At 38.0% G+C, this 288358-nt stretch overlaps 3 protein-coding genes across 14 annotated transcripts in view; 2 read left to right on the top strand and 1 right to left on the bottom strand.

The window, feature by feature from the left end:
- Positions 1 to 26025: 26025 nt before the first annotated feature.
- Atp13a4 (ATPase 13A4) lies at positions 26026 to 144578 on the top strand. Of its 10 annotated transcripts, none has more exons than XM_074073503.1 (30): positions 26026 to 26367; positions 66228 to 66401; positions 77260 to 77306; positions 81082 to 81152; positions 81239 to 81319; positions 82994 to 83063; positions 84547 to 84681; positions 88327 to 88396; positions 94098 to 94232; positions 95692 to 95862; positions 96697 to 96854; positions 97429 to 97617; positions 99730 to 99791; positions 103005 to 103155; positions 104729 to 104815; positions 105028 to 105181; positions 106288 to 106396; positions 108811 to 108935; positions 113192 to 113355; positions 114147 to 114269; positions 116348 to 116427; positions 117976 to 118018; positions 118417 to 118526; positions 120294 to 120390; positions 122367 to 122439; positions 133093 to 133264; positions 133993 to 134186; positions 135251 to 135339; positions 138872 to 138952; positions 144176 to 144578. In XM_074073503.1, the coding sequence occupies exons 2-30, from the start codon at positions 66341 to 66343 to the stop codon at positions 144386 to 144388; spliced, it is 3315 nt and encodes a 1104-aa protein (XP_073929604.1). In that variant the 5' UTR covers positions 26026 to 26367; positions 66228 to 66340; the 3' UTR covers positions 144389 to 144578. The 10 variants fall into 10 exon arrangements, with proteins under 10 accessions (XP_073929604.1, XP_073929601.1, XP_073929602.1 ...); XM_074073500.1 differs by having other exon boundaries at positions 26027 to 26367; positions 77160 to 77306; positions 94101 to 94232; XM_074073501.1 differs by having other exon boundaries at positions 26027 to 26367; positions 77160 to 77306; positions 84574 to 84681.
- Positions 144579 to 166476: 21898 nt separating this feature from the next.
- Positions 166477 to 269861, top strand: Atp13a5 (ATPase 13A5). Its single transcript, XM_020162164.2, has 30 exons — positions 166477 to 166924; positions 188473 to 188646; positions 189783 to 189929; positions 190131 to 190201; positions 190307 to 190387; positions 197646 to 197715; positions 199980 to 200114; positions 205979 to 206051; positions 207173 to 207301; positions 213180 to 213350; positions 215455 to 215612; positions 217463 to 217651; positions 222108 to 222169; positions 224500 to 224650; positions 227060 to 227146; positions 227795 to 227951; positions 230238 to 230355; positions 235133 to 235257; positions 236047 to 236207; positions 238193 to 238318; positions 239404 to 239483; positions 242750 to 242792; positions 244041 to 244150; positions 247458 to 247554; positions 249636 to 249708; positions 258538 to 258712; positions 261107 to 261309; positions 265216 to 265304; positions 267567 to 267647; positions 269353 to 269861. Exons 1-30 carry the CDS (start codon positions 166862 to 166864, stop codon positions 269611 to 269613), a joined length of 3660 nt encoding a protein of 1219 aa, XP_020017753.2. The 5' UTR covers positions 166477 to 166861; the 3' UTR covers positions 269614 to 269861.
- A 4327-nt stretch (positions 269862 to 274188) lies between these two features.
- Plaat1 (phospholipase A and acyltransferase 1) overlaps positions 274189 to 288358 on the bottom strand; it is a 25007-nt gene continuing 10837 nt past the window's right edge. For all 3 annotated transcript variants that reach the window (XM_074073512.1, XM_074073513.1, XM_074073511.1), the window contains exons 3-4: positions 279917 to 280182; positions 274189 to 274435 (exon numbers count right to left, since the gene is read on the bottom strand). In XM_074073512.1, coding sequence (XP_073929613.1) covers positions 274334 to 274435; positions 279917 to 280182 — 368 coding nt within the window. In that variant the 3' untranslated portion in view covers positions 274189 to 274333. The remainder of the gene's footprint in view (positions 274436 to 279916; positions 280183 to 288358) is intronic.

Raw genomic sequence — 288358 nt, forward strand, 5'->3', positions numbered from 1 at the left:
GACCACTACTTGTATCAAATGTGAGAAAAATGAAAGATTTACAGGGTCAGATATCTCCAACATAATGAGAAAAAAATTTCCCAGAAGAACACAACTACGCAAGTGATTACGTGATATTGAAAGAATAGTTTAACACGGTATTAAACAGCAAACACTCCACCTTGCTCATTCATGTTACATATTTAAGTTAATGAGCCCTAGTGAAAGGCAAGGTCAGGGAAGGACTTGGCAAGGGTAGTGGATAATGAATGGGAGGGATAATTACTTTATGTGTGTTTGTTAACATGAGTATTACTTAATACAAAAATAGATGTTAAAACACTTTTCTGGCATAGGAGTCATAAAATAATTTCACCATTTTAAACTAAATTCTCAGATTCAGCTGCGAATTGAATAACCCAACAGTTAAAACTCAAAACATTTACCTTGACATGCAAAGCAACATTATTCAGAGTTATCCAATGAATCAGGAATCTTCAGAAAAGGAGGTAAAGAAATGCTAATGGAAACTGAAATATTTGCATTTGTTTTCATAAAGTGTGTATTTAACGTTTTCAGTCAAAGTTTTTTCAAAGTTCTTGGAAGATAGCCAAGTTCCCTGATACTACACTCTTCTTCTGTGGTTTCCTGGTGAAGAAAATAGCTGAAGTTACATTTGCACCATCATCCATTATCAAACTCTCCCCAGTGTTCAGAAAATCATGTTACAGTCATCAAAGATTTAAATTATTTTCCATGAACATTGTTTGGGGATATAAAAACAAAGAGTAAACAGTCCCTGTCATCAACTAACTATAGTTTGGTTCCAGAGACAGATACACATATAAAAAGAGAAATAAGTAGCACATAGTAAGGTTAGCAGCAGTACCTGCTGTAGGGGAAGGACTATAGTGTACTCAAGTGGACTTAAGAGAGATAATTTAGTAAAATAGAAGAGGATGAATTTATAAAGGAGATTGAGGACCACGAAGTCCAGATAGGTCTCTATTTAAGAAAGTCTGGCAGTTGAGAGAGGTGAGAGATCTTTTGAGAGTATATTTGTGAATATTTAAAGCAATGAAATTTAAGAGCACGAAACAAAGATAATTGGGTTTCAAATGATAGTTAATCATAAATGACAGTACTAGTGACAGCCACAGATATAGAGAAACTGAATCCAAAGACAGATGACTAATGCTGAGGTCTTATGATTTATCCAGGCAGTTAGAAATCAAGCCCTAGAATTCCAGAAGCTAAGGCTCGCAAAACAGGTTTGAGAGTTGCCTTTTAAAGGTGAAGCAATGGGTCACGTCAACCTTTGTGAAATTGTGCATGGATATAAAATTACAAATGATTGAATCCACATTGTTTAATGATTCTACATGTGTACATACACACATTTTTTTTTTGAGATGGGGTTTTCCTACATTGCCCAGGTTGACTGCTCACTCCTGGGCACAGGTGAGTCTCCTTCCTCAGCCTTCCAATTACCTAGGACAATAGGCATGCACCACTAAACCTGACTTAATGATCATTGAATTTCTAAAACTAAATGTATTACATGTGCTGCAGTAATGCAAGAAAAATATAAGACATAACATTTTTGGATGAAATGATTACTTACACAGAAAATCCTAAAAAGTCAATTTAAAAACCCCTCCCCAAATAGTGAGTTAGGGCAGGTGTGGGGGTGCACACCTGTGAATTTCAGCTATTTGGGAGTATTGATCACAAGTGTGAGGTGAGTTCAGGCAAAGTCAAGGAGACCCTCTCTCAAAACAAAATAAAAACCAAATGTCTAGGGGCATAGGTCAAGTGGTAAAGTGCTTTCCTAGCAAGTGTGAGGCCCTGGATTCAATCTCCAGTGCCAATAAATGAATAAATAAGGGAGGGACTCAGGATATAAAACCAAAATGATAGCAGTTGTGTTTCTATATACTTGCAAAATCATCTGTGTAGACACCAGGTCTTAATACTTGAAATTTGTAAATGCTAGTTCATTTGGAAAAGGCATATATGATTAAGAATCTTGTGATGGGGGATTACCCATCCAGGTGGACTCTAAATGCCATCACATGTATCCTTATAAGGGGGAGACTTCACGAATATACACAGAGGAAAAGGCAATGTGAAGACAGAGGCAGAGATTGGACAAATGAGACAGAGGCCAAAGAGTGCTGGCAGCTATCATAAGATGGAATAGGCAACTGATGAATTCTCCTTTAGATCTCCCAGAAGGAATGCAGCCCTACTGGTACCTTGATTTCAGCCCAGTGACATTGATCATAAACTTCTGACCTCCCAAACTGAGACAGAATAAGTTTTTTGTTGTTTTAAGACCCCAGTTTGCAGTCATTTCTTATAGCAAGAAGAAACCAATAAAAATTAGAAATTAAAATTAAAAATACCATTCACAATGGCACCAAGCCCCCCAAAACTAGCCACAAATATAACAAAAGATGGGTGAAACTTCTACACAGAAAATATAGATGAGAGAAATTAAGATCACAAATAAACATACTACATTCATGGCTATAAAACTCAGTATTATAAATGTAGCAAATCTCCCCAAACTATATGTTAAATGCATTTCCAACATAATCATGGCAGGACATGCTAAAATTTAGCAGACATGCTAAAATCAAAAAAGCATGTACCATGACTCCATGTACACAATGTTCTAGAATAGGGAAAGTGGGGGGGGGTGGAGAAGAATACTGGGGACTCCCTAGGGAGATGGAGATGGAAATCTTTGTATCATGACAGGAATCTGAGTTATATGGGCATATACATTTGTCAAAATGTGCAGCTAAGGTTTGTACATTTCAAATCTCAGATTTATAAATGTATAGTTTAAGCACATATAAAGGCAAGAGGTAGAAGGGGGTATGAAAGGCAAGGCACTGAGAGCCATGTGTGCTGTGTAGAACTGGTTCCAGCTTGTATTAATTTTCTCTTGCTGCTGTAACAAATTGTCCCAAACTTAGCAGACGTAAAACAAAACCAATTTGTTACCTTATAGTCTGGATATAAGAAGTAAGAAATTAGTCTCACTGGGTTAAAAGAAAAGTGCCTATAGTGCTAGTTTCTCTCTGGGGGCTCTAGGAAAGAATTCACTTGTTTTGTCTTTTTCAGATTCTAGAGTGCACACCCTCCTTAGAGATTTGTTTTTGTCTTCAAAGCTAGTAGTGAGTGGTCAAACTATTCTGACATTACATCACTTTGATACTGGATTTTCTGCCTCTGTGTTCTACATGCACGAAAACTTTGGGTTGGATAGAGGTCACACAGATAATCAAGGATAATGTCTCCATTTAAAGGTCAACTGATCAGCAGCCTAAAATCCCCGTTGCCATATCTACAGGCCTGGGGATTAAGATTCGAACTTCTTTCTGGGGGGGTATTCTGTGCACTACATCTCCAGTTAAATTCTTTTGCTTGATTTCTCTCTGATATAAGGAGTATGGGGAGCAAAGAGCAGGAGAGCAGTATTAGTTAATCCAGCCATACCTGGAAATAGCTGTAGTTTTGAGTTTGTACCTCTAATCTGTGTCGTTCATATCCGGCTTTCCTTTTTTATGTTTTTGTCTGTTTTTTTTCTAAAATCTATGCTACGTCAAAAATTTCATTTTCTGCAGTTGGAAGTTTTGTTTCTTTCTGCTTTCTAAGCAGTTTTCAAAAATGTACCCTGCATTGTAAATCTTGAAGTATTCCCTTTACTTGTCATTATTGCTTCTTGTATCTTAAAGGTCAAAATTCTTTCACTATACTGAAGATGTCAATTTATGGTCTAAGTATTTTCTTCTATCTATAGTAAACAAAATTCACACATAATAAATTCATGGATATGATCTTTCTTTGGACTTTCCCATTATAATGACTATTGTGATTATATAATATGACAAGTGAATACTCATTTAGTGTGCTAGGTACAATGTTACCTCTTTACATGTAATGTTCTCCTTCTATTTTCTTATATAATGTTTTTTTCCTCAGGCTTCATTCTTTTAAATTTCCTGTTATTCTAAGCCAGATGATTTATTTTATTTATGTAGCAATGTATGTATTGGTCAACAATGATATTTTTTAATATTGCTCCATAAAGAGCCGGGTGCCAGTGGCTCAGGTCTGTAACCCTAGCTACTGAGAAGGCAGAGATCAGGAGGATCACGGTTTGAAGCCAACCAGGGCAAACAGTTTGCAAGACCCTATCTTGAGAATAGCTAATACAGAAAGGGCTGGTGGAGTGGCTCATGGTGTAGGCCTGGAGTTCAAACTCCAGTACTGAAAAAAAAATTGCACCGTAGGTCTTATGCTTAGTGCTTTATTCTTCCATGATTCTGACTGAAGCTTTTGTCATTGTTACAAGTTTTCACGAATTTTTGACTCTTCACAGGTATTTTAGTAATTAATTAGCAAAATCAACACTGATGACTGTTAGTCAAACGTCTTCTTTCTTTGTTTTTGGGACCCCTGACTGTATCCTGTTACTGTATAAGAAGGACCGGTCCTAAGTGGCTGCTCAGTGGGACACATGGACTGCTACATTTTTCTTAAGGTGTGTGAGCAAGGTGCTGCCCATCAGGGTTTGTCTAACCTGTGCTCTAAATGAAGAGAGTTTATTCAGGGATGTCGGTTTGCAAGGTTGGACATCCTTACTTTCTCTAAAATATTCCATTCTTTTTTCTTTTTTTTTTCATTTATTGTTGTGCGGGTACATTGTGGCACTTATAAAGGTTCTTGCAATGTATCAAATATATCATATTTAAATTTATCCCTCCACCACTCTCCTTCATCCTCCCCTCCCCTGATAACTGGAACAGTTTCAACAGATATCATTTCTGCATTTACATACATGTGTATACATCAAATGTCTTCTTTACTGAAAAAATTTGTCTCCATTGTGAATAGTCAAACTGAAGCCTGGTTTCAGATATACAAACTACTGAGGCAAGATAAGTTTTTGAAAATTGAATTTTTTTTCAAGACTTCTCTTTTCCTTCTCAGGGCTCTTGTGATTTCTTTGCCTATAGAAGGGTGGGGAATTAAAATCTGTTCTGGTCTTCTACAAAAGCTTAGGCCCAATAATAAGATTTGGCTGGGAGGCCTGGAGTAGAGGCAAAAATAGGAGGCAGCAATTGTTAGAAACCAGGAAGAAGACAGTGTGCTCCCTCTTTACCCTATCCTGACAGCCTTAGGGGATCTCCTAAAAGATTTAGCCTCTTGAACAATTCTTGCCACCTAAGTAGAAACTGAAATAATAAATTCACCAGATTCAAAGGCATTATAAGCACTAGGAATATGGGTCTCCTGAGATTACCTGAAACCTCTAATTTTTTTTCTTCTGGTTCCTTTGCATTTTTATTTTTAAATTTTTTTTCATTTATTCATATGTGCAAACAATGTTTGGGTAATTTCTCCCCATCCCTTCCCTCCGCCCCCCACCCGCTTGCTTCCAGGCAGAAACTGTTCTGCCCTCTAATTTTGTTGAAGAGAGAGTATAAACAATAATAAGAAGGACAAGTGTTTTTGTTAGTTGAGATAAGGATAGCTATATAGGGAGATTCCTAGTATTGCTTCCATGTACATATGTGTTACATTCTAAGCTGATTCTTCTCGAACTGACCTTTTCTCTAGTTCCTGATCCCCTTCTCCTATTTGCCTCTGTTGCTTTAAAGTTTCTGCATTAGTTCCTTTGCATTGAGGACATCAAATACTGTAATGTTTTTTGGGTTTCTTACCTATCCTCATACTTCCCTTGTGTGCTCTCGCCTTATCATGTGATCAAAGTTCAATCCCCTTGTTGTGTTTGCCCTTGATCTAAAGTCCACATATGAGGGAGAACATACAATTATTGGTCTTATGAGCCTGGCTAACCTCACTCAGGATGCTGTTCTCCAGTTCCATCCATTTACTTGCGAATGATAAGATTTCATTCTTCTTCACGGCTGAGTAGAATTCCATTGTGTATAAATACCACATTTTCTTAATCCATTCATCAGTAGTGAGGTATATTGGCTGTTTCCATAACTTGGCTATTGTGAATAGTGCTGCAATAAGCATGGGTGTGCAGGTGCCTCTGGAGTAACCTGTGTCACAGTCTTTTGGGTATATCCCCAAGAGTGGTATTGCTGGATCATATGGCAGATCTATGTTTAGCTTTTTAAGAAGCCTCCAAATTTTTTTCCAGAGTGGTTGTACTAGTTTGCACTCCCACCAGCAGTGTATGAGGGTTCCTTTTTCCCCACATCCTTGCCAACACCTGATGTTGTTGTTGTTTCTAATGATGGCTATTCTAACAGGGGTGAGGTGGAATCTTAGTGTGGTTTTGATTTGCATTTCCTTTATGGCTAGAGATGGTGAGCATTTTTTCATGTGTTTTTTGGCCATTTGAATTTCTTCTTTTGAGAAAGTTCTGTTTAGTTCACTTGCCCATTTCTTTATTGGTGAACCTCTAATTATAAAGATTTATTTTCTACGTACATAGTTATTTATCTGTATTTCAACTGTATAGTCAAAATTCTACAGAATGGTGTGTTACTTATGCATTGCCTCTGAACTCTGCATTCAGTGATGTCTTGCTGGTAGGTTGAAATCAATCATGGCGGCAGTGTTTACACCACAGAGATCAGTGCACACAACAAATCAGGGCTTGAGTTTTCATTTTGTCAATGGTCCCAACTTAAGAAAGAAATGAAAAAATTGATAATATTGCTAACTAAATTCAAAAGAATGTCTGTGACTGTTGCATTGTGAATAGTACTCAAAACTGAAAAAAAAAAACCTCCAAGTATTTCAAAACCACTATCTGATTCAGTAAGGAAGTTCTGCATATCATCATTTATGTTCAGATATATGTGTTCATTCTTTTTTTCCTCTCTTACTCATTAATGTTTAGGGAAAATATCAGAAAATATTCATTTCAACTCTAAGACCATAAATGAATGGTATTCTCAACTTCTTTGTTGAAAAGGAAGTAATGAAAGCAGTTAAACATTTATTTATGGTAAAATTTATAGTGGAATTACGCATGTATTTGCACATTTTTTCATAGAGCCAGTTGTTGAACATGAACCAGCACACCACTGTTTGAGCTGTGCATCATTGCTCTTTTGCATTCTATTTCAACTTGTCCACCATTGAACATTTTGCTATTTAGTTTTTTTCAGTTCTTTTGCGATTTTGTTTTTGAGTTTCACATGTATCTAGAAACTTGTATGTACAACTGTCTCTCCTCTTTTAGTCCAATGCCATGCTTGAGCCTGTAGAAGTATCTCTTTCTCCGACTTCCAGGTTCCAAGGCTTTCTCTCCCTGCTTGGAGGTATTATTTTCTTCCATGCTGTGGGGTATTTCCTTTTTGTTTCCTTTCAGGTTAAAAATCTATTCTCTACCTCCTTCCTCCTTTCTATTCTCAAACTTAACCCATGCAATAAATAAAATATATACTGGTCCTTGGGTAATTCTTCATGAGATTCTCTTTAGCAGCATCTGAACCAAACTCCTTTCCAGCTTGCTGGTCTCTTCCTCAGCACGAGTGAATTGAGCTATGTACCTTGTAGAGGGAGCTCCTACCTCCCTGCTGCTCATTGCTGTGAGCTTTGAATGGTCTTAGGTTTCCTCAGTGGTAGAAAGGGGTAAGATGAGCAGTGGAGGCAGCGGCTTGCTACAACTGCCATGATCCTAGTGCAGCTCACAAACAGCACCAGAAGAAGAGTGAGATCTGCTACTGCCCAGTATGGAGACGCACCTGGAAATGATGGTACTTACACTTCGAGAAGGCAAAATGATTTGCTTTCAGTGGTTAATTTACCAGATGATCAGATGCATAGCTCCCAAGAAGGTCTTAATAAGTAGGACTGGATTTGCATACTTATGTAAAACAAACACAAACCAGACTCCTTTTTTCTTTATTGCCTTGAATACATCTACTTTGCCATTTTATTCTTTCCTTGGGGATGGGTGAGATTTTGATGAACAGAAAGAATAAGGGAATAAATACTGGAAGGATGTGTGTGATAAATTTGGAGTTCAATGACCACTTTAGACTTAGACATCTACATTATTGTATTACCACAAAATTATGATATTTGCTAATAAAGGTATTTCATTAAAATAAGCTAATATATGTGAGCACTTACAGTAACGCCTAATACATGGTGGGGACATAATCGTATCAACTGAGATAAGATGGGACATGTTACTTTGGCAACTCCCAAATCTCAGGTACTACTTAGTCAGAATTCAGGGTCATTTCCTTCTCACGTGACATCCTGATGCACACAAGGGACTCTCTCAAAGGCAGCAGACTCAGAAACTCAAGCTGCTTCCAGGTACACCCTCTGAACCATATGGTTTTAAGGTCACTTTGGAGGTCACACAGGATTGTCTGGGATGAATTTTGAGGACTGACATAGTGACGTTATTTATTCCTGTCCATATCCCATTGGCCAGAACTTGTCACGTGGCTAATATAACTACAAGTACAGCTGGGAACTATAGAGAAAAACATGTAGAGTTGGTGAGACTGCCTATCTCTACCATTAACAGCATTAAGTGTACTAAGAAGAATATTGTTACTATTCTCAAAGAATGAACTATTTCCTTCTGGTTAAGTATTGCTATCTCTATTTCCACTGGTTTTATAGCTTTAGATTAGTTTTTAGTTGATGACTATTTGTTTCTAAAACATCATGAAATATGCTTTTATTTTGATCTCTTTGCTAGCCAGGGTTCTCCAGAGAAACAGAACAATTAGGAGTTAGATGTAAAGATACAGGTAGAAAGATATAGATATATGAGAGGGGATTTATTAGGGGAATTGTCTCACTATGATTATGATTATGGCATACCATAGGCCATATGAAAGTGGGAGACCTTGGGAAGCTAGACATATGCCTCAGTCTGTGTCCCACAGCCTCAGGCCAGGCAGGCTGATGGTTTAATTCTCAGTGTAAAGCCAAAGGCTTGAAAACCTGGAGATGGGATAAATCCCAGAGGTTGAAAGCCAAAGAGCATTCTGATGTTTAAGGGCAAAAGAGATAGAGAGAGAGAGAGAGAGAGAGAGAGTGAGAGAGAGAGAGAGAGAGAGAGAGAGAAATATGAATTTTCCCTCCTTGCCTTTTTGTTTCATTTGAACCTTCAACAGATTTGGATGGTGCTCACCCACATTTAGTGAAGGTGGATCTTTCTTACTCAGTCCACTGATTCAAATACCAGTCTATTCTGTAAACACCCTCACAGATATACCAGAAATAATGCTTTTCTAACTATTTGAGTACATCTTAATCCAGTCAAGTTGACACCTAAATTTAATCACCATGCTCTCCATAATAAGTGAGCAACTTAATTTTATTTTACTTTCTATAATGGGAAAGCCACCAAATGGCAACAGTTGAATTTTCCAGAAACTCTCACTAAACAAGGGCTCAAAGTTAAAATTCAGTTGATTTAAAGAAGTGTGATATTTATTATATACCTGAGCTTATACTCTGAGATTCATACCTGCATTAAAACACATACCCAGTATATAGTTGGAGAGAATAAAAGAGATTGAAGTATTTTCCATTTCAGAACTGTTCCATGGGAGTGTTAAAACAACATGACACTTTTCAGGGCACTGGAAGGAAAAGATATTGGGAGGTACAGCCTCTTTATGCTAGATTGTAACATGGAGGCCAGTTTGAGAAAATATAGATGTGGAAATTAGTCTTACTGCATCAGTTATGAGAATGACTGTGCTTCAGGTAACCCAGTACAAAGGGGTTAGGGCTACCAGTTCTACTAGTGAGCAGTGTAGACAATTCAATTCCTATTTTGTGCTATTATGAGTTTAGAGAAATCTATTTTTCTCAGGATTATACATAGGTTAGTGATATTTTAGATGTCCTGTGAGTTTAGAGTAGGACCTTAAAGGATGGGTGTGAGATTTAAATAGGCAAAGAAAAAGATAAAAAAGTACCACAAAAGAGAGAATGGTGAGAGAACGCTGTAGACGAAGGAAAATCATTTGCATGGTATATTTAGGGTTCAGCACACAAATTTTCCAGGATGAGTAGTGGGAGAGAAGACTGGAAAGTATGTTCAGAACAGATCATAGAGGGGGTTGAATGATGGTGAAAATTATGTTTGGTATTTTCCTGCTGGAAAGGGGAAATGCATAAATTTTTTTCAGGGAAACACCATGATCTGAATAAAGCTCCAAGAAAGTTAATTTACCAGTGGACGTAGTGTTGGGTAGAGGTGAAAGACTAAAAGCAGAGAGACCATTTAGAACATTGCAATTATCCAAAGGTGTTTTGACTTGGATTATGTTTACAGTGTCAAAGATGACCCTGAGGTTTTGGCTGAATTTTCATTTTCTAATGTTAATGTGGAAAGACATTTATATTTTTTAAAAATGATGTCATGATTCTCTTTTCTTTCTTTTTAAAAGTATCTGTCCTATCATGATTGCTAGTACATACATCCTTCCTTCATTCCAGCAGTGTCCATGTTAGTAGTGGATGCACCTATGTCTTCATGGGCCTGTATAGGATATTCTATAAGTTGTTCTTTTCTTCTCAGCCTACAGGTCAAGTTTTTCAGCCCTTCCAGAGACTCTGAGCTGCCCACCATTGCTTAACACTTCTTTCCTGATCAATTGCCCCAGAGTAATTACATTACTTGCAAACAAAAACCTTAATTGATTTACTTTTTATTTGATACCATAACCAAGATGTAAACTAGAATCACCTTGTCCTTATGATTTAGGTAAGACTGATTTAAACCACATTCCATAGATTGTAGAAAGTCCCATGAAGATTTCTGTAAATTCTGCAGGAGGCTTAGGTCCTCACAGACATACCTGATTATGATACTTTGTGTCCTCTCAATCAAAATTTCTCAACTCTTGAATTATTGACACTTTGGGCTAGATGATTTTTTTACAGTGCTGGGACCCCAACTCAGGGCCTGGAGTATGCTAGGTAAGTGTTCCACCACTGAACTATATCCTTAGCTCTAGAATGGATGATTCTTTATTGTAGGTTGCTGATCTGTACATTGTATGACTTTGGCACCATTCCTGGTCTCCACCATTCAATGCCAGTATCTGTCCCAAGTGTCAACAAATACTGACAAGTGTTCCCTTGAGGACAAAAATCACTCCTAATTGGGAACTATTATTCTCAATTAATTCCATTTAGGAATTGGCACCTGTTGTCCCTGGTTTTCACCAAGTCAAACTGTGTGGAACTCAGACATTGTTTTCCCCTGAATTTCCACCTAAATTGAAAAAAGGATCTATACCATTAACAAATTTATGGAAAATTTGTAGAAATAGAGATTATCATCATAGATAAACAATCAATATCAAATTTGTCAACTTACCATTCGCATGGTCAAATTGCCCTCCTGTGGAGCCATGGCGTCCCACCAGTGGCTCCCTTGCAGGCACATGCTGGCTTCTCTAGGGATCACCCAGGGGACTAAAGCATATGCTCCCAGTGTGTCTGACACCAGACAGCAGAGGCTCCTAGTGTCTTGATTCTTAAAACAAGTGACTGGAACCTGAGGGACGTCCTTTGCCATTAACTGTATATTGAGTGTTAAGCCACTGGGAGGCAGAATTGTCTCACCAAACCAAAGTTTGTTTTTGTAAGCCAGTTTGTACCTTTGATCTAATCTAAATGCTGACATAGCCATCGGGAAACTTCAATTATTTCAACAAATTGACAAACAAAGACAGAGCTGTTGTAAATTCAAAATAGACAGTTTCCCATTACTGTAACAAACACATCGGATTCATACTGTATTTTAATGAGCTTTGGGTTTCTAAATAGTTTTAATTTTACAAAAGAATTGTGAAGATTCTATAGACAGTTTTCATAATGATCTAAACCCAGTTACTCTCATTATTAACATCTTACATTAATGCAGTGCACTTATAACTGTGAACCAATGCTAAGACATTAGTATGAAATAAAGTCCACAATTTGTTCAAATTTCCTCGCTTTTAACCTAATGTCATTTTTATGGTCTAGGATCCCATCCAACATACCATGTTACATTTGATTATCATGCTTCCTTTGGCTCCTTTAGAATGTGGAATTTTCTCAGACTTTTCTTGTTTTTACTGACCTTGATAGCTTTAGGGGTCTTGATCAGGTATTTCATAGAATATTCTTCAGTTTGGGTTTTCTAATGTTTTCCTCATGGTTAGATAGAGGTTGTAAAGTGCTGCTTTTATCCTATCTTGTTATCAGCATGATATATCAATTTTGATCTTAACTTGGAGCACCTGACTGAGCAGTGTTTGTCAAACTTTCATTCCTCCACCCCATCCCATACTGTACTCTTTGGAAGGAAGTCACTATTCGTAGCACACATTTAAGAAATAAATATTCCCCTCCTTGAGGGGATACCATCTATGAAAATTACCTGGAATTCCTCTGTGCAGATTTATCTATTCTCCTTATTCACTTAATAATTTATTTATGTCATAATGGACTTATGTATATTTATCTTCTATCTTCCTTTTTCCAATCAAGTCTGGCCAAATTTTACATTCCTTTAGTGATAATGATAGCTACACTTGTTGAGAGTTTATATATGGCAGTCACTGTGCTAAGAATTCTATGCACTTTATCTCATTCAATATTAGCAACCACCCTGAAGGGAGAAATTATTATTGTTTCATCCCAAATGAAGAGCCCGAAGGTTGAAGAGATAAATAAGTTCCCTGGCCACATTATTGGTAAGTGGTATAAAACCAGGATGTAAGCACTGCTCTGTGGGAATTCAAGGCCTGGACATTTCATGGCTATAACACTGCTTTCTGCTTCCCTGGAGAATAGGATGTGCTAAAAGGTTGAGTTAACTGTATGAGGATAGGAAGACAGGTAAAGATTGTGGTGGTATCAGGCCAATAATCCAACTCTTTGTCCTTCCATTCTCTTCACTAACAACCTAATAATTTCCCTTCTCCATTTGTCAAAGCTAATTAAAGAAATTTTTATTAGGATATTTTCATTGTATAGGGGAGGATTCATTGCAATAATTTCAGACAGGTTTACATTGTACATTGGTTAGATCGCTCCTACTATCTCCCTCCCCTCAACTCTTTCCCTGCTCCACTTAAAGCAATTGCAAGACATTTCATTGTTCTATTTCATATATATATATATATAAAGTCTATCAACCATATTCCCTTACTTTTATCTCCTCCATTCAATCTCCCCCCTCTCATAAGTAGCCCCCCCCACACTGTATCTATTTTATAGTCCTGTTGTCAAGGATAAAATTTTTTAAAATCAATAGAAATGCATTGAGATCACACTAGTATGTCATTTGTAAATTAACATGTGACAAATAAGAAATATACTATTTTTCCTAACAGTGTCTGTAAATAATCATATCTCAAAAGGTAGAGAATGGGATAGAATTTTGTTCTATAGTTTATAAAGCCTAATCTATGTACAATTTTTACAATAAAGTTATGATAGAATAATTGTAGGTTTATTGAAAAGTTGTAAAGATAGAACTGAAAGTGCCTGTATTCCCTGTATACACTTTTCCCCATTGTTAACATCTTCCACTAGTATCATGTATTTATCATAATTAATTAATATAATATTACTAAATTGTTATTGACTAAAACACATAATTTATTCACATTTCCTTGGTTTAACCTAAAGTCTCTTATGTGTTCCAGGATTCCATACACGATACCACATTGCACTAGGTTGTCAGAAGACCTCAGGCTTTTCTTATCTGTAATTACTTTTCAGACTTTCCTCATTTTTGTGGACTTTGGCAGTTTGGAGTCAGGTTTTTTTTTTTTAGAATGTCCCTGTACTGGAATTTGTCCACTGTTTTTCTCATGATCAGACTGGAATTGTGGGTCTAGGGAGGAAGAGCACAGAGGTGAAGAGCTGTTTTTATCTCTCTGTATGAAGGACGCATACTCTCAGCTATCAGGAAGACTTGCCACTGTGGGATGTTGGCCTTGGGCCTCCTTGGACTTGCTGGAGTCATACTGGTCAAGTTTCCCCATTGAGAATATTCTCTTTTTCCCTGTGTTACTGTTTGTCACTGTGAAAAAAATACCTGAACAAATCAATTTAAACTGAGGAATGATTTATTTTGCCTCACAGTTTCTGAGGTTTCAGCCCACAGTTAACTTGCTTCATTGCTATAGGCCTGTGGTGAGGCAGAACATCATGGTGGCAGAAGGTTTTAAGGTTGTGACAAAGCTGCTCACCTCATGGCCTCATGGCACACAGGGGGCAGAGAGAGAGAGAGAGAGAGAGAGAGAGAGAGAGAAAGAAAAGGGGTTTGGGGACAAGAAATACTCTCAGTGACCTATTTCCTCACTAGGCCTCACATCTTAGTAACCCATTCAGCCATGAAGCTATGAATCCAATGTCCTCTCAGTAATGCATCAACTGGGGATCTGGGGGTCAGACCTTCAACGCATGAACCATGAGCGTGTGGTGGATATTTCCTATTCATGCCATAATACCTCCCTGTTTCTATAATATGCTTTTGGGAAGAAAGTCACAATGAAAGTCCATGTTAAAGGGTGGGAGCTATGTGATCTTCTTTCAGTGGGCAATATTATATGTATCATTTGAATTCTTTACAGGAGATTTCTCTCTTCTCCCTCATTTGTTTATTATTCTATAATTTATTCATATCAGTGAGAACCATGAACATTTACTTGATACTTTGGGTTATAATCCAATACTAATTTTTAAAATTTTCTGACTCAAATTACTCCAACTTTGGCTATTGGGAGCTCTTTCCAGTACTTCTGTACCTAGTTGACATATCCTCACTTTTTTTTTTTTTTTTTTACCACTTTCTGGCATTGCAAGAGGCTTCAGGCTCATCTTTTGTATTTGCTTCCCCAGTCCTAGAGTCAGTCATTTTCTCAAGAAGCTTTGGTTCCATTTACTAGAGAATGACATTAGAAACAGAGATCTGGATGCTACATTTATGTACTTTTATGCAATCTTTACTTATAACATTATTCTTTCAAATGATATTATTAGCCCTAGTTAGTAGATAATTAATTTTGCACTCTTGCACAGATTCTCCCATCCAGTTATAGAACCTGGCTCAAGTCAGGACCTGGGGTGCTTACAAATCTATGCTGTCCAATATATGTAGAAATAATGGTTAAAATGAAAAAGGAGTGTCCATATTGTCTGCAATTGGTTTGGTGTCTACTTTTCTTTCCTCTAAAAAAAATAAAAAAAAAAAGCTTTTCTCCTGGAATCAATGGCTGAAGCTCGTTTGTAGTCAAAGGACATGGTGGGGTTTCTGGTCTTGTTTTACTGAGGGCACCACCACAGACCCAGGGTCTTACATGGGGCTGCTCTACTGTGGCTCACAGGATCAGAAGCAGGGGAATCTGTTTGAAGGACCCCTTACATAGCTTCAAACAGAACCGGGGCCAATCACATTTGGGAGACATGGAAGCTGGTGGAAGGGAAAGTAGCAAAGGCCATCACTGAGATGAAAAAGCCCAGAAAAGACAACATTTTGGCAGAAAAGGGACAGCTTAGAGCATGTTCACTAAATTCCCACTTCTCAGGCAGTTCAGGAAGTTCAGTGGGACCAAAATGAGAATTCATTTCTTGCTAACAAATGAAGCCCATGGGTTTTTAAAATTTGGACATTTTCTGTATAATTGGAGTGAACTACATTACATTTCAGACTCCTCATCTTTGGAAACTGTGTTAATTTATAGGTCAGGGCTCTGCTAAAGAGATTGTGATAATCCTAATGGGGAAAAACAAGAGACTTGGGCTCTAGTCAAGATTAAATACAATGTAAAGAAGTCATGCTATAGCAAAGTATATTTTTAATACATTTACTCTGTGTGATTATAACAATAATGCATATTCGTTGTGGAAAATTAGATAACATACATAAGTGAATAAAAAAGAATTCTCCCACTCAGAGATATATACTGTTAGGATTTCGTGGTATTCTCCTCTCCCTCCTCCCATCTCTTTTTGCCTGTTGATTCACAGATAACATTGCATATAATAATTTGTGTATCTTGTTTTTCATTTAACACTTGATTATCATTTTTTCACATTATTAAATATGTGTGAAGTATTTGGTATTTAATAGCCATATAATATGCCATCAGATGAATATATTCAATTTGAACAATGCTACAACAAATTTTTGTATAAATACATTTTGAATATATCTAAGATGATTCCCTTAGGATCAATTTTTAGAAATAGAATAAGGTGATGATAGAAAAAAATTTCCTGTCTCAAAGAGTGAATGACATGAAAATGAAGTGAGTTAACTTACAATAGTGTTTTGTGCATGTCAAACATTCCTGTTAGGTATGATTATTGTAAGTATATTCTATTTGATAAATATTTGCGACAGTATTCCAGAAAATTCCTTTTCATTTTTAATTTAGGTATAACATAGTAATTGAACTGTGATATTCGCCTTTGTGTGTGACATCTAGGAAAAGAGATGGGGACTTGGTTAAAAGGACTGAAGAAATTAAAAACAGGCCTGTCAAAGAATGAGTGAAAGGGGCAAAAAATAGAATGTAAAAGGAGCTGTGAGGATTTTGCTACCGTTGTATCTAATGAAGTATGAGCTAGTGTGTGTGTGTGTGCACGTGCGCGCGCATGTGTGAATGCTTGGGTGCATGTACACGTGTGTGATATTGTGAGAATAGAGAGAAAGGAATTTGAGGCTGTGGTGATGCCTATCTGACAGAATAGTAGGATCATGAGCACGTTGAGTAAAATAGCAGGCCAGTTGCTGCCCAGACACATGGAATATTCTAATATAAGGAAGGTATAACCCTGAGACCATCTGTTCTATCACAAAGGCTAAAAAGATCAAAACAAGGAGACGCCCAGAGAGCCAAAATTAAGGATAATCTCTAAGCTATTAAATTTCAATCAGTGGAGTTAGAATTTAGGGCAGCAACAAAAAGAGTAGATTAAGAGAACAAAGGCAGGAACATTACCACCAGAGAATCATGGTCTAAAACATATCTCTATCCCTTAGGGAGAAAGAAAGCCCTTTGACTTTCTCCTTTTGGCAACTGCACAGGTTTGTGGCTTGAGGACTTCTGCACTCCACTCTATATTATCCCTCCTCCTCCTTCCTCTTTTTCTTTCTTTTTGAGACAGAGTATCACTACATAGCCCAGGCTGGCCTTAAACTTCTGGTCCTCCTGCTTCAGCCTCCTGAGTGCTGTGATAATAGGCATGAACTGCCACACAGGCTCAGTTTTGCTTCTGTGACCTCCCATGCTGCTCATGACAGCCTATGACCTGCCACTCATGGAGCACTTACCTCTGTACTGAGCAGAACTAAACAATTTGGAATACCAGAGCCATGAGGAAAAAAACATCAGCTCTATTACAGTATTCAACTGAAGCTCAGAGCAGTGAAATGACTTGTTAAAGATCTCATAGTGGAAGATCAAGGAAAAGGAAATAAATGTGTATCCCACCTTCTATTCTCAAGCTCCTGGCTGCCAGATACCAGTAGAGAGTGCTGACTAAGGAGGGAGCCCTCTTCAGGGGCACTTTGACCTGGTTGAGGAGAAAGACTGGGATATCTCATGAATAGAGCAGACCACTGGACGGGAACAGGACCAACCAATTGCCGAAACTCCTTGGAATGTCAAGATCATCTGGCTCTCAAGTTTCCTCATTTGAACAACGGCAGTCACCCCTAGTTAGGCAGTGAGGCTTTCAAAGGTTTGGCCATGGTTCTCCCTCTTTCTAGAGCTCTTGATGGCCTTTCAAAAGCCACAGAAGCTTAGGGCCCTCAGACTTCCCTCCCAGGCTTATGAGCCTTATGTTGAACTGTACTTTCAATGCTAGGAACTTCACAGAAGTCAAAGTAACCAGTAATCAAAGTCCATGATTTCACCATATGTGCCACCTCACCTCACTTTATAGTGATTCCAAAGGATTTATTAGAGGTTGAGAAATTTTTCCTGGATCACATGATAATAAGTAATAATCAACATCAAGGCTCATTCTCTTTTGAAGTGCAATTGAAATACAACACCTGCACATATACAAGTGTAAAATGTATTATTTGTATATCTGTGAAGCCACAACCAAAATCAAGATGACTGAAGTCTTTATTCTTAGCCTTTGGGCAGCAGTTGATACCTGCTAATCCTAGCTGTTCCTTGGGATTAGTAGGTCAGGGTTGATCCCATCTTAGTAGGTAAGCAGTCAGAGACCTGGAGATGACCATTCTAGCTTCTAAAATGTCCTGTTCCTCCAGGTAAGCACTTTTGTGAGTTCCTGAAAACGCATTTCACAGGGCAGAGTTGAATTTTGCTTAGCAATTTAGGAATTTAGGCCAGGTAACTCAATATTTGTATGATTGTCCAGCCTGCCAAATGCCATGTGGCGTTTGCCACAAAGTGCCCAGTCCAGGACCAGGCCTGCAGATGGTAGACAACAGGCCCTTAAGGAGGCCCAACCAGGCCTGCTCTGAGCAGTTTGATCCCGACAGACTGATGTTCTTTAGGGAACCCCTTAGTAAACCAGGTGTGCTTGTTTTAAAAGGATAAATAAAAACATTTTTTGTTAACTTTTTTCAATTTTAAATCTTTTTAGGTGAGAAAAGTTTCTCAGGAATAGTTGTCTTCCACTTGTTCTACTTTTCCTTCAAAAAATTCCTATAACTAATCAGAAGCTACATTGGTCATGTACATATTATCTTATTTATCCTTACAACAATCCCATAGTATCATCCCACTTCATAGATGAAAAACTGAAGTTTAGGGGAATTAGGTAACATTGATTTTTTTTTCATGGCTATGAAATGGTAGAGTCACAATATAAACTGTGTGATTCTAAGACTGGAATTGGTTTCAGTTCATCAGGCATTTGGAGATGAGTGGCAGGAAGGAACAGGGGACAATGCTACAATTTCAAGTCCAAGAATTCCTTTGTTTACAGATATATTTTCTGCTGTTACAAAAATGGGATCATCTAATACATAGTGTTTTATAACTTAACTTTGCCATTAATGCATCTTGAATATCTTGCCACGACAGGTTTTTTTTAATTTCCTTTCCTTCCTTCCCTCTCCTCCATTTTCTCATCTCTCTTCTCCTTTCCTCTTCCACTTTTCCTCCATCCTTTTTCTTTCTTCTTCTTCTTTTTTTTAATGGTGTAGGCACATCATAACTCATAGTTATCAGGACTTTGATTTTGTATTTGCCCCTCTCCATGGCATTCTGATTTAGTAGGTCTGGATTAGGACCAGGGCATGTGGGATCTAGAAAAGTTTTGGGGTGACTGATAAACCCCACTGGTACAAACCAGTTATTCTATGCTGCTTCCTGTGGAGTGAATGAAATATAAACAAACAGAGCAACCAACAAAACAGGAGCCCAGCCAACAACCAAGAGCCCTGGTGCCTGAGAAAGATTGGGTGGAAGGAGGAGAAGGCTGGGTTCCATTCCCAGGGGTTGGAGGATGTGCAGTTACATTCCCATGGCAGACAAAGGTAGGAAAGTTGTCTCTCCCACAGGAGCATGTGAAGGAGGGAAGCACTAAGACAGTAACAGCCTCCAAATTCCTCTCTAGGAATAGAGATGCGTTTAGAAGTTGGGGGACTTGTTTTAAAGTTTCATTTGCATTGCAAGCACAATTTTACTTAAGTTGTCTGTTTATTGGAGGTGCTTCATATGGTGAAGGATTTGAGGGGAGCCCCCTTGATGTCACACTTACTGAGGGAGGGTTTGATCACTAGATTTTACTTTCTTTTTTTTTTTTAATTAGGATTTTTTCCCATTACCAATTTGCTTCAGGCATTGAAAGACATGTGCAGTACACAAACAAAAGCTCTGAATTCCATTAGTTTTTCATTTTAGTCTTTTCTCTCAAAATGTCATTGGTCGATCCATTTGGGAGACTCTTCCCTTCCATGCACATCTCACTTGCTGATGAAAGAGATAACTAGCATCAATCATCCTCAAGTAGACTTTTGGAAGGATAGTAAACAGGGAGTCCAAAAACCAGGCTCAGGGAGTCCCAGCCTTACTTCTTTCACCACAGCCAGGTGTCTGTACTTGATTCCCCTGGGAGGCTCAGCCCAATTCCAATGTCATCTCAGGCCCACAGCAGGGGAACTGATCCAGCCAGACTTGCTCTCACTGTCCCAAGTCACAGACACTGCTAGTCTCTGTGATCTGGTCTGCTCGTTAGGCACCTGCCTTATTCCCAAACCTAAAGTCCCCTATGGGTTCCACTGCTCCTATATTTCTGTCTAGCATCCTGCTTTGAACCACAGATTCTTCCTAGAAGTAAACTTGCCTGTCTCTTGCCAGGCTTCCACCACCTGGAATTGGAATATTACCCCAGGCCTGAGGTTTCTGAATGGGGCTTGGCCATTAAAGGACAGATTCCTTGAAGCCAGATTCCTGTCTGGATTTCTAAGTATCACCTGTCCCATTAGTAAGCTAGAAGTCATTATTGGGAACATTTCATCTTCTGACTTATGACCTCCTTCTGCTTCCTCTAATACCTGAAATTTCATCAGTTCCCCAAAAGCAGATTTCTACTCCAGAGGTGGGTCAATGCATTGTTCCAAGCCCTCTGCATCCTCCCTAAGTAATTAGATGTGCACTGCAATTCTACGAAATGGCCATGACTTCATATAATTGGTGGGTTCTGGAAATGTTCTATTTAAATCAATATTTTGTAAATGAAATCCTTTTAAAATATTCTAAATAGATTATGTCCAAGAATTGCATTCTGATTCATTTATAAAAATAAGTAGCAAAATGACACTGTTTAAAGTACATGACGTAAAACTTGATTTTTTGAGTCTCAACTCTTGCAGATTATAGTCTTGAACTAATCATTATACAGTCTTCCTGGAACTTTTTCTTCACCTGAGGAATCTGGTTGTAATAGACTCTGGTTCTTAAATAGTCAGACACTAACATGTATTGTTTTGTATATTCAAAATGTTCAGGTTAAAAGTTCTCAAAATTAAATACACTGGCAGAAGTCTCCACTGCCTGGGTACTGACTCTTTCAGTTTTTGTTTTTATAGACTGTCCTTAATGACCTGGAATTGTCTTTACAGTTGCCAACTAAGGTAATCTTCATAGAAGGGAAGCTGCCTAGTCTCCAGAGAGGAGATTTTTACTTTTTTATTTTTGGAAATAACCGAAAGCAAGTGGCGCTCTTTTGAACATGGAACAACTAGTCACCCCAAGTCACCTTGAAGATCAGAAGACAACGCTGAGCCGGGATAGTTGAGAACAATTACTCCAAGAAACAGAGAGCCATTAGCCGTACTTTTCTTCTGTAATTAATGGAGAGGCCTTGAATCTTTGTATTAGACTCTTTAATCCAAGGGTTGCTAAATGTTTTACAAATGTTAATTAACTCAGTTAAACTTCACACCACCACCTTGAGGCAGCTAATTCCTCTTTGGGACAGCCTATCTTTGCTTGCTACACCATGGTGCACAAACTATACATTAGTGTGAATTAGGATAATTAATAATAACAGTAAAACTTTGAGTTTGGATAATGCGTAACTTTACAAACACCAGATTTGTGCAATGAGGACTGAAGCGAAAGAGCGAGTCAGCTTACTGCCAATTATGACAAAGCAAAAAACACCACACTTGTTTCAGGTTCCACTCTATGCTGAGGGCTCATGACCTTGAACAGCCCTGTGACCTTTTTATGACTCAGTTCCTGCAGCTTTCAAGTGGAAGCAATAAGATTAGTCACATCTTTGCTTCACAGAGATGTTGCAAGGAATAATTTTTATAATATGTTGTGGAGTGTTCAGATAAAAGTTGGAAATTAATATATGATGAAACACTATTACTACTTATCTTTACCCCATCTAAATAAGTTAGCAAGTGAAATATCTGCATCCTCACAGATCTGGCAGAGAAACCAGTACCACCATTATTTCTATTTAACATTTGTTATAGACATCCAGAGGTGGAGAACTGCTCAAAGAAGCAGATGTGTTCCTGGGATAAAAGAAAGCAAGAGATATTAGAGCAGCAAAGATGTAGCTATTTATTCTTTCCTCCCCCTTTCCTGTCTTATTTTCAATAGAGTATTTGAGACGAAATGAGTGCGATAAGAGAATCAGTGAATGACAAACATGTTTCCTTCTTGGACATCCCTGTGAAAACTTAAGTGATCCCTGTTTGTATCATTCATGTCCCCAGAATGGGCTCATATGCATTTGCTCTCAGTCTTCTTGGTCAATAATGCTTTATCTATTCTTTTCCATTTATCCAGGCCAGGGAAGAAGTAACTCCCCACCTTCACAAAGCTTTCCTCACTCAATCTCCTTCTAGAGTTTCCTGTGTCATTCCTGTGAAGCTTGTGTATGTTTTGAAATTTATATTTTGGCATTGGTTTTGCTTCTGCAAGACTTAATTCTTCCAGGTCATTATTTTTTCACAACTTTTTATTAGTAGTATATTAATTGTATAAAATAATGAGCTTCATTATAATATTTCCACATTGTTCTTTATGACTCTCTAGGTTTCGTCTAAAACAGGTCTTTGCAAACTGAGTTATTCAAGTAAATGTTAACTGAATGAATGGAATCGGTTAGCAAAATGTCAAGATTAGAATTCAGACCACACTGAATCCACATCTGCTCACTTTACCATCCCATAAACATCCTGTGAGGCACATGTAGTACAGAAGAGAAATATTGAGCAGACAAAATTAAGGGAGATGAGAGGCTGATTTGAAGGACAGTCTTCAAACAACATTCCAAAGGGAAACTGAAGGTATAACTTTAAAGGCTCAAGGAAATGGTCTTTCTGCATACAATATTACATCACTTTAGAATATGGGTATGCAATGACACCTGTAATGTGACAACACAGGCTGGTTAGCAAAAATATACATATTTATATCCTTGTCACTTATTGTGTTAAGGCTAGACTGGGGCCTGGCATTCAAGATCTCCATGGAATGGACTTCATCTGTATTTCCTGCTCCCCTTTTCTCCCTTCACATGGCCCCTGCCTGCAGAGGGAGTGAAGCACTGACTCTGAACAGCATCCTGCAAATCTTCCACCATGGCACCCTCACTTCAAATGCTCTTTCCCAGGGTCTCATTCCCTCTCAGGGTCCCGCAGCTCCATCTACTAAATCTTTCTCAGTACATTGTACAGTGCTGATCAAGTTGATGGAGTTATTACACTTAGATGTCTGATTTAGCAGTAGGTGGTAAAACACAGTGTGTAAGGACATGTGCTTCAAATTTGGAGGGCCTGGGTTCAAACTTGGACTTTTGCCTCCTTGGGATATATCAAGTTACATACACTCTACAAACCTCTACTTGTGTCCATGTAAAATAAAGATGAGGGTAATACACCCTCCTTCCTGAAACTGCATTTTGAGGACTAGAGCCTGGGAAATGGGAGGTGCTCAATAAAGGTAGGTATTTTTACTTTCACTCTGTCCACATGCTGTCCATCAAGATCAGTACAACTGTTGGCACTGGTATCTACAAACTGACACAGGTAACCCTAAAACACTGAGGCAAGCGTGTGTGTGTGTGTGTCTGTGTGTGTGTGTGTGTGTAAAACCTTGAGCAAATGATAAAGTAAGATAAATAAAAAAATAAGCTGGGAAAACTCATGGTAATTTTAATTACAAATATACATATATGTGTGTGTGTGTGTGTGTAGTTCATAAGTACAATTTAACCAAATAATAAGGTTAAAATGTGAGGACTATGAAGTTTCCTTTTTAGGGGTGATAAAAATGACCTGTAATTAGATACTGAGATTTGCTGAATTGTGTGTACCTTAAAAGGGTAAATTTTATGGAAATAAAACTGTTATTTAAAAAAAATGCTTCAAAAAGCAAGTGTACATTTTACAGCCATTGCAGGCATCCATTTAATGTTTGTATATTTAATATATTTAAAATATATTTATAAATAAAACAAAGGCATTTTAAACTTTCTCTCAACTTAGGAGTGTTAGCGTGTAAAGTGGCAGAACTACGCCAGAGCTGGCAGGCAGGGGAGAGGGCATGTCTTATTCTCCTTTCTAGAACTGGGTATACTGGCACTGTTTGCTTCTGGCAGGGAGCCTATGCACACTTGGCAACCCATGTGCCATTGTGGGGTTAAGATGAGGGAGTAACTGGTCAGGAGTTAGAGGAGGGCATGCACACAGACTTCTCCCAGCTGATGAATATGGTTGTGCTGTTAGTGATATTTAAGATGAACTTGAGCAGTGACAGTGGTCCCTGAGATCGCTAAAAGCTTTTGTAAGACACCAGTTTCGATGGAAAATCATGTTCTACTGCATGGTCTACTGAAACCGAGAACTGCAGTAGTGAAAGAGTTTGTTCTGGTCTCTCAGAAATTCCAAGGATACACATCCAGGTTTTATCTATGTCCGCCCTCACTCAGAGCTGCCAGTCAACACAAGATTCCCCAGTATCTTGCGCTGCCAAGGATGAGGTACTTTTCTAAGCATTTGTACACTCTGTTGCACACAATCTGTACAACAACCTCTGTGGTCAGAACTCTGATGGTTCACCCCATGGAGCAGACAAGGAATCACAGGCACAGAAAATAAGAACCTTGCCCAAATTCAACCTGATAATAAAAATTTTTATTATTTGGTTAAATCGTGTTTATAATTTTGGGGAACTCCAAGAAGCATACACATAGATATATGTTATTAATATTAAAATGAGTTTTCCCAGATTACCTTTTTATGTTTATCTTACTTTATCATTTGCTCAAGGTTTCACACACACACACACACACACACACACACACACACACACACAGACACAGACACACATACACACGCTTGTCTCAGTTTTTTAGGGTTGCTTGTGTCTGTTTGTAGATACCAGTGTCAACAGCTGTACTGATCTTGATGGACGGTGTGTGGACAGAGTGAAAGTAAAAATACCTACCTTTATTGAGCACTTCAAAATGCAGTTTCAGGAAGGAGGGTGTATTACCCTCATCTTTATTGTGCATGTAAGGAAGTAGAAGTTTGTGGAGCTTACGTAACTGACTATATCCCAAGGAGATGCAGCATCTACCCAGTAAAGTCCAAGTTTGAACCCAGGCCCTCCAAATTTAAAGCACATGTCCTTGAGCACTGTGTTTTACCACCTACTGCTAAATCAGACATCTAGCCTAATAACTCTGCTTTCACAAGTCTCTCATTCCATTCCCTCAGCATTCCTGCCAGATGTTACCGTATAAGAAGTCATCTCTTATAGTTTAAGGATCACACAGCAAGACTCTCACAGATGAACAGCTGGAATCTAGGCTTTTTTCCACAGCCAAAGTGGGTTTGTGTTTCTTTACACCACATTGGGATTTCTGATAGTTATCTTAGAATTATGTTGCAGCTCTCCAAATAAAAAACTACTTTCTATCATACTTATTTGTATGTGTGAAGCCCTACATCAACCTGAGGATAGAAAATATGACTTGATTATTTTTTTTAGTTCCTGTGCTCAAACAATGTTGATTGAAGAATTTGTGAATAAATAAAAACAAGTGTCATCATAGTCACTTGAATATTTTATTTCTAGACATCTTTAAGAGTTTAACTACTAATATTGGAGTGAAAGGAGACAGAATAGTTTGATTATATCTTTACTTTTTTTCTATTGCTTTTCAAAACAGTAAACTTAGTTCCACATGCACACTAAGTATAATAATTTTTTGCATGCGCAAGAAAATGCGATTACAAATATCCTTTGATGGGGATTAGTAATCATTTGTACCTCTTGTATGCAAAATGAATGAAGGTACAGTACTATTAAAAAACCTATGGATTGGGGCTTTCATTAAGCAAATTAATTCTTCAGCTCTGTTAGCCTCCCCCACACCCCAGTTCTTCAGCTTCTGTGAATAAGGCAGTGACCTGGGAGTTCTTGAGCCCATTCCTCTGAAGGGTCTTGCCAACTCTGCATTGTCCAGTTGGATTTGCAGTCAGATGTCTGATGCTGGCAGGCACTGGCAGGCAGTCAGTTCTTTTCCTGTAAGTTGGGCACAAAAACATCGGCAAGGGAGCAGCCTCCTTTGTGACAGCTGCTCTGAGAGAATGCAGCAAGGAAGGAGCAGCCAGAAATTCCTCTTAGCTCGGGGGAGGAGTTCAGTTTGTTAAGTATTGTCATTTGCTGAGAGAAGGTGTGTGCTCAAGAAGGAGTTGTAACCTGGAGGAGTATTAACTCTTTCAGTCAGTCTGGGTGCGGCTGTGGCTCTGTGAGTTTGTCCTGGAACTGTCTGCTCAGGAGGGTCAGGCAGGAAGAGTGGACCAACGTTTTCATGGGGGACCACTTTGAGAAGGGCCAACATGCTTTGCTCAATGAAGGAGAAGAGAATGAGATGGTAAGATTCTAGCTACATTCCCTTCTTCCCATTCCCTTTTCCTAGAAAACACACACACACACTCACACACTTCTCTGCACTTGGATTCTGGGATTACATGAAATGGTAATGTCCAAGAAACGTCTCTGTCTCATAAATGTAACTTCTGACAGCGGAAATTCGCTAGAATGAAAATATTATATTCATTTTATCAAGATTGTTTTCCTATAAAGTAAAACAGAAAGAGAGAGAAGCCACTTGATAATTCGTTTCTGAGCCTCATCAGTATAGCAAGTTCTGTTCAAAACTTCTAGTAATTTCAGCAATCCCTGCGGGAGCAGGGTGTTCGCTGATAGGAAGGAGAATATCAATAGAGGCGCAGCTGCAAGGCTGGGTCTTTGACCTTCTTCTCATCTCACGTATCTTGTTAGCCAAGACTGTTGGATAGGGAAAACACATAAAATATTAACAATTATCAGCCTACACACATTTCTTTTTTACTTCTAGAACTTTACTGGTAGTGCCTTAGTTATAAGGGTTGGTTGCAGAAGACTTTCTATATTTCATTATCTCTTTTATTTTAGATGTGTTCTCATCTTGGGAACTATAGGAAAATCAAAGATGACTATGCTTTTGCTGAATTTAAAGTGGTATTTCTCAATTACAATGTAATCAAGAGAGAGTCAGAGATGTGTACTTGTGTTTAATAAGGTCTTTCTGCTAATTGTGTAAGCATAGTCTTTTATGTCAGTAATGATATAATTAAAATGTTAAAATGTGATGTTCTCATTCTATAATAGCATTTTATCTTCCTGGAATTAATATATAAATAACAAACCAGAAAGATATTTACTTACAATGTTTTCTTAGTTAATTGCTTGAGTCCTGACTATTAAATTCTTTGTTCTAAAACTGGTCTTTCAAGTCTAATCTGCTTACCTGTTCCTATAGCAACAACATTTTTGGAACTTCAAGAGTAGATCCCTTCTATCAAAGCTGAAAAATTATAAAAAAGAAAAGGCACCATAATTCAGATGGTTTAATTAACTATATCCTTACTCCTTTCAGATGACTACCAAGAGGCAATTGCCTTGAAGGCCCTACACAAATGCTATCGGAAATGACTTTCTGGTTCCATGATGGATATCATTCTTATTTCTTCAAAATGTTCTCTTGAGTTAGAAATCTATTCCATTACTCTAGATATTAAGTTGAATGTTTTAATCTCATCTTTGGACACTCTCTCCAGAAGGCAGGGTTTTTTTCTCTTATAATGTTATGCATCCTCCTCTCTCTTTTACAAAAATACCCATTCTTTTCCTGTATACTTATTTCTTCTACAATTTGTCTTTGAAGCGTCATTATGAGTCATCTGTATTTCAGAAGACATCTGTAGGTCTAGAGAAACTACTACCTCTTCAGCCTAACAAATTGCTCCCAGCGAGGCAGTTTTGTTAATAGTTCATCTTCATAACAGCACCACCAAAGGCGTCAGGGTGTCAGCCTACTTTTGTATGCAGCTGCAAGCCCGCGTGGAGGGCCTTTGCTGTGGAAGGGACACTCTGTTTTCTGATGAAGAGTTACTTGGCCAGTAGTTCCAGCAGAGGTGCAGCATTAGTATGCATTCTTTGCTCCCCATCCTGTTCCGCCTGCAGAAACCTGGCTACCTGCCTGGTGCTGCGCCTGACACCATGTCCCCTTTCTGCTCAGTCCTCCATCCCTCACCCACAATAGTAAATTCAATAAGTATCAAGATATCTTACGTAATTCCACACATTTTTATGGTGAGTTTTAATGTACAAAGCTTTTTTTTTTGGTCATTAGCTAAGTTAGTTTTCACCATGGCCCTGTAAGGTAGGTGCTATGACTTCCATTTTAAAAATGAGAAAACTGATACACTCACAATTTGTTTAAGTTTGTATCAGACAATAAGTCTAAGAGCTGGGCACTACATAGATTAGTTAGAATTGGTAGCTCTGTGTCTTTGGATCAAAACATAGTCCAGAACATAGTCCTCTTCCTGAAGACCTTGTATGGAATCCATTTCCTCCCTTGATAAAACAAGACTAAGGAAAACATCAGATTGCCTTAGACTCCCTCCCCAGGATCTGTTTTGTTGTGTATAATTTGTATTTCCTGAATAAGTCTGTCTCCTCCGACTTGTAGGTTAATCCTTTTCAGGAAACCAAGATTTACTAGAAATGTGTCATACCAAAGTGTTTATAGTTTCTTTCTTTATAAACATTCTGAGTTTGGAAATTTGCAGAAGTAAATCTTCTGATGATAGAAATGACTTATAATTTCAACAAAAACCAGACTTCTGGAGTTTAGCACTTGGAACAGGAATATTCTCAGGCTGAACGATGGCTGAGGCTATCTTCCATTGTAGCATAAAAGAACCAGGAACTAAAGAGCAACTCTAGCTGACCTGAAAGTAATATTGTTAAGTAAAAGTGAGACAAGTACCAAAGGAAGAAAGAATTTGTTTGAAGGACAATTAACAGTAGAAGAGAAAATGACCTGCATTAAAGGTTCACCAAAATGCTGCTTCTGAAAGGCCTCCAATAGGAGAGGCCCAGAGAGCACTGTGACAGGCTGGAGGCCTGGCTCTCACTGGCCTTGGGAAAGCCACTTGTCTGCTGTAGCCCTGTTTTTTTTTTTTTTTTTTTTTTTTTTCCTTTTCTTTTTTTGGAGGCACTGGAGTTTGAACTCAGGTCCTCACACTTGATTGGCAGGTGCTCTTACCTCTTGAGTCACTCTGCCAGCAACCTCTGTTTTCTTATCTGTGAAACTGGAGTGGTATTTCTTACCTTACCTGTATCACAGGGCTCTTTGGAGGATCAGGTGAAAACATCTGTTCAGAAGTGAGAAAATTAACAATTTTGGATACTTGTGAGCTGTTACTGTCTAAATGAAGGTAGGGGGAGTTAGGACCTCACAATCAGTGAAATGAATACTACCCCACAAATGAAGTTGTTTCTTCTCATTAAATAATGACAAAAGGAACATATATTTTTGTTCTTTATCAAGGCCATTTGTAAATGGAGAGGTGCTGAGTTACTTTGTACCTGTCATGTAGTAGTGTTCATTTTGGGAAAACGCTCATACTGGGACTAAGTTTCTTCATTTGTAAAGTGAGAGTATTACAGTGCCTAGAGCTCACATCCTATTGAATTCTGATGTCACATATTTCTGTTTTGAAAGACCTTAGAAAGATTAGTGTTCATTTCTTCCTACCACAACTGAACAAACATTTAATTGATATAAGCATTGCTCACACTAATGAAATAACCTTTCTGGAGAGGTATTTTTTTCCAGTGAGACTTGTCTTAAAAATAATGTCCCCTGATCTTTTTCTTTCCTAGATTTTATAAAATAAGGGAGAAAACACTTGGTTTTTTTCTGATTATAAAGTTGACATGTGTTTATTATAAAAAATATTGAAATGACAAATGAGGGTCTAAAGAATTAAGTAAACATGAGTCATGAATTTACACCTGGCGTGACCAGTATTATCATGCTGGTGACTTCTTCCAGATTAACAAAAATGTATTTACAAAACTCAACACATTCTAATATTTGTACTAAACTTTAATATACTCTTAAAATTTTCTCTATTGTGTCTGTATTGTGGAAATACTATGTAATGATGTATAAAGGCACATACCAGCTCCTTATTCAGTCACATCACATTAGTACCTTGAAATGAATAATGTTGGTAGTATTTATGCCACAGAAATCTGTAAATACTACAACAAGACTTCCATCCAGCCACACTTGAAGGGCAGTTGTTAAGTATTTATCAGAACACCATTGAATATACTATTTCTTCATTGCTTCCTCCCCCCATACATTCCCAAATGCAATTTGGATATGATCTATTTGTTTGCACCACAAATCATGGCAAAACAAAAAGAAAATCAATCACAGTCTGTTTTTAAGAAATGTACACACACCCTCACAAGTAAGCATTTTAAACAAAGAATGGAATCATTCATCTGTACTCTTTTTGAAAGCTGGCCCATTGCAACAGCTAAAAGTATATTCTGAATATATTTTCTTTTAAATTTTTATAGAGCCACACTGTCATTTCAATGTTTAATTTGTGTTTGGATGAATTGTGCTGTATAAAATCTTCCATGTTGCACACATGTTATTCCTAGTTTTGTATTGGCTGTGATAGACAACTTTGTATGTGTGTTTTCAGATTATTTCCATAGAATGAAGGCCCAGAAACAGCACTGCTACTTTACAGGGGATATACATTTTTTTTTCAACAAAGATTTATTGGCATACATTAAATTGTACATAGCAAGGGCTTTCATCATGGCATTCCATATGTACATATAATGTACTTTTTTTTCTTTATTCATTTATTCACATGTGCATACATTGTTTGGGCCACTTCTCCCCCTTGCCTCCCACCCCCTCCCTCTTCCCTCTACCCCCCTCACTTTTAGGCAGAACCTGTTCTGCCCTCTTCTCCAGTTTTGTTGAAGAGTACACATAGCAATAATAAGAAAGACAAAGTGTTTTTGCTAGTTGAGATAAGGGTAGCTGTACAGAGAGATTCCTAGCATTGCTTCCATTCACAAGTGTATTACAAACCGAACTGATTCATCTCTACCTGCCCTCTTCACTACTTCCTGTCTCCTTCCCATATTGACCTCTGTTGTTTTAAGGTTACTGTATTAGCTCCTCTGCAGTGGGCACATCAAACACTTTCAAGTTTTAGGTTTCTTACCTTTCCTTTCCCCATTCCTCCTGTATGTGTCCTCCCATTAGCATGTGACCCAAATCTAATAATATTACTGCATTTGTTTTAGATCTAAAGTTCGCATATGAGGGAGAACATATGACCTTTGGTTTTCTGAGCCTGGCTAACTTCACTTAAGATGATGTTCTCCAGTTCCATCCATTTACTTGTGAATGATAAGATTTCATTCTTCTTCATGGTTGAGTAAAATTCCATTGTGTATAGATACCACATTTTCTTAATCCATTCGTCAGTGGTGGGACATCTTGGCTATTTCCATAACTTGGCTATTGTGAATAGTGCTGCAATAAACATGGGTGTGTAGGTGCCTCTGGAGTAACCTGTGTCGCATTCCTTTGGGTATATCCCTCAGAGTGGGATTGCTGGATCATATGGCAGATCTATGTTTAGTTTTTTAAGACGCCTCCATATTGTTTTCCAGAGTAGGTTGTACTAGCTTGCAGTCCCACCAACAGTGTATGAAGGTTCCTTTTTCCCCACATCCCCGCCAACATTTGTTGCTGGTGGTGTTTTTGATGATAGCTATTCTAACAGGGCAGGGGATATACATTTTAACTGTTGGCTGATATATAGTGCTTAATTGCTCTCCAAAAGTTTGTGGTTGTAACAAGTTATAATCTGAGCAGCAATCCCTTTTTTGATAATACTTAATTTATCCTGTACACTTGCTAGCATTGGACATAATCAATCTTTTAAATTTTGGTTCATTTACTATGTGAAAATTATATTTTATAGCTGTATTATTTTTGCATTTTCTCAGCTTGAGTTTAAACACAGTTTTATATATTTTTGGCAACTAGAATATCTTAATTGTATTACTGATATATCAACTAATAGTATGTTAAATATTTAACAATTGCATGTTTTAAAATAACAGAATGTGATAGATTTAATTTTGTTGTACGTGATGTACCATTTTATTGTACCATCCACTGCAAGCAAGTGGATGACATCCAAATATGATATTCTTACTGCATTTTAACATGTATGGAGAAAGAAAAATTAACTTCTGAGGAAGCAGTATGTTCAGTGGTGTGCTGATAAATATTTAACACAGTATGTGAAGTACTGGGCAATTAAAAGCTAGTGAATATAGGGAAGCAAAAGACTCTTCTTGAACTTGCAGGTTTTTTTTTTTTTTTTTTTTTTTGAGAACCTAGCAAGAAGTTAGTGCTGCATGGGCATGTCATGATACAGCCGCAGGTGGTGTGTGGTCTTGGCCACACTAGACGTCCCATTGTGTCATCCGCATGAACTAGGGACACCAATTATTTGACCCACTTTGGTAGCTGATGTTTGCTTTTTCTTCTCTAACTTTCTGCCTGGGAGCAGAAGCACCTCCCCCACTCAGTGGCCATTCGTTTATTATGCTCCATGAGCACCTCTGAGGTGGCTGCCAGTGTCAAGCAGTGAAACCACAGATCTCATAGTGGACGGATTGTGTTCAGGCTGAGACACTTTGTCAGCTGAAATGTCCAGGAAGCTGGGCCACTGGCCAAGTCTGATGTCTTTATTCTTGATTCATTGCTGCAGAACTCCCATGAAGTCAACTCATTTTTGATATAAACTCTAGAGGAGTGAGACTTAATTGCTTCTGGAGAGCAGGGACCCTGCTTTATTCACCTTTCCATGGCCTCACCCTTCCCTTTCCCGCCACCCTCCAAATTAAGTTCAGTACCTGGCACAAACAACGTGGTGTTTGACAGTGTAGTTGCAAGGTTCATTAACCTGCATTTTATATTCTGAGAAGAACAGGAGGCAGAAGGGCTCAAATGGAGAACTGGTTTGAATAATTTAAAGACAAAGCTAGAAAATCTTATGCTATTTATTTGGAATGGTCAATAATCCCATGAATCTGTCAGTTGGCTTCTCTCTCTCCTATGCATAAACAGCTTTTTCTTCAGAGTTAATTAGCCATGGTGCACTATTTTTCAATGAGATACTTTATTCTATCCTTTCATCCATTCATGTATGAACTCAACAAATATTTAAGAAACCTCTAGTCTGTGCCAAGAGTCCTCTGGGTTAACTAAGGAGAATTTTGAGTGAATAACAAACAGCTTCTGTTTTCAAGGAGCTCACAGTTGAGTGGGCAAGGCCAAGTACATAATTTGTGGGGCCTGGCACAAAGTGAAAATGAGATGACCATTGTTGAATAATTATTAAGAATTTCAAGATGTTGATAACAGTGCTTTAAACCAAGTGTAGGGTCCTCCTGAAAGCAGGACTCTGTATAACTGCACAGGTCATGTATCATGAAGCTGTACCTGCAAATCATGGAGTCAAGGGTCCAAAAAAATGAACATGTGATATAACAGGTGTCATTGTGAGGGTCATGCATACAGAGCTGTGGGAACACGGAAGAAAGAGCAATTCAGTGAAAGTAGACTTTAAGAGAAAGATGGAATTCAGTTTCCTCAGAGGGTAGATAAGATTGTGTAGGACTTTGTAAGACATCCTAATGAGTGTACATTTTATCCTTTCTAATGATTTCCAAACATTGTTCACGAAATAACTAAATTAGAACCAAGTTGGATAATGTGAAAAAACAGATTCTGAGACCCCATTCTAAGCCTACTGAATTAGAATCGTTGATGATGATGCAAGACTTAATCAGAAAGGCTGGGATGTCAAACTGGCTGACACAATTGGAAGCCACTGGAATGTTTAAAATAAACAGTGATATGGTAGCCTTTTTAAAGGATGGGGTGAGGAAGACTGGTTAGAAGGAGAGAGATCAGTGAGGAAGTGTTTGGTATGGCCCAGGTGAGAGGAGCAGGGCTGAACTACAGTCTTGAAAGGGAGGATGATGAGTAGGGAAAGGATCTGAGCGATATTTAGATGTTAGAACCAAGTTACTTCATAATCCATAGTCTGTCAGATCAGAAAGAAGGGTGAGCAAGATGAATAGTTATGAAGGATGTCTCTAAGGCTCCTAGCTTGTTCAACAGGGGAGGATTTAATGGCAGCTAATCCACAGGGAAATGAGAAGTAATCTGGGAGAGGGGTGGCATTACAACACCATATGCTATTGATACTGATACAAATGATACTGATTGTACCGATACGACTGCGTCATAAAGTACATAGTACTTTACACATAGTAATGTACTAATCCTTTCAGAAACTCTGTACAAGAAATTATCATCTCTCTTTTGTAAATAAGGAGACTGAGGCATGGAACTGTTAAGTGACATGCCCAGGTTCATTTGGCTAAGTGAATGCCAACTATGGCTTACATCCTTGTGTTAAACAGTGGCTTACTGTCTCATGGTATGACAAAATCCTGGATGTGTTATTTTATTTGTCAATGTGGAAAAAAAGAGCAGGGTGCATTGAAGGAACACACGAGGAAGTTGGAGATGAGTTTTGTGGTAGTGGCTCAGCTGTTATTTATTCTTATAACCTTAAAGCAAATCATGGTCCATACCAGTCTACTTCACCTTACTTACAAAGTATAAATAATAATACCTTACTGGTTTGAACCAGGGCTCAACAGAGATGCTTTCTTGAGGTCCTTTCAAATACACACAGATACACACACACACACACGCACACACACACACAAGTTAAATTCTAAACAAGTACATAAAATCATTGTGCAACATCTTAAGAAACTTAAGTGACGCTGCTGATTCTTTCAATGTGCTGTAAGTTTTTTGAATCCAAGAAAGGGAAAACATATCTGAATATATCCTGTTAGGTAGGAGCTAGAAATTTATGGAAGTTGCAGTGTGAATTACTCATGAATGAGGTAATGAAGAGTATTAATCAATGCTGAACCTTATAAGGTCTTCAGGTCCATAAAAGAAAGAGAGCAAACTGGGCAATGATGGCTGATGCCTGTAATCCTAGCTACCTGGGTGGGGAGGAGGAGGATGAGAATAGAATTGAGGTTCCAGGCTAGTGGGACTCCATGTCAATGGAAAAAATCTGGGCATGGTGATGTGTGCCTGTTATCCTAGGTACAGTAGGAAACACAAACTAGGAGGATCCCCATCCAGGTTTGCATGTGCAGAAAGCAAAACCCTGTCTCCAAAATAACCAGAGCAAAACTGGCTGGAGACGTGGCTCAAACAGTAGAGTGCCTGCCTAGCAAGTTGAAAGCCTTGAGTTCAAACCCCAGTACCACCATAAAAAAAGAAAAAGAAAAAATTAAAAATAAAAAAAAAAAACCAAAACCCAAAAAACTCCTGACAGAGTGCATTGACTTGTCCTTCTTGTTGGTTATTTGGTGATGTGTTTGGAAGAGATTCATTCCTTAGTTACAGTTTCCAGGCTTTGTGAAGATTATCCAGAGTAGAACGACTCACTAAGTGACTCAAAGCTTTATTCAAATCCCCATCAAACAAACCTTGGTAAGCTGCCTGAAATCATAGCCTGGGTAGAGTTGAAAGGCGGCTCAGGTCAGGGCCTCCTTAGCTCTCCACCCTGTGCCTAAGGCTACTCTTATGGCAATGAGCACAGCCATGCCCTGGTTGCCCCCTCAGAAAAAGAACAGAGAGGAGGCCCAAATGTCCTGCATGCTTTCCAGAGGAACGCTGTGTCCTTCAGACCGGGACATTCTCTGACTTCTGTGGGTGCACATATAAGGCCCTGACTGAGACTGTAATAACATTAGCATTTTTAGACTCTATTAGTCTTTTGAGAGACCTGTGCTGGAGGAATTTGAAACTCTGGTGCTCAAATCTCAGAATCAGTACACAGAAGATGATATTGTAGGAATAATCCATGTTTTGAGGCCAGTTCCAAAATAAAAGTATCCAAGAATTAAGTATGGGTAGATAGATTGAAAAAATATAAAAAGCCACTTACTTCTACCTGGAAAAATAGGGTTGATTTTTATGGAACAAATCTATTTCAGCTTTGCTGTCCTTCAACCTGGAAATGCCAAGTTTTCCTAAAGATCCTTCACTTTGGAATTTTAGCCAATTCTAAGAGAAGCCTTTTCACTTTCCATTTTCTCTAACCACCCAAATGTAGTCTGCTTGCTTGTTCTTCCCAGAATGTATCAAATTCTTTTTTTAGTGTATATTAATTGTTCAAAGGATTTTCATTATGATGTTTCCATACATGCATATGATGTACTTTGATAAATGTCACCCATTCAATTACTCTTTCATATTTCCAACCCTTTAGTTTTCAGTGGATTTTATTATGCCATTTTCATAATTTATAAAATACACTTTGATCATATTAATTCCCTATTGCCCTCACCTTTCTTTCTTCTCTCCTCTCCTCCCCTTCCCTTCTCTCCCCTCCTCCCCTTCCCTTCTCTCCCCTCCCTCCTCCTCCGCCTCCTCCTCCTTCTTCTTCTCTCTCTCTCTCTCTCTTTCTCTTTCAGATGGGGTTTTTCTCTGTTGCCCAAGGCAGCCTTAAATTCCTGGGAACAAGTGATCCTCCCACCTTGGCTTCCCAAGTGGCTAGGACTACAAGTATGTGCCACCACACGTGGCTGTGTACTTCTTTTTCTCTTCTCTCCTCTCTTTTCTTTTCTTCTCCTCTCCTCTCTTCTTTTCTCTTCTCTTTTCCCACTCCCCTTCTTTCCCTTCCCTTTCTTTTTCTTTCTATCTCTTTTTATTCTCCTCTACTCCCTAGTGGTAGGTAGCTTCTTGGACTGGATGCTCAGTCTAGGCTTTTAGTGGAGGAGAGAGGGTTCTCCACTGCAGATTTATAGTCTCAGGCAGTCCCTTAATGTCTGGGTTTCAGGGACTATGCTTTGTTAACATTCTTATTCATCTTCTCTGTGGCAGCCAAGTCTGTTTTGTTGGTGTGAGGTGGGGATTTCTAGTCCCTCCTCTAGCTATTACTTGGGCTTGACTTTAATGTAGAGTCTCAGGGTGGTAAGTGTTAAAGTGTTTTGCCTCTATCATTCTTCCCGCACCAGTGGATTTTCTCTGGGAGAGGGATTCCTCCTTAGAAGTAATTGAACTTTGTTAATTACTGCTCCATCCCATTAGCTTAAGTCAGTGAAGAGAAAGGTACAGAGAAGTGGGAGGGAATTTGAGCCTGCCTGCTGAAACCATTAGTCACCTTCTCCACACCTGTGCACCTAATGTGCCCTCTTTGTGTTGCCCTCCTCTTTTCCTGAATTTTTCTCATGAATACCAGGTGGTGCCTGTGGGGTTTCTTAATGAATATGAAATCTTTGGGTCTGAAAATTTCAGATATTATAAACTTTTGCTGTGGCACACATTTGGCTTTTATAAACTTGCTAAAATTTAGTTGATTTCTTCTTATACACCTGTATGACAGCCATTTTGTGCTCCTGTGATCTATGAAGGAGGAAATTATTATTTTACCCCGTCTCCTTTTGGAGGATTTGTCCTTCTTTGGCATTTGGTTTACTTGATTGACTTGAAACCTTATCTAGCTGATGGGATCAAGAAAACATATGACTTTGTGGGTTATCTCTTTGTTTTCTGGTGGTTAGGGTGAATGTGATGTTCTTTGCAGCTTTCTGCATTAGCAGCTAAAGTCCTTAATGAAGATGTTTGGAAATCAGATAAAACATGTGTTAATCATTATCCTGACCATTTGTGTCACACTAGCTATCAAAAGAATATATGAGGCTAGCATGGCAAGATGCTTACTCTAGGTGACTTCTGCATTCTTTTTCATGAGCCTCTTGGTCTTGGGTGTATAGCTGCTATACATTTCCACCAGGAATTTATGTTAAATTAAAACAACTTATTTAAAATAGCATGATGCCACACTTTGTTTTTGCCTAAACTGGAGTGTTTCAGCTACTAAACAGGTGAAAAACAGAGGCATGTTTTTTGATTCAGTGTATGAATTTTGTCTCTATTGTTCACTTGTATTTGATGGCTACATAAGTCAAATAACTAATTATCTGATTCTTACCTAAAATCATTATTAATTTCAGTTTTTTAACACCACCCTTTGGTTCAGGGTCAAATTTTCATTAAATTTATATCAGTTACAATACTTGTTGGTTGCAGGGGACTGAAAAACTCAACACAAATTGTCTTGGGCAAATAAAAATTAATTTGCTACCTCAATTGAAAAATCCAAGTACAGTACTATCTTTAGGCAAAGATTGATCCATGGGCAAAAAAAGGTACATTAATACTGGTTTTATTTCTATTTATTGGGTATACTTTCTACTATGCTGGTTTTATTTTCAAATTCCACATGGGCCCTCTGATAACTGTAGGATTACATATTCCCAGGTACCACTCCAGTGGAAAAAGGAACTTGCCTATATTTCAGTAGTCTTATCCAAATACTCACTCCTCCTCATGGGATCTGAGTGGAAGGGTTCTGCTTTTCATACCTGCTAGTTGACCTGGAGCACACCATACCTGTACCCATGTATCTACTCTTGGAGTGGGTCAGAGTCAACACTTCATGAAACACATCAGTTGAGAATAGTGAAGAACACACTTTGACAAAAAAAATGGAGATATGGGATACTGTCACCTGAAGTGAGAAAAGTGGGGTGGAGAAGTCCGACACCCTTCCAAATGGGCAAGTGAATAAACAGACTTCAATCCAGTAATCAATAAACAACAGGTGAACTGAGCTGAGCAAATACTATCTGAAATGGTCAGGTCCCCCAAGATGATTTTATTTGCCAGAGAAAATTAAATTATAGAGTTTTCCTTTGGTATATTAGATATCTATGAACAGGTGAAAGACTTTTCAAAAATATTTCTTCAATTTAAAAATTGAAATATGTAGAATATGGAAAATTAGAATGTAAAAGAATTACAATGATGTAATCACCCAAGGAGAATACATTAGTACTTTGTTGGAAGCATCCATCTTCCAGACTTTTTGTTGTTGTTTGTGCCAACTTTTTTTCTACTAAAGTTGAAATCATACCACATAATTTTATGTTGTTCCTATTCATCTGCTATCATTGCATACATATTCTTTCCGTGTTATTAAATATGTATTTTAATGGCTATATAATAGAATTCAGTAATTACTCTATTTTTTTTAGGTTTTTATTTTATTTTTTATTTTTTCTTATATTCATATGTGCATACAATATTTGGGTCATTTCTCCCTCCTTTCCCCTGCCCCCTCCCTTACCCCACTCTTTTGTTATATACATAGATGCCTTTCTGTTTATCACTTGAGTAATATTGCAGTGACCTTCTGTGGATATAAATCTTGTTTGTGTTTTATATAAGCTTTATTTATTTTAACAGAGAGTCTTTTTTAATCACTTAATACCAAACCCTTTCAAGGGTCTGCACATTTGTAGGGCTAGGTCAGCTTTTAATTCCCCTTTCAAGAGTAGAGGTCTAGACTAAGGCAGAGCTCATCTCTTCATTCACGGCTTAACTGCCACAAAGGAATGGGGTTTTTGATGCTCAGAAAGGCCATATATGCTATTCACCATCCCACAGAAGTGTGAAGCGGGTTTGTGGATAGGAAACTGTGAAGTTTCTCCTTGTTTAAAGATTTTTTTCCAAGCAAAAATATGTTCATATAAAGGATCCATCCTGATATCAGTAGAACACATTACAGGGGTGAACAGGATTCTAGCAACCAACTGGGTGCCTTCAGATTTCATTTCAGAAGTTTCCTATGTGGCTTTCCTCTGCTGTTCCTACCCTAGGAGGAATAAACAAAAGTTACAACTTCTATTATCTTGGTATCAAATTCTATCCCCTGTGGTTCCAGCATCAATATTTGTTCTTCAATAAAGGCTTTCAAACTTATGGGAAGAAAAGCCTAATCATTTTCTTTCTGAAATTTTACACAAGGTCTCAATGCAGGAGAAAATTTAATTGTGAATGCTAATCACATTAAAACAACTGCTTACACAGTATACATGTATAAATGAATTGGCCAATTGAAAATAGCAAAAAATATGTATATGGCATCTTTCATATCCCCAAAGGATATATTTTTCTAGTCAATATTTAGTGGCTTATTGATCAACTATTCACTCCTATATCACCAATGCTTAAAAATATGCCTGACAATGTGGCTTCAGTGCCTCATGCCTGTAATCCTACCTATTTGGGAGGCTGATTAGGAGGGTTGCTATTTGAAGCCAGCCTGGGCAAATAGTTTGCAAGACCCCATCTCCAAAATAACCAGAGCAAGATGGACTGGAGGAGTGGCTTGAGTGTGGTAAAGGGCCTGCTTTGCCAGTGGGAAGCCTTAAGTTCAAACCCCAGTACTACAAAAAATAGGCCTGACAATAGTAAGCACACAATATATATATTTGAAATAAATGATGAATGCTAGGTGAATTTATGAAATATCAAATAAATCCAAAGGTAAATAAGAAAGAATTAGTATCTAGAGGAACAGGTGAATGATTTATTGTACTTCATCTGTTTCATAAATTATAGAGTTTCAGGCTAGAAGACTTTTCAAAGGTTGTATGACATTTTCCTGTCCCTTACTTTCCCCATTCAACTGTTACTTAAATACCCTCAGAGAAGGAAATTTACCATAAAGCAAACCATTTTTTTCTAAGACAGTGCTGACTATTAAAAGCTCTTCCTTGTGTTGAACTGAAATATGGTTCCATTAATTTCAGTTCATTAGTCCAACTTCTTTTGCCTTCTGGGTCACCCATCAAAAATCAGTTTCTGTCTTCCTCATTTCTACAACTCATGTATTTAAAAGTTGTTCTCATACATTTCCTGTTGCCATGCTTCCAGGTATCTCTTCTTCCATCTAAACACACTCAAGGGCTGGTAGAGTGGCTCAAGTGGTAGAGCACCCACCTAGCAAGCATGAGGCTTTGAGGTCAAACCCCAGTACCAAAAGAAAGTGTGTTCCTTTACTAATAAGCTTCACTATCATTTGGGCTAGAGAAGTGGCTCAAGTGATAAAGCACCTGCCTAGCAAGTGTTGAGCCCTGAGTTCAAATCTAACTACTACCAAAAAATGTGAGATAAACACACTCAGTTTCTTCAGCAGCTCTTTATGTGGTACAGTTCTTTGACATCTGCCTCAGAAAGTCTTAGAGAAAATCTCTGTGATGGTTTAAAGAAGCCATCCTCTCTTAGTGGTGTTCTCCCTTTAAAATCTACAGGGATTCTGGGCCAAAGGGGCCTGGAAGCCTGGAAAAATGAGGTGGGGGCATAGCCTCATATTGTTACTAAGATCCTTGTAGACAAAGTCCATAGAGTAATGCTACCTAGCTGTTACATTAGTATGATTCCTGAGTACTACTACTAATAGTTAATATTTCTTGAGTACTTACTAGGTCCTATGCATGTGGTTAAACATTTTCATGTGATGCTTAATTTTAAATTCTCATTAACTCTGTTAGGAAAGAATAAATGTTTCTGTTTTTCTCAATGGCTAATGTCTGCAAATCATGGTCTGTGAATTCAGTATGATCCCCAATTGTTTTTCTAAACAAAGTTTTACTGGAAAACTTCCACTCTCATTTATTTACACATTGTTTCTGTTTTATAAAAGAGCTGAGTAGTTGTTAAAGAGACTGTAGGGCCTACAAGGCTGAAAATATTTTCTATATGGTACTTTGTAGAAAGTTTGTTGATCCCTGTTCTTTTTTTTTTCTGATCTCAATCTATTATTATTAATCTTTCCTTTATTGTCATAGTAAAATACTGGTTAAGATTGTCCAAGTGTTTTCATACTCCAGTACTAATTTAACAGAGTGCTAGAAGATCTGGACTGGGTGGTGTGGAAGGATTTGCACGGGATGTCAGAGAGAACAGTAGATAGGGACAAGCAGCTATGGCCCTGTTTTGAAGTCTGAGGTCTTTTTAATATGGATTATTCCATTAACCACTCATTTTGTGTGAGGAACTCCCCTTGACTGCCCTATTTTTCCTGTCCTTAAATAGATAAAAACCTGTAAGATCTGTCTGGTTTCGTCCTTCATTTGGAAGTTGCTCGGAAGTTTCACGTGCTGGGAATAATGCTGCCATTTTATGAGCCAACAGCTCCTCAAATCCCCCAAAGCATGGGAGTTCAGATACAGATAATCACTCAGAGATGACCTAGGCGCACTTGTTTTTCTTCTCTTGTTTTGTTTTTGTTCATTGGAAAGATGCTTAGAGATTCATATGCAGTTGTAAGAACTAATACAGGGATTTCCTGTGTACCTTTTCTCCCAAATACCCCCACTGATGCTATTTGATACCATTTTGCAAAACTATAGTTCAATAGCACAATGACGATAGTGATATTGATGCAGGCAACATACAGAACATTTCCATCACCACAAGGCTCCTTCTTTTTACATTTACAAAGCTACATTTACTTCTTACCTGTATCCCTTCCTTAAGCCATGGCAATGAGTAATGCACTCTCTACTTCTGTAATTTTGTCATTTCAGTGTTGTTATATAAATATATAGAGTATATATCCTTTGGAATGGGCTTTGTAAAATCAACTTCTCTAGAGGTGGATACAGTGGATGTGTGTATCAAGTTTATTCCTTGTGTATAAAGTTTATTCCTTTTATTGTTAAGTAATATTTTACTGTGCCATGGTTTATTTAACCATTCAGTTACTGCAGGACATCTAACTGTTACCAGGTATGGTTTGTAGACATTTTCTCCTAATTTGTAGTTTTTCCCTTCTACTTCTCTACAAGCTCTTTCATAGGACAAAAGTTTTTAAAATTTTGATGAAATTCAATATATCAATTTTTCCTATTATGGATAGTGCTTTTGTTACCTTTTGAGTCTAAAAACTCTGTCTAGCTCAGGTTCTGATTTTCTCCAATTGTTTTTCTTAAGGTTTTATATTTAAGTATGTGATCCTTATGAGGTATGTGAGACTTAGGTAGAGGTAGGTTGTTTTTTTTCCTTTGTTTATTTGTTTTGGCTTATGGATGCCCAATTGCTTGAGCACCAGTTGCTCAAGCAATTTTCTTCATTGAATTGCTTTTGATGTTTTCTGGAAGACATTGGACAGAAATGATGTTAGTTCTTTAAATGTTTGGCAGAATTCTTTAGAGAGACTATCTAGTGATTTTCCTTGTTGGAATTATAAAGATATGAATTTAATTTTTAATACTAAGAGGGCTATTCAAGTTACCTGTTTTATATTGAATGAGTTATTGTAATTTTTGTTTCTCATGGAATTGGTTCATTTTATCTAAATTGTCAAATTTGTTTGTATAGAATTGCTGCTGGTACTCTCTCATTTCTTTTGATAGTTTCATTCCTGATATTGAAACTTTTTTTTTTCTTTCATCTTGCTAGGGGAGTGTCAATTTTAGTGATTCTTTAAAAAGATATAGTTCTTTGTTTTATTGATTTTCAATTATTTTTCTGTCTATAATTTCATTGATTTCTAATTATTTCTTCCTCCTCCTCTTCCCCCTTCTTCCCTTCCCCAGCCCCCTTCTTTCTTCTACTTCTGCAGTACTGGGATTTGAAATCAGGGTCTCATGCTTGCTAAGCAGCCACTCTGCCAGCCCTGCTTTTTCTTGCCTGGAACTAGACTGCTTTTCTTTTTCTTTCTTGAGGTAGGAACTTGGACTATTGTGTTAGGCAGTCCATCTTTCCTAATATATGAAGTTATTGATATAGCTTTCAGTTTCAGCATGCTTGAGCCATACCCCACAAATGTTATACTGTGCTTTTATTTGCTTTCAGTTCAATGTAATTCTAAATTTTTTTCTTGAGACTCCTTCTTTGACTCATGAATTATTTAGAAATGTGTTGTTTAGGTTCCAAGGTTTGGAGAATTCTCCCTCTATTCTGTTACTGATTTCCAGTTTTATTTTGTTATGACTAAAGGGAACAGTATGGTTTCAGTTCTTTTAAATTTGTTGAGGTTTGCTGTTATAGCCATGATGTATGGTTTATCTTGGTATCAATCCACGAGCACTCGAAAAGAATGTGTGTTCTGGGTGCTGGAGGAGTGGCTTAAGCAGTAGAGCCCCTGCTTCAAAGCATGAAAAAAACAAAACAAAACAAAACAAAATGTGTTTTCTGCTACTGTTGGATCAAGTGTTCTATGAACAACAATTTGATACTACTGTTGGTGATGTTCTTGAGTTTTCTATGTTCATGCTTATTTTTACGTAGATATTTTAAAAGTTATTGAGAAAGAGGTATTAAAGTCTTCAATTATAATTGTGGATTTGTTCATTTCTCTTTTTAGTTTTATTTGCTTTTGTTTTACATATTTTAAAGCTCTTTTTGGTACATACACATTTAGGATTACAATGTCTTCCTGGTGAGCTGGTCCTTCTATTATTGTATCATGTTCCTCTCTGTTTATGGTATTTTTCTTTGTTCTGAAGTCTATTTATCTGATACTATAGCCACTCTTGCCGTCTTCATTTGACCAATGTTTATCTGATACATGTTTTTACATCTATGAATTTTAATCTGCATATACTGTTACATTTGACCACATATAATTGGGTTGTACATTTTAATGTACACTGATAGTCTGTGTAATTTAATTAATGTATTTAGGTTATTTCTATTTAATGTAATTATAAATATGTTAGTATTTATGTCTGCCATTTTCTTTTTGTTTCCTCTATTTTATTGGTTCTCTCTGTTTTGTTTTCCTGCATTCCTACTGGTTACTTGAACAACTCTTAGAATTCCATTTTGACTTATGGATAGTGTTTTGAGTGTATCTCTATATTGCTATTTTAGTGGTTGCTCTAAATATTATATTGTATACACATAATCTACAGTTTATCGGCATTATTGCTTTATTAGACTTAGTTGAGAAAACTTAATCTTTTCATCCTTTTACTCTCTCTTTAAAAATTGTCTTGCGTATTCTAACTACATTTAGAATAGCACATCAGCAATCACATTATATATTATAATTGTTACATTTTGCTGTGACCATCAAATATAATTCAGAAAATACAAGAGGAGATGAAAGTGTACTGCATTTACCTTTAATTTTGTTTTTTATGTTTTCTCTTTCTTCCTGATAGTACAAGGCTCCTTCTCTTATTGTTCCAATAATTTAACCATTCATTTAGGGTTATGTGCTGGCAACAAATTCTCGTAGTTTTCTTCATATGAGAATGTATTGATTTTCCTTTCATTTTTGAGGGATATTTTCATTGGATATAGTATTTCCATTGGCAGTTACTTTTTTTCAACCTTTAAAACAATATATATATATATATATATATATATATATAATATGTATACTTTTTTTTGGCGGAGCTGAGGTTTGAACTCAGGGCCTTGTGCTTACTAGACAGGCACTCTACCACTTGAGCCATACCCTTTTTGCTCTGGTTATTTTTGCAGAAGAGTTTTTCTTTTTGCCCACACTGGCTTGGGACACAATCTTCCTATTTTATGCTTCTCCCCACATTTGGAATGATAGATGTGTGCCCCGGTACTCAGCTATTAGTTGAGATGGGGACTTAAGAATTTTTTGCTCAGGCTAGCCTCAAATTGCAATCCTCCTGATCTCAGCCTTCCAAGGAGCTAGGATGACAGGTATGAGTCACCTTAAAATGCTTTATAAAATTGTCATATATTAATTGTATGAATGGGATTTCATTGTGATATTGAAATGTGTTTTGTTATGTCCTTTTGACCTTTATGTTTTCTTCCTTATTGGTAGGTCTCTGGCTGCTTTTGAGATTTTTTTTTTGAGACAGGTTCTCACTATGTAGCCTAGGCTGCTCTGGAGTTTGTGACCTTCCTGCCTCTGCTTCCTGAATACTAGGATTCAGAATGTGCCATCATGCCCAGCTCTCATCTTTAGTTTTATATATTTGACTACTATGTTTCCAAGAAATACGTGGATTTCTTTGCACTTATTGGGTTTTGAGCCCACTCAACTTCTCAATTTTGTAAGTTTATGTCTTTGCTAAATTTGGAAAGTTTCAGCCATTATTTCCTTGAATTCTTTTTCAGTTCTTCCTTCTTTCTCTTCTTCTAGGATTCCAATGACACAAATAATTGCCTTTCTTGTGATAGGTTCACAGGTTTCCTGAGGCTCTGTCAAAAAATTTAAGACTATTTTCTCTCTCTAGTTCAGACTGGGCAATTTTTAATGTATTTTTTTCACTTCATGGATTTTTTTCCTCTCTCTCTCTGCTCCACTATTGGATGAAGTTTAAATTTTCAGGCATTGTATTCTTCAGCTCTAAAATTTCCATTTGGTTCTACTTTATGTTTTTGATTTCTTTTTTGTGAAATTAGATTTTTTTCATTTGCCTTAATTGTGCATATAATTGTTGTAGAATTTCAATACTGGCTGCTTTGAAATCTTTATCAAATAATTCCAACATCTGTTATCTTAGTGTTGGAATCTAATAATTACTCTTTTTTTTTTTCAGATGCAAGCCTATTGCATTTGCCTTTAATTTTGTTTCTTATATTCTCTCTTTTTTCCTGATAGTGCTGTTCTCTCTGTTTTATTGGTTCTCTGACTCTTGATATGAGAAATGATTTAAAAAAGCAAACTCAGAAATGTTTGGGCATCATGTCTATGAGATCTGCATCTTATTTGAAACATGTTATGGTTGGCTTCAGTTGGCATTATTCCAGCAGGAAAAAGGCATTGTGCTGCCCCATTATTGCCAATCAGGGACAGAGGTTCAGTTTGTCACTCAACCTTCATGGCATTTGAACACTGGGTGAGACAGCTCCTTGTTATTGTTGGGTGGGGGTAGTAGCTTATGCCCTACACTAGGCCTCCACAGATACCTCTAGGGCTTTAAAGATTAGGAATGACTCACTCCTGTGCCCTAGATGGCTCCCATTGATGCCATGGGTGGGGAAAGTCCTGACTCCCTACCAGGCTTCCTTTGAAAACATCCCAGCATGGTGCTGGAGCACAGCCTTGGTAAGACTGGTGAGGGTGGAGGCCCAGGCTCCACATTGTCTCTTCTGATACAGAGGAGGCAGGAATGAAAGTCCCAGCTCCTGATTTGACATTCTCGGGCACCATCCTGCAGGGGCATTAAAGTATCTTATTATAGCCTGGGGAGAATAGAAGTTTGGCTTCCCGCTTGGTCTTTGCTGTGAACGTGGGTGGGGGCAGGCTACACTTTTTTTTCTGTTGTGGTATTGGCTGAAGTAGAGTAGTTACCGTCTTAAATTTTCTGTCTTGCCAGGCTGCCCTGTTTTCTGCTTCTTTGGCTAAAGAGAGTTGGCTTTTATTGTGATGTTTTGTTTTTGCCTCCCTCTTACCCTCCTCTTTTCTGTCTGTTTATGATTCTGGGTTGTCAGCCTCTTCAGCTCCAAGCATAGGATATAAAAGACATTAAAAAAGAAAACTCTTGGGAACTCATTGCTAGGCCATTCATTCCTTAATTCCCAAGGTCCTTAGCCAGTATGACTTTTTCTACCACAGTTTCCTTATGTTTGTTTTCTATGTAAAGCTCTCAAATTATTAACACTTCTAAGACTTTTATAAATTTGCTAGCTGCTTTCCAGAAAGTTTATGCCACTTTATGAAGTATTCAAGTAGCTTTGTCTAAGAGTGCTCTTGGAACTCTCCTTTGGCCAGCTTTCAGCACTTGCCAAAGATCTTGGCCAATTTAACAGGTAAAAATGTTTTTAGTTTTCCCTCCAGCCTTATTCAAAATGATTTAGAGTTTGGTACAATTCAATTTACTGAGAATCTATTACCTATAACTTTCCATCATGGGTGCTAAAATGTCACAGTAAACACAAAGATGAAAAAGACATGTTCTTCTTATCGAGGAAGTCAGAGTACAGGAACAGTATTGGCTAATGAGCACTGAATATTTGCCCCATTTCAGGCATTATGTTAACATTTTATAGAAAACATTATTTAATTCTCAAAGCTGTCATTTGGCACAGGAATCATGATCTATCCAAATGTGAGTGTCTCCTTTGCTGTATCAACCTGCAGCTCCCAAACACTATTGTGAAAAGAAGCAGCTAAAACACTGAGCTGCAAATGCTCTGTGCCCTGACCCTACCTTTGGGAGTTTGGGGAGGTGGCCTGCTCATGTGATTGTGAAGCGTGTGGCTGGTAGTCACATCTTTAGACCTGTAGGTATAGATATTGCGTCTTGGAGATATAAGCTATATAAGCATTGAACGAGGAATTATTTCCCTGTAATGGACAGAGAACTACTCATTATCTAGGATGGAAAGAACTGTTTCATCAGTTTCCAGTGGCTAGTTTGAGTGGAAGTTTCCAGATTTCTACAGTGCTATCCTTTTTTTTTCTTCCACCAATAAAGAAGTTTCTCTTTAAGAGAAGTAGTAACCACAGTCACATTGACTAAGGAGCAGCACTCAACACGTTTGGACCACAGTTGTACAAACGTGATACATGCAGCTCCTTTTGGTATGTCATCCAGCAAAGACTTTCATACCATCCATCCATCTTTTTTCCAGCTTAAGATAATATCCAAACCATACAGACTGAAATGCAATGAGTCCCTGCAGCCTGGATGCTTTAGAGATATAAAGAGGGTCATGCTCTGCTCCTAGCTCAGGAACTAACACTCCAGTGGGAGGAGCATACACTTAATTCCACTGATTCAAACATAAGCTTTAATGTAAATCGGTACAATTATTATGGAAACAGTATGGATATTTCTTGAAATACTCAAAAGAGAACTACTGTATGATGAACAATCCCACTGCTGGGTATACAGTCAGAAGAAATGAAATCAGTCTATCAAAGAGACTTTGCACTACCATGTTCATTGCGGCACTATTCACAGTAACCAAGAAATAGAAACAACTGAAGTGTCCATTAACTGAGGAATGGATAAAGAAACTGTGGTATATCTACACAATGAAATGCTATTCAGTCATAAAAAGAATAAGATGTCATTTGTGACAACATGGATAGAACTGGAAATGATTCTGTTAAGTGAAATAACACAGGGATGGAAAGATAAACACCATGTGTCCTTGCTGATATGTGGAAGTTTAAAAAGTTGATCTCATAAAATAGAGAGTAGAGTATAACAGAGATTACTAGAGTCTGGGAAGAATATGGGGGTGATAGAAAGGGTGGGTCCATAGACATAAAAATAGACAGGAGGATTAAGTTTTACTATTCCATAGTGCAGTAGGGTGACTAGAGTTAACAATAATTTATTGTATATTTTGCAATAGCTAGAAGAGAGGATTTTGAATGCCTCTAACACAGAGAAATGATAAATGTTTGAAGTGATAGATATGCTAATTACCCTATTTGAACATTGTACACTGCATACATGTATCAATTTATCACACTGAAGTCTACTGATATGTACAATTATTATGTATCAATTAAAAATATCCACTAGTTCTACACAGGAGACACAGTGATCTAGGTAAATAGTCAACATTCTTTCCTCCTTTCTTCTTCTTTCCTTCTTTCTCACTTATTGAACACTTACTATGTGAAGGTCCTTTTGCTAGATATTAGGTATAGGCAGAACAGACCTGCGTCTCCACATCTGGTGAACTTGTGCTATGACAGTAGAGTACACAGAGGCTGAGAAAACCCAGAGGAGGCTACAGCCAAGCACTGCGTGACTTAAGTGAAAAAGTGTCATGTGAAAAGAATCCTGATGGATGAATAGGAGTTCACTAGAAAGCCCAGATAAGGAGAAGGACAATCTAAGTGAAGAAGACACAATGTACAAAGGTACTGAGATGCAAAGAACAAAGCACATTCCATTCAGAGAACTGGATGTAGCTTGGCAGCGCTGGTGTGCAGGGTGTACGTGAGTGTGTGGTGGAGTGGGACGGGGAGAACAGACCATTGAGGCTGAAAAGATAGCTTGGGGAACATTAGAAAGAACTTTGTATGCATTCTACACGGACTACAGGTTTTAAGTGTGTGGCCCAACTACACTGTTTTGCCTCATTTTCTGGGTATTGACACTGAAAGTTTCACATCCTGAGAAGCTCCTTAGTTTCACGCAAATTGGGACAATTGATCATTCTAGTAGAGGCCTGAAGTCAGATGTCTGTTTTAGGAAGATTGCTCTGGAGCAGCGTGGAAAACCTCAGACAGAGGCAGTGTTGAATAGTGAGAATGCAGTTTGAACTAATAAAGCTGTGGTATCAAAGATGGAGCAAAGGAAACAGATTTGAGAAATATCTAGAAGACAATTAGTAGGCCTTGTTCTAATTACATGTTTGGGGAAAGAGGAGGAGACAAAGAAAATTCTTAAATTTCTGAGCCTCAAACTGGATGTGTAATGGTATGCTGGTAATTTAGAGAGAGAGAAAGGTGTAGGTGATAAATTTGATTTTGAACTCCTGATTATTCTGATTGAGAAAATGTCATGGGGAAGTTTCATCTGAATATCTGGGTAGCACTTTTTATGAGGAAAGGTCTTGTGAGGTAGCCCACACTGGCCTCAAACTCACAATTCTCCTGTCTCAGCCTCTGGATTGCTGGGATTACAGGCATGTTCCACCACACCTGGCTCTGAACAGTACTTGTAAAGATTGCTAGGATATTCCTTATTTTCCTGACATAGCAATAAAGTTAGAACATGGGTTAATAAAACAAAGACAAAAACCCCCTGCTTGAATAAAAGCAGAAGTAAGACAGCATACAGCAGCTCTAGAAATGGTAAGTAGTTACAGCAATAGGTTCATTTTAAATGCAGCTTTGCCAAATTTGACTCTGATTAGACATAAAGAAATCAGAGAAGGGAAGGTATTGTGTGCTATAAATGCAAGATAAGGCAAGACTACCCAACTACTGTGTCATGAGTGGCCCTGGGATTCTTGTAAGAATATTAAGATATTTGTCCCTCCATCTTCAAATAGCCTTATCCATTTACTTCCTCTATTTGCATATATTATCATTTTTTCTATGGGTGGCACTATATAAAAATTTCAAAGTACTTTGCTAAGGAAACCCCTTCTTTTGTTTAGTTTAGAGTCCATACTAAATCAATATAAAATTACATATAAGTTTTTATCAGAATGCAGAACAACAAAACAAAACTTAGGCTCCTTATTAACAAAAACGTTGACTACATTTACTATTCTTCTGATAAAAATAATTATTCACAAGTGAATAAATAGTCACTGACCTGGAAAATGGAGGCCACTGAATAAAAAAGAGGACTGTAAATAACATTGGTTTCATTTTGATAAAAGAAAAGCATGACATGCAATTAGTTGTTAATTATGGTGATTTCTGAGTTGCAAGAATGTAACATTTTCATTGTATTTTTATTTTCTAATTCATAAAGTGTGCATGGATTGCTGGTGTAATAATAAAAGCATAACCCCTGAGATGTTATAATTATCTGGCCAAGTATTTAATGTCTCAAATTAGCCTGACTCAGATGGGTGGGGTCTTTGGAAAAAGGAGAAATTCTGGTTTTCCTTATGCTGCAATATTCTCCCAAACAATTTTCCATTCTCATCAAGCCATTCACATCTCTGTCATTTTTTTCTAATTCACCACTTGCCATTTTTGTCCATTTGCTTGAAATTCTCCAGAAGATTGGGGGCTTCTTTTCTCTTAGTCAAAATCAGAATCATGCATCATGGCTTGATGGTGCCATCTTAAAAATTTCACGAAATCTTCTCCACAGTTATGCATAAGTCCAAAATGAGTCAAGTAGTCTTGGCACACTGGGTAATTCTGATGCTCAGTTGATTAATATGGCACGGTGGCTGGCAAGTCACACAGAGACATGCTGGTTTTCATTTCTGGGGCCACACATGGGACTTCCTGAATGTGCAAGACTCTTTCTTTCAGAGGAACTCTGATAGTTCTCAAGCAAGTGGGATGCACAACATGTTAGTGCCAATTTGTACAAACAATGCAATGGAAATGATCCTTTATTATTTTCCCTAAGAGAATGTTGATGCTTGAGTGAAGGCCACATTGGGAGCTTTGAAATGAAAGTAAGCATCCCCATGGAAGCATTTATGACTTTAAATGTGTGCCTGTGTGAGGGTTGCATATAGGTAGTATTCAGAAAGTTTCTATTTCTATAAGAACGACAGATATCAAAATATATGGGAACCTAGCAATTATGAATCTAACCCTCTCTGTCATAGTTGGAGACATAAGGCTAGAGAGGGAAAAGGATGTTTGATAGGAACAGAGTTTACATTAAACCCCCACATTTCCTTACTTCTTGGCCAGTACTCCTACCTCCTCCACCAGTGGTTGCAAACCTGTAAGCCACGACTTTTGGTAAGTCTTAGAGTCATCACTATGGGTTCAAGGACTAATGTACCCAACAAACATTGATAAGGTCTCCATAAGCAAAAGTAGATCTCAGTCACTTGAGAGTATGTGGAGTTTTTCAAATGGCGTATGTAGATATGCAGAAATATGCACAACCAACTTAATCAATAATCAAAACACTGACTATCATTGCCTAAGTCAGAAAACAGAGCATCACTGGCATTGCAGAGGTTCCTCTGGGGCCCTTCTTAACTACAGCCCACCCCTGTTTCTGCCCCAATCTAGAGATAACTTCTCACATGTAAATAAATTTTATTTGCCTTTTATTTTTCTAACTATATATGCACCCCATAACACTATTTTTGAAGCTTGTATAATTAAAAGCATACTATATTCTTTCTTGTTTTGCTTCTTCTGCTTATAAAAGTCTCTGTTTTTTAAAAACATTTTTATTAATATATGATAGTTATACAGAGGGTTTCATTGTGACATTTTGGTATGTACGTATATTACACTCCAGTTTGATTCATCCTCTCCTTTATTCTGCCTTCTACCCCATTACCCTTAAAACAACTTCAACAGGTTTCAATGTTTCATATTCACACATGTATCAAAAGTACCTCAACCATATCCACCCTCCTTTACCCTCTTCATTTACCCTCCCCCTCCCCTTCATGTGACCTGTTTTATGTTCTTGTCCTTTAAGTGTTCATTGTTCCATGGGGATCTTGTCTTGGTATTTTACCTGTATGTATATTATGCTTAAATCAGCCTAACACCCTCTATTTCTCTTCCTCACCCTTATCCCCTACCCTGTATTATTCAACAGTTTTCAGTGTTTTGCTGTGTCTTTTTCCTACACAGATATGGTGCATTTCATTGCCATTCATTCTCTGTCATTCTTTTTCTTTTCCTCTTCCCTTTGTCTCTTCTAACAGTCCCACTTTTGGAAACATGTCCTATATATATATATATATATATATAAAATGACAATATGTATATATATATATATATATATATATATACATATGACAATGCTTGTATTTGTATTGGATCTATTTTCTACATGTGAGAGAAAACATGCGACCTTTGTCTTTCTAAATCTGGCCACCTTCACTTAAGATGATGTTATCCATCCATTTACCTGCAAATGACAAAATTTCATTCTTCTTTATGGTTGAATAAAATTCCATTGTGCATATATATACCACATTTCCTTTTTCAATCTGGGATGAGTTTTACTGTGTTCCTATTTTTTTCTTTTATTCATATGTGCATACAATGTTTGGGTCATTTCTCCCCACTTCCCCCCACTCCCTCCCTTAGCCCCCCTCCCCCTCCCTTTCCCCCTCTACCTTCTCGCTACCAGGCAGAAACTATTTTGCCCTTATCTCTAACTTTGTTGAAGAGAGAGTATAAGCAATAATAGGAAGGACCAAGGGTTTTTGCTAGTTGAGATAAGGATAGCTATACAGGGAGTTGACTTGCATTGATTTCCTGTGCATGTGTGTTACCTTCTAAATTAATTCTTCTCGAACTAACCTTTACTCTAGTTCCTGGTTCCCTTCTCCTATTGGCCTCTGTCACTTTAAAGTATCTACTTTAGTTTCTCTGCATTGAGGGCAACAAATGCTATCTAGTTTTTTGGGTGTCTTACCTATCCTCATACCTCCATTGTGTGCTCTTGCTCTATCATGTGATCAAAGTCCAATCCCCTTGTTATGTTTTCCCTTGATCTAATGTCCACATATGAGGGAGAACATACAATTTTTGGTCTTTTGAGCCAGGCTAACCTCACTCAGAATGATGTTCTCCAGTTCCGTCCATTTACTTGCGAATGATAACATTTCATTCTTCTTCATGACTGCATAAAATTCCATTGTGTATAGATACCACATTTTCTTAATCCATTCATCAGTGGTGGGGCATCTTGGCTGTTTCCATAACTTGGCTATTGCGAATAGTGCTGCAATAAACATGGGTGTGCAGGTGCCTCTACACCACATTTTCTTAATCCATTCATCAGTTATAGGGCATCTAGGCATTTACATAGCTTGGCTACTGTGAATAATGCTTCAATAAACATGGGTTGATATGTATTATTGCATAAAATTGAGTTTATGCAATAAAATATCACTATAACACTATAAAGAGTCAGTTTCATTGTTGATGGACACTTGGATTGTTTCCACCTTTGAACTTTTTTTGTTTGTGTATTCTGGTCCACATGCAGAATGTCTCTGAAGAGAATATACCTGGAGTGAAATTGCTGGGTCACTGTAGTATGGATCTCTTCAACCTTACCATACAATGCCAAACTGCTTTCAAAAGTATATTGTTTATTTTTTAATCTATCAATAGCAATGTTAACAAAGGGCTCCTCATATGAAAAAGGGTGAAACCACTTGTTTGTAACATGTTTTCCACTCACTTCTTTTTACATTTCCTTTGGGAGGAAAAGATTTCAGTAACATTAACAGGAGAGCTTGGTAATATGGCGACAGGCCTTTATTTAGCAACAAATTTTTGATAGAAGAACAATATGTAAAACAGCAGCAGAGTTTTGGTTGAAAGAGGTGTGCGTGTGTGTGTGTGTGTGTGTGTGTGTGTGTGTGTGTGTGTTCTCATGGGGTGATGAGGAAAGAGCTTAGAGTCCTACCTCTGGGCTCTAGCCCAGTGTGTGTTCCATACTGTAATTATTAGTCGGGCTGTCTGAAAAGGACCAAGTTTTCCTAGGAAGTAGAGTTTGTTCATTAGATGTGGAAACAGGAAAGCATTTGTTACAGATGTTGTGGAAGGAATGCATGATCACATCATCTCTGATTCTTCCCTCTCTGAGCTCATGACAAGGTTTTCATTTCCTAAAATCCTATGTCAAATGACTAATGATATTTGGGATAAAGACAAGTAGTAATACTAGGGGATAAAAGTTAATTGTCAAGATACTTCTCCATTGATCAAAGAACAGAAGCATGACTTTGAAAGAGATCATTGCTTTTCCTTTGCTTTTCTTCTCTGGGTCTTTTTAAAGAACTCTCATAGGGTTTCTGCTTTTTTCCTGAAAAATGAGTTTGATCAGGTTTTTGCTACACATTCACCAGGTTCTAACAGGTGTATGATCTTTCTTTTTGGCCTCTCTGTTCATTCACCAATTTGTTAATCTTCCATTCTACTTCCTTAGATAGGAATCTTTACAATGTAGTCTGAGCCATTCATTCACTGAAAAGTATTTGTGGGCCTACTATGTGCCAGAAGTTATTCTACTATATGCTAAGGCTTGGGCAATTTAGGTGGAAGTTATGCTGTGGTTTTGAAATTTACATTCTAGTAAATCACAGTTGCACATGTGCACACACACAAATCAATAAAAATACCAGATAGAGAATATGGTTTTCAGAGATTTCAAGGATAATGTAAGAGTGGGTTGGCAATTTCAGAGTACCTGGGGAAAAAAGCTGAGATCTAAAAGACATGGGGGGCCAACCTGTCCAATTGTCACTGATCACTTGTCAGTCACAGTAATAGCTTACATTTGAATGATCCTTTCACATCTCTTATCCCATTTCATTCTCATAACAGTTTTGTAATTTAGTTACCATTATTATTAATTTTAGATGGGGTAGTGGCTTTCAGATGATAAAATTAACAAGTGACCAAACCAGGCCTTGCCGCTAGGTGCTTTGTCTTTAAATGTGTTGCCTTTTTTCCTCTCCTCCCAGTCTTAGATCAATCTACTTGCAATGAATAGGTGGGCTGGAGAGGATGGCAGTCTCAGATACTGATCTCTCCATCTACTGGTTGCCTTCTACCTTTCTGATATTGGCCTGTTGTTTTCTCCCATATTTCTGAAACCAAATACATGGTTTTGTTTTCCCTTCTGACATCAATCAATTCTCTGGACCTCATATGGGTGTCCTATAATTTAATTCAATTCTGACATTAACTACCCAGTATTAGACTCCACAGGCTTACAGGCTCAATCCTACAAGACTGTCCCCACTTCAGAGGCCAGAGGCCAGTCCAAGCATCAGGTCTATAGGTTACTCACACTTCTGTCTGACTTGGTACAAAGGTGTGTGGTTCCCATGTACTCCAAACCCTTTCATGTTTGATAATGTGTTAGAATGGATTGCAAAACTTTGGAAAACATTTTATTTACTTACTGGTTTATTACACAGGATACAAGTGGGCAGCCAGATGAAGAGGTGTATAGGGTGAGGTGTGCAAACTCCTCTAGCTCAGGAACTTCTGTTCCCATGAAGTTGGGGTTCAATGTTTTCCTGGCATCTGGATGTGATCAACCTGAAGTCCTCTGATGATTGGGGTTCTTATGGGGGTTCCATTACAAAGGCAAGAGCACTTTTGAATACAGTTTCTAACCTGTCTTCCACTCCCAGAGGGTGGGAATGGGGAGACTGAAAGCCTTAGCTCTCTAGCCACCAAAGCTATCCTGAAGCTACTTAGGAGCCCAAGAGTAACCTCAGGGATTTGTGAAACCTATGTTCATAACATAAACTTGGGAGTGGTTGAAAGGGGGTCAATACAAATAGCCAAGTATCCCCTTATTATTCAGGAGATTCCAAGGGTTTTAGTTGCTTTGTGCCAGGAACTGGGGGGCAAAGGCCAGCTATATTAATTATACCAAAGACATCTCCATCAAGAGAAATGTCAATTTCAGTGTCAAAGCCTAGAAAATCCTCTTGCACAACATCACCAGACCAAGATATTAGAATGAGGTCTGCAGAAACCACTGTCTGGTATTGGGTGGAGTTCCTCCTGCTGATTTCTTCTCACTCTGCAATTTGAAGCTTGGGAAAACCTGTTTAAGGGGAACCTGAAAACTTGTCTGGGCAGCACAATCATTAGCTTGAGTGAACAATCAGCAAGTGTTTAAGCACTGTCCCCTGTGATACCTGCAGATGAGAATCTAAGGAAAAGGGAAGATCTTTATAAGATACAGGCTTGTTGGGTTTTAATTAAGAAGGACTTGGCTGTGTAACCTACCAGCTAGGCAATTCTGGGTATATTCCTTGGCCTCCTTGAACCTTATTTCCTTTATTCTGACCCATGGCTAATATTACCTTCTTTAGAGGGTTGTGAGAATTGAGGCAGCATATGGGAAAATATATGGAGAATGATGGAAATACAGTAAGAAGTTATTATTCCCAGAACTGTGTGTTTTCATGACTTCCAGCCCAAGTTTGGATAAACAATTATCCACAGGGCATGTGTTACCACCGTGTCTGCTGCCAAAGGGTGGGATGGGTTGCTGTCCTGCTAGCCAAATGATGTGACAAGAAGTAGTTTCCATAGGTCAAGCCAACAACAAGCTGGGATAAGAAAAAGAAACCCTCATTAGTTAAAGAAACCCTCATTAGTTAACGAAACTGAAGCCCAAAGACATGTGTTCTGCCTTCTTCTGAAATCAGACTGTTGCCCCGGTAGAATGGCCATAGGCAGTAACCTTTGTCCCTGCTTTTCCTGGGAACATTAACTTTAGGGCAACCCTGAGGGGCCCACCTGTGGGTGTGACGAGGAACATGCAAGTTTAGTTACTAAGGGATCAGCAAACTTTCTTTTAGTTAACTATTTTCTTCCAAAATTGTATTTTTTATCCCTACCATGACTAGGTTAATTATAGACAGACCTCCTGTAATATGTTAAATTGACAATTTGTCCTTTAATATTCTGCTTGTTTCTAGACTCAATACTTTTGCTGACATCCAGCACCTCTATCTGATGTCCCCTTTCCCCTACTCTCCTCTCCCAATTATTGAAATTCTACCAGTTCTTTCCAAGTCAATTTCAAGTAGCAATTCTCCTGGAAGGCCTTTGCTAATTATCATCTCAGTAGGATCTCCTCATCATTTGAACCTAAATTTTTCCCCTGTGCTTTTCATATGGCATTTAATATTTTCTTCCCTGGATTATAGTTATTTTTAAATTCATCATCTCTCCTATTAGCCCTTTGAGGGTGATAAATTTATCTCTAATGACATACCTCACTCAGGGCCTTAGACATAGGTGATTTTAATTGAACTGAAGTAAAGGTATTTTAAAGACTTTATTTTGGGGATTGCAGCATTACAACACTTTTTATGATCATTTTCTCCCTTCTAGGACCTGACACCTGTTACAGATATTAGTCCACTGTTTCTCACAGCAATTGTGTGAGATGGAGTTGTGGCAAGAGAACCTGGGAGTTGGTGACCAAAGAGGTGACATTCCAAAGCTGGGAATGAGAGAGAAATGACATTCCAAGCTGGGAAATGGAATTGGGTTAAATGACATTGCACCTATCTGCAATGGGGCAGAGAATGGTGGCCAGGCCACTTGGCTCCTAAGGAACCTCTGTCACTGCATCAAAATTGCTCATAGAAAATGGGACTCAGAAGTTAGGTAGTCATTGTTGCAGACTATTTCTTTTGTTAATAACTTGTTTTTATAAAGTAACATGTAAAAAAGTTACTTTATAACTGGGCAATTAGCACAGTCAGCACAAAGGTAATTGTGACATACCTTTTAAACAAGAACAGAGTTTGTTTCTTCTAGCCCAGGGTCTTCCCCATACTTTTTTTTTTGGTGGTACTAGGGTTTGAACTTAGGGCCTCACACTTGCTAGGCAGATGCTTTACCACTAGAGCCATACTTCCAGTCCATTTTACCTTAGTTATTTTTTGAATAGAGTCTCACATTTTTGTTCAAGACAGCCTGGGCCACATAGCTGGGGTGGCAGGCATGTACTAACATGTCCAGCTTTTTATTGGTTGAGATGGGGTCTTGCAACCTTTTTTTTTTTTTTGCCAGGGATGGCCTTGAACCTTGATTCTTCCAATCTCCTCATCCCTACCAGCTAGCATTAGAGATGTGAGCCACTGTGCCCAGTTGCCCAAGCCCTTTGTTTGGCTCTGCTGAAGGTAGGGAGTTTATGAAACTCAGACTTACCTTTAGCATTTTTCAACTCCTGGAGTCAGACTGTGAAGAGGAAGGAAAAAGTGACAATACAAACAACTCATTTAAGAAACCTGGCTTTAGAGATGACCTTGAATGTAGTGCAAATGACAAGGCTAGGCCATGCTTTCTAATGACCAAAGGCACAGAGCAGTTCCTCCTATAGAATGATTTAGTTAATACTGTCCAAGAGCAGAATGTAGTTAAATTTTGGGGGCTAGGAACAAGGAGAGTAAGGATTTATTCCTTTCCATTTCCTCTCCCTTCCTTTCTTCTTCCCTTTAGTACAGCCACTCTACTTATTAATTCAGTGAATATTTATTGAGTGTTCCCTGAATGCAGATAATATCTGTAGTGCTACGTAAACGTTATTGGAGGAAACAAATTTGAGTGGATCCTAATTTGACAGAACTTAAAGTCTAATTGTGCTGCGATGAGGGAGGGTGGGTAGGCAGAAAGAAGGAAACAGAGAAGCAAGCAAAAAAATCACATTGCAACTGTGACAATTTGTGAGGCAGAAGAGGACATGGTGAATTTAAGGAAATGGAAATAGTTTTCATGAGTAGGGCCAGGAAGGATCAAAGGGGAGTGGCCTGAGATCAGGTCAGAAAGGGAGGCAGGAAGGGGAAACCATGTGAGAATGTGCTTCCTCTCTAAGCACCTCAGTTTCTCATTCTGCATAATGAGTTGTTGGACTGCATTGTGATGGCTGCTGTCTGAACAAAACACCTGAGGCAGGCTATTTATGAAGAAGAAGACATTTATTTAGCTCGTAGTTTTGGAGACTGAAAGACCAAACAGTATGGCATAATTCCTAGCCAGGGTGCCATGTCTGTTAACATCAGTGTGCGTGGCAAGAAGGGCTCATGTCTCAATACAGGAAGTTATGGAAGATTCAGGATCAGCTCACGCTCTCCAGAACTCATTCTAAGAGACTCTCTTCTGAGGGCATGCTCTCAGTGACATAGGACCACTCACAAGGCCCCTCCTCTTACAGGTCCAGTGACCTCCCAGTATTGCTACTGGGGACCAAATCCCCAAGATGTGAGCCTTTGAGGAGCAAAAACACCCAAGCCCCAGTGGTGGTCACTTTGCATTCAGGGTAAATCCTTTTTCTCCACAGATTTCAAAATCAAAAATTTCTAGTTCTCTGGCACTATTTGGGGCCAGATAGTTTTTTGGTATTAGGGTTGGGAGGGGGCTGTCCTCTGCATTCAACATGTTTACCTGCATTCTTTCTTCTACCAAGTAGATGCCAGAAACGACTTTCCCTCAATTGAGTATGAAAAAATATCTCCAGGCATTGTAAAATGCCCCTGGGAGACAAAAATCACCATCGCCTTGCAGGGTGAGACTGTAACTCTGATGAGCAGGCCCAATCAACAGGAGAGAGGGGACCTGATATGTGGCCTTAGAGTTAGGGAGAAAAGCACAGCAAGGACCCTGGGAAGCAGAAGAGCACATGCTCCTTTATAAAGGCCATCTTTTACTTTCTGTAGCTGTTTTTTCCTTCTTTCTGAGACTTCAGGGACTCACGATAGATTGTCCATAATCTTTGGTTCATCACACGTTCACATTATTTGTCCATGTTGTGCTACTTTAATTCGTTCTTTATAATAATCTGATGAGCCTCCCACCACAAACAAAAGTGAGGGCCTTGACAATAACCCACATTTAATTTTTTTTTTAAGAAAGTATCTTGTTATGTAACCAAGGCTGGCCTCAAATGCACCATCCAACTGCCTCATCCTGATGAGTGTTGGGATTGCAGGTGTGCACCAGCGTGCTCAGCTCCAACTGACTTTATGACCCTCCTTTGGGCTTATGGAGGTAGTCATCGTCCTGTACCACATATTCATCATTGTCCTGCTTCCCTTTCTTTTACCTGGGTGTATCCTAAATTGTTTTAAATTTAACTTGTCTTTAATCTTAATAAAGAGCTTAGCATTCTGTTGTTTGTGCAGATTGTTTTCATATACTGTTCTCTTACCAAGAGTCATTCACACTGTGGTGTTGCTGGGATTCACGTGTTTGAAATGTGGTATGAGATCCCATTGTGCAGACATACCAGAGCACAGCATCCTCTCTCACTGGATAGAGTTTGGGGTTTTTCCTGGTTTTTTTTTTTTTTGTAGATGTTTTTGGTGCTCTCCAGCAGATTCTTACACTATAAGAAGGTGGGGACAGTACTTTCACAATTTCTGATTAATTTGAAAGAAAAGCAGAAATCGTCATTCTTATGTGAAAATAACTGGAGGACCAATTTAAAGCATGAAAAGCTACTTACCAGGCCATTCTTTTCGAGTCTCCAGATGCCTGGATTAGGCCATCCAGGCTGAGAATTTCTCTCCTGAATCTCAACATTGAATTAACTTAGAACCCAGGAAATTCTCTTTTTACTAAATAGTGACAAATAAGAAACTACTAAAGTAGAAATTTTAATAAGTGTTGGAGTGGAGGTAAGCAGTAAGGTAAATTGCATTAATTTAACACACTTTGCTATAATGCTTGGAAATTACAATGAAGCATTCTTTTCATATCCAACATTTGAACTAAGGGTAAAGAGATTATCTTCAGGGAGGTAAAAAATGAATTTTTATAGAAACTTTCAAATGTTTAATGAATCCTGTAGAGAAATGCAAAATTGCCTTAAGGAGACTAAATAGCTCCCATGCCAGATTGAACGATTTAATGTGTTTAAAGAAGGCACCTATCAGTCAGAGTGAGAGATGGTCAAAGAAAATTCCAGAGCCCATTTGAGCACTCTGTTTGCTTATGACTCCATTAGCAGGACAATAATGACTCTGGTAGAGACAATACCAGAGAATGTGCCCATAAGGCCAAACTACATTATTTATTTGGTTGGTGTGACAATTGGGTTCATTTCCCTTTTTCAGTGCACCCCAGTTACTGAGATCTGCTGATCTTGTGTCTTCCCTCTGAGAGATGGTTCTGTAGGCAGGTTCTGGGTCTAGAAGATTGACAGCCCCTCTTAGAATATTGTGGGCTCCCACATGATGACACCATAGGAAGCTTCTTTGGAGACAGCCACTGTCTTGCTCCAGTCATCACCCATATCTGCATTTCTATGCTTCTCTGTCTTCACATTTCTGCATTCACTGAGTGCTTACTTGTGTTGGGCACTGAGGGAAAACTCTGAATGATAATCCTGGATTAGAACCCATGAACCCTCTAGAGCAGGGGCCCAGGAGCTCTTCTGAATATCTATGGAGCAGATTATGAGTATGTGCCTCTATGTATTCTGAGCAGAGGGTATGTAGATTCCCACCCTCCATTGACTTCTATTGGCCGAGAAAGTGCATGGATTCTTTTTTTTTGTGTGTATGTGGAGTGAAATATTTATTTATTTATTTATTTTCTTTTATTATTTATATGTGCATACAAGGCTTGGGTCATTTCTTCCCCCTGCCCCCACCCCCTCCCTTACCACCCACTCCGCCCCCTTTCTCTCCCCCCCACCCCCTCGATACCCAGCAGAAACTATTTGCCCTTATCTCTAATTTTGTTGTAGAGAGAGTATAAGCAATGATAGGAAGGAACAGTGTTTTTGCTGGTTGAGATAAGGATAGCTATACAGGGCATTGACTCACATTGATTTCCTGTGCGTGTGTGTTACCTTCTAGGTTAATTCTTTTTGATCTAAACTTTTCTCTAGTTCCTGGTCCCCTTTTCCTATTGGCCTCAGTTGCTTTTAAGGTATCTGCTTTAGTTTCTCTGCGTTAAGGGCAACAAATGCTAGCTAATTTTTTAGGTGTCTTACCTATCCTCACACCTCCCTTGTGTGCTCTCGCTTTTATCATGTGCTCAAAGTCCAATCCCATTGTTGTGTTTGCCCTTGATCTAATGTCCACATATGAGGGAGAACATACGATTTTTGGTCTTTTGGGCCAGGCTAACCTCACTCAGAATGATGTTCTCCAATTCCATCCATTTACCAGCGAATGATAACATTTTGTTCTTCTTCATGGCTGCATAGAATTCCATTGTGTGTAGATACCACATTTTCTTGATCCATCGTCAGTGGTGGGGCATCTTGGAGTGTATGGATTCTTAAGCACAGGGACATTACAGAGGGGAAGACTGGAATGTCTGGGAGCCAAAACTTCAGCCTTTAGATATTCACAGGATCTGGATGCATAGAGACAGAGGAAGGAGAAAAATGTGTGGGTAGAAGGATAAAGGGACACGATGCACATAGTCCACCGTGAGTGTTATTATTTATGTAATATTCTTTTGACATTTTCTTAATGATGTTTTTGGGTCCATCGACCCTTTCTTGTAGGAGGTGAGAGTGGGTAAAGGGCAGGTCAGCAGGGATAGATCCCTCAAGCCTATTCAGAGATACGGAAGGCACTCCATCAATAGAAAGTAAATTGCTGCATGATGATAATCATGCAGCAATAATGCTAATTTTTGCAATTTTAAACCCAATATCTATTAATAGTACCTGCGATGCAATTCCCTTCAACTCAGAACAGTTTAATGCAGTTCAATAAGCAATAATTGGACCCTCCTTGTGAACATTTTTTATTCTTTCTACAGAAAATTCAGCAACATGTCATGGGTCATGAACCACTCCGTGGAGTTGTAGTGTCCACCAGCTTTTGAACAGGGAAGCTTTTGGAGTGATACTGTGGTCTACAGGGAGGACTTTGCTTGGCTTCTCTGGGACACTCTAGTTGACTCCTGTTATTCCATAAATATTAATAGTACCTCATTCTGATGACAATTTTTCTAGTTACCTCTCCATACAATCCTTTCCTTCTTTTGTTTAATCTTATCTGTTTGTATCTCTCTTCCCAACTAAACTAATGAGTCCCTTGAGACTAAAGACACTGTCTCATTTATCTTCTATTTGGCCAACATGTAAAAAGCATTTGTTAAATTAAAATGAAATCAAATACAGAATAAGGAAGAGCCTCAGAGCAGAGATTGCTAGCTCACATTGTCTTCCATGTGCTCAAAAGTCTTGACTGGAGCTTTCTGCCTTGGGAAACTTGATTTTTTTCAACTAAAAGGGAAAATACAAGTAAAGTGCTTAGAAATGAACTTTTAAGTGTCCAATAAATGTTAGCTGTTAGCATTGTTATAAATAAGTTACTAATAACTGTTATCATATATAATAACTTTGAACTTTTCTTAACTGGAGAATGAAGATAATAATTCCAACCTACTTAATTTTGTTAAAGAACATGAAGATAGTTTGGAGATTATAGAGAGCTCTCATTGCACAACCCAATAAAGAATGCATGCTAACTGTTTTGTGCCATAGAGCAGAGTAACTCAGGCAGATTATATGGGGGTTCAACTGACAGGTAATATAAGAAAACTTTTAAGTACATATTTGTAAAAGGTGATAAAATGAAGAGATTGGGGAATAGGTGATCTATGTCAAAGTGTAGAAACATTGCACAGTACATGGGAAAAAATGGTGGATGGCAGGGAAATTAGGATTGAGACCTGCTCAGTGTGTGATTAACAGAGCACTGCTGTATTGCAATCTCAGCACCTGGAATAGTTTGAGCTTGGGGCAGAAGACTATTCTTGTCAGGACAGACACTACACACTGCAGAATAAGTCAAGAGCTTGTAGTTCTGAGTTAACATGTGCATTTTATGAAAGTATACCAAGCGTGGACAACACCTAAGGATGCCATTCATCACCTATATGTGTTGTCAATAATAGGAAGGAATCTTATAATTACATACGAGAGCAGCTTTCAGCCAAGGATCATAGAAACTTTTCTGATAATGTAGTCTTAATCGGGTATAATAGCAGATGTTCATCTCCCTTGCTATCCTACTATGCAGTCCTAGCAAGAGCAGAACTGTTGACTCTAGGAATTCTTGGATTAAACTGTCAGTAAACTAGGGGCTAGAACTTCAGGTCTATATTAGGGAAATGGGATCAAGTTATAGTAACAGCAACAGCAAGAGCAGTGGCAGGAATAAATGCTTGTGTAGCACTTGCACATATTCAGTCATTTAAACCTCATAGCTACCCTGCAAGGTAACATACCCAGTAAATGGCAGCTTTAGTCTCAAAACCCAACGTATCCTGGTCCAGAGAATACACTTTTAATTAGGACATTCTACTCCCTTTAAGTATAGCCATTATAACCGGTATAAAGTACACCTTGACTTTGTGGCATGTAGTTGTAGGACGGAGGCCATAGAACTCAGGGCTGGTTTTCTGTTTTGTCCTGGACTTTTATTAGAAGGAAGAAATTTATATACATTATACATGGATTAGAGGTGAGACTCTTTATCTTGTTCAAATGTATATTTTCTACAATCTAATAATATCCTATCATGGCAATTATATGCAATAGCACAAGATAAAGTAAATCAAATAGTCTCTCTGGGTTTTCCTTCTTGATGTAAAATTCTGTTACCAAAAAATGGGGAAACATAGGAACACATAGCTTTACCCCAAACTCCCAAAAGCAGTTGACTGTTAATTCTCTTGTGATCAAATTCTCTCATGACATCTTACTTCAAACTCAAAACCTGGTTTTAGTCCCTCCTGCCCACAAGGTTGCTCTTCCTAGCCATGGGAATAATTTGGTCACTGTATTGGCTAGTCTTCTTGACACATGACTTGTGGTCATGTATAGTTGTGAATCAAAGTCAAGACTGAGCAGCTGAAAGACTTGGGTTTGAATCTTAGGAGCAAAACTTCTAAGTGTGACCTTGGATAAGTCAGTCCATCAGCTGTCATAGCCTCAGTCCTATTATAAAGTAAGGGGGATATTTTATTTCAGGAATAATACAAGGATAGGATGATCAGGAGACTTAACCAAGACTACATATCTGAATACCAGGCATAATACCAGGCCCGTACCTGAGTGCTCTAATTGTAGACACCGATCTTCCCGGCTAGATTGCTACTTATTAGAGGTCAGAGATCTTGTCTGAAATTTCTTTGCCAGGACTCCTGCTCCATTCTTTTCATCCCTCCCACCTTGTCTTCTCTGCACCCTTATCATTTCATCACTAAAATTAGTATTTGTTCATTTATTGTTTATTAACTGATATTTGGAGTCATTTTGATTCTGTTTCAGGAAATATTTGGCTATCGGAGTCAAGCCTGCCGGAAAGCCCTCTGCCTTGCTGGATCCATCTTCTCATTTGGAATCCTTTCCTTGGTGTTTTACTGGAGACCGGCTTGGCACGTATGGGCAAACTGTGTCCCATGTTCCTTGCAAGAAGCAGATGTTGTATTACTGAAAACAACAGTAAGTGTGTACCTAGTTTTGCAGCTGGTGGCTTTTTTTTTTTTCTGAACGTTGTGTTGGGGGATGGTGGGGAAGATGCACACAGAACAGGTGATGGGTAGGAAATCTGGTCCTATAATCTATGGTAGTCTTGCAGCTATCAAGAATTTAGTAATTTGTGTGTGATGAGATCTATTAAGAAGACCCATGTCACAGGGTATTAGAGCAGAGAACAACCTTGTTAATAGTTAAAAATAATAGGTAGAATGAAGCAGTTAAATCATGCTGCAAGTTACAAAGTTGACCCTCACTTCCAAACCCGATGTATTCACAATTATTCCCTTTACTATAGTGACTCTAGAGGAAGAGCTTGGGGAGCTGGGAAAAAGCAGGGGACTACTTCTCTGAGACGGGTGCTGTCTTCCCCTGCTGAATGGAGGGAACCATAGTTGTAGATGGTGTGTGTTACATCCTGCAGATATATTAGGGTTAAAAAAAATGCACTGTCTTGTCTGAGGTTATTGCCTCCATCTGTTAATTCAAGGTCCCAGCATTAGGTGCGGTTCTCTATATTTGTTTTTATAGTACTTCCTTGTGGCACTCATAACACTTAGACAATGTGTACCACTCCTGCAGGACAGTAAACTCCACAAGGAAAGGAGCTTTTTAACTTGGTTATTGGTACGTGTGGTAGGGAGGTGTTAATATGAGGTGAGTAAGTTGATGTGGCTATTTCTACTAAAGAGAATGAAAGGATAGTCTCATCCTTCTGAGGATAGACTTCCTTCTGAGTGTTTCTAATGAAGTATCAATCTAAATGATCCAGAATGACAATGACTTGGTAAATTAACTTTGTTTGGAGTTTGATTTCTTTTTCTATGTAGAAATTTTCCAGATAAACATTTTATTTGTGCAGTAAGAGCCTTATAACTGGCAATCCTTCCAAACAATAACATGAACAACAAAAATCTACATCACAATTTGAAACCTACACAGCTTTGGCTAACCTTCAGTGAAACTGGAAATTGGATAATGTTTGTCTTTGTTAACTTGCTCCACTGAGGACAGTCTGACCCCCTCATTCTGAATCTTGTTTCCTTCAAGAACTACCTGTTCTGACTCAGATTAACTGATATGTGAACCATGATACAGGTGATAGCAGAGGGACCACCTTACAAGTTCAACTGTAGTGTAAGTAGAAATTCCTGGAGAATCAACTTCGAGACTTTAAGAAAGCTAAAGTTTACATGAAATAAGAACAACTCACTGAGAATGCTGAGCTGGAGCAGTGCTCTGCTAATACCTCAAAGCATACTTCATGAAGGCTCATAGAATGTACGCAAAAGAAAAGTGCCTGGCACTCACCCTTGCAGTCTTCTTCATTTGATGGGTAGGAAATGTGGCCTGGGGAGGTGACACAATTTACTTGAACTCATATGTCAGTGAGAGGCTGAACCAGGACTGAGTGCCATGTATCCTAGCTCCTATTCCAAGGCCATTTTCACTGACTTGTACTGAGGCCAGGGGTTCTCAAATTTCAGCTACTATCAGAATGATTTAGAAGGCCTGTCAACACGGACTGCTGGGCCCCGCTCCTCAAAGTTTCAAATCTATTAGGTTTGCAAACCGGAGTATATTATATGGAAATATCACAATGAAACTCCCTGTACAACTATTATAAACTAATAAAAACAATTAAAAAACTATGAAAAAACAAGCTATTAGGTTGGGATTGGGGCCTAAGAATTTCAGAAGCACCTGAGAACAGTGATTCTTATGCTTCTGGTTAGAGACCACACATTGAGAACAAAAATGCCATAAATAGTCATAGTTCACATTAATTAGCTTACATGGCCCTTGAGAAAGAAAGAGATTTATGGCTCAGTTGCTGTGTATATTATCTCAAGAAGAATAATCTAGACTTAGCAAAGTGTTATAAGTGATAAGTGGCCCTCCCATACACAGCCTGAGTATCTTGCTGGGGCAAGGGCAGAGAGAGTTTTATTTTCTGGGGCTCAGGATGAGGAAATAAGTATTTATGAAAAGACCACAGTTTTGTCACCTTTCCATGTCAATCTAAGCTCCTATGAGGTTTTTATTTTCTAGTATGAGAAGAATTTAACTCCCTCTGCCGAAACTTACATCTGCTCCAACTAGTTTCCAGAGGGCAATGCTTCTGGTGCGGTAGAAGCAGAGACACCTCCTGTCTTTCAGAACAGCATCAGTTCTGCAGCTCTGAGGATGTATGGCTGGCCAAGTGGTACTCTGTGAGGCTGTGGCAGTCAGGGCCTGGACAGGAATAACAGGAAGGGGACAAGGAGATGGAAAGGGATGAGAGGAAAATGAAAGACTTGGGGAAGAGAAACAAGTAAAAGGAAAATGAAGAGGAACAAAACTAAAAATCTACTTAGTGAAAAGTGAAAAAAAAAAGTGTCAACATGCAGAAAGATGGTGCCTTGTGGGATTTGGAATTAAAAGTTTCAACTTCTAATCCTAGCACTTTAACTTTTCAGGACCTCAATTACTACACTTGTAAAGTGGAACTAGTAAAGTACTTGTTCTTTCCTGGTTTGATGTGAGGATGAAGTGAAATTATGTATATAAAAGCCATTTTCAAACTGTGAAATGCACTATCAGTGATCACTTCAAGTGTGTGTATGTGTGTGTTTGTGTATTGCTCAAATAGCTCCAAATGATTTCTATGCAAAAGAACTTCCTATACTCAAGGCACATCTGTGTCTAATGGTCCTAGATGATGTGCCCTTCATATGTCACAAAGCAGGCCCAACATGCCCTTCTAGGACATGGGGAAGGTGTCCTGTGACTGGGAATCTTCAGCCTTCATCTCTCCACATCCACGTGACCTCTCCTTATTGTCCAGTTTGTAATTGGACATACCTTAGAAAGATTCTGAAAAGCACTGGAGCCTCCAGAAGCTGGGTACCACCATCCTACCCTTTTCTTTGTATCTATAAAAGTCTATTGAGCCCCTCTCACCTTTTACTGACCCTCCAACTAACCAGAGCAGTCTCAACGCACTTCCATCTTGCCTTTTCCATCTTGATTTCAACTTTAATTTTTAATTACCTGCTCTTGCATGTCATTTTAAATGGATTTTCTCTGCCAGAGACTCTCCAAATAAATGAGCTTCTAAATTAGTCTTTATGTAATTAGACAAGAACTCAATTATTTCAAACATTCTTACTATCTGAGGCTTAGATAAAAATATGCTTTGGGCATAAATAGTTCTAAAGTCTGTTTCTAGGTTATTTGCATTAAAATGACAACTTAGAAAAGATTTTACTTGAATTACATTATAATAGCTGGACTGTAACAGCTTCCCATTAAGAAGGACTGGTAACTCCTACCTGAAAATATGTTGTGTATCTGTTCTTCAAGTTATTAAAAAATCAGTGCTTGGTATTTATCACCAATCTCACACTGGAAAGATTACAGATCATTATGTTAGATACTGATAAGGCAGTCTTTTTTTTAACATGGAAAAACCCATAATGTACTTAATGAAAATCTTCAATATTTAGTTTATTTTCAGTTCCCCTTTTCTTATTAAGCAGCACTAAACTTAAGATTTTTATCTTTTTCCAAAAGGTAAGAGTAATTACATTTTTATTTTATAAATTTTAAAGTAGCATTTTATTCATGGTTCATCTAGTTCTGAATTTTAACCAATATCTGTAGTGATGTACATTTCTATGCAAATCGCATGATTTTTATGCATTGGCAGTTTGAGCTAAATGCTCCTGGTGATTTCCATAGCTTCCATCTTTGTTTCAATTACAAATGCATTTTTCCCCTTCATGTCATTGTGTGTCACGTGATGCGCTGAGAAGAGCTTCGTGATGATTAGAATGAGGCCTGACTCAAGGCTCGTCATTTCGATGTTTTAACAGGCAGTATTTTCCCTTCAGTTTCAATTGAAGATATCAGGGCAGGGGCTTTAGTTCAAGACTTAGAGACTCTGAAAATTAGACATCAAATGTCATCCTGAAGTCTGCCAGTCACCAGGTGACTCTTCAGTCAGCAGCATTTGTATTTACTGATCCTTTATCTCCTTCTCTGCAGCTTGATGTCTCACAGTCCACGCTTCTCACATAAGCATGATACTTTGTTTTGTCATGCTTTTTCTCATAAAGTTGCTTCTGAGACTCCCTTTTTCATTCATTCATTCATTCTTCATCCATTCATTCATCCATTCATCTACTTATTTATTCATGCAACAAGTAATTACCAAGCACTAATGGATATCAGATGTTATAAGGTATGAACAAAACATATGAAAACACCTGTCCTTACAGAGTGACATTCTACTGAGGAGTCAACTCTCTTCTCTACACTCTAACACTCTCTATAGGATATAAAAAGTAGGTGTTGTATCTCTACTTATTAAATCCTCCTCATTCCTCAGCTGTATGTCATCTTCTCTATTATGTTTTTGTTGATTCATTCCCTATTCCAGTTCTGGAGGAAATTAATCACCAGAAGCTCTCTGTCTTCTTTTCTAACTGTTGTGATTTGTACTGCCTTGCATTAAAATCCTATTCATTTTGCAGTTTATAATATAACATATCATTGATTATTTCATTTAATTCTCATAACAACCCTGGGAAATGGGTGTTATCATTCCATTTTACAGATGAGTATACAGACAGAACAAACAATTTTACAACCTGGAAAATGTTGGAGCCAGGAGTTGGCTCCTTCCTTTTCTCTTTTCTTCACAAACTCAGCGAACACATACTGGTGCCATCTACAGTGCTAACTCATGGGCAGATGTGTGTCAGGGGACTAAAATGACAAAGACAATATTCATAGAGTTCATGAGATCACTACACAAATAAATGTAAAAATCCAACTATTAAAAGTGTTACTTAAAAAAGGTTCATGGTTATGGTAGAATTATGTACTATTGAACCAAACCAATAAAATCAGGGGAGACTTTCCTAATTTAAATTCTTAATCCAAAAGGATAAGAGTTCAAAGGTGATGGAGGGGACAGGCACATGCGGAGCTGTCCAAGAAGTAAATACTGTGGGCAAATAACTTGTCAGATAGTCTTCTGACTATCTGAGTCCTAATTCCCTCTCCTTCCCACACAAAGTATGCTATGCTCCATTCCTTTTTAAGTTTTCCTGTTCATTTATAAACTTTTTGAAGACCGTGGTTGGTGGCTTATGTTTCATCCCCTACAACACCTTGCACATAGCCACAGCAGGTGCTCAATATTTACTTCATTCAATTATATAAATTGAATCCAATCTTTAACAAATAGTCTTATGGTTTCTATTAGTACTTTATTTCAAAGATACTAATGTGAAATGCCAGTGTTGTAAAAGTAAGAGAATACAGTGTTATGTTTCTTTTTGCTGCGTGTTCCCTCTTCTGAAGCCCATTCCCTGTCTTCCATTTCAACCTGTTTTCTCATTAGCCATCCAGTCAGAAATCAAGCTGCCTCTGAGAAATGACTCTATGTTAAGACAAATAGTTTTGAGGCTATTACTTTTTTATAACCTGGGGCCAATTACATTGTGATTTAGTTTAGAAAGTATGTACATACATGTTGTCTCATCTGGTCCTTCCCTGTAGAGACTACTTTCCCTCCATTTTACAGATGGAACCATAGAGGTGGTAAACAAACTTCTCAGGTACCATAGCTGTAAGCAACAGAAACAAAAGGACTGATAGTTGAGAGAGAGTCTGTTACTCCCTGCATAGTGACCACCCTCAATGGAGGTAGTACTGTGAAGTACTTTAAGAAGCCTGGGTGCCTGGATATGACTCCTAGTGCTGTTCCTGCCCTACCTTGGTGATATATTTGTCTGCTAGGGCTGGCACACTAGAATACCACAGACTTGGTAGCATCAATTTCTGGTGAGGCCTGTCTTCCTGGCTTGTAAATGACCATCTTCTCACAATGTCCTCTCATGGCCTCTCCTCTATGCTCTCTCATTCCTGGTGTCTCTTTGTTGTTGAATGTCAGTCCTCTTAGATTAGTGCATCACCCTATGACCTCATTTAACCTTAATTACTGCCTCAAAGGCCCTATCTCCAAATACATTGGAGGTAAAGATGTCAACACATGAATTGGGAGGGGAGGGGCAAGGACTATTCATTCCATTAGAGGCAAGTTACTTAACTCCTCTTTGTCTCCATTTCCTCTTTAGTTAAGTGACACAAATACCAGTTCCTCCCTTCTTGTGAGGACTAAATAAGGTGGTATGTGTAAAGTGCTGGGGTGAAACTGTACCTGGTATGCAAACATTCCATGGTCATTGGTTAGCTGTTTTACTACACCCTGCATCTCCACGTTTCAGACAATGAGCCATTTAATGCTCTACCCTCTCTCCACTCAGAAAACAACTACAACAACAAACAAACCAAAAAAACAATCTCTTCCAATAACAATCTCTCAGTTGTTGTTCTTTCCCTGCCTCCCTCCTTCAATCCCTGCCCCCATCCTTTCCTCCTTCTTTCCTTCTCATACAAACAGAGACACAGCCATTGCTTTGTCATATACATTCACTGCTTCTTGCCTTCCTTCACTTTTTGGTCAGTAAATGTCCCAGCAGTACTGAGATGATAATTACTGTGGAATTTAACCAATGCATAGAACTTTCTCTATATATCATAAAACTAAATCCAACATTTTAGCCATAGTCAAACTTCTTTCAGCTCAGCAACATTGGTAATATGAGGTCAGGGTCTGAATAACATCAATGAGCTTGGTCAAGAGGGGAAAAAGAGAAAGAAAATAAATAATACTTACAAATAAAAAAGAACAGTATTTACCAATATTATGGATGTATAGAGGCAATGCAGACTTTTAGAGGAGCTAGAAAAATGAAAGTTTTTATCACTTTATCCATAATCCTCTAAATAATTCACCTTAACTAGAGTACGTCATTGCAGTGTACCCATCTCTAAGAGACAAGTATTAATTTTCTAGTGTCTCTTTGGAACTTTGCAATGGGTTACCCTTTCTTTTTAAGGAGAAGTTCTTTTTTTTTTTGGATACTGAACTACTACACAAAAGCCATGGGCTTGGCCTGAACTTGAAGTGAGTATTATACTGCTTTTAAATTCCAAGGGTTGAAGTGTTCATAGAAAAAGTGTGGAATGAGAACAGCAAGATAACATAGATTGTTAAATATACTTTATTCAAATATGAAAGTTTATCTGGCATTTTCAGGTTCAGAAAGAAAGGCCACAAGGAATTTAAAAAATGCCCAGTTTCTTGCTGTTTGTCTAAGTCAAACATAGGTCTTACATCTTCACTCAACTTTTGAAATGCAATCTTTAATTATTCTGAAGCCTACTGTTTTAGAGTTCTAGGCCTAATCTAGTTAATTCTTTTGATTAGCCAGTTCAGTGAGACTTGAGGTATAAAAAGTCCAGATCTTCTAGACAAATCATTTAAATTGTTCACATTACAAGCCAATTATTCAATTAAAATGGTAGCTCCTTTGATGCATTTAAGTATTTTATAGATTAACTTCTTGGAGGAGACCTGGGAAACAGACTGAAGTGGAAGAAACCATTTCCAGAAAATAGAGACACCGTCAGCGATTCTAAAGTTTCCTAGAAAGGAAAATGAATTCCTCTTTCTGAAAGATCTCAAGAACAACATACTATGAATGTCAACTAGCATTTGTTGCATCCCTCCTCTCTGCACCAGACCTGGGACCAGTGGCATTATGTATTATTTCATTTAATCCATTCAACATTCATGACATGTGATATTATTATCTCTACTTTATTGGGTAAAGAAAATTAGGCACAGATAGTTGCAAAGTAGTTTGAGGTACTCTTTCCACATTTGACAACATCAAGTTTGATGTAAACCCAGAAAAGTTGATATTACCTGAAGCGACCACTTCACATTGACATACTTTCCTTCCATTCCTTTGCTTTTTTCCCTTAATAATTGAATAATTTGACAGATTTCTCAACAGAGTAAGGAATAGGAGAAAAGTTAGTGTCACTACCTTACTCTAAGAAAAATGATCACCTAACTGGCTTATCTTTTTAATTTGCAATAGAATTCTACTTTTTTTATGCAGATCTGTAAGTTATTGGTAGGGTGTAAAGTGGGTACAGATAAACTTCAGTTTTTAATACCCACCTGGACTAAGGCATGCAATGGTGCATTGAATTAACACTGGACTTTGAGAATTTGGGGGTTCCAATGGTCCATTTTAGACCTTATAATCCAAAGGGCTATTAGCTGTCATTTGGGGCCAGAGGGTGGCAATTTGATTTTGGGAATCAGATTCTGTGCTTCCAAGTAGGAAAAGATTGTAAGAAACTGGATGTTACTTGTTACATAGTGCAGAATTCAAAGTGCTTTGCACAAGCCACAAGAAAATTAGTAATTGATAGTATTTTAATTACTTAAGAGGATCAAAAGTTACTGTCTTCCTAATTGTCTTCACTTGGTGAGACTTGATGACTCACAATTTGTGTTCTTATTTATCAACAAATTATGTGCTTTTTAACAAAGTGTTTCTTAATTGAAACTGTGTTCAGTCCCAGTTCAGGCTGGGTATAAAAATGTGATTCCCATCAAGTTGTATTATTTTTTTAGCAGAGTATGGAATAGAGCCAAGGGTAAGAGGGGACTCTAGAGGGGCCAGCAGTGGTGGGGAAGAACTATTAAATCTCTGATCCAATACTTACTGAGTCTCCATTTGCTGACCTATCAAGTGGAAGGATAATCAATGTAACTACCTCTCAGGATGTTTGAGCATTAAATGAAATAATATAAATATAGCACTGTGTATCTTGACCATAGTAAGCACTAAATATTATTATCACTATTATTACTAGAAACTCAGAGTTCTTCTCATAACAAAGCTCCCTTTTATGAGGCAAGCTATGTAATACTGAACTGGGTCAAGATGTGTTCTAGAGAGTTGGCTGCTGGTTCTAGCAGATCTAGAACATGCCCACTAGTTCAGTAGCTCAGTTATTGGAAATTTAGTCATCTTCAGTCACTCCTTCAGGCTTTGAAAATAATTCCATACAAATTTGGCTTGGTTTGGTTTATTTATCTTTCTCCCTGCATAGGATAATAATCAATTTCATTAGGGTTTTGTTTTTGTTTTTAGATAGGTTTTGCTATGTGTCCTAGGCTGGCTTCCAAGTTGAGATCCTTCTTCCTTAACCTCCCAAGTGCTGGGATTGTAGATGTGTACCACCATGCTTGGCTAATTTCACTAGTTTTGAATAATTAATTCATTAACTTTCAAATTTCTAGAAAGGCTATTTCCTTTCTCCCTTCTCTCTTCTCTCCTATTCTTTTTCTTTGCTGTGTTGCCCTTTAACTCATGTTTTTTCTCTTTCTCCTTCCCTCCCTTATCTCTTTCTTCCTCTCTGACTCTGTGTTAGGACTGCCTGGAGCACAGACACATGTCAGGCAGTCCAAGAGGAGTGATAAGGTAGACAGGCAAAGGGAAGACTGTAGTAAGAATTTTGAGTATCCTGATGGTTGAGAGGAAAGGTTACCCCAGAGATGTTAAGGTGGTTCCCAGGATGTGGTCTTTGAGCTGGCCCCTGAAGGATGGTTTGGATCTTCACATGGACCTCACCGTGTGAAGAGGAGAGAGGGAATGTATTCCAGGATAAGGAAGCAGCAGCAAAGGCTCAGAGGTGGGGGAGGATCAATAGAAGATACAACTGCAGCATTTTCTCTTCTCTGCCTTTTGCAGAGTCAGCTCAAATATCTTTAAGGCAAATGTGGGCATGGTGGTGGAGATGATTCCCCAGGCATTGACTTCCTGGGCTTGACTTTCCTTGTCATCCTTCTTATCTCCTGAGGTTTATCACACATCCAGGTGTGCTTTATGTTTAGCCTGTACTCAGTGAGATACTGAATACTGTTATTATCACATCAATCTGGAACATTGTATCTGTTCATCAAGCCTGTGTTGCTCTTAGCTTTATTCTGTGATGAAGTTATCAGTGAATTGCAAAGGGAAATAATTTCAAGTAGGGTCATGCAGTAAGGAACCTTCTTCAATCCTTCCTGTGCTAACGTTTTGACAGTTTGTTTTGGTAATGTTCAGTCCATGCAGTCAGTCTTTTTTAGCCATTCATTGCACTCTCATCAATCAGGTCTCAATCACACTAAGGGTGAGATAAGGAATAGTAAAATGAAATCCTTACTTTCAGCGTGGTCTAGAAGAACTATGAGAATACATACAGGAAATGACGACAGCACAAGAGAGGGAGAGTTAAACCCTTTGGGAATTAGCATAGTGACAGTTTCTACTCTGCTTCTTGGTGGGAGTGTGTTGAAGGGGTTGCTCTGGAGAGGTGGAATTTGAGTTAAGCCTTGAAAGATGGGGATGGCTCAATTGACTTGGTTTCCTCACTTTCAGAGATCCACAGAAAACTTTAGAATGACTGTTTTTGCTTTTCTTCCTATAAGATTTTGTATCTGGCCAGATGCAAAATAGGGCTGTAGCCCTATGGTCTGGAAGGTAATGAAGGAACCTAGTTCTTATCTGAGAATGTGCCTCGTATTCTTGAGCTTTGTTATATGTGTCAATGTCTCATATCTACTTCCAGATTTCTGAATAAGTAGACAGGCCCCCATTCCCCAAGGAATCTATATCCATCATCTTTCAAAGACATGTAATTCTGTCTAGAATGCTCACTAACTTCACAAACTTATGAAATTATACCAAATATGGTTTTCAGGTTGAATTTTAGCCTGTTGATTTCTCTTAACTTCATGGGGGTTTTGGTGTCTGTTTCCAGGATGAATTCCAAACTTATTCTAGGAAAAAGGTAATGTGGATCTACCTGTCAGCATTAAGCAGCACATTTGGTCTCACTCCTGACCACCCTCTCATTACAGATGAGGAGTATATCATAAATAGAGCCATCAGAAAGCCAGAACTAAAGGTAAGTACATTTAAGGCAACTGCCGATGCTACAGAAATTTAATCTTTTCACTCCTCAGATACAAGGTTAAAGTTAAGCTGGCCACTATGCCAACCCTTAACCCTTGGTTATAGTGTAGAATATTATAAAGTCAGTTTGGAGTCAAACAGAACTCAGTTCAAATCTCACTTTATCCTTTTAACAGTGTAACCTTAGAAAAATTTCTTAACTGTTGAACTTCAGTTTTTTTATCTATAAAATGATAATGCCTATCTTTAATATTAATTGATAAATTTAGAAATACTAAGATCATACAGTGCCAGGTACACAGTAGATACTCAACACACATTAGGTCTTAATAGCATCGTTACCTAAATTAAATTGTGCATAACAGGGTTAGTTTTACAGGAAAGATAACCACTGAGGAATACTCCAGGGAGTTTGCTTATGTTTACAAAATGACCTTAGATTAAACTCTGTCCTTCAAATGTATTTGAGTTACTCCTTTTTACCATATTAAATTTGTACTGCTTGGATTATGATTAGTTAACATTTATACTATAACCACATAAACTAGCATGTTTTCTCTTACATTTATACAGACAGTTGTTTGAGTTTTATGAATGTTAGGTCAAGTTTTTTAAAACAATGAAACTCAATTGCTGAGCAGTTTCCCTATTGTCAATTGCTATCACCCAGTTGTCATAGCTGCCAAAATAAACAAAAATAAAAGGTCAAGCTTCCCCAAGGGGCAGATTGCCTCCTCTGTTAGGAGTCCATTCATCTGGAGAAATAGGCTGTCCTAGAACATATCCTAAGATTCTAGCATCTTTAATTGTATAGAATAAATATGTAAAAAGGAAAACTTAGAAATCTGAAGTAAATAAACAAGGGTAGAGTTCTTGAAATGGAACAGTTAGATAGCCAGGCTTGGTATCTCCATTTCTCAGCTCAGGACATGTGGAATTTGGCGAGTTACTACCTTTCTGAGTCTTGAGTTTCTTATTTATTAAATGAGACTCTACTTATCTCTCAGAGCTGTTGTGAATATAAAATGCAAAATGGACATTTAGGTTAATCTTGAACTTTAATGAACTATATTCATAGTAAGTTCTGGAACTTTCATTAAATTCACAGAGGTCATGCACTCAATCATGGTAACACTAATGGCAATTGTAGTATGAAGAATCCCAAGATGATAACCATTTAAGGGCCTTTTATGGGGAAGTTTGGAGGCTTCAGTAAAGAACAATGTTGGGTTTTCAAACATAGGCTAAGATAAGACTCTCAGGACCATTCTGTAACTCCTGTGCTCTACTTGAGAGGAAGATGATCTTACTTGTTCCAACCTGCTTTTTTTTTTAACACTCCTATTTCAAACTGAAACTCAATTGGAAATAGAATATTTTTTAATAATTTATTTTGAAACAAACTTCATTGGAATAAATCCCTTCTGCAAATTTTTTAAAAAAAATGACAGGACTTAACATTCTTACTTAGTAACTATTAAATATGTGTGTGCACAAGTCCTCGCTCTTCAGAGCAAAAAAGCTCAGGGAGAGGAAGTCTTCCCGAATTGTGAGTGGAAAGATGAAAGTTACCTGAGAGCAGAGGTTCGATTGCGATTTCACAGCCTCTTGATGTAGATCCCTGAGCAGGGTGCCTCACAGTTTGTTCTTTAAAATTTTTCTAATACAAAATTTTGAATTTATGAAGTCAAGAAAGTAGGCAACCCTCACATTCTTTATCTTCAATCCCGAGGTGAAGGAATTTTTAGATTTTCTTCTGAGATTAGTTTAAATCTTATATCCTTAGAGAGACTAAGCTTTGGAGAAGGCGAGGGAAGGGCTAATGCTAAGATGCCAGCCTTGTGAGTGATGTAATAAAAATGAGTTTTAGGTGCAAAGTCGATGGGAAAGACTAATGATAATGTGGTAAGCTCTAAAATGTTCAATAAACAGTAGATGTGATTTGTAGTTCTATTTGCAAAATTGCAGGGAATATTGAAAAGTAAACTAACTGGTAAGGCAGGAAACCTGAGGTTCCATTATGGACCATGGTGGCTAAGAAGTCCCAGGATTGCTTACTTTAAAATATTCTGCCCTCCTTCTAATTTACAGCTTAGGAATGAGGTTTCATTGCTGGTGACAGTTCACTCCAATTTCATACTGAAAATTAACTGGAAATTAGATATGTTTTTAAAATAATTTATTTTGCAACCAACCTCTTTGACATCAACTCATTTTGTAAAATTTTTAAAAATTACAGATTTAACACTGGTAACTATTAAATATGTGTACGAGTCCTATATACCTACTGGGCAGGATTGTGACTCATTTGAGGTAAGCTAGGTGTTAGAATTTAGAGGTTTAAACTATATTTCTAGTTTACATGTATTTTACAAAGCATTCACTCATTTATTTAATAAAATAAAAAATAAAACTACTGGTCTTATGGGAAAAAATGTACCAAACACATATTATGCACCAGCTCTTTCCAGATTTAGAATTTATCTAGTGGTTATACTAACTATAATATACATAAGTGTACAATATAGAAGGAGGAACTAAAATGGAATTTATACATAATCTGACCAATTGCCTCAATTTAATCATGGAGAAACTGAGATGCAGGAAATTTAGTTGAAGTTCTCAAGGATACAACCAGCAGAGTAGCTGTACAAGGAAGTCTTGAACACTGTTCTTCAGCTTTGGCTGCACATTAAAATTACCTAGGGAAATTTAAAAATATTTATGCCCAAGATGTATTACAGACAAATTAAATTAGGATCTCTTGGTTGTACAATCCAGGCACCTATGTTTTAAAGCTCCCTAGATACTGAGTAACCTGAGCTTATACTCATTGCTCCATAGCGAAACAGGAGTCTCACTGTTTTTCTTTGTGCTTAGTGAGGCCAGTTCATAGGAATTCAGATTCACATATCAAGTTGCTTAAAGAAATCAGAAGAAGACACATTTGTCAGAGGCATGAATTCTTCCCTTCCTTTCCACTGCCAACACCTGCAGAGTCTCACTTCCTTGAGTACATTTTCTTGTGGTATGATAACCTCTTCTCTCTTCCTAGTATTTGCTGCAGGTTCACTCTTTTTCAGTGTCTTCTACAGGTCACACCACAAGTCCACTGCCTGTCAGATAAGAACAGAATGCTTCATGCTAACATTGAAGGTTGCTCATAATCTAGTCTTAGTTTGTTTTTCCAGCTTAATTCTGCAGTCAAATAGGCTACTTTTTTGCCTCTCCCCTCTCAACCAACTTATGCACAATTTCTTTGAAATGTCCTCTTCCCTTCTCAGCTGAGCAAAATTCTTCCAATCCTTCAGTGTCACAGTTCATATGCCATTTCTGCCATACCTTCTGTCATCTGTCCTCCTTACATTTCTATAGCATTTTAAGACAGTGTTTTTTACTTTATTGTATTTTTATTTCCTTGATATGCATATTGGATTGTATGTCATGATTTTATTTTTTGGAATATATTTTGTTTCCTTATTAAACTATAAGGAAATGCAGGAATGCAGAGACCGAGTTTTATTTATTCACACATTTATCTGTGGAGTAGGCCCATGATATATACTGATTGGATGATGATTTGTGCAGTAAGAAAGAATAGGATAAGTTAGAAAAAATGAAATGTTAAGTAAGCATTTAGGGTTCTTTCTTTGCTTCTTCCACAAATGCTTCTTTTAGTCAATAAGTTACTGATCCTCTCTGATGCTCACTGTCTCTGATCCTCAAACTAGAAACTTTCTTAGTACTGTTTTTTTTCTTTTTTGCAGGTGAGATGTATAAAAGTGCAGAAAATAAGATATGTTTGGAATAACTTAGAAGGACAATTTCAAAAAATTGGGTATGTTGCTTAATAAGATATATGCAAAGAGGAATAATATCTCAAAAATATTATTGCTAATTGCATCTTTCTCATTATTATTTTAGCTCTTTGGAAGACTGGCTCAGTTCTGCAAAGATTCATCTAAAATTTGGATCAGGGCTAACAACAGAAGAACAAGAGATTAGGTACCATGCATACTACTGTCTGTATTAGCTCAAAAGGACTGTTATTGGTTAGTTAAATAAAGAACCCAGTAAATAGTTATCTTAATTGATTAATATAAGAAAATGTTGCAATGGTCTATTTACTATTATTAAACCCTTGTTCCTTCCTATTATTGCTTATACTCTCTCTACAACAAAATTAGAAATAAGGGCAAAATAGTTTCTGCTGGGTATTGAGGGGGTGGGGGGAGAGGGAGGGGGCGGAGTGGGTGGTAAGGGAGGGGGTGGGGGCAGGGGGGAGAAATGACCCAAGCCTTGTATGCACATATGAATAATAATATAAATAAATAAATAAATAAATAAATGCCTTCACATATGTGATTTCACATGTACGTCTTCAGAGCAACCTTGTGGGAGAGGTAGAACAGGCATCATTACCATCCCAGCATAAAAGAAGTGGAATCTGAGGTTCAGAAAGGTTTAATGGCCTGAACAAAGTCACACAGAGGGGAAGATATAGAGGAACTGAGTCCCACACTTCTGACTGTAGGTTTAGTACTCTTTCTACTCTATGCAATGCTTCTCAGGGTTATGATAATAATGAGGTTGAGCCTGTATTGATTATAATCAGGAAATACATATAATATCATGATAATCCAGTTAAATAGCAATTACAGAGTATCAAAATAATGCCATGCAAGATGTGGAGCTCCACAATTCCAAATCAATTACTAGCAGAGAAGGGAGATTTAAGGAGGGCACTGGGATGTAAACAGTCTGTGTGACTTTGAGCAAATGCTTTCTTTTCTTTGGGCCTTAGTATCCCAATCATAAAAAATGGAGAGAAGGACACTATATAGGGCTTTGCTGATCCTAAGTTTCTATGATTCTTACATTTCCCAGTCCCTCATTTCTATACTTTAAAGAGACTCAGAGCCTTGCAACATCAGAATTACCTGGGAGCTTGTTAGAAGCACAGAATCTCAGAACACACCTCACCTCGATCCAATCAGAATCTTCATTTTAATGAGATTACCCAAATGATCTGTGTTTACATTAAAAATTGAGAAACACTGGTCTAATGCATTCAGCAAAGCTTTTTGATCCAAGTGTCTATGAGGAAGGCACAGAGAGAGTGGGTAGTGTTTGCAACAGCAAAATAACTCATAGAGTGCCAGTTCTTTACATGATCAAAGAAATATATCCCTGGGTCTTCAATTAGATGGATGTATAATTCTGTGTGTTGAGCTGTTTTGGAGAGCCCAGGACCTTTCACACACATTAAAACAAATCATGCAGCTTCCTGGAACTTCTGATTAGGGGTTAGAAAATAGGTACAGTTTTTCCTTGGCACTAAAACTTTCCATCTTTATGAACCAGAGATGGGGAGAGAGAAAGTTGAGAACAAAGCAATCCTGAAACTACTTGAATGAGACAATGGGTAATATTAAATACTCATGTTATTGTGGGGAAGTCTAGTTCAGTAGAATCAACGTGTTTATGTTTGTTTTGTGCCTGGGAACCCTCCCATTCCCTAGTTATTTTGAGAGTGATGGAGAGTTATATCACAAAGCAGGTTTATGTTGACTCCAGAAGTGAGGAAGGGAGCATGGAATGAACCTTTTGTTGAATGGGCAGGAAATGAGTTTTTTTATCATTATTAGTGACTAAGTGATCTGTGATCTCTCCCCGTAGGAGGCTAATATGTGGGCCTAATACTATTGATGTTGAAGTCACACCTATTTGGAAACTGCTCATCAAGGAGGTAATTTCACCAGTATTTTCTCTTAGGGTTGGATAGGAAAAAAATAAAGAAGTTTGGTTTTAGTCAAGCAGTCAGAAGGTACTACTTGTTCACAAGTAACTGTAACTGGGAGATATTTTAAAAGAATGCCAGGCATATTTTCTTGATATCTCTCATTTACTTGTTTTCTGTATGTTCCTTTTTTGCAAAAGTACCTAATATAATATAGGGTGAGACACTCATTTTTCTACTTAATATTTGATAACTTGGAAGAATGAAATGTTTCTTTTTCCTTTTAAAATACTACTTATTACTTAGCCCATTTCAACTTTATGAAATTAAGAAATAATTTTTTTAGAGAATCCAATTCTTTTTTTTAGGCAACATGTACAATTTCCTTGACATTCAAAACTACAGGAAGAAAAATCTATGTACTCAGTCTTATTAAATTCTACTGATCTCAATTGTGGGATAGGGGAAGAAGGATTTGACCAACATTTACTAAGTTAAATTTTTCCTCTTAGACCCTATCACTGGGCTAGTCATTTTAAAAACCATTACCAGATAGCAGTGCTCTGGGCACTCCTGTGCTCCTCTTCCATTCTTCCTAGCCTTTTAAAAAGAGCTTAGTAAATTCAAAGTACTTTCTCAATATCTCTGTAAGCTTTCCAGAGTGAAAGAAAGCAAAACAACCTGGTAGTAAAATGTTCTGTGTGCTTCCTCCCTAACCAGAGGCTGGGGTTACCATTCCTATTTTAGACAGATGATAAACAGTAGAGGGAATTTGAGCTAAGAGTACAAGATGTTTTAGACAAAGCAGCATAAGAACCACTGGAGTTAACTTCTATCCTCTTTGAGTCACTTTCAGCTCAATTCTCCACTTTTGGAGCAATGTAGTCTTCAACGCATCCACTAATGCAAAGTTCCTTAAAGGCTTTGAATATAGCAGCTGCCTTGTCACAGAGAGGAGCTATAAACCAGAAAGCATTTTAGTTTTGCACATCCGAACTAATATTTCAGGTTTCTGAAGGCCAGGAAATGTAAATTGGAAATGATAATATCTACTTAACAATGGCTTTTGTAATGGTCAGCATGAAGACATGCAAGGCACTGCTTTGTAAGTTATAAAGTACAGCCGAGATTAGGAGGGCACTAGGGTCAGAGTGCTTGAAGGGTTTAAGTCTTCACTCTGTGACAGTCCCAACCATGTGACCTTGGGCAAGTTTCTCAAGATTTAAGGCTCAATTTCTTTATCTTCACAATGGAGATAAGTGGTAACTTCTGGTTAATGGACAATTTGGGAATGAAATTAGCAAATTCAGGTAAAAGTGCTTACTTCAGCATCTGGTACATGGAAACTGCTGATTAAATACAATAATAACAAGAATAGCATATTGTGTGGGACAATTGAAGTCATGGTGCTAATTGTGAAAACAAGTCAATGAACAACTCTGTGTGAAGCCAAATTATACTCTTGTCTTCCTGCTTTTATGTCTGCCAACAGGTTCTAAATCCATTTTACATATTCCAGCTCTTCAGTGTCTGTTTGTGGTTCAGTGAAGACTACAAGGAATACGCTTTTGCCATCATAATAATGTCCGTCATTTCCATAGCCTTGACAGTGTATGATCTCAGGGAGGTGAGTTTTCCCATTAATTCCGTGGTAGCAGAAAGGGAGCAGTAGTAACATTTTCTTAGAAATGTGTATCATGCAATAGTTATTGCCCAGTCTATGTTAAATGAGACTAAGGTTGTAATAGGTAGCCTAATCACCAGTGTTCAAGTTCTTCCCCTTCCCTCACACCCCAATCTGAGTCTTCCAGAAGGTGGAGGAATCTTTTTAATGTGACCTCCTTTGCCCTTTATGGTTGGATGGTTCTTATTTGTCTATGTTCCAGTTCAACTCTTGGATTTCTTTCTGCCTACATTGGGGATGTATGTGCTGATGGAAGAAAATCACATACAACAGACTAGTTGAGCACATGATATATCCATGCATGCCAAACTTATCTGGGAAAGACTTCTACACATCTCTGATCAAGGAACTTTCTCATTCAGGGTTTCAAACCATTATACTCTTCAGGTTTCTGAGATGTCCATATTCCCACATTGCACTTTTCCTCTAATTCAGCAGATAATTTCACCACTCATTTCATAAAAATAATGTAAGTCTAAGACAGGAATTTGCTCAACTCTCCACTCCCCCATTGCCAAATGACTCCTCTCAGGCCTTCCCTCCCTCCTCTCTCATCAAAGTGCTTTCTGCCTTGCCTGAGACTTCATCCCCTTCCACTTCTTGGGGTTGCCAATGTAGTCCATGAGTAACTCCTTTTCTCTCTCTCTCTCCAGAGCCTTCCCATCAACGCTGACTATTCTCAGGCTTCTTTCAATTTCAAAACAAAGCTCAAACAAAGAACTCCTTTCTTTTGACCATGTTTCTACCTTTGGCTCCTACTGAATCTTTTTTCTTCAGTTTGTAAAACATCTTGTGTCTTTATGTGCACTCTCCTCCTCTCAGTTTTCACTCATGCTGACCTAGTTTCCTCTCCCATGACTCCATTTAAACAACTCTTGTTACAGTTGCCACTATAATCCTAAAGCCCATATACAGTATTTAAATTAAAAATTTTAAATTAGTTACCTTTTTCCTTTAATACAAGTGGCAGTATATGGACGTGGCAAAAATAAATCTCAAGCAGCACAAAACAATGTGAATGAACCTTAAGGATCTCTCCCACTGTGGGGAACTTCCAAGACTTCTTTTAAGAGGCATCAGTGGGGACCAAATATTCTATATACCTTTAGCAATATTAAACACATATGCATTAATTTGTTTTATAGAATGGAAGTATACTGTATGCACTATTCTGTACTTGCATTTTTTACCTAATATATCTTTTTTTTTTGATAGCAAAGAGCAATTTATTAGGGAACAGGAATTACACCTCGAGGGGTGAGGTGGGCAGTTCGGGTAAGGACTGGCTGCCCTAAATTGAGACAGTACATCTGAAGGGAGAAGCAGGCAGTTCAGGTAAAGATTGACTGCCTAATATACCTTGGATATCTTTCCATGTGTGCACAAATATATTTTCTCTAGATCTAGCACAGTTTTTATAGGCAATCTAATATTGATAGATATTTTAAGTTGTTTCTAGTCTTTTGCTACTAAATGCAGTGAGAATCTTGGCATATGTACTTTTCACACATTGACATCTGTATGTATATATTTAGATAAGTTTACTTAGTATGAATTATAAATATATTAACATAAACATGCTCATAGCTGGTAAATATAATGTTTGTTATTTGTATCCATACTGATAAGGAGATGCAAAATTTCTGTAATTGGAATTACTTAGTCACAAGTTAGGTACACCATTTAATGTTGCCAAACGCCTCTTTAAAAAGTAGTGTCACTTTACACTCTTCTGGGCAGTGTATGACTTTTAACCTTATTGTTGCCAATATAAATGAAATAGAATTCCACAAATTCAATAGCATGTTTCCATTATGAGGTGACCTTTTTTGTTTTCAGCTATTTGCATTTCTTTTACTTGAAATATTAGTGTCTTTCATTACTTTTTTATTGGGTTGGTGCTGTTTCACTTACTTTTTTAAGTGCATATTTCACTGAACTTCTCGGCTGCATTAAGCAGTATACTGCTCCATTCTTTCTGAAAAAAACTCTCTTCCTTTGGCCTCAATTACATGCTCTCCATCCTTTCCACCTGCCCTTTTCTGTTCTGAACTTTTTTTTTTAATGGATGTCTCAAAGTCAAAACAACATAAAAATGCTATGGTTTAAAGGCTCCATCTTCCTCTCCCCTTCCACTTGGCCAACTACTTTTATTAATTTTTCATACATTCTTTAAAAGTGTAGTCATATAAAGCAAATACAAATAAATGTGTGCATTTTATTTTTCTTCTCTATGCAAATGGTAGCACAGTTGCATCATTCCTAGCCATTAAAGAAACATTTTAGTATGTCTTGAAGTATTTCATGTAAGTACGTGAGAGATCCTTAATTATTTTTATAGCTGCCTATACAGTGACTTCTAAAAGGCATATGCTAATGTCTTTCAAATTTATACATATAACTCCAAATACAGCTTTTGAGTTCCAGACCCACAGATTCAACAACCTATTTGATATTCCCACTTTAATATCCAAAAATGACCTTAAATTCAGCACATTCTGCACAGAACTGAAGAACTCCTTCCCTAATCTGCTGTTTAGACTTATCTGATTTGGTGAGATACTACTGACCATTCAGTTGTATATGCTGGAAATCTTGTTGTCATTCTAGAAACTTTCTTTTTCCTCTCTCTCAATCATGCTGTATGTCCTACCAGTTTTCCCTTCTAAATAACTCTGGAGTATCACTCACTTTTTCCCATCCTCCCACAACTGTGGTTCAGGTTACCATTATCGCTTTCCTGGCACTTACCTCCCATGTGGTGTCCACACTTTTCAAGTGCTTATTTGACACATGTTCTATCTCTTTTTGAAATGTCTGTTCAAATCTTTCATTAGATGTTTTCTTATTGAAACTTAAAGTTCTTCATCAGACATACGATGTGCCAATATTGTCTCTCAGTTTGAGTTATTTAGGTATAAACACACATAAAATGATAAATGTTCTTGATACTATCTACTTACTTAAAGAACCATACACAAATTTGTGGCTTTCAAAAACTCTTTTGAAGGTTAGATTAAAAAGAATTAACCTAGAAGGTAACACCCATGCACAGGAAATCAATGTGAGTCAATGCCCTGTATAGCTATCCTTATCTCAACCAGCAAAACCCCTTGTTCCTTCCTATTATTGCTTATACTCTCTCTACAACAAAATTAGAGATAAGGGCAAAATAGTTTCTGCTGGGTATTGAGAGGGGAGTGGGAGGGGGTGGAGTGGGTGGTAAGGGAGGGGGTGGGGGCAGGGGGGAGAAATAAACCAAGCCTTGTATGCACATATGAATAATAAAAGTAAAATGAAAAAAAAAAAAAAAAAAAAAAACAAAAACTCTTTTGAGTGAATACATAGGCTGGGAAATTCCCTTCTGCCAAAGAATACTTACTGCTGGGCAAAGGTTCTTTTTGGTGGGGTATTGGGGTGCTCTGTCCTTAATTTCTGGCCAGTATACTTAGCTTTCAATAAAACAGTGCTCCACCTTTACAGAAGGCTTACTGAGTAATATTTACCTTACTGAGTAATACTTACCTTACTGAGTAATACTTGGAACCTATACTCAACAGATAAATCTTTTCTGTTTTCCCTTTTCAGCAATCTGTAAAACTTCACCATCTAGTTGAATCACACAATAGCATTACAGTCTCTGTATGTGGAAGAAGAGGTAAGTTTCATTATTTTAGATCTATGTGTTATCCATATGGAATCAGAAAAGGACTTCAATTTATATTCTTGACTGTTCCTACTACTCCCATCTTCATATGCAACTTTCTTAAACATTTCATTATAGGGAGGATGAATTTGAGTTCTTTTCCCCTTAAGAGAGAAATCTACTTTATTAGGTTGAATTAACATATGATTAACTAAACATATTTATAGAGTGCATTTGATAGTTTTGAGATTTGTATATACTCATAAAACCATCAACACCATCAAGATAATAGCAATCCATCATAGCTTCCCCCATTCTCAGGCAGTCATTTATCTGCTTCTTGTCACTATAGATTAACTTCCATGCTTAGAATTTTATATAAATGGTATTGTACAGGATATATTTTTATAATATATTTTGGGGTGAGACCAAAGCTCATATTTTGAGATATGAATCTCAAACTTATTTTGAGATTAACCATTTGGTTAAGAGCAACAATAATACATTCCTTTTTATTCCTGAGAGTATCCCATTAGATGGGATACTCAAGTTTGTTCAGCTACTCACTTACTGTTGGATATTTGGGTTGTTTCTAATTTTTTGTTTTTACAAATAATGCTGATATGAACATTTAAGTACAGCTTTTTTAAAAAATGGAAATGGACTTTCCTTTTTGTGAGAAAGTGCCTACCTGTAGAGTGACTAGGTCATGTGATAGATAGATGTCTAACATTTTATGAGGCTGCCATCTGTTTTTCAAAGTGGTTGTGCCATTTATATTATCACCAGCAGTGTGTGAGAGTTCCAGTTGTTCCACAGTCTTGCCAACACTTGGTATGAACAGTCTTGTCAATTGAAAGTACTTTCATGTATGGAAGTATGTAATTGTTTTAGTTTCCCTAATGACTAATGGTCTTGGGCATCTTTCCAAGTGTATTTGACACATGTGTATCTCTTTTCTGAAATATCTGTTCAAATCTTTTATTAGATTGTTTCCATATTAAACAGTTCCTTATCAGACATATTATGTGCAAATATTTCAGTCTATGACTTATCTTTTCGTTCTCTTCATAGCATCTTTCAAAGGGCAGACATTTTTATTTTCTTAAAGTTTAGTTTATCAATTCTTTCTTCTGTGGATCATATCTTTAATATCATATCTAAGACATCTTTGCCTAATGCAACTCCAACAAGATTTTCTGTATTATCTTCAAAAGTTTAATAGTTTTAGGCCTACATTGTATTTTGAATGTTCTTTTTCTGTTTTGGATTGAAGTTCATTTTCTGCAAAGCGGTGTAAAGATTGTATTTTTTCTAGTGAATTGTCTTTGCACCTTTGTCAAAAATCGGTTGTCCATACACAGATGGATCTACTTCTGGACTCCCTATCTTACTTGATTGGACTGTCTGCTCATCTTATGCCAATGCCACGGTCACTTTATAAGATATTTTGAAATAGTATAATAGTCGTCTTCCAGTTTTGTTCTTTTTTTTAATTTTGCCATATTAGACCCTTTTCATTTTCATATGAACTTTAGAATAAACTTGTTAATTTCTTTAAAAAAGTGACAAGATTTTGAGTAGGATTGTGTTGAATCTATAGATCAAGGTGTGGAAAGATAACATTAACAATTTAGATCTTTTGCCTTTTGGATATGACATATCTCTCCATTTATCTTATTTGCTTTTATTTTCCTCAGCAGTGTTTTGCAGTTTTTAGTGTATGAGTGTTATACATAGTTTCAGGTTTATTCTTAAGTGTTTGATAGTTTTGATGCTATTGTAGAATTTTAAGTGCAGATGTTTATTTTTTCATTCTCTAGCAGTTCTCATAAGCATGTGCTGATTGTAGTCTGTTGTATACTAAGGGCGGAGCCTCCACCAATCTTTGGGCCACTGAGACCCTATTCTGGTTGGCTCTTGAGTTCTTTTGACATGGCCCCAATAATCAGTGGGAGAGTTTTATTAAACTCATTTGGACAATTTGTTTCCCAAACACAGATACATACATTTTTTCAGAGTCTTTAGATATGGTACTTAGACACCTCTGTCAGAATATTAAGAGTGTTTATTTTTAAGATGTGAGTCATCGTAAAACTTTTCAAAAGCATAGTTAGTAAATAACTTTTAATATAAAATACATCATGAATTTCTATTGATGTTTCCAACTCAAGTTTAGAGCAATGGATTTTTTTTGGTGGGACTGGAATTTGAACTCAGGGCTTTGCACTTGCAAAGCAGGTATTCTACCATTTGAGCCACCTCTCCAGTTTATTTTTGCTCTGGTTGCTTTTGGAGATGGGGTCTAGGGAATTATTTGCCCAAGCTGATCTCAAATCACGATCCTCCCAATCTCAGCCTCCCAAGTAGCTAGAATTACAGGCACGAGCCACTGGCACTGACTAGCAGTTTGGATTTTTAGTTTAACTTTGTTGATTGTACTTGTGTCTCTCCTTTATGTTAAAAGTTCCAACTCTCAATGATAGGAAAAGTTCATTTGCTTTATACCATCAAGAACAGTAGTCTAAGAATAACAAACTAACACATGCAGTATCAATACAATTCCTAGAAAAAATTTAGGATGTTTCTAGAGTTCTTTTCCCCATTATTTGTGATAACGCAATGGAAATGTACAAATTATACATTTTTTAAAAAATTGTGCTTTAAAGTCACTCAAAATAGTTCTCTAGATGGTTATGCCAACAATTTGATAGGTTCATTTACTTCACTCATTTTGTTCTTCACTTTTAGCTTCTCAAGTTTATTTTTGTTTTATTTTGCATAAATATTCTGGAAAATGTCTTCATGGTTTGAAATTCAAACTCATTAAGACTAAAGATATTCAGGGTCCTTTAACTTCTCTCTTTTTCCTCTTACCTGGGTCCTCACTCTTTCTATAATAATCACTTCTGTTAAGTGTATACACAAAATAAACAAGCTATATGTAAAATAATACTATATGTTATACGTACAAAGTAGAATACACATTTATACTTTTTTTTAGATAAACAGGGGTATATCAAACTATATTTCCTGTAGTATATTCTTTAAATACTTAACTGTGTTTCCAGGCATCTTTTAATGGCAGTGTATATAGACGTTCTTCACTCATGATTTCAGCTGAGTAGTACTCTCATGTGAGGAAGCCTTGTTTACTCAACTGGTCTTCTGTTGGAGAATTTTTCCTCAGTGTTTTACTATTATAAGTAATGCTGCAACAAATTCCTTGTGGGTATTTTTTTTCATCTTTTTGTCAGAAGCAAAATTGCTAGGTTAAAGAATAAATACATATGTACTTTTGTTAGATAAATATCACCAAATTTCTCCTTATGCAGATAATACCAGTTTGCATTTATACTACAAATGTATGAATGCCTGTTTCCTCATAGCCTTGCCAACAGAATATGTTGAAAAATGTCTAGATTTCTCTAATCAAAGTGTTAAGCAGTGTAACCTCATGTTTATTTCTCTCTCTTTTTAAGGAAATAATGTGTTCAGAAAAGAACAGTTCAAATAACTTTTTTACAAAACTACTAAAGAATAAATGGCTAACACGGGGCTTCATGATCATCACACACTTTAGTGGGTACTTGTCTTTTTTTTCTTTTTGTTCTGGGAATTGAACTCAGGGCCCTGAGTTAGCTAGGAAAGCACTCTATCTCTTGAGTCATGTCCCTTGTCCTTTTCGCTTTTCAGTTTGTTTTGAGATAGGGTCTCCTGCTAATTTTACTTGGGTTGGCCTCAAACTTTGATTTTTCTGTCTCTTGCTCCTGGTAACTGGAATCAAAGTATATACCACCATCCTGGGATTAGTGGATACTTTTTAAAGACAAGGGCATTCTCTTTACTTAAATTGTAGTGCAACCAGGAAGCTAATATTGACACATACTATTAGTGGTCAGACCTATTCATCCTTTGCCAACTGTCTCAATAATGTTTGTAGTAGGGAATCCAATTTCACACAACATGGCTGTTTACCATATCTCTCTAGTATTTTTCAATTTTTTCTTGACTACCATAACCTTGTTTCTTCCAGTTCTAGTTATTTTGTAGAGCATCTTTCAATTTGGATTTGTTTGATGTTTCTTTATACTTAAAGACTGGCAAATCACAGACAAGGTACTGTGTTTACTGCTTCCTCTCAGGTGGTTCATAGTTTAAATTGATTCTATTACTGGTGACGTTAACTTGAATTATTTAATTAAATGGTGTCTGCCAGGTTTCTCCTTTGTAAATTTGCTCTTTTCTTCTTTGTAATTAATAGTTATTTTGTGGAGAGATACTTGGAGACTATACAAGTACACTCTCCTCATCAAATTTTCACCTATTACTTTGATTCTTGCTGAATAATGACTTTCTAATTTTATCTTTCCTTCTCAATTATTTAATTGTCATTCTGTGGCAAGGAAAAGCTACTGTTTCTTCTCATTGTTTATCCACTTACACATCATTATGGGTTTATGAATTTCCATTTGTTTAATGGCTATAGTTGTTTATTATCATCACTTACTTTAAAACTGTCACAGATTAGGCAGCAAGGACTCTTTAAATTGGCTTTGATATTTTCTTGGTATGTTTCCATTGTTATTTGAGCATTTTCTTACTTAATAGCACAATAAGATGTTAGCTTATATCATACTTTCCTTGACACACACTTGCTATCAGACATTTCTCTAAGGAATCTTCATTCTTTCTTTTTTAAGGGGGAAAATGGAATTTAGAAACCAAAAATTGGACATGAAGTATGCTCGTTATTACTGGGGCTTTACTGCAGTTAGCCTCTCTTGGGGAAGGAATTAGAATGTATGTATAGACGGATAGACCAGCAAGCGTATTATACTTGTATATATTCTTACATCCTTGCACATTTACATTTGTGTTTTTTCTCTGTCTCTGTGTCTATTACACAGATATTTCCAATTCTAAGCCCAGAGTTCATTTTTGTTTTACTTCTCTCCATACTTGTAACTTCCCTTCTTCCATGAGAAACCTGGTTCTCATTAATTTCAGTAGGTCTACTTACTATATCAGTATTGCCTGGATATAACCAATCTTCCATCACTTCTGATGCTTACACTCCCACCACCTCACTTCCATATAGAGGCCTTTATCAACCTGCTTGGACCCCTACATTCCCACAGCAGACAACTGCCACCATGGGGTCCTTCTCTTCTACCTAGCTCCAATACCCCATAGCAGCCTTCTATCCTATTCCACCTGTGCAAATGCCTGTCTTGTCCATAATAACTTTGGAACTGAATGAGGAAGAAGGAAAGGCAATCAGGAAGGAAGGGAAAAAAAGGAAGGAAGAAGTGCTCATTTTTCTTATGAATAAAAGTGAGCAGCTTTTTAGGAATTTAACACACCACTTGTGTGTGCATGAACTGTTAATAACTAGCAATTTGTTACACAGTTAATTGCTACACGTCTCTTTTGTAAAGAACATTTTTCTATATTAGGAAATATTAATCTTTTGTCTGTTTTAAGTATGTTTCCTAAATTTGTCATTATTTTACTTATTTTTTTCACACACAAGTTTTTATACTATGTAGTTTGTGATTGTTTTCCTTTTTTCAGATTTTGAATCGATGTTGAAGAACAGCTTATTTTTTTTTTTTTTTTACAAGCTTTTCCATTGATTTCTAACTTAAGTGTTGGGCTGTATTTTTGTGGAAACATAACTTAACTCAGCTCTGTCTGCTCACACTTTCAGCAGGAGTCCAAGAGCTGGAATCACGCTTCCTGGTGCCTGGAGATTTGTTAATTTTGACAGGGAACAAAGTGCAAATGCCATGTGACGCCATTCTGATTGATGGCAGCTGTGTGGTAGACGAAGGCATGCTGACAGGTATGCTCCATCCCCACGGCGCCCAGCCTCTGCGCGCTGCCCCAGCCTCACACTACGGTGGGCTGGACTCCTCCTCCACCTGAACGACGACGGTCACTGGCTTGTACAGCGTGGAGCTGCCGCGTGACCTTCCTTGCTTCGCAAATCTTGCTTACACCTGTTGTGAATGAGTCTCAGAGCTCAAAATGCTTTCTATTTGCCAAATTCAATACAATTATAACTTTTTGCGTGCTTATCATTTCCTTCTTGAACAAAGGGTTATTGCACTCTCCCATTTTACCTTTAAAGATTGCAGAGAACTTTAGTTCTTTCAAATTTGTCTCTGACTTGTCTCTCCTAAAAACTCTCTTTTCCTTAAGTTTCTAAGACCATGCTCTCTCTCCATGTTTGTCTGTTTACTAACAACCACCCCTGTTCAGTTTCTTACTGCTTCTCTTCCACTGTTTCCTTAGTTTTTGGTGCTGCTCAGGGCTATGTCCTTGTCCTTTCTTCTTACCCTAAGAAGTAGTCCCTAACTAATCTTATCTCATTTTGTGGCTTTAATTATTGCTTAGGAGTTGGTGAACTCTGACTAAGTATTTGTAGTTAAGACTTCTCATCTGAACTCAAGATCCAAATATAATCTAACTACACACAAGACATTTCAACCTGGTTATTTTACAAGGCAGTCCAACTTTCGGTGGCCCAAAAGTGATTCTTCCTCTCCCCCATAATCCACACTTTGAAAAATAATGCCACCCTCTGCTTAATCTCCTAAATCAGGAACCAGGAAGTTGTTTTAAATTCCTGTCCTATGACTTGTCAATATAAAAATTTCCTCCAGTTTTGTAGCTTCCTAATTCCTTATTTCTTGAATACAGTACTTCCTTTCTACTCCCACGGCCAGCTTGCCATAGTTCAGACCTCCTTCCCTATAGCCAGGACTCTTGTGATCATGAATCCCTGGAGGATGTCCATCCTCCAACTCACAGACTTTTGACTAATCTCCTGTACTGTGGCCAGAGAACTCTCTCACATAGATATATTATCTTACTGGTTAAAGCAGTCATCATGCACACAGAAAAATGTTTCGGCCGTTAAACGTGTACACTTAGGGCTCTTCATGTCTTAGCTCCTGCATAGTTCTCCTGGCCCTTATTCCTCACACTGCACATTCTAGACCTTACAGCTTTCTGTTCCCTAAATGATTGTTTCCAGACTATTTAACATCCATGTTTGATTCACAGTACTCACAGTATTTATCATGTGACATTGACTTATTTGTTCACGTCTGTCTCTTTCTAAACTGTAGACCTCTCAACAATACGAACTATGTTTACCTTGTATTTTCAATACCTGGGGTTGTCTTTGCCATGTTGCAGGCTCCAAGGGAATGTCTGTGGTATGATGAGTGAGTAAGGGCAGGATATCCACGAGTGAAAACATTGCACCTCACAAATGAGACATTTGTTTTCTGTAGGAGAAAGTATTCCTGTCACTAAAACTCCATTACCCCTCATGGATAGCTGTGTGCCCTGGAAGACGCAGAGCGAAGCAGATTACAAACGGCATGTCCTCTTCTGTGGAACGGAGGTCATCCAGGCCAAGGGAGCTGGTTCTGGGCCTGTGAGAGCAGTGGTGCTACAGACTGGTTAGCAATCTCCTCCTTTGTGCTGTTGCTTTTAGTGAAATATTCCTGCTCAGTTTGTCTAATGCCTTAAATTTATTAGGGAAGAATCATTCTTTAGAGAACAAAGTCTTTAGATAACAAAGCAAATACATGCAAATCGACATAATTTAATTGCTGATTTGCCAGTTGAACTATGGCATATAAATTTTAGTAAAAATAATAATACCGAGACAAAAATCCTTATGTGCTTTGCAGTTAATAAACTATTTCCACACTCAAACCAGTAGAGTAAAGATGCTTTCTGCCCCTATTTTGTGCATGAACATTTCAAGGCTGTATAATTCAAGTGAACTTTCTAAAAATAACACAGACAATAACTGATAAAACTGAACCTGAAATTTAGATCTTCTAACCTAAATTCCAGGTTATTTCTACAGAGGGTTAGAAACTGAAAACACTGGGAGCTATGAGAAAAGTGATTCCATCAGAATTTACAAGGCCACTTAATTTTAATTCAAGTTTGGGTGTGAATATGCAAGCGCACGGTCATGAGTCTTTTCCTCATAATTGAGTTATATTTGGCAAAACTATGCTGACCCTGTAGCAAAGCAGTCTCCTGTCTCTGGAGTGCATTGGAATAGGAAGGATAGGGAAGGAAGGTCAGACAGAGTACCAGGTTCCGAGATAGGTAACTTAATTCTATGTTAGCAATTAATGAATTTTCCCAATTATCATTGCATTGTCTTTGGGTTTAGACACTGTTTGAAAGCTCTAGGGAAAAATAAAGGCAATGTTGAGGTTTAGAAGAGGGCTAGCAGCAGGATGAAAAAGTGGGATGTGTGTTTTCCATTTCAGGATTCAACACTGCAAAGGGGGACCTTGTGAGATCCATTCTTTACCCCAAGCCAATGAATTTTAAGCTCTACAGAGATGCCATCAGGTTCCTTCTGTGCCTTGTAGGGATAGCCACCATTGGCATGATCTACACACTGTGTGTCTATGTACTCAGTGGGGTAAGCTGTCTTTGCTCTTTTGTTACACACATACGTGCACACACATATGCTCATTCTTCTCTATATGTATTATGTTGGCCTTATTCAAAGACATGGTTTACAAACCTGAAAAACAAAGCTAAATACTGAAACCTACTGACAGGCCTAAGTTTTGTACCAACAATAAGATCTTGGTGGATAGTGGGACAAAACAATGTTTATTGAAATACCAGCATGCTGCTGCTCTTGCATGTTTCCTTACGCTTTACACCATTAAAAAAATTTCAATCTCAAGTATATTTATGCCAATAAAGTAGTATTTTGTAGGTAATCAGATCAGATACCCAGTGTTGATGAAGTCACAGTAAATTGGTACTTTACTGGTAGCAAGGATGAATTATATAAGCTTCTTCACTGCACTTTGGAAAGAGACATTGGGAGCCTTAAACCTGACCAAACCATTTGACCCACTGACACTGTTACTCAGAATTCAGCCTTTAGAAATAAACAAACAAAAAGAAGGAAAAAAAGTCATATGTACAAAAGTGTTTATTGCTGATTTACTTGTAGTAAGTAAAGAATGACTGTCTTCCAGGAAGCTCCAGAGGAGGTGGTAAAGAAAGCCCTTGATGTTATCACCATTGCAGTTCCTCCTGCCCTGCCTGCTGCCCTGACCACGGGCATTATCTATGCCCAGAGGAGGCTGAAGAAGAGAGGCATCTTCTGCATTAGCCCCCAGAGGATCAATGTATGTGGACAAGTAAACCTTGTCTGCTTTGACAAGGTATGTGTTTCATCCTCGCTCTCATGGCCATTTATTGTCGTCACCATGGATAGGTGCTTTTTTCCTTTTTGAGGTAGAAAGCATAGGGTGTGGGTACCTGACTTCCTTTCATCTCGGATTGGGTAGGTGCTCTAGGAAAGATACATTTCTTGAGCTTTTAGATTCTGGGCATTATAGAAGAAGGAGTAGGTACAGAATAGATGAATCTTCTAGGATCCTTCCAGCTTTGAAACAATAAATTAAAATAGCACCTGCCCCTTGCAGTCAAAACCCTCACTCCTCAAACAAACTTTGAAGAATATTACATGGCATATAGCCAAATGCTCAATAAATACTTATTGAGTTACTGAATGAATAAAAAAGCAAGAGTTTATTAAACTGTGTCTTACTTAATGAGACTTATTATATTATAGTAAATCTGCATAGCAAACCCTTACTGTATGTTTCCATTGGTAGTTTATTACTTAAAATTACTGTTGGTTGCTACCAGTTATTCACAATCAGATTTTTTACTCCATCTTTTCTTGAGTGTAAGTGTATTCATTTAGTCTTTACACATGCAATCTAGGGTGAAGGTGGGCTGTAAAAGGGTAAGATGAAAATACAGTTCATCATAGGCAAGTGAGTACAGGCCACGGCATGGTGGCAGGAGAACAAGAGACTGTGGATCTGACTAGGGCAGGACACCAGTGCTGAAAGGGGGTATCTGTGGGCCTTAAGTAATAGGAGTAATAGGAAGCCATTGAAGGTCTTGTTGCCTTCATTGCTTCTGTCCTTCTTAATTAACTTTAAAGTGGGGTAGAATATACATAAGATAAAATTACTACTTCGACCATTTTAAGTGTCCAGTTCACTGCTATTAAGTACATCCTCACTGTTCTGCAACCACCACCATCATCTGTCTTGAAGATTTAAAATATTTTTATTTTAAAATCATTGTTATCATATTATTGTTATACTGGGGGTACATTATAACATTTACAAAAGTGCTTATAATATATCATAGTTGAATGCACCCCTCCATCATTCTTCTTTATCCTTTCTCCCCTCATCCTTAGAGTAGTTTCAACAGGTCTCATTTTTCCATTTTCGTACATGAGTATATAATATTTGCACCATATTCACCCTCTTACACCTTTTGAGGAGTTTTTATTGCAAACTGAAACTCTATACCCATTAATTTGTACAGTGAAGGCTGAGAGATGAATGGAATGAGAGCTGTATTTTATAGTCAGTGGAGACATACCAAGAACAGAAGGTTACATGGCTTCTGCTACCACTCAATATAATATTGTGATAAAACTAGCATAAAAGCAAAGACCTCCTATTTTTGAGATCATATTTGTGGGTTTTAAAAAAGAAACAGGAGTGGAAAAGGTCATTGTGACATGAATTTAAATAATAAAATGAGCAGTAACTATAGGTCATTAGCATGATTACTAGCTCTTACTCTATATTGGGTTTTAATCATTTTGTATCATTTCGTTTAATATTTACAACTCTATGTCATTATGATTGTGTTGTAAAGAGGGCTTTGATGCTTAAAGGGAGTAGGTAATTTTCCCAGTTACACAGATGGTATTTAAACTTAGTGTAGGTTTTTAGCCAGCATATTGCGCTGAGAAAAATAGCAATTTTACCAAATAGGCATCAAATAGCAAACCATTTTTTTAGAGTCTTCTCAGAAATAGCACCCTGTAGATAAAAATTCTACTCCATTACTTATTTCTGATGACATACCTTTAACTTCTACTATAAAAACTAGGACTCACCCATTTTATAATTTTTTACAGTTTTATCAAGGACTTTCCCACCCACTCTACCATTAGCTCCTTAAAACTCCTATGAGGTGTGTAAGGGAGAGATTCTGTTACACTGTTTTCTTCTTTTTTACTGCAAAGGACACAAAAATTCATAGAGATTAAGTGTAGCTTGTTACAGAATTGGTTTGAATTCACTGACGCCTCTGCTCAGGAATCCTGATATTCACTTTATTGTGGCCCTCTGTAAGTACCCATCTTGATAATATGCTTGTGATGTGTATTTCTCTATTTGCCTTCACTATGAAGTGGCCAGATCTTTCAAGTAGTCTGTGTATTTGTTTTTGTTTAGACAGGCACCTTAACAAAGGATGGCTTGGATCTCTGGGGAGTTCTGCCCTGTGATAAGAATGGGTGAGTACCTTAGACTCACCTATTTCTCTTTCCAGAACTCCACTTTTACTCTCAAAACTACTAATGGAGACATTTGGGCTCTGGCATTGGTAAATCATGATTGCCAAAGTTTATTCATTTAACTTTTCCTCTTGAATTCTTTCAGGTGTCCCTAAAATATGCTTATCAGCCCATACTCCATTCCTAGTCCCATGTCACTCACAGACCCAGGAGATGAGGGGCAAGTTCTGACACCATGTGCAAATCCTTGCTGAAACATAAAGTGCTTTCAGCATGATTGCCAGAGGCCTAACGCTAGCCTGGTATAAGTAATCTAGACACCATCAGGACACTGTCCTTCCTGGTGGTAACATTCCTTGCACAAATGGCAGCCTTTGATGTGTTAGGAGGAGGGAACACAATGCATAGATTTTGTACCCTGGGTTCTAGGAAGAGGAACATCTATGGGGCCATAGCTAGGGTACTCATTTTCCTTGGTATTCTGATTCTGGGAACTCTACTTTCTGGCTTCTAGAAACTTCCCTGTTTAGCAAGAAAGGGTTGTTTTTTGGTAGTTCTTAACTTGGTGCCACAAAGATTTGCACGTCCCCAGACTGTAGCCCTCTTGTGGCCACATGTGAGTTTGCTTCTCTGCCTGCTTTGCTTCTCCCACTACCACCTCCAGTGTGATCACACCACAAAATGTGATGCCTTTGATACTGATGTTTTGTTTGAAAATAAAAGTGTTTCTAACACTTATACCTGAATCATAAAGCATTTGATACATAAAAGGCATATTGTGGTTCTTTTGCATTATGCAGATGGCAGAATGCATATTTATCCATAAAAGATTTTTAATTATGTGCAGTTAATACACTGTCATAGTGAAATGCTGTTTGTAAAGAAATTTATTTCCTAGATTACAAAATAATCCAGGTTTTTCTAACCACTTAGTCTACTGAAGAAGTCTCTCACAAGTGTTAAGCTTTCTAAAATTCTTTTCATTTTTCTAGTGGATGGGTTTGAATATGTACCTGGTCTCTGTGTTCATTAGTGCTTTTTGTTTCAACCTTTACAAAACACATGCTTTTATTCAGGTGTATAAACATCTCACATCAATTTTTCTTTTTTATATCCGTCTCTAATGTCAGAGCACTGTATCAGTCACACCTAGTACATGTACACTAAGTGTTCTCCTTAAAGAATCTAAATATATTCTGTCTTTCAAATGCTCTGCTTATTGAATTGACATCATATTGCTCACAAAACTTTGGAAAGTTTCTATTTCTAAAAATGATTTATTACATTTCAATAAAAGCAATTGTCATGAAGTTTAGGCTACTGATTGATTAATTATGTCTGCCCCCTCCCTCTTGCCCTTCCTTCCTTCTATCAGGCTGGTTTCAAATGTCTAAAAAAGCAATTTAAAATAAGTAAATTAACAAATTTAATGAAAGAAAATAGACTTAAGTCTAGGTAAAAGTCAGCACCTGATCTATAGGTTGTTAACTATCTTTTTGTTAAAGGAGAAAGGATAAACAGATTCATCTCTGATAAATCTTATCTTTTCAAGAAAGGGCCTGACCAATGTGCCAGATACTTCAAGACATTAGAGAATGCTTGGGCTTGCTAAATTGTAAATACTCAAATAGAAATATAAATACAGAGATGATGCATAATACAGGACAATACAGAGTTCTACATGTTTGTTGTGGCCACCAGAGTCTGGCCTAACCCTCTGGCACTCAGAATTATATCCTCAGAATTGCAGGTTAATGACAAGGGTGTGTGCCACCACAAAAATCAGATTTTCTTTTCCTGATCTGGGCTTTGGTTTTCAGTGCGAGCTTAGGCTTCTGTCTTAACAATACTGCTGTGATCTTTTCCTTTTGGATGCTTACTAAACTTCATGGGGCACGTGGTAAACCACTAAGATGACTTATTCTTGTAATATATAATAATGGGTAAAATAGAATCAAAAAGGTCAATAATAAGTCAAGGTTTTGAACTCTTAGTGTGACAAAAAAGATGCTTGAGTGCAAAATCCAGGAAGAAATATGGTAGAATTGTTAGTTAACATTGTGATAGCAATGCTTTCAAAAACGAAAGAATAGCACAACCTAAGACTGAATTTCAAGAAATGCAGTGTCCCTATTATTAAACCTGGTGGTCTGATACTGGAAGCCACATTTATAGATGAACTAAGACACATCAAACTTTTCATTAGAAAAAATACTAGGAATGTGAGAGGTCTGATAACACTTATTGGAGGAAGTTTCTGTGAATCCCGGAGGATGAAAGAATAAAGGGGTGGGAGTTGTGGCAGAACTTTCCACAAGTATGAAAGAAACTGACATGTGGAGGAAGAAGAGCCTGTAGATTTTGACCGGCTTCAAACAGCAGATTTTGCCTTTATGTAGGAAGAAACTTGTACTATTCAGATGTGCTCCAAATGGCTGCTTTGCAAACCAACTAATGTGTCACACATTTAAGAAGGGGATGACTGACAAGGTTGTAGAGGACATTCCTCTAATGAGTCTGATGTTGAACTCGAAGACTTTATTCTGAGTTAGTGAAGGAATCCTGCACATGACATTCAAATTGTATTTCCATAGATTTTAAATGAGACCACATTCCACAGAAATGCTGGGGAAAATAACAACAATATGGACACCAGATGCCAGGGTTGAAGAGGGGGAATTTGGTGTCTTTTTCAAAAAAATTTTTGTGTTCATTTCTTCACCGTGGTGGCCTTGCAGATTTCCAGGAACTAACTCATTCATTCATTTACTTCTACATTTATCAACTGCCTACTATGGATCATCATCAAGTATGTTGGAAACATTCATGGGAGACACATAACTGGTTAAGAGAGATGCATACATCCTACATACAACTAGAGTATGAGCTAGTCTCTTTCATCCACAAGGTTGGAAAAGACGTGGTCTAGTAGTTGGGGGTAAGAGTAGAGTACCATATCTCTGGAATTAAATCAGTTTGAGAAGGGGTAAGGGAAAGAAGGAAAAATAGAGCTTGAACGTACCTCAGAGATCTTCTTTGTATTCAGTGAACTTCCCTATGGATGATGACTGAGTGAAGCACTGTTCATTTGAGGGGATTGGAGAGTGGGTATGTAATGCAGCAAAGCATATTACTTTAAAGATGTTCACCTCCATAAAGCTCCAATTTTGGCATGATGGGCTAGGACCTAGCACTTTCTCTTTTCTTCTTCAGCTTCCAGGAAGTCCACAGCTTTGCCTCTGGCAAGGTTTTGCCATGGGGTCCACTGAGTGCTGCCATGGCCAGCTGTCACTCTTTGGTTGTTCTTGATGAAACCATTCAGGGAGACCCTCTGGACCTCAAAATGTTTGAAGCCACCAATTGGGTAAGCCTCAGCCCTTCAGAGAATCTAAGATACTTCCTCAATGTCACGGGCTTTATCACAGTCACTTAATACTTGTGAAAACTGAAATTTCCAATATGGAATGAAGGACAAACTAGCCTAATTGAATCTTTCTACAGTGTATACATGTATCAAAATATCATGTTAATCCCATAAATATACACAATTATTATCTTTCAATTAAAAATAGATGAAAATGTTTCTTTGAACATGAGGATTAAGAAACACTACTATTCACAGTGTTATAACTCTGGACTCATTATGACTCAGAGTTTTATTCTCCTTAATTTAGTGTCAATTTTATTTCTAAGACATGGAACAGCAAAAAGGAAAGCCATTACAGAGCTTTTGCTGGGACTTTGAACCAGATTTAAAAGCAAATACAGTAGCTCAGGAGTCTGACACTTCTAGTTCTAGCTTCAGCTCTGCTCTGACTGTTCAACCTGTGGAGTTCTCTCTTATGTTGGGGCCTTGGTTCCCATGAGCACAAAATTAGAATTAGACCAGTTGTGTTCACATAAAATAAGACAAAAAGCTGGAATCTTTTCTTAAAAGGAAACCTTATTCAGAAGCACTCTTTAGAAACAAAATAGCTGGCTGGGGTAGGGGATGTGGCTCAAGTTGTAGAGCACTTGCCCAGCAAGCATGAGGACCCAGCTTCAATCCCTAGTACTGTACATACAAAAGCAAACACAAATAACAAGAGTTGCTCTGATTGAGATAGAAAATCAGGGTAAAGTGGGGATTAGGAAACACACATTTCTAACTACTTAGCTACAGCCCACCCTCTGTCTGCAGCTGCTTACAACCTAGGCCACAGGACATTCTGTGAGTACCACTAACATCTTTAGGGTCCTTCCATCTCTAACCCAACATGGTTCAACAGTAATCTGTTATGACCTTGCTAATCCTTCATCCTTTCTGGGTTACCATTTCCATATCTTTAAGAAGGGATTATAATTTTCTGAGATTTTTTTTCAGTCACTCAATGAGATAATTACAAAGCACTTCAATATCTTTAGGTAAAAGGTTTCTTTGACTATAATTTAGAGTCATTATTATAGCAATTACTGAACATTAACCATGTACATCACAAACCCTGCCCCCACTCTGTCCTGCCCTGAGAACCATCAGTCCAAATTAGACAGATTAGGAATAGCAGGATCAACAGTGAACTCCAGGAGAAGAAAGACAGCATGGTGCCTGCTTCACACAAAATAAGTTTAACTATCCAGGCTCACCATTTTCAAGTTAAACTCTTTAGAAATAGAAATGAGCCTCTATGTAGCACATTCCAACAGAGAAAGCAGGATAAATTGCATGAATAATTCAGAAGTGTCTGTCCTTTGAGTTCTGTCGCATTTCCAATGCATTGTTATTTTTTTTTTCTTTCTGTGGTGGAATATGCCTGGTTCACCTCTGTGTAACAGAGGGAGGAGGTGCCCTAAGTACATTAAGGTGACTGGAGGATTTTCTCAAGCAGAGGGCTTGAGCATAGTGTCAGTGGACAAAAATAAACAAATCTCTACAATGAAATATTCCATTTGTGAAACAGGAAATGGCTATGCCTGGAGATGATTTCCACATCAAGGGAGTGCCAGCATATGCCATGATAGTTAAGCCCTGCAAAGCAGCCAGTCAGGTAAGTCTTGCATGCTATTCACCCCACAACACTCAAACTCCAAGGGAAACTCTCTTGAAAGTTCACAGATATGACTTTGAATTTAATGTGTGAAAAATAATGGTAGCTTTTCCCTTTCTATGCTAAAATAAGGACTGAGGGAGGAATAGTGAACTCCCAACAACTGGAAGCTAGGCCAGTATGCTCCTCTCTATTCCCCATTCCTCAACCAGGTGTCAGTGGAAGGAATTGCAGTCTTGCATCAGTTCCCATTCTCATCATCACTGCAGAGGATGACAGTCATTGTCCAAGAGATAGGAGGTGACCAACTGGTATTCATGAAAGGTGCTCCTGAGAGAGTGGCCAGCTTTTGTCAACCTGAGACAGGTTAGTGAACAGACTTGGATTACAATGGACAACTTTGTATTTCCAGCCAAATATGTCCCCACTGCACTTGTCTATAAATCCAGTTGCCTGCTGGTCATCCCCAATTGGCTGACTCACTGGCATTCCCAACTGAATACCAAAATCAAGTTCATCTTCCTTACTTCCTGTATTTCCCAATTTTCCATCTTGGGTAATGGTTCCATCTGTACCTGGCCCACAATTTGGGAGCCATCTGTGATTCTTCTCTCTCCTCAGCATGTCTGTCTTTCCATATCCATGGCCCTGTTACTGCATCAACTTAGATCCTCCTCATATCATATCACTTCAATAGTTGGTGAATTGTCCCTCCGCTTCCAGTCTCCCCAACTGATTTGTATTCCATGCAGTGACCTGAGAGGTTTTTTCATCACAACTATGTTGTAAATCTCTTTGGTTTTATTCCTTTGGCTGTTTCCCATAGGTTCTACTACATTCTCAAATTCCTTTAGGATCATAGATAAGGCCTTTACAATCTGACCCTATTAAATTTTCCACATAACACCTTTCTACTCCTCACATTCTGTGCTTCCCTTGAGCTAAACCATCTACTCAAGGATTACTGTCTCAGTCACTCAGTCCAAAAGCTTGTTCCTTCCTTCACTTATCTACTTCCTCCTGAGCTATTACAGGCACTCCTAAGTGAATCTGTATCCTGTGCAGTTGCTGAATCACAGCAATGATCATCTTTGGTTACAGTGTTAGTATAACACTTTTACCCAAGTAAACAGAAATCCTTACAGTGGAGAGTTTTCAGTTTAACCTCTACACAGCCAATACCTGGCACATGGTAGACCCTCAATAAATGTGTTGATTAAACAGGAGAAAAAAGCATTCTTCTTGTTCTCTATCCTTTTTCCCTTTTTATATGCTTCCTTCTCATTTCAGCTTCCCTGGATCCTAAGAAGTTAACCTTGACAATGTAGTTGTGTTTATAATTCTCATGATTTGTTTGTGTAACTTTTTAGAAGTGTATTGTCTTGGGTAAGAGTTGGATTTTATAAAGAATTTCTCTGCCAATACTGGCTAAGTAAACATTGTATACTAATCCTGTGTTGTTTTCTGAACAGTACCAACTAGTTTTATTAGTGATCTTCAGATTTACACGACACAGGGTTTCCGGGTCATAGCTCTGGCCTACAAGAAGCTGGAAACTGACCACCATACAACTTTGACAAGGTAAAAGGAGAGGATTTTCATAAAGCAGAATGATTTGGTGGGAAGGTGCGAACTACAGTGGGATTCAAGGGTGCTAGGGGGTGAGGAACAGCAACTTGGCTTGCTCAGTTTTTGTTCATAGAGTGTGTCTGAATATTGGTAACCAGAGATAGTCACCCCTGCTCTGCCCGAATCACAAAGCTGATGGGAACAATGAGTGGGAGGGTTTATGAGGAATAGTTGTATAAAAATGCAATGTGACTTTATGGCTTTGTGATAACAGTCATATGACTATAACCAGTATTTCAAAGTTTAAAATTGTGGTCATGCCCCCATTTGAAAAAATTATGGTTGGTGGATTGGTCAGAAGTAGCAAAACATAACAGTTGCCTGAAAAACTCTTAATACAGCTTAAGGAAACAAAGAAATATAAATTGGATTTACTTAACCTAGGTAATCTTTGCAGAAAAAGAAGAAATGCTTTGAAGCACCCATGTGCATGTGTGTGTGTGTGTGCGCGTGTGTGTTACAATGGATAGAAGTAATTAGGAGTTCAACTTTCATCATTGTAGCTTAATTTCTCACTGTTTTAGGCTGTAATGTTTATTTTACCTTCAATGCCATTTCCAATACACTGCTAGTTACACTGGAGCTAATCAAGGCTCATTTTGTTATTTAAGATTTTAAATGTGAAAGATCTAACATATTTGTTTTCAAACTTATCAGACTGGACACTCTAGTTTTAACTATATTTTAAGCTTTTTCTTTAATATACTAAGATAGAATTTATAGGTAACATTACCTATATTTTCTTTGTAAAAGGCAAATATAATGCCTTCCTTTAAAGTTAACATAAAAGCAAAAAATAATGTATCACAAAAAATAAGTCAGTAAATTCTCAGCTGACTCCACTAAAACAAAACAAGTACATTGCTCACACCTGTGTGTAAAATCATTGCGCTGGTGGCAGCTACAAATGGAGGCTGATACAGGTATGCTATATAGTGTAGTCTCAACTACCACCAATAGTCAATGCTGTCAAGGAGGTGATTCTGTGAAGCAGTTAGCAACTCTTGGAAAAACTTGGAAGAAAGTAGAGACAGATAAAAAAGCCAACAATCATACTACATTGGCAAATAAAATGAGCTAAACTGAGGCAGAAGTAATATGCCCCAGTTAACAATTATTTCTGTCTGGGGAAACCTTGGTAAGGGAGGAGCACATGAGCTAAGCCTCAAAATATAGGAAGAAACTCAATGGTGGAAATTATAACAAATTCCATGAACTAAGGAAGGCAGTCTAGCATTCTGGAGCAAATGCCTAGAGATGAGAAAGTATAGAGCATATCCATGATGAGTAGTTCAACTGGGCTGGAGACAGGACGGGAGAATTTAGTGACAGATGAAGCTGGAAAGATAGTTTGGAACCAGTTAATATTGAGATTTAAATGCCAGTTCAGAGCAATGGGAATGCCATCCTTTGGAACCTGCTCTGATGTAAGAAGCTGAAACAATGTCTGTTCTTACTGTCTAGTGGAGATATTAACAATTTTCTAGGAACATCACTAACAAGATAGAGGCCCTGGCTGATGTGAGAGCCAACATTGATGTGCCCAGGTCAAGCTAGGCAAGAGGGCTTGTGGAGTACTGCTTTCATCTATATTTCAGCCAGAATTAAGAAGGGTTGGTGTCTTGTTCTTGTATCTGTGTCTAAATAAGGGAACCATGGAAGAATCTTTGAATCTCTAACCCCAAATATAGTCCACATATTTGGTCCTGTAGAATGTTCTTGAAAACATCCTTGTGGTGGATAGGAGTCTTGGAGGCCTCATTTATAGCAACATTCACATTCTATGTAGAAGCGTGAAAAGATGGGGAAAAGTCCCATTTTTTAACCTAGACCATACCTCCTGGGGCTAAAATGGTATTGATTATAGCCTTGGTTGCTAGAGAAACCAGCATTTTATTTTATTTTATTTTGCCTCACTTATTTGTCATGGTGTTTTTTTATATCAGAACTAGAACTCCTCTCTGTGGGTAATAGGCAAGGTAATGAAAATCAGACAAGCCATAGTAGATAGAAGAAACCCTTGAAGTCACTAGCTCATTCTCTACAAAGATTAAAGCCAAGTTCTTGTTTAGCAAGTGCCCCTTTCTCTTGATTGAATCAGAGTTAATGCATTAGCATCCCCAATGTCTCCTCCTGTTCTCTTTCTGAATTGTTCTGTCACATAATCAGTGGCTAAGGAATAGTGCTTGAGTGAATGGGGCCATTTGATGGGAATCATTATCTTTTTGTCTTAATTACTGTAAGAAATCTATAATGTGCCAATTCTGTTTAATCAATCCTCCCCTCTCTGTCTGTCTCTCTCTCTCTGTCTCTCTCTCTCTCTCTATATATATATATATATATCTCCTGATTATGTTTCTCTCCAGGGAGAAGGTAGAATCAGACCTGATATTTCTGGGATTACTGATCTTGGAGAATCGATTGAAGAATGAGACAAAGCCAGTCTTGGAGGAGCTCATCTCTGCTCAGATAAAGACTGTAATGATCACAGGTATTGAACAAAGTGTGCATGGAAACTGAGAACTTGATGTGGGCAACAAGCTTCCATTTTGGCAGGATGAAAGAAAATCAATCAATAATCAATCAGTAAATTAATGTAATAAATGTGTTGAGGTAAACAAAATAGGGCGATGTGGTAAAGTGTGTCTAACCATCTACTTTAGACATGGCAGTTAAGAAAGGCCTCTTTGTGTGGTGACATTTGAAATAAGGCTTGAATGCCAGGAAGACAGGGGTCATGCAAAGACTATGATTTTTATTGTCAAATGGTAGGAGAAGAATGCTTAGTCAATGTGGTCTACATACTACACTGAAGCCTATCAATAAGAGACTCTATAATTCTGTAGATAAAAAACCATGCTGTCCTCTCTACACTTAATCCCAAACCCTAGATGACACAAACAAGGGGCAATGAGAAGAGATCACTCAAGTGAAAAGTATGAAATTTCTTAACAAACATTTTTCAAAGGACATTGTGACGTTTTAATTGAGAAGAGAATAGAAGTGAATGGTTTCCTGATGGATTCATGTATTCTGACCATGTGCTGCCACTGATGTCATAGTCAGATGCTTTTGACTCTATTATTTCTGTCATTGAGACATTATTTCCCCACCAAAGCATTATCTCTACTCCCATTTCACTGGAATCCAGGAGTAAAGTTGGGAACTCCACAACACTTTTACTCCTCCTTCTATGCTTACCCATCCCCAGCGTAGCTCCCACGATCCAAGATACTCTTGGATACTTTTACTTTCTCCTCTTCTAGTCCCCAGTTCAACTTTTAGGTCTTGTTGAATTAGTTTACTACTAATTAGTTTCTTTTACCCTATGACTGCTCTATTTCAAAATCTTTATTTAGCATTTATGTTAGACATATTCATAATCTATCTTTAGTCATTTAGATGTTGGATAAATAAAGCCCTCCACTTTCTACCCTCCTTCAATTACTTTTTTGGGCTCTGTCTTTTTTCTCTTTCTTGTTTGCAATTTGTTTTTCTCCAGTGTTGTCCTTGGACGGGATAGAAGAGTGATATGTTTTCTGATTTCTACATATCCTGGAATTTCTTTCTCGGCTCTGACAGGGGCATAAGTTATAGTTCTTTTTTCTTAATGATCTGTGTGTAAATGCTATTATTTTTTGCCTTCTGACTTTTGACATTGTAAAAATACAATGGCAGTCCACTGTAGGGAACTTAACTATTTTTTGCACATTTTTTTTTTTTTAACCTTTGGAGTTTAGAAATGTTACCAGGTTATGCCCACATGTTTGTCTTTTTCTTTTTCTCTCTTAAATTAACTCATTCTGGAGCATAGCACTTTTAATCTGCCTTTCTTCATTTCAGGAAAATATTCTGCATTATTCTCTTAATTGTTACCTTTATTTTTGTCTTTATTATTTTTTTTCCATTGTGGAATTTCTAGTATCACATGATAGATCTACAAGTCCCCTGGATCCAACCTCTCAACCTCTTATCTATTTTCTTGTGGTTGTTATATTTGTATAATTTTGCTTTGTATTTTAAGACTTTTATAGAGGGCATCCAATTTCTCCAAATCACAATCATAGGTCTCAACAATGATCATTATCTCCCTCTAATCACCTATTGAGCTGTGTACATAAATCATGCTTTGAGATGGAGTGGCTTTTGAAACCCTGTTTACTTACTTATTTATTTGGGTGCTGCATTTGTATTTCCTTGGTGCTTTCATGTTATTAACACAGGTTCCATGTGTCTCCAGCAGCTGCTCTACTTCACCAGTCATGTGTTCTTCTTGTTCTGCCTGAACTTTTCTTACCCAGCTTCTGGGACCTCTTAGATTGTTACAAGTTATTAAATTTCTTTGTCAGATGACTGGAGCTCAGGCCTGGGCTGTTTGTCCCACACTGTCCCAGGTAATGGAGGTGAAATGGGTCTGTGTTGAAAAGCTGAAGGCAGCTGGTGCCCTGCTGAGGAGTAGGAGTCAGGGAAAGCTTCTTATGTCTCAGGGCTATATGTGCTCTTGCAATCTCAGCTACCATTGCGCCTTCCCACCAGCCTAGCTCTTCACATAAATATTGTGCTAGAAACCTAGGAAAAGCCATGATTGGGATAGCCAGCCAGATGTTATTATGTGTTCATGGTATTCTAGGAATCACACTGTCAATACCTATTATTTCAAGAAGGCTTACAACCAGGGAAGTCCCTTGCCTACTCTATGTTATGGTTGTTTAAGTATGACAGTATGAGAAAATAAGTCTTTTCTCTCAAAGTATATGTCACCATTTTCATTGCCTGTATTTCCCACTTCTTTGTCTGGATTACTGCTGAGCCCCCTCTGCCCACTAGAATTGCCCACTATTCTATCTTAACACCTCCCTCAAGTAGGTATAGAATTTCAGTGGGCCTAGAAGAGTGTGAACTTTTGATCTTGGCCAACCAGGACAAGAGGCAGGCTGTTCATGTCGGGGATGTAAGGGGAATGATGGACTGCCCACCCCACTTTGTGCTGGTTTTGCCCACGTGCATGCTAGCACCTTTCTGGACAGAAGTAAAGTTTTGCATTGCTAAGACAATTCTTCGTTCTCATGTATTTAATTGAAATATTCATTTCTAACAATATACATTGAGAACTCCCATTAGATAATGTTATAATCTTTGCTCTCAACAGTTGGGAGTTGAACCTACATGAAGAAAATGAGATTTTTCATATTTACACAGAACTGTATTGTTTTTGTTACTATGTTTTTATTACTTAAGTACAAATTAGCCTCTGGGATCATTTCTTTTCATTATGAAGAACTCCTTTTAGCATTTTCTTGTGGGCATGTCTACTGGAAATAAACTATCTTTTTTTCCTTCCTTTTAGAATGGTTTTACTTTTCAGTTTTTCCTGAAGAGTATTTTTACTAGCTATAGGAGCCAGAGTTGACAGTTCATTTCTTACAGAATTTTAAAGATGTGGTTCAACTGACTTCTTGTATCCATGATTTTGATGAGAAATCTGATAATTTTAGTAATTGTTCTATTATCAGTAATGTGTTATTTTTCTCTAATTGCTTTTTTCTTCATCTTTGGTTTTTTGCAGTTTGATTCTTACGTGTCTGAGTGTGGTTCTCACCAAGTTCAACTTGATTGGGTTTAATTGAACTTCTTCAAACTGTAAATTTAAGTCTTTTAAGAATTGGACAGATTTTTTTTTGCTTGGTTGGTTTTATTTGTGTTTTGTGTTTTGAGTATCTTTACCATCTTGAATATAATGTTGTGAGACTTTGGCTCCTGTTAAAATCCTCTAGAGAATTTTAAGTTTTTTTTTTTTTTTTTGTTTTGTATTACTCAGCAACTAACCACAAGTTTTGTTTTGCCCTTAGAGATGGTGATTCCAATAGTAGCTCAGACATTAAATCTTTTTGCTACGATGTTTGGGTCTGGCCCACTCAGGGTTACTCTGACAAATGGGAAGTGATTTATATCATAGTTCAATTCTTGAAACTTGTGTTTTCCTTTTCTGGGTCTGACCCACACATGCCCATAACTCTAGGTTAAGCCTGGGGCTTGTAGGGAATTAGTCTTTTTCCAGCTTTCTTCTTTCCAGTATTTTCCCTGTACACTATAACCTACAAGCATCCCTGTTTCTGGCTTCTCTGGCCTGAAAAATTGGATTTCTCATGGGATTTCAGCTGCCTGAACAGCTCTGGGACTAGGGCATACATTCAAGTCAAACTTCTGAGAGGAAAGAGAAAAAAAGCTGAGAAACTCACCTCCAATAGGTAGTTTGTCCAAGTTTGACTCCCTTCCACAGGCTGCTTGCTTTTGTTTACTTTTCACAACCCTTGGGTGGTTGCTTCTGTTTTTTTGTTCAGAGTTTTCAGTTGTGATCAGTGGAAGTGACAGAAATTAAAATGGACTTACTCCATCTTGACTAAAAGTGGACCCACCATGTACAATATTAAGCCAGTAGGGATTTCCTAACTATTTGCAAAGCTCTTAGCAAATGGCAGAAATAGATTTGAATTTTGCTGCTTCTTATTTTCCTTTCTCTTTTTTTGGGAAAAATGCCTTGGTAGGTCATGAAATAACATCATTAAAAATGAGTCAAAATCTGAAAAGGGATCATGGAATCACAAATTAGGGATAAAAAAAATCTTAGAAATCATTTTTTCTCATACCTAAAATAAGGACTGAATGCTTTATGCCAATTTTCCAGGCTTTCCATGAGTTGGTTCTATCTCTTCAGTCTCATCTTGGGATGCTCTTCCTTTTTTCTAGGTGACAATCTTCAGACAGCAATAACAGTAGCCAGGAAGTCTGGGATGGTTTCTGAAAGCCAGAAAGTCATTCTTATCGAGGCAAATGAAACCATGGGATCCTCCTCAGCATCTATATCTTGGAAATTAGTAGAAGAGAAAAAACAGATTGCATATGGGAATCAGGTATACCTGAAAACAGATCTTCTACCATATTTGCCTAACTTGTTTCACAGTGTTGGCAAGTGACAGCTGTGACTGACACAGGTATTGAGGTGACTGAGAGTCAACCTACTTCTCCAGATGTCTAACAATGTGCAGTTTCATGAACCCAATTATATCAATTTTCTGTACTGTTCCTACTGTGCTCTAAAGTACAGGATTTCCTGGATACTAGAGATAATCCATTCCTTTACACCTAAGAACTTGGCTTTGTATGAGTAAGCAGAGCTGTGAATCTCCCACAAATTCTCTTGCTTGTCCACTACCCCATTGGGTTCAAAGGGGATTTAGTCCATGGGAGAGACACTACTGTGATCAGAAAATCAGACTATGTCTTCAGGATAGGAAAAAAATTCATTTCTCTCCAGTTTTGTCAGTATTCTATTTTCATTGAGTCCTTGTGAAACAATAATTCAGTAAGAAAAAATAGTAAGTTCTCACTTCAGGGAGAGATTTGTTAAGCTGCAGTGCTTTTGTATTTTACACTTGAAATGTGTGAAATGCACTCTTCACTGGGACTCATGGAGATCAAATCAGGATGAGACCAAGACATGAGTAAGTGTTATTCTCCTATTCACTTGTGGCTGTGATGTGCGAAGATTGATCCAGCAAAGACAAAACACTTCTCTGAGGAATCAGGGATGGAGTGTGAGTTTTAGAGAGCCTGGTTTGTTTTCATTCCCTTGTCTCTGATAGGCTGTAGTCCTGGTCCTACTAAATGAAAGAATATAAAATAACTATATTTTGTTTTGCAGGACAATTTCATTAACATCAGGGAAGAAGTCTCTGATAATGGCAGAGAAGGAAGTTACCATTTTGCCCTAAGTGGAAAATCCTTTCATGTTATAAGTCAACATTTCAGCAGCCTACTGCCAAAGGTGAGTTCTGTGATGGTTGTGATTTCTTTGTGACAGTGCTGATCACATCACTTACATAGCATGACCGTAATTTTAACCTTTTTACTAGGTGAGATATACTACACCTAGTTAGTTCTACATAAGAAAGGCAGATAGTTTTGTAGAGATTACTGTTGTTTCCTATTAGATTGGAAGTAAATATACTTCACTGATCAAGTTTCCACCATCTATAGGATTGAAGTGTCAGTGTTAAGTACTGATTTTAAGTAGCTCTCACTATGTTACCACAGTGAAGGATCTCAGGAAGGTAGGCAAGAATGAAAGAACTTCTTTAGGTTTTGCTAGAGGACCTATATACTAAAGAAAGTTTAATTTAATGCTTTTCTTATAGAGAGCAAACCCACAATAGGGGCAGGTCTGCTAAAGAATAAATACTTAGTGAACACTGAATTTATTACTAAGAAGAGAAGGGAACACACAGCTCCAGTGCAGAAGAATTTAGAGTTTATAGAAGGAAGCTTCAGTGGATTGAGCTGGAACAGCTCAAATTAGGTTTGCAATAGCTGCTGAGTTTCTTTTTTTTTTTTTTTCATTTTTCTTTTATTATTCATATGTGCATACAAGGCTTGGTTCATTTCTACCCCCTGCCCCCACCCCCTCCCTTACCACCCACTCCTCCCCCTCCCTCTCCCCCCCCTCAATACCCAGCAGAAACTATTTTGCCCTTATTTCTAATTTTGTTGTAGAGAGAGTATAAGCAATAATAGGAAGGAACAAGGGTTTTTGCTGGTTGAGATAAGGATAGCTATACAGGGCATTGACTCACATTGATTTCCTGTGCGTGGGTGTTACCTTCTAGGTTAATTCTTTTTGATCTCACCTTTTCTCTAGTTCCTGGTCCCCTTTTCCTATTGGCCTCAGTTGCTTTAAGGTATCTGTTTTAGTTTCTCTGCGTTAAGGGCAACAAATGCTAGCTAGTTTTTTAGGTGTCTTACCTATCTTCACCCCTCCTTGTGTGCTCTTGCTTTTATCATGTGCTCATAGTCCAATCCCCTTGTTGTGTTTGCCCTTGATCTAATGTCCACATATGAGGGAGAACATACGATTTTTGGTCTTTTGGGCCAGGCTAACCTCACTCAGAATGATGTTCTCCAATTCCATCCATTTACCAGCTGCTGAGTTTCTTAATTATTCAAGTCCAGGTAGTCTAATTAAATCCAAGATCACAAATAATCAGGTGCTTATGGCATATGCCTGTCATCCCAAGTTGTGCAGGAGGCCAAGATTGGGAGGATGGCAGTTCAGGTCAGTCCCAGAAAAACAAAGTTCGTAAGACCTCATCTATGGAAAAAAGCTTGTCATCCCAGTGAGGGTGGGAAGCTTAAAATAGGATGATCGTGGTCTAGGTTGATCTGGGCAAAAAGTGAGACACTACCTCTAAAGTAATCAGAGCTAAAAGGTCTGGAGGCATGGTTCAAGTGGTAGAATGCTTGCCAAGTAAGCTTGAAGCCCTGAGTTCAAACCCCAGTACTGCCAAAATCAAAACAAAACAAAAAACAAAACAGACCATGAATAGTCACTATTTTACGATTAGGCTATTTTCTACTAGTGTTGAACAATTTTCTGAGAAGTGGTTGCTTGTTTACTTCTCTTGGGATCCTGATGTTTTGCTGTGTTGTAATTTCTCACACTCTTCTAATTCAAGTTTCCATGGAGCTCAAAATTTTCAGGGTCACAATCTCCATGGTAGCTTGGCTAAATTCCTTTAGATTATTATTTTCATAAGATATTTTACTAAGAAGATTTTTGGTTTCTGCTGTTAGTCTCATCTGCCCCTAGTTCTTTTTGCCTTTAGTGTTTTTTTCAATAGGGTAGTCTTGGACCATGATCCTCCATCTTGCCTTCTGAGTAGCTGGGATTACAGGTGTGCACTACCACACCAAGTTTGACTTCTGTCTTAAAATAAAAACAAACGGATTCCTTGCAAACAGACTTTTTTTCTCATTCATTAACATCATCACCCAGTCAATGTTCTGTTTTCAATTATTTCATGTATGATTAGCTAGCATAAAAACATTTCCTTTTTGGGTTCCTTACAGATACTGATCAATGGGACCATCTTTGCAAGAATGTCTCCAGGGCAGAAATCCAGTCTGGTGGAAGAATTTCAGAAATTGGAGTAAGTTCTTTAGCCAGTTCAGATGTCATGAATTGTGTGTAGGCCTGATAGTAAGGGAGGGGGTGGAATGTGAGAGGTTGAGCTAGGGCAGTGGTTCTTACCCTGGGCACATGACAATCACTGAGGGAGCTTTAAAAAACTAGCAATCCCAGGACCTACTGTCCAGAGATTCAGTTTTAATTACTCATACAGAGCTTAAATTTTATTAGCTTGTCAAAACTCCTCATGTAAGTCAATTTTATATTCAAAGTTGAGAATCACTGGACTAGACTGTAAGGGGCATGAGAGAGTATATTGAGAAATACGATCAGAAAGGAGATTTGAGCTCAGATCCTGAAGGTACAATGAGAATTTTGACTTTATTTTTATAATCTATCATCACAGTTAGAGAGGGAGATTCATATGACAAGATTAATAGTATTCAGATATTATTATTGTACTAAAGCATACTTTCATTCCCAAATCATAAAAATACTTCTAACAGAAAGGGCTTCCATTTCTAGACCAGATGAGCAATTCCAAACAAAATGCCCATCATTTGGGACCCTTTATTTCCTGTTAATCCAATCTCATTTCCTGTTAATAGAACCTTATTTCCTGTTAATGGAATCTCATTTCCTATTAATGGAACCTCATGAAGTAGACTCTTGCTCCTACTTTCATAGTCACACAATTCAGTCATTAGGAGAGCTTCTCAATTCAGAAAGCCCTCCTTGTCTCTCATGTCTGAAAGCCTAGAGGATAAACTAGTTGCTTTATAGCAGCATGAAAGAAAGTACAGCATATTCTGTGAATGCTGTCAGGGTGCTGTGCTTTACAAAGCCTACCTTTCATGATCTTTGTCAACAGTTCCAGAGAGAAGTAGTCTTCCAACCTCAAAAAGCCATCCTGAAGTTTTCTTCAACTTCTGGGCCTGGCACATCATTTTTTAGTTTGAGTGGTTGCCAACAGGGTGGCTTTTTTATTGTAGTTTTTTTTTTTTTTTCTTTTTGAGGCAGGGTCTTACCCTGTAGCCTAGTTGGGCCTTGAACACAGGTGTGTACCATCATGCCTGGCCACCAAGCCAGGCATGTGTTAGTATTAACGTTACCAAGGACTAATGCTTTGCTTATTGTTTTAGACTCTCTAAGGCACTTTCCCAGGCAGCACTTCATTTAATACTAAAAACTCTTTGTAGAGGTGAAAAATGATGGTTAAAATGGTAAGATGACCAGATCAAAATCTAGATTTCCTGGTTTAGATTCCTGTGCCTTCTCCACTGTGCTGTGATATCTCATCGTTTGATTGTGAGCATCCCTATTTTGTAACCAAGAAAGCTGTTCCCTAAGCAATGAAGTGCAGTGTTTATCTGAAATGCTAGGAGTTAGGAACGATGTGCCAGGTTGCTGAGTCATACTTTACTTCTAATCAGACTCTTAGAGAAACTCCCTTACAGTAATGAATAAGTTTAAAACCTGAATAATTATGGTCACTTTGTCCTTTTAACTCGAGAAATTAGTTGGTAAGATAGCTTTCATCTCCTCTACAATTCACACGGTTCCCTTTTAGTTACTTTGTAGGTATGTGTGGTGATGGAGCCAATGACTGTGGGGTAAGTCACTGCCAGTGTGTGGGTCATAATCCCTCAATAATATCTATTTGGAGCTCTTTAGAAATAGTATCTACTGGGATACATTTGCATTCCTCATGATGGATAAACTGATGCTGAAGATTTGGGAGGGTTTGGACCAAAGCCTCACAAAGACTCAGTAATCACTATAGGTTAAATGAGGTAGAACTTGGTTCTGGAATTCCCACTTCTTTGGTTAAGTGTTCCAGTGCTAGCTCTTCTTATATGGCAGGTAGGGTAAAGTCTGGCCACCTCCTGGTTAGTGTTGGGCCCACAAGCCACCGTGTAGCCAAGTTAACTGGACTGTTTTGGTGTGTGTGTGGCCTCAGTAGAGGTGTTTGTGAGCCTACACAGGCAGTAAACTAACTCTTTGCTTTCAGGCTTTGAAAATGGCTCATGTGGGCATCTCTTTATCAGAGCAGGAGGCATCTGTGGCTTCACCTTTCACTTCAAAAACTCCAAACATTGAGTGTGTACCTCACCTTATCAAGTAAGTAGGCACTTAGCCCAGCATTATTTTCTCTGTCTTGACTTTTAGGTTCAGATTACATTGTTCTGCCTAGGAAAGGCCAGTGAAGCTTTGTGTCCCTCAGTGGAGAGGGAGCTATGTGTAAAAATGCATCCTATTGCCTAATGGCTTCCCAGGAGTTATAAATAACGTTGGGAGAGCAGAGCCACTCCCAATGAAAGACATTGGCTAGATTATTTTTGGAGGATTGGATTATGACAATTGTTGCTGTTTTGAAAGTGTCAATCATCCTCTTAATTTTTAAAATGTGACTTCCTTCTTAGATGCTTTATCCTGGGGTGTTGAGAGAAACCCACTTGTCTTCCTTCCTTTTTGCCTCTTTATGCTTCCTTGGGGTAACCTTCTCATCTCCAGTTTTCAAAATCTCAATTCATCTTTGCTCCTACTAAAATTTACTTTGGTGCTTTATTTTTCCCCAGAATATGTGCTTCTGCATTTTGTTTAATGAAAGAGATCGTGGCTGCTGTTATCATAACAACCTGTGTTTATAGTTTAAAGAGTAGGCTTTAGAGCCTACTATCTTAAACTTCAAAACAGCCTGAAGATGTAGGAATGCCTATTATTTGTTTTATAAATGAACAAATTGGGGCTCAGAGAATGTACCTGTATGCCCAAGCTCATATATTCATATAGGGCTAGATATTATATTAGAACTGATTTTGTTTAAACAAACTTAATCTATAATTATCCTTTTTTTCCCATATCAAAATTATGATTTGGTTATCTCTGTCCTTTAAACATATTTATTTATGCATTTGACTAATATTTATTGCCAGGATATAAAAAAAGAGGGTACTTATTGATTTTGATATGTTCTGTCAAAGAAATAAAATGGGTAGTATGAAAGGCTACAAGGTGGCTGGGGAGGAAGAATGGGCTACTTCAGACAGAGTGTCTTGGAAACACCTCTCTAAGGAGGTGAGGAATAAGAAGAAACTGCTTTCAGGTAAGAAAAAGGGCAGTAGCAGAGCCCTGCTCCAACATAAAACATTGTTGGAGGTTTTTGGAATCCCAGGAAAGCATTATGACCATAAGTAAATTAAAGCCCTATGTTTTCCCCAAATGAAACAGAAGAAAGTAGCATTTCACAAGTCATGTATTTTATAATTTAAGTATGTACTGTTTACTCAAAGTCAGTCAACAATAACATGTAAAGGAACATGCTCATTGTGCCAGTCAACTTTAATTTGATAAAAGTCTAATTTGAGTATACACATTATTTTAGTCCAGTTTTTGAAAGGGTGGGACTGCAAGGTAAAATTTGAATCAAATGTTTCCCAAACTCCTGAAGCATCTTCTTGAAACTATCTTTCAAACCTGCAATCTTATTTACATCCTTTAGTTCACAGATGAAGAAACTGAGAAAAGGGAAGTGACCTTGCAAATTGCATCAGTGCACGGGTGTGAGATATGGGATTAGTTCCCATCCCAGCTCTGAGTTCAGAGCTGAAGCAATGCCTGCAGAAGGGACAAGAATAATTGTAAACTAGGGTTCATTGCCAGGTCAAGGCTGTGGACATTGGCTTGGAAGTGGTGTTTCCTGAACATCTAGTCATTTAGTGTACTGGCAGCGCTAGCTCCCACTGGCCAAGGCTGTCCCATCTGTCAGACAAGCATTTGTATAATCAGACTTCTGATTTTTGTTGTCCTGAGTTCAGGTGAACAGCGCAGAATAACTGGCCTAATTCCCCTTCGTTGCTTTCATTTCGTTCCTTTTTTCTTACACAGGGAAGGACGTGCGGCTCTCGTTACCTCATTTTGCATGTTTAAGTACATGGCTGTGTACAGCATGATTCAGTATATTGGTGTTCTGCTGCTCTACTGGGTATGACTTGGGACCTAGCATCTTGGTTAGTGAGAACTACACAAATGGTGCAATTTGCCATGCCTCTTAAAGCAAGAGTGCAAATAGGATAGCTGAGCATCAAGCGCTCTTCTAAAAGTATCCTTCAGATTTTATAAAATAAATCAAATAAATCAGAAATAGACACCTTTGTATAGGACAAGATGTTGGTATCATCTCTCTGGCTTTCTGACATAGGAATGTTCATGGCTGAGACTCATAATGGAGTAAATTACCTTCATTCCTACTGTTGCTTTCACGTGCTTGGACCAGGTCTCTATCTTCCCAGTTCCAGGGTGGCTCTACTCCAACATACCGTTCGTTAAGGAGAACATTGTCTGCATAGGGGCAGTGCCTCTTAACTGGCTTTCTCTCATTATTGATGCTTGCTAGTTTCAGTGGTGTAAATACTTCCCCCATAGCCAGTTTCATGCTATCTCCCTGGTGTTACTGAATGTGGAGGGAGTAAAAGATGGTCAGCGGCAGCCTGCCCTTATGTAGTACTTGCACCATATAGATATGAGATCTATAAATAGCCTCAAGAACATAGGTAACAGTAAAATGTAGGAAAATAATTAGGAAGTGCTGGGCTTTAAATCTTTATCTTTGTCTGTTTTTCTTTTATGGCAGTCCTGGGGTTGGAACTCAGGTCCACACCTCCAACCCCCTTTGGTTTAGTTGCTTTTCAGACAGGGCTTGAGTTTTTCCTGGAGCTGGCCTGGGATGGCAATCCTCCTACTTATAGCCTCCTGTGTACTTGGGATCACAGGCATGTGCCACTGTGTCTGGCTTATTGATTGAGATGGGGGTTTTGTTAACTTTTTGCCCAGGCTGGTTTCGAACAGTGATCCTCCCATTCTCTTCCTCCCAAGTAGTTGGGACTTCAGGTGTGAGCCACCAACCATCCCCTTAAACATTTACCAACTTTGTTTTTAGTATAATTTATTTAATAGTACATTTGTGTAATTTAAGTTTTTATTTTAGTTGTGTTTAACAACTGCCCTGAAAATTTATCAATTGACTTTCAAAAGTTAGCACAAACCAACATATTTCTGGTTACCTGAATATAAGGATATTAAAATTGGCATATGATACTACAAAAATATGTATATCCTGTGATGACTTTTATCATTTAATAGGATATAACAGACATGCCTATTGCTTGTGAATTCAATATGTGAGCTTATTCTTAATACTAACACTAAGAAAGGGAATTTTGTTTATGCTGTAGATATCTAGGTTCACCTTTTTTCTTTCCCGCTTTCTCTCAGGTTAGGGGTTTTAGTTCCCCTGCTTTCAGATTACCTATATTTTCATACCCACTGATGGACTAGAGAAGGTTGGCTACTTTCAGGAATTTGACCCTATTTTTGTCTTAATACTCATTATGTTCAAAAGTAGAATTAATTACGGTACATCATTCTCTCATTCCCATTAATGGGAAGCCAGTCTTGAAGTCAGTAAGAACAGAACACTTTTTCCTCAAGAGTATGAAGGTGCTTCATTAAGATTTTCTAACATTTCATCTAACAATACCCAAAGATGAAAATTGTGGGTTCAGTTACTCTCTTTTTCCCTTATAAATGTAGGTAAGATTACCACTCATCTGTCACTTGTTACTATTAAGATGCATGCTTTTCTTGCATCAGACCAAACCCTAAATTTTCTGCTGATAAACAGAAATGAGAGCAGAGATGGATCTAATAGAGGTAAAAGTTCCTTTCAACCCAGGGTAATACTGAGGCAAAGGACCCTGCCCAGAAAGCACGTGAAGGAGGCTCTACTTGTTGGAGAGGGTTTCACCACCACTCACCAACTCAAATAGACCTCTGACCCCACCATCTCCTTGGTAATTTACTTGAAAAATCCTATGTATAGTAAGAAAAACCACTGTGATTCATATCAAGCATCATCCAAAAGATCATAACTTTTTGATTTGCTTTTCTTTTTATTTTCAGAAGACAAACAGCCTTTCAAATTACCAGTTTCTATTCCAGGATTTGGCCATCACAACTCTTATTGGTGTAACAAGTAAGACAGTTTTTAAAATTTTCTTCCCATAGGTGCTCCCCTCAAACTGTCTTCCTGTATCCCAGAAAGTTTTGTCTGCCATTAGTGGAAGCAGCAGAAGTGGTGTATGATTTATTCAGCGAGAGAGTGAGAGAGGGAGAGGGAGAAAGAGAACAGAATCCTTATTTTGAACATTGAAAGAATGCATTAACAAAGGAAAGCCATTCGTTTTGCTATTTTCTGCAAAATATGCCACTTCCATAAATGACTGATAAACATTTAAAGTGAAAAAGCACCTTGAACTTCAAGAACACTGATTTCAGATGCTTCTATATATACTTATAGTTGAAATGTGCCCAATTTATAATGTATAGAAGCTAAATGGCTTTTATGTCTCTGATCTACAAATCTCAGCTTCTCAGCATTTAGAATGGAACTTAAAGGTAATCTTGCCATTACACTACTCTCACCTCCCACCTTCTAATGGATGTGTAAATTGTCTTCCCAGTTTTTCTGCATAAAGAAAAATTTAGATTTATGACTATTTTTTTGAGCTATTTTAGGTTCACAGCAAAACTGAGAGGAAGGCACAGAAATTTCCCATATATTTGCTTTGCCCCTACACAGCCTCCCCCATTATCATCTCCCCTCCCCTGAGAGTGAGTGGTACATTTGTTGCCATTGATGAATCTACATTGACACGTTGTGATCACTCAAAGCCCATAGTTTACATTGAGGTTCATTCTTGGTCTTGTATATTCTCTGAGTTTGGACATATGTGAAATGCATGTATCCATCACAGCAGTGTCATATGAGTATCTTTTCTAACCTAAAAAATCTCTGTGCTCTGCCTGGTTATTCTTCTACCCTTCCAGCCAAAGTCCCCGGCAACCACTGTTTTACTTTTTCCAGGTTTTCATGTAGTTAGAATCACACAGTATGAAACCTTTCAAAATTGTCTTCTTTTACTCAGTAATATAAGGTGCCTCCATGTCTTTTCATAGCTTGATAGCTCATCTTTTTAGTGCTGAATAATATGCCATTGTCTATATGTCATAGTTTATCTCTTCCTTCACCTCCTGAAAGATATCTTGGTTGTTTACAAGTTTTTTGCAATTATGAATAAAGTTGTTATGAACATCTGTGCAGGTTTTTGTATAAACCTAAGTTTTTAACTCCATAGGATACATAACCAGAAATGTAGCTGAATCAGGTGATAAGAATGTGCTCAGCTTTTAAGATACCACTGAAGTGTCTTCTGAATTGACTGTACCACTTTGCATTTTCACCAGCAGTGGATAAGAGTTCCTATTACTCCACATCCACACCAGCGTTTGGTGTTGTCAGTGTTCTATAATAGGGAATTCTAATTCTAACAGGTATGAAGCGATTCTGCTTATACTTTCAGTCCTGTTTCCTCTTCTCAAGGATTTTGTTCCTGTAATAATCTCTTTCTCCATTATTATCGTCAGTATTTCCCTGATCTACTGGATCATTTCCATCACATTTAAGGATGTTCTTTTCTTTATTTTTTCTTTAAAAACCCTTCCTTACCTCCAAACTCACGACTAGCTAAGGCTCCCTTTATTCTTAAACATCTCAAAGAGCTTTGTACATCTATTCGTCCATTTCCCATCTATGATTTTATTGTCATTCCATTCCCATGAGACAGTTCTGACATCCAAGGGCATAAAGTTGAATTCTGAACTTTGACTGTTGTTTGGTGGGAGGCAGTGGTAGGCTTGCTAATACTTAACAACTGGCTCTGAAGAAAAACAACTTTGAGTATATATCTGAACAGGAGTTTATTACAAGCTTTACTGAAAAGAAAGCTGTGTAAATAATAATAAAATAGGCAATATTTTTACTGCAAATTCCACTTTGCCAATTGACTCTCACAGAATATTTTCATTGAGTTTTGCCAAACTCTTGTGTCCCTGATCTACCTTAGGCTACGATTGATAACTGAACTTATTCCAACATAAGTGTTGATTGATATTATCCTTTAGTTTAGTTGGGTAAGACAAAATAAAAAAGCAAAACAACAAACTTATGTCAAAACTTTAATTTTCATTAGCAATGTAAAGAATTTATTTGTTGAATCAGATAGTAGGTCTTGAATGTGGGAAGTCTATTTACTCAGTTTTTAAAACATCTCCAGTGCAATGGCTACAAATGTGACTTTTTTTTTTTTTTAATCTAATTGTCATTATTAACCTCAAGGATGTTGATAATACTAAAATACAGTAAAATAACTAGGAAGTTACCAGTTTTGAGTATCACTTTATTTTTTAACATGCATATATTTAATTGTTAGTTTATATGATTTACTTTTAATTATGGCCATGTTGAATAATGGACTTGTAAATTTAGCAGTTATTGTCTCTGAGTAGCATCTCCAGCCATCACTGTCAGGAGGGTACACATTCTTGATGCATTGCAAAGGTTCAGGTCTTTCATTCTCTCTTCTGCAGGCTTCACAATCTTGCTTTCACACTGCTTCTCCTTTTATTGTCTCATCATAATCTTAACAGTGATGTGCTAAGTCATTTTAGAAACTTGCTCAAAAGCTCAAAAGAGCACGCTCAAGTGGAGCAAACGCCAACTACACTTCAGCCACCACCTCTCTGACACCAGTGACTTCCCTGCTGTCAACAACAATGGCCACTTCTCCCTCCTCCTTGCACTTGACTCTCTAGATGCAGGGCACTTTCCTTCCTCAAAAGGTTTCTTCTTTTGGCTTTTGTCACCCCACACACAGAATTATCTACCACTGTAATGAATACAGCTGTTCAAATAACACCACCATCTACCTAATTGTTCAAGTCAGTCAAAGACCTAGAGTCATCCTTAATTTCTCTTCACTCTTTATATCCAGTACATAGAAAATTTCTGTTGACCCTGCCTCCTGATTTCCTTCTCTCCATCTTCGCTGCCTCCTCAGTCACTAAGTGCGCTGCCCTTCTCATGGGTTGCCAGCAACTTCATAACTCTTCCTGCCTTCAGTCTTGCTGCCCACTGCTCACCCCCATTTACCTTTCACACAGTAGTGTGTTTTTAAATATGTAAACATTATTGTGTCATTCTCTTGCTTAAAATGCTCAAGTTGCTTCTAATTTCCACTAAATTCAATCTTTCATGTTGGAGTCCTGCTTACTTCAACTCCTCCTCTAACTGCATTTCCCTTACTTGCACCTGCTGTGCTGGACTTTCTGTCTCCTGGACATTGTCAAGTTGTGGTCACATCAGGACATTTACGTCTGCCATCTTCTTTGCCTAAAATGCTCTCCCTTAGATCTTCATGTGCCTTGACTTTTTCTTCCTCTTCTTATTCATGTTTCAGCTCAAATGTCTCTACCTCAAAAAAGATCACTTTAGGTAGTGACCAACCAAGTTATTTTCTATTATATAACTCTGCATTATTTTTTCATAACACTTTGGTTTTTTTTTTTTATTTTATTATTCATATGTGCATACAAGGCTTGGGTCATTTCTCCCCCCTGCCCCCACCCCCTCCCTTACCACCCACTCTGTCCCCTCCCTCTCCCCCCCATCCCCTCAATACCCAGCAGAAACTATTTTATACTTTGGTTTTTTTAAATAAATTTTTTATTAGGATATATTCATTATTTAGGGGAGGATTCACAGTGACAATTCCAATTAGACTTATATTGTACATTATTTACATTGCCCCCATCGTCTCTCCCCCTAAACCCCCTCCCCACCCTACTTAAAGCAATTGAAAGAGGTTTCTTAGTTCTGTTTCATATAGATATATGAAGTCCATCTACAATATACCCTCACCTTAATCTCCTTCCTTCACTTCCCCCCCACACTAGTAACCCTCCCCCACACTGTACTTATTTTACAGCCCTGGTTTTCATTATTAATATTTAAGTTGATGCTTAAAGGGGTGTCTTTTTTTTTTTTTTTCATTTTTCTTTTATTATTCATATGTGCATACAAGGCTTGGTTCATTACTCCCCCCTGCCCCCACCCCCTCCCTTACCACCCACTCCACCCCCTCCCGCTCCCCCCCTCAATACCCCGCAGAAACTATTTTGCCCTTATCTCTAATTTTGTTGTAGAGAGAGTATAAGCAATAATAGGAAGGAACAAGGGGTTTTGCTGGTTGAGATAAGGATAGCTATACAGGGCATTGACTCACATTGATTTCCTGTGCGTGGGTGTTACCTTCTAGGTTAATTCTTTTTGATCTAACCTTTTCTCTAGTTCCTGGTCCCCTTTTCCTATTGGCCTCAGTTGCTTTAAGGTATCTGCTTTAGTTTCTCTGCATTAAGGGCAACAAATGCTAGCTAGTTTTTTAGGTGTCTTACCTATCCTCACCCCTCCCTTGTGTGCTCTCGCTTTTATCATGTGCTCATAGTCCAATCCTTAAAGGGGTGTCTTAATGCATGCCCACTGTGGGTATACTTTACTTTGGTCTGTTCAACCCCTTCCATTACTCTCCTTTACCCCTTTACCTCCCAACCCTCTTTTTCAACAGCTTTCAATACACATCCTTATATCCTCTACCGTCACATCTTATGCTATGTGATATTACTGATGCTCTATCATTCTCTTTTCCTTTCCCTCTTTCCCTAAGTTCCATAGAGTAGTCCCACTATTAAAAACATGTCCAGTTTGAATTAATAGCAAACTTTAAGAGTCTGCAAGATCTCTGCTCCTTTCTAGTTCCATCTCCCCCTTTTATGTTGTTAATGTTGTAAATTCAGGATGTTACATGTAATATCCATTATTTTATATCATGTAATAAAAAAACCTACAGCTAACATCATACTCAAGAGTGATAGATGAAAGCTTTTCCTCTGTGATCAGAAACAAGACAAGGATGTCCACTTTCAACACTGCTATTCTACATCTGAATTTTTATATGATCATGCTTGTCTTTGTGCATATATTTATCTTTGGATCTATCTTCCATGTATGGGAGAAAACATGCTGCTTTTGTGTTTCTGATTCTGGCTTACTTCATTTAACATGATGTCCTCCAATTGCATCCATTTACCTTCAAACCATATTCCTTATGGCTAAGTAATACTCCATTGTCTATATATATCACATTTTCTTGATCATTCATCAGTTGTAGGGCATCTAGGTTGTTTCCAAAGCTTGGCTATTGTGAATAGTGCCGCTATAAACATTGGTGTACAGGTGTCTCTACTGTATCCTGTCTTATGCTCCTTTGGGTAGATGCCCAGGAGTGGTATCACTGTATCATATGGCAGTTTTATCTTTAGCTTTTTGAGGAATCTCCATACTGCTTTTCATAGTGGTTGCACTAATTTGCATTCCCACCAAAAGCATGTAAGGGTTCCTGTTTTGCCACATCCTCGCCAGCATTTGTTGTTGTTATTACCCTTGATTATGGCCATTCTAATTGGGGTGAGAAGAAATCTAAGTGTTATTTTGATTTGCATCTCTTTTATAACCAGGGAAGTTGAACACTTCTTCATGTATTTACTGGTCATTTGTATCTCTTCCTTTGAGAATTCCCTGTTTAATTCATGTGCCCATTTCTTCATTGGGTGTTGATTCTTTGAAAGTTGAGTTTTTTGAGTTCCCTGTAGATTCTGGATATTAGTCCTTTATTGGATGAGTAGCTGGCAAAGATTTTCTCCCTTTCTGTGGGCTATCTCTTGAGTCTGTGATTGTTTCCTTTGCTGTGCAAAAGCTCCTGTAGGCTGGGGTCCCCCATGCCTGCAGTACTTCTGTACTGTGTTCCATAGCACTTTCAATTATCTGAAATTATGATCTCTATCTTCATTTTATTAACTTTTTTGGCTTTCATCTCTCTTCTAGAGCATGTGTTTCATAAGAAGAGTACCCCATTTGTCTTGATCACTGCTGTATTCACAATACTTCTAACAATGGTGACATACCCAAGGAATTCCTAAGATACTTAAGTGTTTGTGAAAAACCAGATGGTTAAGAGTTTTTCTTCAGACGAAGGCAATCTATCTCTGTGAAACTTTTACCCTGTCAGTTACACCACTGCAGGTAGCACAGATTAGTCTGGAGTTTTCTCCCCCAAAGACTTCTTCAGATATTTGAAAACCCTCTCATTTAGTCTAAGATCATTCTTACCTCTATAAAAAGCATCTCCAAGCTTTTCTCTAGTTTTTAAAATCTTTTCTATTTAACATATGCTAAGTATATTTGTTACTAATATCTATTCATTGTGAAAAATCTAGAAAACATTGTAAGACAAAACAAAGAAAAAATCTTTTTATCCTACTATTTTGAGCTAACTAATTAAAGCATTTTGATGCCTTTCTAGTCATTTTTCAGTATAAATTAAGAATTTATATAGTAAATGTCCTGTTTTCACTTAACTTGGTAGCTATTTTTTACATCACTAAGTATTTTAATTATTTTAAATTGTAGTGAAATATATGCATAGCATAAAATTTACGATTTTTACCACTTAAATCTACAATTCAGGGGCATTAATTACATTCACAACATTGTACAACCACAATCTTGTTATCTATTTCCAGATATTTTCCATCACCTCACATAGATACTCTACCCATGAAGCAACAACTTTCAGTCCCTAGTCCTTCCAATTCATGGTGACCTTTAATCTACTTTTTGTTTGCTTATTTGCTTTATTTCTGGAGATAGGGTCTCAGTGTATAACCCAGGCTGGCCTGGAACTCATCATGTAGCTTAGGTTGACCTAAAAAAACCTCTGCCTTCCATATAATCTACTTTTTAGCTGAATGAATTTGTCTAGTTTCCATATTTTCTACTAAATGAAGTAATGTAGCTTGTCCTATGTTTCTAGATTTTTTTACTTAGGATGTTTTCAAGGTTTATAGATGGCTGAATAGTACTCCATTATGTGTACATACTACATTCCACTTATTGGACTTAGGTTGTTTCCACCTTTTGACTGTCGTGAGCGATACTACAATGAACATTTGCATAAGTAGCTGGTGGAGTCTATTTTCAAGTTTTGTGGGGATAGAATGGAATTGCTGGGTCATGTGATAATTGTATATTTAATTTTTTGAGAAAACAAACTATTTTCCTAGTGACTCACTATTTTATATCCTCAGCAGCAATCTATAGAATTCTAATTTCTTTTTCTTTGTGGGTTTTTTTTTTTTTTTTTTTGCCCTTGACAGTGCTGGGGATCGAACCTAGGGCCTTGCGTTCTACCACTGAGCTGTATCTGCAGCCTTTAGGCTTTTGTTTGGTTTGGTTTGGTTTTGTTTTGAACTCAAGGCTTTATGTTTGCTAGGCCAGAAGAACTTTTAGTAAACTGTTGAATAGCAGTGTTGAAAGTGGACATCCTTGTCTTGTTTCTGATCACAGGGGAAAAACTTTCATCTATCACTCTTCAATATGATGTTAGCTGTAGGTTTTTTTATTACATGATATAAAATAATGGATATTACATGTAACATCCTGAATTTACAACAGTCCAGTTCAAATTAATAGCAAACTTTAAGAGTCTGCAAGATCTCTGCTCCTTTCTAGCTCCATCTCCCCCTTTTATGTTGTTAATGTCACAAATTAGGTCTTATTCATTGTATATCCAAACAATAGAGTATATAATTATTTCCATGCCTTTGTTTCTTAATTCATATAGAAATAAAAAATGTAATTGCAAACCAAAAATAGAATAATACCAGCTTATATATTTGCCACAATAGTTATCTTTACTGGAGATGGTGATTTTTGGATGAGGGTTTGAGTAACTACAGTATCCTTTCATTCAGAATGGGCCCTTTGGCTTTCTTTTCCATAGGTCTAGTAATAACCAACTTAGTTTTTGCTTATCTGAGATGTCTTTATTTCTTCTTCATTTATGAAGAATAATTTTGACAGATATAGGATGCTTGACCAACAGAATTTTCCCCACCTTTCAACACTTCAAATATATCATCACCTTGACATCTGGCCTCCATGGTTGCTGATGAGAAATTAGTACTTAATCTTATTGAACCTTGACAAAGGAGCCTTGTGGGTGATGAGTCAATTCTCTCTTATTGCTTTCAAAATTATCTTCTTGTGTTTTGCTTTTTACAGTTTAATTGTAATGTCTTGTTGTGGATGTTTTTTGGTTTAAGCTATTGTAATTCTTTGAGCATACTAAATGTGCAGATTAATGTCTTTTATCTAAATTTGGAAGCTTTCTGCCATTACTTCTTCAAATATTCTTTCTGTCTTTTTCTCTTTTTTCCTTTTGAGATTCCCATCATACACAGTTGTCTGCTCGGTTGTGATACTCTGGGCCCTTTCTTTGCTTTCTATCCTGTTTCTGAAGCTAGATCAGTTCTACCCATCTTCAAGTTCACAGATAATTTTTTTTGCCCACTCAGGTTTGCTGTTGAGCCCATCTAATGAAATTCACTTCATTTATTGTATTTTTCAGCTCCATAATTTCTTTTGGCTCCTTTTTATAATTTTCATTTCATAATTTCTATATATTTACTAATATTCACATTTTGTTCACATATTGTTTTCCTTTAGTTTTTTTTCTTTTAGGTTTTTTATTTTGTTTTTTTGCCAATGGTTCTTTGACTACTGCTTTAAAGTCTTTGTTTAATACATATAGTGTATGAGTTTCTTTGGTGATGCTTTCTCTCACTTTATTTTATTCTGTTGATTATTATATGGGGTAACTCTGAAAATCAGATTATCCTCTTTCCCCAGGGTTTAGTATTTTTATCTTGTTATCAGTTGAAGGCTTTGGCAGTCCATTTATTTAGTGACTTTCTCAACTGTTTTAACAAAGACTGTATCAGTAGTCATGTGTAGTCACTGAAGTCTTTGTTCCTTTATGTTTTGTTTAGCTAGTGTTTTTCACAAAGATTTCCTTGAACTCTAAGGGTTAAAAAAACAATAAACAAAGGCAGCTGTCCCACTTTTTGCAGATTTGTTCTGTACTGGCATACTGATTCAACACTTAGCCAGGCATGCACTGGGTCTAGAAATCATTTAGAACTGAAAGTTTAAGGATTTTCTCTAACTGTACATAGTATATATAGTTGTTTTTGAATGTCTTAATTTTCCAAAAAAAGTTTCCTTACATTTTCCTTCTAGGCTTTAGGTGGTTATTTTATGTCTTAACTGCAACCTTCTGTTCCTGGAAACTGTAGGTTGTTAGCTTATAGTGTATTCAAACAAAATTATGCTGTTTTTCTGCCCTGAGTGAGTTTCACACTAGGTGAAGTGGAGATGAGTGTTTTACCTCAGTTCTTCAGGTAGCATCTGACAGGTGAGAACAGGCGTAAACAGGACTGCTTTGTTGCTATAAACTTTTGTGTTTTTCAGAGTTCTTGCAAGGTTGGTTCTGACAATTCCTATGTGTTTTTCAGTGTTTCTCTGAATGGGTGAGAGCTTGGTGCTGCCAACTCCCCATTTTACTCATATCATTCCTGATTTTTCATTAAATATTTTATTTATTTTTTGACAGCACAGGGGTTTGAACTCAAGGCCTCATGCTTGCTGGGCAGGTGATCTACCACTCGAATTATACTCACAGCCCTTTTTGGCTTTAGTTATCTTTTGTTTTTGCCCAGGTCTGGCTTTGGACCACAATTCTCCTACCTATGCTTCCCATGTAGCCGGGATTACTGATGTGCACCACCATACCCAGCTTGTTTTGGTGAAATAGGATGTTTACTAACTTTTTGCCTGGGTCAGCCTTAAACTGCAATCCTCCCAATCTCCACCTCCAAATAGCTAGGATTACAGGTGTGTGTCACCATGCCTGACATTGCCACTAAATATTTAAAAATATTCCTTTATAATGCTGCATATTATCCCATCACATAGATATATTATAATTTATTGTAGATGATGTGGCAATGAACATATTTTCACATTTAAAAAATTATTTTTAGCTTAGCTGTATACACATGTGTGTAAATGAAAAAATTAAACCTATTAAAACTATTCCAGGAATTGGGGGAGAGGGAATAAAGGTGAATGATGGAGGGGGTGAATTCAACTATGATATATTGTAAGAACTTTTGTAAATGCCACAATGCACCCCCAGCCCCCAGCACAACAATAAAAAATCCCCCAAATAAAAATTATTTTTAGCTTAGGATGAAGTTCTATTTCCCATAATTGCAGTAGTTTCACATCAAATTATATTACTACAAGTAGAGGGTGCATTTTATTGCTCCCTTACCTATAATTTAATAGTCTTTACCTATTAGGCAGAAAAATGCCATCTTGTGTTTGTTCTATGACTGCTTTTCTTTTTTTTAGAAGGCTCTCAACCATAAATTTATTGAATAGATTTTGGGTTATTCATGTAAGCCAGTTACTCTTTAGTGAGCTATGATAAGTTGTGTCTTTGAAGAAATTTGCTGATTTCATCTGCTGTTGACTTTCTGAACATAAAATGATTTGTAATATTCCCTTGTTAGCATTTTAATAGCTGTAGCTTTTACCACTATGCTCTTTATTATCCACCTGATTTTGATAAAATTCTATGGCTGCATTCCTAAGAATTCCTGAAATGACTTGAATTTGAACCCATTCATTGCCTTGTTCCCTCAGTTTGTGATGCACTTCAATTTGCCCATTTCCTTAGAAATGTAGTCCAAAGAAGTCCTACTATTTTTCTAATCAGGAACACAACATTTTCCTGGTCTCATAAATATAAAACTTGGGTTTATTTTGTAGTGAATCTGAATGGTGCTTACCCCAAGCTGGTGCCCTTCAGACCTGCAGGAAGACTGATCTCCCCGCCTCTGTTGGTCTCTGTCATTTTCAACATTCTTCTCAGCCTGGCCATGCATATTGTGGGATTCATCCTGATTCAGAAGCAGCCTTGGTATTCCATGGAGGTGCACAGGTATGACCATAGCCTTAAATTCAGCTTCTCACAATCTAATTTCTACTGAACATGATCTAGCTAATATGAAGGGAGGCAAATGGATCTTCTTCCTGTCAAAAATTTTAGCTTCCTTCAGTCCTTTGGACAAATTTTCAGCAACTGTGTCTTCTTTGTAGCACAGTTTTATGGCATCATCATTGTCCCTTACCTTTGTCTATGTAAAATGATAATGATCTCTGATTATCTGTTATATCTAGTATGTACATGGATTATAATTTGCCTGACCTGTCCACTTCACGCAGTATACTTTAAGTGATGTTCCAGTGAAATTATTAAAGTCTTTCCCTTTCCCTGTCAAAATTGTCCCTGTTAAATGATAAGTTATTTTGTCACCTTACTGCCACTCAAGGAAAAAAATCGTGCCTTGCTCATCTCTTTCCATATGGCCTCAACACACATTATGGCTGTACAATTTGATTAATAAATAACCAGATGAATGCATGTGTGTATGCATGTATGTATGTTTTCATGTATGTGTACATTCATTCATTCATCCATCCAAATTATAAGTCCATCTGTATTTGTTTATCTTCTCTTTATTTTCCGGTTATTCTTTATCAAAGTGCAGGCAAGCATAGGAGTGCTGAGTGCCTGGTCTGGATGCTGTTGGCTGGCATCTTGTAAATACACATGTCCCATAAAGCCTTCTCATTTTACATTGTTAGCTTTTTTGGTCTCCTTTTTAGTGCCTGCACAGTGAAAAATGAAAGCATCTCAAAGTTAACCATTTCTCCAACTGCTCCAGAAAAAACTGGAAGCAATGGTGTCTTCACAAGTTTTGAGAATACTACCATATGGTTCTTGGGAACAATCAATTCTATCATTGTTGCTTTTATATTCTCCAAAGGAAAACCATTTAGGCAGCCCATCTACACAAACTGTGAGTAGATCTGTGCAGGATCAGAGGTGAGAGGTCATTTCGGAGAACAGGCTTGGCCAGGTCACTTGGGATCCAGCTGCAGACTTCGCCCTTACTTAGTGTTCCTTAACTTCTGTACAAGAGCTTTGTAAAATACGCTGTGCAGCCTTATTCTCCTTATTCTTTGCCCCTTCCTTACAAGCTGCTTTGTGTATGAGGGCTTTTTCCCCCATGTCATTCATTCCTTAACCTGAAGTTCATCTTTAGTTTTTTCTTGGGATCAGACCAAATTGGGAAGATCAGGTATTTTTTTCTACTTGTCGGTTCTTGTCAGAATCCATCCTGGGAGAAGTGAAGAGAAAAGTCACAGTCCTTAGTCGTAACTTGTTTCCTGACAGTCGTCAGGATGGTACTATGTGGTGGCATGTTGGGAGTGGGTTCAACCTGGAGGAACCCAAGTGTAGAGGATTGTGGAAGCTCTTGTCTGAACCATCTGCCATCTTCTTACATTCAGAGGTGGGGAGGTATGTTAGAAGTAGATGTTTTGGTCTCTGGGATATTTAATTGGGAAAATTCAGAAAAACTAGTTGAAGAATCAACATCCTCATAAAAATGTGTATGTGCAGGAAAAATTTTGCCCTTCTCTTCCTTGGGATGAGGAAGTAGTCAGATGCTGACCTCTACATAACTGCAATTTAAAAAATCTGTTTATTTACAGCCTTTCTGGTTTTTCAGAAAAGGATTTGAAGCAAATAATTTGTATTAAGAGACTCAGATACTTGAATGTCTTCAAAGCATTTATGGAAAGTTCATTTTGTCAATGTTATTCTCTATATATTTTACCACCTTTATTAATTGTAACATAATATGGCATTTGGAAATTTCCACTGCCTCAAGGAAATGCATAGAAATGGTAGAAGCGAGACCTATTGCATAGCAATGAGTGTTTTCTGTCAATTATGCTGTATTTTTATGTAGAAATCAAGAATATTTAATCAGTGTTAATCTAGAATATGTCTGTCAATAGGTGTGGCGTTTCATACTCTGATTTCTCGACATCATAGCTTGTGCTCTTATTTCCTCAGATGTATTTGTCCTTGTGCTGATCACACAGCTGGGTGTGTGTCTGTTCATTCTATTTGCTGATACTCCAGAATTGTATAGGAGTTTGGATGTAAGTCTCATCTCGGGGATATGATGATAGCTTACAGTTTTGTAACACCAGTGTCAAAAAGCAGGTCATGATTGCAGTTGACATGGATTCTTGACACAATTATATAATTTTGGATGGCAAGCTTTCAAAGAATGCTGAATTATACCTATTTTTTATTTAATCTGATCATGAAATAAAAATCCATCTTGTCTTTCCTGAGGCTAAAGATGGTCTTTGAAAAGTATTGGACATTTTTCTTTAAAGAGATCCTCTGTAAGATAAAAAGAATCTATTTATATATTTTCTCTTTCAAATGTGAGAGGATTTCCTCCTAAAACACTTCTGTTTTGAAACTGTTTAAAACAGTTTTGCTTGTAACTCTTTTTTGGTTAATTCTCAAATCTGAATTTACATTTTTCCCTCTTTAAAAACATGTTTTTCTATATGTATACAATACTGAAAATGCTTCCAAAGAGTCTTTCCCTATCTCATGCACTCTCTTACATTTTGCAATGTTGAGATGACTTTGCAACCTTACAATTTACTACAATTTTATATACTCATGCAAGGGGAAAACATGCATTCAATTCCTACAATCTTAGCTACATTTTGCTGTTGTTGTTTTGCGACTGACTCTTGCTCTGTAGCCCAGACTGGCCTTAACTCAAGAATCTCCTGCCTCTGCTTCCTGAGTGCTGGGATTGTAGGAACACACTATCATGCCAGACCTTTTCTAATTTTGAATTAAAATGTTGTCATTGCTAAATGTCCTTTATATCAATAAAGGTATAATTCGATACAGAAGAGATGACTAAAGCTTTTAAAACAGTATATCTGCTTGCATCTCCATCTCAAAGCTGAGTTTTAAGAGGGCCAAGATCATATATTCATTCTTGTATTCCAGTGCCTCTCACAGTGAATGGCACAAGATGACAAAGATATCTAAATAGAGATGAACATTTAGAGCACATAGTGCTTTCCAAACCATCAATACGTTCACAAACCCAACAGGCATCTATATTTATTTTATTTTTATAATTGCATCCTTTGTTAGCAGTGTATTTCCCACTGTTGTTAAGCCTCTTCATTAATTAGATTAAGTACTTCTGGAAATAAGTTGCCTTTGCCCACTAGTTAAAACTTCTTAATCCTGAAGAAGTTACGATTAAGATACATTGGGGTTAATCACACTCTTCAGTCTATGAGGACTCCCACAGAAAGTCTGGGTGTTATGATATAATAAATTAGAGTATGTATTTGGTTGGAGGAAACTTGTGTGTTGTCATTGCCAGCATGACAAAGGATCATCTAAAGAATTATTATTTACTTTAAAAATAATTATGTTTCTGTCGAAGATGTGGTTCAAGTGGTAAAGCACTTGCCTAGGAGGCATAAGACCCTGAGTTCAAACCCCAGTACTGCAAAAAAAAAAAAAAGTTTCTTATTATTACATAAAAATATGAGTTCATTTTAGAGAATGTAGATTATTCAGGCAAACAAAATTATAACAATATTTTCTTATCTTTTCATCTTTTAAAATTTATATATTATAAATGTGCATTGACTAATTTATGAAGTTTGTTTTATTTTAAATGTAATCATGCTGGTTTGCAAACTAGATACTGCTTACTTAAGAGTTTATATTAATTTTTAAATAAGGAATACATTCATATAGTTTGACATTCAAAAAATTAATCCAGTGGAAATCTCCCTTCCAACCTAGTTCCCACTTGGCAGCAACATATTCTTTTTTTTTTGGCAATACTGGAGTTTAAACTCTGGGCCCCTTGCTTGCTAAGCAGGTGCTCTACCACTTGAATTACTCTGCCAGCCCTGGCGGCAAACTATGACATCAGTTTATGTCACATACTTTCACACTTATTTTATACATATGCACAGAAATATAGGTAGATAGATTTCCTGTGTGTATATCTCTTCCCACATTTTGTTATAATTTAGAAAATTGTAACATTTTTCAGTATTCTGAGCTATAGATATCAAATTGGGATGGATTGTGCAGGAGATTTATTGGATGTGATGCATGTGGAGGGAAATGTAGGAAGCTAGGGGAGGTGGGGAGAGCCATTGCACCATGATGTAGGTCTGACCCTGTGAAGGAGACAGGAAAGAAGGAGAGCTGGATGATCAGAGCCTCAGTCTGCAGTGCAGATCTGAGGGTTTGGGCAAAGATGCCCATCAGGAGTGTTTGGTGTTTCACAGGAATGAGTCTCGTGAGAATCCAGGCTGTCCTCATTTATTGGCTATTAGCAGCTCATGGGAAGTATGACTTTTGGGTGGAAGCTGTGGTGGGTTTTGAGCATAGTATTTGGGTATCCATTATTTATCTTCCCAGCAGCAGGAGATCTGAATGGAACATTTTCATGGCTGTGTATATTTATCTTCCCAGCAGCGGGAGATCTGAATGGAATATTTTCATGGCTGCTACAACCACATACACAGTCTTGCTCCTTGCTTCTTTCATCTAACAGTATATTTTGATAATTGTGCCATATCAGCACATAGATCTTTCTCATTCTTTTTAATGGTAACATGGTATTTTATTATATGTACATGTGCATTATATTTTATGGAATATATTATTCACAGACCATAATCTATGTGTAGTTCTCTACTGATAGACATTTAGGTTGTTTCCAATTTTTTACTATTATAGAAAGGTAAATAACCTTGTACCTATATCAGGTCAGCCATGTACAAGTGTATCTCATGAATGAATTGCTAGAAATGGATTTGAATTTTTAATTTTGAAAGGATTGTTCTCCATAGAGTTGCATTAGCTTTTACTTCTATCAGTGTACAATAGCAGTGTATGACAGCAGAATGTACTTGGCATTTTTTATCCATCCATTCATCTACTCATTAACTAATTCAATCAGCATACTTATATATATCAGGCACTGTGCTTGGGAAGGGATTGAGGAAGACAAAAAAAAGTGGGGAAAGAGGTGGCTAGTCACCAGCTGGACTTCAGGCCCATTTGCTCCTTTGACAAGTTTGCTTGTGAGGGCCCAGTCTGTGCATCATCCTGAGAGGGCAGCTTTGACCCATTACTCAAAAGCAGGACTTGGTTGAGGAGAAAAATGGCCCCAGAGAGAAGAGGGCCACATTGTCTGGTATGGTTTTACACATGTGCCCTCGGAGCTGCTTGGGAATGAAACCACATTCCTGCATTCCATCTTAAAAGCAAAACAAAGCAAGCAGACCACAAAGGTTTTATTATTTATTTTTGTTCAATGTGACTGAAGTTATTTTAGGAAATATAGAAATTATAAGGAAAGAAAGAGGAAAAAAACAATATTCGTAATCATGAAATCATTGACTCATTGGCTATAATCCCATCACACTTTTTTCTATATGCTTGTAAGAATTCTTTGTATGTGTGTGTATGTATGCATGTACTATACACATACATACTTATATACATATTACATATGTGAGTTTTAAACTCTGAAAATGCATAATGTGAACACGTGACCATTTTCCCAGCACAAATTTGTCCTCAGACTGACTGTGCTTCATCATCTCCTGCCAGCTGCTCTGTACTCCTGTCCTGTGGAGGGTCTACATGGTCATCATGCTTGGCTGCAACTTCATTGTGTCCCTTGTTGTGGAGGTAAGTGCACTCGGGCTTCTAATGACTGTGTGTGTGTGTTGGGCGGGGGGAGTTTTTTAGGCTCTGAAAATGAAACAGCTTTAGTGGACAAGGACTCAACACTGAAATGGGCTCCCTCCCTTCTTATTATAAGCAGTGTTCTTTACTCATGAGTTTCAAACAAGCCATTAATTTTTCTCATCTGTAAAGTGGGGCTAGGAAGAATGGAATTATGATCATTAAGGTCCTGTCCATTTTTTTAATTCCCAAAATAGAGATCCAAAAATGATTCACATTTTTAAGTTGAGATATGATTCACACACTATAAAATTCATCTTTTAAAAGTATACAATTTGTGGGAGTTTTTTTTTGTACAGTCACCATCAACACTACCTAATTCCAGAATATTTCTATCACCTCCAAAGCAATCCTGCACCCATTATTCCCTTCTCCTCCTACTCCCTGGCAACCACTAATATACTTTCTATCTCCATGGATTTGTCTATTCTGGACATTTGATATAAATTAAGTCATCCTGTATGTAGCTTGCTTTTTTTTTAAGTGCTGGGAATCAAACCTAAGCTAGGGCCTTGCATATCCTAGGAAAGTTCTCTATCACTGAGCTACATTCCCAGGCCTTGTTTTTTTTTTTTTTTGTTTGTTTGTTTAAGACAGGGTATGTAATGCCAGTTGGCTTTGAACTTGTGATCCTCCTGCCTCAGCTTCTCAAGTGTTGGGGTTGTAGGCATGAGTCATCATTCTCAGCCTGTGTGGCTTCTTTTACTTAACAGCTCGTATCATTTTTACTTGATGATATGAAATGAGATTCACCATGAACTTTTCCATCTTTTGTCCTGCAGCTCCTGTCTGCTTGTCTTCCTCAGTGAAATGAGCTTGGGCTCCTCCCTCCTTTTTTTTTTTTTTTTTTTAAATCTCTGTGTGGTTCATTCTCTCTTAGTGCCATTAAAGACAATCTTCCCTCTTCAAAGTCTGCTGCTTGGTTGGGGACACCTTCTCAGAGGCATCCCTGAAGGGAAGATGAGATATGGCATTCCATCTGTCTCTATTCTTGCTTTGAATTATGAAACTAGTTTGTTGCAGCCAGTGGAGTATCGTGGTGGGTGGTGGGCACCTTACAGCCTAACTTCTCTTCAGTACTCTGAGGGCAGGTGCTCTGTGAACCTTTCTTACCCTGCAGGATAAAAGCTACACAGAACGGGTAGCAGAACAGACCACTGAATCCAGGTACTGGATTTTCTTTCTACATGCTAACCCAGGTGTCAAACTTGAGTGAGCATCAGAATCACCTGGAAGCCTTGGTAAAGCGCATACTGTCAGGCCCTGTCCTCATTATTTCTGATTCTATAGCTCTAGAGAAGGCACAAGCGTCTGCATTCCTGACAGGTTTCCCGATGATCCTTATGTGGCTGGTTTAGGCAGCACACTTTGAGATCACTAATGCCAGACCATATGGTCTCCAACGCAATCAAATTAATAAGAGGGCATCCCAAAGGTGTCCTCAAACTGAGTTGCAGAAGGATGGTCCTTGTTGTTCAAAGGACAATTTTATGTGTACATATTGCTCCTATCTGGGATCACAGTATTTTCTGTCTGGAACAGATTTCCTCATTTTTGTGTATTAAAATTCTAGTCCATCCTCATGGCACAGCTGCAGTACTGACCTCTTCATGAATCTTTCTTGATCTCTGGCTCTGTTAGGCAAGTAATGAAACTCAACTAAGAGTAGCTTAAACAATAAAGATAAGTATTGACGCAACAAGATCGGAGGTAGGTAGACTCAGGACTCACTGGTATTTTTAACAATCTGCGTTCTTTCACCTCTCACTCCCATCTCCCTCTTTACATGTGGACTTTCATGCTTGTACTTGTTGCTTCTGGTACCCAGGTAGTTTCCACACAGCTATGTGATGCCTCTGTTTTCAAGCAGGAAGAAAATGGAAGGAGGAGTGCCAGCAAGATTTTATTCCCTCAAATCTGAAGTTTTTATCAGGAAACAAAATTTTTCCTGCAGTTCACCAGCAGATTTCCTCTTGTACCTTATTCACTAGGACTGTCTTGTTGCTATCTTTGAGTAGAAATAGATTCTGGGGAAGGGAATCCATGCCAAAAGTTAGGCAAATTGGTTTGAATCATTTGTTTATTTACTATTTATTTTTCCTTTCAGGCAAATTTTGGGGGAAGAGGAAGAAGTAGGTTCCCAGTCAGGGAAGCTCTTTTCCAGTTATCGCATTGGCTGTGAAGAGCAAAGGCTCATGGGCAATCCCATGAATCTTGACTCCAGGATTCTTGATGTTGGACTTTCAGCAAATTACTCCACTTCTTTAGATCTGCTTCCTTTTCTGTATAATGGTGCTAATAATGATACCTTACCTCATAGTGTTATAGAAGCCTAAAATGTGAATAGTAAAGAACACATTGTAGGTGTTTAAAACACAGGAACCATCACTATTATATTATCTCTTGTGGCACTTGCCATTTCTTACTTTGTATCTATCAGTATCCAGTCATTCCTTTACTCATTTATTTCACAAGCATTTGTTGACCATATGTCATATCCTAGAGCACTTTTCTGGTGAGGGGGATAGCTCTCAAAAGACAAAGGGATGGAGTTTGCAATCTACAGGCAGAAAGAAGACAAGGGCTATAGTTGTTCATGTATTAATTTCTTCTCTCACCTGCCATTAAACTATGCTGGCAAGAACTCATTTTGGTAATTGCTGCATATAAAACCTTTCTTTATTGTGGCGGGGACTAAGGAAGTGTTCATTCAATTAAATGCAAGAAGTGACCCTGCTCATCCCCTGCAAATGGAGAGTGTAATTTGCTGATCATGAAAGTAAAGTTTCTTCTTTGGTTCTTGTGTGGGTGAGAAGTAGAAGAGATATACATATGAATGTTTAATGTAGGTTCCAACCAGCTTCGAAATTGAAAAGTAGCATTGAAGGGCAGCAGCCTCAGGCCCCTTCCTGCAGCCTCTAGTTGCTCAGTCGCCCCTTTCCATGTTGGTAGCAGGTCTTAGGGTACTAAGTGAAGCCTTTGAGTCTTTGGTGAAGGAAGTTGCAGTTGAGAATTATGGATACTTAAGTTTTCCTGCCTCATGCAGTAAACCTAGCAAAGTGGGTAAAGACCCAGACTGTTGCGAACGCAGATGTGTTTGCTCAGGTGGCTCTAGTTATGCATGTCAGATGATACTAAGGATTGATAGGATTACCTGTGCTGACCCATTTTGCCTGGCCAGCCTGCGTGGCACAGATGGTTCAGAGTTGTTTTGAAAGATCGGAGTGAAAGATGGCTGGCCTCCTTTTGTACAGTTCTGAATACTCCCTGCTTTGCTGAGGTTACACTCTAACCCCAACCTTAACCCGAGCTCTGATGCTAATGTTAGAGCAGCCAGAAGACAAATAGGTTCTAATGAGACCTTACTAGTTTTATATATAAAGCTACATATAAGTTACATGAGGAACCAGTCAGAAAAGCTCACGTGGTAAAGTTTTTTTTTTCTTTTTTAAAGAAATGGAATCTCATCAAATCTCATCAAGGCTTTCCTTTTGCTTCTAGCTGTGCATTTAATTTATAATGTAGAGCGACAGGACAGACCACCTGCTTTGGTTTCCCCTTCCAGAGTACAAGGTGATACAGGTCATCACATTTGTAGAAATGAGAAAAGCTCCAGGGGAGACAAAGAGGAGAGCATTACAGTCTCTCTTTCTCTTGCTTGTTCTCTTTTTATTTGTTTTATTTCAAGTTTATTGCTAAGTTTCCTGGAGTTAAGGTAGATTTAAAAAACGTATAGTTGGTACCAATGCTTCCGCATTATCCCAGCTGTAAGGAGACTACAGTTCTTTTGTTCAGTGAGGAGAACAACAAGCCTTGCTGTGGGAAAGCAGACTAACAAGTCTGGCTAGGTGAGCCCTGAGGTTTGCAAGAAGCTGAACTTGAACTTGGCTAAGTGACTCTTCAGTGGCCTGCCTGCCGGAGACTGATCAGTTTTCAGAGGAAAGGCTCAGAGGGAGCTGTTCTCTATCCTTTCCATGTATAACAAAGATGGGTAGATTTCAGGAAAGCTACTATCTGTCTCTGACTTCCTTATAGAATCCTTAATTAATTTCTTCGATGTAGATAGCACTAATGGACATCAAAATCAGTTCTAATTCTGTAAGATAACTTGGTCCTTACATTGTTCTCCTGTTTTCTTTCATGATGACATCTAAGCTACTCTTTGTGAACAAAATGATAAAAATGGAGAATTAATATAGTAACCCATTTTACACTCAGGATTATAATTTGGCTAAGCCTAACTCATGAAATAAAATGGCATTATGAAATGTTTCCAGAGAGACAGAATTATTATGATCTTAAAAATGCATTTCAATGAAGATGAAGGAGGGATGCAAGTGTGAACAGGGCGTCTGCACACAGCAATTTATTAAATGAATGGTTTAGAAGGGTGAGAAGAGGGCGACAGCTGTGCCCCACCCTGCATTGTAAAGGACGTTATATAATCCTTACAAGCATAAGGAAGAGATTGTTATTTTTAACCACTGAGATTCATATAGGCTAATTGCTTTGTTCATAATAAGTTTTAGAGCTGGGAAACTAAATCCAGATCTGTCCAACCCCAAGAGTGAGGCCTCTATTCCAGTTTCATTGACCAAATTCATGACTATGCAGCAATGTGCCAGGGTGCACTCAAGGCACATGGTATACATGGTACAGCTTTCTTTTCTTCTTTCTCCTTTTATTTTATCATTTTTACATTTACTTACATGTGTATACATTGTTTGTGCCACCTTGACCCCCAAGCCCCCATCCCACCCCAAACCCCTGCTTCCAGGCAGAATGGTACATCTTTTTACACGGGCAATTCTATGCATGGTAAATAATTTTGTAAAATGTTATTTTATATTAAATTAAATTTGGATGTGGTATGGGGTGGAGTATAGAACGCGAATGATTTTAACTTTAATTTAGATGAAAGATTCAAAAGAAATTTGATATAGGCCACTTCCAAATTATCTCCCAGGTCCTTGAAATGATGGTCTTTCTTTTCTAAAAAAGTTACTAAAGTAGAAAATTTTGAGATGCCAGGACATATCTCACCTTAGATTTGTTCAGGGCTCAGAAAGCTAAGCAAACTTGGCAATAGTGTCTGATGGTGATCTGTGGCATGAGGTAATCTCAAAACCCTTGACCTCTGTAATCCATAATTTTTTTATTTTGCAGGAGGCCATTATTGAAAACAGAGCCTTGTGGATGGCAATCAAAAGATGTTTTGGCTATCGATCAAAAAGCCAGTATCGAATATGGCAGAGAAACTTGGCAAATGACTCCTGCTGGCCACCACTGAACCAAACCTCCTACTCTGACATTGCAGGCTGTGGCAGGGAGGTGTCTTACAGTAATCCTGTGTTTGAGAGCCATGAGGAACAGCTGTGAAGGACTGTGATATCCAAGTTGGTGTCACAGAAGAACAATGACAAAAGGGACCCCTGGACTCAGTGATGATAAAGCAATCAGACTCTTACAACATCAGCTGGAGTTTAGGGAATGCCTTTCTTTTTTTTTTTTTTTTTTAATTTTTCTTTTATTATTCATATGTGCATACAAGTCTTGGTTCATTTCTCCCCCCTGCCCCCACCCCCTCCCTTAACACCCACTCCGCCCCCTCCCTCCCCCCCCCCCCCGCTCAATACCCAGCAGAAACTATTTTGCCCTTATTTCTAATTTTGTTGTAGAGAGAGTATAAGCAATAATAGGAAGGAACAAGGGTTTTTGCTGGTTGAGATAAGGATAGCTATACAGGGCATTGACTCACATTGATTTCCTGTGCATGTGTGTTACCTTCTAGGTTAATTCTTTTTGATCTCACCTTTTCTCTAGTTCCTGGTCCCCTTCTCCTATTGGCCTCAGTTGCTGTTAAGGTATCTGCTTTAGTTTCTCTGCGTTAAGGGCAACAAATGCTAGCTAGTTTTTTAGGTGTCTTACCTATCCTCACCCCTTCCTTGTGTGCTCTCGCTTTTATCATGGTGAAAATTAGACCTGATAAAATAGTTTCTACAGGAAAGAACACGGCTCCATGACAGTTTTCTTTTTGGCTTCTGAAAGTACTGGAGGCATCAAGTGAACTACGAATGGACCAATGATTCCAAAGGGTCAAGAGAATGGCAGGCAACAGAGGGAAAATACATTATCTTTCTTCTTAGATAATACTTGCTTTTTTTATGAGTTGAGGGGAAGTCATACTATGTATACTTACACAGTTGTTCCATGTTAGAGATCATTTTGAATTTTTACTTCATTGATGGAAAAGCTAATGCATGGGAACATCACCCCAATCTTCATGGTCTGGTTTCCTTTCTAGTACTTTTCAGATTTGTGGTTTCCTTTTACTTCTGGCCTTCCCCTATGCATATCAAGGAAAAGCTCAGCCTGAGCTGCAATGACAAACACTCCCCATACCTCAGTGCCTTAACACACTAGAGCTTCTTTCTTGCTCCAGGTGACTGGAACAGCTGTCCTCTGAGTGGTGACCTCTTTAGCCTGATGGTTCCACCACCTCAACATAGGGACTCCAAGTTTACTGTGACAGAGGAAGGATGACGCTGGAGATCACACCAGATGCTTCAGTGCCTCACCCCCAAAGTGGTGCACATCTTTGCCCCCACTTTCACCTCAATAAGATGGATTGGCCAAGGAGCTAGGAAGTGCATTCTTCTGTATCTAGAGCTGCTTCCTGGGCAAAAGACCTGTGACTATCTGGGGACCCCTGCTTAGAAGTACCTCAGGCTTGGCTTAATGTTCTGCTGTTTATGTTTTGTAATTTTTTGAACAATGGATTCCACATTTTCATTTTGAGCTGGCCCCCACAAATGATGTACTTGTCTGGCTTGTACTCCTTAGGAAGAAAGGAAAGTGGCCTAGCAAAGAGCACTGGTATTGCCCTCTTCAGGTTTCCTCTCCTGACCCTATGAACTTCTCCTGTGTTGGGAACCCTCATCTCACATGCTCAACTCGCAGTTTTCATTCCTCTGCTGTATTATTTTTCAGGATACTTAGCCTTGTGCATACCACATTGTAAGTCATGACTGATGTAGGTCCTCTCACACCCTATGCAGTTCTGAAATTTAAGTCTTCAGTTTCTGGAAAACTAAAATATCCATTATTTTATCATTTTACAGCCTGGTTATATTGGATTACTGCAGCAAACAAACAGGTCTTCATTAGGTACAGTGGACTGCATGGGTTCCAGGAGAACATTCACAAATATGGTACATGAAATTTTGCAAAGGCAAAATTTTCATTGTGAAAGTGAATCCTAAGTGACTGTGCTAGGCAGGGACTGAGTGCTCTGGCTTAGGCAGGGTTTGCTGCTTCCCAATACCACCTGCAAGCATTCCTTTCCCTGACAGTGCTCTTAAGCATGGTTGGTGGCTCTTCAGCTGCAGCTGATTCTGGGAACATAGTGTCCAAACAGGGAATCCTGTTGTTTCTGATTCTGATTCTAAAACAGGGCATGAAGATAGTTCCATGATCTAAGAATCATTGTTGCCTTTCTTGGTATAGAAAAACATGTTTCCTTTTGCAAAGCTGTCTTTAACAGTGATCTGGCAACTCTGAATGTCTTTTTCTAAAACTGATAGTTTTCTCATTTTTCATAAGTGGAAGGTTATGGGCAGGGACAAGCTGGAGGTGGTCTACAATCTAATGATAAGCAAAGATGGCATATGCGGTTCGTGTTTAAATGAGGCCCTTGCAAGTGCTTCCCCTCTATCAACTCATTGAAATTGTGCAATTCTCCTGCGATCAGACAAGGAAGGGTTTGTCATCACTACAGAGATGAGAAAATTGAGATATAGTGTGATAAGACCTAGGCCCCAAACAGATCCTCTGAGTACATTGCTTTCAAATAGCTCCCAATTGTGAACCTCCAGCAGGGCCCGGTGTTCAGCTTGATCTCACAATTGAGCGAAGAATGTGTTTCTTATTTGCCAGATGGGAGGAGGCAATCCTTTTTTAATAACAGGCCTCTGTTCAAATGAATGCCAGGAATCCTGCAAGAACTGGGCTAGAGGTGTGCTCAAAACAAAACAAAACAGAAAGACAAAAACTAGATCTGTTTGTTTCTCTGAGACTGAGTTGCTCTTGCGTAGGCCCTCAGAGTTTCCATCCTAAGAAATTTAAAAATGGCTAGCAGGGAATAGGGTTAAAGGACTCTCCTTCTCCACCAGCCTCCAGCCCTAAAATCTTTGTTAAAAAAGACTCATTTTGAAGACTGTATCCTTGGGACTAAGTGCATCTTAGAAGTAGTAAGTGAAAGAACAGGGAGGGTTTAGCCTGAGAAAAAGTAGAGCCAGGGAACTGTGAGAGCTGTACACATACTTGAAGGGTTATCATGGAAAGAAAGACATAATTCTGCTGAGCAGGCAGAATAGGATGAGGAGGTAAGGAACACATGGGGCCAATTTCAGGCTAATGTGAAGACCATTGTCCAAGCAGCCAGTACTGAGAGTTGTGGAAACTAGTGAGCACAAGGTGTATACTCTGTGACATTGGAGGTGTAAGTAGCTATTCCAAATCCAAACAGAGAAGGAAGTCAAGTATCATATTAAACTCAGTTATCTGCAAGACCCCTTTCAGGTTTGGTACATTCCATGTCTCAGTCTTATTCTGTGATATGAACACAGAATATCAGTTTATCACACAGAATATGAGACTGGTACTTATGGGAAGATAGGCTTGGGCGAAGGGCTGCCAGTCCTGGGAGATCCTACAGTGTGAACATACGGATTTGATGACTGTATGCCTTGAAAGGGGTCTTCTGATGAGGATAAGAGCCTAGCAAAGAGGAGCAGAATGAGGGGTCCTGACTGCCAAATTGATAGCTCAAGGAATATTTCTGATGTGTGTATTTTCTTAGAAAGAAAGTATCATAGGAAAGAAAGAGACAGGTTTCTTGAGCAGGTAGAAGGAGGTAACAGAACATAGGAAAATACCTCAAATGTGACTGTTGTGCCATCTGCCATCAATGGTCATTTTCCTGACCAGGACTTGGAGGAGAAAGGGGATAGTCATAGGATACAAGTCATTTGAGGGATTCCTTGTATGTTCAGCCCAAGATATCCAGCTCTTTCCTACAGAGGAGCACACTGACCGTGCTCTTCGCACATGTTGGTAAAGATCTCAGGATGGAGATACATCTGAGCCCCGTGTGTTCTTGTGTGTTCACAGAAGCGTATGTGTGCACACTTGCTGATGTGGTGATGGGAAAGCAATTATTCAGAGTCTTGTATTTAGTTTCTGCTATAATAAATTATTCTGTACAAAAGAGGCAAGTAAAATCTATACTCTCCTTGTTCTAAAATTCTTTCCCTCCAACTTCTCCCTCCCTCCCTCTCCACCCCAGTGGAGTCTCTAACTCTGGATAACAAAATGGAATGGTCTACTCATCAATGATGAATCAAAATAACATCTGTACAAAGTTCCAGCCATTTCCTAACACCACAGATGCTATTATTCCCTGCTTTATACAAGGGCTTTACAATTTACAAGATACTTTCATACTTGTTCTCTTCATTTAAGCCTCGTAACAATCCTGGAGGGAAGCAGAGCAAAGACACTGTCCTCCTGTTTTTAATGATGTGCCCTGTCTTCCGAAAGCTTCAGTAACATGGCCAAGGACACACAGAGAGTGGTAGAGGGCCTGGACTTAGGCGCAGGTACTCTGTCAGCAAGTTCCCTGCTGTGTCATTCTTTAATGTTGTTTTCTCCTAAATGAAAAGTTTGTAACAGTGAAAAACAAGCAGGCAGCAAGGCAACTCTCGAATGTAATTGCCACCAGGAGTATAATTTCCTCCAGAAAGAGGTCTTAGTTTCTCATAGAAGTTCTCCTGAACCTGACCATCAGTTACAGAAAAGGTCAACTCCCACAGCTGAGAAAGAAAAGTCATAAAACTATTGCCCTCTGAGCCTATTTCACGTGATCGAATAAAGCTCTGCTTTCTGACTGCAGCTTCCAGAAGGAGAAACTCAACATTTCTGCTTGAACTTTGTTCAACCCTGCTTTGTAGAGCTTTTCAGGGTCATGTAGATTGTCTTTTGACTTTGAACTATGTTCAGTTTTTATGCATAAAAAATATTGAAAGCTGTTGCCACTCAGCATTCTGTCTGCCCTTTGGTTTCCATTAGTCTCTTCAAAGAACCTTCTAAACTTTATCAATAAAATGATTTTCTTCAAAATAAACAAACATAAAAAAAGCAATAAGAATGGAACATAACTGTGCTGGAGTTGCTGCAAGAGTCTTGGAAGTGGGCTCCCCAGTCTTCCCCCATATACCAAGCCTGTTGTTGTGGGCCTTGTCTGCTCACTCCCACCAGCTCCTATCTATCTTCTTCCTCAGATTCACTTCACTTGTCACTTCTTCCAAGAAGCCTTCTCTGACCATTTTATCTAATGTTCCTCTGGCTCACTAGCTTTGTTTGTTTTCTGAGTCATGCTTATCCAATTCTTGGGCAACTGAGGTTGAACGGGAGCTACCATTTCAAGATCACATCCTTAGGAAATCGGTGAGCTGTGCCCAAAATCCATGTCTACTGGCTTTGAAATGAAGTTTTCATTATAGTCTTTATCCCTAGCCAGATTCTGCCAATTAAATCAGCTAATCCACCAAGAAAAGGAATGCAGGGCATTATAGAATCTTGCCCTTGGTTGAAATAAAAGCTATTAAGGAGTCATCCAGACTCTTCCAGTTCTTTTCCTTTACCATCTCCTCCCTCTTGGCTCCTTCTCCTTTGTGTGTTGGCTCTAGGGAAAGGCTGATGCATCTGTGTCCTGTGAAGAAGCTCATGCAAATGCTGAACTTGAGGACCCTGTTGGTTTGACGTTATGGATAAGGGGGGCCTACTGCAGAGAGGTCTTCTATCTATAGTGTGTAGCAGTGCACCACGCCACCTGGGGCACCATTCACACTGTATCGCAACACAAGTGGTGGCTCTGCATGGCATCTGGGAGACTGTGTGGGTAAGTGACTGTTCACTTCCGTAACCACAAGCACAGGTGCACAGTGAAGAGTGCTAGCTGTCCCTGCTCTACTTAGTTCCTGCCTCCCGAGCCCTCTCTTGGCAATGTCTCGCATGCAGAAACTCTTCCCCTTCAGGCCCTTGGTCACCACCTGACTGATCACAGAGCCTCTTACCTGGTCTCCCTGCCTGAGGACTCTCTTCTGTCTTTCTTTCTATGAAATTAATTGCCCAAATTTGATGACATCATGTCCACAATCTGAAATGCTTAGTAGTCTAAATTATCTACAGGGTATGCATTGTTTACTGAAGAATTCAAGGCCTTTTTCTCTGGTCACATCTGTCCCCATCCTGCACTTTCTACTGCAGAAAACTAAACTTCCTATTATTGCCAGCATCAGTACTCACTTTCCCACCTCAGTTCCTTTCTCATATGTTCACTCTATTGGAGCATTAGTAGTTTTGCTCTATTTCCACATAGCAAAATCCCACCTATTTCTCAATGTCCAGTTAGACAAGAGGGAGTGCTCTTCTATCTGCACACCCATCTCACCTATATATTCATCTTTTATGTGATATATAGCTCTTTGTTAACCTATACTACGGTCCTGTAGTGTCATAACTTCCCCCATCTCCCACCCAACCCCACTTTGACTAGAGTCCATTCTTTGATGCTAGAGAGTAAGCCTAAGTTGTCTCCTCCTCTGCACCTAACATAGGGACATTCTTAGGGGCTCAGCAAGCAGCTGTGGCATTACTGAGTAAAAAAAAATATAATTACTGGTATATTCTGTTGATTTATTTGCTCTCCTTTGTCTATGAACATCTGTTTTCTATCCAGTACAAAGAAGCTTAACTCAAACAATAGTGCTATGAATAAAAACATCAAGAAGCACAAAGTATAGTGATTATGATGTTGTGCTTAATAAGTTCAGTTGTTCATTTATATAGTGAGGGTGTGGGAGTGTGGTGTGGAATTAGAAGAGTTAGATATATGCTACAAAACATCTCAATATGTATAAGACATACATGTATTTAGATAGGCATGAGGACTCTCACAGGAAAATATTCAACAGAAGGAAAGAGAAAGTTGAGGCAAGACGTTTATTTAAAAACCAAGCATCAGATATAAGACAGCAAGGGGCAACTTTGGAGAAAACAGGGCATGGATTTTTCATCCATTCTCTGGTTTCACCCAAATTTTAGGGAATTCTGCAAGGATCCAAGGAAGAGAGAGATGAGAGAGAGAGTGAGAGAAAGAGAGAGAGAGACTAATAAGATGAGTAAGTAAAAAGCAAATGGGAATGACTTTAGGCTAAGTGACACGTGAAAGCTTTGACAGAAAGACTCTCTCTCTCTCTCTCTCTTTCGATCTACCCTATATGATCTGTATGTCAGAGAGTAATAAAAGAGTAAGAGGGAAACTTTTTGTAGCCTGTTACCTGGCAGTGGTTTGATTGTGGGAACACAGGTGTCCGATGCACATTGCTAGTGGCTGGTGATATCACACAGAGATACTCAGACATAAACAGTCTGAGTACATCTTTAAGTGGCTAAAGGAGAAAGGAAGTGGGTAAGGGAGATGGAGAATGGCCAAGGATGACACAAAGTGACCATGCACATCATAAGAGTCCTGGGATCCCCAGCAACCAGTCTCAGGGAGCAATAAGATCCACAGAAGTCTGCAGAGATCACCTCAAAGTGGTGACTCTGCAACCTGCTCAGTTACTTAGGAGGGACTGCAGTGTGGTAGCTTTTGACTGCTTTTGACTACCATTCCTGGTTTATATGAGCAATGGAATGTAGGCTATAATCGCAGGAAAGAAACCTCCTCACAGAGTGAATGCTTATTTTGTGACAGTCCACCGAAGAACACTTAGGGAGAGAATCCTCTGAGAAAGCACTGCCGAGCCCCAAGGCCACTCTGTTCCTGGTCCACTCAGGAATTGGAAGAGTCCCAGAGGAGGTGACTCCACAGCTGCTTGAACATCCTTTCCTGAAAGCTGAGCCAGTTTTCTCTTGACCCATCCCAAGCTTAGTCATGAGAATTTGTTAAAGGCTTAAATAATCTAAAAAGTTTATCCACGGTGTGTGACTAATTGGAAACCAGTTTGATCTGAGGACAATAATTCAGCTTCAGATCCTCCCTCAGTTGGTCTTGGAATCCAATTTGGTATAGATGCCAAGAGTCATTCTTGGGAAAGTTCAGATCTTTGTATCTTCCCACATCTCACCCAAGCATGAGGTCAGGGGATTCACAGGTATCCTGGAGCACAGTGGGAGGCTCAGAAAAGCAGGAATCTGCAGGGCACTGGCACTTGTGCAAGAGCAGACCTGGATTTATGTAGCACATAAGCAGCCATGCCAGCTGAAGTCATGACCTTCCACCAGAACCTGCTGTCTGATGCATCATTAGGGGTCATCTCAAAACTGTCTCTTTTGAGCAGTGACATATGACAATTAAAAGTACCATCTTAAGGCCAGATATGGTGGCTCACACTTGTAATCCCAGCTATTTGCAGGCAGAAATGGGAAGATTCATAGTTTGAGGCCAGGCTGGGCAAAAAGTTAGCCAGGCATGGGTGGCATGCATCTGTTATCCCAGGTATGCAGGATGCCTGGGTAGGAGAATCTCAGTCCAAGACTAAGCAAAAAGCACAAGACCCTATCCAATAAATAACAAAAGCAGAAAGGGCTGAGGGACATGACTGAAGTGGTAGGGCACCTGCTTAGAATGTGTGACACCCTGAGTTCAAACCCCAGCATCACCAAAAGTTTTAAAAACTGAAAAACTACAAATTTAGGGGTCAGACTAACTTTTAATTCAGATTTTTCTGATTTGTAATTAGTAACTATCTCTGTGTTTTGGTTTCTTGGTTATTGGCAAAGGAATATCATTTATTATAATTCATAATTTCAGAAACTAAAAGAAGATTAAATGTGGCACATAACTTATTTTGTTTCCTCTCTCAAGCAACAAGAAAGTTTCTTAAGTCTTAGCATGCTAGCATATGCTAGCATAGCCTAGCATATAGTATGGCTAGGTAATCTGTGTTGTGAATAAAAAAAGAGTAAATAAAAGAATCCATAAGCGAATATTGAGTGATTTGGACACACTGCAAATGTCCGCAATCAAATGCATATAATTCTACTTTAATGAAAGTATAAGTTTTACTAGCTGTTTAAAGATATTATTTAAAAATTAAGTGTGTTTCATCAAAAAGAATATTCACCACGACCAAGCAGGCTTCATCCCAGGGATGCAGGGGTGGTTCAACATACAAAAATCAATAAATGTAATAAACCACATTAATAGAAGCAAAGACAAAAACCACTTGATCATCTCAATAGATGCAGAAAAAGCCTTTGATAAGATCCAACACCATTTCATGATAAAAGCTCTAAGAAAACTAGGAATAGAAGGAAAGTTCCTCAACATTATAAAAGCTATATATGACAAACCTACAGCCAGCATTATACTTAACAGAGAAAAACTGAAACCATTCCCTCTAAAATCAGGAACCAGACAAGGATGCCCACTATCTCCACTCCTATTCAACATAGTACTGGAATTCCTAGCCAGAGCAATTAGGCAAGAAGAAGGAATAAAAGGAATACAAATAGGTAAAGAAACTGTCAAAATATCCCTATTTGCAGATGACATGATCCTATACCTTAAAGACCCAAAAAACTCAACTCAGAAGCTCCTAGACATCATCAATAGCTACAGCAAGGTAGCAGGATATAAAATCAACATAGAAAAATTATTAGCATTTCTATACACTAATTATGAACAAACTGAGAAAGAATGTATGAAAACAATTCCATTTACAATAGCCTCAAAAAAAATCAAATACCTAGGTATAAACCTAACAAAGGATGTGAAAGACCTCTACAAGGAAAACTATAAACTTCTGAAGAAAGAGATTGAGGAAGACTATAGAAAGTGGAGAGATCTCCCATGCTCACGGATTGGTAGAATCAACTTTTGGGAGTCCATACTCCCAAAAGTAATCTATATGTTTTATGCAATTCCCACCAAAATTCCAATGACATTCATTAAGGAGATTGAAACATCTACCGTTAAATTTATGTGGAAACACAAGAGGCCATGAATAGCCAGGGCAATACTCAGTCAAAAGAACAATGCAGGAGGTATCACGATACCTGACTTCAAGCTATATTACAAAGCAATAACGATAAAAACAGCATGGTACTGGCACAAAAACAGACACGAAGACCAGTGGAACAGAATAGAGGACCCAAATATAAAGCCACGCAACTATAACTAACTTGTCTTTGACAAAGGTGCTAAAAATATACGATGGAGAAATAGCAGCCTCTTCAACAAAAACTGCTGGGAAAACTGGTTAGCAGTCTGCAAAAAACTGAAACTAGATCCATGTATATCACCCTATACCAATATTAACTCAACATGGATCAAGGATCTTAATATCAGACCACAAACTCTAAAGTTGATACAGGAAAGAGTAGGAATACTCTGGAATTAATAGGTATAGGCAAAAACTTTCTCAATGGAACCCCAGCAGTTCAGCAACTAAGAGCTAACATAGATAAATGGGACCTCATAAAACTAAAAAGCTTCTGTTCATCAAAAGAAATGGTCTCAAAAATCGTATGTTCTCCCTCATATGTGGACATTAGATCAAGGGCAAACACAACAAGGGGATTGGACTTTGAGCACATGATAAAAGTGAGAGCACACAAGGGAGGGGTGAGGATAGGCAAGACACCTAAAAAACTAGCTAGCATTTGTTGCCCTTAACGCAGAGAAACTAAAGCAGATACCTTAAAAGCAACTGAGGCCAATAGGAAAAGGGGACCAGGAACTAGAGAAAAAGTGAGATCAAAAAGAATTAACCTAGAAGGTAACACCCACGCACAGGAAATCAATGTGAGTCAATGCCCTGTATAGCTATCCTTATCTCAACCAGCAAAAACCCTTGTTCCTTCCTATTATTGCTTATACTCTCTCTACAACAAAATTAGAGATAAGGGCAAAATAGTTTCTGCCGGGTAGCGAGAGGGTGAAGGGGAGAGGGAGGGGGCGGAGTAGGTGGTAAGGGAGGGAGTGGGGGCAGGGGGGAGAAATAACCCAAGCCTTGTATGCACATATGAATAATAAAATTAAAAAAAAAAAGAAACAATCAATTATGGAAAAAAAAAAGAATAGAAATGGGAAAACTAACTGTACAGGACCTATGCATAATGCTGGAAATGGCATTGCTTTCTTTGTTCTATATTGAATAAAATTATTCTTGCATCTAAAAAAAAAAAAAGAAATGGTCTCTAAACTGAAGAGAACTCCCACAGAGTGGGAGAAAATATTTGCCAGCTACGCATCAGATAAAAGACTGATAACCAGAATATATAGGGAACTTAAAAAACTAAATTCTCCCAAAACTAATAAACCAATAAAGAAATGGGCAAGTGAACTAAACAGAACTTTCTCAAAAGAAGAAATTCAAATGGCCAAAAAAACACATGAAAAAATGCTCACCATCTCTAGCAATAAAGGAAATGCAAATTAAAACCACATTAAGATTCCACCTCACCCCTGTTAGAATAGCCATCATTAACAATATCACCAACAACAGATGTTGGCGAGGATGCAGGGAAAAAGGAACCCTCTTACACTGTTGGTGGGAATGTAAAATAGTACAATCACTCTGGGAAAATCATTTGGAGGCTACTTAAAAAGCTAAACATTGATCTACCATTTGATCCAGCAATACCACTCTTGCGGATATACCCAAAAGACTGTGACACAGGTTACTCCAGAGGCACCTGCACACCCATGTTTATTGTGGCACTATTCACAATAGCCAAGTTATGGAAACAGCCAAGATGCCCCACCACTGACGAATGGATTAAGAAAATGTGGTATCTATACACAATGGAATTTTATGCAGCCATGAAGAAGAATGAAATGTTATTTGCTGGTAAATGGATGGAATTGGAGAACATCATTCTGAGTGAGGTTAGCCTGGCCCAAAAAACAAAAAATCATATGTTCTCCCTCATATGTGGACATTAGATCAAGGGCAAACACAACAAGGGGATTGGACTTTGATCACAAAATAAAAGGGAGAGCACATAAGGGAAGTATGAGGATAGGTAAGACACCTAAAAAACTAGATAGCATTTGTTGCCCTCAACGCAGAGAAACTAAAGCAGATACCTTAAAAGCAATTGAGGCCAATAGGAGAAAGGGATCAGGAACTAGAGGAAAGGTTAGCTCAAGAAGAATTACCCTAGAATGTAACACACATGCACAGGAAATCAATGCAAGTCAACTCCCTGTATAGCTATCCTTATTCCAACCAGCAAAAACCCTTGGTCCTTCCTATTATTGCTTATACTCTCTCTACAACAAAATTAGAGATAAGAGCAAAATAGTTTCTGCCGGGTAGCGAGAGGGTGAAGGGGAGATGGAGGGGATGGCGGGGGGGTAAGGGAAGGGGTAGAGGGAGATGGGAGAAATGACCCAAACATTGTATACACATATGAATAAAAAAAATAAAATAAAAATTAAGTGTGTTTATTCTTATTTAAAATAATGCAGAAATCTACCTCCAATCTTTGTTTAAAGAATCAACCTCTTGTATTTCAAAAGAGGTGACTGGTTTTCTAGATTTCCATTTTGTTCCTCTTCTCTTCCCATCACCTATTATGAAGAATTGCTTTTTACATTGGATAATTTCTGTTCATAAGGCATGCAAAGATTGGTTGAAAACAGTCCAGCTTTGGGTGTATTTATAGGTTATGTTTAGTTGGTCTTTTTTTTGGTGGAACTGGAGTTTGAAGCCAGGGCTTCTCACTTGCAAATAAGGTATTCTGTTGATTGAATCACATCTCCAGTCTATTTTTCTCTAGTTATTTCAGAGATGAGGTCTCATGAACTATCTGCCTGGCTGGCTTCCAACCCTGGTCCTCCTGATCTCAGCTTTCCAAGTAGCTAAGATTACAGACATAAGCCAACAGTACATAGCTTAGTTCGTCGTTAGTTAGCGCCCACATCATGGTTAGCTTATTCTCTTTAGGATAAGTCCACAGCAATTCATAATCTTCCTCATGGGACATGGCTCTCAAACTCGACCCAGAGCAAAAATCCCCAAGGAGGTTATTAGAAATAATTCTTGGTTCCAACCTTAAACAGGCACATAATCAAAATCTCTAGAGTGGGTCCTGAGGAGCTGTATCTTCATCAAACTCTCCAGGCAATTCTGATAAATTAAGTTCAGGAACCATATGGTTAAATGAATAACTTAAATTATTTTCTTTTAAATGTGCACTAGTCCCCATGGAGACTCATTTAAAATTTTTCCTGCCACTTAACCTGCATTGATAGAACTTTGGGGGATATATTTCCTTTGGAATTGTTGCTTGTCACTGTACATTCTTTGTATTATAAAGCAGCTCTGACTGACTTCTCTCCTGTGAAGTGAGTCCATTTAACTCTGCCCTTTGCTATAGCATTTTTGACCAATCACCTGGTGCTAAGTTCAATGGGCAAAGCATTGCCATGAAGCAATGACAGAAATATGGAATGGGGTCTAATATCTTGTATTCTTCAAGCTAGTTAGAAATTGGTGCAAAAACTCCACTCTTTAAGGATTTAAACTAGACCACCCTTCAGAGAAGGAAAAAGAAAAATGACTATTCTTGGACCACCCTCAGGTTTGAATATTTTAAGATAATCATTATCTTGCCAGCCATCTGCAATTGATGGGTGGAATATCAATTTGCCTTGGAACATCTGCATGGAAGTTTATGTTCTGCTTAAGGCAGATCTTGAGACACAACTCAGCCTGGAATGTCTATGTGCATTCCCCATTTTTGTAACCACCCACCTCATCCCAGTTGTTTTCTTTCTGGGAATGCCTTTGGAACTGACAAGTGCACTAAAGCCCAATTCTTTCTGTAAAGACAACACGCATTTCAGAAGGAGCATTTCTCTTCTGTTCAGCACCGTTTCCTGGTCTCATTGATTGCTGGCAATTTTAGTAGCAGTGAAACGTACAAAGATAGGTTCAGTGCTCACCAAGGTATTGACCTGACAGCACTGGGACATCCTTTTGGCCACTAGTCAGACTTAGGTTGGTGACTTACCTGACAACTACAGTTAATATTTGACGGTCACTCTTACTGTTCTTCTCAGAAAATCCTCACAACTAGTAGTCTTGAGTAGATTTGTTTTTGTGGCCAATCATCTGAAAACCCCTCCAGACATTAAACAGACATTCTGTTCCTCTGAAACTAAATACACAGAGCCCAGAGCAGTGGGGAATAAGCTTATGGCAAGCTTAAATGCCTTGCCAATAGTCAATACTTTTCCAGAAGCATAAAATAAGCTATTGAATTCTCCTGCAATGATCCTAAAACCTTAAGTAAAAAGAACGGTCAGACCAAACTCATTAGTGTTGCATGGACAATTTAAGTTAGGGAGAGAAGACACTGGAGGCTTTGAAGTGAAGCAAGAAAGTAGAAAGATGAAAACTGCCTATAGGCAGGTGACTTTCCTCTCCAGAAAAAGAGCAGATTGATGGTGCCTACCTAGAGGGTGGAGTGCAAATCTTAGGAATGCTTAGTTCTTTTCTGAAGTTGGATTCTCCAGAAGTAGAATTGATACATGAGTTTGTGTCAGGAACTGATTGTTTCTAGGAGAGACTTGAAGAGCAGTGGATGACAATGCAACTAAGAATGTGATTTAACCTCAACCCGATGCTACCAGGAAGCTTTGGAAGGCAAACTTCATTTTAATTCGTCCCAACATTTGGCAAGGGAGCAGGGCTTTAGACTTCTGCCTTCACAATCATTGACCAGGGTGGTGGTGGGAGGCGCTGTTTGGTCAGGGCTGGACTGGGGAGTAAACTCCAGGAACTTCCGGCCCTTGCTAGGACAAAGGTCTCAAAGTCTCTTCTTGGAAGCATTTGCAGGGATAGGTCACTAGACAAAAGTACATAGCACTTGTGCAGGCACGGAAGGTAGCTGAGGGGATCCAAACAGACAGCTGATCTGTGTTACAGTCTGTTTTCTGCTCTGCCACTAACCAATCCAAAGCACTAGCAGATTTCTAGGCAAGGAAAAAGTGATTTATTCATTCACAAAGTATTTATTGAGTATGTACTATCCCGCCCTTCCCTGTGTTAACTGCTTGGATTGGAAGATGAATGGATTTTTCCCTGACTGTAATGAGCCATTAATGACTTATGTATTGAATTATATGGGAATAATTTCCAAAGCAGTGTTAGTAGACTGGTGGACAGTGAGGGCTACTGAGCCTGAGATATAAAAGAACTTGGAAAATAGAATTGACTCCATGAGAGAGTAAATCAATTAATACTTATTTGATAACCAAAGAGGCAATGTTTTTAAAATTCAAAACAGAAGCAATTAAATAAAAAGAATAATTGCTTCAGTGATCCACAACAAATTAACAATATCTGTGATGCACAACACTTCATTTTACAATAAAAACCAAGCAAAGCGTGGGATTTAATCCAAGTTCTGGTACTTGACTCCCTTGAGGGCCGTAGAAGAACTAGCTCAGCTGTCTACGCTTGCATCTCTGCCCCTGTGGAGGGAGCAGGAGGGGCAGTCATGCCTAGAATAGGAATAGAAATGAGAGCCCCAGAGAAATCCCACTGGCAGAAGAAGGGGAGCCTTTTCCTAATTGATCTGGAGTTAGTGGGTGAAGCAGAATATTGCTGCCTCTCAGCCTCAGATTCTTTAGCTTCCTTGCTCTCTGTTAGAAGTTGTAGATATTTCAAGAATCAATCACTTTCAAACATAAGTTATTGCCAAAAAATTTGTAATCATATCCAGTTTCTGTCTTTCTGAGAAAGACATCTCAATGGATCCATCTAAGCACTGAGGAGTACATATGGAATAGCATCAGTGGTGTACATTATCTAAGGAACATCATCTCAAGCCCTTTTGTGGTATGGTAGCAAGAGCAGCTGGAAGAAAAGTGGGTAATATATATGCCCTGGATTCAGGTAGAACTACAACATAATCCAGCACTCCTAAAGGAATCGAAATAAGTCTGCTGAGGAGACATCTGTATTTGCATGTTTATTGCAGCACTATTCACAATAGTCAAGATATGGAATTAACCCAGGTGTCTATCAAAACAGATGATTGGTTAAAGAAAACATGGTATATTTGTGCGATGGAATATTATTGAACCATAATAAAGAATGAAATTCTGTCACTTGCAACACATGGATGGAACTGGAGGACGTGAAATGAAAAGAAATGAGTCACGTACAGAAAAACAAACACCACATGTTCTCACTTATATTTGGAAGCTAAAAAAAATTGGTCTGATGAAAGTAGAGTAGCACAGTGGTCGCCAGAACCTGAGAAAGGTGTACAGGAGAGGGGAAGGGATGATTAACGGGTACAGAGCTGCAGCTGGGTTGTTGGAATAACTTCTGATGTTCTGTAGCACAGCAGGATAATGATAACTATGGTTAACAAGAATTGTGTATTTCAAAACAGCTAATAGAGAGGATTTCAATGTTCTTAGAACAAAGAAAGGATAACTGTTTGAAGTGGTAGACATGTCAATTACCTTGATCTGATCATTACTCATCATATACATGGAGCAAAATGTTGCACCACAAATATGTACAATTATTATACATTACTATGTGCTATTTAAAAATAAAAAATATATATTTAAAAAGACTTGGATTCAGGAGCATATTTCCAGTAGACTGAGCAGAGTCTGGGCAGGGTCTGTGACTCATTCATTCTAGGACCTACGATAGCACTTTGCATATGGCAATTTCATGTGTGAGCAGAATTGAACAGAGGAGACCTGAGGAAGGTGATGCTATCTCTAAGAGTTGCTTTCTGACAACCATATGAAATTGAATTCCTGAACTAGACTCTGGTTCCAGTTTAGTTGCCTGTTTTTTTCCTCCCAAGGTTTTTCTTCAAATACAGTAAAAGAAAGTACATGGTGCTAGTTGTAGTATTTCTGTATGTAAGTTATAAGTGCAAATGTTAGTTCATACCTAAAATATATTCCTTAATTTGAATAATATTTTTAAAATTAACTTTTATTTCTTCTCAAGGTTTTGTTACTTTTAAAACTAAACAATATGTCTTGAAAATAAAGTGTGATGTCAATTGTGAAACAATTTAGTAATTACCCAAATTTTATCTTTTGCAGGTGTTTTAATTTTATTGATTCATTTATTAATTACTACAATGTTATTATTAGCTACAATGTACATACTTTTTCTTACTTTTGTAAAAATATCTTAGCATGATTAAAAAGTAAAATTACTTCTTTATGTATAGTGGTTTATTTTATTTTTTAAAATTGCTTTAACTGTAAGTTATATATACAAAATCTAGTAAAAGGCCATTTTTGCTGCTATGTTTATTTCCTTTTTTGAGTTTTTCCTCTTAAATTTTATTTTTTATTTATTTAGAAGACACAGACATTTATTTCATCTTTCCATTGTTTTATTACCATATTATTGTCCTGGGGGTACATTGTGACATTTACAAAAGTTCTTACAATATATCATAGCTAAATTCACCCCCTCCATCTTTCTCCTTTATTCCCCACTACCCCCATTCCTGGAATAGTTTCAACAGGTCTTTTTTTTTTTTTCCACTTTTGTACATGAGTGCTTAATATTTCTTAGCCATTGCTGTCATTTCAGTCATTTCTTGATTTAAGGAACGATCTTCTCTAAGTACCGAATAAACTAGAGCTACACTGTTCCCTTGCCATCATGAACCCTGTGACTTTGTCCCTGTGCTCATTGCCCTGGGCACACTGGCTTCCTTTCCTGCTCCCAACATCAGGGTTTTAATGCCTGATAACCATTTTACTTGGATTCCTCTTTTTCCCAGGTAGCCATGTGGGTAAAGTTCCTTGAAAGTTCTTTAAATGTGTCCTTAGCTCTTAAGGTCTTTGGGTCACCTTATTTAAAATGTGACTCCACCTGCCCTTTGGCCTCCCAAACTCCCTCACTCCGGAACCCCCACCAGCATTGCCTATCCACATTCCTAACCTTATTTCCTCCATGGCAATATCACCATCGGCCAAACTGTGGATCCTACTTATTTACTTGCTTTGTCTACCAGTCCTTCCCCATTGAAGTGTCAACTTCACATGGACAGTGACTTGTCTGCATTGAGCACTGCTGTCTTCCCAACACCTAAAGCTGATAGGAAGTAAATACACAATGTATACTTTTCAAAAATTAATGAAGAACTAGTCCAGTGGCACATGCCTGTAATCCTAGCTTCTTCCAAGGCAGAGATCAGGAGGATCACAGTGAAAAGCTAGCCCAGGAAAATAGTTTGTGAGATCCTATCTTGAAAACACATAACACAGAAAAGAGTTAGTGGAGTGGCTTGAGTAGTAGAGCACCTGCCTAGCAAGAGTGAGGCCCTGAGTTCAAACCCCAGTACGGCCCCCAAAAATTTAATGAAGAACTATAAAATAAGGATTGGGCTAGAAAAAAAAGTAAGTAAAATCTGCTGTAAATAAAGTGTTACACATATGCACATATGTGTTATTCTTGAGAGGAGAAAGTTTGCACATTTTATCTGATTCTCAAAGTCCTCTACCCCTCCAAACAGGGGAATAAACCACTGAATTAGACACCTTGTTAGGCCTTTGAGCTGCTGGATTTCGAGCCTCCCTTCCTCTTCTAGCTCTTTCTCTGGCTTTCCCCTTTTGGTCCATCTTATTATTTCCCCAATAGTGAAGTCATGTTTTTCTCTGGTTTCCTTACTAGACTTTGAAATCACTAAGTCTGAGATTATTGTCTGATACATTTCTTTCCCCTCTTTAAACCTAACACTTGTCTGAGAGCTCTGATGCTGTTTGCTAAATGAATTAACAGGACAAGAAAAAGTTGAGGGGCTGAGAAGCTCAAGTGGTAGCGTGCCTGCTTAGCAAATGTGAGGCCCTGAGTTTGAACTCCAGTACTGCCTCACAGTTGAGGAGTAACACAGAAAAGCCCCTTTTTTACAGTTTGGGCCCTCCCTTTTTGCCCTAAGATAAGGTGCAATTTTACTTCTGTTCATCTAAGATTTGACACGTTTCACCAAACTATTAACTTACTGATCTTCAAAATTGAAATTTGAGGTAGGAAATGGGAAAGACCACAATCGCACTTTCACCTTGAGCAGTTGTATTTGTGTTCATTAAAGGCAGATGCCTCCATTCTGGACCCCCACCAGCATTGGCTATCCACAGTCCTAACCTTATGAAGAGAAAGTGTATGGTATTTTGGCTCAGTGGTGGTATGGTAGAAGAAGCAAGGGGTGGTTGGCTCTGCCTATGAACAGATGGATAGGGTGTTTGATTATGTATTTCAGATAGACAATTAGCCATGTTCTTAAGTCCGGGTATCTTCCTCACTTCTGTAGTTATTGCAAATTGCTCACAAAGTCACTCAATTAAATATCATAGTTACTTCACAGCCTGTTATGTGCTATAAAACCTCAACTTTCTTTTATGTTTTATTTATTTATATTATTCATTTATTCAGATGTGTGTACATTGTTTGGGTCATTTCTCCCCCCACCCCCCTCCCCCACCCTCTCCCCCTCTCTCTCTCCCCACTTCCAGGCAGAACCTGTTCTGCTCTTATCTCTAATTTTGTTGAAGAGAAGACATAAGCATAATAAGGAAGACAAAGCGTTTTTGCTAGTTGAGTTAAGGATAGCTATACAGAGAGATTCCTAGCATTGCTTTTGTGTACCCATGTGTTACAACCCAAATTTATTCATCTCTAACTGATCTTTACACTGGTTCCTGATCCCCTTCTCATGTTAACCTCTGTCGCTTTAAGGTTTCTGTATTAGTTCCTCTGGAGTGGGGACATTAAATACTTTCATGTTTTGGGTTTTCTACCTATTCCCATATCTCCCATATGTGCTCTCCCTTTGTCATGTGATCCAAGTCCAACCACATTGCTGCATTTGCCCTTGATCTAATGTCCGCATATAAGGGAGAACATACGATTTTTGGTCTTCTGAGCTTGGCTGACCTCGCTCAAATGATGTTCTGCAGTTCCATCCATTTACCTGAAAATGGTAAGATTTCATTCTTCTTCGTGGCTAAGTAAAATTCCATTGTGTACAAGTACCACATTTTCTTAATCCATTCATCAGTAGTGGGGCATCTTGGCTGTTTCCATAACTTGGCTATTGTGAATAGTGCTGCAATAAACATGGGTGTTCAGGTGCCTCTGGAGTAACCTGTGTCACATTTCTTTGGGTATATCCCCAAGAGTTGGATTACTGGATCATATGGCAGGTTTGTATTTAGATTTTTAAGGAGCCTCCAAAATTTTTTCCAGAGTGTAAAACCTCAACTTTCTACAACTCCTGTTTACTTTTGCAATAATGCAAGCCTTCCTCACTTCTGCTTCTCATAATAGTCACCTCTGCATGATTTTCCTCCTTCAACTAGAGATCCAGAATGATTTGTCCTTTACCACTTCCAGAGATTATTTTAGGAATATGCCAGGTAACTACCAAACACACTTTTTCTTCTTCCCGGCATACAGGTAGATTGCTTTGCTGGTCAATATTTGCCAGTGGGTGTGGTTATCTGCCTGAGCTTCAGCCAATCTTCTAGCAAGTATTACAGAGCACCTCTTTCAGGACTAGTCTGTAGAAACCTTAGTTATTATCCTGCATGCATTTTGCCTTTCATAAAGTCATAGCAGGCTTGGCAATGACATGTTGAAGACAGTAGAGCCAGAGATGGAAAGAACAATGGAATCATCACCGCTCTGCCAGGGCTCTCTCGTCACCACACACTTATACCCACATGTCTACCATGTTAAATCATTGAAAATTTGTTATTATTTGTTGTGGTTATAGCAATCTATCTTTTTTTTTTTTTTTCAGTACTAGGGCTTGAACTCAGGGTCTTATGCTTGCTAGGCAGGCACTCTACTGCATGAGTCACTCCACCAGCGTGAAATCTATCTTAACTAAAGTTTTGCTTGTGTTGTACGCAGCAATGTTTTTGAAACAGAATGATTCAGTAAGCCTCCAGTGGTTAGTACAGGAAACAGCAAGAGAGCTTTGGAATCTAGATAAGACATCTAAATCTTTACCAATAGGCCAAGGGGAAGTGGGAATTGGGAAACTTATCTCATCCAAAGAGAAAGACGGGGCAAGCTCCTATTCCATTTCATCATCTCAAGTAGTTCTTCATTTGATAAGCCTTATGGGCTAGAGATGGAAATGCTCCCTTTCCTCCTAATCCACGTAATCCCCTTGCTCCAAGCCTTGCACTGTCACAGCACTTACAAAGGAAGGAAGAAAGGAAAGAATAAGGAAAACAGTTCATTCTCTTTCAGCACTCGGAAAATACTTCCCACAGGATCCCTGTCCTCTGCTGTCTTTATCTGATTTGTCACTGTTAGAACAGGGTCATGTACTCACTTTTATACAAATCATGACTCACCATTACTACTCTTAGTTAAAACCATGCTGTCCAGACAAAACTGATGCTCTTTTGCAAGAAATATGAATGAATAGCTGATGAGTAAAAAGCGAGTGATGATTTCCACTCATGTCTTTAATTAGGTTTCACCAAAACCAGGACTCCTTTCTCCAAATCTGAGCTCAACCTTAGATTGGATTATATTTTTGATGTCATATTTTTTCCGGTATGGGCACCTCAGTAGCCTTGCTACATGAAAAGCTGTAATTTTCTGTTTCTTCTCATCAGTCACATTTTCCTAGGCTGGGAAGCACTTTGATCTGCCTTGAATGTTAAGATGAGAACTTGTACCTGATCAAAATATCCGATGATTATTTCAGTTAATGGAAAGAGAACATCACCCTCTAATACTTTTCACAGTTAGTAAATTTTCTTCCTTGGTCAAAGTGGCAAGGATTTCATTCAGTGGACTAAATGTAAAAGGCAATAAAATCCAAAATAGTTTTTATCATGAGTAAATCCCTTGAATGCCTCAGTTTTCTTATTTTTATGAAAATATCAAATCCAGGAAATTTGATATTTCCTGGGAAATTGGGGTTAGATCCTTAATACTCAGTCCATATCCTTTATTTATTTGAAAACTTTTTATAAACTGTAAAGGAAAAAATAAAAGCAATCAAATTATTATTATAGTTTACTTTTTAAAAGCTTCTCTCTTGATTAGTGTAATGATTGTGATGATGACGATTACTTTCTATTATTGAGTGAAATGGGTGTTAAGGTTGGCCTTTTAAAAATAGCATCTTAAACCCTCACATCAATTCTACAATTATCATCGACATTTCACATGCTAGAAACCGAAGTTCAGATTTGAAGTGGTTTGTCCCGAGTCATCAGTAGAGTAGGCATTGGAACTGAGTTTTCTGATTCCAGAAAGATTCCTGTATTCCCTATCATGAGCCTGCCTCCTTCCTTCAATTCTCATTGCCACCCTCACTATGCTTATTACTTCCCTAAATTCCACAGAGTTTTTATACATTCCTCACTGGCTAATCCTTTTGTCTTAAGATTTTAGCAAAGTGGTCATTCCCATTCATTGACTGAGACATTTATGGACAGCATGTGAAATTATTTCTTTCTAGTTCAACAACTTTTTTCCCTCATCATTCCTTAACTCACATCTAGCTCAGTAAATAAACACTAGGAAGAAAAAAACCAGACATCAAGCAGATAGATTAGCAGACCAATCCTGTGGCTAAGGAGAGATTTCCTCTTTTTCCTTTGTTGGTCTAATAGGCAAGGTATGTGCCAACAGATTTTATAAGCACCTGAGAACAGCAATGACAAGTACAGACTGAGTTTACAGAATCCCAGTTGACATTTCCCCACGGAATTATCCAGGAAGGACCCTAACCAGTCTGCTTTACATGGAGGAGAGCAGTAACAAGGACCATCGGGCTTTGCTCAATCAAGGAGAGGAGAATGAACTGGTGAGTTTTCCCTTCTTTTTATTATTTTTCTCAGAGTGTCGAAGGGTCTGAGCAGGGGCTATTTTCAGCTACATTAGAGGATAGATCACAGTACCTATGGGGCTGGTTCTAGGACCCAGAAACATTTGGGTCTGATAAGGCTCCATGAGAGCTGCAAGCTGTGATTTTCAGGTGGAAGAATCTGCAAGGGTTGAGCAAGTTATGCCTCTGGATGGTGCAGTTCTTGCCATCTGCACATGTGGAGGACCATGTGAGTTTTCTAGATACTTTGCAGAGTGTCTGGGGTATATTCCCATATGTGCTCATTGAGGTGTCTCCCCCTTATTGTCTGAGTAAGCACAGAATTGGATAAACTCTGGGATGAAGTCATGCTTTTTTACTAAGACCAAGAGAGGCTTTAAGCAATAAGTGCCAAAGAAGGAGCAATGTACAGTCTGGGATTTTAACATATATGTAAAAAAAACCCCTCACTTCTGCAATTCCTTTTCCTATTGTCCCTTCTATCAAACATGTATAAATATTGAAAGTGATCATTGAAAACTTGATAACTCCTATAGTGTCTATTTAGTGCTCAGTAATTCATATTTATAATTTTACTTAGTCCTCAGAACAAAGAAGGAACTAATCTTATTTCATAGAAAAGAAATCAGAAACAAGGGAGGTTAAGTAACTTGCCAAGATCATTAGCCTACAGCAGACAGGCTGGGAATCCAGCCCATTTCTTGGCTCTTTACCCTGAAGCCTGTTCACACTACAACAGTGACCCTAGTTAGGCAATGAGTAAAGGAGAGAGAAGGGGGAAGGGTCAGAAGAAGGGTGCACTGGGGTGGAAAAGAACCAGGGAAACATGGTTCATATTTCAGAAAGGTGTCACTTTCCTGTCTGGCCTCCCCGGTTCCCTATGAGAGCTGTGGGAAATTCATAGCTGCTCTCTCTTCCACCTATTCTTGTTTGTTAATCTTAGGAAAATAAATGATTATGTCCACAGCTGGGCTAACCAATAAGATAGTCATTGGCCATCTGTGGTTTTTGAGCACTAGAAAAGTAGGGTCCAAACTGAAATGTGCTACATATGTAAAAATATTTAGCAGATTTTGAAGAACTTAGTAAAAAGTCCTATTAATAACATATAGTTGGTTACACATTAAAATTACAATATTTTAGATAGGTTGGATTGAATAGACTCTATTATGAAAATTAATTCCATTTGCCTGTTTTTACTTCTTTAATATGGCTGTTGAGAAATTTAAAATTATAAATATAGCCTGTATTTATGTATTATTGTACCACACTGAGCTCGATGATGGTACAATGCTTTAAAATCTTCAGACTGTGGGGATTCAAAGAATTAAAATATATTCACCTGTGTTCACTGCTGAGTGACTCTGTGCCAGGTCTGATGTTTTTTAAACATGTAAATGAGTGTTCATGAAAACCTTATGTTACTTTTTATTCTTTAACTAGGCGCTGTGTTTGTAGAGCTGATAGCCCAATATTTTAATTCTCCCAATCAGAGGGGGACAAGGGTATCACAGGATTAAATAATGGGCCAGCTGCCAGAGTTTTCTTCCTTTTGGTGAATAATCAAACACTTCTAGAGACATCCCACCAGAAACTTCTATTCAGAATCCTGCTATGCTGACTTCCTACTGTCAGGGCATTCTGGAGAGAGGAGGCTGGCTGCAGTGTTCTCTGTCACAAATCTTACTCTTGAGCAGAGCACACACGGTAAAATCCTATTTCAGCCCATGAAGTAATCCACTGGGTCAGGTGGGCCTGGTGGAACTGGGGATCACCTAAGTGCATAAGGTAAAGGAGTTGTGACTTAGTTCCAGGCAATCACTATCCTGTGAATCAATAGCCCAGTGTTTTCATATCTATTGAGTTTTAAAGGAAGCCAGAAAATGTGGAGTTCTGCATGAAATGGCCTGGTTAGATACTTTGGAATTGCATTTCTAAAACATAATCAGCAGGTCAACATAAACTTGGGCATGGTTTAGTACCTGCCTTGGGGACTGCTAGTTGTTGACTCTTAAAGTGCCTCCTCACTTGCTTTTCCTTTCCTGAAGGTTCCCCATGACCCAATCTGACTTCTACTTGCATTCATCATTTTAAATGAAAAATCAGTTGTGATTGTGTGAGATTTGGGGTGAAAACTAGACACAGTTGGAGCAAACAAATTCCTTCAATCAAACACCCAGGAAGAACCTAAGCACATGGGGAAGGCCTGCTAATTATTCAAGCTGTTGTGGACTATTTTGCTGAGCTTAGCATGGATATAAAATATTGCATTAGTTTCATGAATTGAACACTGTCTCCTTCCCATCTCCTGTTCTCAGGTCCTAACTCCTCCAAGGTGGGGAGCAGCTAATGCTCATTGTCCTGGACAGGTGCTGGGCATTTAACAAGCAATATCTCATTTCACCTACACAACAGCCTAGCGGGAGGGACACACACCCTTACTTTCTAGGTCTTTATTGACTTTCCCACCCACTAAGTCTAATAGACTCCTTTTCTTTCTTTCTTGCCCAGAGCTTCCTTCAATTCTTCCATTTTCATTATTCTTGATTTTTCTTGAGGTCCCATCAAGACCAATAGCCTCACTGACAGCCCACAGAATATTTCACAACACAGATCTTCAATGAACTGGGAGTTCTCAGGCTGTGTAGCACAATATCTAGTAGAATGGGCTTTGGCTTCAGACTGATCTGGGTTTGAATTTTTGTTCTGTTAGGCGGTTACCTAACTTGAGTCACTTGTAAAATGGAGATAGTAATACCTATTGTTTGGGATTGTGACTAGGGTTAAATAAAGTAGCATAGCTTTTCCAATAACATCTTTTATAGAACAATATTAAGAGTTACTATATTAATGTCTCCTTTTTTTCCCCTATCATTTAGGTTTGAGAAATACAAGGTGTAAAGGGTAGGCAGGTAACATCAGTGTTTCTGAGTCTGGAACACACTATAGCTCTTTGTGATCTCTAAGGGTGCATGATGGTGTTCTATATTTTCCACATAGATATGGAATTGTGTGTGTGTGAATGCACACAGATTCTCTCCTGAGCATTGTACTACCATGGAGCCTCCAGAGGAAAGGTTGAGATATTCTTAATGAATGATGAGTATTCTTTTATCATTGTTACCCTTTTGGTAGGAAAAAAGTTATTCACTCTCTTCTCAGCCAGGCACATCTGGAGGCACACTATGTGCACATCAGCCTCTGCCTCAGGATTCACATGTACTTGCTGCATTCACTTTCTGAGGATGGTCTTGATTCTGGCCCTAGCAGAGACACATATATTTACTCATCCGAATTACAAAGCCCAATTGGTCTACACTTGCTCCTCTTCTGTGGGGACACCCACTCCTCCTGGTGTTGAAATCCCAAGCAGAAGCCCCAGAAAGAAAAATGGCTATTTGGTGAGGAGGACACAGAATTGATAAAAGAGCATTTCATGTCATGGTTATTTTCTTCTGCCAAACGGAGAAGCCCTGTGCTCTTAGACAGCAGATCTGAGCTTCTGTTAAAGCTCTGTTGCTAATCACATGGTTGTGGAAGTGTTTTTTGCACCTTGCCAGCTGCCTAAAAGCAATACCACTTACCTTCCTCACTGCACGTTTTGTGAGGGTAATATACAAAATATGGAAAGTGCTATGAAAAATAATGTGTTTGTTTACATTGCATTTATGATGTGCAAATGGAAAAATGCAGCATACAGTTATGAGGTGAAATAGTTGTTGAGTGCATTTCTCATTTCTCTGATTAAAACTTGGGGAATGAAAATTGCTTGAGTTCTACCATTACAAAAACAAATAATATGTGAAGGACTGGTATAAAGATCAGGAAATTTCAAATAATGTCACGAATTCCTCATGCTCCATTCATGGACATTCCCCTCAACTCTCCCAACACATTCAAAGGATTAATATTGAAAAGTTAATATTGATATTTAAAAGCCAGTCCTATAATCTTTCGTCTGACTTCTGTCAACACTTATATGAACAACCTGGATGAAGGTAAGCTTATCAATCTTCAGTTGACATCTTGCTGTGAGGGAGAGATAGCAATGTAAGTGACGGGGAGATTTTCTCTAGGCTGGATTGTGGGAGAGAGTTTTTATTTTAAATTATTACTAAATATTAGGTGAGAGTATTGGTAATGTAGGCTTTGAAGTGTTTGATAAAATTCTAGTTGCCCAGTGTGATGTAGCTATTAAAAAACTAGTCCTACTTTGAGCACATGATAAAAGTGAGAGCACACAAGGGAGATATGAGGATAGGTAAGACACCTAAAAAATTAGCTAGCATTTGTTGCTCTTAATGCAGAGAAGCTAAAGCAGATACCTTAAAAGCAACTGAGGCCAATAGGAAAAGGGGACCAGGAACTAGAGAAAAGGTTAGATCAAAAAGAATTAACCTAGAATGTAACACACATGCACAGGAAATCAATGTGAGTCAATGCCCTGTATAGCTATCCTTACCTTAACTAGCAAAAACCCTTGTTCCTTCCTATTATGGCTTATACTCTCTCTACAACAAAATTAGAAATAAGGGCAAAATAGTTTCTGCTGGGTATTGAGGGGGTGGGGGGGAGAGGGAGGGGGCAGAATGGGGGTTAAGGGAGGGGGTGGGTGCAGTGGGGAGAAATGACCCAAGCCTTGTATGCATATATGAATAATAAAACAATAAAAAAAAAACTAGTCCTAGAATGTCTTAATAGAAGTCTGTTGGACAGAATAGAAGAAATAAATAGTTTTGCTATAATTTGTACTTTTTAGAAAACCTCTAGGGAGTTAAATTTAATTTTAAAGCTCATACTTTCAGAGAAATTACATTTATAGTGTATTTGGAGTGAAACCTATATGTCACAAGTAAAAACTGTTTGAAAGAAATTGGCAAGAGTTCCCAAGAGAACAGTCATGGTGGTTATTTCCCATAGTTGAGTAGCTGATGTGGAGTGCAAAATGGAGGTTTGAGTTTCCATCCTGGTTTAATTTCCTTATAAAAGAACTTCCCAATTACAGTGAAGGAAGAATCTTAACATGACACTGCCAGTGGTCACTTGCCCTTATGTAGTCTCTTCCAGTTAAATGTGGGCAGAATCTGTAAATATAACATAATATAATTATATAAATATATATTTACATTTTAATATATTTATATATTGTTTATATTGTATAATTTATATAATATAAATATAATATAATGTAATTCCTGTGATTATGCTATGTCATCTTGCAAAAAGAATTTTACAAGTGTAATCAACATGTACTCAGCTAGGTCAATGAAAAGGGACTGAGTGGGCCTGACCCAACCCTTTAAAGGAACTGGGTCGTTCCTGAAGATAGAGGAACTTAAAGCATGAAAGGGATTTATATGGAAGGCAACTATGCTTACCATTCTACCATGCAAACACCTGAGAGGGATTTGATATAGAGACATTCCCCATTGGTATTTTGAAGACGGAGGATGTAGTGTGGCAAGAAACTCTGTGTTCTGTAAGAACTGAGAGTAGCTACCAGTTGCCAGCCAGCAAGATAATACGGGTTTCCAGCTGTAGGGACTTCAATCCTGATAACAGCAATTGAACTTGAAAGAGGTCCCTGGGAACGTAGATAATTAGAGGAGATAAACCACTTGGGGGTATAACACAAACATACATAGAAATACCAGAAGGAAACTCCCTATATGGCTACCTTTATCTCAAACAAGGAAAAATGTTGTGTTTTTTTTTTCTCTTTTCTCTTCTGGAAAATTGGAGGCAGAACAGATCTTGCCCAGGGGAGAGGATTGGCACCAGTGGGAGGGGGGAGATGTAGGGAAAGGGAGTAGGAGGGTGAATATGGTGCAAAAAATGTGTACACATGCATGTAAAAGCAATACTGATACCTATTGTAACTTATTCCATGAATCAGGGAAGCGGGGCAGGGGGAGAGATAAAGGGGAGCACTGGAGGGGGTGAATTCAAGTATGATATATTTGATACATTGTAAGAACCTTTGTAAATGCCACAATGTACCCCCACCAGCACAACAATAAATCAGGAAAAAAATAAAAGAAGTCCTTGGGCTCCGAGAAGAAGCACTGCCTAGACAAAACATTGAGTTCAGTTTTATGAGGTACTGAGCTGAGGATCCAGGTAACACAGCAATAGAAAATTGACCAGCAAGAGAATGTTGTACCTGTAAAATTCTGAAAAACTGTGTAGCAGGCAATGCTCATCTGAAGCATGGTGTAAAGCTTTTTCCTATTGGGGAATTTGGACCAAATGATCTCTGAGGCCCTCTCCTGATCTGTGATGCTCTTATTCCACAAATGGCCTGCAATAGCCTTGTTGTCCCATGACCTTCATAGAGGGAAAAGTCTGGTTCTAGAAAATGTCTTTGCTAATCAGTCCAGGCATCTCATTATCTCCTGGTCCACACTTCTTCTCTCACCATTTGCCTCACCAAACAAGAGCCCTTGGTTGCATTTTAACTTTCAGGAAGACCCATATCAGCACTTTTGTTACAGTACAGTTGATTGGCATTAAGGGAATGCCCATGACTGAGAGTGATGTGTTTATCTCTTTGGTGTTGGGTTTTGATTCTTACTGCTGGAATGTGAAAGATGTTTTACTCCAGAAAGAAAGCACAAGGGAAAATATAATAAGCTGACCTATTCAATAATTGTTTTAAATATATCCTAGGTTCAGTTTGCTTTATCTACAAAAATGATAATTTGTAATATAAATAATAATACAATAAAGTAGATTTCGTGGATTATGAGAAATAAATGAGATCTAAGTAAGTGCTCAAGAAAGATTTATTTGTCAAACATAGACAATGATCATGAAAGTGATCTAAGACATCTCCCTACACAAAGGGAGCTCCAAGACATGAATGCAAGGCATACTGTCTGAAATTACCACTAACAATGCTTGGTATTTAGTGAGAACCAACAAAAATTTCACATGTGGCCATAGCCCTAACGATCTTTTGCAAACCTGCCATACAGAGGAAGAAGCCTGGATTAGGAGTGACAATGAAATACACATGTGCTTTTCACAGAGCTGGCATCATAGCTTAGAGCCAAACTGCCTATCTGGCTCTGGCTCCACAGCCTCTGTTCTTTATACTCCATCTCATTGCATTCTAAAAGCTATCACTTCTGCTCCTTGCTCCCTCACTTAACAACCACAATTTAAACTTGCCGAGCTTTAGACTTTTCACATAAAAAGTGTGCCTGTTTATAAAATGTGACAGCAGTAGTTTGATATAGCAGTTAAAAGTTGGGGATATGGCATGAAAAAAATAAGTTCAAATAATACCTCGACCACTTAAGCAGATGTTTGACTTGGGGAATCCACTTTATGTCTTTTGATGCCTCAATTTCCTCCTTTACAAATGAGAATAATACCAATAACTATCTTCTAGGGTTGGTGTGTGAAACTAGTAATACAATGAATACACCAGTTGTGGTGGCTCACCACAGTTCATTGGGAGGCAGAGGGAGGAAAATCACACTTTGAGGCCAGCTCAGGCAATGTTAGCATGAGACCCTATCTGAGAAATGAAAAAGCAAAAGGACTGGAGTTGTAGCTCAAGTGACAGTGCAATTGCCTAGCAAGCATGAGTTCCTGAGTTCAATTCCTAATGCCCCAGAAAGAAAAGAATGCATACAAAGCATTTAGCACACTTTGAGCACTCAGTATATGTCAAGAGTTAACATTATCTTAGGGAATACACAATTCAACAAAAGTCCAGTAAATTAATAGTAGCTAATCCCACTGGATTTATTATGAAATGATTTGATGACAGGCAGTATGCAGAACAAAATGTTATTTCTAAAAGTGATTGATTTGATGGCTTAAATGGAGTTTTTACTTTTCCCAAGGAGTGTAAGTTGTCAAAACTGAAGTCAAGTAGAAGCTCAAAAGAAAATTACCAACTTTAGTCTGGTGGTGTCTCACACTTGTAATCCTAGCTATTCAGGAGGCAGATATCAGTAGGATCTGGTTGGAAGCCAGACAGGGTAAATAGGAGACCCTATCTAAAAAAAAACTCATCACAAAAAAAGGGCTGGTAGGGTGGCTCAAAGTATAGGCCCTGAGTTTAAGCCCCAGTACTGCAAAAAAAAAAAATCTGTATCTATATCTATACCTATTTTTTTCTGTAGTTTCACATGTGAAATTAGTGCTGAGGACTTTGTGATAAAAAATGAATTAATTCAAAGATTAGCTAACTATAGTAGCTTATATACTCAAGCATGCACACACAGATGAGTATAGTCATTCTTCACTCTTACAAGAGGAAAGCACTGTAATAGAGCACCTACCTCTGATGCTTAACCAGTGTGATCTTGGATATGGTTGCTTACTATTCATGGGTTTAGCCATCTCAAATATTTTGTTGAGTACCCACCACTTACAGGTATAGTAGTGTGTGATAAAAATGCTTTGGAATAGCTTTTGTAAATACAGCTGATCTGAATATTCTTATAAAAATCTAGATTTCTCATCAGAAACAAAAGAGTGAAGGAACATTACTACTTAGAGAGGAAATAAATCAAGTCTGTACAATACCCTTTGTGCTCTTTGCCTCAACTAATAGGTGGCAGATATGAACTCCTGGCCTCAGGGAATAACAGCTTGTTACCATTACCAACCTTACCCCAGTATATTTCAACTGAAAACAAAAATTGTCACTTCTCTTCTCCTTTGGTTGAAACTATTATCAAATCACCTGTTCACATTGATTATCATCCCTTTTTACTTTTTTTTATAGCAATACTCAGGTTGGAACTCTGGGCCTAGCACCATCTAGGCAGGTGCTCTACTGCTTGAACCACATCTCCAGGACTTTTGGACCCGTCTAGTTTGGAGATAGGGCCTTGTTTTTTGCCCAGGCCCGACTGGGCCACCATCCTCCCAATCTCAGCCTCCTGCATAGCTTGGGATGATGGGTGTGAGCAACCAGTGCCCAGCTTATATCTCTCTTTAATCTTTATAACTATTCTTCCAGGTACCTGGTATTAATATTTCCCTGACTACAGAGGTTGAAACTGAGGCCACTTGGGTAATAAATGGCAAGACACTCTATCACAAGGGGCCGTGTGTAATGGGCTTGACAGTCTGATCTTCTCATTCACTTTCCAACATCTTTACATTCATGACGCCTCTGGATTCTATTTGTTTTCCTCTTATGACACAAAACATTGCTTCCCTCTCCCTCCTCTAACCTGAATTTCTTATTGGATTTTATTGGATGTGTACAGGTATTTAGGAGAAATTTGAGTGACTTGACTGCATCAGAAGAATAATCATTTAAAAATTATACTTGAGATTTATTGGTCAAAATAAAAACATACTGTGACAAAACTCTAATCACAACACATTGGCAAACCAAATGAAAGCATCTAGTTAACAGAGTACCAGATAATGTAGTGATTCTTTGGCCAAAGTCTCAAGTCCCGCGGTCAGCCACATACTTCAGGGAAAACTGACAAATGATTTAGAAGGAAGTTTTTATCAAGGCCTATGAGGCCAATTTATCAAGGAAGCGAAAAGATTACTTCTAGTCATCTTTGTTCGAGGAAGCACATCTTTCAGGACATTACTCTGACATTTACAAGTTTCTTTCCATCATTCTTTTTTTTCTTTTCCTCTTTTTTCCTCCATCTTCCTGTCCCCCTCCAGCCCCTGTCCCCTTCCCTCTTTCTTTATAACAGTGAGAGAAAAAAAAAAATGTGGGACTATTTTGCTAATGAGATGTCCCTAGCCAAAAGAAGTGTCTTTCACAGAAGCCACTTTGCTTGTCTTATTGGGTTCTTTGTTAGGGTTGTGATTTTACCTCTCTTTGAAGGAAGTCAGCTCTTATGGATCATTAACACCATATAATCTTCCCAGGTCACCAAACCTCCCATTCCCAAAGAAATCTCTTCTTTGACTCTTTTTCATTTATTAAGTTCTAAAATTTTGCTGTCATTTTTTTCTTTTCCAATTTAACCCTGTTAAAATAATTAAAGTACCTTCCCTCTGCTTATAACAGTGTGCTTATAAAAAAAACTTACAGTACTTTTTCTTTCTTATATACTTTTTATTGACATATATAATATAGTGTGTCAATAAAATGTGTTGATATTTAGTGTATAGTTCAATGATTTCTATCACCAATTACTTCTGCTCATCTCAAATGCCATATAAGTAGAATTGTGTAATGTTTTATAGTACTTCATTTCCTCGGTATAATATCTGAAAGTTACCCATGTTGGTGTGTGCATCAGAGGTTCATTCTTTTTTTTTAAATTTCTTTGTAACATACCATCATATGAAAACACAAAATGTATTATCTTTCTCCCACTGAGAGACCTTTAGATTGCTTCCAGTATGAATACAGCTGATTTAAATAAATATTCTTATAAAAATCTTATAGGGAACATGTGCATTCCTTTTTTCCTGCATAAGAATGTAAGAGTAGAGTAGATAGTCATATTTTTAGCAATAGAGATTTAAAAAAAATGCTTATACAAATTTATATTTCCATAACAATGTGCAAGAGTTCTGGTTGCTCCATGCCCTTACCATCACTTGGCATATCAATATATTTAAGTGTAGCTATTCTGTGATTATAGCATTGTGTCATTGTATCATTGTGTAACTTCACAATTAGTCTTCATTTATGGCTATGTTCCTTTGTTCCTACTTTGTTCCTTTTTGGAATTGTCGTGGCTATTCTAGGCTGTGACCCAACAATGTAGTTTTATTTTTAAATTTCCTTAGTGATAGGGTATTGAACATATTGGATATTGTAGGCCTTTGGTAATCATCTTTTGGAAGGTGTCTATTCAAATGTTTTGTCCATTTTTATTGTGTTTCTATTTATTTTAAATTGATTTGTAGTAGGTTTTCACATATTACAAATATACATCATTTTTCTTTATAAAGACATAGATAAATAGACCTTATACAGAGCTAATATTATCTCCAGAGATCTTATGATGAGTAGAAGCTTTTCATCTTAATGAAAAGACCCTGAGTTCAATTCCCAGTACCACAAAAAGGAAATCTTAAAATGTTTAGAAATTAAACAACACATTACTAAATAACATATAAATGTCACGAATAAGAAATTGCAGTGGACATTTGATGATTATAGATGAAATAATCCTAAAATCAATTATCTAAGTAGGGCAGTGATATAATAAAAGGGTAATACATCTTCACCAAATGGTATTTATCTTAGGAATGCAATGATTTGAAAACTAGTATTAACAGTCAGGAAGAAAATCAGAAGGTCACCTCAATAGATACAGAAAAAAGACAGAATTCAAGTTGCTTTGTGACTTAAAAAAAAAACAAAAAAACTCTCAACAGGCTTGAGGTGTAGCTCAGTGGTAAAGCACTTGCCTAGCATACTTAAGACCCTGGGTTTAACCCCCAGCATGCAAAAAACAAAAAACAAAAATAAAAAAACAACCCAGCAAACTATGACTAGGTAGACATATCCTTTAGCTAAAATCATGCTTATTGATGAACTATCGAATGTTTTCTCCCTGAGGTCACAAACAAAGCAAGCTTGTCAACAATTACCACTATTATTCATTAATACTTTGTCTCCATTGATTGAGATGGGGTCTCCCAAACTTTTTGCCCATGCTGGCTTTGTACCCTGATCCTCCCAATCTCCACCTCTGGAGTAGCTATGCTTACAGGCTTGAGCCACTGTGCCCAGATACCCATTTGAAGATTTTGAAGTTACTTCCCAGTTTAATCATAATGCCATGTTTTATATCTGAGAACATGGTCAGTTTAGGTAAATATTTTGTGTACTTGATAAAAATTGAATTGTGCACCTGTATTTCAGGTTCAGATTTTTCCCTGGGGCTAAATAGCTATCTCCCTTCTGATGAAATGCCTTTTCTCAGAGCTCCATCAGCACTCCTCACACATCTGCCAGGGCACTTTGCTGCTAGTGCTGAAATTGTCTCTTGATTCACAACTGTACTACATGATTCTTCCCTTGTGCAGGGAACTGAATCCTTTTCTGTTCTACTCTCCTAGTGCTTATGATACATAATAGGTGCTAGTTTACATTTGTTGAACGGAATTAATCAAAGCTGGTTTCTCTGTCCAGCCTCTACAGGCACTGGGAGTGGCAAACAATGAACTCCATGCCCAGCTATGATTCTGGTGACCTTTACTAAACTATTCCCTGTGCCAGATCTTATTACTGTGTAGCACAGGACTCCTACCTGCCACCTGGTTCAGCAGAAACAACAAAAAACAGCAACAACAAAAACCACTACCGAATTCTTCTGTTGTTGTCTGTTATTTTCTGTATTTGTCAATTTGGTCAATTTATCTAAAGTAGTTGTTCAAACTGTCTACATTCTTGCCAATTTTTCCACCTGTTTATTTTACCAGTTAGCAAGAGATGTTGTGTCAAAATCTCCAATGCTGAGTAGATTTAAATTCTATCAATTTTGCTTTATAAATTGTGAAACTATTATGTTACATGAACAAAAATTTAGAATTCTTATGTCTTTCTGTTGAATTTACCATTTAGCTTATAGAATGTCATTTCTCTCATAATATTTCTTGTCTTAAACATTCTTAAGGAAGCATATTTTGGCTGGTGTTAATATACTTTATCAGCTTTCCTTCCTTAGTGTTTGCATGGTATATTTAATCTGCTTTCTCTTTTTGATTTTCCTGATTTTCTTTTTTATAAAGTGTGTCTCTTATACACAGCATATAGTATGTTGTTTATTACCTAGCCTAGCAATCTTTGTGTTCAGTCATAGTATTAAGAGCATTTAATGTGATTATTAAATGTAACTATTGATACAGGTGGATTAAATTTCATGATGTTGCTATGTGTTTCACATTCATTGTTTATTCTTTTGTTCATGGTATTATAGCATGCGCCAGTTTTCTACACTAACATCATCAATTTTGTTTTTAATGGCTCTACCACAGGCCATTGTTTTGATGTTGTGCGACTTATTGAACCATGGCTAACATTTCATTCTCCCAACAATTTTGCTATTACAGATAATGCTCACTGAATGTCTTAGATTCACCACTTTTCCTTTATGTATTATTTCATTAGGATATACTTCCAAGTGAGGAATTATTGATTAAATGGTAGAAACACCTCTTTATAAATTTTATACAATTTGTATCCTTAAAGAATTTTTTTCTAATTCATGTGGTTATTAACAATATGAATTTATAATGATTTCACTGCAGTCTTGTAGCATTGTGAATTTCTTTTTTAATTAGTATGAAGTTATGCAGAAAGAGCTAAAGAGATGCCAGAATTATGATTACCAATGTCAGTGTTTTGTTTAAATAAACAGAAAAAGGGAAAGTTGTTTGTGATGAGCTCATTCCGGTTACAAGCTGGACTAAAATTCCAAATTGTTCTGTTTCTGTTTTGCACACACGTGGGCTTTGGCAGTAACCCCTTGTAAATAACTCACATAATATGTGAACTGGTATATATATTTGATTTGGGTCTAGTAAAACTATAATTTAGAAATAAAAACAAAGTTTATGGAAGCAGAGGGGATATAGAAAGAGAAGGAGAAAATCCAACTGGAAATATGTTTAAAATCAGGGTGAAAGAATGTCTCTAAACTAAATTAAATCTTTTCATGAACAATCTCAAAGTAGAGTGACTGCATCACTAAACTTAATGAACACTTTTTCCCACCTGAGTGATACTATTTAGTATCAGTGGAAAGGAACTCTCATAATTGTAATTACTTTTCAGAGTATTTACATAGACATTATTTTATCTGAGCACAACTATCCTGTATGGTATGTATTTCCAATTATTTTGTAGAGTATTACTTCAAAGTGAAATGAGTTACCTTAGGTTTATAGCTAATGGTGAGCTGAGGAGTAACTCAAACATAACTTCTGTTTCTTAAACCTGTGGCTTTCTACTATGTTTCAGGATTACTTTCAACAACTGTTATTATACACCGAGTTATGAGGAAAAGTTAATGAACACCAACATACCTAAGGTGAAAACTTTTCCAACAAATTAAGCAGAGAGATTTGTTATATGAGAGCATGATCTAAACTGGCATAATATTCGAGAGGTTCCAGAACCAACAGTGCTATAGAAAAATCTATTTTCAGTAAAAACTTATTTTCTTGACATTACAGCTCTGCAATTTGGACATGGGAATTCAGAAACAGAAAACACCAGCAGCAACAACAAAATCCAGCGAAACCTAACATAATAGTACAGTGGACACGGCATCCATTATTGGTGTATAATCAGCTATCTGTCACTGTGACAAAATACCTGAAAAAAACCAAAACATGGATGCAAAAATGTTTATTTGGCTCACAGTTTCAGAGGTTTCATTCCATGGTGATCAGCTCCATTACTTTTAAGCCTGTGGTAAGGAAGAAACATCACTGTAGAAGGCAGACCTCACTGTAGTTAGGAAGGAGAGAGAGACTGGAGCCAAAATATACCCTTCAAGCCAGTGCTGGTGGCTCACACCTGTATCCTTAGCTACCTGGGAGGCTAAGATTGGAAGGGTCTCAGTTCAAGGACAGACTCCAGGAAATAGTTCATGAGCTCTCCATCTCTAAATTAACCAGAGCAAAATGGGCTGGAGGTGTGGCTCAAGAGGTAGAGTATCTACTTTGCAAGCTTGAAGCCCTGAGTTCAAACTCCAGTCCCATCCAAACAAACAACAAACAAACAAACAAATAAAAAGATACCCTTCAAAGTCACACTCCCAGGGACACACTTTTAACAACGAGGCCTTGACCTCCTAACAGCTCATTCAGCTATGAACTCATGAATGGATTCAATGAATTAATCCAAGGGTACGGTTGGTTAGTTCCTTTGTGGTCCAATCACCTATCAGTGGTGCCTTGAGCTAAGAATCACACCTTTAACACGTAAAGGACATTTCATATCAAAACGGTAACAATTGGCATTCTTTTGGGGATTCAAAATACACTAAATATTTACCTTTTGAAAATTTTGAAACAATGCCATGAAGCCTCACTGTAGAAGCTGGAAACTAGAAAATGTCTTTAAATAACCAAAGCTATTTCCCCCTAAAATCTTATCTCAAGTCTATTCAATTTATCACAAATGTTAACTAATCCACTATCAAAAGTACAGCATAAATAAATCTATTATCAGTGTAAATGTTGATATCAGCATAAATATAAATTGCCTTTTGAAAGTCTTTCATGTCCATGGAAAATCCCTTAATTTGTAGCATATTGCTTTATTTTTTTTTTTCATTTTTCTTTTATTATTCATATGTGCATACAAGGCTTGGTTTATTTCTCCCCCCTGCCCCCACCCCCTCCCTTACCACCCACTCCACCCCCTCCCGCTCCCCCCCTCAATACCCAGCAGAAACTATTTTGCCCTTATCTCTAATTTTGTTGTAGAGAGAGTATAAGCAATAATAGGAAGGAACAAGGGGTTTTGCTGGTTGAGATAAGGATAGCTATACAGGGCATTGACTCACATTGATTTCCTGTGCGTGGGTGTTACCTTCTAGGTTAATTCTTTTTAATCTAACCTTTTCTCTAGTTCCTGGTCTCCTTTTCCTATTGGCCTCAGTTGCTTTAAGGTATCTGCTTTAGTTTCTCTGCATTAAGGGCAACAAATGCTAGCTAGTTTTTTAGGTGTCTTACCTATCCTCACCCCTCCCTTGTGTGCTCTCGCTTTTATCATGTGCTCATAGTTCAATCCCCTTGTTGTGTTTGCCCTTGATCTAATGTCCACATATGAGGGAGAACATACGATTTTTGGTCTTTTGAGCCAGGCTAACCTCACTCAGAATGATGTTCTCCAATTCCATCCATTTACCAGCGAATGATAACATTTCGTTCTTCTTCATGGCTGCATAAAATTCCATTGTGTATAGATACCACATTTTCTTAATCCATTCGTCAGTGCTGGGGTATCTTGGCTGTTTCCATAACTTGGCTATTGTGAATAGTGCCGCAATAAACATGGATGTGCAGGTGCCTCTGGAGTAACAGTCTTTTGGGTATATCCCCAAGAGTGGTATTGCTGGATCAAATGGTAGATCGATGTCCAGCTTTTTAAGTAGCCTCCAAATTTTTTTCCAGAGTGGTTGTACTAGTCTACATTCCCACCAACAGTGTAAGAGGGTTCCTTTTTCCCCGCATCCTCGCCAACACCTGTTGTTGGTGGTGTTGCTGATGATGGCTATTCTAACAGGGGTGAGGTGGAATCTTAGCGTGGTTTTAATTTGCATTTCCTTTATTGCTAGAGATGGTGAGCATTTTTTCATGTGTTTTCTGGCCATTTGAATTTCTTCTTTTGAGAAAGTTCTGTTTAGTTCACCTGCCCATTTCTTTATTGGTTCATTAGTTTTGGGAGAATTTAGTTTTTTAAGTTCCCTGTATATTCTGGTTATCAGTCCTTTGTCTGATGTATAGTTGGCAAATATTTTCTCCCACTCTGTGGGTGTTCTCTTCAGTTTAGAGACCATTTCTTTTGATGAACAGAAGCTTTTTAGTTTTATGAGGTCCCATTTATCTATGCTATCTCTTAGTTGCTGTGCTGCTGGGGTTTCATTGAGAAAGTTCTTACCTATACCTACTAACTCCAGAGTATTTCCTATTCTTTCTTGTATCAACTTAAGAGTTTGGGGTCTGATATTAAGATCCTTGATCCATTTTGAGTTAATCTTGGTATAGGGTGATATACATGGATCTAGTTTCAGTTTTTTGCAGACTGCTAACCAGTTTTCCCAGCAGTTTTTGTTGAAGAGGCTGCTATTTCTCCATCGTATATTTTTAGCTCCTTTGTCAAAGATAAGTTGCTTATAGTTGTGTGGCTTCATATCTGGATCCTCTATTCTGTTCCACTGGTCTTCACGTCTGTTTTTGTGCCAGTACCATGCTGTTTTTATTATTATTGCTTTGTAATATAGTTTGAAGTCAGGTATTGTGATACCTCCTGCATTGTTCTTTTGACTGAGTATTGCCTTGGCTATTCGTGGCCTCTTGTGTTTCCATATAAATTTAACAGTAGATTTTTCAATCTCTTTGATGAATGTCATTGGAATTTTGATGGGAATTGCATTAAACATGTAGATTACTTTTGGGAGTATAGACATTTTTACTATGTTGATTCTACCAATCCATGAGCATGGGAGATCTCTCCACTTTCTATAGTCTTCCTCAATCTCTTTCTTCAGAAGTGTATAGTTTTCCTTGTAGAGGTCTTTCACATCTTTTGTTAGGTTTACACCTAGGTATTTGATTTTTTTTGAGGCTATTGTAAATGGAATTGTTTTCATACATTCTTTTTCCATTTGCTCATTGTTAGTGTATAGAAATGCTAATGATTTTTCTATGTTGATTTTATATCCTGCTACCTTGCTATAGCTATTGATGATGTCTAGAAGCTTCTGAGTAGAGTTTTTTGGGTCTTTAAGGTATAGGATCATGTCGTCTGCAAATAGGGATATTTTGACAGTTTCTTTACCTATTTGTATTCCTTTTATTCCTTCTTCTTGCCTAATTTCTCTGGCTAGGAATTCCAGTACTATGTTGAATAGGAGTGGAGATAGTGGGCATCCTTGTCTGGTTCCTGATTTTAGAGGGAATGGTTTTAATTTTTCTCCGTTAAGTATAATGCTGGCTGTAGGTTTGTCATATATAGCTTTTATAATGTTGAGGAACTTTCCTTCTATTCCTAGTTTTCTTAGAGCTTTTATCATGAAATGATGTTGGATCTTATCAAAGGCTTTTTCTGCATCTATTGAGATGATCAAGTGGTTTTTGTCTTTGCTTCTGTTAATGTGGTTTATTACGTTTATTGATTTTCGTATGTTGAACCACCCCTGCATCCCTGGGATGAAGCCTACCTGGTCGTGGTGAATAATCTTTTTGATGTGTTGCTGAATTCAATTTGCCATTATTTTGTTGAGGATTTTTGCATCAATGTTCATTAAGGAGATTGGCCTATAGTTCTCCTTTTTGGAGGTGTCTTTGCCTGGTTTTGGGATAAGTGTAATAGTGGCTTCATAAAATGTGTTTGGCAGTTTTCCTTCCCTTTCTATTTCATGGAACAGTTTAAGGAGGGTTGGTATCAGTTCTTCTTTAAAGGTCTGATAGAATTCAGCAGAGAATCCATCAGGTCCTGGACTTTTCTTTTTGGGGAGACTCTTGATTGCTGCTTCAATTTCATTTTGTGTTATAGGTCTATTCAGGTGATTAATTTCCTCTTGGTTCAGTTTTGGATGATCATATGTATCTAGAAATCTGTCCATTTCTTTTAGATTTTCAAATTTATTTGAATATAGGTTCTCAAAGTAGTCTCTGATGATTTCCTGGACTTCCATGGTGTTTGTTGTTATCTCCCCTTTTGCATTCCTGATTCTACTAATTTGGGTTTTTTCTCTCCTCATTTTAGTCAGGTTTGCCAGGGGTCTATCGATCTTGTTTATTTTTTCAAAGAACCAACTTTTTGTTTCATTAATTCTTTGTATGGTTTTTTTGGTTTCTATTTCGTTGATTTCAGCTCTTATTTTTATTATTTCTCTCCTTCTATTTGTTTTGGGATTTGCTTGTTCTTGTTTTTCTAGGAGTTTGAGATGTATCATTAGGTCATTGATTTGGGATCTTTCAATCTTTTTAATATATGCACTCATGGCTATAAACTTTCCTCTCAAGACTGCCTTAGCTGTGTCCCATAGGTTCCGGTAGGTTGTGTTTTCATTTTCATTGACTTCTAGGAACTTTTTAATTTCCTCTTTTATTGCATCGATGATCCATTCTTCATTAAGTAATGAGTTATTTAGTTTCCAGCTGTTTGCATGTTTTTTGTCTTTACTTTTGTTGTTGAGTTCTACTTTTACTGCATTGTGGTCAGATAGTATGCATGGTATTATTTCTATTTTCTTATATTTGCTGAGGCTTGCTTTGTGCCCTAGGATATGATCTATTTTGGAGAAGGTTCCATGGGCTGCTGAGAAGAATGTATATTGTGTAGAGGTTGGATGAAATGTTCTGTAGACATCTACTAGGTCCACTTGATCTATTGCATATTTTAGATCTTGGATTTCTTTATTGAGTTTTTGTTTGGATGACCTATCTATTGATGATAATGGAGTGTTAAAGTCTCCCACAACCACTGTGTTGGCGTTTATATATGCTTTTAGGTCTTTCAGGGTATGTTTGATGAAATTGGGTGCGTTGACATTGGGTGCGTACAGATTGATGATTATTATTTCCTTTTGGTCTATTTCCCCTTTTATTAGTATGGAATGTCCTTCTTTATCTCGTTTGATCAATGTAGGTTTGAAGTCTACTTTGTCAGAGATAAGTATTGCTACTCCTGCTTGTTTTCGGGGGCCATTGGCTTGGTAAATCTTCTTCCAGCCTTTCATCCTAAGCATATGGTTATTTCTGTCGGTGAGATGAGTCTCCTGTAAGCAACAAATTGTTGGATCTTCTTTTTTAATCCATTTTGTCAAACGGTGTCTTTTGATGGGTGAATTAAGTCCATTAACATTAAGTGTTAGTACTGATAGGTATGTGGTGATTCCTGCCATTTAGTTATCTTGGTTGTTTGAAGGTTTGATTGTGTGTACCTAACTTGATGTTACTCTCTACTGTCTTGCTTTTTCTTATCCTGTGGTTTGGTGCTGCCTGCCTTTTCGTGGTTAAGTTGGGTGTCACTTTCTGTGTGCAGGATCCCTTGCAGAATCTTTTGTAATGGTGGCTTTGTGGTGACATATTGTTTTAGTTTCTGCTTATCATGGAAGACTTTTATTGCTCCATCTATTTTGAATGATAGCTTTGCTGGGTAGAGTATCCTGGGGTTGAAGTTATTTTCATTCAGTGCCCGGAAGATCTCACCCCACGCTCTTCTTGCTTTTAATGTTTCTGTTGAGAAGTCTGCTGTGATTTTGATGGGTTTACCTTTGTATGTTACTTGTTTTTTCTCTCTTGCAGCCTTCAATATTCTTTCCTTAGTTTCTGAACTTGTTGTTTTAATGATGATATGTCGTGGAGTAGTTCTATTTTGATCTGGTCTGTTTGGTGTCCTGGAGGCCTCTTGCATTTGTATGGGAATATCTTTCTCTAGATTTGGGAAATTTTCCGTTATTATTTTGTTGAATGTATTACGCATTCCCTTCGCTTGCACCTCTTCTCCTTCTTCAATGCCCATGATTCTCAAGTTTGGTCTTTTGATGGAGTCGGTGAGTTCTTGCATTTTCTTTTCACAGGTCTTGAGTTGTTTAATTAGTAGTTCTTCAGTTTTTCCTTTAATTACCATTTCATCTTCAAGTTCTGAGATTCTGTCTTCTGTTTGTTCTATTCTGCTGGATTGGCCTTCCGTTTTGTTATGCAGTTCTGTTTTGTTCTTTTTTCTGAGGTTTTCCATATCCTGGCTGTTTTCTTCTTTATTGTTGTCTATTTTTGTCCTGAGTTCATTTATCCGTTTATTCATTGTGTTCTCTCTTTCATTTTGGTATTTATACAGTGCTTCTATGGTTTCCTTTATTTCTTCTTTTGCTTTTTCAAATTCTCTATTTTTATTGTCTTGGAATTTCTTGAGTGTCTCCTGTACATTTTGGTTGACCCTATCCAGTATCATCTCTATAAAATTCTCATTGAGTACTTGTAGTATGTCTTCTTTTAAATTATTCTTGTAGGCTTCATTGGGTCTTTTGGCATAGTTTATCTTCATTTTGTTGGAGTCTGGCTCTGAGTTTCTGTTCTCTTCATTCCCCTCTGGTTCCTGTACTAATTTTTTGCTGTGGGGAAACTGGTTTCCTTGTTTTTTCTGTCTTCCTGTCATTGTCCTTGGTGTTGTTACTGTCCCTGTACTGTGTGTAATTAAGTATTTTCTAGCTTGTAATAATAACAATGGTAATATTGAGAATGGAAGAGAGCATATTGCTTTAGAAAACAGTACATACTATTTACAATAGTCAAGCTTTAGAAGCAGCCAGGTACCCCATGACTGATGAATAAGTTAAGAAAATGTGATAAGCTGGGTGCCAGTGGCTCATGCCTATAATCCTAGCTGCTCAGGAGGCAGAGATCAAGAGGATCACAGTTCAAAACCAGTCTGGGTAAATAGTTTACAGGACCTTAACTCAAAAAAAAAAAAATCACAAAAAGGGCTGAGCCTTGAGTTCAAATCCCAGTACCACACAAAAAAAGGAAAATGTAGTACATATACACAATGGAGTTTCATTCAGCCATAAAAAAGAGTACATACATAAAGACAACATATCTGGTTCAAAATGAGATATTTTATAAAAATAAATACATAGAAGCAAATAAATCTGCCATTTCCTCATTCCTCCTGTCTAATGGTTTAGTTTCTTATGTCAGGGTAGTAAAAGCAGTCATTTTTTTAACTATATCAGCTGACAGCTGCAGTCAACCTGATTCAACCAGTTGATGCAGGATTTCTGTCTCTTTAGACATCCCTGTTTCTAAAGTTTGTGTCTTTTGAAACAAAATCATATATTTATATGAAAATTAAAAAATAGAGTGCTATTTTATTTACTCTCCAGGAGCTGTTTGGTTACCATACCCAGAATCTACGGAGAGTCCTGTGCCTTGTCACATCCGTGCTGACTGGAGGGGTTCTTCAGCTGGTGCTCTATTGGAAGCCTGAGTGGAGGGTGTGGGCCAACTGCACCCCATGCCCTTTGCAAGAAGCAGACACTATTTTGCTGAGGACAACAGTGCGTGCCCTTCTGTTTCCTATTTTCAATACCACAATCATCATAGAAAGACAAACTCTGCCTGTTCTCACTTATATGTGCAAGTTGATCTTGCAGAATGGAAGGTAGAATAGAGGTTACCAGCACCTGGGAAGGGTGTGGGGAGGGAAGGATGGAGGGAAGATTGCTAATGTTACAAAGGTGCAGTTGAATAGGTGAAATAAGTTCTAATGTTTTACAGCACGGTCGGATAACGTAGTTGACACAGTTCAACTATTTCTATTTCAAAATAGCTAGTAGAGAGGATTCTGAATGTTCCCAATATGAAGAACTGATAGATGTATGAGGTTAGCCTAATTACTCTGATATGATTATTACACATCAGCTATATGTGTTGAAATGTCACACTGTTCCTCATAAATATGTAAAATCACTACATATCAATTAAAAATAGAAACAATTGAAGAAAAGAAAAGCCATATTATCTTTAATACTGAATCTATGGTCTAACCAGTGGCTAGCCAGCATTCTAGAGTATAGAACTTCCTCTTTGTTAAGAGTGTCCCTAGACCAGAATAAAAGGAGACCAAACTATCTCTACAATTTGTGTGCTCTTTTTGGGCCTAACAATGGACAGACACTTCCTTCACTTCATTTCTAGCATGTCAGGCTAAGGGGGGGTGTTACCAGCCTTTCCGTGAACAATGGCTATCAATGTTACAACTCAGAGGCCATAATGTGAGAATGATCACTCACTTTTTCAAAAATACTTCTTTTGGGGGCATATTAGACATTTTAAACATCTAGATGTCATTTAAAAACAGGTAGAAATAATTTCTTCGACATGAAGTTTTTCTGCAAAGTATTTTTCTCTTTATCCCCTAGTCCAGTGATTCTCAAACTTTGTACAACCCAGAATCCTCCGGAGGGCTCATTGAAACACAGACCATTCAGAGTTTCTGAATCAGTAGGTCTGGGGTGGGCTGAAAGTTACATTTCTAGTGAGTTCTGAGATAATGCTAATGGTCATGTTTGGAAAAATGTTTTGTCTCAAACTTTGGGAACCACTGGCTTAGCATATGGTAGGTATTTGGTTAATTGAACACTTTATTGAATAACATATTTGAGAATTTCATGGACTGGATTGTCCTTTCTAGGATGAATTTCAAAGATACATGAGGAAGAAGGTGCTCTGTCTACCCTTATCCACACTGAAATTTCCCATAAGCAAGAACCCAGAAGAGCCTTTGGTGGCGGACAGCCACTCTGTCATAAACCAAGCTGTAACAAAGCCTGAATTAAAAGTAAGTGATTTAAAGAGTGCAATGCTATGTCATGTTTGCAGAGAAAGAATAAAAATATTTATTGATCAATGTTCTGCATATAGCACTGTCAGACTGGGCATGACAGCTATGTATAAAAGAAAGTGAGCCCCCTAGGGCTCACTACCTTTGGTGGGCTTTACCTTGTGAATGACACCTGTTCCACCACATTTGTAATTGCAGTTGCGATGCATCCAAGTACAAAAAATCAGATATGTTTGGGATTACTTGGAGAAGCGGTTTCGGAAAGTTGGGTAAGCACAACTTTTTCCTCACTAAGACATCAGGATGTAGGGGAACAACACTGGTTTATTGAGTGCCATGAACTGAAGTGTGGTTCCTGCCTCATCACATCGTAGGTTGTTAGAAGACAGTAACTCCTGTTATGACATCCACCACACGTTTGGATTGGGTCTGAGCAGTGAAGAGCAAGAAATCAGGTAGGATTTATAATACTCCTTGAGCCAATGTATTGGCAGGAAAATGAAATATCAAATGGGCTGTGTTCAGTGCACTGTTTTCATGCTTCATCAGCTTCATATAATTTGTTGGCATAAGACAGATATTCTAAATTCTTCTCTTAAGCAAACTTATTAAAAAGAAAAGACTAAAAGAGCAAGGCAATCAAATCAAGTTTGATCTTTTCTCTCAGGTTTGTAATCTTTTTTGTGTTTTCCTTTTTATCCTTTCCTCCAAAAGTCTTGAGTCATTCCATAAATATCAGCTTCTTAATCCTCCAAATCTTCAGAGAGCCAGAAAGGCAGTATTTCATTTTACAGCCCCGGGGTGAGGATTTTGTCTGTTCAGTTTGTGGTGTTGTTCACTGCTGTGTGCAGCACCCAGAGCAGTCCCCCATTCATGATAGGAGCTCAACAGATGTCTGTAGAAGAAGTCAATAAATGAACGCATGCATTGATTTGTTAACAACATGTTTCTAATACACCAGGCCTTTGTAAGAAACCAGGGATCTAAACAGAAAAACCTAGTCATTGTCTTAGAGACATTCACTAACAAATAAGAAAGACAAAAAATAGTGACAGTCATGAGACTGGTGCTTGTAGAAGCACATAGATTGGGAAACACTCATACACATATTAAGTTACAGTGAAGGAATTCCCTGCTCCCTTCAACTAGTACTTGAAGTGGCCAATTTGGTGAGCCTGAAAGGAAACATTGCTAGTCTTCCCCAGAATCTTAGTAATCCCTTCACTTCTCATCCATTTTTAAAGACATTACTTGCCTAGTCTTCTTTGCAGTCAGTCAGAAACACCAATTTCCAAGCTAACAAGCAACTTAGTACTTAAAATATTGGTTTGGGGCTCTACTTCTAAAATCTGATAATTCTGTAGGAGTAAAGGGGGTACTTGTGAAAGAAGTAACCCTGCATTTTTAGCAAATACGTCCCCCATAATTCTTACACAAATCAAGTCTAAGAATTATTGATTTATTGTTTTTAAGGTTTTTCTCTGCCAGACTATTATGATAAATGAACCAGGCATCTAAAAAGGACAAGACTGCAAAATGCCTTAGAAGTGGTATCATTATATGTCATATATATTATATATTCAGATGAATGCTTAATATATTGAAATACAAAAAAGTTTTCAAAGTCATCAGAAACATATTGGTAAAGATGAATGGTGCAGGAGGTGAATTCAAGTATGATATATTTGATATATTGTAAGAACTTTTGTAACTGCCACAATGTACCCCCATCTGGCACAGCAATAAAAAAAGAGGAAAAAAATTGGCTAATAGCATTAAGAACTAGATGTTTAAAGAATTAATCTAAGACATTTAAGACATCTCATTGATAGATGTAGATATATTCTGCCCAGGAAATAATTTCCACAGGAAAGATTTCCCATTAGTGTAGCTAGCTCATATTTGTCCTTATTTATCAAGTGCCAAGCTTTAATAAACATCATACATAATTAAATTTAACTCTGGTCCACACAATAAAAAATATGACAATCTAATAAGCAAGACAGAGTATAGTATCCCAAATATGAAAAATGGAGGAGACAATAATCTTATAAAACACAAGCATATTTTATTTTATAGGCATGTCTAAATGGAGGGCAAAAAGACAGAAAGTAGGATGTAGAATATTTTTCCTTTCATTTCTTAGGGTTAGATTGAAACCTTTTTGAAGAAAATTAAATGTGATTGATTGGCTGGATAGTTTGCCCATTTCCTAAATGGATTTGAGCTTGCTTGCATTAAGAAACAAAAACACAACTTGAGGAATGAAGGAAGGGGAACCTGCAAGAATCTTAGATAATAAAAAGCTACAGAATCTAAATGCAAATGTCTCTGTGGGTCTCCTAGTAGTCAAGCAAAGAGAAAAAATGCACAGATCTATATAGTTCTCACATTTCAGTAGCAAAAGCACATCAGGACATTGGGAGAGTTGATTTTATCCTGAAGAGAAATTGCCAGAAGGCATCAGGAAGGGAGGAAATAAATTGTCCCCATAGGTTCCTTGTTCCAATCTTCACCCATCATGAACTGAACTCAACTTTGCATCTTAGTACCTGTCCCAGACAGGTTTATAGACACTTGAGGTGATTTTAGGACAGGTTAAAGTTGAATGTCATTTTCCTTATCACTCATCCCACTCTGTTCCTCTCCCTTTGTTTAGGCTCCTGAAAATAGTGCAAATTTCTGGCAGCAGACAGGACAACCTCCCTACCTGAGGTTAACTACAGAGCAATCCCGTTACTGGTGACTTGCTCTCTAAAAGACACAAAAGCTTTGATGGGCAGTGTTTGCCAGTTCTATACTGGACATGCTCCAGCCATGACTGATTCATGCCACAAATGTGGTATCGCTGAATAAGAAGTCAGGAAGAGACACGGTAAGCTCAGTGAATCTGCAGGGCCAAAGTCAATTCTCAACCTTTGCTATACTACTGAGGGAAAAGTCAGGCTTGTGAGTGCCTGAGAAAAGAAATCCAAGTGACAGGCAGCAAAAAAGGGTAAGTTTGACAGTAAGGGACTACAAGTTGGCAGAAGCTGTTTTGCAAGAAGACAGGGCATTAGAAGAGAGAAAAAGAGAGCAAAAGGGAGAGAGAGGTCATAACCACTGTGATACTCTATTCTCTTTTTCCTTAGGTCTTGAAGGGAATGAAATTCAGAAGAGAAATCATGTATCAAAGGTCACGATGTTACGGCCTTTGAAAGTTACATTCCTAGAAAACAGCCCAGTCATAGATACTCAATCCAGATGAGCTCCTCAGAAAGAAACAAAGAAAAGCTAGTTCCAGAAGGAAAGGAGGCTTCATTCATTCTTCTGGAAGCCAATAACATAGTCTCAACTCTTAATATTCACTCAGAAGTTAATATTATTTTTAATATTATATATTTAAATATAACACCTAAGACATTTAATGAGCTGAGATCAACATTATCTTTTAAATAAAGTGGAATTCTTCAGATCTGTGGTTCTCTGGGTCTGGGTCCATTTTGAAATATAAAATCATTTCACTCCAACGCTAGTTTCAGAGCAAAGTCATGTGGGGGCACCAGTAAACCTAAATTCTTAATCCCTTGGGAGATACTGTCTGAATTTCTCTGTACTCCCTCCTCAGCTCCTGTGCCCTTCTGGTACTTTCCCTCTGGATCTTCATGCCTGGAAATGTTCAGGGTACTCCCTCAAAAGAACCTCACTTTGCTCAAGAGGGCCTGAAATCCTGTAAAAATCCAGCTTTTCCTGAGGCTATCTGAAAACACATGCTTTAGGAAGTGAAAGAAATGGACAGGTCTCAGATGAGGAATGGTTTGAAAAACTAAATGACTATTATGTCATTTGGAAAATGGAGCTTGTTTTATCAATGTGTACACAAACAGGTCCAAACACTGCTAAAATAGAGATTTCTGCTCCCCCCCACCCTTCCCTGAGAAAGAATTTCTCAATGCATGCCAAACATGGTTGTTGTTTTTTTTAATTTAATGAAAGAACTCTAACAACCCATTTGTTATACTATACAACTACATCCAAATCCTGGAAGTTGAACGCCTTATACTGTGTATCTATGAACATCTTAGGTCTCCCTCCCTTTATGAAGGAGTGTTCAAGGAATAAGGGACTGGCTAGCACAATTAGCTGGGAACTTTGCCAAACTACTTTGCTTCCCAAAACTCCCAAAGTTTTTGGAACTGTGTTATTCCCTAATCTCTGGCTTAGCATTGACTGGAAAACTATAGGTATCCTTTCCTGCTAGAGATGATTTTGAAGGCTTATCACAATGGAAACAGTGTTTAAAAAGCAGGGTGGTCATGTGTAGTTTGAAAAAACTCACCAGTAATTCTAACATGCTCCTTCTTTCTGATGACTCCCGCTCTAATCTACCACCCATATAGTGTGCAAATACTCCACACAACATATCTCCAACAATTATTTAGTGAATAAATTGATAAATAAATGAACAAAGGAAAAAAAATGAGCAAATTGGAAAGAGATATGGACCATTCCCCACCAAAAGTACTCCTAGTCATTTACATTTGGTGTTTCAGAATTAATACATTCTATCTCAGAGTTGGAGGAAGTCCCAGCAAACCTTCAGGTGCATTCCATAGTTAGTATAGAAATTCTCTCCTTAAATTCCCTGCTGTAAAATATTTCAACTTTCCCTGAGAAGGGACCATCTACCACCACAGCAAATATTCTCTTAACGAATAACTCTTCATGAATGTTAGACAAATCTACTGAATTGTCCTTGGTCTATATTGATCAGCGAAGTTGCAATTCTAGGGCATTGTTTTCCTGCCAGCTCATCAGAATTTTAGTTAGGGAATATAATCTTGAAACTTTCTTCATGTGACTCAGCTTCAAGCCTCATATACCTTCTGGTTGCTCAACCGTTCATCAGGGTCCCTGAAAATTCTTCTTGGTTTTGGCTGAGATTGAGATGGTGACGTGTTCCCTAAACACATGTCAAAAATTTTTTGACAAGTGACAGTAGAAAAGACAAGTGAGGGGCAGGTCAGGCTATGGTTTAATCATGGGCTTAATCAGAGGCTTAACGAGGATTACCTACAGCTGAGTATTGATCAGTCCTCATTGGACCTCAGCTCCTCTCTTAATGGTAATATAAGAAATCATCTTGCCAACAGGATGAGCAGAAGGACACTCAGTTTGCCTTCTAAATTGACTTTCCATAGACTATGTGATCTTAGTTGTGCATCTAGTTTTTGAGCCTTGTCAGGGGAAAGCATTCCAGATATGGGTCACAATGGTTTTTGTTAATTAATTGCAATGTTTTAGGAACACAATCTGTGATAGATACTGTGCCCATAGATGCTAGAAAATCATCTAAGAAAGTTCCATTCCTGTCTTTAATGACAGTCTAGGAAATTTGAAGAGAGAGTGAGAGAGAGAAAAACCTTATAAATGTTCTAATTCAATGAGGTAAGTGTTGTTACTAAAAAAGAAAGTGGTATTAAAGGAGAGAAAAACACAGTTAATTGTGCCAGAGGGAGTTAAACTTCAAGTACAGCTGCCATCTATTGAACTTTCCTGTGCTGTGTTAAATGCTTTACATATTTATTGCACTGTGACACTGATAACAATTTTATTAGGCATATTTTATCAAACCCGTTTTAAAGATGGAGGAACAAAGACTCATCCCTCATTCATTCATTCAACAGATAATTCTTGAGTGTATTCTATGTTTTAAGCCTTATTCTAGGCTTTTGGGAACTATTATTGTCCTCTGGAATGTTATATTATAATGGAGGGCATAGTCTATTGTTTATGTACTTAAAAAGTAAGGTGTAATTTCAGGTGGTCATACACACTACACAGAAAAATAAGGTATGTTAATGAGATAAAGAAACTCTGAGGTAGGAGTTAGGGTCACTTATTTCCTCCCCTCTCCCACCCTGACCCCCCAGTACTGGGGATTGAACCCAGGGTCTTGTACATGCTACGCAAGCATTTTACCACTGAGCTATATGCCCACCCCCATTGTAGCTGTTTCAAATAGAATTGTGGAAGGCCCAAATAGAGGTGCTATTTGAACAGAGACTTAGTGGAGCAAGGGAGCAAGCCATGCAACAATGTGGAAGAAAATGGTTCTAAGTTGAAAAAAGAGCGAGTGCAGATCCTCAGCTGGATGCAAACCTAGGTCTATTTCAACTCACATTTCTCAACCACTAGGCTCAGTTGTCAGATTTGGCTCTCAGTGGGTGAGTAGGCAGGCATTTATAAGGTGAAGAATGTAGGAAGGGCATTCCAAGCAGTGGGGGAGGGTGACCAAGTTTGGGATCCTGAGAAGTTCTGACAACTGGCCAATAACTGATTATTGCCATGAATTCTGGAGAAGAATCCTGAACACCAAAGTGGATTGAGTTATGGCCTCTTCTCATTGTGAGATTTGGGACTTCATGAAGTCATATGACTATTAACCATCTCTATTTCTTAACACTCTGAACTTTAGTGTTTCCACCGCAAAGAGTCAGAAGACCCTGGTGTGACTCCTGTCTGTCTCTTGTAATCAAAAATTGCAGTCGGAAAAGCATGGTTTAGAAGTCAGATGAACTTGGGTTCAGTTCTGTTATACCTTTGTGAAACCAAAGATTCCTCAGGCAGATTTTCTCATTGGCACTTCATAAGGCAGAGTTGAGAAGTAGAGCCATAGAGGCCAGGGTAGAAAGCCAGAATCTGCTACTTTGTGGCTCTGAGAACTTGAAACAGTTACCTAATTTATCTAAACGTCAGTTTTCCTTATAATAGGTGTAATATGAAATCTTTTTCTTAACCTCCCAAATTTTATTTTTTCCCCATTTTTTTTTTTTTACTATTATTGTGCTTGGGGTACATTGTGACATTTATATAAGTTCTTCCACTATCACAGTTGAAATCTTAAGGGAAATTGAGATAATTAAAGGAGTTAATGCACCTAAATGCACATAAAAGGTTAAGTGCAGTTTCTGACACTCTCATCTCCATTTAAGACGTTATTTTGCCATGATTAATATCAGATGTGGGCACCTTTCACTAAACCAAACTGTTTTTCCCATTGGCAAAATGATGATATTAACCCTTTTCTTTGGAGTATTGTGAGGAACAAAAATAACTCTTTTTAAGAGCTTTGTAAATTGTAAAATAATACACAAATCCAAGAGCTTTATTTTGGGCTCTTGGATACAATATACATGTATTACTCCTGTTTGCAATGTATATGTTTATAAGGTGAAGACCATATATCATCTTTCAGTGAATTTACTCCTTTATTCATATATTCATCCAGTTCACATACTAAGGGCATATCCTAGGTGTTGGAAATTCCAAGGTAAGACAGGCATGATCTTTTAACATCAAGGATAATCTGATAATCTGAATACTTGATAAGTCTAGGTACATCTTTATAGCTGTGCCTTTTTAGCTGCTCTTAGAACATAATCAAATTAAAAAAAAAAAACTCAAAATGCCTTTCTAACTTCATTTTGATTCATTGAGCTGTATAAAGACATTTTAAACCAGGAAAAAAAAAAACTTAGTTTATAATTCATTGACTTTTATCCTAAAGATATATTAGCAATTTAGGTTTATGTCTCAAAAGCACTTACTTGTACATTATTATTTAATTGAAGCCACAAAATCTCTAAAGGGCAGTAAAGGGCAGAAAAATGGCTGTATTCACTTATCACTGAATTTAGAGGTGTGACACTAATGGATGATAATCTCCTGCAGAAGACTAGTGTGTGGACCCAATGCCATTGAGGTTGAAATCCAGCCCATATGGAAGCTGCTTGTCAAACAGGTAACCAGTTATTTTCTTTTCCTTTTGGAAAAAATTTCTTCCCCTAACTTTTTATTTCTTAGGACTTAGAGGAATGAATTTCTCAATGTGAATGATATCTGAGTTTCATGCAGCTTCTTTTTGTTATTGCTCCTTTTTGAGGTTTCCTTTTTGCTTTAATTAATTTCAATAATCATAAATATTTTATTTCAGGATTTCTAAGTTGTCCTTTTCAATAACCACTTAAGTTCAAATCCATTTTTAACTCTCTTCCCAGTTTGAGAGACAGATTTCTGTTTTGTAATATCCTGTTCATTTTTTGTTTTCTGAAGTTTTAGGTGGTGTGACAAGGTGTCTTGGTCATCTCAGGCTACAACAAAATAGCATAGACTGGTGGTTTAGTCAGCAGACATCTATTTTTCACAGCTTTTGAGTGTGAAAAGTCCATGATCAAGAAGCCTGAATATTCATTTTCTGGTGAGGTCTCTTCCTGGCTTGTGAACCACCATCCTCCCACTGTGTCCTCACATGGTGGAAAAAGTGAGGACTCGATTTCTTGCTGTTTTTGTCATGGGGTCCTAAATTCATGACTCCATATAGAATCACCTCCCACAGGCCCACTTCCAAATGCCATCACATTGGGGATTAGAGCTTCAGCATACTAATTCTTTTGGGAGGAGCACAAACATTTAGTCTACACTATGGTGCAATGTCATTCATTTCTATGATTTCCACGAATTTGAACTATATTATTTTGGTCTTTTTCAAATTGTTCTATTGTTTTCATTTTCTTGAGAGTGACTTCTTTGGTTAGTAGTTTTTTTAAACAAAATTTTCCTTGTGTGCAAAATATAGCAGAAGATACAGAGAGTTCCCACATATCTATTTCTACCCCCAAATAAGCATGGTCTCCCCAAGTTTCAAAAACCAGGCTACTTTATAAACTTCTTATTCAAGTATATTTTCAAATTGCTGAAGATTCAGATATCAATTTTATCTATTTTGAAAGGAGTGCTAGTATTTCTGGGACCTATTTACGAGGTCTTTGATAAGAAAAAAAGAAGCAAAATGACAACACATTTAGTTTCAAAAAGATATTGAATAAGGGGGTAAATTAATTTTGATGGTGCTACTTCTTTTATAAGAAGTATTTAACCAATTTTCTACTGGTTTCCTATAAGCTTAAAATCATGTTATCATTAGTGCAAAACCTACAATTAGAACATTTTATGCCAAGTGAACTCAAGAGCTGTAATTTGTAAGTAAAGCAGTTGAAATGGAAATAATAAGAAACATTAAGAAACAAAAGCTTTTTTGATGCACAAAATATACCCAAGGATTTAAAAACCCCTTAAGATCCAGCCCATTAACTTATTAACCAGATGTTAGTTCATTTTTATGACTAAAGTAGAATTTTATTTTATATATTAGGGAATCATAGAAAGTAGAGATAAGAAAATAAATGACTAGTTTTAGTCAAAATTTCACCTAATTTATAAAATCACAAAGGACACCTCCTTAAGAAAAGAATGTTTGTTTGTACCAATGGGTTCTTTAATTTTCACTATGTTTGTGTATCATGAGACCTTCATGTAACTCCTCAGACTTTTTTCTCTGCTATTTATTAATAAAATGAACAAGAAAGTTGAAGGTATTACCAAGAGACTAAAAACTTGCATGCATGGTTGGCTAGCTTTAGGGCTGGATGGCCTGCTGTCCTTTCAACCTTGGGTGAGACACTGACCTGTAGAAGCACTTCTCCTTCAAGGGAAGACTTAAGCTAATTCCACAGACTTGCAGAAGATCTTGCTACAACCTGTTGCCTAAAGAAAATGTCATTTAAAAATGGCCTGGATAAAACAGAATCTTTCATTTCACTTGACTATGTCTATAGCATGTGATTACATGAAAAATAAACCTATAATAAAAGTGTTTAAAATCGAAGTTCATTTAAAAAGGAAACTGAATCATATTTTTCCTCCATTGTGGACAAATATGTTTAAGAAGGTAAATTGTTGGATTTTGTTACTGATGAAATATTTTTGAAAATTCAAAATAAATAGGAATTATCAATTTGTGGGCATGTCTTTAAGTACTCAAAGTAATTTAGTTCCTACTATCTCACATCCTATGTGAGCTAAGGAGGTTCTAAATAAATTTTTAAACCTCAGAGGTTATTGATGTTGTAAAAAAAATGGAAAAAATCATTCTATAAAGAAATGGCATCATCTTGATTGTTTCCAAATTTCACACAAATGACTCAAGTGCTATTTTTGTACCTGCAGGTTTTAAATCCATTCTATGTGTTCCAAGCCTTCACACTCACTTTGTGGCTATCTCAAGGTTACGTAGAATACTCTGTGGCCATCATCATTTTGACCTTTATCTCCATTGTGTTAAGTGTGTATGATTTACAGCAGGTAAGAGCTGAAATCATAGTTGGATTCTATTTAGCTTCTGGCTGAGGAGGCAAAGCCTATAGAATTTCTACTGAGAGCAAGGGGTTGCTTTGTTAGTCTTAAGTCATAACAAAGCAATAAGCAAGGGTTTACCAAATGTGAGATCTTAGAAGGAGGACATTAGAAATACCAGGTGGATTTAAATGTCTTTGCAAACCCTGATTATCAAAAGAAGGCTTCACTGAATTTGTGTTTAGAAGGACTCTGGAGCTGTATGTGAGTGTGGTGGGAAAGGCTGTGATGGGTTAATGATGTCAGCCATAGTTTTAGGAGAGTGGGGAGGAGGAGCATCTCAACTATGTATATTCATAAAGACATAAGATTCAATGGATACTCCACCCCACCCAATTTATATATTGTGTTTGTTCTATACATTTCCCATCTTAATTTTTTTCTTCAGTTGAATCCAGGGTCTGGCACATTCTAGACAAGTGCTGTAACACTGAGCCCCAGATAAACCTTTCTTCATAAAAACCCACAAGAAATACAGAGATTCCCATGTGGAAGTGAGGAAAAAGTTTGTAGAATAAGTTAGCTTTGATTCCTGACTTTATAGGGCAGTGTTTCAGAAAGAGAATTACTTAAAATGTCTGCACTTCTTATATTAAATCAAAATATCCACAGTAATAACAAGAGGCTGCATTTTAATAGTTTCATAACAAGTGATCTTTATGCATTCTAAAGGCTTAAGAACCATTGCTATAGAGAAATCTACTGAAGGATACGTTCAAACACCAAGATCCTAAATACACATATTTGTTTATTAATGTCATCATTAGCTGAAAATAGTTTTTCACTCTTATTTTTTTACTCTATTAGGTGCATATGTAATACAAGCTTATATGAACAATTACACACATTTATTAATTTTTTTAATTAAAAGAAAGTCTTACTGGACCGTTTTTGAGATAGAGACAGGGTCTTGCTATGTAGTCCAGCTGGCCCTGAACTCACAATGCTTTGTCTCAGCCTTTCAAGTGCTCAGATTACAGGTATACACCACCTGTAGACCTGGCTAGACCTTTTATTTACACACACACACACACACACACACACACACACACACACACACACATAATGCCAATCCACAAACAAAATAAATAATTCAAAATCATATGGCATGATATTCAATAACATATAATAATCTATTCAACCATTCTGCTATTTATGGGAAATTATAAGATTATTTCCTCCCAATTTTTGCCACACAAATAATGGTAAATTAAATACAATTGCAGTGTAGGAAGGTGCTTGCATATTAGTGTTTGCATTGTTTTAGCAGAGCAGCCAAAAGTCAGACTACCAGATCAAAGGATAGGTACAGTTTAAATTTTAATAGGTGCTACTATACAATTTTGTCCAAAGGAAATAATTCCTTTTATTAGTAACACACAAGATTATCCATTTCCCCAGATCCTCAGCAGCACTGGATATTATATATGATATTTAAATTTTTTCAGTCTAACAAGTTTTTCAAAACAGATGTTTTAATGTATACTTTCCTGATTACGGGTGAAAATAGACACATTTCTATTTGAGCTTCACATTTTTCTTTTATACTAATGGGACTCTTTTTATCTACAATATATGTAGAAACATTTTATTTATAGTTTATCTTCTTTTTGGTCATACATTAAAAATTATGTACAGCTGCCTGCCTCCCAAGTGCAAGGCTCTGAGTTCAAGCCCCAAGACCTCCCCCGCCCCCTATAAAAACAATTTGCTTATCACATGATGCTATGGTACTTGTTTGGTCTGGGGTTATGACTCCAGTGGTAGAACACCTGCTTAGCAAGTAAGAGACCCTGAGTTCAAACTCTAGTACCACCAAACATATATGTATGTAGAGGAATATGTATATATAGAGAAAGAGGCGGGGGATGAGGGAGAGGGAGAGTGAGAGAATGACAGAGACTGAGAGTCAAGTGTGTTTGCTTTCCCTTTATGGATTCTAGGTTTCTTGTTTTGCATATAAGTACCTCCTTTTCCAAAGTTAGGTAATCTCTGTTTTTCCCATATATAATTTGCTTAATATTTATTTTAAACTCCTCAATGAAAGTTAAACATTAGGTTCTGCATTCTTAATGGAATCCCTAAATTCCTGTGCCACAAATAGTGACATTAACATGGGTGCTTCAGATTTGATGGCTGGGCAACAAGGGATTTCTTTAAAAAGAAGAAAAGGAATTAGACAAATACTAATCTCATTAGCAGCTGGTATTTGTTTTAAAAGCTTATCTGACCCAACCTGTATGGCATCTTGTAACACCATACAAAATGAGCCAGTTTCCTGAAACTATATCCTTCCATGGTTTAAATCAAAAGCCGTCATCCATCAATATTTGTTTAGTACTCCGTACTTTGCAATAGACCCCACATCCACAATATACGTGCTCATGTGGGCTAGGTCAAGTTCAAAACTGAGATAAATACAACTGTTATATCCTCCTGCTGCCAGAGAGGCAAGAACAAGGTGATCAGGGAAGCAAAGTGACTTGCTCACATCCAGTCTTAGCCCCAGGTTTCCTGACTCCAAATTTAGTACTACACGCTCTCCCATTGAGCAATGAGCCTATTCTCAAAGTGACTCTCAGACTTTGTTGTGATAGTAAGATTTGAGGGAAGGAGGTTGGCAGGGATGAAGGAAGAAGAATCTATTGTCATCTCTAAATCGCTGTATTGTGCCACATTAAAGTTCGTCATTTAACTGAATTAAAGAACTTAGCTAAACAGCAAAAGCTTTTGAAATTGTAATGGGGAGGTAATTGCACAAGTCCAAGAAGATATCTTCATGCATATAGTGCTTCTAACTCCAAATCATGTCCCACTGAGAGCACATACCTTACCTAAGCCAGGAAACATTCCAGCTGCAGGTCTGAGTGCAAACCTTACCCTCAGTTGTGTTTACAATTAGCTGTATTTGCATATTTCATTGATGGACTTGGGGGAAGGGACTGATGAAAAGATCACCGAGAATATCTGGTCCCTAGGTTTCTGCCTTCAGTCATGATGAGCCAGGTTCAGGAGACACCTGAGTTAATGTCTTTCTTATTCATTTCTGGAGGAAATCCAGCCACACCAAACATAAGGATACCCAGCAACAGTTGCCGAATAATAATATGCAGATTAGTCTTAGAAACTGATCCCCATCCCACTGAAGAGGGACAAGAGAAACCAGAGGGGGCCTAATGAAAATCAGGCAACAAGCTTTGCAATCATGGCCAGCATCACAGCATTTGCCTTCTCCTGGCTGTCTGGTTGTCATAGAAACCTGAGCTTGTAGAGTTTCTGAGTACATTAACTCAAAGAGGATGCTTACATTATCCTACTCCAGTGTTGTTGGGAGAAATAGAATAATTCAGTTCTACTAAATACATATTTGCAGAGGGCCTACTATGTGATAGACTCTGGGGACACATAGATGAATACACGACCCCTTCCTCTTTGAACTGTCTGAGAGACCTCACAACAGGTAACTGTAATGCAATGTTATCAGTCCACCAGCACAGGTGCAAACACAGGAGCAGAACAATGCACTGTTCCTGGGCTGAGGGAAGTTAAGGGATGGAGATGACATTCAAGCAAGTCTTTATGTGAATGGTGAGGAAGAATTTGCTAGTAGAAAGTGGGGCTGAATATTCAAGGGAATAGACTGAGTAAAGGCATGGAAGCATGGCAGGCTACACAGAGCGCTAAGTCTGATAAACAAATCCAGCTTTACAGCATAATGAGGTTTGAGAATTACAGTCAAGCACTATTAACTCATCCTTCACCACTTGCAAATGTGCTGCTTCTCATCCTCTTAAGCTATACTGAAGTTATTGTAGCATTGACTGAAAGAGTTACTGAGCAAGAAAATAACTTGAAGAAATTTAGAAGGAAGGATGTTTATCTTTTAAAAGGAAAAAAAACCAGCCATTTTCAAGTGATAGGAGAAAATGCTTTAAGAGTCAGATGGACCCAGGTTTGATTGTCAATCTCAATATTTAATAAGTACACAATTGTGGGCAAGTCACTTCAATTTTTTCCAACCCTGGACTTTTTATAATTTCCATTATAAAACCATTCATGAGATTTAAAAAAATCAAATAATATATTCTAAGTACCTACAACAATGCTTGGCACATGGTGGCTGTTTAATACTTTAAATGATTATCAAAATAGTAATTTGAGACGTTTATTATACCTGGGGTATTTCTTCTATGAAGCCTTTAGGTTTTTGGATAAATCTCTGACATGTGAAATAGATCACTATCATGCCATTTTAGAGCTTGGAGGTAATGTGAAACCCATCCAATTCAATGTTATCTGTTCACAGATAAAGCAACTAACTTACAAGGTGAAATTTCTTATGTACTGTACATGGCTGGTTAGAGGGTAAGCCAGACCTACAACTCAGGAATCCTAACTGACTCCAATGTTTTTGCCACAGAACCATAGTTGACTTTCTCATTGTTACTCATCATTTAAATGAATGCCCCAAAAGTCAAGCCACAGGAAGCCACCTGAGGACAATGAATATGTATCCAACAGTAATATCACTTCTTCCACTCAATTGATCCAAATTAGTGAAGTTTAGCTTTTCATGCAGAACTGAAGTAAATAATACATTTTCCTTATACATATTAACATTGCGTCCCTTATGTTCTCTCAAGGGGAAAGTTGCATAATTGTGTGTAATGCTTGGCTTAGCCTGATGGCATTTGTAACAGTAGAAATCCTCAAAAGAACAGATAAAAATCATTCAACACCTAAAAGAAAAAAAAAATTGTGTTTGAATTTGGGTAAGCTACATTTGAGTACTGCTGATACTATTCAAACCCTTTTCTACTTAGAGCATCGAAGTCACTGACACCACGATAAAGGGGCAGTAACTTCCCAGCCATTCAGCCTTGCCCCAGCTGACCTAGTGTCACATATTCTGAGGTCGATGGCACCCCAAGTCAGTATGGGAACGTGAAGGACCAAATCCCTTCTCACCTTTGCCTTCTGGTCTCCTGTGTTATCCTAGGAGATGCTGCCTCCTATTTTCCAGATCCTTTCCATTTCTTCCATTTTTCACAGTCATATCACAATACCTTCTATCTCCAGCAAGTCTTCCTAATTAATGTCTCTCACAAATGTTTTTCTAACAGCCACTTTTTAAAAAATTAATCGCTAGCACTCATGAGCTGTCAGCATAGTATTGAGTTTGATACAAAGGGCTTTACAAAAATTAACTTCAAACTTACGACAAGGCTATAATTGTGATACTGTTACTTCCTTTCTTTTCAGATGAAGAAAAGAGAGTTAATCAGGCTAACTCACTCATAAATGGTAGCACCAGGATTCAAAACCTAGCAGCAAGACTGTAGTCTGCAGACTTCACCTGCATGAAAATGCATAGCTCCTAACAGAGAAGACGGCTGTTCATACACAGTCAAGACAGCTTAAGCAGTCATAGGATCATAAGTGGAAAGCCACTTACATTTCATTAGATGTTGTTTTACAGACAGGGAAACAGAGGTATAGAGGGGGCAGTAACCTGCTCTGACTTGTTTCTTCCTCACTTTAATTGTGCAGTGAAGCCTTGGGTCCTGGCTTAGGTTCCTGAGATAGTGGCTGTGCGTTCTTTTTCCTGGGAGTGACACAGTGTTAAACTGATTAGCAGGGTTGCTTCTGCAAGTGGTAAGTGAGACAGCTGACTCTCTCACCTCTGGGGCTGGGAAGCTGGAGTATCAAAAGTAGAAGTTGAGTCCTTTGCCCAGAGTTGTTTGGCTGTGACAGTAGGCTCGGCATTTACCATAGTGAGATCTGACATATAAACTTTGATTTTCTATTGATAGCAATCAGTTAAGCTGCACAACCTTGTGGAGGATCACAACAAAGTCCAGGTTACAATCATGGTAAAAGACAAAGGTAAGTGATGTGCTCTGTTTCTTCAGCATACGACTATTTCAGGATGGAACTTGTCTGATTTGTCCTTGATTAATAGTCAAGTAGAAAAAGGCTTTCTGATTGGACCCAGCACTGGGATTAAGGTGAGACAACCAAGACATCTAAGGCATAAAATTTAAGGAGGCAAAACCATGGAATCTTCATGCTACATATGCAGGGCCCTGTGAGTGGCTGTCTTGTTCAATTTTACACTGCAGGCCTCTCACTTGCAAATTCCTTGTTCCAGCCTGATTGAACCATTCCCACCCAATATCTGCTTTACTTCAAATTCCCTCTATCATCATTCCTTTGACTATTACTGGTGCCACTACTTTTTTCTTTTTTTTTTTTTCAGTGCTGGGGATTGAATCCAGGACCTTGTGCTTGCTAAACAAGTGCTCTATCACTTGAGCCATGGCCCAGACATTTTCTTTTTACTTTGTCTTTGAGAAAGGGTCTCATTAACTTTGCTTGAGCTGGCCTCCAACTCCTGACCCTCTTTCTGCTGCCTCTTGGAGTAGCTGCAATTATGGTTTTGTCATACTCTTATTTATTTTTTCAACTAACCACACCAAAGACTCTACATTATACATTCTGAGCTATCATCTGGAACCTAGACCTGAATGGGGCTTTTAGATGCTAACTGAACACTTGGCATTTGTTCTTAGTTATCCTGGGTTGGGGTGGCCACAGCTTTCTAGGAGGAGTTGAAGAGTCCTGTGTCATTGTTCATCCCCCACACTCTTGCCTCCAGCAGTGGAAGTTCTCTGGGCAAGTTATATGAAATCTCAATCTAAGGAGAAGAACAAACAGCAGAGGGTGCTTTTCCATTGACTAATGCCTTGGAGATTGGCTGTGGACAGAGTACTGACCAGCTACTAGGATTAAAAATGGGATCTTTTTGTGAAGCTAATCCATGTCCCAGGAATCAAATTGGTCATCCTGGTTCTCTTATAATTTTCAGTTGAGTGGAAAGGGACCTGAGCAAGTAAATAGATTGGCCAGCTCTTGGCCACTATGTCAATAAGACTTCTTAGTGATTTAAATTCTTAAGTAAAGGTAGGAAAAGGTCAGCTAGTCCTGGAAACTTTGTTGTTTTGTAGGTCTGCAGGAGCTGGAGTCCCGTCTCTTGGTTCCCGGAGATACTCTTATTCTTCCAGGAAAAATTTCATTGCCCTGTGATGCTGTTCTTATTAATGGGAGCTGTGTAGTGAATGAAGGCATGCTCACAGGTAAGCAGTTGTCATGGAGTTTCCTCTTCCCTGTCCAACATTAGGCCAAGTGTTAGCAAATCTGATTAACATATACTTACCTACCTTGTACCAGACCCCAATGCTAAGATATTGAGAGATACATGAGGCAGATAAACCCAGATTTTTCATTCAAACACAGATAAAGTATATACAAGCAGGCAGTGTTTAATGATAAGAGTTGAGCCACAATAAATAAAAAATAATGAAATATTTAGTACTCTATGTGATTAATTGCCTAATGAGTGGGAGAATAGGGTGAGTAGAAAGAGGCTTGAGCAGGTGCACAGGTTGTTGAAACACAGTCTCTTCATAAACATGAGAATGGTTTATATCCTTACCAAACAAAACACTACCTAAAAAACTGACAACTCCCGCAATCAGAAGGCTATAGAGATTTTATCCAGCCCTGTACTCACTGGTTGGAAAACTACTTAGACCTAAGTTTCACTGAAAAGCTTGAGTTGAACCTTAGGATAAAGACAAATGGATTTGTACATCCATTTGGTCTCACTTGGCTTCTAGTTACAGTTCAAATGGTCCTAGTTTTCATTTGTAGCTTTTAAAGTCTACTTGTATTGATATAATTAGTAAGATACTCTATAAAGTATACTTTAGATTGTGAAAAACACAAACACATCACATTGTAATAAAACAGACTATGCAACAACAGAAAAATAAAAACTATTTGTCCTTTGTGTTTACAGATTGTTAATTTTTTTCTGTTTCCAAATGGTGCAAAGATGGGGAAAAAGTACACACAAAACTTTAACATAACCTAGATGTAATGGAAATTCATTATGTATTCCTAAATTGTTCAACATAAGCAGATTTCACATTAAAAATGGGTCTGCTTAACTTAAAGTTGAGACAAGAAAATGCAGTAAACATAAATACATTTGGTCTAATTACAAAATACCCCTTTAATGTGTTGAAATCTAACTTCCTTATGATGATAGTGATGAGGATTTGCATACTGATCATATCTTTTATTCAGAATGTTACCATGGTACCCAATGTGCAAACATCAAGCCCAAGAATCACTGTCCTTCTCACTCAAAAGGGGCAACTGTCTCACAACTCCCAGTAGCTTGATAATGCACAATGGATTCTCTTACTGGCAGCAGACAGCAGGACAGTGGGAAAACAGAGACAGGAAAGGCAGAGAAGCCCATGTCCCAGTCTGCTTTCTCTTATCAGAGACTGAGGTGTATAGTATTTGCCTTGATTCTCAGGGGCTCAGAGAGTTTCAGAGAATCATAAATGTACAGAATTGACCTAAATGAACTTTAACAGTAAGTGTTTTTCCTAACGTCTGTTTCTGAAAAAATTAAAGCCTAAGTATTGAAAAAAAGTCAATTTTAAAGACAGAGACATAAAACACACAGAAACACACACGCGCGCGCACACACACACACACACACACTTCTTGTTAATTTCTTCTAAAATACCTAAGTTCAAGTACTTTATTGCATAGCACACATAGGACTTTCTACTAGTGTCTATATTTAGGGAAAGGATCCTGATCCAACAATGAGAAGATTAGGGTTAGATTGCTGAAGCTGAAAATGTAGTCTAGGGTATTTGTCCACAAATATGACTCAGATATACTTTTTTCTATGTGCAAAATAACCCTTTGCATATATAGAATCTTTTTATTTATGTAAGAAGAAATACAGCAAATACTCCTAGTATCTCTATAGCAACCTATATTTCTATAAGTAGCGTTTACATCTCACTTAATCATGACAGAAAGAAAAGTAGAGTAGGAAGTATTACAATGTCAATTTACAAATGAAGGAGCTGGGATGAACAGAGACAAGGGCTACTTAGGGAGCAAATGTAAGAATCAGAATCAGAGGTGACATTTGCTCTTAAACACAAAGGACCACACAAGTGAGGAAGATGGTTTTAAGTGGAGAAAGCTGCTGCCTTCATTTTTGGGCCTCATCACCTTTTGCTCTGTACTTGGCATTCCCACCCAGAGCATCCACTCATTGGTAAGTTCCTCCTCCTCCTCATCTCCTTAGTCTTATCCCATTATCACAAAATCAGCTATGCAAGACATTCAACTTTATATTATAACACACTGATTTTTTTTGGATCCAGATTTTATCATTTTTGAAATTATGCAGTGTACCTTACCTTTTATAAGTCACACAGTTATTATCCCCATCAGTTAGCAGTCTTCCTAACCTTTGTCTGGCAACCCTAAGTTGTACTGGACATCAAGGAGGAAGGTGTGGCCTAGTGCAGCTCTTCTTCCTCTTGTTCTCTGAGCCTAGGAAGCTGAGTCTTGTCACCCTGGAAAAGGAGGCAGACCAGTTTCCACAGCCTCCCTGTGTGTTCCCATATCCTACTGTGGAGCAGCTCCCTTTTCTTAGGGGCACAGAATGTATGTCTCCTTTGGATCCTCTTCCAACTCCACTGCAGGGTCTTTAATCTAGATGGAAATGCAGGAGAGGGAAAGAATGGTGAACAGAAAAGATTTGTTCTTATTCTCAGGTAGAGCCTAAAACCCATGATCAAATTTACAAATGACTTAAAACTCAGAAGCTGGTTATCCACTCCCTTGTCCATTGTTTCTGTCTTCTTCCTGAGGCAATAATCTTCCTCAACATCTGGCTCCTCCCAAAGAAGAGGAGTCAAGAAGCAAAAGGTAATGTCAGAGAAGGAGAATCTATTAATATTTAAAATTTTTCCCTTAGCACAATAGCTAGTTTTTCTTAGTTTCATATGTGCTAGGCTCCATACTAACTTTTTTTAATGTTATTTCATTCAATCTGCAACTTTTTTAAGGTAGGTGAATTTAAGATAAATGTTTGCTTATGGTCACTCAGCTTAAAAATAGTGCATTTAAGATCTGGCTTTATTTGATAGCTTGTTCATTCACTCATCTCACAGATTTTTATTAATAGACAATCTTCCTGGGTGACAGCAGTGAACAAGGCAGAGAAGATTTCTGTCCTCATGGAGATGACATTTTAGTGGAGGGAACAGAAAACATGAGAATATGTAAATGACACAAATTACCAATAAGTATGTGGGGGTTTTTGTTTGTTTAGTTTCGTTTGAGATACTGTCTCATTCCAAGCTCAGAACTGGAATTCGCAATACTCCTGCCTCAGTTTCCCGAATACTGAGATTGCAGGCCTGTAGCAACAATTATATTTTATGAAGAAAATAAAACACCTAAATCCAGCATTTTGTCCCCAGAGTCTATGTTTATAATCAGTGCATCTCATTTTCTTAGGGGTAAGTTGGAGAAGAGGGGTGACTTTCAAACTTCCACAATCCCTTTCCTCCTCCCTTTACTCATTAAATTGCTGATTCATTGAAGTATATGTGCAGGAAGTATGAAATGACATGAGGTAGACATATCGGAATTCCTCTTGGTGATTTTTCACGTTGATACCCTGTGATAAGTCAGAACTTTCCCTCCCTTCCTTTCTTCTTCTCAAAGAAGAAAAGTAAATAAACAAGGACATGGCATTTCAAAGACTGTCCTCATGCAGAGATGTCTAGCTCCCTAGAGACAAGGGAGAGACTCTCCATCTGACAGCAGGAGGGGTCTCCAGATCCCATGAGTCAATTCTACAGTTGACAGTGAGCAATGAACATACTTACTTCTAAAATCCAGTCTAGCCTCCTTAGACCTCAGTCTTTTATAGCTGAGGCCGTTTTTGGGGGGCTCCCAAGAAAGGCTAAGGGAGAAGATTTCTTATTAATATGTGAATAGTATTAAAGAGACTTGAAAGCCATCTCTGATGCTCTGATTTGAGCATCACCTCTGCAATGTTATCTCCAAATGACTTTCATCTTTGATTGATCAACACCTGTTTGCCTTCATCTCATTGGTTGGGTGTAGAAAAGTTGTTCACTAATTCTGTATTAGTCAAATCATATATTGTGAATTGATATATGTAGAAAAGCCCTTGCAGTTATCTCTAAGTATGTACTTATTACACAGGCTGATTTCAAAAACAATGTGGTATAATGATTTGGAGATAGGTCAAAAGGTTCTATCCCTTTTTACAAAGTTATTTAGGATGCATTTGGTAAATCTATACAACAGATGAGTGTCATAATTGTTTTAAAGAAAATGATATAGAGACAATGCTTGGCTAAGGGAATTTTCTGAATAATACTCAAAACCACTAACAAAATTTTTTATAGCTTCTTATACCTTACAGTGTGAAAAATATACTATGGTAGAAAACTAGTTTTGAAACGCAATAATACAAAAGCCTGGATAATTGCTTTTATTTAATTCATTTGTGCATTTGGCAAAAATATGTATTTTGAGCTTATTATATAGCACTAGGGAAAATGAGGAGTATAAGAATGTTATATATATCAAAAATCCCTGCCTTCAGTTATTACCTAGAAAGAGGGATAAAACCTAACCATATGTAACTATAATCATATAATATGATCTCCAAATTCAAAAGATGATGTATTATCTTGCTAATTGAACATTTAACAAAAAACTGATGGAATTTTTAATTCATTCTAATGAATTCCTATGGGAGCCAGGTAGTGGTATTAACATTTTTATTTTGTCTATGAAACTTTGAACTCTGAGCTAATTTCCTTTGCACCTTAAATACCACCACAGAGAAAGGTAGCAGCAAAGAATGGGAGTTAGTACAAAGAAATGAAGGAGCCTTGTTTGGCCACAGGTGTATAAGAGAATAACAGGCAACAATACTTGAGTCATGGTGGGCTTTGATAATTTAGCAAGTGAGTTTGGGCTTTATTTTGTAAAGGCAGTGAGTAAGCCTAAGGAATTTTGAGCAAAAGAATGGAATAATAAAAGGAGGGCTTTGATAGGATTCACCTGGAAAAGATGTAAGACAACTACTATTTCCTAAGCTGGATCTCTGGTCTTTATGAGGGCAGGATTTCTGTCTGTCTTATTTAGCATAATATCCCCAGCACCCAGAATAGTTCCTGGAACAGAATAGCCACTTAGAAAACAATTGTTTTTTTTTAAATTAAAAAAAAATTATTATGGTTGTACTTGGGGTACATTGTGACATTTACAAAAGTTCTTACAATGCATTATAGTCAAATTCACCCCTCCATCCTTCTCCTTTATCCCCTCTCCCCACATTCCTACATTCCTAGAGTAGTTTCATCAGGTCTCACTTTTCCATTTACACACGTGTGGTACATAATATTTTTACTGAATTCACTATATTCCTACAGCCTTTCCTTATATCCTCTCCCCTTCTACTGTACCAACCCCCAGACATGAACTGTTTTGTCTGCTGTCCTCTGTGTGTGTGTGTGTGTGTGTGTGTGTGTGTGTGTGCGTGTGTGTGTGTGTGTGTGTGTGTATAAATCCAAATTGGTTCATTGGTTCATTTCCCCTATTTTTCTCCTTTCTATCTTAGGCCCTTCTATGGTGAATTCAACAAGTTTAAAAATTCTATATTAATTCTTGTATAGGAAGTACATAAAAATTGTTGAGTGAATAGGAAAATGAATGGACAAATGGATAAATGAATGCACCAAAGGCAAATAGCAATGGCTATGCGTGTGCTTTAAAGCTCCCTCACTGCCTGAAATAATGCTGGGCTTAATGAATGCTTGGGAGCTGACATAAGATGCTTTTTAAATTTTGACAACTATGCAGACTAAGTATAGGAAATAAATAGGTCTTATATAAATATTTGAAATGCAATAAACTCTACCATTGCTTGCACCACCAGTATCCCTAAGAACAGTCATCTGATTCATGAGATAGATATTAAGACTAGATTAGTTGTTATATAATTTCTTGAAACTGTCAAGCACCAGTTCTGAATAACTATCAGAGCTTACACTGAATCAATAAAATACAATCTTTTTTTAGGAGAAAGTATACCTGTTACAAAAACACCACTGCCCCAAATGGAGAGCACCATGCCTTGGAAATCCCACAGCTTGGAAGACTACAGGAAACACGTGCTTTTCTGTGGAACAGAAGTGATCCAGGTTAAGCCCTCTGGGCAGGGCCCTGTAAGAGCCGTGGTTCTGCAGACAGGTTAGTGATTTCAGTTTTGTGAATTTAGGCCATGCTTGGAGATGGGGGAGAGTTAGGTTAGGGAATGTTTTTAGGATTTTAGAATTTGTCACCTTCTGCTAATAACAGCTATACTCTTCTAATCAGAACCTTCTGATTCTAAATTGCTGCCATCTTTGCTTGAGTGGTTCATTAGATGAAATCCTTGTATGTGATGAATGATATGCACAGGCAAAACTGCTCTCGATTTGGCTAGTGTCCATAGGCTTACTTTCTTTTCCATAAACATTCCCTTTAAGTAATTGCCCAAAAATCACTGTCAACCACAATGACTGCAAGGGCCTTTTTCTTTCAGAGTTGCATGCTAGACTCCCTGCTGGATACTGCCACCTGGGTGCTCTATATACATTCAAAGTCAAGTGTCTGTATGTAAGCTCACCTCCTGCATTGCCTCTATTGACAACATCACTGTCTAGCTAGTCTCTTGATATCATCTTTAACTCCTCACTTTCTCTCAGATCAAATCCCAAGAATCCTACTGGTACCTTCTGAGTTCGGCTGCCCTCCTCGTCATTCCCATGGTTATTGTTTAATGTGGGCTTTCATCACTTCGTGCCTGAACTATTACGGTAGACACACTCGTTCAGCTGTTTCCTTCCAACTTTTGTCCTGATCTTTCTCTAACCTGTTCCTCAACTTGTACTAAAGTCACATTTCAAAACATAGTTTGGAGCAGGCCGCACACACCATGCTCAATACCTTTCCATGATTAGCCACATCCATTTCAGTCTTTCCCATGGCATTACACAAACAAGGCCTTCCATTTCCTGGTTTTGGCTCAATGTCCTCCCCTCACCTCAATTTGCCACCTTACACATTCATAGATTCAAAACATAACTTGCACTTTTATACCACTATGCTTTAGTTTGGTCTGTGATTCAGTTGGTCTAGCCAAACGTTTTTTGTTGTTGAAAATATGATTTTTTACATTAAAACCAGTTCATGGGTTTTAGAGCATTCCTCAGCCTGCTGTCTACACAGAAGCTAATGTTTAGAGGTCATGGCAACTATCTGAATACTTGTAAAATGCTTAGGTAAGAAGTCAGAGGAAACTATACTTCTGTTCTCTGGCAAAGCCATGTTTGAGAAGACCAGGTATCCTTCAGCAGAGGGAAAATCATGCTTTATATTTATTTATTGTATTTATATCATTTTCTCCAGTAATTCAGATTTTAAATATTTACTATGTGCTGTTCACTGAAGCTAACTAACAAAATAATGTATGAGATACACTGCTCCCTCAAAGAAGGTTGTGATCTATTGTAGGGGAGAGATGGACTTAGAGCCAAGTAAAATACGGTATGGTGATAATGTCATGTACCAAGTGTGCCGGCATTCCAAAGAATGAGATAAATTATTTTTGGTATGAAGTATGGAAGTAGAATTTTGGATATACATATTTGATGAAGTAGCATTTTGAATCAAACCTGACAGAATGAAAAGATGTAGCCAATCATATGAGAGATGGATGAGTAGGCTAATTTGAGTTTACAAAAGAACAAAGTATAAGGTTCTTCTGGGACCAGGGAAAAGTTAAGAGGTCAGTCCAGCAAGGTAGAAGTAGATCAAATAGAAGAGGACCTTGAATATTACGCCTAGAAATTTGAACTTCATACTATGAAAGTGGGGAAGGTTTTGGAACACAAGGCATGATCTGAGGCCTTACATGTATATTTTTAAGAAATTACTTGCCTTGTACTTTTCTCTTAATTTGCAATAGCACATATCTGTTTTCAAGACATATCTTAAAGTCTTCTTCTCTTGGCATTTTATTTTCTTTGGTCACCACATTCTTCAACTCCTTAGTCTAATTTTCCTCAACCCCATGGGTGAGCTGGGAACTGCCCTGTAGGAGCCTCTGAAGCACAGACTCTCAGAACAAGAAGAATTAAACAGGGCTCAGGGAATACATTGATTGCTCCCGATGACTTGTAAGAAAAAGCAAGTACACTGTTAGGTTAGAGCAATACTGTTTTCATTCATTCCATACTCCACTGGTCCAACCACTTTGGGTTTGGAGAGAAATATTAAAGGACCTAACTCCTCTGTGATTATCTCCATGTAGGTTATAATACAGCAAAAGGGGACCTGGTGAGATCCATCCTCTACCCTCGGCCTCTAAACTTCAAGTTATACAGTGATGCCTTCAAGTTCATGGTGTTCCTTGCCTGCCTTGGTGTTGTGGGCTTTTTCTATGCCCTAGGAGTATATATGTACCATGAAGTAAGTACTGGTGGTAAGGCTTTTCAATAGTATAGCTTTCTCAAGTGACCCAACTGAAGAGATAAGGCTACCTCCTGATCCCATTGTTCTGTGAATCAATGTTGTCTAAAAAATCTTTCTTAGATGGTAGAAATATTCTACATTTGCACTGTCCAATGTGGCAGAATTTAGCCACATAAGCTTATTGGGTAGTGAACTTTCCATTTTATTTCATTTTGATTAAGTTAATAACCACATGGCATTAGTAGCAATCCAATCATATTGGATAATGCAGCTATGAGAAGTTGCACAATTCCCTGGCTGTTTTCACCATTTGGTTAGGAATGAGGGATTACCCCAACCATGAAATATATGTTTTACAAGCCTAATAAGGAGGAGAAGATTTGATCAGTCAGGTCAGAGTGTAAGAAGGGTTCACTAATTTGAGTGAGAAAACACAAAGAAATGCACTCCAGCCTTCTGGAACCAGTTAGAAATTAAGAGAGAAGTCTAGCAAGGTAGGAGCAGATCAGATTGAAGGGGATCTTGAATGTTTTTCCTGAAGTACTTAGAAGTGTCCCAGGTAATCCCCAAAATTTTATGCCATATATCTAAACATGGGTGTGAAGCCAGGCATGGGTGGCCTAATCACAATGTCCAAACTGGTGACAATAATGAATTCTGAAGGTTGAAGGGGTGTGTGTGTGGAGGGGCAAGGAATGGATACTTGTTGGCAAAGACATAGTCACAAGAATTTCTGGGCAATGTTCATGCTACAACTTAACCTCCAAATATCATTTAAACCTGAAATAAGCCTTCAGGGAGCATGTATAGGACAAGGGAGGGCAGGGAAGGCAGGTGTATTTTGACACTAGTAGAATAGAGCCTGGGAAGAGCTCAGCAGAATGTCAAGGCCACTAGATTCAGAATGTGAGCCCTTTGCCAGCTTCATCTGAGAAGCAGGAGCACTGAGCAGAAAAGCAAAATGGAAGCCTGGCACATACTAGGAATAGTTTTCCTGGAAAGAACCCAGCATCCAATACACACCAAGCAGCAAGTGAATCCCAGGCCTCATCTTCTTGTGGGTCAGAACCTGTGGACTTGTTGGTTGCCTCTGTATGCACTGGTTCAGGATTAGACAAGGCTAATTCCTCAGGGTTGGACATCTCTATGTGTGCTGCTGGGGAAGCAGTTTCTGTGAGGAGTAATTAAATAATGTATCTAGCTTCGTTCAGTGCCTGCCGCAGTGAGAGCAAGCTACCTTTATATTGGCTTCCCTATAGCTAGTAACATATGCTGAGGTTGTGTCAGAGTCTTGGCTCTAGTTTTTATCAAGTCATACCCCTTCAGTCTGTGTACTGAGCATCTCCTCTGCAATAGACCCTGTGCTGAGATGGGGCTCTGAACTTATAGACTTATAGATGAATGAAAGAATTTAAAGATGAATGAGCCATGGCTGCTGTGTCCAAGCAGTTGACAGCCTGCTGGGAAAGAGAGATTTAGAAACCAATAGTCAGTCAACTGAGTGAAATGTTATAACCTATGGGCCAAGACTTGATCCTAGGGGCTCAGAGAACACATGGAAGCATGAGGAACAGAGAGTGAATGTTAAGGGGAAAGAAACCAAGTCAGGAAAGGGCAGGTGGACTTGAAAAAGGGATCAAAGGTCTCCATTGTTTGGCACTGGGAGACAAGGTGTTCATATTTTAGGAACAGTCACGGGAACACTGAACCCCTCCAGGAGAGCCCACTGCTGAGGAGTGGTCTGTGCAGGGTCTCCAGGGCCCTTATGGTATTGCAGAAGGTACTGTTAGGACGGCATCAGCCTCCTCTGCTGTGCTAATCTGTGTCTATGTCCCTTTCTTCTTCAGGTCCCTCCAAGGGATACTGCAACCATGGCCCTGATCCTTCTCACTGTGACGGTCCCTCCTGTGCTGCCAGCTGCCCTGACCATAGGGATTGTGTATGCCCAGAAGAGGCTGAAGAAAAAGAAAATCTTCTGTATCTCCCCACAGAGAATCAATATGTGTGGACAAATCAACCTCGTTTGCTTTGACAAAGTAGGCTCCAAACTTTCCAAATGGAAGGGTGTTGATTTTGAGGCACAGATAAGCTGGGAAGGGCCAGGAAATGTCTACTCTAGCTCCCCCTACTTTATAGATGAGAACACTGAGGCCAGAGATGATCACATAGTGAGCTGGTATGAGGTCACATTCTAGACGCCTACTTCGCTGATTCTGAAGGTGGCCGTTTAGCTATCACATCATGAAATTTAGTATTTTTGTGCCTGCTTTGTGTTTTAAAATAGTCTCTTGCTTTAAAAACTTTTATAATGGACTTTTTTTTTTTGCTGTAGTTATTTTCCAGATAGGGTCTTGCACTTTTGTTCAGGACCAGCCTCAGATTCTCCTACCCGTTGCCTCCCATGTAGCTAGGATTACAAGAATGGGCCACCACACCCAGCCAGGTACCACATCCAGCTTAGCAAAAATATGCGGAACATTTCTGTTGCCAGAAAAGCTTTGTCGAGAGAGTAAGTGAGCACTTTCATTCTCCTCCTCTGCTGCCTGTAAGGACAAGAAGGAAGTTGTCAAAGGCCAGCTTCCATATGATCATATGGCTCTTCATCCCTTCACTCTCCAGGGTTCAGGTGTTCAGACTAGGGATGGTTTCCCTTTGCTTAGGGGACCTGGAGAGGAAGTGGGGTGGATAGGTGCCGTTTAGGGAGAGTTGCTACTATGGGGCAGGTCCTGAGCTCCCCTCTCATGATTATTCTATGGGGACATGGAAGAAATTGAGCATTAGCCACCTGCTGTTTGGATCCTGCCCTCAGCTTGGACAATCCGTTTAACTGCTGTAGTGTGGTGGGCCTGCATTGGTCTCTCTCTGTCTTCGATTCATTTGCATTGAAAAATTCATCAAGGCTTTGGCCAGTTTTCAGTGAACCCCCATTGGCAAAGAGTCAATACGGTGCACAGTGCTGGTAGCGTGCCAAGACGAGGCATTCCTAGCTCTCGAGAAGCTCCTGGTCTAGCTGAGGACACTGAGAAAACAGGAGTGCAGACAGCCATTGTGCAGTGAGATGTTACATAATAGAGGTCTGAGCAAGGATCCTAGTGCGTACCTGCTGTTGGCAGGAGGTCATCTTGAAGTTGTAGTGTCCCTTGTTAGATAAGATGGCCGAGATGCAGAGGAGGCCATTTCAGAGCACAGTGAAGTGAGAGGCATGAAGCATGTGGGGACAGATGACCGAGATCTAGGTGTGGTTGGAAGATGGGCTGCTTTGTAGGAATGACACTGGAGGCTAATATGACAAGGTAAACATAAGGGGCTTGTCTGATAGGAGACTAGTGATCTTCTTTTGGTTTTGGTTTTTTGAGGTAGGGTCTTATTATATATCTTGGGCAGGCCTTAAACTCACTATGTAGGACAGGTTGGCCTTGAACTCACTATCTTCCTGCCTCAGCCTCCCAAGTTCCGGGATTGTAGGCGCGCTCCACTATACCTGGCATCTGGTGACATGTGTGAGAGGGGCAATATTGGGGTGTGAACTTTGGGCTTTGCACTTGCTAGGCAGGTGTTCTACCCCTGAGTCATGCTTCCAGCCCTTTTTGCTCTGGTTATTTGGAGATAGGGTCCTTACCTAAGCTGTCCTGGTTAAATCCTCCTATTTTATGCTTTCTGCCACAGCTTGGATGACAGGATAAGAGGTCTGTGCCACCACACCAGATTTGTTTCTGTGGAGACAGGGTCTTGCAAACATTTTGCCAGGCTATCCTGGAACTGTAATCCTCTCAGTCTCAGACTCCTGCATAGCTGGGATGACAGGCACTTGCCACTGTGCCCAGCTAATCTAGTGACATTTTTATGGGTGTTATTGGTAAGATCAGTGAGAAAAGTGGGAAAAGAGATAGGACAGAGGGAAGGCGCCACCCAGGGATACTGAAGATTCCATTCATAGTCCTAGACAAGGAGAACAAGTACAAATAGTTGAGGACAACTGGAACAGCTGCATAAAGAGGCTTGGCCACTGTTAGTCTTCCACTGAAGTGACATACCTCTTGGATTATTTCACTTCCTCTTCTCTTTGTGTTTCATTTGGCAAAGAAAGTCTCTAATTGCCATCAATCAGGAACCAGTAGGGTTAACTTAGATTCATGGCCAGATTACAGCTTGTTGGCAGTTTTCTGTCAGGAACTCGTGTTGCTTATCCAACAGCCTCACTAGTGTCTAGAATATAGGAGGGCTATTTTAAAATATGTTCATTACATATTCATGTGTTTCTGTTCAAAGACTAACTTTACCTAGAGGCTGTTCATTTTACTTCCTGTGTAAAATTTTTCCTTTGCATCTCCTAGATTCAAAGGCAGGTGCTGCTCCTAGACCTACTTGGCCAAAATCCACACAGAATGAAAACACATTATAGTACAAAGAGCTGTTGACTGGGCGTTGGCAAAATGCAAAAGCTAAGCTTGAGTATCTTAGTTGGACACTAAGGTTTTATATAACTTTTTGAGATTAAGAAGTTTCAACTATACTTATCTCCAGGTTTTTTTCTAATTTCATATTATAGAACTCTATCGACATGATTTTGCAATAAAACACATCACAATTAATTAAAATTCTATGCAGTGTTATTTTAATTTAGAAGGTATCAGTCACTGGGCTTCTGAGTATATTTATTTCAACTTTTTTTTATTGCTTTGTTAGAAATTTTTAAGACAAAGTCTCTATTTCTTTTTATTCAATTCAGTTCAAGCCTGGTCTTGTATTTATGCTAAGAGGTGTTATTTTTCTGTCTTATTCCTTTTAGAACTTCAACTATAATTTAGCTTTCTTTCTATTTATGGTTAGTTTTATTATAGAGGGCTCATTTTCACATAACAAAATAATATAGTCTCACTTCTTTTTTTGCTGCAACATTGTCTCTGTTTTCATGTTCAAAATATTGATGTTTAAAAACATAATCTAGTCATCAAGAAAACATTTCTGTTTGAATTAAGTTGTTAACTCTTTTTGAAATAGAACAACCCAAGGGAATTTGGAAAGTAAATGCACAGATTGAGGCCCTTACAGAATTCAGGAGGAAAGTGAAGAAAACAGCTTTCTAAAAACAATTGCTATTGTTCAAGAAATAACTCACACAAGCATGTTAGGTTTTTCTTTGGGAAATCCAAATGAATTAGTCAAACAGATTATTTAATTATTTAATTCAGAAACCCAGAATGGCCTCTGTCTGTCCACATGCCTTACAGAATTCACTTAGCATTTCTAGTGGTGGAAAAGTCTCTGGATTCTGGTTCTGCCTGTCCATTTTGGCTGCTGATCTCACCTCTGCCTGCTCAGCTGTAAGAAGGAAAAGCACTGTAAGCACTTCACTGCAAACTGCTATCCTAATATGATATGCTATAATGATGTCAACTGATGGGAAACTAGACATTTCAGTGTCATATACGAGGTGACCTTATAAAACTCATGTCAGAGACCTAGGGTCAGGGTAGTCTGCAGTGTCTGGGAATGCCCCCCTGCCTTAGTAGTGCAGGAGCAGCTATGGCCAACTCCACTCTCTCTGGGTGTTGTGCAGGCCTGATGCTGCTGTTCTACTGCAGCAAGACCCCATCCTGCAATTAACGAGTGACTGACAAGCAGTGAAGAAAATAAAAGTGCTGAGGTAGATAGTACTCAGTTCTATTTTGCTTTCTTTGTTACATTATCTGACAAGTACTTTCCCATAATATAGCAAATCATATCTCCCAACCATTTTCCTCTTTTTTTTTTTTTTTTTGCAGTACTGGGATTTGAACTTAGGGCCTACGCTTTGAGCCACTCTACCAGCCCTTTTTTGTGATGGGTTTTCTCGAGATAGGGTCGCGTGAACTATTTGCCCAGGCTGACCTCAAACCAGGATCCTCCTGACCTTTGCCTCCTGAGTAGCTAGGATTACAGGTGTGAGCCACCTGCACCTGGCACCATTTTACTCTTGGTTTAACAATAAAACCCATTCCTGGATGTTAATATTTATTATTAGCACTTGGTTTCTCTCTATAATCTCAAAGCCCTTTACTGACATTTCATTCTTAATCTGGATAGTCACCATGTCACCCATATTTTTAGAAAATTACAGTGAACCAGATGGCAAATTGTATCTTGGAAAGAAAGAACAAAATCTGAACTCTGCTTTGGATAGACAAAAGGTACCAACTGAAGAGCCAGACTTGAGCTGGCTCTTATTGGATTCCATTTACTGAGCCTCTCCCATAATAACAGCAACAAACATGACAAAAACCAACAAAACCAAAATAAAGCTCATGAATGTTATCATCATAGTAACTAGAACCACCTGATTACCACATGATCTTTAGGGAATTATGTGTCACCAGATTTAAAATGTGACGCTTACGAACAAGGGGTTTGAACAACTTGACGTACTATAATGTCTTGGAACCTGAGTTTTGCTTTACTCATGACATAAAAGCTTTAAATATTATGGTAATATCGATTCTCATTTTTATTCAGACAGGTACTCTTACAGAAGATGGGTTGGACCTCTGGGGGACTGTCCCCACTGCTGACAACTGGTAGGCCTCTTAAGTGAAGATAGTAGGGGTGTGTATGGAGGGGGCGATGCTGTGGCCATACTCAAAACCATTCTTGTAGTGTGGAGGAATGAGAGTCACATATATAGTAATAGGCTGGAATCTACTCCCAGTTATTCTAACTCATTTAATTAAATGAGTCCTAAATTCTGAATCAGGCAGGAAAGTAGGTCACCAAACTCCATGTGAAAAATGGAATAGAACAAGGTTGGCAATTAAAAGAGCCAAATGAATGAAACAGAGCAACAAAGAATGACATCAAGACCATGCTTATGGAAGGGGTGGAACTGACCAAAGTAAAGTATACTCACAGTGGGGGTATACTGAGAAACTCCTTTGAACATTGACTTAGAAATTTATAATGAATGCAGGACTGTAAAATAGGTACAGTGTGTGTGGGGTACATGTGGGAGGAGAATGAAGTAGATTAAGGTAAGGGAATATGGTTGGTGGACTTCATAAAACTATACAAAATAGAAAAATGAAATCTCTTGCAATTGCTTTAAGTGGGGCAGGAAGGGGTTAAGGGAGAGAGATAGTGGGGGTGATCTAACCAATGTACAATGTAAGCCTATTCAAAATTGTCTCAATGAATCCCCCTGTACAACAAATATATCCTAATACTAAAAAGTTGTTTTTAAGGAACATGCTTAATTGAAGGGACAAAGTCTTCCTGGGTGGCCTGGTGCAAATATGTTTTGGGGGATCCTGAGAAAAAGGGCTCCATATCCTTCTTTGTGGAGTTCACAATCTAGTATGATAAAAGTATGCAAATGTAATCACCTTCAATGTACAGCCTAGGCCATGAAAATTGTTACTGTGAAGACAGAAAATTAAAATAGAGAGGAAGCAATAAAGATTGCTTGATATAACACACAGTGTCGATTTTTATAATAACATAGTTAAGTAAAGGTAGAAATTCATTTGAAATCTACTAGATCAATGAAAACTACCTGAAAACAATAACACTTGAGATGGGTTTTGAAGAATGTGTAGCTAGAAATTTTACAGACGTGAATTAAAGGCTGACACTAGAGAAACAAGAAAATAATTACCTACCCCAGAGCAGAGCTAGAAAGGGAAATGAGGGCCCTCCCTAGAGAGTGCTTCCCCTCCCACCCCAGCTCCTAGCTCCTTCCCTTCAGGGCTAAGACTCCCCTTCTCAGTGTGCATGGTGATGGCCTCTGCTTTTAAACTCTGGTTACCCCACTTTGGATTCAAACAGTGGCTGAGGCAGTGTCAGTTTGAGAAGGAGTCATGCCCAGGCTCCTCAAGATGGTGATGGGGCCAGGTGCAGCATAAGCACAAGGTACACTGTCTTTCTTCTGTCCCCAACTGCAGAACACACCCTTGGCTAAGGACAAGGAACTTCCGGCTCTAACTCTATTCATGCGTTTTATCTCCTGGCTACTCAGATGTCCTGACTAGGCCTTTTTCTAGACAGGCAGGGCCAGAGAGTGAAAAGGTAAAAAGATGTTTTCAGTCTCCTTCCATCCATTCTCCTCCCATGCCCCTAGCACTTTGAAGCTTTTGAGGCAGTAGAAACAACTAGCCACAACCACTATTCAGCTCTGAGGTGGAAGGAGAAGAAGGCATGCACTGTCAGAGAGGAAAACAGGCTTTAAAGACAGAATGGCTGGGCTAGGATTTTCAGAAAATGGTGGTAAACTCCAAAGAGCTGAGTAGCAGAACAACTTCAGAACCCCTGTATGTTTTTACTTGCTTGGAACCACCAGGCAGACTTCTAACTTAAGTAAGTAATTTTTAGCTCAAGCCCCTAGGTACAGCTCTTAGCTGCCTGCTCATGTGTCTTCCCAAGGTTCTTTATTGTGTGGGATGGCAGCAATTAACATCACAAGTCTCTGTGATTATATCTGTGCCCTCTGAAATTATGTTTTTGATTGACCAGTGGCAATCTCTGTTGAGAGGAAATTCATATCCAAATCAAAGTAGACGTGTATAAAGATTGCTCTGCAAGTAGAATATCCAGGTTGAAAAATCAAGAAACCAAGTAAGCAGGGGATTGAGACCAGGGATGTGACCAGACAAGTATAAAAATAGCAAGAAGTTTAGTCTGGCTCTAGGATGGGGCATGAAGGACATTAGTAGGAGTAGCAGCTGTAAGGTGAGGTAGACCCGGAACAGAGAGGACATTGATTACCAGGCTAGAGCCTGGACTTCATCATATAGAGCATAGCCATTGAAGGGTTTGAGGATAAGGGGTAGGAGAGGAGCTTTACCTTGTAAGATGTAAGGGGCAGAGTATGCAAATGATTTTATTGAAGACTTAAACTTGTTATCTTCTTTACAAGTTTCCAGGAAGTCCACAGCTTTGTCTTGGACAAGGCTTTGCCATGGGGCCCACTGTGTGCTGCCATGGCCAGCTGCCACTCTCTGATCCTTCTTGATGGAACCATCCAGGGAGACCCTCTGGACCTCAAAATGTTTGAAGGCACTGCCTGGGTAAGGTGATCATTTCTTCAGTCAAATGAGAAGAACTTGAAGAAACTCTTACTGGGAGAACTGAAGCCTTTCTAACTCTAATTAAAATCCAGAGAAAATTCCCACGTTCATAATGATAATAAATATTTATAATAGTGATTAATAATAGTGAATGAATGAATTCTATTAATAGTGATTAATAATAGTGAATGAATGAATAGTGAATGAATGAATAATAGTGAATGAATGAATTCAGAATTTGTCAACTTTTGCTGCAAAGAATTCTGTTAAGAGTGCAACATGCTATAGCATTCCATGGCCAAGTACATTTGGGAACTGCTGTTTGAGCAAAGCTAAATTGATTGTTTTACTTCAAGATTTCTTTAATATACTGTGATGCACTGTGACTATTCAGGAGAACATGATATGCACACTTAGCAAGCCTGTTTGATCCCCATCCCCAAAACCTTCCTGACAGGCCATAACACGGTACAAATGTTCTCCAAACACCTTTGAAGAGACAATAGTCTGAACACTGCCATTTGTGGTTACCAAGCACTTAAAATGGGACAATTTAACTGAGGAACTGAATTATTAATTTCAGTTAGTTTTGATTAAGTTTGAATAGCCATGCTAGCTGGCACCAAACTGAAGGACCCTTGTTCCAGTTGCTTCTGTTTTCTTAATTAAGTGTGAATGACAATAGGAAGATATACACCATACCCCATACACCATAAACCTGTCCTGGAGGAGGCTGTGACACATAGGAAGTGCTGTGCACTCCACCTGCCCTCTCTGATTCTGTCATCTTAGCTGCACATTAATATGATAATGCCTCATTCAAAGGCTTGGGAGAGCACTAAGACCACAAAACTGAAGGGCTTTTAGCACCATGGAGTGCCGAGCAAGTAGGTAATATTCATTAATTAATTAATTTCATTCCGCTGCCTTCCAAAAACAGAGTTCTAAAGTCATTTACAATGGCACATAAAATTCAGGATATTTATTTATTTGTTTGTTTGTTTAGTTAATTTATTTTAGTTTTTATGAGTCAGGGTCTTACTAATACAGCCCAGGTTGGCTTCAAATTTGAGATCCTCCTGCCTCAGTCTCCTGAGAACTGGGATTACAGGTGTGTGCCACCATGCCAGGCTAGAACTGCAATTAAACAGATTTGTTAAAAAATGGAAACAAATTATTTCAGGGGCATGAAGTACACCCCACAAAAAGGCTACTATAAGGATGAGTAATACAGAAATTTTAGATTTCTAGAAGCCAAATCAATAAAAGAAGAAACCCAGAAATGACATTTCTAAAATTAGGAAATTAAAATAAGAGCGCTTGATATGGAGAAATTTTTGACACAAAGACAAAGCAGCAATCAGTTTCCTGGATCTGAATGGAAATGAATGAGTACTCTTATTACAAATGAATACCCCTACCAGCATCACCGGAGTTGACACAAAGATGAGTTGTAGAGTCATTGTTACTGCATGTGACTTTGATCCTGGTGCCAATAGTGTCCTTTTCTCCATCTGAATAGAGGATCAATCCACCTGTACCAATGACGTACAAATTGGGGTCTTGTTTGTGAACATGCATCTTTGTATTAGCTCTAAAAGCACTGTCTGTTAGAACAGTTGTATCCACCTACACAGAGCATAAAAATGCAAGATTTGTTCATTTTTTAGTCACTGGGTCAGAAGTCTTGAGTTAAATATCCTTTGCTAGTTAAGAACCTTCCACTAAACATAAGAGGAAGGAAAAATGTTCTATATGTTACAAGAATTTTAGTTCAACTTCAGGAGAAATTAAGATCTAAGAAATCAAGTCCCCAGGGTTAAGCCAGTATGTGACAGTGGAGACCAGACACTACTGATTTTCTGCTCACTATTATTTATATATTATTGCCTTTCCCATATTTTAATATTGGTTAATATTGCTTTCTCAGTGGTATTAACCTTTGTGACATTCAAATGTGTATTCTAATTTGCTGGCAGCTAACTTGCTAAGTCTCAACTAAATTAGGATAGTAGCATAGATACAGCATAAAGAAGTAGTCTCATGTTTATCTCAGATCACAGTTCTAACTCATCTAAGAGCTGTCGTGCTCCACAGTATTGGAGAATAGATCTCTACTTAATCCCTCCCTCAATTACTCAGAAGAGCCATTGACACTCATCTGGTCCTTTTCCCATCAGTTACTACATAGAATGTATTCACAATATTTTTGGCTTTTGGCATTCTACAATAAGGTCATTATTATAAATCAACACAACAAAATTTGACAATGATAACCTTAAGGTAATTGTCCTGGAAGAGAAAATATACACAAAGGCTTTTAAAAGATTAGAGTGATGTGAAAATAAAAAAAAATTTCTTTCTTATTTTACTCTAAGGAATCTTACAAATGTTCTCATTTTATGACAGAAAATGGAAGACTGCAATATAGACTCCTACAAATTTGGCATGTCAGACTCAAACACGATAATAAAACCAGGACCAAAAGCCAGTCAGGTATGGTTTGCTTTTTTAAATCATAGAGCTCTTTCTCCTTAAAACTGGTGAGATTTCTCTGACTTCCACATGCTTTTATCTTTTGATAATTTAGCTGTATCTTAACAAATTCCATCACTGGCTTGGTCATTCCTTAAGTCCTGAATTCATTATTTCATTATTCATTTATGCAACACTCACTCACTGGGTGTAGGCTATGCTGTAATATTGTGCTAGACTTTAGAACAAGACGTGCTGGGCTCTGTGTTGGAGGAGCATATCATTTGGTAGGAAATCAATACAGGTGCAAATAAGTGCAATATTGTGTGCCAAGTGCTGTAATAAAGGATGATGAAAGAGCTGCAGGAGTCCAGAGGTGGAAGTAAATACTGTTTCTGGGAGAGAGAAGCATCACAGAAAAGGTGAGCTTAGCCTGAAAGGTGATTAGGATTTCTTCAGGCAGCCAAGGGAAAGTTATCTGTCTAGTAGACCAGACAACTTGTTGAGGGAGTCACCTCTGAAATAGCCAGAAAAAAACAGCATTGTGATAAATATACTACTTCATGGTGTGGCTGGGTTCATGGCAGAGTAAGCCCTTTTTTGTTGGCATGCATCTGCTAAGTAACACTTGGAAGTTTTTTAAGCTCCCTTTCATTGATGTCCCTGCAGAGTCCTGTGGAAGCCATCACCATCTTGCGCCAGTTTCCATTTTCCTCAAGCCTGCAGAGGATGTCTGTGGTCGTTCAGTTGGCTGGAGAAGGTCACTTCCATGTCTACATGAAGGGTGCCCCAGAGATGGTGGTCAGGTTCTGCAAATCTGAAACAGGTAGTGACACTTTTCTCTTTCAAGAGGTAAAATATTTTAAAAGGCCAAATAAAAAGCAACCCCTCCACTATCACCACCACAACAATACCAAAAGAACACATAAATCAAAGAATGTGGAGCAGGCCACTTGGGGGTGGGTGGAAAGGGGGCCTAAGGGGTCTGAGACAGAGGCAATAATTTCAAGGCACAGAGACAGAGAGTAAATATCTGACCATGGTCCAGCCAGAAAAGTACAGCCACAGTGTGGCACCAGGGAAGGAGATGGGGAACAAAGTAACAGGAGGCAGAATAAGGAACTACTCAGAGCCAGAGACCCAGGAGGGCAAGAATGAGGAGCATTCAGAGGGAATCAAGGGTGAAGTCTGGACACCAGACTAGTTCTGCAGACAGGGGTGCCTCTGGGAAGGGGCAGATGGCTCAGCTTTTATGGGCTCAGACAGATCAGTGGAAGGAGAATATAGAGAAGGTAAATCTTTTAGGGAAAAAAACATAATGAGGGTAAATTAGATGATATTAGAGGAAGGTAATTGATCATTTTCACAGCAATTTTATCCTTCTGGACCAGATTTGGAGACAATTTGTAGTATTTCTTAGTCTCATAAACATATGCACCTTCTAAGGGTCAGCTAGATTTGTAAGAATATTGTTGTATTCAAATGAGTTCATTGGGATAAAATTTGTCTTTTTTCCTCCTGATTTTCACCTACATTCTCCTTGTGATTGCTGGTAGTCATCAACTCGTGCACAGAATTCTAGATTTTGCAAATGATTGCTCTAGCTTCTCTATTTAGAGTCTTTTATTGTAACCTAAGATGTGCCCCCTTCTTTTCTGACTTTGTTCTGCCTTGTAAATCCTATTAACTTGTCTTTTACAGATTATAGACTATACTTGGCTTTGTTCTGTTTGGTTCCAGCCATGCAGATACAGTGAGCATCTTCTTGACATTAACTAGACAATATCTTTGCTTCTGCTATCAAGAAGGACTGGGCCTACCATCTTTTCCTTGTGGCAGCCCTTTCATTTCTTCCTACTGTCCTAACCACTCATCTTTCGCATCTTTCACATATGCTAATGCCATTTTCAGTGGCACCCCCCCAACTGCATATGAGAAGTGGAGCGCTAGAAGCTTCCTTGAAATTAGATTCTCATCTCCAGGAATATTTTGGAATTACAGAAATTCTGAGATTTAAATAGGGACATATGGATCTGCAACCCTCTCATTTTGTGGATGAGAAACTGAGGTACAGAAGACAGACTTAACATGGCCAAGGCCAGAAAGCTATGCAGGAATAGAATGGAGAATAGAACTTTGTTATTTTGCCATCTAGGCTACTACACCTCCCATTGTGCTGCATTCTCTTCACATAGGTACATAATAAACCATGAAGAGTTTATTCAAACACACAAATGTTGGCATTGTGTCAAGCAGGGGTTGAAAAACTTTTCTATAAAGAGCCAGATAGGCCTTCTGGTTACACAGTATTTATATCAACTACTCAACTCTGCCACAGTAATCCCAAAGCATCCATAGATAACAAATAAGCACAGCTGTGTTCCAATAAAACTTTATTTACACAAATAATCAATGGGTCAGAGTTGGCCTGTGCACCATAGTTTATCAACCCCTGATCTAGCAGATCAGCTGTTTTTCTCATTCCATTCAAGTAGAAATAGTCCTGAGGTCTGTCCTTCCAGAGCCCAGTCAAAACATCTAGTTTGTCTTGGTCAGGGTAGGCTATTATAACAAAATGCCATAGACTGGATGACTTAAACAATAGAAATTTCTCTCTCACACTTCTGGGGGCTTGGCTGTCCAAGATCAAGGTGCTGGACAATTCAGTTTCTGGACGTCTGTCTTTCTGGTTTGAAAATGGCAGCCTTCCTGCTGTATCTTCCAATGGTGAAGAAAGATAACCTCTTGAGTTTTACTATGTCATAATCTCACTCATAATCCACCTTCATGGCCAAATCCCTCTTAAAGGCTCCACCTCCAAATATAATCATATTAGGGATTAGTCTTTAACATGTGAATTTGGGGCCACACAATCATTCAGTCCATAGCACAGTTGATGACTAACACATCTTTGGCATTTATTTCCATCAGAGTGATAAGAACATCTTGATGAGGTTGTTTCTGGCTTTTGGCTAAAGGTGTAAGTTTCCTGCTAAAGCATCTTTATAAAGTAAAAGTTGAAACAAAGTATAGTGACAGCATCCTGAAGTTGCTTACCACCAGGGCAGCCATCAGCATGACTTATATTTACTCCTTCTCTCTCTCCTGATAGTGCCTGAGAATTTTCCCCAGGAACTAAGGAGCTACACAGTTCAAGGCTTCCGTGTCCTTGCTCTTGCCCATAGACCCCTGAAGGTGGGGAAGCTTTCAGAAGTGGAGCAGTTAGCAAGGTAAGGAATCAGAACCCAGCACTAGGGCAGGCTATGTGTGCATGAAGTGAAGGATTCCCAGAGATGGACAATGCACATCACCAGGAAATCTCTTTGAGATGGAGAAACAGTCTCATCTAGTTCTCTGATTGGGAGTTGGGCAGTTGTAGGCAAGATAGGGGAAGACTGAGGAAGACTGAGGAAAGACTGGGAAAGACTTGCTCAGGTCACATTGCTGGCTGGCGGCAAAACAAAGAGTCAGTAGAGATTTCCGACTTCAAGATAACGTGTTATCTCTTCCCCACACTACATCCTGCCCTCCAAAACCAAGCAACTCTGCTTCCACCTCTGAGCTTATTTGACTGACTTGGGTTTCCCAGTGTCTCACATATTAAACCCAGGTGCCTCATATAAATTTGGCTATCTCTAAGGAGCTGAGAAAGAGAAGGAAACAGTTGAAAATGTGAAAGATTTCCAAAATCCATTAGACTTGATTTTTTCAGGACTCAATATTATACCTCCCTCAGCTCTGAGGAGGTAATGAGTGTACATTAAAATCCTTATAAGAAATAAAATATTACGAAGCACATTAAGGGGAAGAATTGCTCTCATTACAGGTAATCTATACATTATTTTTTTCTTTCAATGTTCCTCATATTTTAATGGTTGTTTTAAAATTATCTATAACAAAGGAGTAAAGAAATGCTGTGGGAAATTGAATAGATGATTCTGTATTACCTCACTGAGAAATTATTAGCTCCTTCATTTAAGATACTGATACCCGTGGTTTACTATTACTTGTAATCCAAGTCTATCTGAGATAATCAGGATCATTTTCCCTTCCTTACTCTGTGCCTGCTTCCCCATCTACAAAATGTAGAATTCGATGGTCTCTAAACAACCTATCAGCTGCGACACTTTAAACTTTGGAATAGAATCACATAGCTCATTTTGAAATATATGAATGATACTCTTTTATTTAACATTCCAGGTGTTGACTATTCTTGGGCAACCATAAAGGCCCACAACACATGGGATTTTGTAATATTTCAAGCACAAATTTGAATAAAAAATGTTAAGGTCATGTGTGAAGAAAAGATTCACATAGCTAGCGATGGAGTGTAGCCATCACCCAGCTGCCACGTACAAATGCAGCTGTGTTCTCATTTGAGAGTCACATTATTATAAATATAACAAAATAATCAAATGTGCTAGATTTCTAACCATCACATGCTTTCCTGGGGATATCAGGAGTACATTATGCACATTATTTAGATACTATTTTCAAACAGAGTAAAGGGATAGAGTTTTGATTTTTATTGGAATCAGATTATATTTAGCTGTTTTCCAATCGAGAAAATCAAAAGCTTCTTAAAAATTAGAGTCATTAAAAGGGAGGTAAAAGAATGTGTTGAGGTTGTTTAGTAAAAAATTATTTTAAACTGAGAAACAAAACAAATACATCAAGATTCACCCCTTCATTGATTTAGCAAATTTCTATTGTCCTTTACTATGTGTTAGATATTTGAAGTAACTTTGGGTTCATTTGGAAGTGAATAAAACTCATTGCCCTCCAGAATCCTGTATCAATTGGGGAAAACAGGTAATAAAGCAAATCTATAAAATATTGTCTTATTGGTGATTCTTAAATGCCCTGAGGGGATAGGGGGAATGAAGCAAGTTAAGAGAATTTTTTAATAAGAATATATTCATGTACAAGGGGGATTCATTGTGACAATTCCGAATAGGCTTATATTGTAATTGGTTAGATCACCCCCACTGTCTTGCCTCCTCAACCCCCTCCCCATCCCACTTAAAGCAATTGAAGAGATTTCTTTGTTCTATTTTGCATAAGTATATGAAATCCACCCACCATATTCCCTTGCCTCAATATCCTTCATCCACACCCCCACCCTACACACACACAAGTGCTCTCCCCTCCACATACACTGGACCTATTTTACAGTCCTGTCATTCGTAAGAGAATTTTTGAAAAGATGGAGTGCCATTTTACATAGGATGATCAGCAGAGTCCCCTGAGGAGCAATGTTTGAACAGAGATATGAGTAAAATGAGCAAGGCACCAGCTCTCCAGATGCAGAGATATGCAGGGAATAGAAGTAGTGGGTGCAAAGGCCATGACACAGTATAGCTGGCAATATTGTAGAGCAGTAAGAGACCAAAGTGCCTGAAGCAGTGAATGAGAGGAAGACTTGTAAAATGAAACAAAAAAAAACCCCATTTGTCTATTTCTGCTTTTGTTGCCTGTGCTTTTGGTGTCATACCCAAGAAATCACTGCCAAGACTAATCTCAAGAAAAATTTCCCCTAGGAGTGTCACAGTTTCCAATCTTATGTTTAAGTCTAATCCATTTCCAGTTGGTCTTTGTGTATGGTGCATGGTCTGTTTTCAATATTTTGCATATGCACATGATATTAAAATGCTTTTGCACAGCAAAGGGAACAATCAACAGAATGAAACAACTACCTATGGAATGGGAGAAAATATTTTCAAGCCATATATATAATAAGGAATTCATAATCAAAATGTGTAGGGAACATAATTCAATATAAAAAATAGCCTGATTTTTTTCTTAAAAAAATAGGCAAAATACCTGAATAGACATTTCTCCAGATAAGATAGACTAGTGGCCAACAGGTGCATGAAAAAGCTTTCAGCTTCACTAATTATCAGTGAAATACAAATCAAAACCACAATGGATCACCTCATGCCCATTAGGATGGTTGATTAAAATGTTGGTGAGAATATGGAGAAGTTGGACGGTATGTACACTTAGTGGGGATGTAAAATGGTAAACCTGTGATGGAAAATAATGTTGATATTCTTCAAACAGTTAAAATGAGAATGGCCATATAATCCAGCAATCCCTTAATTCCATTTCCAGGCATATACCCAAAAGAATTGGAATCAGCAGCTTTATTCACAATAGCTAAGATATAAAAAACAGCCTGAATGTCCATCAATGGATGAATAGATAAAGAAACTGTGGTATATACATGCAATGGAATATTATTTGGTCCTAAAAAGAAAGGAAAACCAAACAAGCAGGAGAAGGAAGACACTGTTGGAAACAATGGGTGTGTTTGCTAGTTTGATGATGGTAATGGTTGTAAACATATGTGCATATTGTTTAAATTCATTAAATTTTACACATTAAATATGTGCAGTTTTTGTATAAAACCACACCTCAAGAAAGCTATTAAAATAAAACTAAATAATTTATAAATCTAACAAAAAACAATTTGGTAAAATTTTTGGATCTTTTAACTCTAATTAATTAGAAAATATTAATCCAATTTATGAGGGAAAGAAGAAAGTTAAATGATGGGAAGAGTCTATAATAAATTCCATGTTAAGATAGATGTTCTTGAATAGTATTCTCTGATGCTGATACTAGTAAAGAATCTACCAAAGTCCCTACTTTAAGGTTTAAGACAAAATAGTTATTTAGTAAGTGAACTTTTGAACAAATGATGGAATAACTTGTACTTTATTCCACAGAAAAGTTACTTCACTGTGTTCCCATTCAAGTGTGAATTATATTTCTCATCAAGAATTCAACTATGGTCTTTGTCTTAAAGAAGGCTTACCTATCATGTGGGTTATTTTCCTTCCCTCCACAGAATGCCTAACAGGATGATAGAGAGACAATACCAAAGGAGACTGGAGAAGTGACAAGTGCAGATGAGAGATTTTGATGCATTGTGTAAGATTAAAGTAGGTGGTGCAGCAGTAGCTGAATGAGCAGAGTGGAAGGATCTAGAGCTCACACCACAGCCAGCAGGGTGGAAGGATCCAGAGCTCACACCACAGCCAGAGAAGAAAATAGCAAGAGGAAAGCTGACTCACCCCATGGAACCAGAGAAAGCCAAGACAACTAGGCTGTGGGAAGTGGATATGAGATTCAGGCTGACAACTGGGTTACCTGGCAGTAGGCAGAGAAGTTGGATCCTTGTCTCTCCCTCTCCTGTCCCTTCCTCTTTCCTTCAAGCTTAACTCCACTCTGCACAGAAAAATGAATAGTGAAGGATCAGGAAAAGTTCTTGGTCCAAGTTTAATTTTTAAAAAGTCATTCAAACTACTAAGGATGTGGAGGGGGAAAAGAGGAGGGAGTAAGAAAAGGTAATGGAGAAGGTAAATGTGATCAAAGAATGTTCCATGCATGTAAAACCCCCTGTTTTGTACAATTAAAAAATGAGTATTAAAAGGAGCCAACTAAGATTCTTTCCATTTCAGAGGAGAGGTCCTACATAGATGATGTAACCCATTTAGACTCCAGGCCTCCAGCTTCAACTTTGAAAACTCATCAGAAACTGAGTGGAGGCCATAGATTGACCAGAAGTGACAGTTACAGGCTAAAATGAATGGACCCATATTCAACTTACTACAGTGTCTTCTATGCAGAGTGCCCCAACACATGTAAAATAAACTGATATTTTTATCACAAAGTCGAAAAAGATAGAAAGATCATAGAAATTTAAATATATATAAGGTTAATGTAATTTTAAAAAATAATGGAAGAGTTGGAAAATAACATTTTTTAATGGAGTTGAAAACTAGAATAACTAGCTAAAAGATTTACAAGGGATTGTCTCTGGGAAGGAAAAAAGGTGTGAGGTATTGTGGAAACAGGACTAGATTTTCATTATGAGCTTTGGTTTCTTTTTAATTTTTGTAAAAGTGCATTAATAAAATATAGAAAAATACTTTTGGAAAGGAAAATAAATAAATATATATATAGCTATGCTTTAATATTGATTTTCTCCTGAATCCAAAGGGAGACAGTGGAGTCAGAGTTAACATTTTTGGGACTTCTCATAATGGAGAATCGCCTGAAAAAGGAAACCAAACCAGTCCTGAAGGAACTGAGCGAGGCCTGCATCCGGACTGTGATGGTTACTGGTATGTTTGTTTCAGAGGCCTGGCAAGTTGACTGTATCCTAGGCATAAGGAAAAGATGTGTGAGCTGAGTGAGTTCATGTGATGGAGGCAGAAAGGAAGATGTTCTGCTCTTGACTCTGTTCCTTGTGGTTGACTTACCTGTGTAGCTCCCCCAGATATCCCAGGAGCTTTAGAGGCAGGAACCACATCTTATTCTTTTTGTCTAACGTCCATTCCTCTTATCAAGAATCTGTACAGTGCCAATAGACTCATAATGAATGTTTAAACATGTGAACATATGTGCTATTAAAAATCCCAATGAGATCTCTGTACGAAGGATGTAAGCTATGGATGATGGTCCCCAGGGCAGAAGACCAGGTATCATGTGGGCAGCAAACGCAAGCATGGCCTGGCCCTCAGTGTTCTTTTCTCTGGTTAACTGGGATCCAGAGCCCAAGGATGGCCTTATGTTATCAGGACTGGAATTGTATTATGGTCACTACTAAGAGCTATCTGCTTCTGAGGATAGCTATTTATAAAGAGCTTAAACATTCTTCCACTCACTTATGCGTGTTTTGGTTTAACACAATGCTAAATGTTGTGGAAGACTGATGTGGACTTTTTTGTGTTTGCTCACTAGTGGTGGGCAGTCTTGGGTAGAGGACAAGGCAAATGATTACAAAATAAAGCAGAAAGCAATAAATGACCCCCGAAAGCATGAAGCAAAGTGAAAGAGAAAAGAGATAATTTAATGTTGGGTGCTGATAGGAGGTTTATGCTTAAAACAATCACGGTTTCTTTGCCTTTTAGGTGACAATCTACAAACAGCTATTACAGTTGCAAAGAATTCTGAAATGATTCCTCCGGGCAGCCAAATCATCATTGTGGAAGCCAATGAGCCAGAAGAGCTTATTCCTGCTTCTGTGACCTGGCAGCTGGTACAGAGCCAAGAGATGGGACCTAGGAAGAATGTGAGCAAATGTAGAAGCTCCCCTGCCCTGGGCCTGCGCTGATGGCAAATGGACACACAGCTGTCTTAGTTCTAAAGTCATCGCAGTAAAACTCCCTCACATCTGTCCTGAGGGCCACAGTTTACAAAATATCTCCAGCAGCACTTCTCAGCCCTAGTTGCACATCACAACCACCTGGGGGACTTTTCAAGCTTCCGAATGCAGGCTGCACCGATAAATCAAAATCCCCAGGGTAGAAGGTGGCATCAGCCCCTTTTACCAGTGGCTAGAATGTGCAGTCATGGCTGAGAACCACCAAATGATGACCATGTTTGCCATTTAATTGTCATAATAACCCTATGCAGTTGGGTGAATTGTTCATTTTACAAATAAGAAAACAGGCTCAGAGAAGTAATCCTACAAACTAGTGAGTTGCACAGCAGAAATCAGACTCAGTTCTGTTTGATTCCGAAAAATCCATAAGCATTTAGTTTATACTGTGCCTGTGACATGAAGTCGACAGGTGTTGGATTTCTCTACAGAGTAGAGTACAGATTTGCTGTGCACCTGGCACAGAAAATCTCTTTCATATGTGAGAATGGCCACAGCCTGACATTCCATCACTAAATGCAGTACCTGTGCTTTTATGTGACTTCAAAGAGATGACCCTCCAGGTGATGAAGGACAGAAATGCTCCCTTGCTCCAGACTGACCAGCCTTTCTGATTGTTCAGTATAGAGTGGGCCTTTGTACAGTACACAAACTACACAACTATATAGAGTGGCCTGATCCCTTCCCTGGGAAGAGGCGGGTTAGTTTGGCCCCACTCAGTCGCTCTCTCATTGCTTTCAGCAGATTTTCAGTGCTAATTTCCTTGTGAACCCACTTGCTTTGCATCTGAATTGATGCATGTTGCCTGGATTTCACTGTGTGATGGAACTTAGGACCTTCACTAATTTTAATGAACGGTTCCCTCACCTTACTTATCCATGAGTTTAATACCTTTTCGGAAGTTTTGATCATCTCTGGGTGAAATTGCATCACAGTCTAGCCTTCCTCTCCTCTCTGGCTCTCTCTACCATATTTCCTCTCCCCACCTTCCTCATACAAGCAAAGGAGATTCCTGTCCTTGTTTCTGTGGAATGTTTTATTGCTCCTTTTATCTTAGTTGTTTTGCAATTAGCAGTGTCTTAACCTTGCCTCCCAATTCAGCATAGCAGCTTTTTTTACTTCCAAACACAAAGCTTTCCCTGAGATGAATTTCTCTAGTGAAGGAAATGTTCCCACCTCCTATACTATTTGAATTTAGAGTCCTACAAAAACATAAGGCCTTCAGAGAAATGTATGAAAAAAACATTATTAGCTACTGACATAGCTACATAAGTGTCATCATAGGCTTTCTCCCCTCAGGGAGCCAGGTGGGGTGGGAACAGAGAAGGGAACACAGGTAGGAGGGGGAAGGTTTGGGAAAAGGAGTAGTGCTGGTGTAATGGAATGTATGGTGTGGAAGAGGATCTGGGTGCCATGAGGATAGGGGTCACCTGTTTTGGTAGGGTCACAAAACAGAAGTCAGAGGTCAGGTGCTAAAAGGAGTTAGGTGATAAAAAAAAAAAAGCATCTGCTACTATACACTGAAGAAACTGAACAAATGAATATAAGAGCTTTCAGGAAACGAGGTTGCATCAGGAGAAGGATGAAATGGAAGAAGTTTCCTGCTCTTATAATTACCAGTTGGTACCTTGGAATGATTTCCCCAGTAGACTGATACCACAAAGCTTATCTCCAGGAAAATCCATGGTGTCTGAGTATCATATCTTCATAAAATTAGTGGGGGACATTTTGAGTGTTCTCTTCCTAGAGGTCAAAATTCCCTGAGCAAGTTACACTTCTGCTTTAACTGACTCTCACTTTGTTACGCAAGAAGAGCATACTGTATTCCATGAAACATGGGAAAGCAGAGACAGTCCTTGAGAATCAATGTAGAAATAATGCCCTCTTGATTTTAGGAGACCTACATTAACACCGGAAACAGTTCCATACCTGATGGGGACAGAGGAAGCCGTTACCATTTTGCAATGAGTGGGAAAACATACCAAGTGATATTTCAGCATTTCTACAGCTTGCTCCCAAAAGTAAGTACTGGAGAAATTAAGTGTTTTGTTTTGCTCTTCATATGAGTAAGATAAAAAGTGGGGGAGACAATGAAAGTGACAATCACGGAGGTTGATAGAGTTAGAGAGGGCTTCTGAAGGGCCCCTGCTCCTGCAGAAGGCTCCTGATCCTGCCTGCTCCCACCTGGCCCTGCACACACTCGGTTTCTCTTCAGTTTGTGTTATAGTACATCCTCCTACTTCTATGTCCAATTCAATCTCAGCCTCCCTCCTTCATTCCCTCCCCTCAGGGAGACCTTCCAGAGAGTTCCAAACTTGCTTCCTATCTAATAGGTCATCCTGTCTGGAAGCCACCAACTCATGTCAAGTAATCTCCATTCCCTTCTTGTCTGGATTCTTAATTACATCAGGAGGAAACAAAAGGCCCCATGGTTTATTTTCAAAATCATTTGTTATCTTGTCCTCTTCGTGTCCTATTTTAAAATAGTGCTGTGCAGGGTTGTGCTATCCATGTTGAGAAAATAAATGGAGCAAAAGCTGAGGGCAGCAACCATCTGTTAGCAGAGTTTGAAAAATTTGGTCACCTTACCAGTCAGAAACAGAAGAATCCAGACTAAAGCCTTATATAAAGCTCTTTTGTCCAGTTTCTCATTGTGGAGATGGCAAGCTGAAACTCAGAGAGGCTAAGTCCCTTGTCTAAGGTTTGCACAGCTAAGAACAGAACCTTGTTTCTCAACTTCTTGTCTTTTTGCTATTTTCTCTGCCTATGCAGCAACTCTAGAGATAGTATCTAGTAAATACAGCTGCATTGCCTTAAGTATTTTCATTCCTATGCTCTGCTGCTTCTTAGTTATTATTATTAATTAGAGGTCACCACATCTTGGAAAAATGGTCTGGAAAAAAGTAATAGAGTTGTGATGGAGGACTTAAAGTGAAAGTTCAATATTAAAGCATTAAATCCCTTTATTCCCTTTCCTGACATTAGGTCTAATGACACACCACCCAATGCTATATTAAATCAGTAAGCAGAAATGATTTTTCAGGACTTCCATTTTTAAAATGATCTTTTTCCCTAATCTTATTGCAATGGTTATTTTTCTCTTTAGATTCTGGTAAATGGAACCATTTTTGCAAGAATGTCTCCTGCGCAAAAATCAAGTCTTATTGAAGAATTTCAGAAATTAAAGTAGGTGGTATGCCATGGAAAGGAGAATGTATTTGCTATCTACTGCAGCATAACGAATTCTGTCAATCTGTAGTGGCTTAGAATAGCACCATTTATCACTTTATATTTCCAAGAGTCAGGAATGCAGGTGTGGCTCAGTAAGTCTCTGGTTCAGGGTCTCTCACAGGATGTAATCAGGTGTCAACCATGAGTACAGTGTTCTGAAGATTTCAGTGGGGATGGCTCTGCCCCACCATCTGCCTTACTCACATGTGGTTGAATGGATTCAGTTACTTTGGATATTTGAACTAAGAGCCTCAATCTTTCATTGACTGTTGGAAGAAACCACCCTCAATTCCTTGAGACATGTGCCATTTCACAGACAATCCATAATGTAGCCACTGGTTTACTTCAGAGAGAGGGAGAGGGAGAAGAAGAAGAAGAAGGAGAGAGACAGAGAGAGAGAGAGAGAGATTGCTGTTTTTTCAAATCTTAATCTCAGAATTGATGTTTTCTGTCTTCTTTTTTTACATTTTTTTCATTTTTATTAGCATACATTAATTGTACAGAGGGGGATTTATCGTGACATTTCTGAATAGCCTTACACTAAACATTGGTTAGGTTCACCTCCACCATCTTTCCCCCTTCATTCCTCTCCTCATTCCACTTTAAACAATTGCAAAAGGTTTCATTGTTCTATCTCATATATGTATACAAAACACAGCTACCATATTCACCCTCCTTCATTTTTTCCATTCACCCTTCCTCTCCTAGTATCTCTTCACCCCAGACCTATTTTTTTTTTTTTTTTGGTGGTACTGAGGTTTGAAAGCAGAGCTTACACCTTGAGCCATTCCACCAGCCCTTTTTTTGTGAAGGGTACTTTCGAGATAGGGTCTCGTGAACTATTTGTCTGAGCTGGCTTTGAATCATGATCTTCCTGATCTCTGTCTCCTGAGTAGCTAGGATTACAGGCATGAGCCACCAGCTCCCAGTCCCTGGCTTAATTTTTAATTCCTAAGCAAGTGTTTAAAGGGGTTTCTCCATGTATCTTAGGTGTGAATATACTGTACATGAGTCAGTTCAACCTTCTATTATTCTCCCTTATCCTTTTCCTCCTTCCCCATATTATTCTATAGCTTTCAGCGTGTATCATTTTGTCATCTACCTGCAGAAATGCAATGTATTTTAACATCGTTGACTCTCTGTCATTCTTTTCTCCTTTGCCTCCTACCTGGAGTTCCATAGAGTAGTTCCACTATTGCAAACGTGCTCTCTATTTAAATGTATATCTGACCATGTTTGTTTTTGTGTATACATTTATCTTTTGGCTCTGTCTTCCACATATGAGAGAAAACATGTGGCCTTTGTCTTTCTGAACCTGGCTTATTTCACTTAACATGATGTTAAGTGTCTTCTTTTCATTAAAATCAAGTACTAGGTCCAGTCTACACTCAAGGGAGTGGATTTCACAACATGAGTACCAGGAAGCAGGAGACCAGTGAGGGTCATTTTGAAGCTACCTGCCCCCAAGAGCATTTGTTTTGTGGCCCATAGAGCATATTGTATTGGAAGACCTCTTACTTAAATATGGAGAAAGAAATAATGTGTGTGGTGGGGGGAGGCGGTAATACCTTAGAATGGAAAAATGGGAAAGTAGATGAATTATATTCTAAAGTTATAAGGTTGGTCCATTAGAAGATAGGTGCAGAATTTCTGGTGTTCTTGGCAAGAAGTGAAATGTCAAAGAAATGTCCTCTCTTACCTCCTTCAAAAACACAGATGACGAAGTGGCTGAAACCAGATCCACCTATTACTTTTTGGGAATGTTGTAGTTTCTGGCTTGAAGATTTTGGGGAAAGTGAAAAGGAACAGAAAGTAGTGAAACTCTGGACAATTGCTGGTAAATAGGTGAAATCAGGAGACTCAAACACTGCCTATTGACTCCTATAATACTTTAAGACGGAGTAAGTCTCCAGTATCTAAAGCGACTAGTTCACTTAACGTGGTCATTACATGATATTTGCTAAACTGGCTGTAATTTCACCTGTCTCAAATGCCTAAGAAATTTTGTTAATCTAAATGCATAATTCTGAAAAACTATATTTCCCTAAAGCAAAATTAACTTAGGAAGACACATGCTATCTCAGAATGAGTTGTCTTCTCAATTTCTCTATCTTCCTCTTCATGGTTTATCATTGGCAATATCTAGGTTCTCTTTCTGAATTCAGGGGCCACCAGAAGATGTAAGATGATGGTGTCAAGTAGAGACTAGGAACGTACTTTAAAGTGTGAAGAAAGAAATGCATTTTTGACAATTATATGTAGTGAAATAGTAGGCATGTAAATATTTAAGGGTGATTTCATCCAGTATTATTGCCCAATATTCAATCCAGCCCCATATTAGGCCAAACCATATGAATTTGTCTATATTTCACTATTTTGATCTATAGAGGGATAATTTCTTATGTTCCAACTAATATAAAGAATATTTTAAGAGAACTTTAACTTTTTTTTTAACTTTACTTTTACCCTTTATTGATTTTATAGTTTTACCTGTTTTTGGAAAAAAATGCCACTAGCTCTTTTATAGTATTGCCATTAATCAATACCTATAATGGAGGTAATAAGAGACAGTGTCTTACATCAGAACTTCCTTTTCCCTGGCAGCAGCTTTCATTTTTACTCTTCTATTCGTATTTTGTTTACATATCAAGGTGCTATTGATGGGGAGCATATTGTCTCATTGTCACTCTGAGATGCCTCAGGAATATGTGTGAATGTCTCTAGTTAAATCAGTTAAATTACATCCCAAATGTTTCTCATCCTAGTATGTGAACTCTGAACTCCCAACAGCAGTCAGCAATCAAAACACAGCCAGGTTAGGTGACATCTCTGTGTTAGATTGTGTGGGAAGTGCTATAATCACGAATGCATAGTCTTGAGTTTGGCCTTCATGGATGTAATCAAAGAAGACTTCTTCTGAAGTGTGTGATTACTATTTTTGCCTTTGTCCTTGGCAGTATTACTACCTTTTCAGTGTGATTGACTGAAACAATTTAAATAACGCAATGGCCTTTTTCCTCTGAGACTATGTCTCTTCAAGTCATTATCCTTCAGCTTGATCCCCTGTGTGTTCAGTACACACACACACACACGCACACACACACACACACGCACACACACACACACACAACATACACACAAATCATGTGTGAGCCTGCTATGATGGAAATGAGTCAAGAGGGCTGCTAAACTATTAATTTTTGGTATTATTTTCCCTGCAGTTATTATGTGGGCATGTGTGGAGATGGAGCCAATGACTGTGGGGTGAGTAGGAATAAGTTCTGCTGTCACAGACAGCTCATCAGTGTCTCTCTTGAACACCCAAAGTCCCCTGGGTTCTGACTCTTTATCCTTTCACTGGCAGCCACTTGATCATTTTGCTGTGTATGCCCAGGCTACCTGAGCGTGGGTTGGTAGTGGAAAGAAGTAGAGTGAGATGAGTTACTTCAGCTGTTTTCTGGGAGCTTCTAGAATAACCAAGACAAGCAGACACTACGTAGACTTCCATATTTCAGACCCAGCAGGGACTCTGCAAGATTAGCTGGTTTAAATCTTTTGTGTTAGCAGTAAGGAAATGAAGTGTCTTGGAGGTGAAGTGTTTTTTGCTAGCGAGCACATAGTTGATAAAGCCTTAGTTTGAAACTGATGATTAAAGTTATGAATTATGTGTAAATTTTATTTCCATCAACTTTCCCCTCTGGTTGTAATTTTTTAAAGCTAGCTCTACCAAAAAACACTTATACTCTATGAATTTCTAGACTAAACAATTTTGTCATTACATACTATAGCAAAACCTAAATTAAGTGATTCTCAGATTATTTTGCATACATGTTTTATATTTTGAATTTTAAAATATGCTTGAAACAAGAGTCTACCTTTATTATGTACATAATGAAATATTTTGGTAGCTAAAGAAGTGAAAGAGAGGGCTGGGGGTGTTGCCTAACATGTGAAGGCTTGATCCACAACACTGAAAAAAAATGAAGACTATGATTGCTTTGTATCTTCAAAGCTTTTTAGATAGTTAAGATCTGTGTATTTGTTTTACTTTCCTCTTGAATATTATCTCCAAAGTTCTGTGAAAAACTGTGTTCATACTTAGAAATTCATTTAAAATTTTTCTGCTTTGTGTTTCCTGAGAAGCTAGTCATTTGTTTGCTGTTTAAAATCTAGACTAATACTCATTCCTACTAGTCATATAGAGTTTAGAACAAAGTCCTGCCAGCCAGTAAATAATGTAAACATGTGTGGAAACACATACAAACATTCACAAGCATACATGTATACCACTCTTCTACCTGTGGATTACTGTCTCGTTAGCACCTCTTTCACTGGTGACTTTGTGAGTCAGGAGAGTTAGGGCATTCCAGGTATAAAGATAGCATGAACAGAGACCCAGAGATGGCTGGGTACAGTGCTATAACTCAGTCATATGATGAACAGCCTCTTGGTGTTTGAGTAGTTGGAGCCTGGCCTGAGGAGTCATGGGTTCACATGAATGGATCATTCCAGGCTTTGAAAATGGCTCATGCAGGCATCTCACTATCAGAGCAAGAAGCATCTGTGGCATCGCCTTTTACCTCAAAAACAGCAAACATCGAGTGTGTGCCTCATCTGATCAGGTAAGACACTGGTTTCTCTTCTATCTCCCTGACCAGCAGGCTCGTCATCTGACTCTAGGGACAGAATTCAATGCTAACTTAAGGTCATAAATGTCAGGACATAGGTATAGGTGAAGTTCTTTTGGAGCACCAATTAAGGGGCAATTAGTGCTGCTTGAGAATAAGCCACAAAAAAAGTTAATTTTGCAGAGATTTAAAGAATAAGGTGATGTGTCATGTGACCAGTTGAAAGTTTGACTTGATATTTAAAACCTGATTGCATTTCTTCTTCTCTCTTTCATTTTGTATGGTGGGACATATGTTCCTGGAATAGTTCTCTCAGGAGTTTAGGATGAGTGAGAAGGCAGAAAGCAGACATCAATAGATAGCTTGTCCAAATACTGTTGTATGTCTCTAAAATGAAAGTTCCCAAATATCCAAAATGTTGATATAAAAGATACTACATCTGACTAGGCAAAGGGAAGGAAGGAAGAACAGTTTATTTTCTCAGTATACCTCCTTCACTCCACTTTCAATTCTGATCTTATCTCTACTTCTATTTTAAATGTGTTTAAGAATGAAACATTAGGTCATATTTTACCCATAAATATTTCCCTTATTGCTTTCTGTAGCACTTGGGGTAACTTCTGGGCATCTCCATGGTCAGGGTCTGGAAGTCATCATCAAATTCTGAGATTTACACAAAAAGGATAACCATGAAATTTTCCATTATGTCTGTTGGTGCTTTAAAGCTAACAGGTTACTGGCAGGAAGATGTCAGCCCTAATATTCTATGCCTCTGGATGCATATCAGCAAGACAGCTTGACACATGTCCTTGAACCCTATACCTGTGTCCTTCCCCAACCTCAGACACCATCACCCCCTCCACCTCTAAGCAGCAATTCTTCCCAACTCTATGTTTCCTGCTTTTAAGGAAGATTTGGTCCCTAGAGTCAGGCATGGAGGTTCAGAACCTCAGAGTACTTTTAACTCTTTCTTCTTCTTCACCTATAATCAAACAGGCATTAAGTTTTACAGATTTGTCTTTGCAGAGTTTGGAAATAGGGTGAACAAAGAATGAGACAGAGTCTGCCCTAAATAACTTAAATTCCAGTATATATTTATATATACTGTGTGTGTGTATATATATATATACACACACAGAAAATATCTGATGTAAAATGAGAGGTGCTCAATAAAATTGTCTTAAATAAATTAACATCCAGACAACACATCTATGTTCAGTAAATTAAGTGTAAGAACCTAAGCCATGAGGGATAGTTCAGCGACTTAAAGGGTGAATTGGACTTATGTAAACAGAAAGGAGGCGAGAGGGAATTCTAGGTGAGAAAATGGAGAAGCTTCCCGTTTAGAAACAGGGTTGTAAGTGGAGGGTGTACGTTGGGGCAGTTAGTCCAGCTGGGCAGGTATTCTCAGATGGGAGTCATGGAAGTTAAGCTGGAGAGCATGCAAGGAGGGCTCTGTAGGTCTACCTGATCCATCCAAAATGTTGACACTTGAACTTCAGGTGCTTTTCATCATGCATATGTACCAATGCATTTATGAATGCAATGTGCTGTTTTAAAACACAAGTCATGATGTGAAATTTCTCTAGTGACAGAAGGCTTAGAAAGACTTCAGGGTAGAAACTCTTTGCTTTTATATTTCATAGATTCATAAAAATTAGATATGGTTCAGCTCATTTTACCCTTTGCAGTTCTTAATGAAAGCTTATTCCTGAGAAAGTACTCCGGGTGTGGGGGTGGGCAGTGAGGTACAGACTTGGATGCATAGGTCTGGATCCACAGGATTTTTTTTTTCATCCTTTTTGAAGCATGAAGTTGATACAGTTCAAGTCCTTTAGGGCAAGGACTGCATCTTATTCATTTCTGTATCAAGCAATGCACCTTACATGAATATTTACTGAATGCATGAGTAAACGTGTGAGCTGCCTAAAATTTATAATCATTAACAATGTCAGTAATTTTAGAGGCCTATAGAAACATCTTTTACCCTATGCTTAGAATGTTTTTTTGCACTTTTTATCGAATCTTGGTGGAATTAAGTACAACTGCAGAAAAAGGATAGAATCATAATGTTTATGTCAGACTTGGGAAAACATTTCAGGCTTCACATACTTGCTTCTTGTCAGCTTGTTTCTGCTCAGTCCTTTGTGTCAAAAACAAATGGTAGCACCTCCCAGCCTGGTGGAACATGGCTCATCTCTACACTTAACCATCTTATATTTTCCAAGGCAAAGTGGTTAGTAGTTCGGCTTTTAGGTCTTCCGTTTCATGCTCCTGTTTGGTTAACAAAACCTTTGAGCAGAGCAGGTGTCCATGTCACTGGGGATTAGGAAAAAAGTGCACGTGGGTCCCTCTCATGTGGATTTATGTCCTGATAAGAAGAGGCTGCAGACTTGACACATGCTGCTTCCTCACATTGCCTCCTGCTGGCTGCCATGACCCATCCACCATCTAACAAAGCTCAGTTGTTTCAAAATAGAATAATGCAACCTGTTAAAATTTGTTCAAAAAGGGGGGAAGGGGTTAAGAAAGAGTAACAGAGAGAGTAAATTTGATCACAGATATTATATGCATGTATGGAAATATTATAACAAAGCCATTTGTATGATTTATATACACTAATAAAAAAGAACGAAAAAAATGAATAGCTTAAATGGAATTTTTAAAAGGGGGGAATGTCTACTTTCTAAGCTGCAGTTTTTATAGCAGCCTTGATCTTTTGATCTGCATGCAAGGTCAGATTATTATCCTGGTCTTCCTGGAATATCAAAGCCTGAAAAACCCATTCCATTTCAACTATTTGTCACATTTACACTTCCTAAAATTTGAGAGTACCCATCCTTTAGATTTATGCATCTAAGAGCCTCTAAAACACACACACAATTTCCAGGAAGCATGTTATTAAGATATAAGGAGTTATCATGAAGTCAATGCTTGACATTTTGCACCTTATCATAATGCTGCATTGTGTTTATAATATACATGCTAATCTTCTTTCTTCATGGAAAAGACTGTATTGGATTCATTTTACATCCTTCATGACTGATAGTGTAATGCTAGTACCTCATAAGACCTAAATAAAAGTGAGTCAAGAAACAATGAGGGAGGCGATGATTGAAGGAGAGAATGAACAGATGGATGAATGAATGAATGAGTGAATGGGTGAATGGTTAAATAAATAGAAGATCAATCGATGATTAAGTGAATATATATCAACAGGCTATTAAAAATTGAACTCCCTTTGAAATGACTTGGAGATGTGTAGCATACATAACCAGTTATTTTTATTTATTTTTAACAGAGAGGGCCGAGCTGCTCTGGTTTCATCCTTTGGGATATTTAAGTACTTGACCATGTATGGCATAATCCAGTTTGTTGGAACATTACTGCTCTACTGGGTATGAACCAAAATTATTTCTTCCTTGTTCTAATTGCATTTACATCTCTGGTTTATTCTTTGGGATGTGGCTCCTACACAAGATTTAGTGTTTTATAAATAAATGACATTTCTCAAAATAGGTGCCTATAAACTTGGGAACCTGGCATAATGTTGTAAAAAATGTGGAGCTAGAAATAAATAAATGTGGATCAGTTTTCTAGGATGTTGTTTTTCTCTAAATAACCTGGGACTCTTGACCTCTGCAAGCCCCCGTTTCTTCCCTTGGAGTATGAAGAGAGCTTCAGAGTAGCCTAAATATAACTCAGCAGGAAAAGGATCAGTCTTCAGCTAGAAAATATTTTTGGCAAAAGACTAAAAGAAGAGATAAAAAGGAAGAGAAGTTGTTGAATTTGCTTTTGAAGCACTAGAATTCTGAAAATCTCCCATACTGGAATTTTACTCCCAGACCTACTCAGAACTTACAGAATTAGGCATATCATTAGCAAAGACTTAGCAATTCTTTAAAATTGAAAACAGACTCTTAAATGATAATAACCATTTAAGAGTTCATTAGCTGTATGAAATAACTACATATAGATTGAAAGTAATCTTCATTAGTCCAAGCATAGCTTGCTCTACAATAAAATGTTCCAAAAGGCTCAAAGAACACTTTAAGGAAAGAGCTATTTTATTGCTTTGGGGAAGATTTAAAGAGGTGGATGAGAGGGCCACAGACTTGGGCTATTGCCTGCAAGACTCACACATGGAGGGCTAATGGGAAGTCAGGTGGGGAGAAGTAAGAACTGGACAGAGAGTCAGGAAACCTGGATTCAAGTTCTGCCTCCATCCAAAGCACAATTAGGTCTTGTCCTTGTGTAATTCCTGCCTCTAGGAAGTTGGACTGGTTGATTTTTGAAGCCCTCCATAGTCCTATGAAAGCTGCTCTTAGAATAAAAACTAAAGATGCTGTTGGAAATTTCTCCATTTCTTTATGTGTGTCTATATATATATATATATATATAACTTTGCTATTCTTAAGGGAAAATAAGGGGAAAGGATATGAGAAAGAAAAAAAGAATGCAGAAAGAAATGACAATTGGGAGGGGTACTGCAGAACCAGTTGCCACTTTTCATACAAGTGAAAGGAGAATCCATGGATGGAGTTAGAACTGCAGATCACTCACAAGTCATTCACTCTGATCCTCTAAACGTAGAGAAGAGTGCTGTCCAACAACTACAAAAGAACTGGGCCTTAGGCTCCCCTTGTAAGAAGTCAGTCACATTTTACATGTGCATCCATCTGGTCTTTTACATGCTCAGAGCTAGATTAGTTTAGAGCTGAATCAATGCAGATGACATAGAGAAACAGACCTGCAAAAGGTATGGCAAGGACAGTTCCTGGGATTTGACTTTTGTATTTAAATACAAATATATTTAAATACTTCAGCTTCATTAATGTGAACTGAAAAGTTAAGTTCTGTATCTACTCTAACCTTTGAGAAACGGGTACAAGACTGAAGTCTTCAATGGGCTAAGTTAGTGAATGGCCCTTATTCAGTGAATAAAAGTGAATGGGCTCCAAGACAGCTGTGTTGTGAACTTAATCCATGGATGGAATCAATGCTGGTTGAATAAACTGAGGCTTTGGCTACAAATTATAAGCTTAAATTTCCCAAGGGAACATTCAGGCTTTAATATCTTAACATTGAGAACTCAACTGCCCAGGTTGGGACAACAACTGCCAGAGTTATTGTGGCCAACAGGAGGGTGGTTCCATACTGATTTACTCATTGCTGATATGAAATTCATTTAAATACTGGGAAAATAGTGACCTGGTCTCATTCTAACCAATGAGATGCTAATGATCTTAGTTATTTTTGTCCCAAAAATGGAAATAATAATTGCCTTCTAACTGCTTTAAAAAGAATATTGGTATACCATACAAGCCTATCTGGAATTGTCACAATGAATCCCCTCATACAATAAATTTATCCTAATAAAAATAAAAAATTTATACTTTCTAAAAAAAGAATATTGAGAATAACAAAAATGCTACAATGACAGAAGCTACATTTATATTACTTTTCTTTCTTTTTTTAGCAACTACAACTTTTTGGGAATTACCAGTATCTCATGCAAGATGTGGCCATTACCTTGATGGTCTGTTTAACAAGTAAGCTCTTTAGCAAATTGAATTATTTATATTTATCTGTGAAATTCTAGAAATACTTACACAAATGAGAACTTCTGAAAAATTGGCAACCTAATTATTAAAACCTCATAGCATATCAATTTTTTTAAAGTGAGGTTGGGGGTTGACGTCCCTAGACTTAGCAGTGAAATAGCTCAATAACAAATATGTCTTTGTCTTAAAAATGTGCCAATGTATTCTGAGTTCTTTGTAGATTTTTGTCTCTTACATAAAAAAATGAAAAAGAAATCCAGAAAGGGAATTTTTTTCAAACCCAAAGGTCATTTTCCATTATTCAGCAATGCTTCATATTGACATGAAACTAGATTTTTGCTAGGTCTTTGACGTGTGAGAAAAAATGCTAACATTTTATTCTAGTGAATTCTTTCAAAAGCAAGGTGTTGCTTACAGCAGCTATTGTTCATTTCCTTCCTTTGAGATGACATTGATAAAGTATGTCCGATCAAGGAACTCAGGGCTCGATACTAACTCTTAATAAGTGAGAAAGGTGACTGCCTCAACGGAGAGCACAGAAAATGAATGGCATTGTCACTTCCTTTTCTTTGTTCAACAATGGAGTATGATGAAAAATAACAGATAAAGTATCAGGCAATGCAGGATATTAATAACCTTGAGAATTTCATGTAGCATCTCAAAACATGAAACTCATATTGAAGTCATTTATTATATCAACCCAATGACAAAACTTACCAGTATCTAAAATGTAATATCAATTTTGATTATTAGGGTTGAAGTGTCTATTCATGGCCCGTTGAATATTTTTCCACATGTATTAATATTAATATGACTAGATAATTTTGAATCAATGATATTGCTTCTGTATTTTTAAGCAATTTGCATGATTTATTTTGAATGATGATAAAAAGAAGAAGGACGATCAGGAGGGCCCAAGAACTAAGTTAGCAGGCAGAGGAATGGGGGAAGAGGCCATGGCCCTCCTTTAACTCTCCTACCTTCAGAGGGTTCTGAGGATCAGGTAAAGTGATGCTTATAAAATATTCTTCACAGTTCAGGGTACACTAAGCACTCACAACAAGCTGAATGGTCTCACACTATATCACTCTTCTTTTTCCATTTTCACAAGACTGGCTAACTTGGTGAATACTTGAAAGGAATCAGAATGGACTTGGGTGTCATTAGAAACTCCCAAATATGGGCAGTAGTTCAAGTGTTGCCTCAGAATAGGTCTATGGCTTTTAGCAAGTTATTCTGAACTTTTACATACATGGCGTAGATTCCTATGGAGGTGGGGCTGCTTTACTCTTTCCCACACCAATATCCCACTGACCCTCTTGCCAAATGGTCACCCTGTGAAACTCAGCCTCTCAGCTCAGTGTGGACTCAGCACAATACTGGGTTGATTCCAGGCAGGAGCATGATTACCTCTAAGAGAAGAAAACATTGGAAGAGTGAAAAATCAGAAGCGTACTGTTCATTAGTATGACAACCTTATACAATTATTATTCCACATTCATATAGGTGGCTACAAGTGTGCTGAATACTGAAGAGATTGGAAGGTGAAGTAGAGGCAGGAAGTGGGCATTTTGTTTGTTTGTTCTTTACCCTCTATCTTCAAGCAGATAGAGGCAGATCCCACAGGCAGATCATTTCCTAGTCAATTCCAGATGTTGAGATGATCTTTTCTTTAGGTATGAGAAGTCCAGCTATTGTAAATTAATATTTCACTTAAAAAATCTGTTTCAAAGCCTTTATTCCCCTAGATCAAGCTTGACCTATGGCTTGAGGCTAACAATGAATGGGAGAGAAGGGTAGTGCTATTTCTTCCCTCGCCTTCCCTTATGTCACCTGGTCTCTACTCCTGATTCAAGGAACAGGAGAAACAAGAGCAGAGCACTAGGCATTCAAGTAGGGTGACTGTAGTTGTCTCCTGGCAAATGCCTTCTAATGGGGCAGCCATCTAAACTCAGGCAATTTACATTCATTCAGAGTTCGCTGTAGGTTCTTTCGAGCTTTCCTGTGGATTGGATTAGAGTAGACCTCCTCCTCACATGGGCAGTGCTCTCTTCCTCTGACCCCTCAGGAATCTTTTCTGCTGTTGCCGCCCTAGAGGTACATACCACAAAGACTTTGCAGCCAGACTCAGGGTAGCTCTAGACTGGGTAAGTTCCATGGCCTCTATCTGACCTCCAAGTGGTAGATGTGTAGCTTGCTTTCATTCATTTACCCCTCTCTTTTTATATTACAGTAGAGAAGTGAGCAAAGCCAAAATCTCCACTCAAAATCACTTCCTAGAATAGTTCTTATGACTTCACTTCATTGCTCAGAAGAAAACACTTCATGCTACTGCAAACAATTCTCTTTAAAGAATCCCTTGATAATCTCTACAGTTTTCTTTTATTGAGTCAGTACATAGAAATGGGCACGGGGGGCATGCTTATAGTTGAAGGACAAGTATGGATCTCCTTCACAAGGTACTATGGAGATGTGGTGATCATTTCTCTTCACACTAAATTGTTATTTACCATTCATTGTCCTCAAATGTAAGGATCAGCAAAACTCTCCACCTTACAGGAAAAGCACTATTCAATACCCTCTCACACAGGCATTCTATTACTCTGTGTTAGGCTCACAGGTGCCTGGGACACAACAAGACTCATCATTCAGGCTTAGAGCTTATTGGGAGATTTTCATACACAAATGAATGAGAGGCAAGTTCAAAGTCATAAGTGGCAGATAACAGCAGAGGTTTTAGGAGTTTCGAGAAAGGAGAGAATATTTCTGATCATCTGGGATTAGGCAGGAGACAGCAATGGAGAAAAGAGAGAGACATTAGGGATGGCTTCATGAAAGAAGGAGGCTTCATACCAACATGGAAAGATGGATAGCTTTAAAAAATCTTTTGCTAAAAGGTGGACATTTCAAGTAGAAGGAAGCAGCATGAGTAGGAGACAGTTGATAAATATGGGGTATGAGGTTTTCAATTTAATCACACTGTAGAGTGTAGAGGAGATACAATTTGAAAAGTTGAGTTGGGCCAGCTCAGACAGTCTTGACTGTGAGGCTGGTAACTGTGGACATTGATCTACCCTTTAGAAGTCATAGACAATTGGATCAGAGCACTGCAAAGCTCCTTATGTTTCCCAGGCTTCGTGCTAGTGAAAGATAATATCATCATATATGTATTTTATTAACTTATTTATCAATACATACCCTGCCTTGTTCCCACAAAATTTTAAGGCAACAAAGGCAGCTAATATGACAAAATGTAATACATTGAAGAGAAAACCAAGAAGAAAAAAATAATATGATGTCAGGAGGGAAGCCAATTAGGAAAATGCAAGTCCAATTCGATCCTTAATCTTCATGAAAATGTATGCTAGCAACATCTCTGCCTTCATCAACAAGACCCACTTGTTAGATCAAAAATATGGAGGAAGGAAGTGGTTAAGAATATAATTCTCGAAAGAGTCTGAGACTAGAAACTGAGAAGCACCTTGGCATGAGGAAGACTAGAGCACTAAAGGTAAAAAATGGGCAGCTATCTTTTTTCTTTTCTTCTGTTCATTCTTATAGTTTCAATCTGACATCCTTTACTCATTCACATTTCAAATGAGCCCAAAAAAGTGACACCAAGACTGAATCTTCACAGCCTTTCTGCTTGTCTTCCCTTAGTTGTTAAGCTCAGACTCTCACTGTCCCGTTTGCAAATATTTTGGAGAGAAAATTTATTGACCTAACTTGGGTAAAATGCCCATGTCTAGGCCAGTCATTTCTGTGAATGAAGGTGGAGTCTGTTCAGTTCCATTGAGACATCATGGAGAGAAGGTTGTATCCAGAGAAGTAGGTGTAGGAAGGAATTCCTCTATTATATATACACTTCTTATATAAACCCTATCAAAGCTTCAATAACTCCTAGCCCTTTCAGGGTGGTGATCCTCTTGGAGTATCTGATGGAAGATCAGATCTTTTCACCGTAGAAATGTCATGATGAGCTGGGGGGCTGATGATACATGTCTGCAAAGCCAGTTATTTGTGAGGCGATAGTAGGAGATTATGGTCTGAGGCTAGCCCAGGCAAAACATTAGCAAGACCCTCATCTCATCCAATACACCTGATGTGGTGGCTCATGCCTTTGATCCCAGGTGTTCAGGAAGCCAGAGGTAGGAAGATTTCAGTCTGAAGTCAGTCCCAGGCAAAAACATGAAACCTATCCAAAAAATAACTGAAGAACTGGGTGTTGGTGACTCATGCCTGTAATCCTAAATACTTGGGAGGCAGAGATTGAGAGGATCAAGGTTCCAGGCCACCATGGGCAAAAAAGCAAAAACAAAAAAGAAACTTTGTGAGACCCCCATCTCAATGGAAAAATACTGGACGTGGTGTTATGCACCCATAAAACAGAAGGATTGCAATCCAGGCCAGCATGGGCAAAAAGTGAGACCCTATTTCTAGCACATATGAGACTCTGAGTTCAATCTCCAGTACTGCCTATATATATGTGTACACACACACACACACACACACGTATACATAAAGAAGTAAATCTCATGATGCACACTCAAAGGTTTAAGTGGGTTATGCGCCTCTTAAATTTGCTTTATATGATTTGCAATATTCATAATATAAATCAACTAAATTACATCCAAATGATGCTGAATGATTAAAAACAATACTTTGAGGAAGGAATTTAAAATGGCAAAGTCCTTCTCTGCAGCAGGCCCAGTGCTAGGGTTAGTAAGGAACTGGGAGCGGAGTGTGGCAGGGCTGACTCCCTCAGGGAGCTCTCAGTCTGCAGTGCACATATGTAAACAACTAGATTTAATGCAAGGCACCCTGCACTATAGCAGCAATATGAGCGATGTGCTATGGGAACTCAGAAAAGGGAATGATTAATTCTGAGTAAAATAAGTCACTGCACAGTTTGCATTTCTCTGCATGCAACCTGATAGCATATATCATCAGCATTTTAAGAAAATCTGGACAATTCAGAAAAGTTCTGCCTACTGATAAACAGTACTGTTAGGCAAGCTGATGTTTCCGGGCTCCTCACTTTGTTCTTCCTAATTGGTGAAATCCCTCATACTGCACTAGACTGCAGGGCAGAGAACACAGGACTTCACAGTTTGACAGGCTTGAATTGTCATCATCTCTTCGTTACTCACTAAGTGGGTCTCAAGCAAGAGACTCAGTTTCTTCATTTGTCAGCTTTACCAGTTTTGCATTGCTTTTTAAGGAAATAAAGATAATATTTATAAAACACTTGGGGCACAATCTCTGGAACCTAATAGGTGTTCTAAAACAGTAGTCTCCATTTTTATAGTCAGGAATACAGATTCCCTGTTAGAAGTATTAGGAATCACTAATATGGAAAAATTCAAAATATTCTGTGTAAAAATATCAACCAGCCATTTCCATTGTAATGCTGAATAATAACCCATCCTAAATTTAATGGCTTATACCACCAAGTGGTGATCCTCCCCATCCACAGGCTATAAGTTGACTGGTATTCCACTGATCTGGGTTGCTCAGCTGAGCTGCCAAGCTTTAGGATGTAGATCAGCCGCTCTTGGCCAAGCTGTGGAGTTTGAGTTGGTTGTCTACTCTACATTTTTCACTCTAAGACAAGGTTGCATTGGCTGGTGGATATATTCTCACTGAGAGGCGAAGAGTCAGGGAGCAAGGCAATTCATGCAAGAAAGCCCAAAACAATTTTAATATCTCTTTGCCCAAAGTTATGCCATGAAGCCCAAAATTAACTCCATTCCTACAAAGTCAATTGTTCAATATACCAGAGTTCTTGGGTTTAAATTAAAAAAAAAAAAGTCTGAGACTAAAATAAGCATGTAGGAGAAAGAAGACCGAAGGAGTAAAGGATAAATGCACAGAAATGTAATTTCACCTCTCTCCCATGCTCATAGCTTCTTCTTTCCTTTCTTCCTTCTTTCCTTCCTTCCTTCCTCTCTTTCTGTTTCTTTGTTTCTTTCTTGCTTGCTTGCTTTCTTCCTTACTTTTCTTTCTTCTTTCTTTCTTTCTTTCTTTCTTTCTTTCTTTCTTTCTTTCTTTCTTTCTTTCTGGAGATTAAAGTCAAGGCCTCAGGCTGTTTAGGCAAAAACTCCTGACCCATGCCCTCAGTCCTTTTGCTTTTATTTTTCAGATAGTGGCTCACATTTTTGCCTAAATAGGCCTTGGACCATGATTCTCCAATCTCTGCCTCCTGAGTAGCTGGGATTACAGGTGTGGACCACCACTCCTGGATTTCAAGCCTCTTTATAAACACAATAGCCATGTTCCACCATGGCCATTGGGTGCAGAGAGAACTCCAAGCACTGCAGTCTTTGCCTTTTATGACTCAGAAGCTCCATATCATGGTTCAGTCCTGGCCATAGCCCACATTGTCTGACTCTTCTTCATGTATCCAAGCAGCAATTTCTGACACTAACTACCCAGAGTTAGAACAAGCCTCACAGGTTTAAGGACACAGCCACCATGAGACTACTTTCATTTCAGACATCTACATTTCTGACTAGCATGCTACAAGCTTAGGGATTCCCACTACCCTCTCAGGTTCAATAATTTGTTACAACAATTCACAAAACTCAGAGAAGTGTTATGATTACAATTTTATTTATAGTAAGAGAATACAAATCAGAATCAGCCAAAGGGAGAGATATATGTGGTAAAGTCTTGGAAAGGGTTCCAAATGTGACTTCTATTGTCTTTTCCCTGTGAAGTCAGGAAGCCTCACTTTCTTGGCACACAGGTGTGTGATAATGTGCAGAGTATCACCAACCAGGGAAGTTCAACTGAGTTTCAAGGTTTAGAGGGTTTTTTTTAGGTTTCACTATGTGAACATGACTGATAGACTCATTGACTACCAGCTTGAATTCAGTCTCTAACCACCCCCCCCCCCCGTCCCCCCACCCCTGCCACTTCCCACCTTCTTGGAGGTCAGGCTCATTTGTGGTTCAAAGTCCTGACTTTAATCACAGAGTTGCTCTTTTGGGCATGGCCAGCCCCATTCTTGAGTCACATTCTTAACACAAGTTCCCCTCAGACCCATCATCAGCCATCTTATTAGCATAACTTGTTATGCTATAAAAATCCTATGAAAAAGACGAATGTATTCCAGGAAGTGTGGACAAAGTCCTGCCAAATTCTTTACTCTCTCTGTCTTCCACTGGACTTCAAACTTTGAAGGAAATTGAGATATCCTCTAGCCCAGCACCCTGCTGTGGAAACATTGACTGGATTGCAACAGTGAAGTCTGAGCTGTTCATAGAGCCTTAGAATAAATGTGGTGGAAGTCCTATAAGTACCATTTAAATTTTCCAACACAGTGAACAAATGAAGAACCAAAGAGTGTACATGATTACCGCAGAACACACATTGAACAAACAGAAGACCTACTTTACAGTATTGTTACTGGACACCAATTCCCTAGCCTTCTGCCCCTATATGTGTGAACGTAAACCTAAGTACGCATGTTCTACTTTCTTCTTGCATCAAAGAAACTGAGAAAAAGAGGAGAGATGACAGATAGTATGACATGGACAAAAATATGACCATGATATTAATTTTTAAACACAATGTTTCTAACCCCTGACATCCTCAGACTTCTTTCCTGCTGTGTCCTGAGAACTAGAGTGCATTTTGCTTTCATCTGCTTGTTAGAATATGTAGTGTCTAAGAAGGATGTAGTCATCTTTAAAATATAATTATCCTTTTTAATTGCCTATTTAAAAAAGATTTTTGATCAAAAATGCAATATGTCTTAACATGTTATGTAAAGCAAGACTTTTTATGAGTTTTTTTTCCTAATTGAATAGAATGTGCCCTAGTATTTTCCCCTTTACATGCTTAACCAGGAAGGAACAGAACACATTTCTAGTGTCTATCACAATGCCTAGCACATTGAAGTGCTCAAGAATGTTGGTTGAAACAAGGGAATTGAACTTTGATCACAAGATAAAAGTGAGAGCACACAAGGGAGATATGAGGATAGGTAAGACACCTAAAAAATTAATTAGGCCAATAGGAGAAGGGGACCAGGAACAAGAGAAAAGGTTAGATCAAGAAGAATTAACCTAGAAGGTAACACACACGCACAGGAAATCAATGTGAGTCAACTCCCTGTATAGCTATCCTTATCTCAACTGGCAAAAACCCTTGTTCCTTCCTATTATTGCTTATACTCTCTCTTCAGCAAAATTAGAGATAAAGGCAAAATAGTTTCTGCCGGGTATCAAGGGGGTGGGGGGGAGAAGGAGGGAGCGAGGAGGGTGTTAAGGGAGGGGGTGGGGGCAGGGGGGAGAAATGACCCAAGCATTGTATGCACATATGAATAATAAAAAAATAAAAAATAAATTTAAAAAAAAGAATGTTGGTTGAATGACTCATGGAGTGAGTGGTTTCTTTTAATTACCCAACCTGTGAAGATTAGTCTAGCTAGATGCCTTTTTATTCCCCTCATCTCAGCTCTCCACTTTCCCATCCTCACTGAGAGATATCAGTACTGATTACCCCCTGTGGAAGACCATGCTCCTGTTCCACACAACCTCCCAGCTTAGTCTGGTTGCTGAAAAGTGTTATCCTCATGTGATATGGTAAACATAGCCCCTCAGTTTTCATTTCTGAAGGGGAAACCAAAGCATGGATGATACCAAGCCAAGCAGAAGTGGATATGAAACCAGGTAATGGGCTTTTGTGGGTATAAACTTTCAGTTTACAGTTGCTCAGTCTGAATCCTAATGCAAGACTCAAGGTAATATGCATTTCTGTTTTTATTCTCAATGATGAAATTGTAAAGGAAAAAATACACTTGTCTTTCAGTGAGTTCAACTCATGCCTACCCAAAACTGGCTCCATATCGTCCAGCAGGACAACTTCTTTCTCCCCCTTTGCTGCTCTCAGTCTTTTTGAATTCCTGTTTTACCTGCATCGTGCAGGTGTGTGCATTCCTGTACGTGAAGCAGCAGCCTTGGTATTGTGAGGTCTACCGAGACAGGTGAGTTCATTTTCTTAGTTTTCCTTTCTGAAAGTGACATAATAAGTATGCAATGACATTGTCCAACTTGACTTGAAGCTATTTCCTGATATTTTAATTAAGAAAAGTTGGGTCTCCAGCCTCAAAACACAAATGATAAGACAGAATGAAGTGAAGTGGGTGAGGTGCTGAGCGAGCCATGGAGAGTGGGTGGGAAAAGTCTGTTACCCTGGGTATTGATGTATACATCTAACAGTTGGCTGACTGTGTGACTGCATTCATTCTCAGTGGTTTGGACTGCCTATAGACCAGGTGTTGGTAAGCAGGTCCTAGAGGAGCCAGACAGTAATATTTAGGCTTTGTGAGTGAAATGGTCTCTGTTATAACTAGTCAATGATGTTATTATAATACAAAACCAGTCACAGTTAATATGTAAATAAGTGGGTGTGGCTGTGTTCTAATAGAACTTTATTTATACAAGTCTGTGGTGAGTTAGATATGGCCTGTGAGCCATAGTTTGCTGGCCCCTAATACAAACATTCAAGAGAGATTTGCTTAAATTATTTTGGGGTTTTCAAATGAATGTTAACATGTTCGCCGATATCATAATTCTGATTCAATCAAAACACTAGACTCAGGACAAAGCTCTTCCGGCTTTAAAAACTTCAAATACAAATCAAAGGTAAGATGAGGGGTAGACTATATCATGGAATGGCAGGAAAAGGGCTGCTTTTTAAAGAGTAGGACATGTACAAACTCCACCTCATTCCACCAGGATCCTGAAGGTATCAGAACCCCAAACATCAGTGAAACACAGACAGAAAAACACCAATGATGTTTATGACTGTCATTTGGAATACAGAATTCCATTTAGTTTTAAAATCAGACTTGCCTGGAGCACATGCACTTAGAAAAGTCAACTTCTGAATGAAAATGGGAGAAAACACAGCATAGACAAAGGGATTAGATAGGAAGTCAGGATGACTCTGCTTGTTACTAACCAGCTGCACCTTGCTAGCACTCAACTTTCTTATCTGCTATGTGGGTGACTGAACTAGGTACTCTTCCATGTTAAACTGTGTAGTTCAGGCCATCTAGCCTACCATCTGTCTTTGTGCAAGAATGTGACTACTGATTGTTTCATTCATTTATTTAGCAAACATTAACCGGGCATTTTCCATATGCAAAGCGTACTTCTGAACTCTAGAGAGGCCGGGATAATAAAAGTTAAGTTTAGCCAGGCATGGTGGTGCACACTATAATCCCAGCAATTAGGATGATTGTGAGTTTGAGGCCAGCCTGGGCTACATAGTGAGATACTGTCTCAATTAAAAAAAAAAGTTTTGAATTTCACAGTTGGAAAATAAATTTTATCTATAAAGAGTTGTAATAGCAATATAAAAGTTTCAAGCTAAATGAGAAAACTAATGGAAACTAATTTGTAGGTTTCATTATTAGGTAAGGGAAGAAAAGGAACATTGTAAGTAGATCAGTCAGGGCTGGGAAAGCCCAAATATTAAATAAGTATTAAATAAGTATTTTTCTGAATAAATATTATATAACCTCACTCTGCTCAGTGCCAAGGATTTGGTGTAAACTAAGCAAAATAAAAGGAAATTTTCATATGCATGAAACTCATATTCCGCAGTTGGAAGATAAAAATATATTGACAAAATAATTACAAAGCAATGAGCTGTATGCAGTAGTAGAAGGAAGAACGAGGCACACTGGATTCACTTCCCAGCAAAAGTAATTTAGATATAGTGAGGATTAAAGGGAAAACATTACTTCAATGAAAGGCAACAACATGTCTGACTCAACAAGTGCAAATTGCAGTATTTGAAGAACAAGGAATAATCCTATATGTTATGAATGTAAGGAGTGTAGGAGGAACAAGAAAAGATTAGGCCTGAAAGGTAGATTGAGACAGAATGTGAGAGTCTTCTAGGTCAGTCTGAGCTCTATTAGCAAAACAGAGCCACAAACTCATCACAGTCAGGATAGTGCAATGCTCAGATCCTTAGGAAGGTTCTTTGGCGAATTAGAGTAGGGAGACAGACTCGGGACACAGGTCAGGAGGCTAACGTCAGTGCACGAAGAGAATTCATACACACTTTCAGTTCACATGTACATTCACTCTTTGTATTGAAAGGAATTCAAGAGAAAATTGTCATCCAAACCCTTTCAAGACAGATTACTTGTTCTAAATGGAGTGCCAGACAAAGAACCCTCTTGACTTCCTCTGAGTTTTATTTCTGCATTGTCATTGCAAGAAATGAACAAAATATGTCTTGATAGTTACCAGTTGGAACAGGTTGAAAGCTAAAGTCCCATGATAGTGATTAAACTGTTTTTTTCACTTAATGGATAAAAATAGAATAGAAAGTCCCATAAATGCTGACAATTCTTTTGTAGTGAGTGCTTTTTGGCCAACCAAAGTAATTTCTCTACCAATATGAGTTTGGAAAGAAACTGGACTGGAAATGCAACTCTGATCCCTGGTTCAGTTCTAAGTTTTGAAACTACCACGCTGTGGCCCATCGTCACCATCAACTGCATCACAGTGGCATTTATTTTTTCTAAGGGAAAGCCATTTCGAAAACCCATCTACACAAACTGTAAGTATGTGAGCTTTAATTTTTCATGCTGAATATTTTTCTGTTTCTCCCACCCTCCCTGAGTTGGAGCTCGCTGTGAAAGGGAAAGTGATTATTGAATGTAATCAATGGGAGAGACAGTTGATGGGCAGAAACTCGCTCATTTGCAAACAAGCACAGACATTGCTCAACAGGGATGTTAGTCCTGTCTGCTGGGCGTCATCAGGAAACATTTTAAACACAAACATATATGTCATGGTATTTTCTAAAAGGCTTTTAACCAATTCAATACAAGTTGATCCCATGGTAACTTGGGCAACTGCCCAGTGGTTACCTTAACCATTCTGTACCTCTGTTTCCTCATTTGTAGACTGAGAGTGTTACATAACCCCCAGTCTTATAAAGAGAACTGAGTGAGACATTTTATATAGAGGGCTAGCACAATATAAATGAAGGGTCCATCATTTATAACAGGTGCTCAAATATTCTTGTGTACACTCCCAGTATATTCATCTAACTAGAATAATAATAATAATAATAATAATAATAATAAAGATAGCAATGAAAAACAAAAAACATCCCCTTTGGAGCTACAATCAAGAGTGTTAGTGAGAAAAGCTAGAGAATATGTCCTGTCACAAAACATTTGGACACTTTTAAGAGTGAAAAGAGACACGGTTAATTTTATCAGGCTCAAACAGGGAATGCTGAGCAACCAAGGACACATGAACACTCTGTGTGCATGCACGTGGTTTCTGTATTTCGGTATTGCAAATAATGCTACAACAAATACACTTGTGTGAATCACTTTGGCCTCATCTCTCATTTCCTTGGATAACCAAGTTCAATTATTTGGCTTTTGATACACAATTTCAATTGCTCTTTGGAAAGTCTGTATCAATGTTCAGTCCTCTCTGTTGTTTTTGAGAGGATTCCTTTCATAACAGCATAGTCAACATGGCTTATAAAAAGTACTATACTAAAAAAATTAAAGTTTGAAGATCTGATAAAACTTTTCAACATGTTATCTTATTTGGTTTTCATTTTTACTTTTATCTTCAGTGAAGGCAAACATATTTTTATATTAGCCATTTCTTCTGTGAATTGTCCATGTACATTTCTAAGACTATTTTTTTCATCTGGATTACTGATATTTTCCTTTATCTGTACAAGCTGTTTATTCCTTTGTGATTTTTTTTTCATTGTCTTTATTCAGAGACAGTTTTTTCCTAATTGCAAAATAAGATAAATTATCACTTCCTTAGTTTTAAATTTTCTTTTACTACTTTTAAAAATCTGATATAATTTTTGTATAGTTGATGGTACGAATCAAATTAGTTTATCCAACTAGTCAATCAGTTTTCCCAGCATATTTTTTGACTATTATATCCTTTCATTCATTTATTCTCCAACTGTACATATCAACTTCATCATACCTATAGTCTTATATAGCTCTATATATACTTATATAGCTATGGTTTTCTTACATATAACATATTAAATACTATTAAGTTTATATATTACTTTTATATGTAGTTAATTTGCTTCCAGACTATCTTTTCTGTTTCATTGATGCCAGCCTATTCTTGGTTTAGCTCTGTGCTTTAAAAATACAATTTTATTAGATTTATTTAACAAGGGCAAGACTAACATATTGCCATTTCTCTTCATTTTTCAGAATTTCTTCCTTTCCTTTACTGTTTTTTTCTTCCAGATTTTCTCTAGAATAAATTAGCAAGATTTGAAAACATGCTAAGCTAAGATCTCCCTGTAATTTTATATTTCATATAAACTTCTTGAATTTCTCATAATTTTCCAGAGCACCCTTGGTTCTTGTTGCACATATTAATATTCTTTATATTTCAAAGCTAGTTTCTTATAGTCTGTATTTTAAATTACAAGGAAGATATATTCTTCAGCTAGAACTTTAATAGTAGCTGCAAAGTATTTTTACATGTGTTGAGTGAATTAGAGCTGTATTAGTTACATCATAAGTGACTTGAACCTTGTAGGAAAACTGAAACCATTATGCCAAACACAACTAATAATTCTAAATGGAAAAAGCTTTCAAAACAAATATTGATCAAACAGAATCATATAAATCATGTATTCTATATCATATACCTACATGAGGTTGTAGGTCAAAAGTCTTTGGAGCTACTACAAGGGTACAAACAATTTTATTTTGAAACAGTAGAAAAGTATATGTTCTCATTGGTTTTAATAAAAGCTCAACTTTATGATGACTTTGCACAATTGCTAGTGAGAACCAGTATTTAAGCAGGATGAACATTTGAGGCAACATTTTCTTCCCAGCATCTGGGTCCCTGGGACTCTGAAACAATGAAGCAATGAGACAGTCACAAAGCCATCTCCCTAGCTCTTCTTATCACTATGATAGTCAGGTTGCTTTACTTTAGAAGTTGCAGTTCCCACTTTTCTTCTCTCTGCTTCATACCCCCCCATGCAAGCCTAAGAGGTGCTTCCTCAAGTTGTATACATAAAGTGAGGTATGGGTTAGCACTGAGGGTAAGTAGGTGCTGAAAGATCTCTGGCAGCTTCAAAATAGTGCAGTGGAGAGGCAGTGGCCTCAGATTTTTGGTGGGTACAGGTACAAAGTTGAGGGGAGAGAGCAAGTAGATCACCAACACCAGAATAAAGGAAGTAGAGAGGAAATCTGATTGTTGGTTTCTTTTAATGTGTTATGAGCAGTGTAAGAATCATTTTATCATGACAACACTGATTAAAGTCTAGTGTTTGGGCCTGAAGGTGGTAATCCTGTCATAGCATTTCTATATGCAGCATCCCTCCATCCTCTCCACCTCTCAGTGTCCTTTCCTTTCTCCCTCCTGTTTATCCTCCTCCACCACAGCCCCCCATGTACATCATTAGTATTAGTATTAGTGTTATTATCATTAAAATCATCATTTTAGGTCTAGGTTCCACTAATGAGCAAGAATGTGATATTTGGCCTTTTGAAGACAGCCTAATGAAACCCACCAAACACTACCTGAAAGATGGGGGAAGAGGGACAGGGATAAGAGAATGGAAATGTAATGGAGGGTTTAACGTGTTCAAAGTACACTGCACACATATATGGAATTATCACAATAAAATCCCCTTGTATTATTAATGTACAATAAATGAAAAAATTTAAAAAGAGATTAAAAGTTAAAAAAAACACTTCTAAGGCACCATTTACAAAGTGTTCTGCTAAAAGCTTTGACAGACACGAGTTCATACTTGAAATGTTATTTTTTGGGTAATTTACTCTTCCATGTTGTCAATGAAATTAATGCACTAAGGTAATAATTAATAGCGTTGTAAGGGGGTCTGTGGTACTTGAACTGAGATCCTTAAGTGCAGGAAAACTGGAATATGCTAAGACAGGAAGAATATTGTCTACACAGGGCATTTTGTGAGCAAGAGTGCAGAAACCAGAGTGCTGAACAGAAGTGAGTTCAGAAAGGCTGGTGCTTCAGATTGTGGAAGGCCTTCAGTGTCAACGGCAGATCCTTGCACCTCATTTTCCTAGCAGTGAAAGAGATGCTGCCAGGAGGACTAACTGCTTATGCCATACATGCACAGCTCACTAGACAGTGGTGATGATGCACCAGGGCCTCTCTGGTGGACTGGTCACTGCAGGAGGTCCCAGCCCAGGAAGCCTCAATGGAAATAAAACTCCTTTATGCAAGTTATGAAAACACGGGATGAACAGCTTCTACATCCAACCTTTGAAGGAAGATTTTATGATATCACCTTTATCTTATAAGAATTAGAACATATTTTAAGACATATTATGATATATCAAAACATCTGAAAGTAAATCTAGTATTTGCCCAACATAGATAATTGATTCTGCATTGTGTGCCAAAGTGTATGAAGCATTCTTTTAGCATCTAAAAATAATGTTTGATGTTTCTTCAGATGTATTTTCATTTCTGCTGACATCTGCCTTGGGCATCACAATTTTCATTCTATTTTCTGATTTTCAAGATATATACCTTAAAATGGAGGTAAGTGTTATCAATTTCACATCTGGTATGACTCGTATGTGCCATAAGCCATATTTGTGTTGCAATTTGCAGGTCAGTTATTACTGTGTTCTCTCTGGCAAGTAAATATTGTGAGACCATTTCTATTTGCTAGAAGGGAAAATGGCATTTCTGTATCTCACATATGTTTTCATATTATTAGTGCCATCATTTGGCACATTTATCTCATTCATACTGGAAAGATTGTTGAATCTTTTATTCTGCCATGTTACACCAATTCAATGAAATTAGTGCACTAATATAATAATTAATTCTCCAGGCTTTATTTTTAAACAAATATTAGAAACCCTTTACTATGTTATTGTAAGAGGTAAGAAAGAGTAGACTTATCAGTCCATCATGCTGTTTAGACATTGACTATATGCAATTTTATATGAATGGACATCACCTGGTCCAGGATATACTGGGTTAAAATTAAATTCATTGAGTGGTTATTGATCCTATTCTTAGACCCCAGTATTGTGAGATGTATAAGAGAAGGAAAGGATTCGCCCCTGACTTGTAGGCCATACTTTTGTTGAGATGAGCCATTCTTGAGTGAAATGGTGGCATGGCCACCTGAGGCCATCCATGCTTGAAGAGAACATAAAGGTAGAACTGAAAGAATGTAGGAAGAAACTCTTGCTGTGACTATGACCATCATGGGAGACTCCATGGAGGTAATCCAACTTGGTTGAGGTCTAAACATTTAGGCTGGATTTTACGAGGTAAGACATTGCTGACCTGAGGCCTATCCTAAACACAAGCAGAAATGGCTGAAAGAACTTCTTTTGTCTTGGAAATGCAAAGAATATAGGATGGCAGGGATAAAAATTAGAAGCAAGGCTTGCTTTACAGAGGTGTTAAAAGGGTCTCTAAAATTGAAGCAGTATACTATGGTATATAAGGAACAAGAATGAAGAATAAAGCAAGGTGTGAGTGGACCAAGGCAGTCAGTGAAGCTTGGACTTCCTCCCAAAGCAACAGGAAGTCAATGTTGGTTTTCTAGAAGGACATTTAAGGCAGATTAATTACATGATGGGAGGAAGGCAGAATGGCCATGGAGGGAGAAGCAGCTAGGAAATGAAAACTCAGATCATTTATTCATTTACCAAACATCATAAGTTCATGGTACCAGGGCTGCAGAGATGAGTAAGATGCAGCCCCTGCTCTAAAATTATTCAGAATCTAAGAAGGAAGACTAAGGTGTAAGTAAATAATCTAACGTGTAAGCAAGTAGTTCCAAATCAAGTGCCTTCCAGGCCCAGGATTGGAGAAGAGCCCTCCTGGATCAGGGTGGTGGCAGCAGTGCAATCTTGCTGGGCCAGGTTCTCCACTCAGATCTGACCACCTTCCCCAAACAGCCCTTCCACTCAATGTGCTGTATTCCATAATCCTGATAAAGGCTGTCTCCACTTGGGGAAATAATGACCAACTATTAACTTGAAAAAACCCTTGTGAGGATATGGATTAGAATTTAGGATGAGTGGCTAGACACTACAGGGTATGTATTTGTGATGGGGAGGGGCTGTGGTTATATTACCTCAAAGGAGCTCAGTCCCACACTGACTCCATGATCAGAAATCAGACTGTGTAGCCACCCTTTCACTATGCATGCAGCCATAGAAAGTTGTGGTTCTCACATGTAATCAATAAGGATATTTGGTGGTGAATCTGTGACCTTTTAAAGGGGTATGGTCAAGAATATTTGGTCAAAAGATTTGTACTTAATCTCAATCAAAATAAACGTGCTCTTCAGTCCTGCCTTATATTTTATGTTTATGTCAATTTTACTGGAAAAAAAAAAGATTTCCAAGTGGATTTTGCTTTGGAAGAATTAGAGGCAATAAAATTAGTAGATGAATGATATAATCTTATGTCCTTTTCTCTATGTTTTGAAGGATAAAAATGAAGAAAGCTACTAAAGTTCCAGTGCCCTCTGTCTTAGTCTGCCACTCAGGGCACACTTACTTGATAGATGCTGTCAGGCCATGGAGGGAGCACAGGCCACGAGGAGTCAGTTCTCATTTGGGTTCTGGCTCTGTCATTTATTTATTGGCTCTGAGTCAGTCCTTGGGCAAGGTACTGACCTTCAATTTTCTCATCTGTAAAGTGGAGAAAGTAATGCTCAGAGTTATTAAAAGTATATAAATACTTAACTAATATAATGAAAGGTAATGAGTATGTGCTTTTTCAAAGTGTTAAGCTGTACAATGTATAATACTGGTGTCTCTTCTCCAACAGTTCATCCCAACCATAACATCATGGAGAGTTTCAATTTTGGTGACATCCTTTCTCCAATTCTGTGTGGCCTTCTTTGTAGAGGTAATTTCTGTATGACTTTTATTATTTTTCTGGTGAGATAAACAAATGAAAGTTCTCGTTCTCAACAGATGCTCATTTTTTAGAGCAATTACTTTGGTCCCCCCCAAACAGTAGTTACTAAGGAATTATTTTCAAAATGTTCATGTTCTCTTTGGGGGAAATTCCCTGGAGAATGAGTTAAAATTCTTTAAAAGCTGGTGAGAAAATGCTCCTGGTATCTTCTGCATAGAAAGCAAAACATTAAATCAACTCTAATTTTGCTTCATGTGAAGGCATTGTATTGTACTTCTCTAACATTCCCAGTCATCTAGGAGAGGTAGCCAGGCGACCTTGCAGCCCTAAAATCCAATGAGACCTTTTATGTGAAGAGCTGACTTCAGGAGGGGTTCCCTAATTAGCAGCGGAGGGTTGCCATTGCTCATTCTCGTCAACCCCAACCCTTGACAATCTCCCCCTCTAGCATTCCTCTGCTACTCAGTGTCATCAAACGACTTTACCCACTCAGTAAAAGCCTCAGGAACAGGTTTTTAAAGGGAGAGTTAAAAAATAAAAGATCTATGCAATGTGAGTAAATCCCTTGGGAAAAGGGATCAACCAAATATGTGTGTGTGTGTGTGTAATCCATATACAATATATATCATACATATACAATATATATACATATATAATCCATATACAGTAATCTAACATTTCTCATAACTTTTAATTCAAGAATTCCATTTTTTGAGACTATATTTTTTAAGTAACCAAAAAAGTGACTAGAAACCTACACGTTTAAAGATATTCAGCATCGTATTAACTACAGTGGCAAAATATAAGATGTAAGCATTGCATTTAAATAGTTATACAGCAATTTGCAAAAATGCTACAGTCATTAAAAATATAAAGAAGACCTTAGCTGTATTCTTGCTACAGTAAAACTAAAGAAATTTAAGGATTATAGTTACATAAAATTGCATATGACAGAAAGTCTAATATAAACAAAAGTATATTGCACAACTGGACCATTTTAATTATTTTTTTCTTTTTGACTGCACTGGGGATTGAACTCAGGGCTCACATTTGCTAGACAAATGCTCTACCACTTTAGCCACACCCAAGATCCTTTGTTCTTAGTTTGTTTTTCAGATAGCACACTTGCTTTTGCCCAACCCAGTCTCAGAATGAGATCCTCTTACCTCTGGCTTCTAAGAGTTGGAACCATAGACAACTGTAACGTATGCCCAGCTTCTATTATTGTATATGTATATAAATTGCACAATCATGAAAACAAAGGAAAGGGATCTCAAAAAATGGAAAACAAATATTTGATTGCTACAGTTCATACATTCATTCAACAAATGTTAATATTTGGCATCTTGTATGTGGCAGAAGGCAGATAGCAGGACTGATAGCTTTTTTTTTTAACTTTTCTTGATATTTAGTGCATTATTGCTATCATTTCAGCTTGTTAGTGAAAGAATCCTAAGTAAGATAGTAGCTAGGATTTAACTAGGGAATCAGTAGAGATAAGAAGTAGCAAGTTTGAGCAAATTTCTGTGAACAGAAATACCCTCTCACTTCTTGAGGGATGAATCAGGGAGACGAAAAAGATGTAGCAACAGCCATAGGCAGATCTCAGAGGAAGCTGAGACACAGACTAGAGAGATATCCTAGTGGCAGGGGCACATGCACAGTGGTTTGTATTTCCCACTTGATTTTCCAGGATGCTGTTCTTCAAAATCGAGAGCTCTGGCTGCTAATCAAGAGAGAATTTGGATTCCACTCCAAAAGTCAGTATAGGAACTGGCAAAAAAAGCTGGCAGAAGACTCTACCTGGCCTCCCATCGACAAGACAGATTATTCAGGCAATGGCAAAAATGGATTCTACATCAACAGAGGCTATGAAAGTCCTGAACAGGTTCCCAAAGAAAAACTCAAATTGGGAGGCCAAACCACAGAACAACACTTTTGGACCAGACTGTGATCAGAATTGTTATCGTGCATGTTTTAACAGTATCACCTTTTTTTTCCCCAAATGAAAACATTGTGGAGAGGTAAAAATAGTGTACCTTTATCTTTCCTCACTCCTTCTGAGTATTCAACACATGTTTATCAATGTATTGAGTCTTGCAACAAAAGACCTTACACTTATCTATTTTGTGTATATCCTTTACTATTTAGAGAAATTCATTTCTTGGATTATCATTTTTAATAAACTTTATTCATACTGCATTGCACAGGTCTCATGGTAATGACATTAGAAGTTTGAACATCAATACAGGAAAGAAAATGGAGGAAACATTTGTTCTTTGAAAGTTTTACCAATATATTAATTGTCACAAGTTTCCTTAAATCTTACGTTCATTTGTGAAGCACATTATTGTACATATCTTTCTCCAAGGTCACGAAATTCCCCCTTTTCTGCTTCTTTCATATGGTTTAAATAATATAGAAGAAAGAATTAACATTTACTTCAGAAAATTCAACCCTACCTATCTAGTAAGCCAGAGTTTTGTGGAAGTGGAGAATGGCAGAGGTTTGTAGTAGTTTTCATAACAAATATCTAAACAATCACCAAAGTTTGGCAATTCCCAAAGTATCCTGTTTTGGACCAGTTAGCTAGAAAGTCCAGAGTAGATTACAAAAGTAATAAAATAAACCTAAAATTTGCTTTCACTTTAAAAAGTATTATACCTTTATTTACTCATTATTACTGGCACATGAAAACTTTAAGTTCTATTCAAAACTGGCCCAAACTCAACATTATTCATCTTAAAAGACAATCTTAGGGAAGGGATGCTTGTATCTCCAGCATGACAATTCTCAGGCTATGAGAAAACTTTACATTCTATTTCATCTTTTAATTATTGGAATCATCTCGTGTGTACATTAAAGACCATGAAAAGGTACATTCTTCACAAATATATTCTGTACACTATCACCATGAATATACATCATCTTTGCTGTAAACTTGAGAAGAAATGTATTTGAACATTTAAAATTACCCCCAAGGACTTCTTTAGAATAATAAACCTAATTTTGCCAGTTTAACAGATTTTCTATAGATCATAAGCAATTAATTAACCAGTTTCATCCCATAAGGACCAAATATGTACCTTATGCCATGGTTTATGGATTCAATATAAGATAGCCTTTAGTTTACAATTCTGAAATCTTTAAGACTGAAAACTCTTTTCAACATTTTAACAATTTGAGGTTGTAAATGGCATAAACTTTGTTACTCAAATCAGCAGCAGTAATTCAAATTCCTATAAAAACAAACCCTGTTACATTTTGTCTTTTAACCTCTTGTGTTCATAGTTCTTTTAAAACTTGCTTAATTTAGCTGCTACCAATAACAAGATAAAAGACTTTTTAAAAAGATATTTTTAGCTTATGATTAAGAAATGTATATCAACTTAAAATATATGGTAGCCCAGATTCCTTGAGTTGACATATTTGTATCCAGTTATTTGACTTTTAGAATGAAAAGATTCAATTGATACAGGATGACATTTAAATAGCATAAAATATTTTTGAAATCCCTTTTTCAATAAAAGTACAGCCCTCTCTCCCCTGCCAAAGTTTTACCAATAATCTATTAGGTGTCTGGTGGGTGATGATCTTTATTTCACATTTCTGTTTTTAGAACTTTATCAAGTTGAGCTGACTGACTGTTAAAGTCATGCTCAAAGAAAGGTTTCATGGTGTTGGAAAAAAATGTTTGATAAATGTTGGAAAAAAATGTTTGACAATGACCACAACCACATAGCAAATGATCTTGGGTGAGAAACAGGCTGGGTGGTCTTGAGCTGTCCAGTCCCAAAAGTGACTATTTTTATGGAGAACTGATGGCTAACTTTGTGAGCTTATTTCTGAGAGTGAGAAAATGAACCCATGAATTAAAAGGCATATTTCTGATACTACTTGGCACAGCTAGGACTGTCATCTGTAGTGGACACATTCAGACTTTTCCAGAACAGTCACATTTCAGGCCCTTAGTGGGTTCTTGGTCCCAAGTTCCTCTCTCTCACTGACCAGTATTGTAATTCTGCCAGTTTGCTTTGGGTTAAGATTTGCCCTCTGTAGACATCTTTATTGAAAGTAAGCACTCCTGAGGACAGTGACACAAGCTGCTTGTTGGTCTTATCTTAATTTGGTAAGTCTAGAAAACTGCTCATTTGTTGACTTTTACTTGGGAGCAGTGCATAAAGAAACAGAGACCTGAATAAAAACGAAAAGGTAATTTTGAATCTCACATTTCCTCAGAAGCTCAATGGAGGAAGAGAGAGTTTGGGGGTTATCTAGAGAAACAATTAGTGTCATAAGAAAGGTTTACTTATACACTGTTGGTGAGAATGAAAATTTCTGCAGCTCTTAGGGAAATCGATATGGAGGTTCCTCAAAAAACTAAGTGTAACTTAGTTTTAGGTATCTCTATTGTGTGCTTCAGTAAGTAAGCACACAATAGAGATACCTGCACATACATGTTTGTAGAAGAACTATTCATAACAGCCAAGGTATGGAATCAGTTTAGATGCCCATCAACCTAGATGACATATATATTTTCACAAACACACAATAGAGTATTATTCAGCCACAAAGAATGAAATTATGTCATTTGCAGGAAAACATATAGAACGAGATCATCATGCTCTAAGCAAAACAAACCAAGTTCGGAATGACAAAGGTTGCATATTTTCTCTCATATGCAGAATCTAGACCTAAAGTTTGTGTGTGTGTGTGTGTGTGTGTACACATGATTGAAATTGTGGGATTGTTTGGGGGAACAAGGAGGAGAGGGAGAAGGAAAGAGAATGATGGGGTGAATAATATAGAAATACATTGTGTCTACCTTTGAAGATGGCATAAGGACATAAGTAAATCCACTGAAAACTATGGACAAATGGGGTGGACAGGAATGGGGAAACAGAGGGGGTTAATCTGATCAAAGTAAAATATATGTGTGGGTGAAATACCACAGTGAAACCCCTATGTATACTTAATATACACTAATAAAAAATAAGTCATCAAGAAAAGCTAAAAAATAAAGGGAATGTGTTAGTTAAGGAAAAAAAGGAAGAGTGATAGAATCTCTGCTGGCTGGGATTGCAGCAGATAAGCTTTTTTATTACCATTATCTTAACTCTGCAGTTAGCTTGTAGAGTGTTTCTGACCCTAGGGTAAAATCTAGATCAGTTTAACAGGTCTAAGACTTTCATTCAATCTTCTGCTAGTTCTCTCATCACACCCTGTCCCCACCTCCATATTTACTGAAACATTTTCTTTATTGAACGCTATGCTTCTGATGATGGCACAAGAAGGAGGCCATGATGAATGTGTGGTCTATGGGGTGATATTACAATGTTTGATGTAATCTTTGTGTAGAGAGACCTGCACCTCACTCTTCCTCACCAGTTGCCACTAAGAATTCTACTGGAATTATATTAAAAAGTAGTTTGTTTAATTCAACATACAATCAGTCAGATGCAAGAATAAAATCATAACATTCTTTGACTTATAGTAAAAGTCTTCAAAAATAATATGGGATATTGTTTTCTAAATATGGCACTTTACACCAATATTTAATAATGTCTTTCCAAGTTTTGTCAAACCACTGAACTACTTCAAAAAAGAAAGGGAACTATGTAATTCAGTAGAAACATAGCCCAATCTTGCGAGTCACATATTCCTTACCAGAAATTAGATTCCAGGGAAATCACAGCATATGAAACTCCAAAGAGTCCCTCCTCTCCTCTTCCTGCCCACCCACACCCACACAGGTATAGGAAGATGGGGGCACACCGTCAAATGATTTGTCATTCAAAGTTCTTTAAGCTGCCTAACCAGACACTGGATTTCCCAGTTTTTTTTGACAAGAAAAGGCATATGAATTTAGAGGTCAACCTTAACAATTTGGGGCTCTTAATATTCCTTTCAAAACCATATATAAATGATTCTCCATTGCTGGCAAAATAGCCATCCTTAGGGAAAAGGTAAACAGTATTTATAGTAGAAGATAAAATGTGCTGTTGATTTTGTTAAGTTCTTTTGCTGGAAAATGCCATATTTCTCTAATTATGTTTTATGATTTTTCTTCTACAAAACAGGAGAACAGGAGGGCGAACAGGTCCTGCCCAGAAGGGTGGGGGAGGGGGTTGACACCTATGGGAAGGGAGAGGTGGTAGGGAAAGGGGTAGGAGGGTGAATATGATGCAAATAATGTATACACATGTATGTAAATGCAAAAATGATACCTGTTGAAGCTGTTCCAGGAATTAGGGGGGCGGGATGAAAGAGAGCAATTGAAGGGGTGAATTCAAGTATGATATATTTCATACATTGTAAGAATCTTTGTAAATGCTACAATGTTATTTGCTTGATACAATGTAAGGACCTTTGTAAATGCTACAATGTACCCCCACCCAGCACAACAATAATAAAAAAATTTTTTTTTAAGATCCTTTGCTGATTCACTCAAAAGGCTACGTATGGCATTTTGCTTAAGCTGTCACAGTATATCTGTGCTAGTAAGAAAAAAAATTCTTTGGCTCAATGATATTATCAGTAAGCAATTTATTAAAGAGTTCCCCCATCCATCATTGGAATTTGGAACCATAATGATGCATTGAAAATAAGTATTCATCCCAGGATTTTTTTCCTTCTCACAAATCCTTCAGTTCCAATATTTCTTCTATAAATTGTTAATAGTATTTTGTTCTTTGTCTTTTTGGAAACAAGCCCAGGAATGAGAGGGCACCAACAGCAGCTGTCACCAATCCAATGGTACTTATTGCTCGGTTGGCCTAAAAGGAAACAAAAAACAACGCTGTGATTCTAAGGACATCTCAGTGTCCTAAGTGAAGCTTTATTAGTGTGTTTCTTAAATGGAAGATATGTTTTAATGTGCAATGAAAAAACTTGAAGTTCAATGCTAACTATAATTTTTACAAATAAAAGATATAGATAAACACATAGTTATAATTCCCCATACTTTGAAAACACATGATAGGGTATAAACTCATTATGCTACAATTCCTGTTAATCATCATACTACACTAGTGAGAGAGCTTGCGCTATACCCTGTTTGCAAAACTTGAGAGGTTATAAGTGATTTGACCAAGATCTCACTACCAAGATAAATTGCATTTTGGAAGCAAGTTGTGTTTTCTGAAACCCCTGTTCTTTCTCTAAAAGTCCCTTCTCCTTGAATGTACTTTCAGGTGGTTGGATCTCCATCAGGGTGAGTATTTTGTGCATGTGTGTGTTTTTCCAAGCACATAGGATATCCATTAATAAACTAGTTTAAAGATGTGATCTGAGTTAAGTACCTATAAGTTCTTATTTAGCAGATTCAATTTCTGTTCTAATAAACAAATGTCAAGAAAAGTCAATACTGATGTTAACTATCATGTCAAATTAATTTCTCATATAGAGAAAATAAAATAAGCCACTCTCAAGCTCAATTGTCCATAAAGGAGTTCAGACACTTACAGCTTTAAGGGTATTAATCATCATCTTGGTGAGGGAGCTGATGAATATTCATGGCTTTCATGGCCCTCAGCTAATATCACCTTCCATTCACATACATTTGAGTGCAATTTTATGACCCAAAGGTCACATTCAGACACTTCAGAGTCATCAGGTATTCTGAAAACAGCAATTATTCTCTGAGAATTAAGAATCAGAGCTTTCAAATAAAGCAAGACATTTTTGTCAAATGACTGTTGACCAGTCTAGCAGCTGCAAACCTTCTACAGGTTCCACTTGATCAAGGCCTTTGTCTAATGCACAGGCTCCCCCACTGAGCCTGCTTCCCACATGTTACTGCAACACAATGCTTCCTCCCTAACCTCTGTTTCCCTGTTGGGAATCGACAGGAAGGGCCAGGGCCAGGAAAAAGGCTCATGACTGGAGTATTTGCGCCATGTATTTGTGGAGTGTATTCACTGCACTACACTATCCTGTAGTCAGCAGAGACAAGTCCTGTATTGTGGCTCCCTGTCCTTGCTCCAACCTCCGGTGTCAGGAGAATGTTACTACTGCCAAATAACTTGACCTTCATCTTAACAAGTCCCACTTTAGTTTATAATTTTAACTTTATAAATAAAATAAATGTAAAACAAATAACCAAATAAATAATTTTAAATTAATCTTCACCTAAATCACTACCCAGGAGAGAATCAGAATCCACTGCAGAATGGAGGGACTCATATACCTTATGTGGGGGAGGGGCAGAGAGCCGGAGAGAGAGATACAGGGTAAAAGAAAAAATTTCAAAGAAGGGGCCAAGTTAATAATTAGCAGAGATCAACACTAGGCAGATTCCAGGCAGATGCTGAGACCCCAAAGGGTCTACTATAGGGAAATGGGTCAGGAAATGAAAAAAAAAAAAAAAACCCATGAAAGTACAATTGTTATCTTTAAACACAAGTGTCAAACGACAGCAGGGTTTAGCCCTGAGAAATGGTTGGATCCTAAGGATAGGGTGGCTCTAGCTAGATCCAAGTCTAACTGACTAGGTGTCTTTCAGTCTCTAAAAATATGTTAGAAAAATCTCATAAATATAGGAGGTGTGGGGAGGGGATTTGCAACTTGATCCCAAGCCGAAATTCCTTGAGACCTCAAGCTAGATACTTTTACAATAAAGCTACTTAAAGAAGGGCATGCAGTTTTCCAAAGCCCAAATTCTCATTTGCTTCAAACCCCATTCTAAATTTTAAAAATCCCAATTGGAGGCATGTAGAATGGGATCTTAGGATGTTCTTGGTGAAGTAGAATGAACAACAGCTTTTGTTTTGTGGCTTACTCAGGATTATAAAGTGAACAATCTGACTCTTCATACTTTACCTTTTGCAAGGCTTTGTGTCTATGGGCTAGAATTAAGGCCTCATGCTGAGGGTCTGTGCACACCCAATGAAACATTACCTGAATCTGGAGTAGATGCATACAGACATCAGTATAACAGGGCTACAGATGACTGTAGGATTTATCAAATTTCTCTTTTCAGAGAACTGAAGGCTGCAATGGTGCACTAAAGCACAAATAGGGTGTATGTATGTGTTCACTTGTTCTGGTTTATTAAAGGGTATGCCCATTCATACAGAGATAAATACATTTTAATAACTTTTTCAGACTGCAACAGTAAAACATTGTTTTTAGAAAATTTGAAAACCACAGAAAAAATAAGGCACAGGCTGGGAGAACACATTTGTAAAAGACAAATCTGAAATATCCCTATTGCCTTTGTATATTTAAAATGTACAAAGTGCTCTTTAAAAATCAACAGGAAAATTAACAACCCAATTAGGAAATAGGAAAAGTATATCAAGAGACATATCATGAAGGATAATATGAGGATGAAAAATAAGCATATGAAAAGATGTTCAATATCATATGCAATCAGGTAACTGCAAATTAAATAATAATGAGATACCACCACAGGCTTACTACAATAGCTTAAATTCAAGATCCTGACAGCATCAGTATGATGCTGATGAAGAGGTGAAATTCTCATACATTGCTAGTGGGAATGCAAAACAGTATGGACAACAAAAAGCTACATACTACCTGATACCAACTGTATGACATTCTAGAAAAGCTAAAATTGTAGACAGTTAAAAAGAAATCAATGTTTGCCAGGGTTTGAGGCAAGGGAAGACTGAATAGGTGGAACACAGAAATATTTTAGTGCAAAGAAAGTATTTTGATGTTATAATAGTGGATATGTGTCATTATAAATTTGTCTAAACTCATAGAATGTACAACACAAAAGAGTAAATTCTAATGTAAACCACAAACTTTGATAATAATTTTCCAAAGTTGGTTCATTAAAGAAATATACCACACTGATATGAGATATTGATGTGGTATAAGGCTATATGTTTATAGGGAGAAGTGAGGCAGCATGCTCAGCAAGTACTTTTATTATTTTTTGCAAATGGGGAGGCATTCATCAAAGGGTACCTTGTGGCAAACAAGAAGCATAGAGAGGCAAAGGAAAGGGCTGGAACAACATACTCCTTTCAAAGCCATGCTCCAGTGACCTACTTCCTCTAACCAGGTCTACCTCCTAGTTTCTACTACCTTCCAATACTGCCATCAAATTAGGAATCCATCAGTGTATTAATCCATTAATTAAGCCAGAGCACTCATGATCTTATCACTTCTCAGTGATTGGATCTACCCATTGAGGTCCAAACTCTCAATACCTGAGCCTTTGATGGGGAACACTTCATATCCAAATTAGAACATATGCTGTTTCTTATGATAAATAACATGTAATACAGTATACTAATAGACTTTGAATATCTGCAATAGTCTTTAAAACAACCTTAGTGTATAGAGTAGAAAGCAGATTAACAGTGCACCCAAGATCACTCAGCTAATGAGTGGTGAAGATGGAGTTCTAGCTCAGGTTGGCAAAACTCAAGAGCTTACGTAGGTTCTTAAGGTTGTCAGTGCACTATCATTATGAGGATATGATGGAGGCACATTCTATGATTTATTGAGGAATAATTTTTTCATGGGTTTTGAGTCTTGAAAGGTAGAAAGAGAACGGATTGTAAATTAGAGTAAAAGCAAGATGAGATGACTTTAATCCCTTTTTATTTAACTGCACTTTTACCTTATTGAAGCATGATTAACATGTAAGAGGCTGTGGACATTTAATATATACAACTTGGAGATAAGTATACACCCATGAAATCATCTTCATGATCAACGTCACTCACTATCCATCACCTACAAAAGTTTCCTCCACCTTTGCTTGGTTTTGTTGTTGTTTGTTTGTTTTGTGGTTTATTTTCTTTTCTCATAAGAGCACTTAACCTAAGATCTACCCTCTTGACAAAATTTTAAGTATAAAACACAGTATTATTAATCGCAGTACCTATGTTGTACAATAGATCTCCAAACAGATTTATCTTGTATAACTGAAATTTGTACCGCTTGACCAATGCCTCCCCGTCCGCAAAAAAATAATAAATAAAACTTAACACTTGCTGAACACAGTGAACAACTTCGTCATTAACCTAGAAGTATAGAAATTATTTCCTAACCACACCTCTAGTTTCAATGCAAATGTGAAGTGAAGAGGAATCTGTGTGTGGCCTCTTTGTTCTGTCTCAAAACAATTATTGTTGCATGTGAATAGAAAATTCATTATGTTAATGCATTTACTAATGAGAATGAATTTCCAATTAAGTTATTTCCTAATGAAAACAAACGTATTCTTTCACTATGTTCTATCTTCTTCTTTTCCAAGCTTTTTTGAGAAGAATTGAAGTTTCTTAGAAGTTTATGTGGCTCTAAGTATGTTGGATCCACATTCTAAGATACTGGAAGCCTTGAATAAATGTGAGTTATTAAAGTATATTAAATTTTATGCTATTATTCTTTGAGTATTTAGTCTCCTTTTAAAAATTTTTATAGGTAACACCCTCTTGGAGTTTAATAGCTATGAAAGTATTTTGGGTATTTTAATTTTAAAAATTAATAGTTTCATATGTATTTTGGATCAAAAAGACTTCCTTTTATAACAGTTTTATATATTCATCCTCTTAATAAATACCTGAGTTAAGACATCAGTTGATGGAATTGGATTGGTGGGATGACAGGTAGGGAGAAGGCAACTGAAATAAGCATGTAGTTAGTTGGGAATCTGCTATAACACTACAAAATAGTGGTACAAAATTAAGAGACTGCAAGATACTTTAAAGTCATTTCATTAAAAGTCATCCAATTGTTCAATGAGTCAAAGGATCTACTTAAAAGCACAATATTTTATTAAAAACTAGCATTGCAAGTAAATAGAAAAACATCTATAAATCCACCAAGACACATCTTCAGTTGGCCTCTGTCCCCCATGGAACAGAATCTCAGAATAATCATCTATATTTTTGGCAAATTAACTCTCACTCAAAAGTCAGTGTCCTTTTCAACATATTCTTTTCAGTACATGAGATTACTAATTTGAGATTGTTGTATGGTGGTGTAATGGGGAAATTTTTTGAAGAACAGAAAGCAGTAAAACTGACAGAAAGCTGTGGCCTTTATTCTACTTCAAGTCCTTTCTGGTCCCAACTTCATGATATTCATGACCTAGTCTCAGTTTGGTCATTAACTTGCTGCATGACCTTGGAAAACTCAAATTCCTTCTCTGCTTATGGTGTTTCCATATTTTCTTGTTCTTTTCATTTTGTTTGAAACCTGTGAAGTTTATCACAGCAAATAGTTACTAATTTTTCAAGGTAATAAACTTTTTGTGCCTCCTATAGAAAACTCACCTGCTCTGAAACTCCTTCTCCATACCGAAGCAAAGTCACAAAATGCTCACAGTTGTTGACCAGTAAATCATAGGCCACTTCCTGTCCAATAACAAATTCTGACCTTTGCATGACTTCATCAACAGGGAGAGGAGGGTATGTTTCATCATATTTATTGTTTATTCTGTACGTGTCATTTCCCACAACATCTTTCAAAAGCTGCATCTTCACCAGGGCCTTTGTGCTAAACACAGACTTGGCACTTGTAAATGATGAAGGAATGCCATCTATAAAGAGAATTCTAGTTAGCAAAGCTTAGTGAACTGGTCCAGTAAACTCCAATGCCATCTGAAGATTTGGAAGTGCTTAAGATGCTTTGACCTAGCTCTGCTCTTTCCATACCACCAAATAAAAAACCCTTAAATCTTATCATCTCATTCTGTAAATGCAATTACTAATAATACCATATGAGTGAGAATACAAGAAAAATTTTCTGAAAATTTATGATTCATGGAACAAATTGGGTGTTAACTTTCTACTTGTTCTTGGAAAATAAGTTCCCTACTGATTGGCATTATTATTACTAGATATCTTGGTGTAATTTCTAACATAGTTCAGATAATATTATTGTCCACTTTTCTAGTATGCAGTTCCTTTCTGAGCAGCTGGACCCTTCCATAATAACATCTTGGGCCTTAGCAGTAGGGCTCATCTTAGCACTTAAGCTGCATTCCTCACACCTTAATCATCTCTTCATATACTTGTTCTTTCAACTAGGTTCAATAGGGGGCCCAATTTCCTATTCTGAAACTTCATGGTAACCTGGTCCTCTGAGGGGTCAGCTGGGGTCCTTTTTTCTCTGCCAGTTCCTTTGACCAAGAAATTATTCTTGAATATAATCTTACTAGGTACTATATACAGAGGAGGTCCCATGCTATATCCAACCCCCTGTTACAAAGACCTATGCCCCACATCCCCATCTGAGCCCCTCTATTGATAAGCATTTGCTTAGACTGCCCGGAACCTTTGCATCCTGGTCTGTCACCCTCACTACCTGAGACTGGACAGAACATTCCTCAGGACATAGGTCTAACACCAAACTCTGGTTTCTCTACAAATGCCACTATTATGCTTGAATATATTCAGGTGACTCATGAAAGGAAGAATCCCTATATAACTAGAATTTATAAATTTTTAAGTAATGACTAAAAGCAAACTTTCTCTCCATTATTTTTTTGTCTATTCTCATTCTCCATGGAGCAGCATTTTCCAGTTAATATTTTAGACATTAAAAGTTCTTATGCATTTCAAGCATATACATCCTAGTCAGAACTACTGAACTTTTTTCTTTACTAGCCCAGGGCAAAAAATGGGGAATCAAGGCTTGGAAAATATCATGGTTCTTAACAATAGGAACAGTAATTAAATTTCAGTCTATAGTATCAAAGCTCAATGCTTCAATCACATCCACATGAAGTTTAAGGTGCCAACATTAATTTGGAGTTTCACAGTGGAAAATAAGAAAACAGCACCAAAACTTCATAGTATTTTCCAGACATGAAAAATTCAGAGAATTGTAAATGTACAAGGTTACTTAATGTTAATCACCACACCTTGGAAACTAACAGCTGTGAATTATAAACATCACATTTGACATTTCCATTCACAATATTCTGGAACAAGAAACAACTCAAAATGTTGGGAAAATACCTCTTAAAAGTTCTCAGACATTCCTATAAATACTTTTCTGTAAAGGTATCTTGAGGTTATTTGCATATGTTTTCCTAATAAATAAATTGGTGCTTATTTTTAAATCTTTAGAAACTACAGGAAAAGAATGTATAATCATATAAATACAAATCACTCATTATTCCACCACCCAGAAAAAACCATCATTATTACGTTGACATATTTTGTCTTTTATTATCTCATGTATAGGTGCAAATATGTTGTGTATTCAGGTTGTGTATTCATGTGTGCACATATTATTTTGCAAACTGCATATCATTTACATATTGCATTATAATCTGGAAATTTTCAAATAAATATTATGTCACAATTATCTCCCACACATTCAGAAACAAGATTTTTAATGGCTGTTATAGTGGTTATTATTTTTGTCTATCCAGCACCCCATCTCACCCTTGCCTAATGCTTCCTGGAAATGAATGTCTGGGTCAATCAAAGTGTCCTATCCCATTCTCCTAGGCACAGTGATGATCCAGCAATGGGCATGGTCCTCAGTAGACCAATTAGAATCACCCTCCTTGATTTTGATACCTGCAACAGTTAGGGTATAGCTCTTTCCTGTTGAATCACAAGACTAAATGTGAGAGCCTTAGGCTACTTACAATCCTCAGTTCCTCAGACAGACAAAGCCAGGGAGAAGACAGCACATAGAAAAAGAAAGCAGTCCAACAGTCTGGAAAGTGTTGAAACTCCTAGATCCAAATGTGTCTTGAGGCTAGAACCACTTCTACCCTTTCTACAGTTTCCTACAGGGAAGCAATGAATGTGCATTTTTGCCTTTTTCCTTAAGCTAATTGTAGTTTTATTTGTTACATGCAGGTAAAGAATTCTGATAAATACAGATAACAAATATTCTGTGGCTAGACCACAATTTGTTTCATCATCCCCCTATCGAATATTAATCCACTGTCTATTTGCTAAACTATTATAAATAAAATATAAGCAAAGACACATACACAGAAGCATTTGTCTGCATCTGCAAATATTTCGCCAGACTCCTGGAAGTACAATTATGGGGTCAGAGCAAAAGACTTTTTTTTAAAGCCAGAGCTAGACAAAGGTGCCAGTAATATATGATGGAGAAAAGACAGCCTCTTCAACAAATGTTGCTGGGAAAAGTGGTTACCTGTCTGCAAGAAACTGAAACTAGATCCATGTTTATCACCCTGTACTAGTATCAACTCAAAATAGATCAAGGACCTTCATATCAGACTCGAAACTCTGAAGTTAGTATAGGAAGGAGCAGGAAACACTCTGGAACTAATAGGTATAGGCAAAGACTTCCTCAATAGAACCCCAGCAGCTCAGCAACTAAGAGAGTGGACAAATGGGACTTCATAAAATTAAAAAGCTTCTGCACAGCAAAAGAAATGGTCTCTAAACTGAACAGACCACCTACAGAGTGGGAGAAAATATTTGCCAGCTATACATCAGACAAGGGACTGATAAACAGAATATACAGGGAATTTAAGAAACTAAACTCTCCTAAAATCAATGAACCCATTAAGAAATGGGCGACTGAACTAAACAGAACTTTCTCAAAAGAAGAAATTCAAATGGCCAAAAGACACATGAAAAAATGCTCACTATCTCTAGCCATAAAGGAAATGCAAATCAAAACCACACAAAGATTCCACCTTACCCCTGTTAGAACAGCTATCATCAAAAACACCACCAACATGTGTTGGCAAGGATGTGGGGAAAAAGGAACCCTTGTACACTGCTGGTGGGAATGCAAGCTGGTGCAACCAATCTGGAAAAAAAATTTGGAGGCTTCTTAAAAATCTAAACATAGATCTGCCGTATAATCCAGTAATCCAACTCCTGGGGACATACCCAAAGGAATGCAACACAGGTTACTCCAAAGGCATCTGCACACCCATGTTTATTGCAGCACTATTCACAATAGCCAAGTTAAGGAAACTACCAAGATGCCCCTGAATGAATGGATCAAGAAAATGTGGTATTCCAAAAGACTGTGACACAGGTTACTCCAGAGGCACCTGCACACCCATGTTTATTGTGGCACTATTCACAATAGCCAAGTTATGGAAACAGCCAAGATGCCCCACTACTGACGAATGGATTAAGAAAATGTGGTATCTATACACAATGGAATTTTATGCAGCCATGAAGAAGAACGAAATGTTATCATTCGCTGGTAAATGGATGGAATTGGAGAACATCATTCTGAGTGAGGTTAGCCTGGCCCAAAAGACCAAAAATCGTATGTTCTCCCTCATATGTGGACATTAGATCAAGGGCAAACACAACAAGGGGATTGGACTTTGATCACGTGATAAAAGCTTTAGCACACAAGGGAGGGGTGAGGATAGGTAAGACACCTAAAAAATTAGCTCGCATTTGTTGCCCTTAACGCAGAGAAACTAAAGCAGATACCTTAACAGCAACTGAGGCCAATAGGAAAAGGGGACCAGGAACTAGAGAAAAGGGTAGATCAAAAAGAATTAACCTAGAAGGTAACACACACACACAGGAAATCAATGTGAGTCAATGCCCTGTATAGCTATCCTTATCTCAACCAGCAAAAACACTTGTTTCTTCCTATTATTGCTTATACTCTCTCTACAACAAAATTAGAAATAAGGGCAAAATAGTTTCTGCTGGGTATTGAGGGGGTTGGGGGGAGAGGGAGGGGGAGGAGTGGGTGGTAAGGGAGGGGGTGGGGGCAGGGGGGAGAAATGACCCAAGCCTTGTATGCACATATGAATAATAAAAGGAAAAAAAAAAAAGAAAATGTGGTATTTATACACAACAGAATTTTACTCAGCCATGAAGAAGAATGAAATCTTATCATTCTCAAGTAAATGGATGGAACTGGAGAACATCATTCTGAGCGAAGTTAGCCGGTCTCAGAAGATCAAAAATCGTATGTTCTCCCTCATACGTGGACATTAGATCTAGGACAAATGCAGCAATGTGGTTGGACTTGGATCACATGACAAGGGGAGAGCACATACGGGAGATATAGGAATAGGTAGGAAACCGAAAACATGAGAGCGTTTGATGTCCCCACTCCAGAGGAACTAATACAGACACCTTAAAGCAACAGAAGTCAAGATGAGAAGGGGATCAGGAATCAGTGTAAAGATCAGTTAGAGATGAATCAACTTGGGTTGTAACACATTTGTACATGAAAGCAATGCTAGGAATCTCTTTGTATAGCTATCCTTAACTAGGAAAAACGCTTTGTCTTCCTTATTATGCTTATGTCTTCTCTTCAACAAAATTAGAGATAAGGGCAGAACATGTTCTGTCTGGAAGCGAGTAGGGGGAGGGGGGCAGGGGAGAGAAATGACCCAAACAATGTATGCACGTGAATAAATGAATTATAAAAAAATGAAATTAAATAAAAACCACATGAATAAAAAAAAAGCCAGAGCTAGTCTATTCTAATTATTATTGTTTTTACTCTTTTTTATTCCCTTCCCCCACTTTAACATAATTTTAATGGGTTTCATTATTCTATTTTCATACATTCATGCAAAGTTCTTCAGTCATATTCACCCATCACCATTTCCTTTTGACTTCCCTGCTCCTGTTGTTTGTCCCCTGACAAACAGTCCTCCTTTTTCATCTACGTCATTTTTAGGTCTAGATTCTGCAAATGAGAGAAAACGTGCATATTTCTCCTTTTGAGTGTGGTTTATTTCACTTAATATAATCTTAATATAATGATATCCAGTTCTATTTTCCTTCAAAGAACATAATTTCATTCTTCTTTATAACTGAACAATACTCCATTGTGTGTATATACCATATTTTCCTTATTTATTCATCAGTTGATGGGCCCCTAGGCTGATTCCATAGCCTGCCTATTATGAATAGTGCTTCTATGAACAGGTGTGCAGGTCTGTATGTATGCTGATTTACATTCCTTCAGATATATGCTCAGGAATGGAGAGCAGGAGCATATGACAGTTACTTGTAGTTTTTAAAAGGAACCTCTATACCAATTTCTATAGGGGCTAAAGAAACTTACAGTCCCACATTACATAGGGATCCTTTTTTCTTGCATCCTCACCAGAATTTGTTGTTTGTTTCCTTGAAGATAGCTATTTTGACTGGGGTGAGATGGAATCTCAGTGTAGTTTTGATTTGCATTTCCTTTATGGCTAAGGATATTGAACATTTTTTCATTTATTTATTGGCATTTGTACTTTTTGTGAGAACTGTCTGTCCAACTCATTTGCTCATTTATTAATTGGATTACTTATTCTTTGGGTGTTTGATCTTTGGTATTCTTCATACATTCTGGATATTAATCCTTTGATGAACAGCTGGCAAAGATTTTTTTCCCTTTCTGTGGATTATCTCTTCATTTTGCTAATTATTTTTCCTGATGTGTAGAGGTATTTTTTTCAATTTGGTGTCATCCTATTTGTCAATTTTTGCATTTGTTTGTGAGCAATTATAGACCTATTCAGAAAGGCAGTACCTATGCCTTATTTTCAAGGATCTTCCCTATGTTTTTCTATAGCAGTCTTAAAGTTTCCAGGCTCATATTAAGATCTTTGATCTACTTAGAATTAATTTTTATACAGAGTGAGAAGTAGAGGACTAGTTTCAGTCATATCTAGTTTTGCCAACATTTGTTAAAAAGGCTGTTTTTTTTCTCCAACATGTATTTTTGGCATCTTTGTTGGAAATCAGATGGCTGTAGTTGTGGAAGCTTATTTCTGGTCTTCTATTCTATTCTATTGGTCTACATGTCTGTTTTTGTGCTAGTATCATGCTTTTGTTACTATGACTCTGTAGTATAATTTCAAGTCCAGTATTGTGATTCCTCAAGTATTGCTCAGGATTACTTTGGCTATTTGAAATCTTTTATACTTCCATATGAATTTTAGGATTGAGCTTTCTATATCTGTGAAGAATGACATAATTTTGATGGGAATTGTATTGAATTCATGGGTTGCTTTCAGTAGCACAGCCATTTTTACAATATTAATTCTGCCAATCCATGAACATGAGAGGTCATTCCATCTTCTAGTATCTTCTTCAATTTCCTTCTTCATGGTTTTATAGTTTTCATTGTAGAGGTCCTTTGTCTCCTTATCCTAGGTATTTTGGGGCTATTGTGAATAGGGTTATTTTCCTGATTTCTTTCTTAGCCTGTCACTACTGGTATATGGAAAAACTGCTGATTTTTCTGTTGATTTTATCTTTCCACTTTGCTCAACTTGTTTATCAGATCTAAGATTTTTCAGTAGAATTTTTAGGATCTTTGAATATAGGATCACATCATTTGCAAATAGGGATAATTTGACTTCTTCCTTTCTTATTTGCATTTGCATACTGGGATCTGAACTCAACCTAGGGCCCTGTGCTTGCTAGGCAGGTGCTCTATCACTTGAACCATACTCCAGCCCTTTCTTTTTTTATTTGTATCTTTTTTCTTTCTTTCTATTTACTTTATTGTTCTGGCTAAGAATTAAAGTACTCTATTAAATGAGAGCAGGGAGAGTGGACACCCTAATCTCAACATACATAACTTCAGAGGAAAAAGTTTCAGTTTTCCCCCATTTGGTACAATGCTGAATATAGGTTTGTCATATATAGTCTTTGTTATGTTGAGCTATGTTCTTTCTATTCCTAGTTTGTTCAGAGATTTTATCATGAAAGGATGTTGAATTTTGTTAAAGGCTTTTTCTGCATCTACTGAGATGATATGATTTTTGTACTTTAATATTTTTATATGTTATATTTATTGATTTTTATACCTTGAAACATTCTTGAATCTTTGGAATGAAATCAACGTGATCATGGTGCATGATCTTTTTAATGTGTTATCAAATATGGTTTACAAGTATTTTATTGAGAATATGTATGTCAATAGCCATTACAGAAATCCCTCTATAATTTTTGCATCCTTATATGGTTTGGATATCAGGGTAATGCTGGTTTATAGAATGAGTTTGTTAATGACCCTTTCCTTTCTCTTTTATGGAACAGTCTGAGGAGCATTAGAGTTAGTTCTTTAAAGGTTTGTCTGGTATAATTCAGTACTGAATCCATTCTGTTCTGGGTTTTGTTTCGTTGGGAGATTCTTCATTACATCTTTAATTTCATTGCTTACTAAGGATCCATTTAAGTGTCTTATATCCTCTTGGTTCAATTTTAGTATGTCATATGAGTGTAGAAATTTATCCATTTCTTCTATATCTTCCAGTTTATTAGAATATAATTTTAAGGTATTCCCTAATGATGTTTTGATATTCATTGGCATTTGTTGTGATATCCCCTTTTCATCTCTAATTTTATTAATTTAGGCCTTCTTCCTCTTTCTTTTGATTAGTTTGGCTCAAGATTTTTCAATCTTGCTTATCTTTTCAAAGAATCAACTTTTTATTTCATTTATTCTTTATATTGTTCTTTTAGTCACCACTTCAGCAATTTCTGCCCTGTTCTTTAGTATTTCTTCTCATATAATAGTTTTGAGTTTCAGTTATTCTTGATTTTGTGAGCATGAGGGTGCAATATTAGGTTATTTATTTGAGATCTCTGATTTTTTTTTAATGTAGGCACTCACAGCTATATACTTTGCTTTTAACACTACCTATGCTGTGTTCAAGTTTTTGGTAAATTGTGTTTTCAGTTTTGTTTGATCCTAGGGTTTTTTTTATTTCCCCCTTTATTTCTTTGGTCCAATGATTATTCAAAAGTATATTATTCAGATTCATGTGTTTGAAT

The sequence above is a fragment of the Castor canadensis genome, chromosome 5, assembly GCF_047511655.1.
Source record: "Castor canadensis chromosome 5, mCasCan1.hap1v2, whole genome shotgun sequence".
NCBI classification, from domain to species: Eukaryota; Metazoa; Chordata; class Mammalia; order Rodentia; family Castoridae; genus Castor; species Castor canadensis.

What these genes read in the sequence shown, in the direction of transcription:
- Atp13a4 (XM_074073507.1), top strand. Translation starts at nt 26,305, where the DNA reads ATGGGGGACCACTTTGAGAAGGGCCAACATGCTTTGCTCAATGAAGGA. An exon ending in TCAGAAAGCCAGAACTAAAG is followed by an intron (nt 77,307 to 81,081) that starts GTAAGTACATTT and finishes TCTTTTTTGCAG; the next exon opens with GTGAGATGTATAAAAGTGCA. An exon ending in CAGTGTATGATCTCAGGGAG is followed by an intron (nt 84,682 to 88,326) that starts GTGAGTTTTCCC and finishes TTCCCTTTTCAG; the next exon opens with CAATCTGTAAAACTTCACCA.
- Atp13a5 (XM_020162164.2), top strand. Translation starts at nt 166,862, where the DNA reads ATGGAGGAGAGCAGTAACAAGGACCATCGGGCTTTGCTCAATCAAGGA. An exon ending in GTTCTGCAAATCTGAAACAG is followed by an intron (nt 227,952 to 230,237) that starts GTAGTGACACTT and finishes CTCTCCTGATAG; the next exon opens with TGCCTGAGAATTTTCCCCAG. An exon ending in AAAACCCATCTACACAAACT is followed by an intron (nt 261,310 to 265,215) that starts GTAAGTATGTGA and finishes ATGTTTCTTCAG; the next exon opens with ATGTATTTTCATTTCTGCTG.